The sequence below is a fragment of the Dermacentor andersoni genome, chromosome 4 (genome assembly GCF_023375885.2).
Source record: "Dermacentor andersoni chromosome 4, qqDerAnde1_hic_scaffold, whole genome shotgun sequence".
NCBI lineage: Eukaryota > Metazoa > Arthropoda > Arachnida > Ixodida > Ixodidae > Dermacentor > Dermacentor andersoni.
In genome coordinates, this window is record NC_092817.1 from 211,744,942 (window position 1) to 212,024,841 (window position 279,900).

At 47.0% G+C, this 279,900-nt stretch overlaps 1 protein-coding gene and 2 long non-coding RNA genes across 5 annotated transcripts; 1 reads left to right on the forward strand and 2 right to left on the reverse strand.

Moving 5' to 3' along the window:
• Positions 1-15,221: 15,221 nt before the first annotated feature.
• Positions 15,222-197,988, reverse strand: LOC126538479 (acid phosphatase type 7). The gene is made up of 13 exons (XM_072288022.1): positions 197,910-197,988; positions 197,703-197,805; positions 136,085-136,279; positions 119,122-119,304; positions 89,809-89,834; positions 86,733-86,830; positions 46,691-46,762; positions 44,010-44,124; positions 40,280-40,393; positions 28,013-28,141; positions 24,651-24,722; positions 22,948-23,085; positions 15,222-15,438 (listed from the first exon to the last, which is right to left on the reverse strand). The coding sequence occupies exons 2-13, from the start codon at positions 197,803-197,805 to the stop codon at positions 15,355-15,357; spliced, it is 1,329 nt and encodes a 442-aa protein (XP_072144123.1). The 5' UTR covers positions 197,910-197,988; the 3' UTR covers positions 15,222-15,354.
• LOC129385596 (uncharacterized) lies at positions 183,459-184,899 on the forward strand. Its single transcript, XR_008613056.2, has 3 exons — positions 183,459-183,572; positions 183,686-183,884; positions 184,542-184,899. It is a non-coding gene; the product is annotated as an uncharacterized lncRNA (long non-coding RNA).
• An 18,389-nt stretch (positions 197,989-216,377) lies between the features above and the next one.
• LOC140217424 (uncharacterized) lies at positions 216,378-227,669 on the reverse strand. 3 transcript variants are annotated; one of them, XR_011894001.1, is made up of 5 exons: positions 227,281-227,669; positions 226,440-226,530; positions 222,112-222,297; positions 220,134-220,295; positions 216,378-216,483 (listed from the first exon to the last, which is right to left on the reverse strand). It is a non-coding gene; the product is annotated as an uncharacterized lncRNA (long non-coding RNA). The 3 variants fall into 3 exon arrangements; XR_011894002.1 differs by lacking the exon at positions 227,281-227,669 and having other exon boundaries at positions 216,378-216,480; positions 226,440-227,270; XR_011894000.1 differs by lacking the exon at positions 227,281-227,669 and having other exon boundaries at positions 226,440-227,270.
• Between the last annotated feature and the right edge of the window lie 52,231 nt (positions 227,670-279,900).

Genomic DNA, 279,900 nt, shown 5'->3' on the forward strand with positions numbered 1-279,900 from the left:
ACATTCCTGTAGTTAATTTTGTTACGTTTTGAATACATTTGAGGCAGCCTTGCGGCACTTGGCGTTTGACGCAGTTACAGAAAAGTAGTTCGGCCTTGTGGCTCACTTAGTTTCGTGTCTACGGGATCTCACAAGTTTGTGACGCCTTCTGTGACCCCGAGCTTTCCTGTAGGTAGTTTTGAGTATATATTTGAGTAGTTACATTTTGAGTATATTTGAGGCACGCTTGCCGCACCTGGCATGCGACGCAGTTAGAGAAAAGTAGTTCGGCCGTGTGGCTCACTTAGTTTCGTGTCTACGGGACCTCACAAGTTTGTGACGCCTTCTGCGACCCCGAGCATTCCTGTAGGTAATTTTGTTACGTTTTGAATACATTTAAGGCACGCTTGCCGCAACTGGCGTGTGACGCAGTTAGCGAAAAGTAGTTCGGCTGTGTGGCGCACTTAGTTTCGTGTCTACTGGATCTCACAAGCTTGTGACGCCTCCTGTGACCCCGAGCATTGCTGTAGTTAATTTTGTTACGTTTTGAATACATTTGAGGCACGCTTGCCGCACCTAGCGTTTGACGCTGTTAGAGAAAAGTAGTTCGGCCGTGTGGTGCAGTCAGTTTCAAGTCTACTGAATTTCACAAGTTTGTGACGCCTTCTGTGAACCCGAGCATTCCTGTAGTTAATTTTGTTACGTTTTGAATACATTTGAGGCACGCTTGCCGAGCCAGGCGTGTGACGCAGTTAGAGAAAAGTAGTTCGGCTGTGTGGCGCACTTATTTTCGTGTCTACTGGATCTAACAAGTTTCTGACGCTTTCTGTGACCCCGAGAATTGCTGTAGTTAATTTTGTTACGTTTTGAAGACATTTAAGGCACGCTTGCCGCACCTGGCGTGTGACGCAGTTAGAGAAAAATAGTTCGGCTGTGTGGCGTACTTAGTTTGGTGTCTACTGGATCTAACAAGTTTCTTACGCTTTCTGTGACCCCGAGCATTGCTGTAGTTAATTTCGTTACGTTTTGAATACATTTAAGGCACGCTTGCCGCACCTGCCGTGTGACGCAGTTAGCGAAAAGTAGTTCGGCCGTGTGGCGCACTTAGTTTCGTGTCTACTGGATCTCACAAGCTTGTGACGCCTCCTGTGACCCCGAGCATTGCTGTAGTTAATTTTGTTACGTTTTGAAGACATTTAAGGCACGCTTGCCGCACCTGGCGTGTGACGCAGTTAGCGAAAAGTAGTTCGGCTGTGTGGCGCACTTAGTTTCGTGTCTACTGGATCTCACAAGCTTGTGACGCCTCCTGTGACCCCGAGCATTGCTGTAGTTAATTTTGTTACGTTTTGAAGACATTTGAGGCAGGCTTGCCGCACCTGGCGTTTGACGCAGTTACAGAAAAGTAGTTCGGCCGTGTGGCGCAGTTAGTTTCGTGTCTACTGGACCTCACACTCTTTTGACGCTTTCTATGACCACGAGCATTGCTGTAGTTAATTTCGTTACGTTTGGAATACAATTGAGGCACGCTTGCCTCGCCTGGCGTGCGACGCAGTTAGAGAAAAGTAGTTCGGCCTTGTGGCGCACTTAGATTCGTGTCTACTGGATATCACAAATTTGTGACGTCTTCTGTGACCCCAAGCATTGCTGCAGTTAATTTCGTTACGTTTTAAATACATTTGAGGCACGCTTGCCGAGCCAGGCGTGGAATGCGGTTAGAGAAAAGTAGTTCGGCCGTGTGGCGCAGTTAGTTTCGTGTCTACTGGACCTGACAATTTTATGACGCTTTCTATGACCCCGAGCATTGCTGTAGTTATTTTCGTTACGTTTTGAATACAATTGAGGCACGCTTGCCGCACCTGGCGCGTGACGCTGTTAGAGAAAAGTAGTTCGGCCGTGTGGTGCAGTCAGTTTCAAGTCTACTGAACCTCACAAGTTTGTGGCGCTTTCGGTGACCCCGAGCATTCGTGTAGGTAGTTTTGTTACGTTTTGAATTCATTTGAGGCACGCCTGCCGCACCTGGCGTGTGACGCTCTTAGAGAAAAGTAGTTCGGCCGTGTGGTGCAGTCAGTTTCAAGTCTACTGAACCTCACAAGTTTGTGGCGCTTTCTGTTATCCCGTGCATTCCTGTAGGTAGTTTCGTTACGTTTTGAATACATTTGAGGCACCCTTGCCGCACCTGGCGTGCGATGCAGTGAGAGAAAAGTAGTTCGGCCGCGTGGCGCACTTAGTTTCGTGTCTACTGGATCTCACAAGTTTGTGACGCCTTTTTTGACCCCGAGCATTCCTGTAGTTAATTTTTTACGTTTTGAATACATTTGAGGCACGTTTGCCGAGCCAGGCGTGTGACGCAGTTGAGAAAAGTCGTTCGGCCGTGTGGCGCTGTTAGTTTCGTTCGTACTGTATCTCACAACTTTGTGACTCTTTCTATGACCCCGAGCATTATTGTACTTGATTTCATTACATCTGGAACACTTTTGAGGCCCGCTTCCCGGGCCTGGCGTGTGACAAGGATAGAGAAAGGTAATTCGGCCGTGTGGCGCAGTTAGTTTTGCGTCTACTGAATCTCACAAGTTTGTGACGGCTTCTGTGAACCCGAGCATTCCTGTAGTTCATTTTGTTACGTTTTGAATACATTTAGGCACGTTTTCCGCGCCTGGCGTGTGACCTGGTTAGAGAAACCTAATTCGGCCGTGTGGTGCATTTAGTTTCGCGTGTTCTGAATCTCTCAAGCTTGTGACGCTTTCTATGGCCCTGAGCATACTTGTAGTTTATTTGATTACATTTGGAACACTTTTGAGCCCCGCTTGCTGCGCCTGGCATGTGACGTAGTTAGAGAAAAGTAGTTCGGCCGTGTGGCGCAGTCAGTTTCGATTGTACTGAATCTCACAAGTTTGTGACGCTTTCTGTGACCCCGAGCATTCCTGTAGTTAATTTCGTTACGTTTTGAATGCATTTGAGGCACGATTGCCGCGCCTGGCGTGTGACGCTGTTAGAGAAAAGTAGTTCGCTCGTGCGGCGCAATTAGTTTCGCGTCTACTGAATCTCACATGTTTTGGCGCTTTCTATGAGCCCGAGCATAATTGTACTTAATTTAATTACATCTGGAACACTTTTGAGGCACGCTTCCCGGGCCTTGCGTGTGACTAGGTTAGAGAAACCTAATTCGGCCGTGTGGTGCACTTAGTTTCACGTCTACTGGGTCTCACAAGCTTGTGATGGTTTCTGTGACCCCGAGCATTCCTGTAGTTACTTTTGTTACATTTTGAATACATTTAGGCACGTTTCCCGCGCCTAGCGTGTGACCTTGTTAGAGAAACCTAATTCGGCCGTCTGGTGCAGTTAGTTTCCCGTCTTCTGAATCTCACAAGCTTGTGACGCTTTCTATGGCCCTGATCATATTTGTAGTTTATTTGATTACATTTGGAACACTTTTGAGCCCCGCTTGCTGCGCCTGGCATGTGACGTAGTTAGAGAAAAGTAGTTCGGCGGTGTGGCGCAGTCAGTTTCGATTGTACTGAATCTCACAAGATTGTGACGCTTTCTGTGACCCCGAGCATTCCTGTAGTTAATTTCGTTACGTTTTGAGTACATTTGCGGCACGATTGCCGCGCCTAGCGTGGCACGTAGTTAGAGAAAAGCAGTTCGGCCGTGCGGCGCAGTTAGTTTCGCGTCTACAGAATCTCACAAGTTTGTGAAGCTTTCTGTGACCCCGACCATTATTGTAGTTAATTTCATTGCATTTGGAATACTTTTGAGGCACGCTTACCGCGCCTGGGGCGTGACGCAGTTAGAGAGAGCAGCTCGGCCATGTGTCGCCGTTAGTGTCGCGTGCGCAGAATCTTAGTGGCACAAGTTTGTGACGGTTTTTATGGGCCTGCAACAACTTATGCCTATTTTTAGTGATCGAGCTTGTCAAAAGGCGACTAGTAGAACGCGCAAAGAATAACTCCAAGGAGCTCAAACAGGAGGACAATGTAACGCCAAAATTTTGTGTCTGAACGAGCGACAACAAGCTTTGCACCCACGCATTTGTCTTTTGTGCGAGTAGAAGGAATTCTGCGAGCACCTATGCTCGTAGACAACTTTCTTTGGTTACGAAGGGGAAAGCTACGGAGGCAAGCCGCGCACAAGTGAGAACGCTTCTGAAAGGAATGCCGCGTATTGATCCACTTAAGTTAGGCTGAGGAAGGAAAACATATTTCATAATTTCATAATTTTTTATTAGCAAAAGTACAGATAAATTCAAGTGCGTAGTACACATAAGGACGTCCCATAGTCAAATACTGTATATACACATTATTAGCAACAGGTAAGTAAGAACATACCACCGAGTGTAGAAGTTAATGTTTTGCCCTGCGTATCGGGGCAAACGTGAAACCCTCGCACGCGGAGGCTGCCTTGATTCAGCGTCTCTTCCGAGCAATCAAAAGCGCTGCGAACACTGCCGCACTACTTGGCGCCGCAACACAAGTGCAGCAGCGGCGTGCCCGTCGTAGCCTTGCCTTCATAGCCCCAGAAATTTGTCTGCGAGTATTGCCTGGTCTGGTTGAAAGCCTGTGTTGTGACCACCTCTGTGTATGTAGCGTACCATCGCGTCGGCTGAGGCCAAGTAGTTTCGGAAACGGTCAGTGTCATTATCATCATCAGCCCGGTTACGCCCACTGCAGGGCAAAGGCCTCTCCCATACTTCTCCAACAACTCCGCTCATGTACTAATTGTGGCCATGCCGTCCCTGCAAACTTCTTAATCTCATCCGCCCACGTAACTTTCTGCCGCCCTCTGCTACGCTTCCTTTCCCTTGGAATCCAATCCGTGACCCTTAATGACCATCGGATATCTTCCCTCCTCATTACATGTCCTGCCCATGCCCATTTCGTTTTCTTGATTTCAACTAAGATGTCATTAACTCGCGTATGTTCCCTCACCCAATCTGCTCTTTTCTTATCCCTTAACGTTACACCTATCATTCTTCTTTCGATAGCTCGTTGCGTCGTCCTCAATTTGAGTAGACCGCTTTTCGTAAGCCTCCATGTTTCTGCCCTGTAGGTGAGTACTGGTAAGACACAGCTATTATACACTTTTCTCTTGAGGGATAATGGCAACCTGCTGTTCATGATCTGAAAATGCCTGCCAAACGCACCCCAGCCCATTCTTATTCTTCTGATTATTTCCGTCTCATGATCCGTATCCGCCGTCACTACCTGTCCTAAGTAGATGTATTCCCTTACCACTTCTAGTGCCTCGCTACCTATTGTAAATTGCTGTTCACTTCCAAGACTGTTAAACATTACTTTAGTTTTCGGCAGATTAATTTTTACACCCACTCTTCTGCTTTGCCTCTCCAGGTCAGGGAGCATGCATTGCAATTGGTCCCCTGAGTTACTAAGCAAGGCAACATCATCAGTGAATCGCAAGTTACTAAGGTATTCTCCATTAACTTTTATCCCCAATTCTTCCCAATCCAGGTCTCTGAATACCTCCTGTAAACACGCTGTGAATAGCATCGGAGAGATCGTATCTCCCTGCCTGACGCCTTTCTTTATAGGGATTTTGTTGCTTTCTTTATGGAGGACTACGGTGGCTGTGGAGCCGCTATACATATCTTTCAGTATGTTTACATACGGCTCGTCTACACCCTGATTCCGCACTTTTTCCATGACTGCTGAGGTTTCGACTGAATCGAACGCTTTCTCGTAATCAATGGAAGCTATATGTAAGGGTTGGTTATATTCCGCACATTTCTCTATCACCTGATTGATATTGTGAATATGGTCTATTGTTGAGTAGCCTTTACGGAATCATGCCTTGCCCTTTGCTTGACAGAAGTCTCAGGTGTTCCTGATTCTATTTGCGATTGCCTTACTAAATAATTTGTAGGCAACTGACAGTAAGCTGATCGGTCTATAATTTTTCAAGTCTTTGGCGTCCCCTTTCTTATGGATTAGGATTATGTTAGCGTTCTTCCAAGATTTCGGTACGCTCGAGGTCATGGGGCATTGCGTATACAGGGTGGCCAGTTTCTCTAGAACAATCTGCCCGCCATCCTTCAACAAATCTGCTGTTACTTGATCCTCCCGAGCTGCCTTCCACCTATGCGTATCTCCCAAGGCGTTCTTTACTTCTTCCGGCGTTACCTGTGGGATTTCGAATTCCTCTAGACTATTTTCTCTTCCGTTATCGTCGTGGGTGCCACTGGTACTGTATAAATCTGTATAGAACTCCTCAGCCACTTGAACTATCTCATCCATATTAGTAATGATATCGCCGGCTTTGTCTTTTAACGCATACATCTGATTCTTGACAATTGATAGTTTCTTCTTCACTGCTTTTATGCTTCCTCCATTCGTGAGAGCATGTTCAATTCTATCCATATTATACTTCCTTATGTCGGCTGTCTTACGCTTGTTGCTTAACTTCGAAAGTTCTGCCAGTTCTATTCTAGCTGTAGGGTTAGAGGCTTTCCTACATTGGCGTTTCTTGATCAGATCTTTCGTCTCCTGCGATAGTTTACTGGTATCCTGCCTAACGGAGTTACCACCGACTTCCATTGCACACTCCTTAATGATGCCCGCAAGATTGTCGTTCATTGCTTCTACACTAAGGTCCTCTTCCTGAGTTAAAGCCGAATACCTGTTTTGTAGCTTGATCTGGAATTCCTCTATTTTCCCTTTTACCGCTAACTCATTGATTGGCTCCTTATGTATCAGTTTCTTCCCTTCCCTCCTCAGGTCTAGGCTAATTCGAGTTGTTGCCATCCTGTGGTCACTGCAGCGCACCTTGCCGAGCACGTCCACATCTTGTATGATCCCAGGTTTCTATTTCTAGTCTATTTCATTTCTAGTCTCGCCGTTCGGGCTCCTCCACGTCCACTTGCGGCTGCCCCGCTTGCGGAAGAAGGTATTCATTATCAGCATATTATTCTGTTCCGCAAACTCTACTAATAACTCTCCCCTGCTATTCCTAGTGCCTATGCCATATTCCCCCACTGCCTTGTTTCGAGCCTGCTTCTTGCCTACCTTGGCATTAAAGTCACCCATTAATATAGTGTATTTTGTTTTCACTCTACCCATCGCCGATTCCACGTCTTCATAGAAGCTTTCGACTTCCTGGTCATCATGACTGGATGTAGGGGCGTAGAGCTGTACAACCTTCATTTTGTATCTCTTATTAAGTTTCAGAACAAGACCTGACACCCTCTCGGTAATGCTATAGAATTCCTGTATGTTACCAGCTATATTCTTATTCTCCGGACAGTCCGCCATTCTATATTCTATACCAGCTATATTCTCCGGACAGGCCGCCATTGGAATATGAACCTGGCAACGTTTAATGCTAGAACGTTATCTAGTGAGGCGAGTCTAGCAGTGCTATTGGAGGAATTAGAGGGCACTAAATGGGATATAATAGGGCTCAGTGAAGTTAGGAGGCCAAAAGAAGCATATACAGTGCTCAGACGCGGGCACATCCTGTGCTACCGGGGCTTAGTGGAGAGACGAGAACTAGGAGTCGGATTCCTGATTATTAAGAATATAGCTCGTAACATACAGGAATTCTATAGCATTAACGAGAGGGTGGCATGTCTTGTTCTGAAACTTAATAAGAGGTACAAAATGAAGGTTGTACAGGTCTACGCTCCTACATCCAGTCATGATGACCAGGAAGTCGAAAGCATCTATGAAGACGTGGAATCGGCGATGGGTAGAGTGAAAACAAAATACACTATACTGATGGGCGATTTCAATGCCAAGGTAGGCAAGAAGCAGGCTGGAGACAAGGCAGCGGGGGAATACGGCATAGGCACTAGGAATAGCAGGGGAATACCTTCTTCCGCAAGCGGGATAGACGAAAGTGGACGTGGAGGAGCCCGAACGGCGAGACTAGAAATGAAATAGACTTCATACTCTGCGCTAACCCTGGCATCATACAAGATGTGGACGTGCTCGGTAAGGTGCGCTGCAGTGACCACGGGATGGTAAGAACTCGAATTAGCCTAGACTTGAGGAGGGAACGGAAGAAACTGGTACATAAGAAGCCGATCAATGAGTTAGCGGTAAGAGGGAAAATAGAGGAATTCCAGATCAAACTACAGAACAGGTATTCGGCTTTAACTCAGGAAGAGGACCTTAGTGTTGAAGCAATGAACGACAATCTTGTGGGCATCATTAAGGAGTGTGCAATAGAAGTCGGCGGGAACTCTGTTAGACAGGATACCAGTAAGCTATCGCAGGAGACGAAAGATCTGATCAAGAAACGCCAATGTATGAAAGCCTCTAACCCTACAGCTAGAATAGAACTGGCAGAACTTTCGAAGTTAATCAACAAGCGTAAGACAGCTGACATAAGGAAGTATAATATGGATAGAATTGAACAAGCTCTCAGGAACGGAGGAAGCCTAAAAGCAGAGAAGAAGAAACTAGGAATTGGCAAGAATCAGCTGTATGCGTCAAGAGACAAAGCCGGCAATATCATTACTAATATGGATGAGATAGTTCAAGTGGCTGAGGAGTTCTATAGAGATTTATACAGTACGAGTGGAACCCACGATGATAATGGAAGAGAGAATAGTCTAGAGGAATTCGAAATCCCACAAGTAACGCCGGAAGAAGTAAGGAAAGCCTTGGGAGCTATGCAAAGGGGCAAGGCAGCTGGGGGGGATCAGGTAACAGCAGATTTGTTGAAGGACGGTGGGCAGATTGTTCTAGAAAAACTGGCCACCCTGTATACACAATGCCTCATGACCTCGAGCGTACCGGAATCTTGGAAGAACGCTACCATAATCCTAATCCTTAAGAAAGGGGACACCAAAGACTTGAAAAATTATAGACCGATGAGCTTACTGTCCGTTGCCTACAAAGTATTTACTAAGGTAATTGCAAATAGAATCAGGAACACCTTAGACTTCCGTCAACCAAAGGACCAGGCAGGATTCCGTAAAGGCTACTCAACAATAGATCATATTCACACTATCAATCAGGTGATAGAAAAATCTGCGGAATATAACCAACCTTTATATATAGCTTTCATTGATTACGAGAAAGCGTTTGATTCAGTCGAAACCTCAGCAGTCATGGAGGCATTGCGGAGTCAGGGTGTAGACGAGCCGTACGTAAAAATACTGAAAGATATCTATAGCGGCTCCATAGCCACTGTAGTCCTCCATGAAGAAAGCAACAAAATCCCTATAAAGAAAGGCGTCAGGCAGGGAGATACGATCTCTCCAATGCTATTCACAGCATGTTTACAGGAGGTATTCAGAGACCTGAATTGGGAAGAATTGGGGATAAGAGTAAATGGAGAATACCTTAGTAACTTGCGCTTCGCTGATGATATTGCTTTGCTTAGTAGCTCAGGGGACCGACTGCAATGCATGCTCACTGACCTGGAGAGGCAGAGCAGAAGGGTGGGACTAAAAATTAATCTGCAGAAAACTAAAGTAATGTTTAACAGTCTCGGAAGGGAACAGCAGTTTACGATAGGTAGCGAGGCACTGGAAGTGGTAAGGGAATACATCTACTTAGGACAGGTAGTGACTGCTGATCCGGATCATGAGAGTGAAATAATCAGAAGAATAAGAATGGACTGGGGTGCGTTTGGCAGGCATTCTGAGATCATGAACAGCAGGTTGCCATTATCCCTCAAGAGAAAAGTTTGTAACAGCTGTGTCTTACCAGTACTCACGTACGGGGCAGAAACCTGGAGGCTTACGAAAAGGGTTCTACTTAAATTGAGGACGACGCAACGAGCTATGGAAAGAAGAATGCTAGGTGTAACATTAAGGGATAAGAAAAGAGCAGATTGGGTGAGGGAACAAACGCACGTTAATGACATCTTAGTTGAAATCAAGAAAAAGAAATGGGCACGGGCAGGACATGTAATGAGGAGGGAAGATAACCGATGGTCATTAAGGGTTACGGACTGTTTTCCGAGGGAAGGGAAGCGTAGCAGGGGGCGACAGAAAGTTAGGTGGGCAGATGAGATTAGGAAGTTTGGAGGGTCAACATGGCCACAATTAGTACATGACCGGGGCAGTTGGAGAAGTATGGGAGAGGCCTTTGCCCTGCAGTGGGCGTAACCAGGCTGATGATGATGATGATGATGATGCTTCCGCTGGGCAGGTACAGTGCAGGAAAGGGTCACTTTCACTTTCAGCAGATCACTTTCATGACAAGGCCCGCGCTATACGCACCTAACTGTCGGAGTTCTGCAATTTCTTTAACAGGACGTGCGGTTACTATCAACTGCATTTTATTTCAGAAAAGCATGGTACTTATACCGGCTCAAACGAGTGGAAATTATCGCACGCGCAACCCAGCCTCTTTCACATAGGCCGTCTCCTTTCTGCTCAGCGTAATCGACGGAGCGGTGACGCAATTTGCACTTTCTTTTGAAATCAAGCTTCCTTCTACAATCTCCCTCGTATCTTTATCTGTATTTCTAATTACCACTGCACAATACTTAACAGAGGTTTACACTCACAATCGTCACAATGCACGGAGACATGTCCCTCATGATTGCAGTTCACTTTTTGTTTGTGGTTTAAGGAAGGTGGCCGGAAGAATGGAAGTGGGCGTCGTATTTTCATCTCCACAAAAGCTATCAAGCATCTGTAAGTCCACCGATCCGTTGAGAAAGACGCGCCAAGGCTGCACGAAGACCCTTCCGCCGCTGTTTGTGGATTGCGCGCAAGGTCCCGTATATCGTTTCCCTTACTCCTGTGGCAAAGTGTACATAGGGCAGACAGGTAGATGCCTCAATGACAGGCAGAGGGAACAGGCTAAGGCAGAGTGCCTAACGTTTCAGCCCAGCGAGTATTTTTTCTTAATATAATCGGCAACGAATCTCTTGAAAGAGCTACGCAAAAGACAAGCATAATGTACCGGAGCTTAGTGCTCGTGTTCGTATGTTCTATAATGTGATGGCAAAAGCTTTGAAGCTGATTAGTTTTTTAGCAGAGTTGTCGCATCCATGCATGAAGCCTGATAAAAATGTGCTTATGGCATTTCGGAGCGCAGGTCTTAGGCGCCCTTTCCTGCGGCGTGTGCGGCTTCGGCGTTCTACATCGTACGAGCACAGTGAAGGGTGAAAGCGAACGTGGAGCGCAGCGGGGGATGAAGGACGGTGATAGCGAACAAAGCGCGAGGAGGAAAGCGGAGGAGGAGGGCATGGAGAAAACGTGAGAAGAAAATCGCAGTGCTGAGCAAGACGGGGCTTTGCGGCGACGATGATTACGCGATAGCACCAGAATAGCGCGCGTCGTCTGTAGGGAAAGAAAGCGCTCCATGAGCGTCACCCACGCGCTGCCTCTCGTGATCATCCGATTAGCGAAGCAGTCGCGCCGCACTTCGCTCCGGTTGCACCCTGCTGCACGATACAGATCGTCCACACCAACTAATATATCGAGAAATGAAAACACGTGTACCGCTGCACTCAACTTCGTCTTAGTGAGTATGATAATCCTCGGTGAATTTTTTGCCCCAAACATTGCTGAGGAACAACTAGTCTTATGTCACTAAATAGGTGTATGGACTTTCTCTGGTTCGCGACTTTCTTTTTAGAGACATTCTGAGAGATTAACTCATGTTCATCATCATCACCATCATCATCATCATCTTCATGGCTACGCCCACTGCAGGGCAAAGGCCTCTCCCATAGTTCTCCAACTACCCCGGTAGTGCGCTAATCGTGGCCATGTTGTCCCTGCAAACTTCTTAATCTCATCCGTCCACCTAACATTCTGCCGCTGCCTGCTACGCTTCCCTTCTCTTGGAATCCATTCCGTAACCCTTAATGACCATCCGTTATCTTCCCTCATTATTCTATGTCCTCCCCATGCCCATTTCTTTTTCTTGATTTCAACTAAGATGTCATTAACTCGCGTTTGTTTCCTCACCCAATCTGCTGTTTTCTTATCGCTTAACGTTACACCCACCATTCTTCTTTCCATAGCTCGTTGCATCGTCTAAGTTTAAGTAGAACCCTTTTCGTAAACCTCCAGGTTTCTGCCGCTTAGGTGAGTACTGGTGAGACACAGCTGTTATACACTTTTCTTTTGAGGGATAATCGCAACCCGCTGTTTATGATCTGAGAATGCCTGCCAAACGCACCCCAGCCCATTCTTATTCTTCCGATTATTTCCGTCTCATGATCCGGATCCGCGGTCACTACCTGCCCTAAGTAGATGTATTCCCTTACCACTTCCAGTGCCTCCCTACCTATTGTAAACTGCTGTTCCCTTCCGAGACTGTTAAACATTACTTTAGTTTTCTGCAGATTAATTTTTAGACCCACCCTTCTGCTTTCCCTCTCCAGGTCAGTGAGCATGCATTGCAATTATTCCCCTGAGTTACTAAGCAATGCACTATCATCAGCGAATCGCAAGTAACTAAGGTATTCTCCACTAACTCTAATCTGCGTTTCTTTCCAATCCAGGCTTCTGAATACCTCCTGCAAACACGCTGTGAATAGCATTGGAGAGATCGTATCTCCCTGCCTTACGCCTTTCTTTATTGGGATTTTGTTGCTTTCTTTATGGAGGACTACGGTGGCTGTGGAGCCGCTATAGATATTTTTCAGTATTTTTACATACGGCTCGTCTACACCCTAATTCCGCAATTTCTCCATGACTGCTGAGGTTTCGACTGAATCGAACGCTTTCTCGTAATCAATGAAAGCTATATGTAAGGGTTGGTTATATTCTGCACATTTCTCTATCACCTGATTGAAAGTGTGAACATGGTCTACTGTAGAGTAGCCTTTGCGAAATCCTGCCTGGTCCTTTGGTTGACAGAAGTATAAGGTGTTCCTGATTCTATTTGCGGTTACCTTAGTAAATACTTTGTAGGCAACGGACATTAAACTAATCGGTCTATAATTTTTCAAGTTTTTGGCGTCCCCTTTCTTATGGATTAAGGTTATGTTGGCGTTCTTCCAAGATTCCGGTACGCTCGAGGTCATGAGGCATTGCGTATAAAGGGTGGCCAGTTTTTCTAGAACAATCTGCCCACCATCCTTCAACAAATCGGCTGTTACCTGATCCTCCCCGGCTGCCTTCTCCCTTTGCATAGCTCCCAATGCTTTCTTTACTTATTCCGGCGTTACTTGTGGGATGTCAAATTCCTCTACACTACTCCCTCTTCCAATATTGCCGAGGGTGCCACTGGTTTGTATAAATCTCTATAGAACTCCTCAGCCACTTGAACTATTTCATCTAGATTTGTAATGATATTGCCGGCTTTGTGTATTAACGCATACATCTGATTCTTATCAATTCCTAGTTTCTTCACTCCTTTTAGGCTTCCTCCGTTCCTGAGAGCGTGTTCAATTCTATCCATATTATACTTCCTTATGTCAGCTGTCTTACGCTTGCTGATTAACTTCGAAAGTTCTGCCAGTTTTATTGTAGCTGTAGGGTTAGAGGGTTTCATACATTGGCGTTTCTTAATCAGATCTTTCGTGTGCTGCTATAGCTTACTGGTATCCTGTCTAACAAAGTTACCACCGACTTCTATGGCACACTCCTTAATGATGCCCATAAGATTGTCGTTCATTGCTTCAACACTAAGGTCCTCTTCCTGAGTTAAAGCCGAATACCTGCTCTGTAGCTTGATCCGGAATTCCTCTATTTCCCTCTTACGCATAACTCATTGATCGGCTTCTTATGTACCAGTTTTTTCCGTTCCCTCCTGAAGTCTAGGCTAATTCGAGTTCTTACCTTCCTATGGTCACTGCAGCGCACCTTGCTGAGCACGTCCTCATCTTGTATGATGCCAGGGTTAGCGCAGAGTATGAGGTCTATTCCATTTCTAGTCTCGCCATTCGGGCTCCTCCACGTCCACATCCGATTATCCCGCTTGCGAAAGGAAGTATTAATTAACCGTATATTATTCCGTTCTGCAAACTCCAAAATACTGCTCCCCTGTTATTCTTAAACCCTATACCATATTCCCCCACTGACTTGTCGCCATCCTGCTTTATGCCAACCCTGGCATTGAAGTCGCCCATCAGTATAGTGTGTCTTGTTTTGACTTTAGCCATCGGCGATTCCACGTCCTAATAGAAGCTTTTCACTTGCTGGTCATCATGACTAGATGTAGACCTGTACAACCTTCAATTTGTACCTCTTAAGTTTCACGAGACCTGCCACCCTCTTATTAATGCTATAGAATTCCTGTATGTTACCAGCTATATCCTTATTAATCAGGAATCCGACTTCTAGTTCTCGTCTCCCTGCTAAGCCCCGTTAGTACAGGACGTGCCCGCTTTTTAGCACTGTATATGCTTCTTTTGTCCGCCTAGCTTAACTGAGCCCTATTATATCCCATTTACTGCCCGCTAATTCCTCCAATAGCACTTCTAGACTCGCCTTACTAGATAACATTCTAGCGTTAAACGTTGCCAGGTTCAGATTCCAATGGCGGCCTGTCCGGACCCAGAGATTCTTAGCACGCTTTGCTGCGTGACAGGTCTTACCACCACCGTGGTCAGTTGTTTCGCAGCTGCTGGGGACTGAGCGCCGGGGTTTGATTGTTGTATTGATATAAGAGGGTGTTACCAAGATCTGCACCAGGATGGCCAATCCTGCTCTGGTGAGGGAGTGCGTCACCGGTTCTGGTCACCGCGATCAGGCCGCACTCCAGCCCTTTTTATGGAATTTTATGAAAACGTGGATTTTTTTAGCCCGGTGGAAAATTGCGCGGCACCGGGATTCGTACCACGGTCCTCTTGCACGCGAGGCGGATGCCCTACCTCTACGTTACCGCTGCATCTAACTCATGTTATGCAGGCATAAAGTCACAGCACTAGCAATTTCTTTTTTACTAAGCCAATGAGCTTTGTGTCTTTGGCTCTGAACCCACAGCGGCAAACATAGTGCGCGTTCATTAAGCGTTTCAGGAAAGCAGTCCACAACGGGAAAGGTGCTGGTATGAAATTATCTTCTTAAAATTATTCTGCGGTGAATCGTATTAACTGGCGCTTTCACAAATTGGTGATGATAGTGCTCGTATTCCTGTAGCCATAATAACTTCCACGTCATTTCATTATGAGCGCCTGTTTGTGTCACCTTCTTCGACTCTCATCTCCCTTGGGCTCTAGTCTCAAGCAATAAAATACAAACCATAGCGCAACTATCCATCTCATTGCATTGAAGTAGCATGTGCGTGTTAGCGCCTTTGCGCGTATAGCGTCATGACGTTATTCGTCATTCATACATGTAGACATGATTAAATACGTGACCCAACATAATGAATTGAAGAAAACATGTTTCATGTTATCGCATTTTTACAGACTGAGAGTGAGTATCCCTTGAGGCCCAGTCATAACTCGTAGTAGCTTGGTTCCATCGCCAGCCGTGGCCAGTGCAAGATAGAACGAACTTCACTCAGTGGCTCCACGATGGAAGGTGGGGTAGGCTCCGTGGTTTTCTTTCACGATGGTGATTTCGTCCAAGAGCTGAAGTCCCTGGGTAACGTGAAATGAAAATTGAGGTCTCTGTTGACGTCGTCAGTAGCACAATGCCAAATTTTAAAGGGACACTAAAGAGAGAAGTTATTTGAGGTATGCTCGTAAATTATGCTTTTACAATACGAAGCCTCTTTTACGGTGAGGAAACGCTTGGTAAGCAAGAAACGGCGCAAAAACAAAAGACAAGCAGCGACACCACGCTCCCGCACCAGCTGACCCTAAGGTCATCGATTTGGGCGCCCTCTGCTCGCATCTACCTAAATATTTATTCGTAAAGATGGACAACACTGTATTCTAATGGAGCTGATTACTAAACATACGAATTTTCAAGAACGCTTATTGAACCGCAACGACGAAAATGCGGAAATATGATTCGCAATTCATAACGTCACATTGACGTACCCGGCAAGAACTTTGGGTGCAAAATAAAAAAAAAAGGACTTTGGCTGTCGTTTTCTCACAATAATGAGTATATTGTCACGCAGTAGTGACGGTGAAAAAAGCAGCAAAACTAGGAATGACGAAACTAGCGTTTTATTGGGCGAACTTTTGCCCTCAAAAACAGCCTAGACTCAAAAGAACGACGACAGCGGCGGATACGGGAGGCGATCGTCGAAAATCTGATCAGCGGGTCAAGCGTGTCAGCTTTTATACATCACTCATCGAAGGTGACCGCTGGTCCCCGCGTGTCCTCCAGAAAGTTCTGCACCATTCGCGTCGCACATACATGAAATGAGACTACACAACTTGCGGTGACAACAGAGAGCAAGAAGAACCATCGATAATATTCGAGAAACTTCCGATACCTGCGGGCTCGTCCCGCGCTGAGCGATAACATTTGTTACACGGTGAAAAGCAGTCACCCAAAAAAGAGTTCGTTAGCACTGGTGAAACGGCTTATGAGGAAGCTTTAGCTCGGGTGCTCCTTATCTAAATACATGTAAAAGGAGAATTCCTTTTTCTCGGCAACCACTGTACCAAAGTTGGCAAAGTTTGTTGCATTTAAAAGAAAAAAAAACTTAGTCTAAGAACTATTGGTTTCGAATTTTTGATTTAGGGTGCAAATTTTTTATTAAAAGTTAGCGAAAATCTAAAATTTTCTGAAAACGAAACTATCAAATTTACAACATAACTCAGCAACGAAAGACGATAGTACAATTCTGTGAATTGCATCTAATAGTACATCTAAACCGGATAAAATTGGCATATTACACATGAATCTACGAAATTGGGGTGTAGACGAGCCGTATGTAAAAATACTGAAAGATATCTATAGCGGCTCCATAGCCACTGTAGTCCTCCATGAAGAAAGCAACAAAATCCCTATAAAGAAAGGCGTCAGGCAGGGAGATACGATCTCTCCAATGCTATTCACAGCATGTTTACAGGAGGTATTCAGAGACCTGAATTGGGAAGAATTGGGAATAAGAGTAAATGGAGAATACCTTAGTAACTTGCGATTCGCTGATGATATTGCCTTTCTTAGTAACTCGGGGGACCAATTTCAATGCATGCTCACTGATCTGGAGAGGCAAAGCTAAAGGGTGGGTCTAAAAATTAATTTGCAGAAAACTAAAGTAATGTTTAGCAGTCTCGAGTAGAGAACAGCAGCTTACGATAGGTAGCAAGGCACTGGAAGTGGTAAAGGAATACATCTACTTAGGCCAGGTAGTGACCGCGGATCCGGATCATGAGACTCAAATAATCAGAAGAATGAGAATGGGCTGGGGCGTGTTTGGCAGAGATTCTCAGATCATGAACAGCAGGTTGCCATTATCCCTCAAGAGAAAAGTGTATAATAGCTGTGTCTTACCAGTACTCACCTACGGGGCAGAAACCTGGAGGCTTACGAAAAGGGTTCTGCTTAAATTGAGGTCGACGCAACGAGCTACGGAAAGAAGAATGATGCGTGTAACGTTAATGGATAAGAAAAGAGCAGATTGGGTGAGGGAACAAACGCGAGTTAATGACATCTTAGTTGAAATCAAGAAAAAGAAATGGGCATGGGCAGGACATGTAATGAGGAGGGAAGATAATCGATGGTCATTAAGGGTTACGGACTGGATTCCAAAGGAAGGGAAGCATACCAGGGGGCGGCAGAAAGATAGGTGGGTGGATGAGATTAAAAAGTTTGCAGGGACGACATGGCCACAATTAGTACATGACCGGAGTAGTTGGCGAAGTATGGGAGAGGCCTTTGCCCTGCAGTGGGCGTAACCAGGCTGCTGCTGCTGATGATGACCTGAATCTAAAAAAATTTAGTAATATTGAAATACAGCTTTTGCAGAAGGCTTGTAAACAACGTAACAAATTCACTTAAGATACAGAATGACATATCAAATTTGTCCGCTTTCAATGATCCAATGGATGCCGTTTACAAAACCGTGATCTCTGTTCTTGATGCAGTACCATGAATTTGTAAGCTGCGTGATTCCGTTCCTGTTTTTCAAACTTCCGAATTTTTAAAAATTCTTGTAACAAAATGCAGGCTCTAAATTGAAATTCCGCTTCCGACAGTCACCAGAATTTAACTTTCTCTCTCAAATGCAACAAATTTAATTAAAATCGCTCCTTGAGGTATTTCAAGAAATACGTTTATGCGTTTTACATGTATTTGAATAGGCCGCGTCGGAGTTGGGCCCGAGCTAAAGCTTCCTCTAAGCCACACAACATAGAATATTTCAGGTCGTGAGCGGTGCCGCTGTGATAGCGAAATGCCATCTAGCACGGCCTCATAGTCGAGTGTACCAATGCGCTGGAGCCTTCATCGGCGTATCGGGGTCCAAATTCCAAGACGGTCGCAGGGCTGGTACTCGGCGTAGCGGCTTCGAAGGTTGTAGTGTCGGCTGTCGGTCCTCTGCTGGTTCTTGATCCGCAGGCGGGCAAGTTGTCGGGCTTCTCCGATCCACTGGAGATAGCTGGCGACGTCAAGACTCTGTTCGTCGGTGACGTGCGGCAGCATGGCGTCGATAGTCATCGTCGGGTTCCTGCCGTAAACCTGCTTGAACGACGTGATCTGTGTTGTTTCTTGCACCGCCGTGTTGTAAGCGAAGGTGACGTACAGCAGGACGGCATCCCAGCCGTCCCGAAGAGTCTTTTAAGTTCGCTAGCCAGCACAACGCGTGATGGTCGCTGACGACCTTGAATGGGCGGCCATATAGGTTTGGGCGCAATTTCGCTGTAGACGAAATGATGGCGAGGCATTCCTTTTCGGTCGTAGAACATATGCCTTCCGCTTTTGACAGCGACGGGCTAGCGTAAGCTATCCCCCGTTCAACTCCGTCTTTCCTCTGGACTAGGACGCCACCGAGGCCTAGGCTACTGACGTCAGTGTGGATTTGGGTATCGGCGTCTTTATCGAAGTGCGCAAGTACCTGAGGCAACTGCAAGCGTCGTTTGAGTTCTTGAAATGCGTCGCCCTTCGGCGTTTACACTTGAACTCGACATCACCTTTAGTTAGATGTTCCAGCGGCTCAGGGGTGCGTGAAATGGCCTTGACAAAGCGCCTGTATTAGGCACACAGGTAAAGGAATCTACGCACTGCCTTCTTGTCGATGGGCTGCAGAAACGTTGCTATTGCAGTGGTCTTCTGCCGCTCGCGGCAGACTCGAGTTGGTGATGACGTAACCTAGGAACAGAAGCTTTATCGTAGGCGAAGTGGCACCTTTGCGGCTTCAGAGTGAGCCCTAATGACTTGATGGCTTCTAGTACTGCGCAAGCCGCCTAAGGTCATCATCAAAATTTCCAGCGAAGACGACGACGTTATCCAAGTAAACAAAACAGGTCTGCCACTTCAATCCTGCTAGAACCGCGTCCATCAAGCGCTGGAACGTTGCAGGCATCGAGCACAGTCCAAATGGCATAACCTTGAACTCACAGAGGCCGTCTGGCGTGATGAAGGCGGTATTTTCGCGATCTCTCTCGTCGACTTCTATTTGTCAGAAGCCAGACTTGCGGTCCATCGACGATAAATATTTAGCATAGCAGACGCCATCTAATGCGTCCTCTATCCGTAGGAGGGGGCATAGGTCCTTGTTCGTGATCTTGTTCAGTCGACGATAATCGGCGCAGAAACTTAGAGTTTCGTCCTTTTTCTTCACCAAGGCTACAGTAGATGCCCACAGGTTTTTTGACGGCTGGATGATGTTATCGTGCAGCATTTTGTCGACTTGTTCCCTTAGAGAGCTTCAAGTTCTCGCGTCGAAACTCGGTAAGGGCTCTGGCGGAGTGGTCGAGCGCGCTCTTCGGTTATTATACGCTGCTTTGCGAGTGGTGTTTGTCGAATCCTCGATGACGTCGAAAAGCAGTCTATGTATCTTCGGAGCAGACTTCTGAGCTGTTGCTGCTTAATCAAAGGGAGACTCGAATTTATGTCGAAGTCAGATTCGGGAACTATGCACGGCAAGAATTACGGTTCATGACTGGACTTACCCTGCCACCTTGGTTATCCTACAACAGTGCTCACGAGACGTCATTCTCGTCACGGACTTTTTGAACGAACACGGCGCAATCGTCGGTAAGAAGTCGAAGTCAATAACGCTGTCAGAAGATCAAGCGATGCCGCCGGAGAGCTGTCGTCGTCACCACGCGTTGAGTGTGCTCGAAAATCAGATTAGCATCACGCCTTGCTCCAGCATTGTTATTTCCGTCGGCACCGAAACACGCGCAGACGTAGAAGGCGGCATCGAGGGTCACCATAGTCTATTGGTCAACCATGAAATTTGCTTTGCGAGAGGGATCGCTCGACTGCAAGGAGGGAAAGCGAAAGTGATTCTGACACATTTCAGCCAGGAGTTCAAACACTTCAACAAGGGCACGACGAACGCGTACATTGAGCAAATTGTAGAAACCAGCAATGAGTTTGTCCTGTCGGATTCTGCCGCATCAACCCCAAGGACAGATTCCAGTCGACATTATGAGGTGTCCACCAGCGGTCTGAACTTGAGGGCCTTCCCATGCTTTCTTCAACTGGGCGGCGATGGGTCCACGGATGATGGAATAGTCGGCTCCTGTGTCCACTAAAACGGTGACTGCGTGGTCGTCGAGAAGCACATCAAGGGCGGTAGTTTTGTGCTTCTTGTCAGGTAGGCCTTGGTGTCGGATCACGGCTGCGTCGCGTTGACTTGTGGCTGTTACGTCGCGTTATCAGGTCATCTTTCGTCGGCGTATTCTTTGTTTCCAGACTTAGTCGTGATGGCGGGGTCTCGTTGATATGTAGTCGAGACAAGATGTTCGGTTCCTTCGTCGGCGGTGGATTCGTCAGTTCGACGAACAGCAACCGCACCTCCATCGGTTGCGTCTTTGAGTTTTCCGGATATGGGCTCGTAGACCTGCTCCGGGCGGGGCCAGTGTATGGTTGGCGTTGCGCCGACAGGTAGCGTCCTGGTGAGGGTGAACTGGACGGTCGTCGAGAACTCCAATGAAGCCGGCGAGGTAGTCGGCATTGTCACGAGGGCGCTTTGAAAGCGGTGGATGCGGCGCGTTGACAGCAAACCCTCTCAGTCCCAAATGGCGGTATGGGCATCGGCGGTACGCATTGCCGGCTTCTCCCCAATGATAGCAGAGCAGGCGGTGGTTGAGGGTTCTCCAAGTGTCCGTCTTCCTCGCGCAGCGGCGCTGGGCGGAGGCGGTGGGGGACTACGGATTTGCGGTTTTACAGAGCTCTGGCGCGGGCACAGAGGAGGACTTTGACGGCGGACGACGGCGTCGTAGGTCAGCGCTTCCGACACGGGAGCAGCGATTCGGGCTGTACTTCGGAAATGCCCAGTGACCCCCGGTCTTCGTCCTTGACCATCTCAGTGACCGAGGATACCTCAGGTTGCGACGAAGGTAACCTTTTGTGCAGCTCTTCGTGCACGATGGCCCTGATCGTCTCTTGGAGGTCACCGGAGCCCCGTGCTTGGATGGCGCACTGCGGCGTGAGCACTTTGCGGGTATATTGCCTAGTGCGCATTTACAGTGTTTTATCAATCGTCGTTGACTCTGACAACTCAGCTACGGTCTTCGGTGGGTCGCGGATCAGTCCGGCGAAATGTTCTTGCTTTGCGCCTCGCATAAAGAAGCGGACTTTGTTCTATTCGGACGTTTCCGGGTCTGCGTGCCGGAAAAGACGGGTCACCTCTTCCGTGAAGATGGCGATAGTCTCATTGGGTAGTTTCTCTCGGTTTTCTAGCACAACTTGGGCCCGTTCATTTTGGACGACACTTTTGAATGTCCTTAGGAAGCTACTGGGGAACAGGTCCCACGTTGTAAGGGTAGACTCCCGGTTCTCGAACCGAGTCTTCGCGGCGTATTCCAAGAATAAGTACACGTGGCGTAGCTTATCCTTAGAGGTCCACTTGTTGAAGGTCGAGATTCTTTCGAAGGATTCGAGCCGGATTTCGGGACCCTTCGGCGTAGCTCGGCAGAAGGTTGGGGGCTCTCTGCATTGTTGAAGGGTGACGCTGGGGGTGCCATTGTGGTTGTTGAGCTAGCCACGGTCTTCCTGGTCGTATCAGGCAGAAGTCCGTGTACCAGGGGCAGTCCTTACAATCTGCGGCTAGCTCGCTAGTCCTGGGCGACCTTGGTGTTGTCCTCGGGGTTGCGGACTTGGATCGCGGCTTTGCGGGGGCGTTCGGTACATGAACGCAGTAGCACCTCCACGAGACGTCGCGTAGCAGTGACGGTGAAGAAAGCAGCAAATCTGGGAATGACGGAACTAGCGTTTTATTGGGTGAACTTGTGCCGTCAAAAACAGCCTACGCTCAAAAGAACGACGACAGCGGCGGACATAGGCGGCTATCATTGAAAATCTGATCAGCGGGTCAAGCGCGTCAGCTTTTATACATCAGTCATCAAAGGTAATCGCTGGTGCCCGCGTGTCCTCCAGAAAGTTCTACACCACTCGCTTACAAAAAATTACATAAAACAAAAAATTACATTACATACATAAAATTAGATTACACAAGGTTCGGTGACAACAGAGAGCAAAAAGAACTATCGATAACTTTTGATAAACTTCCGATACGTGCGGGCGCGTCCCGCGCTGAGAGATAACATGTGTTAAACGGTGAAAGGCGGTCACCGAAAAAAGACAAACAAGTACACATGTCAATATTATCGCGAAATAAACGAGAGTAGTGCTGTTCAAGAATAACTTATCAATCTAAACCGAGTCAGTGTTCCTATGTCGTGTTCCTTTATGACATATCGACGATAAGAGCTCATGATGCAAGCAGCAGTAGAAAGGCAAAGGTTGCGGGCTTTTAACAAAAAGGCTTCCCTTGCTGTTTATGTTCTTTTCTGCATGTACCATATGAGGTGTGGTTAAACCTTTCGCTGTTCTACTGTCTTTAAGAGGTTTAGTGCCTTGTACAACACATGAAGTCTCACAAACCAGCAAAATGTTCTGCAGTATTCGTAAAGTTAATTGCGTTGACCCTTCTGAACATGGCCCGTCTAGCTGCAGCGCAGGAGGAGAAACGGAGCAGCCACACCAACTTATCTGGCAGTGATTGTCGATCTTACGTTTTCCACGGAAAACTGCTGCAGGCTCAAATGGGTGCCGTTGTGCAGCGTCATTACTGTGTAGCCGTAGTCAGAGAAACGTGCGGCGCTCCATTCCGCCGGATTTCTCACGAACGGGTCCAGCTTCTCCTGGCAGCCCTGAATAATACGTCATCACGTAGAAAGTAAGAACTCCGAGAATACAACGCATAAATGTCGAATCATAGGTAGCTGACCTGAAAAAAATTAAGCGTCAGTGTACGAAATGAAGCGCCCGACTTGCGTACGCATAAAACGCTCGCTATCTCAAAACAAAGCGCGGCATCATTTATGGTCTGGGAATGACAAACTTGATATTGTCTAAAATGCTCCAACTGCCTCTCAAAGACAAAAGTAATTGAACGAAATGTTCACGCACGCACGCACAGGCTGAAACACGCACACATGCACAGTCAGAACGGTCGAGGTAAACGTCCTCCATCAGCGTTTAATGAGTTTGACTGCCAATCATAAATTCATTTGCACTAGCAAGCTAGAAATTTTGAATGATTCCTTGAAAGCATAGAGGAAGAAAAGCGTAGGAGAGGTCCCGGCTAGCTCCGGATCAATTGAAAAGAGTGTTGCGGAAGTCTATTTCTCGTAGCACGTTCTGTTCGCGAGACTAGGTAACTTTGGAGCGTGGTGTGCAAGCTTGAAAGTTGTGTTTTGGCTGTGTGAGTGTGAGTTTCAGCCAGCGACAAGCACACAGAAGTAATCACAGCGGGTATTCGTCAGCGGGCAATTCGTCCTCTTCTTGATCGTGCTACGGGAAAACACAGGAGCTTGTCCGCTTCACTAAAACTGTTATAGAAGTTACGTAGGCTTTGGTCTGGCGCGCGCCAGCAGTATACACTTCCGGCGTCTCGTAGCATTGCAAGTTGAAAGCTCGCACCTATCTGCTCCGCGAGCTGACTGGAGGCGGAAAGAATGAAGGCACCCCAACATGACTGCACTTCCGGCTTCAAACACATCTCGTCAGGGCCTCTCCTATTTTGTGTATTTCCTCCATGATGTTGAAGAAAGTGTGGAGGAATTCACTTGCTGCTTTTCGCAGAGGAGCATGGGGAGTGGTGTTCGAAACAGCCTCGTTGGCATAGAAACCGTGCTATAGAAACTCTCGCTGCTGCTCTCGGCTTCCGGAAAATGAGATAGGACTTTAGGCCCGGGTCTTTGTTGAGGTTCATTCTGTTTGCGAGACAATCTAAGGCAGCAGTGTGGTGTGTAAGCTTGGAAGTTGAGTTGTGGGTCTTTGAGTGTTAGTGTCAGGCAGCAACAGAGAGACGTAATCACGGCGCAGGTCTTTGTCGTCTTCTTTAACGTGCCATGGAAAAACTCGAAGGTGTGCCTGCTTCTCTAAATGTGTTACCGAAGTTCTGGTGCTTTTGTACTGACACGCGTCAGCAACGCACATTTCCAGCGGCTCGTAGCAATTGAAGTTCAGAGCCTACGCTATCTGCTCTGGCGAGCTGACTGGAGACACTAAAGGTGATGGAAAACCAACATGACTGCACTTCCAGCTTCAAAAACACGAGGTCAGGGCCTCTTCTAATTCGTTTTCTTCCTCCATGCTTGTAAGTTATACCAGAAATTATTGCCAGAATTATCTAGGCAGCCAATAATCTCATACCCTCCAGGAGAAAGCATAAGTTATTATAGTCGTTATAAGAAAATGGAAAATTGCTTACAGCTGATCCCGTAATAATGTGCACCGGCGCTCGAGGGTTCGTGTAAGGCTTTTCAGCGCTGCCGTTGTAGACCTGCGAAAGAAAAGGTGCAGGAAAAATAATTAGCCCTTGAAATTTACACGTGTTAGAGCCCCACGGCCCCTTCGCCAGTTATTGCGGGGATATTGCAATCTAGAAGTTGTGTTTTCCGGCAAGGACATATAAAATACTACGACAGAACTTGCTCGCGTTCCAAGTGCAACACTACTTCCCGGTCTCTTAAACTGCAGCAGACATCAAATGTAAAGCGAAATTGTTGAGTGGGAAAAGTCGACCAAGTCCGTGCGGCTACCCAAAACGCAGCGACGAATATGATCGCATCCCGTTTGTTTCAACAAGTAAAGGCTAACTTCTTCAGTCTTAGTCCTGTTCGAGTGCGATGCCGGCTCCGTCTTGATTGCTTCCTTAGTAAAAAACCTACGTTAATATGCTTCGCATAAAAGAAATACGGCTGAACCTATCTCACGAAGAATGACAACGGTAATGCGATTAAAGTTCAAGCAATGTATAGTGGCACACCATATTGTTGAAAGCCTGTTTATTTAAAATAAGTTGCGGTCGTTCTGAGACTTCCGCTGCCTCGGCTACATGCAACATACGTTGTCTCCGACATGGAATCACTTTTCCCCTATGGCACTCACTTGCCAAAATCGCCAATGAGCATGACAGCAGGATTATTTTGTTGTGGCGGCGATGGAATGACGAAGAAAGAATTAAGTAGATGGAACTACAAAGACGCGCCGACAATGATATGACAATATTGAAGTAACCATAGTAAAACGACAACACGACGACCACAGAATGAGGACAATGGCATGACGACGAGTATATTATGGCGTGATGACGAAGGTGATACGACAACGCGATGACGAAGTAGGAATTTGGATGATGAAAAGACCACGACAGCATAACGACGACTGCTGTACAACGGAGGCGTGATAGCGGCTATCTGACGCCTACACAATCACGACGACGGCATGAAAAAGCGGCCTAATTACGATTGAACCACGAGAGTATGCTTACCATAGAATGACGAAGAAGAAATCACGTCGGTGGACCAACGAATGCCGTGTGATGATGATGGCTTGCTGACAATGAGCCGACGTTTCTGAAGGGATGACGATGGTAAAAGCATAGAGTGACGACGACAGCCTAACAGTCGGATGACCAAGTTAGAATGATGACGATGGAACGATAATGACGTAATCATGACGACAGTATGACAACGCATACATGACGATGACTTTATGACGACGAGGCAATAACGGCAATTGACAAGACAATGTTATAGGTGTATGGGATGACGAGGACTGTATGACGATGAGGCAATCACGACAATGGTAAGACAACGGTATGGTTGTATGGCAAAACGAGGAGTGTATCACGACGACTGCATCACCAAGACTGCGTGACAACTATGATGTGAAAGCAACAGCATGAAAAGAGTTGAATAACGAAGCTGGAGTGATGACGATGGACCGACCACGACGGCTTTACGAGGACGGCATTCCAGTGAATGCACGACGACCAATGTACGCGAAGATAGCAAAAAAAAATGAAATGGGTGAGAGATAACTGGTGCGTGGCGAGTGGCTTGAAGTCATTATTGTGCGCATCGAAAAAGCGTCAAGTGTTATGGCTCTATTTCATTACATTTATCGTCTGCATCAGCACGCCTGTGTCGGTTTAATGGGAGCGAGTGACTCTGGTTCTTCTACGTTTAATTATTACTCGGTGCAAATATTATACTGCACTCTCATGCAGTTCCATTTTATGCAGGGCTGACGCTGTGGTGGAAGTACGGCAATGATAATTGAGAAAGTTTTAGTAAGGTGACAAGTGTAACCCTCTGTGATCTTGTCGCGCAGTGACATAGACGTATTTAGAGAGCGCCTAATAATGTGTACCATTTAAATTTATTTGTATTACTTTTTACTCTGCTTGATACTCTGAACGTCGCAATGTTGCTGTCTGGCAATAACGGTTTGTTACGCTAGGTGTACACCTTGCTTGTTCCTGATAGTTTGCTCCTTTGTGCTCATGGTAGCTTTCGGCCCAAGTGAGCGCTTCACTTAGTCAATGCACTCAATGACCCAAGGAAACGGAGGGATATTCGCAGCCGTAAGTCAATTAGTAAGCATCGTGCGGGGCAAGCTGCCGTAGTGGGTTCGGCTTCTACCATGAAAAGTGGCCTCTTCTACCACTTTTACATTCACTTTCATTTTTTTCTAATATGGAGATTATCCAAAATTTAAGCCGCACTTGTAATTTACTGACTGCACATTGAAAATATTAAGGGGAAAAAATACTTCGGTTTCATGCACTAGTGGTGTCATGGACAAAGCTCCATAATCCAGCCTCTCAGTTCCCCCGATTCCCCTTGCATTCAGCGCGTTTACGCCCATACAACGAGATGGTCTTGTCGCCAATGTTTTGAGAAGCGTAGTGTCATGTCTGTGAAACATACTGATACTTTCTTTGCCCGCGCCCTCATGTGGCAACAAATGTGCAAAATCGTGCCTTTTTGGCAAAATTGATCATTTCCACCCCACTCTAAATGAACAAATTATCATTTATAACATGTTCATCGGATATGTCATCCCGTTCTCATCGTAGCCTGGTGAGCAAAGTTTTCGAACACAGTTACACAAGGATTCTCTTATTCGATGCAGAAGTCTGGATCGGTATCGTCTGCCTGTTTCCATCGCCATCATTCCGGACAGCGCAAGCTTAGAATTAGCCGTGCAAAACACAATATGTTAAATTTTATAAATGTCCACATTTTTTATATATTACGAACCGCATCTTCCTGTAATCTGTTCGGGCCTCGAAGTTATTTAAGTGCATAAAGAAACAAATACATAAACTCCAGTGAAGAAAAGCGGCCTGCGCCTACGCGCCATCACCGCCGGCATGACCTCGTGGTTGCTGTGTTTCGGTGCACTTCTGTGACTGCTGCCAGCTCGCGCGCATTGCAGCCTAATAAACCTCGCGACATTTGGTGGAGGTGCTGGGTAGCAAGCGACCCCGGAACTCTAAGGTGGACGATGACCCGCACCTCGGCCGAATGTAATGAGGTTTGTATCACATAAAAAAATTCATAAATAGCGTGAAAGTGCCAATCAGAATCACTGTTGTGCACCTGTTAAACTTGCTAACTGGAGTTATACGAGCCTTTTCAAAAAGCTTCCTCTTCGAAGCCGCGCGAGGACATAGCAGCGAAATATCAATAATAACTGAACGGCAATAGATACTTTTTTTCTTGGTGTCTCTAAGCGGAGAAGACATTTGAGGCTATTTACGTAAGTCTTGTAAGAGCTTACCTGGCGGTTGTAGACTGGCCAGAGCCGCTCGTACGAGTGCTCGTGAGCCCAGAATTCGAGATCAACTCCATATTTGTAAAACAGGTCTTCGAGTCCGTACAGGTGGACCAAGGGGATTCCTTTACGCACCTGCGCACAAATCATCCACGCACTTAAGCAAGCGCGTGAGCCATCATCAGGGCAGTTGTCACCATGGCAAAAAGGTCGACTACGCATGAATTATCTGGTGCATGGTTGTGGTTAACCAATCACAAAACTTAGCATGGCGCAGGGAAGCAATTAGACATCAGTTATAAGAACTACTTTCTTCGCTTAAAAAGGCGATTGACCGACAATCAGATGAACCCCTTAAAAAAGAACTACAGAAATTCTCAGAATTGTCTACCAATGCTTAAGAATTGTTTGGCTCTGCTGCGACTTTGGTATTTCTTAGTTTTGCTTACTTGCTTTTTCTAGCTTATACGCGTCTAGCCATGGCCTTTCTGGTGGCAAAGAATGCTTAGCCTTTAGTAGAAAATTATCCCATTTACTCGCCGCATCCGGCCCCTTCAATGTAATCGTACTGATTGAGCCGAAACGCCGGGCACGAGCGCGCCTCGACGGAGCACAGCGGGTGACAGGAATAGACGAGGCGATGACAGGGAACATGCGCTGCGGCAGCGTTCTATCCAATCCTTGGATAGAGCCATAGCCTGACTCAAACACATCACTGTACAGCTGTTTTAACCTCTTCTCGGCTTCCGTTGCTACCATCTGCCTGCCATCCTGCACGTTATCCACGTCATGTTGCAACTGCTGCACCACATTGTGCAGGTCAATTTTTTGTGTCGCTATCCAATCTCCACCTCAAAGCGTCGACATACGAGCTTCATTTTCTTGCTTTGCAATTATCAGAGGCAGATCGTAGCTTCGGTCCTTTTAAGAAACAATGACGTCCGCTAGACCTGGCACTTTGGGTGCCATGTCATTGTATACCCGTAGGCGCACGTCGTCTTCGGAACAAGGGCAGTTTGGAAAACTTTCATCGAAGTCTTTTTGAGACGTTATGGTAACAGCGGCTCCCGTGTCTAATTCCATCGGAATATGCATGCAGTTTACTTTTATTTTAAGCACAATAGGCGGAGAACTATGAGCGCTTTTTGTCGTACAAACTGCAAGCAAGTCGGTTGCCAGCAAATTGTCCTCAACTTTGTGTACAAGCTTTGTTTTGCACATTTTCGCTACATGACCTGGCTTCAAGCATTTGAAACACGTACTTTTGAAAAAAAGACATCTCACTGGCGCGTGCAGTCCGCCACATCTATGACAGGCGCGAATAGTGCTTTTCCCACTTGCTTCCTTGGACCGTCCTGAGGGGTACGCTGCTCTTCGCCAGAAGTCTTCGTCGCGTGTCGCCTGCCTTGCTTGGTGGGTTCACGACGCCAGTAGACGTCGGCAGAACTGGCAGTTGTCCCCTCCGGTAGCATTTCTCGGGGGTCTTCCTCAGCCGTTGCAATGCGGTGGTGATTTGGCAGACGCGCTCCCAGGTGACTTCGTCGTCCTATACGGCAAGAAGACGGCATTGAATCGAATCCGTGCAGATTCCAGAGCGCTTCTTCCAGAAATGTTGCAAACGAGCACACCACAGCCAGTGTTTTCAGCTCGATGATGAACTGTTTCAGGTTTTCGTGTGGTTCTTGATTTCGCTCGTAAAAGGGATACCGTTCGGTAAACACTGACCGTTTTGGAGCATAATGCTTTCGGAGAGCTTCTGTAGCTTCTTGGTACTTGACCTCCGTTGCGTTTTTCGGCAGCAGCAGGCTACGCAGAGTCACGTATGCCTTTTCACTCAGGACAGTTAAGAAGACTTGGAACTTCCTACTTGCGTCTATTGCGTTGGTGGTTGCATACCGGTCGAACTTTTCCAGGTAGCCGTCAATATTTCCAGAGTCTGGGCAGAACTCGGCCAAAGATCCCATGATGGTGGTCATCATTAATGTTCTCGCTGGCGTCGTCGTCGTTTATGCAGTCTCAGTCATTGCCTCTGAACGAACGGTCCCACCACGTCGCCATGTAGTCACCGATGCCATAAGGTCAAGTATTTATTCGGACAGCAACATGAACATAACAGCCAAAAACGATTCAGTGGCTTCGCCTTATACAGGGAGCCTGGGTGCAATCGAGGCATGCCATTGGCTAGCGATACACTAGCACATGTGAACATTTATCGCGGACATCGGATACGTGGCGCACAGTAACAAAGTAACACTTGATAATTGTTGTACCGATACAACAGCGTCAGTAATGAGACAGAGCAGGCTGCATGAAAACCAATGTTGGCAAATTCTTCCCGCACATTTGCCTGAATGAGGGAGATCCCTGGTGCTGATTTGTGGGCGGTGTGGTTAAGTGGGCGGGGATGGAACGGGGCTGGGCTTGCAGCCTCGAGCTCACTGCGAACGATACGCGCCAGGTTCTCATTGAAAGGGTGCAGTGGTAAGGTCGACGCAGGATGACGTCGTAGCTGTGTTATGGAGACGGGAGAACTGTGGGATGACGCGGTGGTTTTTGGTTAGCTTGAAGTTGTGGCTTTCCTTGACAATGACGTCGTTCAAGGAAACAGTGTTGTACATCACCAAGTTGAACGCGTCGTCCGCGATTTCTTTGAGGACAGAGCCTGATTTGTCAACCTCGGACATTTTCTCGTGGACTTCGCACAAAGAACGAGCACGGGTTGTATTTACGAAATATGCGATTCAGTGGAATACTGCACTCTGATAGCAAGCTCCTTTCTTGCAGCCATTTGGCGACCGGTCGGGTTTCCAGAGAAGCCGCGGAGGTTCTCATTGAAAGCATTCCAGCTAGACAGCTCGTCCTCATGTGTCCAGAACTACACACGCCGTGTTCCGCCCACGCATGCTAGCACGTAGGCTCCCAGGGGTTGTTCTGGCCAACATCACCATACATGCTCAGCCAGTCCTCAAGGTCAACATTATCTTGGCCGCGGAATATGCCAGGATCGCGGCGACTGGCAGCGGTGACGTAAATTGTTGAAGTCGCAGGTGCAGACGAGGTGTCACCACCGGGAGCCATGTTGGGTAGCTTCATGGCGTGGTCGCTGCCGAGCTATGTGGCGAGGACGGGGATCGCCAACCTCCATCGAAATGTTACGCGAACAAGGAATTAAGGACTGAAAATTATTTACAATGTATATTCGCAAAAACAGTTGCAGCGCTGACCAGTTCAGCTGACAGCTCTACATCCAGGCGCAGTTAGTCTTCATCAGTGCGCTCACGCCCATCGTACGCAGGAAACACGCAGTATGCATGCAGCAATTTATATTATCACAATCAAAACTCATAGTTGGAGTGATGCGAAAATTTCAGTATTAATTACCTGTAATAGCAAGACTTGCTTGTACCACGCATTATTTGAAACACAATTGAAATATTCCATTTTTGTGTGGGGCGGTAAATCACAGACAAACATCATGAAGCTCTTCCGCCTCGCTGAGAGATGGCAAGCCGCCCTCCTCAGCGAAGCACCGGAAGGCCAGGAGTGGGCCGTCCAGCAGGCCAGAGCCATTGCCGAGGATCTTGGAAGATTTGCCTTGGGCGATGGACCCCTGGCAGCCGACCAACAGCCATAACCATTCGACAAATAAAGTTTATTCCTATCCTATCCTCTCCTATCCTCAGTTATGCAGAAGAACGCGCTTAAAGCAGTCGCTGCCGTGCCTTACAGAACACATTCTGAACCACCTATTGCATCATGCCCTTATCCAACATGTACCATTGCCGTGTTCTACAGCTGCACAAATCACAGATGGAACACTGCATATTATTTTTATCCAAAGTTGCTAACCTCCACACCTACATTCACTACTACCCTACAAGACACCACGAATACTGGTCTGTGTTTTACCGACGTACGAACTACGGTTTTCAAACTCTAAACTATGCTTTGCCTTCTTTACTAAACAGGTTTGACACCTCGATCCGTGAAAGCTGTTATAATTCTTTTCGAGACATATTTCGTTAATTCTTCCTTTGGTGCATTAGCCTGCGACTATTTATCTGTTATATTCATTAATTGTCTATCCTGAGATGTTAGTGTATTTCTCGTATGGTTCGTTTTATGTTGCACCACTTTTTCTTTGACTTTGAATCTTTCTTCCAAATAGATTTGCCCTGGGTTGTCTGTTTTTGTGCGTACCGCTTGCACCGATGCACACATAAGAAAAGGGAGCACCGTCAAGCTGCTTTTTAGCGGCTTTTATTTCCTTTTCCACAGCCATGTACCTATGTGTCCATGTGTGGAATAAAGACTCAGACTCATTACTATAGTCATAACGCATTGTCATATATACTCCCATAAAACAGTTCCACAGTGGCTTAGCGGCTATGCTGTTGTACTTCAAAGTATGAGATCACGGTATCCATCCCCGGCCGCGGCGGTCGGGGCGGCGGCCGCATTTCCATGGAGCGAAATGCAAAAACGCCCGTGTTCCGTGCACGGAGCGCACGCTAAAGATCCCCTGGCGGTCAACATTATTGCTTAGTGCCTCAATGCATGCCTCAAATGGAAATCGAGGTTTTGGCACGTCAAACTCGAGAATGTGGGGGCGGCAGCACGGCAGTGGCAATGGCGCATAACCACGCATAGCTTGTTTTACAGATTCTGCCGCTTATCGTCAGCAGTGCGGAGCCCAGTTCAGCAATGGTGGACGTCATCTGGATGAGCCAATTGGATCGTCGAGCAGCAGTGACATCAGCAACGGACAGCGGGCATATAAAGCCAACTCTGCACTCGGCTACCTTCACTGGGGGTGGCAGCACGGCAGCGGCAATGGCGCATAACCGCTCATGACTTTTTCTACAGGTTGGTTATTACTCTTATGTATCAAGGCTACGGTCAAATTGCCTATGTCTATTGGTGCGGCCGCTCCTTGTGAAGTGTTATGAAGTTTCGAGCATATGGTGGTTAGATCTAAAGGTCTTTCTATCCGGGGATGTAGCAACAAGCCCTTGCCCAACTGTGGAAGAAATACTGAAACAAATTTTGGATAAGCAAATTCAAATGGACAACAGGCTCGGCAATTTGGAAGAGGGCCTAGTTAAAATTACGAGTCAATGTGCTCGGGTGGAAATCCTAGAAAGAACGATTGAAATCGTTAAGCGAACAGTTCAGTATCAACAACAGCGACTAACTGATTTGGAAGACCGGGAACGACGGAATAATGTTATTGTATTTGGTGTTCCCGAGACTGAAAACGAAACGCGTGAAGACATCATGCAGCAAGTTGTAAAAAATATTTTTTCCGGCAAAGTTGGCGTCGCGATTTCATCAGTTGAAAGAATGCAGAGGCTTGGTCAAAAGAATCCATCACGCAATAGACCTGTTATCCTAAAATTGTACGATTACAATGACAAGGTGGTAATCTATAAGAAATGCAAAAAACTCAAAGGAACGAAAATTTGTGTTTCTGAGGACTATTCGCCGGAAACAGTCGCAAAAGGAAGACTACTTTGGAAATCGGCTCAGACTGATAAACGCGATGGCACAGAGGTCAGTCTTGTTCACGATAAGCTTTTCAATAACATTGCTGACACATAGGACTTTGAGCAGAATGTGCGCATGAGACTGCGCAATGAACTACCACCGAAAAAGTTTACTGACGCGCAAGGCACCCCGAAATAAGGTTACTGAACATTAATGCACGGAGCATAGTGAATAAGTTAGAACAGCTTGAATACTTGTGATTGCTTCACGACGCACAGCTCGACCAGAAACGTGGTTGCACAGTGACGTGCAGGTATTTCCAAGCACTTACAATGTAATCCGCAAAGATAGAGCAACACGAGGCGGTGGCGTGGCGCTTCTAGTGAAGAAACCACTCAGATATGAAACTTTGCCATCAATAAGCGGGCATGAAAGCGTGTGGTGCAAACTATTTCTTGGCAATACCATTTTCCTACTTGGCGTTATCTATATAGCCCCCGGAAGCCCTGTTGAATGCCAGAAGGAATGCCAGAAGTATAATCATTTTAACAGGGCATTTTAATTGACCAGGTGTCGATTGGGATGCGAGAATTACGGGGCCAGTGGAAAAGCCTAGCGCTGATATAATGTTCGAGATTATGCTTAAGCATAAATGTGTTCAGGTAGTTCATGAGCCGACCAGGACAGAGGGGAAAATAAATCTACGCTAGATTTGTTATTTTTGACTAACGGAACATTTAATTATAATGTCGGCATTGAGGAAGGCATTTCCGATCATAAAGCAGTAGTAGCAATTTTAAGTATAGGTAACGCGCAATTAGAAAAATATTCCTCTGTATATGTGTATACCTTTAATCGGGCTGACGACACGTCGGTTATCGACTACTTAGAACGTGCTCTTGATAATATGCCGCTTGATAATCACATAGATAGGGTTTGGAGATACTTTGTATCAGTTGTTCGCGCCTGTTTGGAAAACTATGTGCCCAAGAAAATCAAGCGCATAGGAAAACCCAGTCCAAGGGTAACTAGAATCATTATTAATTTGAAGCGGCGACTAAATCGTGCATGTAGAAGGATGCCAAGGCGATGTGCAAAAATAGTCAGTCTCAGTACGCAAGTTAGAAAAGAATTAAAAGATGCGAAGGCGGCATATTTTTCAGCAACTGTGGTGGATTGCTTACAAAACTCGCCTCAAAAATTCTGGAATTACTTATCTGGTTCTACGTGCAACATTAATGAAATTAGGTTAGATGGAAATGTCTGCACTAAACCAGCATTGATCGCACAGGCTTTTAATAGTATGTTTAACTCTGTATTTGCCCCTGGCAGTAATAGGCACCCCATAAATGTGAGCGATGGTTTGTTGCTCTGTGAAGATAGAAATGCTATTGTACTTTCTCGAGAAGGCATTCTAGCATTGTTGTTAAAACTGGATAACAAAAAATCTTGTGGCCCCGATCAAATATCCAATTAGTTTTTAAGGCGTTATTGTGAATGGATATAACATATTTTGTCTAGAATTCTTGCAATGTCATTTCGTATCAGAGGTGTGCCGGAAGATTGGCTCCTTGCTCGCATCATACCTATTTTTAAAGCGGGCAATAAGTTATTGGCGGAAAACTATCGGCCAACTTCCATTACATACTCCGCGTGTAAAATGTTAGAACACAAATTATCGAAACACCTGGTTGAATATATAGAAAATAATAACTTATTCTACAGCAAGCATCTTGGCTTTCGCCAACGTCTGTCAACAGTGATGCAGCTTTTTGAGGTGTCTCATGCTTTCGGCGTCGGAATTAACAATAAGGAACAAACTGATGTTACAGCAATTGATTTTTCGAAGGCTTTTGACCGGGTATGTCACACAAAACTTATTGAGAAATTGTATAAACTTGGAGTTAATACACAAATTGGGAAATGGATCTATGCGTACCTTACAAATAGAAAGCAATATGTTCAAATAGCAGGCGAAAGATCATCCTCCTTACCTGTTTTATCTGGTGTGCCACAAGGTTCAGTTTTAGGACCAATTTTGTTTCTATTGTATGTAAATGACATTGCTAATGACTTGCATCGAACTGAACATTGAACTGCGTCTATTTGCGGATGATTGCCTTATTTACTGTCGCGTTAAAAATGTCCAGGATCAAGTGTTGTTGAACGAATGCTTGCAAAGAATTTATGACTGGTGTGTTGCATGGGACATGAAAATTGATTTCGATAAATCAGCTTACGTGACTGTATCTAACAAGAAAACCCCATCGCATTTTACTTACAGAATAAATAACAGCCCACTTCAACAGGTTAGTGAGCTTAAGTATCTCAGGGTCACAATCACGCACAATTTGAATGGGAACGAACACATTGAAAACATTTGTGGTTCTGCTCAACGCAAACTCGGTCTGTTAAGGCGAAAGTTGAAAGATGCGGCACCCGAGGTAAAGCTCAAGGAATACAAAACAGTTGTACGGCCCACACTGCAATACGCATGTATAGTCTGGGATCCGCACCAAGTAGGCTTGATAAATAAATTGGAAGAAATTCAAAGACTAGCCGCACGGTTTATCTTTAATGTTTATCAAAGGACGCAGTCTGTAACTGCGTTATTATCTCTTGCTGGCTTGCCCGAACTCGCAACGCGCAGAAAAATAGCCAGGTTGAAATTCTTGTACCAACTGTACAATAATAAATTCAATTTGGACTCCAACTATACCTGCGTCCCCCTGGACGAGTGTCCCCACGTATACAGGTCACCCTCATGCTGTAATGCCGTATGTGCCGCGCGTTGATGCCTTCAAATTTTCCTTTCTTGCGAAAACTATAGTCGAATGGAACAAACTTGACGCAGATGTATTTATTGAAACGCACACAACTGAATCATTTGAGCGTCCATACTTATATGGCCGACCCTTCTCCGTTGTCACAGACCATCACGCGCTTTGCTGATTATGCTCACTGAAATATCCTACAGGAAGACTTGGTCGCTGGGAATATTCGTATTCTGTCATCTACAAACCTGGCCGACTACACAAGGACGCTGAATGCCTGTCTCGCTAACCGGTAGGCGAGCCTGACGACGCCGACAGTAGTACCGCCGACGGCATTTTCTCTGTGTCTGCCTTCGCTAACATCGTCAATGAGCAGTACCGAGACCTATGGCTGCGACCACTCATCGAGCGTCTGCGGTCTACACCTACCGACGAATCCGTTCGCCGATATGTCTTCCAGGGCGGCATTCTTCACCTAAGGAACTTCCTCCCTGACGGCTTTGATCTTCTTGTGCCTAAACATCTACGACAGACTGTGCTCGTTGAGATGCATGACGCACCCACTGCAGGACATCTTGGGGTAACCCGCGCGTACGACCGCGTCTGCCGCCGCCGCTTCTATTGGCCTGGTCTCGTTTGCTCCATCCAGCGCTATGTTGCTGCCTGTATTCCCTGCCAGCGTCGGAAAACACCTGAGGTGCTACCTGCCGGTCATCTCCAGCCAATCGCCATCCCCGTGGAACCGTTCTTTCGTGTTGGATTAGACCTCCTCGGTCCTTTTCCCATGTCATCCTCGAGGAACAAATGGGTAGCCGTCACAACTGATTACGCCACCCGATACGCTATCACGCGGGCTCTCCCTACCAGATGCGCCACTGACGTCGCGGACTTTCTCTTGCGTGACATTAGACAGTTTTAGTATAGCGTAAAGCAGCAAACACAAAGAGTTAGCGTTAGCGTTAGCGTTGCGTGCACCACACTGCGCATGCGCTATACGTAAACGCTGCTGGAGCTCTTACGTACGTACGCTATTTTCAGGATTTAGCGTTGAACGCTAACGCACGCAAGGGGAGCCTTACGTACGGCAAGATGGCGGCGCCAGTCGAAGTGAGAGCAGCCCGCTTCGGATCTATCGAGTCGTCTGCCTGCACTGCTAGGCTCTATCCTTCCCCACTAATGCTCGTGTTCGCCTTAGATTTGTGTGATGATGCTTCGGCAGCGGCGCACAGGTGACAAATGGGCGTTGTTTGCGATATACGTCGTCGATTAGCTGGGCAGTAGGCTTAACTAGAGGGTTTGCTAATGTTTGCTCATGTTAGCTGTATCCGCCTCGAGATGGCGCCCAAGTGTATTTCGCTCGTTCGCTTGGTGTAAAGCCGCATGTGAAGCCGATGCATGTCATGTTTTCCGCGGCAAAACACAGTAGTGTGGTCGGCGCTGTTGTCACAATGCGTGTGCGTTTTACCAACGACGACGATATGAACCTCGTGAAGGAGGTTTTCGCCTTGAACCCATTCGGATGGACGTCAAGGTGGGCGTCCATTGCAAAAAATTGGAAGGAAGTGGGAAATCCGCTTTCTGGAAGCGAAATTGCCGGCGAAACGTCCCCTCCGGTATAGCTTCGACGTTGAGTGGATCTTGAGGACACGTATAACCTGCGCGGTCGCTCTCATTCCCGAAGCATGAGGGTGTCTATGTCATCCCAACTTAAAGAGGACACGTAATATGGGTCCCACAGAACACTCGATTGCGGCATGCCAAGATTAATCGGTGTGTTTCGCGACTCTCGACGAAACAACGCTCAAACCAAACACCTACATGCGTAATTAACGCAGCGACTGTGGCTTTCGATAAGCTTGGCTTAGGGACACACTTGCCGATTCGGCATTGGATAAGCTCGACATTTCGTGTGGATTTGGCTTTCCAGTACTTTGTGTTTTTACATCTAGATGGCGCTGTATTTGTTTGCGTTAACGTTAACGCTTTTCTCCGTTCCGCTATTCTAAAACACTACCTTGTGCCATGCAGTGCAGTCTTTCTTTGCGTTAGCGTTGCGTCGCACGCTAACGCTAACGCAAGGATTTTACGCTATACTAAAACTCTCTATTATCTTGCTTCATGGCGCCTTGCGACAGCTGCTTACTGACCGTGGTCGTAACTTCCTCTCGAAAGTTATCGACGACATTGTGCGTTCCTCCTCCATTCAACACGAGCTGACTACCTAATACCATCCTCAAACCAATGGCCTAACAGAGCGGTTAAACCGTGCTCTAGCTGATATGCTGTTCAAGTACGTTTCCAAGGACCACCACGACTGTGACATTGCCCTTCCTTACGTCACATTTGCGTACAATTCTTCTCGGCACGACACCGCCGGATTTTCTCTATTTTATCTACTGTATGGTCGCGAACCGACCTTGGCCCTAGACACGGCACTTCCTCCTGCTGCGATCTCAATAAGCGAGTATGCGCGCATCGCCCTCGCCGACCATGCACGCCAGCTTGCCCGTACTCGACTGACGGCCTCGCGAACCACCCAGCAATGTCAGCGCAACGCCCGCCACCGTGACGTACAGTTTTCGCCTGGTGCGCTTGTGCTCCTGTGGTCGTCCTCTCGTCACGTCGGACTTTCAGAGAAGCTCCTTTCGCGATACACAGGGCCCTACCGCCTGTGATGTGCGAAACTGCTCCTGTGAGTTCAACCTCGTCCTCTACTCTGGCATCTAGTGATGTCGTGCACGTCAGTAGGCCCAACGCCTACAACACTGCTTCCGAGTCCGGCCTTTAGGTGCTCCGGGACGGCGCTTTTGCCACCGGGGGTAGTGCTACGGAACAGTATTTGCGATCACCAAGACGCGAGCAGTGTGAAGACGACGACGACAATTAGAGGCTAGCGCGGGCTTTTGCCTCTTGGCCAAGTGCGGCGTATTTCCCTGTAAATATACTTGTATATAGCTTTTCGTCTGCGTCTTCCTACGTAACAATATCTTGACTTTTTTCAGGATCAGCTTACACGGGCTTGCCAAGCCATGAGTAGGAAGGTGCCCACTCGCTTTATTCTTAATCGACAATTCATGCTCACGCATGCGTATGTTACCACAACTTCCTGTTTGGCCAACGTAGACATTGCCGCATGATAGAGAAACCTGATAGACTGCCCCAACACTGCAATATACGTAGGAATTGGTGTGCTTTATTCCGCACCCTTGGGACCTATTCGTGCTTCTTCGTATGCGCGAGCATAATCCAGCAAGCTTGCCAGGAGCCAAAAACGCCACCTGTACTCCATATCGTTTCACAACTATTTTTAAATTGTGGGAAGTCTTGTGAACATAAGGCACAAGTTTACGCTCTTTTATCTTTGCGTTCCCTTGCAGCTTCAGTAATATTGTTTTCCGTTTTAATCATCTGAAGCACTGCCTCTGAAGCACCACCCAGGACCGAAAGAAACGTAAGGGTGTCTTCGCTACGTAGCGAAACGTGGTGCAGACCGCGAATGTATGTAATAAAGTATATAACAGTATACGCATTATTAACATACGTATATAATAATAATATATTGATGTTAAGGAATATTTGAATTACGTACAGGCCCACACTTCATATAAAGTTTAACACTTCTGCCACGATGCGATGTGCCATTTGAGGTCATAGTAATGCTCCACAATCTACGCGATTAAGAACAATGACGCACAACAGCGTTTCAAGCGAACACGTCTCCCTTCGTGTTCTGTGGACTGTGCAGACAAACAGCAGTGGTACGTGAAGGTAACGTTAACATCAACTCACCACTCTTGTATTGAATTAAATCCTGAAGAAATTGCACATTCGCTGCCAACATCAGCGCTAATAATCGTCAATCAAAGCAAACAGCCTACAAAGCTTCGCTTACATCAATTCCCACAGTGCGTGCGATCCGCAAATGTTTCTTTTTAACTTGCGTGTGTGTGAGCAATGAGGTACGCCGCGTCTGGGAACTAGCAGTCGCGCTCATAGGTCGAGTGGAACTCACGATGCTCTCGTTCATGGTGCAATCGTCTCGGTCGTTGTTGCTGCAGTACATGGGCCGGTGTCCCATGGTGATGATCCAGGGCCTCTCGCGGCGCCGCTCCGCCCGCGTAGCCTCCTGCGTTACGAACGTTTCATCAGGGAGAACATGCTCTCGTAAACGGTGTTTTTGTTCTTGCGGCGAACCAATAACGTTTTAGTGAACTATTTTTTTAGGTAGTTGGTTGAGCGAAGGATACAACAGTTGCGCGGAATAAACGGGCGAGTAAACAAGATTGGCACTTGCTTCCAACTGAGGCTCATTGAAGAAACGCGAGATCTAAAAAAATACTGCACATGAGTGGCGTCAGGCATCAAGTTATTAATAAATAAAGCATTTGATCAGACCGATTAACCACAAGGGCCCCCGAGACAGCCACATCACAGCCATACGCCACGGCAGAACAGTGCGACTAACATAAATATTAGGTATTATAATAGGTATTCACTAGAACGCAACAACTGGGTTAAGGATGAGCCGCCGAAGATGAGCGAAATGTGCCCGAAGTGAATTATTATTTCCTTCTCATTATGCTAATAACCCTGACACTATCGTCATCGTAACCTCGTGGTCTCTGCGCTTAGGGGAAGAGAGCACCGACGGCTAACCGCGTAGCGAGACCCCGACACTGGGTCCGACACCGCAGTTACCACCTGCCGCACGTCCGTTTTATATTTCGCCCCCGTCAAAATACGGTTGCCCCGGTTGAGATCAAATTCACTGCCTCTAGCAATGCCATAGCCGCAAAGCTACCACGACGGGCACAGAAGTGTGGATTTGAGGGCCGACCGCTTCCGTAGTGTCGCCTGGACTCTGCGGTCCGCTTTAATTAATGCGGATCTGCGTCTGCACGCCCTGCGTATTTTGCCCGCTTGACATATTTGCATGTTATTTATTTTTCAGAAATAGTAGCAATGCACTGTATCATACCTTGGGAACTTTGTCATGACAGGTGCCTCGGGTGTGAGTTGTTAAACTGAGGCAGAACCTCAATTCAGGAAAGACGAAGCCATTTCTTCCCCAAAACAAACTTAATATTCATTGCAAGAAATAAAGAGAAGATATCACTAAACGGCACATACAAAGTACACGAAACAAACAAACAAAAGTACTACTAGCCACGCTAGTCCACGAAGGAATTTCAACCCACTCTAGGTCTAGAACAAATAAAGAAAAACTCAATCCCCCACATTCCTATTTACTCGGGCAGTGCGTTGCCAACATGAACTAACTGGTTGAACAACAAGAGCATTGACGGCGGTAGTGCTGTGGCGGGCAGTGACACACGAGGTACGCGGGCGCACGGTAGAGCCAGCCCCTGGCGTCAGAGTCCAAGGTTGTCGGAGTCAAAAGTCTTCTAAGTGCGACCGCTACAGCTGAGCGGCGCACGTACTGGATCCTTGGCTCGCGGTTCCGCCTCTCACTAGCGTCGCTCCGGGCCTCTGGTCACCCGCAGGTGACCTCTGCTCTCCTCGCGGCGGCTCAAGCTCGGCACCAGGAGCTGACAATTCGCACCAGGAGCAGGGACGCCGGAGCAACAGGTGCAGCAGAAATAGCGGAGCCCTTCGCTCGGCGTATCGCTCCAGGCACAGCCGGTGCCGTTCTCGTTCTGTTGAGGCTCTCGGCTTCGGGTCTAGACCCCGACGACCCCGATCTCGACACTAGCGATCTTCGAACTCCCGTCTCCGAGAGATGGCTTCTCCGGGCGTTCCAGTCTATCTCCTTCTCTCTGCTCCTTCCTCGTACCCGTAGTTTCGTGCCCACCACTGATTGGTTGATCCTCTCTCTCCCTCGTCCGGCCACTCGTGCTACCGCCCGCCAACATCTTCTTCCTTGTCGGTCACCGGATGGTGTGTGGAGCTGCCGATCCTCCAGAGTGTTTTGTAGCTCTCCACTCACTCATGACAAACTTAAGCTTTTCCAGTTTCCCTGCAACCGCTGTCGTATACTAGTAGGGTTTCCTTGCCTTCTCACGTCACCTCTCCGCCTCCCGGCTTGCCGAAGGCAAAGCTTCTGATTATCCGGCCGTTTTGGCAGTTGTCTCTAAGCAATAAAAATAGGCGATTCGAGACACACAAATACTTTTTGCAGGACGAGATTCTCAACAAAACCGGACTACAGAAAATATTCTGTCAGGTCATATATCCGCGTAAGTATTAAGGTTTACGAATTACCCTTTTAATCAACGACGATAGGTTCCCAAAGTGAGAACCCCTTATTGAAGCACGCTGGCACAAAGATTTCAGACTGGAACTCTTGACCGATGGCGGAGAGTGGGCCGAGAACGTCAAAAACTTATATCGCCGTGTTTGGGGGTGCGCCACTGGAGCCCGTTGTGGGAGCACAATGCTTTGTGAGTAGAAATGAGCAAACGCTGGTGAGGATAAATGACTAAATCAGGGAAGCACACGCTTCCTGATGCACAAATCTGGGATGATCACAGCAAATCTACGTGCACGGAACATGCTGATGCCAGCACGGTAGCCACATCACACGCAACACTCGTATGCGTATACTCAGCCATAAGGGCATAAGGTATAAGGTATAAGATATAAGGCATAAGGTATAAGCCATAAGGTATCCTACGGTGATAAAGGGATGTCCTACGCGTTTTCTGGCACCCGGCTGCCTGCCAAACCATGGACTCCTCTTCTTCAGCATTTGAGGGATCTTGTTTCCAATCAAACTGGCCACCGTTACCATTTCGTTCTCGTCAACAGGTGGGGAGGACTACGCTGACATATCTAGAATTTGGCTTGTCTGAGCACTGTCGTTGTGATATATACATACGTTTCCATACACACGTGAACGGGGGTGCCTCACACGCCCCGTTGGTTTACCACCTTATCTGTGCCAATGATGGCGGCACTACGTCCGTGCATTTTTCTCAAATTTTGATGTGTTACTTGTGTTGCCAATTGCCGGAAATGTCGACCACACCATTGAAAGAAAAGCCCTAGGTGCCAGCATGAAATGTTCCTATTCCTAATTTTTTCTATTTCTAAATTGCCAAAACACACAACCAAGGAATCATAAAGTAAATAATACGTTGTCCCGCTTTGTGACTATCTCAGAATTTAAATGACCTCCTATTACTAGTTTGTATGCATTATAACATTCCATTTGCAATATATATATACACATATACGGCGCTGCAATTTGCTGCGTGCGGGTCGGTAACACCTGGGCGACACGATCCTTCATTTTCCATTTGGTTCACAGAACTTTTGCTGCCTTTTAATTTTCACACTGATATTGTTCTCTTTTTTTAAACCGTAAAAATATGTAGATCGTGCTAGACGTCCATTGGTTGGTTTATTGTCAAACGAGGTTTTCATTGTCCACTATTATCTGTGGCATGAATCCTGAGACGAAAACACTACAGGCCAGACTGGACAAGACGCTGCACGGATGATATTATAGACATAAATGGAGTTTGATAGACCTCTACCCTGGCCGGCGGCATGAAGCATAAAGTTACCTAGCTGCTTTGATCTCCAGTAAAAATGTGAGTGGTTTGGCCTGCGGACATTCTTGCGTTACATGTGCGCAAAAAATGGTAAAACGAGACCAAGCTGTTTTATAGCGCTACAATGTAATGGAAAGTTAGTACGGCACTATCGTGAATATGCCGTTATTCATAGTCGTTTCCCATATCACATACCTAATGTCACTGAAACACAGAAACACTTACCTTGAGGTCTTGTTCCAGCCATTCGTACTGATTCTTTATCTGCAGGAATCCGTATTCAACGAAGAAATAAAATTCAGTCGACAAGCTGATGATGTGCGCGGGTCCGATGTCAAAACTGGGAAGGAAAAGAGGACCCAAGAGCTGTTTCAGGTCGAGATGCCTGTCTTGTGGTGAAATAATTGAGACGGAGCTTTATCAAGTTGCTTTCTAGCAGGTTTTACTCGCATATGCCTCAAAGGTGCATGTAAACATGCTTGTTGGAAATAAATTCAAATTCAAATTATACGGGCGCGTACCTAGGTATGGCGTGCGTGATAACTACTTGGATCTGTGCTAGTGAAAAAAAAACACACACACGCAAAGAACACGCAAATACTCTACATAGTTAACATCGTTTTGAGCCCTAAGATTCCTTTAAAGGGGTGATCTAATAGTGAAAGTCTAGAATTGAATCAAATCCAAAGTGTCGGGTAAAGTGACTTTTGAGCATCTACTGTTCTTTCACTACTAAATAAAGTGAGAGGTTCAGTGGGCTACGTTTGTTTAAAGGCTTATTTACATTATTTCAAAGATCCATTCCGAACTGGACGTGCGGTCAACTGAAGAGCGTACAAACGTGAAAGAAGTGAAACTTGAGCGTACCTTGCTTGCCGTCACAATGAGAGTAATGAAACACCAGAACAGCGCTCACCAGATGCACTAAGAATACTCTTCTTGTTGATCCAGAAAAGAAATTCATAAGCTTCCTAAAGTTTAAACGTCCGTATTGAATAATTGAGAGTTATTGAGTAGAAGTCAGCTACTACTAGCGCTTGCTTAGTACGGGGTCTGTATTTCTTGCGCGCCACTTGTTACATGCCACATTTTCAGTCCGGGACGCTGCGGCATTCCCGGCAATATATAAATGTTGTTTCTACATAGGAGCTCTAAAAGCGAAATATAAGGCATGTACTTGTTTCTATGTTTGGCACCTTTCAAAACAGGTAGTGTCGATATGCGCACGTTGGTCATATTAGGATAAGGTTTGGGAGAGTAAAGTAAAAGTAAAGGCAAGTAAAAGTAAAAGTAAATGGAGTATCAAACATCACCTGAAAAGTGTTTGCGAGATTTAGTGTTGGCTGTGTATTTAAGACAATGTTTACAACGCACGTCTGAAAATTGGGTACGGGCCATACATGCGGTTAACGCAAGCATAGCCTTGCGGAATAGGTGACATAGTCTTACGGACTAGGTGGCTTGAAAACTTTTGATTGATGCACGGGCAAAGCAGAGACAATGTAAGCGCGAGTGTGAGTAAGTAGTTGTCAGGCCGTTGCGTTTGTGGTGCCAAACGTGTCCAAGGCAATCCAATAGCACCCGTCCTGCCTTGTCAATGGAGACGGGTCTGGTCAGTACTTAGGCCATCGCGGAACGATCTCGGAAATTGGGCGGACTGGGCTCGCATTACTTGCTGTGCAGGTAAGTTGAAAGAAAGAGAAAGCACAATGAACCATATATTGGCAAATGACAACAGCGAAAGCGCAGTCCTCCCTGCAAGTTCACACACAGAGGGGCGGCACGGGTTCTGTGTGTTTGATGACGCAATTGCTTTGCGTTACGCGAACATTACATAAAGCACAATACATTGACACGGCGTACGTGAGCCACAGAAACGCCATAACGCATGGAGCATGTCCGGTAAAGAAAACATTATTTTTTAGGCATACCTGATGCTCTTATGGTTGCCCGCGCACGGCTTTTCTTAAGATTCCTGTCTGATATTACTGCGCGCGACCGCATACAGACAAGGTGTTGCAGCAGTAGAAAAGTTAATCGAAAACCTTCAGGAAATACGCTGGACGTACAATTGATATGCACACAAGCCCAGCTGTTGTGGCGAAAAATAGGACAGAGTAATATTAATCAATACAATAAAAAACAAAACGTACCGCTCGTACGTGCCAACCCATACTTTGACTGAAGCCACTTAGAGATAACATTTGGATGCAAAAAACAGTTATCCCGGTGTTTGTATGCAGAAAATGTCTAAGATAAAAGGGAAATATCTTCATTGACCCGCACGAAGCTGCAAAAGAAACCCATACAGGGTTCCCCACAAACAAACACATTCCTTTAACTACGAAGTTTTCATTTTGAGAAACCCGTGCAGGTTCTCGTTGCTGCTTAGTGCAATAGCCAGGGGATTATGAATTTTCTCCTTCATGCACCTTCCTCCATCTTGCCGGATTCCACAGAACTGATTTTCCAAAACTTGCTAGGCAACTGTGATAAGTTTAAATGTCTTAGACAAGTCACGTTTTATGGCTTGAATAACAAAGGACGCGTGCGGTGTCGTTAAAGTGGATAGACCTGACCTACTCGACAATGTCAGCCGAAGTCCCGCGAGTGGCCCTCAACTGGCTGTGCACTCGCTCGGCTTGCCGACCACGGTACTTGCCAGTATTGCCGACAGAACCATTGCCGCGTGATAATGCGTTTCGTATTTGTACCGCCATCGTTTTTGCCAGATGAACTGGGCTTCAGCACCTTCATTCGTTAATGGGGCGTGTTCTTGTTCTTTCCATTAACGTGATTATCACTGGAAGACACATGGCTAACTAGCCTTCTTTTCATCCTTAATACAGGAGCCCGCTGAAAAAGAACCCATTTTCTACTAATGCAGCCAAAACGAACAAGCGTACCTGAAGAAGTGGTTGTTCACTCGCCCGGTGTGGTCGACCATGGAAAACCTGTTGACGTAGTTGGAGAAGTTGCTGACAGAAGGTAAGAAAAAAGCGACGTGCGGTTACGACATTCACTTTCGGCGGGTGACAAAGCGCGCACTGAGCATGAGTTTAATACTAAGGGCTTTATCTGCATTTGACATTATGAAGCAATTGCACTTACTGCCAGAGGACAACTTTATCATTTCTGCGAGTCTCTCACTGAAAACAATCCTAAAGTGGTTTAACGCTACGTAGAGCACCCCATCTAAGATTTCCTGGCTTGTCCCCGAAAAAGAAATTATTTAAAAAAAGCACGGTGCAACATTCCATTTTAAGATCTACGGTGTTCGGTTGTAAGTGCACTGACGACCTCACGCCATAGGCCTTCTAGCTGAATCTTGCACTCTGTTTCACAAATAACGCTTCTTTTTTTTTTGCTAGACAGCTTGGACGACGTTAGTCGCGGCCCATGCCATACGCAATCATCATCAACGTCAGCGTTTCGATGCGGAAGACTAGCAAGAAAGCACAAAGGAAGAAGAAAAGCGAGAACACAACGCGGGAAGTCATTTGAGCGCTGCTTCTAGCCTTGCAAAAAAATGTACATTCTTCTTCAGCTCTCGATTTTTCTGCGTTTTGATGCGGCATGTCTTGGGCTAACTTTTCATCAATGTCAAAGAAATGTTTACCTGGTCATAAACAATGAATTTTGTTCAGGAATTTTTAAAATTGAAATTACTTTGGCCAAGTGTTCGGAATCAAAGAGTGCACCGCATTATTCTGTATTCCTACATGACGGGACCTATACGCTTAGCCACCAATCTCCTGTAACAACAATTAAGATAAAGCTTTTGTAATATTCATAATCAATATCAGCCTATTGTTATGTACAGTGCTGCATGAAGGCCTCTCCCAGCGTCCTCCATTTACCCCTGTCTCACGCTAGCTGATTTCTCCTTGCGCCTGCAAATTTGCTTTTCAACCCTGCACCTAATTTTCTGCCGTTCACGACTTCGCTTCCCTTCCCTTGGCATGCATTTTGTAACTCTAATGGTCTACAGGTTATCTGCTCTACGCATTACGTGACCCAGCCAAGTTCCATTTTTTTATCTTAATCTCAACTAGAAAATTGGCTATCCCTGTTTTCGCTGTGATACTTATCGCTCTCTTCCTGCCTCTTAACGTTACACCTAAAAATTTTTGTTTCATCGCTATTCGCGACGTCTTTAACTTGTTGTCGACCCTCGTTGTTAACTGGCAAGTTTCAGCCTCGTATTTTAGCGCCTGTGGAATGCAATGATTGTACCCTTTTATTTTCAATGACAATTGTGAGCTCAAAGTCACGAATTGGTAATGCCTACAATATGCACTGGAACTCATTTTTATTCTTCTGTAAATTTCGTTTCTTGATCAGGGTCCCCTTTGAGTAAATGGTCCGCATAGACGTACTCCTGCACAAAGAATATAGGCTCACTGGCGATGATGAATTATTGTTCTCTTGCCAGGCCATTGAATATTGCCTTGTTTTGTGCATTTTACTCTTGTGATATTACGTAGGGGAAAATCAGATGCAACCATCCATGTGAGGTGCCTAACGGGCGCGTTGTCGCATCGGGAATGCCGGGATATAGTTGTCCGAAGCTTTGTCTCGAACGTGGCTTGGCCTGGAACATTTCACGGATGCACAGATAAAACATTCCTAAAGTAAAATGTTCACGAATTATTCCCCGGTTATTTATATTTCAATAAAGCTCACTTCATTCCAGTTCAGAAGCAAGTGCAGAAACAAAGAAGAACAGACGAAAAACTGTCACAAAGAGAGCGCGGAAGTTTTCGTCCGTTTTCCCAAGTTTAGCGGCTTGCTGGGCAATCTTACGTTTCATATAATTACATCCGGGCACAAATCCTCATGAATTAATAAAAATATATTCTTCCAAGTATTAAAGAAGAAAGTTAATCAGGTGCTGTTTTTGTAGAGACGAACCCGTTTCTACAGACGGAACGGTGCTAACCCGGATCGCCTCCAAGTTGTGCTAGCGCGATCTCACTAACACAACGGAAGACTGAAACACAAAAGAAAACTTATTAAACAAAGTAACAAAAGAACAAACAAACAAAGTCCAAGGTAACGCAGTCCAAAAGAAGTTCAAAGTTCAGCTATGCAAGGCCCCAGTGTTCATTAGCGCTGGTAGAACGGCTTAAGTCGCACAAAGAAAAATCGACATTTGGGCGAGTTGGCACTGGGTTAACATCTTGAAAGGGCAGCGCAAGATGACGAAGACAAGAGGCAGGAATGGACAGGACAGCGCTGAACTCACAACTGAGGTTATTACATGGCAAACACAAACTTATGTACTACAGACAATAGCCACGTGCTCTCCCACCGATGGCGTCATTTAGTGCGCAGGCAAAAACACAAAATCCTGTTATCAAATGCTACACTGTGAGGCAGGCCGGCAGGCGGATAACTTTATTGAAGTCGTCAGAAGTGACTCCGAAACCCCCTTACGAAGTTGGAGTTGCTGCGGGCCGCTGCCACGTCGGGACGGGCAGGCCGTGCCTGAGCGCTGCTCCGAGGACCCTCTGGACGGCCCGTAGCTGAGCGGCTAGGTTGGAGCTCTTGAGCGCCTCCTCCCACTCCTCTTCAGTGGTGATATGATCACGGTTTCGTAACGAGGGACACCGCCAGAGCATGTGTTCTAAAGTGCAGAAGGGATCTCCGCAATCAGGATAATCGGGCTCGAACGAGTCCGCGTACCCGCTCAGCCTGGCTAGGTTGGGATAGGACCCGGTGTCCAGCATGCGAAGGGTGGAAGACTGAGGCCTGGAGAGCTTGGCGTGGGGTGGGGTATAGACCCTCCTGCCGAGCTGATAGTGCTTTGTAGTCTCATTGAACGTAAGGAGAGAGTCCTTGTGGGACCCAGCGTCCGCGCTTCGAGCGGCGTTTCCCTGGCGCGGTGGGTGAGTTCGCGCGCACAGGCATGGGCCAGCTCGTTGGTGTTGGGAACGACGGGGGAGACCCGAGGCCCCATGTGGGCCATGAAGCAAGTGATCACGTGGGGGGGCGATGCTCCTGCCGCAAAGAAGGGCGGCCGCTTACCTCGAGACCCAATCCATGGCGAAGGCCCTGACCGCCCACCGAGAATCCGTGTAGACCTGCGGTCTGCTCCAGTGCTGAAAGGCGAGGACTGTGACCTGTTCTGCCAGTGCTGGGGACGAGCCCCGCAACGACGCGGTGTTAAAGAGGTTGCTCCTGTGATCTACCACGGCCGCCACGAGCCGGTCGCACGAACCGTATTGGGCGGCGTCGACGAACGCGACCGACCGTGGATCACCGGTGACGGATCCGAAAAGTACGGCGCTCTGGCCCGCCGTGTGTCTACATTGTGTTGTGGGTGTACGTTACGTGGGAACGGCGAGACCGTGGCGGTCTCCCACCTCCCCGCTTCGAGCGCGCACCGCCTTTCCCTGACGGCACTGAGGCTGCAATCCAGCGCCTCCAGGATCCGCCTCCCTGCAGGCGAGGAAGAAAGCATGAGAACCTGGGCCAATGCTGTGCCTAGACAACCTTGTCGAGGCACATGAGCTTATGAGCTTATCCGGGCTGGCGCCCATGGGGATGCCGAGCACCTTTTTTATGCTCTTGCGGATCAGCGCTTCAAGCTTTGGCATTTCGTATCCATGCCAGCGATTCGCGGCGGCCACGTACGTGATGTGACTCATTAGCAAAGTGTGGTACAACCTAAGGAGGTTGTCCTCCCCCAGCCCTCCGCGACTGTTGGAGACCATAGTGATAAGCGTGACCATGTTGTCCGTTTTGGTGACGATACGAGCGCTCATTTCTCCGTTACTACCGTTTGCCTCGATCAGCATACCGAGTATGCGGATGCCCTCACCGTGAGAATGACCTGCCCGATGGCCGTGCGAATGGATATGTCGACTTTCCCGAGAGGGATCTGCCCTTTCGGGATGTGCCCTTTCCTTGTCGGTCGATACAAAAGAAGTTCGGACGTGGACGGGGAGAGCCGGAGCCCCATGCCCGCCAATAATTGCTCCGTGCAGCTCAGGGCCGCCTGTAGTGATACCTAGACTCTGCCTTCACTGCCACCGTCGTACCAAACTGTGATGTCGTCGGCGTAAAGAGCGTGATTAACGCTGTCCACCTCGGAGAGACGCGTGGAGAGGCCGCGCATGGCTGCGTTGTAGAGAAGAGGTGAGATGACTGACCCCTGAGGGGTGCCCCTGGCCCCAGCTCGAAGGGATCAGACTACTTCGCACACCTTGAGAATGGCGCACCTGCCCTGAAGGAACGAACTGACGAGCCCGTGGAACTTAAACTCAAGGCCCACGCCCGAAACTGAATTGAGGGCGTGCCTATGAGAAATGTTATCGAAGGCCTTTTCGAGATCCAGCGCTAGGATACCCCTGACATCTCGGGTGTCCTTATCGAGGTTGTAGTGTTTAATGAGTTTCATGACGTCCTGAGTTGACAGGGACGGGCGAAATCCCAACTTGTTGTAGGGGAAGAGTTCGGATTTCTCGATGTACCTAGATAGCTGGTTATGAATAAAATGTTCCGCAACCTTTCCTACGCACGAAGTGAGCGAGATTGGTCAGAGGTTGTTTAGGCTGTGGGTCCGACCTGGCTTTGGAATAAGAACTACCGAAGCGAGCTTCCAATCATCCGGGACATCACTCGAGTCCCACACGCGATTGATCTCGTCCGTTAACGTGGCGACGGACTCTTCATCGAGATTGCGAAGTAGCTTGTTTGAAATGCCGTCTGGTCCCGGGGCTGATTGGCTGTGAAGATTAAACAGGGCTTCCCTGTTCTCATTTTTAGAGAAAGGAGTGTCCAGGTCCTCCCTCTCGAGGCCCCGGTAGCAGGGGAAATCCGCGGCGCCTGAGGGTTGATATCTGTTGGCCAACGACGGGATAATGTCCTTCACCGTGGAGCCCTCCCGTTTTGCTTCGTGCTAAACCCTATCCATAGCTAGTCTCTGGTCAATTCGTCTAGGAGCTGTTTTAGGACGTTCCAGTTGCCTTTAGTGTGCATTTGCCCGTCAACTGAATAACAAATCTCGTCCCACTGTTGCTTAACAAGCGCGCAACAGTGTTCCTCAATTGTGCGATTGAGCTTAGCTATCCTCTTACGGAGTCTAGGATTCAGCCGTTGCCATTTCCACCTGCCCAGGAGAGCAGTCTTGGCCTCGAGGAGGTGGGCGGGATGACTGTACATTCTGTTCACCTTGAGGTCCGTGCCGAGTGTCTGGGTGGCGGACTCAACGTCTATTTTCAATTGCGACAACCATTCGTTAAAGTCTGTGTGATCCGCCGTCTTTCCCTTCCTGAGTTTGCGGAAGAGATCCCAATTCGTGACCGTATTTCCGCGGGGGGGGGGGGGGGGGGGGGGGGCGGGGGGCGCTGTTCGACACCTCCAAGGACGTGACGAGAACGAAGTGATCGCTAGTGAAGTTCTCGTGCAGGTTACTCCACGACGCGGTCGACGACGGGTAGCTGCACTCGCGGTGCGGGGCGTTGAAGTCACTCGCGACCACCAGTGGAGAGTCCGCCGCCAGCTCCACGGCCTTTGCAAACAAGGGACGTGAAGCGGTGTCTTTGGTCTCTGGGAGAACTGTATATGTTGAGATAAAGATGTTGGATTTTAGCCAGGTGTTGGGAATGATTTCAATGAGCGAATACTCGACCTTGCTGTGGTTCATGCACATGGAGTGTACGAGAAGAGAACATCGCTTGGACACGAGGAAGCAAATGTCCTTCCTGCCCGCGCCAAAGGCGGAATGAGACCTGTAACGTTGCAGCGAAACTGTCTCCCTGACAGTTTGCTGTAATAAAATGACATGCGGTTTACGCTCTCGTGAACAAACGAACTGCTGCAGGAGCGCCCTTTTCGGCAAGAACCCGGCGCACTTCCACTGCCAGATTAGAAATCCGTTATTCTGGCACGCCATGTTTGGAGTGGTTGCTTGTCCTTGCATATGGGGAACTGCGTTTGAAACCTTCCGCTTCTGAGGGTAGACCACTTCTTACCGCATCCAAGGAGCCGGGAGTTGACTCACCTGAGAACAACCCTAGTTTCGAGGGTGTTGACCATGCTCGTGAGAGCAGCTACCGCTTCTACTAAGCTCATGACTGAGCCTTGGAGGCTGTGTGCTGACTGACTAACCTCCTTCATGGAGTTCGTAATCTCACTTTTGAATTCCTCGAGGTCCCTTTCTACCTCACGTGGGGCTGCGAGGGCCTGCTTATTGGTGGACCGTGCCAGCGCTGGTGCCTCAGCGGGGAGCTCCCTAGGAGCCAGCCCGGGTGGCGCGGACGAAGCTGACTTGCGAAAGAACTCGACCTCGGCCCTGAGCTGCTGCTATGCGGCTATGAGCTGCGTGTTCTCCTGCTATAAGTGAACGACTCTAGGATTGCTCTGCTCTGGCGGCGAACCCTTCGTTACCTTTGGAGGCTTCTGCTTGACTGGATCGGCGCAGGTGGTCTCCTGGATCCTGACCCTCGAGCGAGAGCGACCCCAGAAGTGGGACCGTCCTCTGGACTGTCTGCGGCAGCCTGCTGGCGCGGTGAAGCGTCCTCTCGAGGACCCCCTGGGCACGCTCGTGTCACGTACTTGGCTTCTGGGCGTCACCTGCGGCGCAGGTGTTTCCTCGGCGCGCTTTCACTGCTTCCTTGTGCGACAGATGACGTAGCGCACTTGGCAGCGTTGCTCTCAGGCCTTGCCCGCCGTGAGATAGGGTGCACTTGGGCGAAAACTCATGGCCTTCCCCGGGCGACGCGACTCCACATCCTCTGCAAATCGTTTTGTCCGGGGAGGCTGCGGGGAGGGACGACTGCGGGAGGCTGGGTCACGACACTATCAGGCAGTTTTAAAAAAAGTCAAATTCACTGTCATACGATTTTTATGATGGCATGATTACACAATGCGATCCTTTCTTCCTGATATAGTAGGCCTCAATAATCTCCTTCCTAGTCTGATTGCTATGCGCAAACAGACTACGAGGCTATTTCCTGTAGTCACGTCTATATCAGCCGAACAGGTCGTTGCCTAAACATTAAATTGTCATACCATAGGCAAGGTAAATATACCTGGTAGCGAAGCTTCCATAGGAGCCCATACGTTCAAAACATGGCGGTTCATCGGCGGTTCGTTGGGCTTAGCGCCATCTGTATGTGGTGGGAACACTTCCGGCGGAAGAAAAAATAATGTGACGCCATATCCGTTAAAAGCAAAAGTGACGTCATTTTGTTTAGGAAGACGCGAAGTTTGTTTTGTTGGTCTGCCTTTGGAGCTGTATATTCAAACGCCCCACCATTCAACTTGATGGGCGTGTCGAGCCTTTCGAGGAAAAGGCCAGCCGTACGGATGTCGAAATCGCACCCCTGCAGAGAAGATACTTTCTTTGGAGGCCGACGTAAGCGTTAGGTGTAGAGCGCTGATCCTATCGTCGGATGCCAAGCCCGTCGACCGGCGCAGTCGCGCGAAAACAACCACACAATTATGTGGCGGTCGTAACTCACTACTTTTGACTGAACAGGTTAAGGAGCGATGGAGGTACCCTCGTCACCAAATTCAGGCAAACTTCGACAAGGAAAAAAGCACAACGTGTGAGGGAGGTGTATTTCAATAGGTGAACTTTGCGAGCGCGCCTTTCTGCACATTTCAACATGTGCATTGCATTGCGAGTGATAGCAGTGTCAACGCCCCCTGTAGCGATGGGCGCTGAAAAGAAGTGTACTTATTAATAATAATAAATTAAATAAACTTGTATTTTCATAACTCGTCATGAATATATAAAATTGACCAGGAATATTATTTTCGTTGAATGAATCTAACTGTGGCTCACTTGGATTATAAAACGCTTTTTTCTTTCCCAATGTTTGTTCCCTCCAAACATAGTCGCGCTTCAATCGCTGCTCCCATAACCCTCTTGCTGATGTCGGTAACAATTTGTACTGAACCGCTTTTCGCCCGAAGCTTCGCGACCTATGTGGATCGACCTTGCCATAGGCGCTCGCTAATGGGTAATGCCTTATCACATGCCGCACGGCATTGCTCTGAGCATGGGTGCACTCCAATCTATGAAGACGCCGCAATACTTTCCGCGCATAGCAATCAGACTACGAGGGAGATTATTGAGGCTCACTATCTCTGGGAAAAAGGTCCGCGTTGTGTAAGCATGCCAACATCAAATTTGTTTCACAGTGAATTAGATTTTTTCAACCACCTCATAGTGTAGGATGAGATTACAGGATCTTGTGTTTTTGCCTGCGCACAGATAACGACGCCATCGATGGGAGAGCACGTGGCTGTGGGTTGTAGTACATACATTTGCGTACGCATTCTAATAAGTTCAGTTGTGAGTTCAGCGCTGTCCTGTGTGTTGCTGGATCTTGTCTTCGCAGTCTTGCGCTGCCCCTTCACGATGTTCGATAAGTCGCACAACACGGATTACTTCAGGTCGTGAGCGCCGACGCTGTGATAGCGAAATGCTGTTTGGCACGACTTCATAGTCGAGTGCGCCAATGCGTCGAATGACCTCCTAGTGTCCGAAATAGCGGCGGCAAAGTTTCTCGCTAAGTCCTCGTCGGCGTATCGAGGTCCAAACCCAAACACGGTCGTCGGGCTGGTATTCCACGCAGCGTCGAGCAGGTTTGTAGTGCTGGCTGTCGGTCGTCTGCTGGTTCTTGATGCGCAGGCGGACGAGCTGTCGGGATTCTTCCGCGTGCGGGAGATACGCGGTGACGTCGAGGTTTTCTTCGTCGGTGACGTGCGGCAGCATCGCGTCGAGAGTCGTCGTCGGGTTCCTGCCATAAACGAGCTTGAACGGCATGATCTGTGTTGTTTTTTGCACCACCATGCTGTAAGCTAAGGTTACGCGCCGCGGGACGGCATCCCAGGTCTTGTGTTCGGCGTCGATGTACATTGCTAACATGTCAGCGAAGGTGTTATTCAGGCGCTCCGTAAGACCATTCGTCTGCGGGTGATAGGCAGTCGTCCTCCTGTGGCTTGTCTGGCTGTATTGGAGAATGGCTTGGGTGAGCTCCGCTGTAAAGGCCGTTCCTCCGTCGGTGATCAGGACCTCTGGAGCGCAATGTCACAGGAGGATGTGCTCGACGAAGAATTTTGCCAGTTCGGCTGCGCTCCCTTTCGGCAGAGCTTTAGTTTGGGCGAAGCGGGTGAGGTAGTCCGTCGCCACGACGATCCATTTATTTCCAGATGTTGACGTCGGAAACGGTTGCAACAAATTCATCTCAATCTGCTGAAAAGGTTGGTAAGGAGGCTTCTTCGGCTGTAGTAATCCCGCTGGCCTGATGAGTGGCGTCTGCGTCGCTGAAAGTCTCGGCATGTCTTGACGTAATAGGCGACGTCGGTGGTCAGGCGCGGCCAGTAATACCTTTCCTGTATTCTCAATAGTGTCCGGGTGAATTCGAGGTGCCCAGCAGTCGGATCGCCATATAGAGCGTGAGTACTTCTGGACGCAGCGCTGACGGACCAATAAGAAGGTAGTTGGTTCGGACTGGTGAAAGTTCTTCTTCACGAGCACATTGCTTTGAATCGTGAACGAAGACAATCCGCGCCTAAATACCCTAATGACAACGCCGGTATCCCTTATTTCTAAATACTCGACGACGCCTTTTAGCTGCGGGTCTGCTCGTTGCTGTTCTACGAAGTCTTCCGCGCTTAATCATCCAAGGAAGCCGTCGCCATCCTCGTTGCCTTTCGGCGGCGGGCCAATAGGAGCACGTGATAGGGAATCGGCATCAGAGTGTCTTTATGCGGACTTGTAGGTTGCAGTGATGTCATATTCTTGAAATCTGAGGCTCCACCGCGCCAGCCGTCATTAAGGTTCCTTTAGGTTAGCTAGCCAACACAACGCGTGATGGTCGCCGACGACTTTGAATGGCCTGCCATAGAGGTAAGGCTAGAATTTTGCTGTAGCCCAAATGATGGCGAGGCATTGCTTTTCAAATGTAGAATGATTGCATTCCCCTTTTGACAGCGACCGGCTAGCGTAAATTATCACCCGTTCAAGTCCGTCTTTCCTGTGCAATACGACGGCACCAAGAGCTTGGATGGCGTAAGTGTGGGTTTCTGTATCTGCGTTCTCGTCGAAGTGCGCAAGAACCGGTGGCGACTGCATGCGTCGTTTGAGTTCTTGAAATGCGTCGTTCTTCGGCGTTTCCCATTTAAAGTCGACATATGATTTTTTAGATGTGTGAGCTGCTCATCGATGCGTGAGAAGTCATTAACAAAGCGCCTGTAGTAGGCGCACATGCCAAGGAATCTACGCATTGCCTTCATGTCGATGGGCTACGGAAACTTTGCGATGGCAGCTGTCATCTGCTGGTCCAGGCGGACTCCAGATTTTCTGATGACATGGCCTAGGAACAGAAGCTCATCGTAAGCGAAGTGACACTTTTAGGGCTTCAGAGTGAGCCCTGATGACTTGATGGCCTGTAATACTGTCGCAAGACGCCTTAGGTGACCGCTTAAATTGGACGACGACGTCATCCAAGTAAACAATACAGGTCTACCGCTTCAATAATGCTGAAACCGTGTCCAGCACGCGCTGGAACGTTGCTGGCGCCGAGCACAGTACGAATGGCATGGCCTTGAACTCGTAGAGGCCGTCTGACGTGATGAAGGCGGTCTTTTCGCGATCTCTCTCGTCGACTTCTATTTACCAGTTGCCAGGCTTGAGGTGCATCGACGAGAATATTTAGCGTTGCAGAGCCGATCCAATGCGTCTTTTATCCGTGGGAGGTGGTATACGTCGTTCTTCGTGATCTTGTTCAGTCGGCGATAATCGACGCAGAAACGTAGTGTTCCGGCCTTTTTCTTCATCAGGACTACAGGAGATGCCCACGGGTTTTTAGAAGGCTGGATGATGTTGTCGTGCAGCATATCGTGGACTTGTTGCCTAAAAGCTTCACGTTCTCCCGTTGAAACTTGATACGGGCTCTGGCAGAGTTGTCGAGCGCACTCTTCGGTTAATATACGACGCTTTTCAACTGGTGTTTGTTGAATCCTCGATGATGTCGAAAAGCAGTCTTTGTATCGTCGGAGCGCACTTCTGAGCTGTCGCTGTTTACTCAGGGGGAGACTTGGAGTTATTTCGAAGTCTGGTTCGATAACTATGGTCGTTGGGGTAGATGTGGCCGAATGCGACAGGAGAAACGCATCGCTGGTTGCTACAATTTCCTCGATGTATGCAATCGTCGTGCCCTTGTTGATGTGATTGAACTCCTGGCTGAAGTTTGTTACCATCACTTTCACTTTCCCTACGTGCTGGCAAGCGATCCCTCTTCGACGCAAACTTCACGAACGAGCTGTAGACGTCTTTCACATTCGATGACGTCTTCTACGCCAGCGGGTGTTTAGCTGCCAATGGAAATGATAATACTGAAGCGAGACGGGATGCTGACTTGGTCCTCAAGTACACTCAATGCACGCTGACTGGAAGAGCTCTCCGTCGGACTCGCTTGGTCTGTGGACAGTGAGATCGATTTCGACCTCAGGGAGATGATTGCGCAGTGTTGGTTCAGGAAGTCCATGCCGAGAATTACGTCTCGCGAAAACTGTTGGGCGACAACGAGCGTTGCAGGGTACGTCCGCTCATGAACTGTAATTCTCATGGTGCCACTGTAATCATGGTGCCACTACTACGAGCCTGAAACACAGAGGCAAAGCATACAGTGGAAAGATTTGAATTCACCACCCCGAAAGAAAGCAAAGACCATCGTTTCTGCGGAAAGGTGTTGTTGAGTTTTCTTTTTTCCGATCGTTAAGGGCCATTATTGATCGAATTTGCTAAGGCCAAAGAGAATATCAATCGTTTGCGATATCGTGAAACGCCGGATCAGCTACGTGTCGCAACCAAGAACAAACGACGTAGAAAATTGACGAATGGGGTCATCTTGCTTCACGACAATGCCCGTCCCCACGTCGCTGATGTGGCTAATACAAAATTGGCAAAGTTCAAGTGGGAAACGCTGCAACATCTCGCATACAGCCAAGACCGGTCGCCTTGCGACTTCAGCATGTTGGGGCATTTGAAAAAAATAAAAGCAGCTCAAGGGAACCAGAATCATGTCGGACGATGACGTGAAAGAGACAGTTACAGACTTTTACAAGCAGCAACCCAAGGACTTTTATGAGACGGGAATCACGCGATTCGTTAGGCAGTGGGACAAATGTCCAAATGCTCATATACTGCGTTTAAATAAAGTACCCCGTTTGTCATATATTCGCATTGGCTCTCTTTCATTTGACTCGCCCTCGTATATTTTGCAGAACTCCTACTTTTTACATGTGCTCCCTGTTGCGACTATAATTTCTGTGCAATTACTCGCAATGTACGACCTCTGACAGGTGCTCCTGCGCAATACATTGTAACAAATGGCAGCGTCACTGAGATTCTTCCCTGGTCGTTGCATATGTACAAAAATGTAAACAAGGTTCTTGAATGACAAAGTTGCGTTAAAATATTTGTCCTTCACTTGTTTATTTCACGTGCTTTACATTTTTCATATCAACGGCATACACCGCTTTGCTGGTTTCAAACTGACATAGTTCTAAAGTTCTTGTGATATTTTCTTTACTTATTAAATGGACAGAAAATATGAAAGCATTGATACAAGTTATTTCGGGCGCAATTTTCGGGAAATACGAGGATATCTATTTATCAAAAATACATATTTTACTTCTCTTGACAGTGTGCAGCGTTCAAGAATTCGTTTGTAGCACATTGGCAATGGTAATGCGCTTATTATTCATTCATGCATTTGATCCCACGACAAATCGCTGCTGATGACATGCCGGCACCGCAGTCACAGCTCTACGGCACTCGTCGCTCGCCTTCCCTTCGTCGGCGCTCACTCTCACCCATGCGTCGTAGACCGAGTGCCAGTACTACTGAGGCGGAAAACTGATTTCCGCAGTTCCTGAGGCACGAACTGCGTCATCGTCGGAACATCAAAGTCCTCGTTTTTCCCCCGCTAACGTTATTGAAGTGTCCGTTGATGGCATCAAATCTCTTGCGCTCGTCGATACAGGTGCTGCTGTATCCGTGATTAGTGAGAAGCTTTGTCGTGCACTACGGAAAGTGACCATGAAGCCGTCGGTACCGTTGCTTAGAACAGCCAGTGCACAACAAGTACAGCCAGTCGCTATGTGCACTGCCAGGGTGCTGATTCGAGACATATTGTATTCGATTGATTTCTTTGTGCTAACTTGTTGCTCCCACGATGTCATTCTCGGTCGGGATTTTCTGTCGCGCCATCATGCCGTCATTCACTGGGCACGTGCTGAGGTTGAGTTCTCCATTCTCTGAGATTTGCTATCTCACGACTTTCAAGTTCATGATGTTAGCAGGATCTGTGTAGCTTCAGATACTGACCTATCTCCTCACAGTGCTGTATTTGTCCCTCTTTTATGCGCATCGCTTGCCGAATCGACGGTCATGTTTACATCCGCTGCCGTCTTCATTCGCCGCCAGCCTATATTGTTGCCTTTCGCCCTCCTCACTGTTCACCATGGCGCTGCAGAAATACTGATTTCTAACCCAAATTCGTACATTTTGGCTTTGCACTGTGGCGAGACTATTGGTGCCATCCAGACTGTGGACGCTGATGTTATTGTGCATTTCGTTGTTGCCGACGACGTGGATACTGCCAACGTAACTGCACTGACACCCCATGTGCCATCTAACCAAGCATCACCGGATGTTTTTTGCCACTCTATTGCCGATGACCACGAGCCCACACAACGTGAGTGGCTAATTCCTCTTTTGAATGATTTTCATGCATCTTTTGACTGCAATCAAGCATCATTGGGCCGCACAAGTACCGTCTTTCACCTCATTGATACGGGACATCACGCACCATAACGGCGGCGTCCGTACTGCGTGTCATCCACCGCGCGTCGTGTCCTCACCAAGCAAGTTGAAGACATGAACGTGATGTTATCAAGTATCCTGCAGCTCTTTGTCGTCTCCCGTAGTACTCATTAAGAAAAAAGATGGCTCGATTCGTTTCTCTGGAGACTATCGTCGCCTCAACAAGATTACACGAAAATATGTCTATCCTCTACCGCGCATAGGTGGCGCCCTGGATTGTCTACGTGGTGCCGAATTCTTTTCTTCTTTGGACTTGTGATCGGGCTATTGGCAAGTGCCAGTGGATGAATCCGACCGCTCGAAGACAGCTTTCATTACGCCTTATGGCCTGTATGAGTTTACAGTAATGCCATTCAGCCTCTTGCAATGCGCCCGCGACATTCGAAAGGATGACGTACAATATTCTGCGAGGCCTCAAATGGAAGACGTGCTTGTGTTATTTAGATAACGTGGTAGTTTTTTCGCCTGATTTCACCACTCACCTCTCTCGTCTACACGAAGTCCTTACTTGCCTTGCCACCGCCGGCCTTCAACTTAACTTGAAAAAAGTGCCGCTTCGGAGCCCGCCAGCTGACCATACTTGGCCATGTCGTTTCCAAAGACGGCGTCCTTCTCGACCCTGACAAACTTCGTGCTGTCGCAGAATTTCCGCGGCCGACTACAGTGAAACAGCTCCGAAGTTTTGTCGGTCTTTGCTCTTATTTTCGACGCTTCGTGCGCAATTTCGCCTGCATCATCGCTCCTCTGACAAAGCTCCAGGCTGGCCCTGGCGACCTTCGCCTTTACTACTTTGCGTCGTCTGCTTATCTCACCGCCTGTTCTACGCCACTACGAAACGAACGCACCGACCGAAGTTCATTCGGATGCCAGCGGCGTTGGTCTTGGAGCCGTCCTTGCGCAACACAAACCTGGCTTTCCGGAATAAGTGGTTGCATATGCGAGTCATGCCCTCACGAAGACACAAACCAATTATCTTGTAATAGAAAAAGAATACTTTTGGCTATAGTTTGGGCCTTAAACAACTTTCGCCCTTACTTGTATGGCCGTCCGTTCGACGTTGTGACAGACCACCACGCGCTCTGCTGGCTTGAGTCACTGAAAGACGCGTCGGGGCGTCTTGGACGTTGGGCTTTTCGGCTCCAAGAATTTGACATTCGCGTGATCTATCGATCCGGGCGTCAACATTGTGATGCAGATGCGCTGTCCCGATCGCCCATGCGATACGACGAAACGCCACCCTCATCCATAGAGTGCCCGGTTGCTACGCTTGCTGTTACTGACATGCCGTCTGAACAGAGAAAAGATCCGTGGATTGTGTCTCTCATTGACAATCCTAACAGTTCTTCAACGGCTACATGACCTCGAGCCCTTCGTCGCCAAGCAACCCATTTCGTGCTACGGGACGCCATCTTGTACCACCGAAACTATCAATCAGGCGGCCGCAAATGGCTGCTAGTCATCCCTCGCCATTTGCCCTCCGACATATGCACGTATTTACAGGCCGACCCACAACAAGCTCCTGCTGGCGTCCTGAAAACCCACGAGCGGCTCCACCAGCGGTACTACTGGCGAGGCATGTATTCTTATGTCCGCAAATACATTCGTTCATGTGAGCGTGTCAGCGACGCAAGGCATCTCCTCATACGACAGGCCCTCTGCAACCTTTACCGTGTCCTGCACGTCCTTTTGATCGGGTTGGCATTAACCTTTATGGGCCTCTTCCATGCACTGCTAACGGAAATTGTTGAATAATTGTCGCAGTAGACCACCTCACAAGATATGCCGAAACTGTCGCGCTTGCTTCGGCTGCTGCTCGCGACGTCGCCGCGTTCATCTTACGGCATTTCACCTTACAGCACGGCGCATCGCGAAAACTGCTCAGCGACCGAGGCAGTGTCTTCTTGTACGAAGTTATTAATGAGCTACTCGCCGCATGCCGCACTATTCACCGCACCACTGCGGCGTATCACCCACAGACTAACGGTCTAACGGAACGATTCAACCGCACTCTTGGTGACATGCTCACCATGTATGTTGCGTCTGATCATTCCAATTGGAATGACGTCCTCCCTTTTGTGACGTACGCATATAATACCACCGTTCGGGCTTCTCACCATTTCTACTTCTTTATGGACCTGAACCATATACTACGCTCGACACCGTACTACCATATCATCCGGATGCCTCTGAATTCAGCCCTCTTTCCGAAGTCGCTCGCCATGCTGAAGAGTGCCGCCAACTGGCTCGCTCATTCACGTCGGATACCCAAGGAATCCATAAATATCGCCATGACAACGATCAGGCCACACAGTCCTTCGCCGTGGGCTCTCACGTCTGGCTTCGGCTGCCCTTCCAAGTTCCAGGCCTTAGCCCAAACCTTGCTCCAAAATATCAGGGTCCGTACCGGATCATCGCGTGTACATCACCTGTGAATTATGTGGTCGAACCGTTGACGCCATCTTCGGACAAACGACGCCGTGGCCAACCGAAGCCGTACCACAACCCCCTTTTCTTGTCATCACCTTAGGTCGCCAGGATGGCTCCAATTCGGCAATTGTAGCGAGTAATATGCATGTGGCGCTGTGCGGACTGCCACCGCTGCGGCGCGAGACCCGAGTTCAGGCTGCTGATACGAAGGGCTAGGACTCGTGAACCATCGAACGAGCTGTAATAAACCCCATTTCGTTATATATATATATATATATATATATATATATATATATATATATATATATATATATATATATATATATATAGGTTCTGAATGTATTCATCATTTTCTGAATATATTCATTATTTTCAGGAAGCCCCGCAGAAGTCTTATGTTAAGCGCTCCAGCAGTGACGTTGTTTCCTTTCGAATTATTGCACAGCCGCAAAATGCTGGCCCTAGACTACCGGTCTGCATTTGGAGAAAACAGAAAAAGTTGCAGAGTGATAAACACGGCAAGTAAGGAGGGTATTGCAGGAGAGTGATGGAAATGAGTGGTAAACGCCCATGCATTATTAGTCCAGAGGGCGCGGAGGCATCATCGCGGTGCAGAATCCAGCGCCCTTATTTCGACAAATTTTGTCGCATGCAGCGTAGACGATCTCTAAGACGCTTCAATACGACCTTGTAAAATCTTGCATTGACAATTTGACCTTCATGAACAAACTCGTGGCGCATAACTCTAGTCAAAAAAGCACGATCAAGATTACTCGAATTTTGTATTTGTTTTCTAGCGTTCCGCCTTTAGGTCTCGGGACATCTTCATTTTTCCATGCCTTTCCAGCTGCTTCATTTGTATGTCGTATTCGTAAATCGAAGTTCGTTTACCGGTGACGATCCTCCTCAATATTGATCGCTGTCGTGTGAAGTTCTCAAATAAACGCGACATGCGTTTTGTCTCAACTTCTTTTTTTTTGTTCCTCCAGTTTGGGCACCATTTTAACGCGAACATTCTTCGATTTCACGTTTCTATTGTAAATCCGGTGAACATATGACTTTATCGATCCAGGTGCTCGTGCTGTTATTCGTACTCGCGTTCGCCAGTCACTGCGCACCCGATAACGCGCACAATTGATGTTTCCATAACAGCACGAGGTGGAGGATGCGTCCTAATCTTTCATCGTCCTTCACGTATTCTCCGCCTTCCCGAAAACTCTGGACTTGAGCACAGTTCTATCCTTTAGGGCATCTTTCCCATACGCCTTTTATTAATTTCTACAACATCCTTTCCCAAGTTCACAAGATTGGCATAGATCATTTGTTCCGTCTGATTGTCGATATCTACTTCGACACAAATTGAAATCGGTAGCCCATGAAATTCTGGCTCGTCAGAAAGCAGTCCGGCTTGTAATGTAGATGAACCGGGTTCTTTAAAGTGGAGAAAGCGGTGCTGCTGCATCCTCTCCCACTTTTTTTCTGGCTCACTGCAGTTACCAACGCGGGTCTGAAGACATGGAAACTTCAGCCAACATCGTGCAGTCGAAACGTGTGGCTAGGCCAGACGTTTAGGACGTTTTAAAGCACACGTTTATATTTACATTCTGTACAATATACAGGAAATATGCAGAGACGATATTCAAGTTTAAGCTGTAGTTGCTCATTCCTGGTGATCATGTGTCTGCCGCGTCTTTTACGCGCAAGCTTACATTCCTCGTCTGTGAAATATACCACACCACCATACCAGGCAAATATTTCTGCTAGCGAAGCTGCCATAGAAGCCCATACGTTCAAAATATGGCGTTTCATCGCCGGTTCATGGGGCTTAGGGTCATCTGTGTTGTGAGCGAACACTTCCAGCGGATGCGAGAGCCAAAGCCAGCTCTAAATTCAGAGACCACAAAGGCTAATGCGCAAACTTCATCTTCTCTCCAAAAAGGAGCGAGGTAGCTGCTCGTGTCCCTCAATTCATTTTCTTCTCTTCCTTTGCTATGCTTTAGTTGTGACATTAGCCTCTCTTCCTAGAAAGGATTGTCTCGATGCTTTATCGTCAAGCCAGCAGGACGGGGACACGCCTGCGGTGTGGTGAATTCACTAGGACAAATAGGGTTTCATCCGGACCACGTGCACAACATCCGGTAGGTGCCGTTGATGCCTTCAGCAATGTGGACTATCGGGAGCAACCTCACAGGCGACAACAGTGAGCCGCCAAAGAACTTTATGCGGCTCGAAGCAGAGCTTGAACAGTTTGTCCGAAAGGCCGCGACGGTGAATGGGAGTCCAAACCCAAACTCTCGCTCCGGGCTCGTACGAGAATGATCGGTGAAGAAGGTTATGGCGTCCCGAGTCGTAATCCTGCTGCCTATAAATATGTATGCGATCAAGTTGTCGCGCTTCTTCAGCCCGCTGAATGAAGCCTTCAGCATCCGTATCGATGTTATCGCATCTAGCATAGTTGTGACTTCACGACCATGTAGGAGACGGAACGGTGTCATTCGTGTTGTCTCTTGCTGAGAAGTGTTGTAGGCAAAGGTGACATACGGCAAGATTTCATCCCAGTTGTGCTCCGCATCCACGTACATGGAGAGCATATCCTCGATCGTCTTATTCAGGCTTTCTGTCAGTGCGGTCGTTTGCGGATGGCACGCAGTTGATCGCCGGTGAGCACTTCCACTAAGTCTTAATGCTGTGTCCAACAGCTCGGTTGTAAATGCACTTCCCCTCTCAGTTTATAGTACTGCTGGAGCGCCGTGCCTCAGTACAACATCCTCTATAAAAAATCGGGCTGCTTCACTTGCCGGCTACACTCCAGAGCTTTGGTTTCGGCGTAGCGAGTTAGGTAGTCTGTGGCTACAATAATCCATCTGTGATCAGCAGCTGAAGTTGGAAATGGGCCTAGAAGATCTATTCCGACTTGAGCAAATGGAGTTTCAGGCACTTCAATAGGATTGAGGAAACCTACTGCTCTGGCTGCTGCCACTTTTCGCCGCTGGCATTCAAGGCATGTTCGGGCGTATTGTTGGATGGTCACCGTGAGTCTTGGACAATAGTAATTTTGCCTCACCCTACACAGCGTTCGTGTATAGCCCAAATGACCAGATGTTGCTTCATCATGGTATGCCTGTAATACTTCACTCGTGAAAGGTGTTGGGACGAGTAAATAGGTGGTTCCGTTCGGAGAGAAGTTTGCCTTCTACAGGACGTCGTCACGCAAGCAAAATGATTGTAGTCCTCTTGGTAGTCCTTGAGATAACAGAAGTGTGACCCTTGAAGAAATGTTCAATGGGTTGAAAGTGCGGTTGCTGCTGTGCGATTGTAGCTGTGTTAACAACTCCGACAAAGGCTCCATCGTCGTCATCTTCCACATTGGCAGACTCAAATTGGGCGTGAGAAAGGCAATCGGCACCTGCATGCCGCTTTCCCGATTCACAGAGAACAACCATGTCGAATTCTTGCAGTTTAAAGCTCCAGCGCGTCAATCGTCCTGATGGATCCTTAAATACCAGCCAAGTTCACCAGCCAACAAAGGCAGTGGTGGTCACTGATGGCATTAAAGGAGCGGCCGTACAAAAGCGGGCGAAACTTCATAACTGCTCACACCACCGCAAAGCACTCTTCTTTCCGTCGTAGAATAATTCGCTTGCGTACAGAAAAGGGTTCTGCTTGCATAAGCTATTACTCGTTCCGCGCCGTCTTTGCCACTCGGGCCAACATCAATTGGTAGATCTCGAAGCACGGGAGGCAGGCTGGTGGAACCCCCTTGCTTTACAGTAAAACAGTCCGTGACCTGAGTGAACTCTTCGACGTACGTGACTGTCATACCTCTTGGAAGATGCCGGCGCTCAACGGCTAAAGTTCGTTACGAGAATTTCTGTGTGTCCACAGTTAACCTTGACCACGCCTCTTGCAATGGATATGTCATAGCTGAATAGCCGCGCCGGAATCTGTTCGGCGACAGCGTCGGAGTTGCTCGGTATGTCGCATGTCACCGACAGAAGGGAGCATGAGCGCGGAGGGATAGTCACGTCATCATCGGCGACGCGCAAAGGTCTACGTCGTTGCTCTGTACAGAGTACAACTGAACCTGGGCCCATACTAAACGTGACCGACCTGTCCGGAATGTTTATAACGGCGCGGTATTCACGTAGAAAATAAGCAACGAAGGCCGACGCACCAATATTAATTCTAGCGCTGATTTTGCCTGTGGGCGTCATCAACTGGCCTTCTGCAGTTCTTGTGTGGAGACCCGTCCATGAAATGCAGACCTTTTTAAGGCAATCGGTGAGTTTTCTGCTTATTGTAGAGATGTCCGCGCCAGTATCTACAAGCGCTGTCACTGGCTGTCCATCTATGTAAACGACAAGGTCGGCGCTAACAATTTGCAGTGGAGTCGGCGAGGTCGTATCGTCCAGTTGTACGGATGACGTTGGGGGTGTTGGAACATCTCAACCGGCAACCCCCCAGAGGTCGCTGCTTTTTGTTTCCACCACGAGGAGTAGAGGACCTGCCTCGGACTACATCGGTGTAACTGCGGCGGTGCGGTGAAGTGCTCGGTGCAGGTGACGGAGACTGGGGTCGACGATACGGTAGACCGAATGGCTGTGCTGGAGTGGATACACTGGTGTCACGCCCGTTTTCCCAACGAGCACGTGGGAAGGTGGTTGGAAAGGTCCGGTATCTCTGGTCACGATACGGGCAAGAAGGGTAAATATGGCCGGCTTGCACGCAATGGAAGCAAAGTGGACGTCGGTCGACGGAGCGCCAGTAGTCCGTCTTGCGAACAAGAGGCCGATTGATGGGCGGCCTTTGCGACCAAGTTGGGGTAGTTGACGTACAGTAGTAGGACGGCATTTTCACGGGCACATTAAGCTGCGGGGTTGGCGATAAGGTGTGGGGTACGGAGGAGCTGACGACTCGTTGCAAGAAAGAGGCAGGGTCGACGAGCTGGGCGGCGCTGGGGTTGGATGACGGACGGCCGACGCGTAGCTTATCGACCGCTGGTCTGGTAGCGATTCGGGCAAAGACAACGCTTGCCTGATTTCCTTCCGTACAACCACTGCGACAGAAGATACCACAGGTTCTTGAGGAGTCACCACAAGGTTGCGAAGCTTCTCGCGAAGGACCTCGCGGATGAGCTCACGCAGGGAACACTCACTGCAGGCAGGCTATGCAGAGGCGCAGATCGAGGCGCCTCGCATGAAATGTCGGATTTTCTTCCTTTCAGGCATCGCGGGGTCAGCTCAATGGAAGAGGCGGGTTGTGTCCTGTCATTAGGTTTTTGTAGGCGCAATTCGATAAATTGCTGAGCCGAATCGCTATGATCGTTATTAAGGAAGGTATCCAAAAGCTGCTGCCACAATTCAGTCCAGGAAGACAGTGTGCCTCTCCTGTTCCCGTACCATCTACGAGCGCTGTCTGCCAGGGCGAAGTACACGTGCGGGAGTTTCTGTTCCGATTGGCCTTGGCCGCTCTCTAATATTGTTCGAGCCAATTCTCGACGTCCTCAAAAACGTCACCGTGGATGGTCTCGGGAATCCGAGAATGGTCGACAGTCACCCGTGACGCGCCTGCCGTTGCCATTCATTCAAACGGAGGACTCCTCGGCTGGGGGAGCTCCAAGGGAATTCCAAGGGGAGTTCCAAGACCACGCTATCGGCGACTGTAGCGGTGGACAGGAGTATCTACGGCCGGAACTGGTTGTAAGTTCGCACTGGAAGTGCGATTCCGCAGAGGAGTCCTGAGCATGAGGTGCTGAAGTCCTGCGCCTCCACCAGTGTCACGACGTCGAAAACACAGGATGCAGGACAAGGATGCGAGAAACAAAACAAGCTCTTTGTTCAGAGACCACTAGAGCTAACGCGCCAACTTCGTCTTCTTTCCAAAAAGGAGCGTGGTTGCTGCTCGTGTCCCTCAATTCGTTTTCTTATCTTTCTTTGCTATGCTTTAGTTGTGACAATATATATAGCTCCCCCCTCCTGGACCCCGAGTTCTAGCGCACGCGTGCAAGGCACCAAGATTTGGGTAAAAAACATGCTATCTGAATAAACGGGAAAGAAATATCCCGCTTACTCAGAAAGCGTAAATTTCTGCACGGCCTCGTACAGAAAAAACGGATGTGTCATTGACACAGTCCGGACCAGCTTTTCTAATGCAAAAAAGCTTCCAATGTGTCACGTGCCGTTTGTTGCCTGCATCTACCCAAAATCATCAAATTTAGGAATCCTGGTATACAATTGGTGCAAGCAAGTGTTCTACTAGCCGTTCACCATCATTATTTTCTATACCTTTAGCATGTTCCCTAAGTCGGTCATTCAGGCAACACCCCGTCTGTCTAATATATGTTTTTCTTATTATTATTTACATTATTATTTTTATTATTATTAAGAGACCGGGCATTGCGTTTCGTTTCGTCAGTTTCATGGTCCTCGATAGCTGTGTGCGTGCGCTCCGCGACGTTTCACTCGTTTCACGACTTGCACGGCTCGTGCATCATACACTGGTGCACAAATACGTCATAAACAAGCCCTGCAACGTTCTTCTGAGTGCCTAAAGACAACAGGTGAGCACTGAAACCCAAGGACATAAGAACTCGCATTTAGACGAACAATGCCCCATGCACGCATGAGACAAATGAGTCTCCGGAGGTTGTCGTGCTTTGATTGTGCCACACTTTGCTCTTACCTGTCGGCAAAGCTGAAAAGGAGATGTTCCTCCTCATTGTTACCTGGTATATGACGTGTTTTTCTGCGCCAAGTCTCATTCTGCAACTTCAGTAACTCGCCCAGCTTTCCATTCCGCCCTCAGTGCTTTTTCTGTGTGTCATCGTTCTATAAACGTACTAACAGCTGAAAAAATACTGTTCGTGTTTATGTATTAGCTCAGTGTTTGACGTGGGAAAACCGTGTGAACAACCTTCACGTGTAGGCATGATACGTTTCTGTTTTTCTTTTATTCGGAAAACATTAGCATTGCCAGTGTTCTATGTGCATATTTTGGCCGTTCCTGTTTATTACACAAGGGAGTTCCCAGTATACAAGGTATGACTTAGTGACTTCAGTTAAATAATTTTACTGCTGCGCATTGCATTTCTGGGGAAAGAAAAGTTGTTAGTTTATTTCACTTAGCCTTTCATTGAAGAATAGGCCTTTCTGCGAATGTTTTTATGTGCTGCTGCAAAAACTGACTACCTTCTGCTCCCCCTTGCCACCGTTACTCGAGTTGTGGCCAAGTAATAAAAATAACATGTCTTTCCGTTTTGAGTAGAGTGTTATGTTTGTTCTGCAATGTCTGCTTTTTCATTTTTTTCAATAGTAATGAACATGTAACACATTTCATATACTTTTGTGCAGGCAATAAGTAATTAATTTCTTGTTTTCTTGGTATGGCTGTCAATAAAAGTCTTTGCTTTTTATAAAATTTTTTACGTATTTCGCGTGTCATTGTTGTTGCCATTGAAAGTGAATTCTCGCTTTCTAGAGTTTTCATGACTATGTCATACGCGTCGACCAGTTTTCTGCAATATCTCAGTGCATACATAAGAAGCTCGTGTACACACTGGTCTTTAGGGCACTGTGTGAAAGCCTTGTTCTTCAATATTTGTGCACATGAAACATCCTTCGCGTTTTCTTGCGTTTTACTTTTTCATTTCACTCTGTGAACTTTTTTGTTGAGCAGTAGTCATGTACATCTCCTGCATCTTTCACTTTTGATCATTTCCTGAGCATGTATCGTACTGTGTCGTACTGTATCATACTATAATTTTACTTTTCGGAAAACAGTCAATGAAACGAGGCCAAAGATATGTTGTTCTGGATGGGGAATTCATTTTTTGTGGTCTGGCACAAGCCAGTATAATCGAAGTATCGACAATATTCATCATCATCATCATCATCATCATCATCATCATCATCATCATCATCATCATCATCAGCCTGGTTATGCCAACTGCAGGGCAAAGACAACTCCCATACTTCTCCAACGACCACGGTAATGTACTAATTGTGGCCATGTTGTCCCTGCAAACTTAACCTCATCCACCCACCTAACTTACTACCGCCCCCTGCTACGCTTCCCTTCCCTTGGAATCCAGTCTGCAACCCTTGATGACGATCGGTTATCTTCCCTCCTCATTACCATGTCCTGCCCATGCCCATTTCCTTTCTTGATTTCAACTAAGATGTCATTAACTCGCGTTTGTTTCCTCACCCAATCTGCTCTTTTCGTAACCCTTAATGTTACAGCCATCATTCTTCTTTGCATAGCTCGTGGACAAGATTGTGTGCGTGCAAAACACATAACGAACCCACGGCGCAATGCGCGCCAGTTCACAAACCATGGCAAGGGCTCAGCGGCTGTGCCTCTAGCGTGTCCACTAACCCGCTGCTCTTCGCCATGCAGGCGTTTACCGAGACAATCATCCAGACACTTCTCCGTACTCCGGCCGTCACCACTCCTTCGTGCATGCCAGCAGCGTGCGCGTGATGGCCCCACGCAAACGATGACCCGGTGGCGACTACGACGCATCTTCACGCATCTACTATCAACACAACTTAACACACGGTATCGCCCTCGCTGTTCCTGGTCCTCGGTCAAGCCAATCAAGCACCATAGGCATCGACAGCTGCCATCACGGCAGCTATAAATCCTCCCCATCTGTGCGACTCATTTCGTGGGCTCAGCGGCTGTGCCTCTAGCATGTCCACTAACCCGCTGCTTTTCGCCATGCAGGTTGGTCCACCACGCAGTTTATTTGCTAAAAGGACGAGCAATTACCTCTTGGTACAGCTGCCGAGCCCCCAGTGTTTGTTTTCTATGGCCTGTGAGGGCTTTACTGTTGCGTGTTTCCTGTTGCTGCAATAAGGCGATATTGAGTTGAATCCTGGACCCCATACTGCTGCAGTCTTAGAGGAGCTAAAGAAATTATCTTCTGGGCAGTCTAAACCTCTCTCGGAAGTCCAGGATCTTAAACATCAGCTCCTGGCAACTAAGAACGCCTTGATCGAGCTCAGTAGACGTCTAACAAGCGTTGAAACAAACTGCCAGCAAATTGAGCCCTTGAGGCAGCAGCTCGGAACCGTGCAAAACGACACCCCTGAGATGGTCCATCGGGTTTGTAACCTTGAAACTTGCCTTGATGATGCCGATAAACGCTCTCGGCGTAATAACTTGATCTTTTATGGCATTACGGATACTGACAAATCTGAATCATTTGCTCAGTCAGAAGAACTCGTCATTCGGCTGTGTTCTGACCAGTTAAATGTTTCCCTAGAGCAAGGAGAAATCCAGCGAACGCATCGCTTTGGTGGATACATCCCTGGTCGGAACCGGCCTATCATTGTCAAACTTTCCTTCTTTAAAACAAAAGAAGCCATCTTGTCAAATGGCCGCAAGTTTGAAAACACTTGGTACAGCATGGGTGAGGATTTTTCTAAGCCGGTACAGAACGCACGAAAACATCTGGTCCCTTTTGCACGAAGCCAATCAGTTCTTTTTTCTCTTCGCTTTAAAACATTATTCATAGATTCAAAACGCTAGATTTTTGATGAAGCATCCCAATCCGTGAAAGAACTATAGCTAACGCGTTATTACTAGCATTCGTCTCGACATGCTCTGCCTAGCCCCCGAGAATCATTTTCAATCTCTGTTATTTTTACTGACATAAGAGGCTTTCTTCCGAAAAGAGAACAAGTATCAGATCTAGTATCTTCATCCGGCAGTGATCTACTTGTACTAACTGAAACATGGCATACCAACGATATCGCTAACGGTGAAGTTCTCATTGAACTACCGAATTTCGATGTTTTTCATAAAGACAGGCAGGATACTCGGGGCGGTGGCGTTCTTATCGCAGTAAAAAAACATCTAATGAGCTCCACATTCAATGTGGCCACTGACCTAAAAATTCTGTGGCTTATCGTTCGCGCTAATATGCAGCTACTACTTCGTGGTGTCTGTTATCGTCCCCCCAACAGTAATCTTGACTTCCCCCGCGATCTCAATAACACCTAGAACCATTTAACGAAAAAATTCCCGAACGCTTGCATCTTGCTTTTTGGGGATTTCAATTACCCACATATCATTGGTCAAATTATTCCAGCACAGTTACTAGCATGGCAGGAGCTAGAGAATTCTTAGATATTTCCCTTAATTCCAACCTCTCCCAGATGATAACAGAGCCAACGCGTGCAACTCATGGCTCGGCTAACATCCTAGACCTCACATTAACCACTCATCCTGAAAGCTCGTCCTCCATTAGCTAGTAATCCATGCTGTTTTCTCATTTTCACCTACAGTACGTCATTCGGATGAGAAAACAATCCGCCTGTATGAAAAATGGAATTATACCACGATGAACAACAAAGTAGTCGCTCAAGGCAGAAAGCTGGGCTAGTTGGTGTGTCATCATTAATCAAAAGACTAGCGCAAATAACAGGGACACAGACAGAGAAGACGACAGGACGATCGCTAAACATCAACTGAGGTTTTACTGCGAGAGAAGGTACACATATACATTTCGGTGGTGCATGCGCACGCAGGGTTAAAACAGTACAGGCACAATCTAATCAAAATGTGGCAAACTATTCTGTAAGTACATTTTTTTTTCTTTTTTGGACACGGCAAGTGATGTCGTGCTGACACAGTTATCACGCTGGTAGATTCATTAGCGGGGGGCGGCCATTTGGCCAAGCATTGTAAGCGGTGCGGGTGCGTGCCTGCGTTTGATAACACGTGTGAGCTTGGTAGGGGAGGCACAAGGTGGGGGCGCGAGATTTGTGAGGCATTTCACATTGACAGGCAAGGTGATAACTGTGTCATCACGACATCACTTGCCTTGTCCAAAAAAGAAAAAAAATGTACTTACAGAATAGTTTGCCACATGTTGATTAGATTGTTCCTGTACAGTTTTAACCCTGCGTGCGCATGCACCACCGAAATGTATATATGTACCTTCTCTCGCAGTAAAACCTCAGTTGATGTTTAGCGCTCGTCCTGTCGTCTTCTCTGTCTGTGTCCCTGTTATTTGCGCTAGTCTTTTGAATAATGAAGTAGTCGCATTCTATCAATCATTTGAATTAGGTATTGAAAATCGCTCGATACACGAAAACTGGTTACTTTTCCAAAATAATATGACTAACCTCGTTGGGCAGTTTATATCAAGTATCTTACTTCGCTCTAATCGCAATAAACCATGGTTCATGAACACACACAAAAAAACTGGAAAATAAAAAGAAACGTATATTTCGCTCCGCTAAACTGAGGCCAAGCCCTAGCTCCGGGGAAAAATACTACGTATCTGAAAGCGCATACCTGATAGCTATCCGGCAACAGAAGCACCCATTTTTTTATTCAGACCTACCCCGCATGCTCAGCAGTAACCCCAAAAATTTTGGCAGGTTATAAATCCCCCGTCATCCCCTGGTGTCAGAATTTCGAAAGATGGTGCAATTTTACCGGATATTGACTGTGCCAAACTGTTTAACAATGCGTTTTCACCTGTTTTCACTACCGAACCACACATGCCTCTTCCTGTTGTCCCTGTTGCTGTCATGTCTCCAATGCCGGATATTATTTTTTCACCAGATGGAATATCCGCACTCATTGATAATCATAAACGGTCCCCATCAGACGGTGTTGATGATATCACCTCTCAGCTTTTGAAAAACACGAAGCGCATCTCTGGCATGTATCTAACCCTGCTGTATTCCCAATCACTATCATCAGGCACGCTCCCTAACGAGTGGAAAAAGAGCAAGATTGGTCCAGTCTACAAATCAGGTAACCGTAATTCACCCTTAAATTATCGTCCAATATCCTTAATTAGTGTCCCTTGCAAAATAATGGAACACGTCATGTACTCGCACGTAATAAATTTCCTAGACAGAAATAACTTTTTACATCCGTCGCAGCATGGCTTCCGTAAAGGCCTGTCATGTGACACACAATTAGCTACATTTCTTCATGACCTACTTTCATATCTGGATACTAACACTGTGACCGATATTATTTTTCTTGACTTTGCAAAGGCGTTTGGTAAAGTAGCTCATCAACGCCTATTATTAAAGCTTTCTCGCTTGAACTTCCACCCCAATGTCCTAACGTGGATAAAAGAATTTCTTAGTAACTGATCACAGTCCGTCAGGGTTAACAATACTACCTCCGAATTTCTTCCCGCAACATCAGACGTACCCCAAGGTTCAGTTTTAGGTCCCCTCCTGTTCTTAATATACATTAACGATCTTCCATTGCATGTTTCCTCTCAGATTCGAATGTTTGCTGATGATTGCGTTGTCTATCGAACTATCACTAACAGTAATGACGGCATTTATCTTCCAAATGACCTGAACAACATTACAGCCTGGTGTGATCAGTGGTTAATGGTCCTACACTCTACTAAATGCAAATCTATGTCAATTTCCCGCAGCCGTAATCGGCGTGACTTTCTCGTCAGGATTAATGATATCCCAATGGATACTGTAAACTCAATTAAGTACCTAGGTATTACGATCACGCATGATTTGAACTAGTGCTCGCATATAACTAACATCATATCATCTGCTAACAAAACCTTGGGATTTCTGAAACGCAACCTTCGCAATGCTCCTCAACAGGTGAAATTACTAGCATATAAAACACTGGTTAGGCCAAAACTCGAATACGCATCACCCGTATTACATCCTCGCCAGATTTACCGAAGCAATGCACTAGAATCCGCACAGAACCGCGCCGTAAGATAGATTCACTCGCCATATTCATATAATATCGGCGTATCACCAATGAAAGTAGAGTCTGGTTTGGACACACTAGCGCACCGTCGCCGTATCGCGAGCTTATCATTATTCCATAAATTCTACACCAGTTCTCTTCGCCAGGCACCTTACATTTTACCACCTTCACGCATATAACTGCGCACAGGCTATTCACTAAATCTTGCTCGCCCTAGTGCACGCACTGCCACCTGCTCGTCATCATTTTTTCATCGTACAGCTAAAGACTGGAACGGCCCTCCCCACAACGCTGCTGCCATCGCCACCTCATCTGCCTTCGGGGAAGAAGTAACAAGTGCTCTGTCTGTAAAATAACATAGTGGGCAACCTCCTGAGTTTTTGTACACCCACCCCTTATGCAATATTCCGCCAGGGGTCTTTAAGGTAATAAAATGAAATCAAATCAAATGCGCGGCGGAGCACGCGCGCGTGATAAGAAATGATGCGTCGCGTGCAGCTCAAAAGAAAGCAATAGTAAACGGAGCGCGCGGCATAGGGGAGGTGGAAGAGGGAGGGGAATGGGTCGCCATAATAAAACAAAAAGTGAAAAATTGGCCGCCTTTCGAATACTGTGAACAGGGGTGCAAGCGAACCTCGGAATCCGCGGCTTTTTATTGTCGTAACGCCTCGCTTGGCGTTTCCTCACCACCAGGTCGGCACGCCAACGATGAGCCCTTTCCCGAGCGAGTTCCAGGCGGCGTTCATCAAACGCCACCTGTTCTTCGGCCGAACACTAGGCCCGCTCTCACTGCCCTTACTTCAACGCAGCATGCTCTTCGGCAGAACGAACCAAACGCGGCCGCCCGATCTGACTGGCAGGTCTGAACTGGAAGGAAAGGGCGGGCGCAAGGCAAGCCAACATGCGATCACTCACTTTCCCTCCTCCGGAGGCAGGTAATGCCTGTGATTGACTCGTGCCTTGCACTGCGTCTACTTCTTCACGCATGTAAAACCCCGTTTTAAAGGGCGCGTATAATGAACCCGCGGTGGCTGAAAGAGTCCAAAACCACCTTATTGAACAGAGTGAAACAAATTGGTCCAACTAGCGCTCTCCCAAGTGGAACCCCAGATGTACACCGCGAGCACCCTATGCATTTTCAGCATGCTTGCATGAGACATACACAATGATTGCACAATGTACGACACTTAGCAAACATTGATAGGTTTCACCCCTGCGAAACTGTCGCTTTCTCCCTGACTATTGGCGTAACTTCGTTATAATATTTGGTGCTCCGGTCATAATGCTCCAGAGGCACACCTAGGTATTTAGAAGGAACTGTTATCCACAGCAGATAAGCGCAAAATGGGGCGGCGTAATATTCCAGAGCCTACGGCAATATTCCACACTGTTTTCGCAGTTGATTTGGTGTTCTGTTGGCTTACAAAATTTTTTCGCAGTAGTTTTAACCTCTCGAACAATTGCCCGCTCACTGCTGCTTGTTCACAGTCTGTTCGTCAACTAGTTTCCCGCTTCATGCTCTTGAGGGATCCGGAAAACACATTTTTTACTTTCACTGATGCAAGTACTACTAAGAGCTGTGTTTCCAGATTTTATTATATATAGTGCTTGCGATTTCAAAGGAAAAATCAAGGGGTATACGAAGGAGGTGGTTCCTCATTTCAATGCTTAACGGCTCGATTTTCACTGTAGTATCTAAATGTTGTAACCAAGAAGATTCTTTACAAAGAGTTCAATCATGTCATGCTGCCGCCATGTATTGGTCTATAAACAATGGAGGCGCAAGAAATTATGTTTTAAAAACAGTTAAGCAGATACCTGTGAAACCAGGAACAAAGTCGTTCTTTTTTAAATTACACACTCATACCATTCCGGTTAAAACGTGAGTTGCTGAAAAGGGCATATATGTGCCATGGACAACAAACTGTATGCTGTGCAAAACGCCAGAAACACTCGAGCATGTATTTATAGAGTGTTAGGGCGCGGTATTCTAACGCGGCAGCGTTAAGGAGCTTGTGTCGCAGAAAAGCCGGTGTCGTTGGCGTCGGCGGCATTGGCCGTGAGCGAAAAATCACGGAAGGCAATTCATAAATAAAAACAACTTGCAAGATGGGCTAGGTGGGAATCGAACCAGGGTCACCGGAGTGTGAGGCGGAGTCGCTACCACTCAGCCATGAATGAGTTCGATCGTTCAAAGGGGGACAGAAACGCCTCTAGTTAACGCGGTGTTGCCTTACAAACGTGCCGTAGAAAGTTATACTGCTGTGTATATCGGTAATTATGAACATGTAAATTACAGAAGTCGCAGTTAAACACGTAGCGAAGTACGTTTCCGCTACATTTCTTCTGCGCTTTCCGCACACGCAGAGCCATTTTGCGGCAAACACAGAAGACCCCCTCCTCACAATGTACGCCGCTGCCCCGACAGGTGGCGCGCCACGCGCGCATTAGGGCAGTGCGGGGACCGGTGCGAGGCCCGTCGCCGCCCGGCTGTCCGCGTCAGTCACGACGTTCCGAGACACCGAGTTCTTTGGTTCGTTCCGCTTGCTCAGGCGTACGTTTCGTTGCCGTGCCGAACGCTGCGTTGCTCGACGCTCACCACGTGATTGTTGGGTGCAAAGTCCGGTGCGGGGCGCCTCATAAGGGATCGCTGCACCGTAGCGCACTGTCTTACACCCACCTCTTGGCAGGTCGATGTGAACGCTGTCGCGTTGCACTCTTGAAGGCGAAGCTTAAGCGTCCTCCAATTGTTTTGGGATGTGATGCAAAGGATCCAGAAAAAAGAACTTCCCTTAACTCCTATGGGCATAACATACCTACCCATGGACAACGAAAACAGCATACCATATGATGTGATCATGCTTCTGGGCTTCCATCGTTTGTGGGCGACACGTTTTGCCATCAGAGCAGACGTTAACGATCTATCAGCAAGGGATAGTATTGTGGAAAGTGTGTGTTACATTCACGATGTGAATCGGTCACAAGCTGGACCTCCTCACTGGATGAACGTACTTTATGAACTTTCACAAACGAAATAAAAGATTAATGCTTATGTCAACCCTTTGTATCTGCTTGTTGCAATAAAAATCTAAGAAATGCAGGCAATAAAAGCCGCCGGAGGCTGAATCCGTTAGCGTGGTGGTCTCGCAACCCGGAGGTCGTTTGTTCAAATCCGCAGCGCGACAATCAATTTTTAATTTTCGCGTGGCTTGAGTTTTTTTTGTACGGAAACGCCAATATGAGTAAGACAATTGAGAATTTTAGCTGAGCGAGCCAGCGGGCCAGCGTAGACGCCAGTGCGCATGCGCAGTCCAACATGCGAAGTGGTGTCTATGCGCTGGCCCACTGGATCGCTGACCTATGATACTAATAAAAGCTTTGCTTGAAAAAGAAAGAGAGCTAGCGTGAGTGGCGCCGCGTGTCTGGTGTTTGTGTTACCATGAGAAGGAAAAAAATCGTGTGCGTCGTCATTTTGCTGAATTATCGCCCGCCTTCTACGACCGTGACTTAAGGGGAGTTTGGCGCTAGCGTGGAGAGAGCGTCTGCATTAAAAGAGCCAATGACAACCATGCGGAGATTCACCCCTCGGGTCACAGTTTCCGGTAGCGCTTGCATCGTCTTATCTTCGGTCTTGCGTTTTACGCTTCAGATTTCCAAACCGGATTCACTGGGGCTCTTTCATTATCAGTGCCTGACAGACCCGGGCTGCTTGGCACTGCAGTCGCACATTCGGTTTTCTTGAATAGCTTCTGAAGCTCCGCCCACCAGTCCGGGAGCCGCCAGAATCGCGTTCGTTTTGCATGGACCGGAAAACGCACACTGTCCGCGGGCTCTCGGAACTGTCAGCTGATATTTGCTCGGATACGCGCAAGCACCTAGGGACGACCGCTGTGATTAAAACATTCGCGCGGCGTTTGACGCCATGTTGGGAAAGATGACGTGTGCTTCTTTGCTATGCACGTTCCACACGGCAAATATTGTGCACTTAGTTATCGCTTTCGTTACATTAGTGCTTTGTGTGCCATTCTGCGAGTTTTTCACGTGCGGTCTAATTACTGCAGCATTATCCTGGTGTTTTTTCAGAGAGAAGCATAACGACCAGGCCCATATGCTTGCTTTTCTTGATGTGTTTCGCGAAATCTGTCGTGCTCATTGCTATATGCGTAGTAAACAGGTACATTTCGTTTTTCAGGCTAGTGAAACCGGTGTGTGAGGATACATACCATATTGTCGCGTGGTCGTGACGTCAAAGAACACAGTAGGAATACTGTGAAAGGCAAAAACTAGCTTTTATTGGGCGAACCTGTGCCCACAAGACAGGCTACACTTAAAGCACAACGAGAGCGGCGAACACAGTCGGCGATGGTCGTAAATCTGATCAGCGGGTCAAGCGCGTCGGCTTTTATAGAGCAGCCGTCGAATGTTCCAGACTAATCGTTCGGACCCGCGTGCCTTCCACAAAGTTCTACACCATTCGCGTCAGGTGATGAAATCAGATAACATAAGGTTCGGCGACAACAGACAGCGGATAGAAGCATCGATAACTTTCCGGAAACTTCGGGTACATGCAGGCGCGTCCAACGCTGTGCGATTACATTTGTTAGGCGGTGAAACATGGTTGCCCGATAAAGATAAGTACACGTGTCAATACCCCCCTCTTAAACAGCATCGTCCCGATGCTACAAATATAAGAAAGCGAAACACAAAAGGGCACTTATTAAATATGTGTAACAAAACAACGAAAAGAAACAAAGTCCAAAGGTCAGTTAGGCGAAGCCCCAAAGTTCATTAACGCTGGTAGTACGGCTTGAGTCGCACAACGTGGACTATTTCAGGTCGTGAGCGGCGCCGCTGTGATATCGCAATGCCGTCTGGCACGACCTCATAGTCCAGTGCGCCAATACGTCGGATGATCTTGTACGGTCCGAAATAGCGACGCAAGAGCTTCTCGCTCAGTCCTCGTCGGCGTATAGGGGTCCAAACCCAAACACGGTCACCGGGCTGGTACTCGACGAAGCGTCGTCGGAGGTTGTAGTGTCGGCTGTCGGTCCTCTGCTGGCTCTTGATTCGCAGGCGGGCGAGCTGTCGGGATTCTTCGGTGCGCTGGAGATAGCTAGCGACGTCAACATACTCTTCGTCAGTTACGAGCGGCAGCATGGCGTCAAGCGTCGTCGTCGGGTTCCTGCCGTAAACCAGCTTAAACGGCGTGATCTGTGTTGTTTCTTGCACCGCCGTGTTGTACGCAAAGGTTACGTACGGCACGACCGCGTCCCACGTCTTGTGTTCGACGTCGACGTACATTGCTAGCATGTCGGCGAGGGTCTTGTTCAGGCGCTCCGTCAGACCATTCGTCTGCGGATGGTAGGCAGTTGTCCTCCTGTGGCTTGTCTGGCTGTACTGCAGAATGGCTTGGGTGAGCTCTGCTGTAAAAGCCCTTCCTCTGTCGGTGATGAGGACTTCTGGGGCTATGTCGCAGCAGGATGTTCTCGACGAAAAATTTCGCCACTTCGGCTGCGCTGCCTTTTGGTACAGCTTTAGTTTCAGCAAAGCGGGTGAGATAGTCCGTCGCCACGACGATCCACTCATTCCCGGATGTTGATATCGGAAACGGCCCCAACAAATCCATCCCAATCTGCTGGAATGGTCGGCGAGGAGGTTCGATTGGCTGTAGTAATCCTGCTGGCCTTGTCGGTGGTGTCTTGCGTCGTTGACAGTCTCGGCATGTCTTGACGTAACGGCGACGCCGGCGGTAAGACGCGGCCAGTAATACCTTTCCTGTATTCTCGACAGCGTCCGGGAGAATCCGAGGTGCCCAGCGGTTGGATCGTCGTGTAGGGCGTGCAGTATTTCTGGACGCAGCGCTGACGGTACAACAAGAAGGTAGCTGGCGCGGACTGGTGAGAAGTTCTTCTTCACGAGCAAGTTGTTTTGTAGCGTGAACGAAGACAACCCGCGCTTAAATGCCCTAGGGACAACATCGGTGTTCCCTTCCAAATACTCAACGAGGCCTTTTAGCTCCGGGTCTGCTCGTTGCTGTTTAGTGAAGTCTTCCGCGCTTATTATCCCAAGGAAGGCGTCGTCGTCCTCGTCGTCTTGCGGCGGGGGATCGATGGGGGCGCGCGATAAGCAGTCGGCGTCGGAGTGTTTTCTTCCGGACTTGTATATTACCGTGACGTCATATTCTTGTAGTCTGAGGCTCCACAGCGCCAGCCGTCCTGAAGGGTCCTTTAAGTTTGCTAGCCAACACAATGCGTGATGGTCACTGACGACTTTGAATGGCCTGCCATGGAGGTTAGGGCGAAATTTAGCTATAGCCCAAATGATTACGAGGCATTCCTTTTCAGCCGTAGAATAGTTGCTTTCCGCTTTTGACAGCGACCGGCTAGCATACGATATCACCCTTTCAAGTCCTTCTTTCCTCAGGACTAGGACGGCACCGAGGCCTAGGCTACAGGCGTCAGTGTGGATTTCGGTATCGGCGTCCTCGTCGAAGTGTGCAAGTACCGGCGGCGACTGCATGCATCGTTTGTGTTCTTGAAATGCCTTGGCCTGAGGCGTTTCCCACTTGAACGCGACATCACATTTGGTTAGATGTGTTAGCGGCTCCGCGATGCGTGAGAAGCCCTTGACAAAGCGCCTATAGTAGTCACACATGCCAAGGAATCTGCGCACTGCCTTCTTGTCGGTTGGCTGCGGGAACTTTGTGATGGCAGCGGTCTTCTGTGGGTCGGGGCGTACTCCTGATTTGCTGATCACGTGGCCTAGGAACAAAAGCTCATCGTAAGCGAAGCGGCACTTTTCCGGCTTCAGAGTGAGCCCTGATGACGTGATGGCTTCTAACACTGTCGCAAGCCGCCTAAGGTGATCGTCGAAATTTCCGGCGAAGACAACGACGTCATCCAGGTAAACAAGGCACGTCTGCCACTTCAGTCCGGCTAACACCGTGTCCATGACGCGCTGAAACGTAGCAGGCGCCGAGCACAGTCCGAATGGCATGACCTTGAACTCGTAGAGGCCGTCTGGCGTGATGAAGGCAGTCTTTTCGCGATCTCTCTCGTCGACTTCTATTTGCCAGTAGCCAGACTTGAGGTCCATCGACGAGAAGTATTTAGTGTTGCAGAGCCGATCCAATGCGTCGTCTATCCGTGGAAGGGGGTACACATCCTTCTTCGTGATCTTGTTTAGTCGACGATAATCGACGCAGAAGCGTAGGGTTCCGTCCTTTTTCTTTACCAGGACTACAGGAGAGGCCCACGGGCTTTCCGACGGCTGGATGATGTCGTCGCGCAGAATTTCGTCGACTTGTTGCCTAATAGCTTCACGTTCTCGCGTCGAAACTCGGTAAGGGCTCTGGCGGAGTGGTCGAGCGCTCTCTTCGGTTATTATGCGATGCTTTGCAACTGGTGTTTGTAGAATCCTCGATGACGTCGAAAAGCAGTCTTTGTATCGTTGGAGAAGACTTCGGATCTGTTGCTGCTTACTCATAGGAAGACTTGGATTCACGTCGAATTCTGGTTCGGGGACAATGCTCATCGGGGTAGATGCGGCTGAATCCGAGAGGACAAAGGCATTGCTGGTTTCCACAATTTTCTCGATGTATGCGATTGTCGTGCCCTTGTTGATGTGCTTGAACTCTTGGCTGAAGTTGGTTAGCAAAACTTCCAGTTGCCCTCCGTGGAGTCGAGCGATCCCTCTTGCGACGCAAATTTCACGGTCGAGCAGTAGATGTTGGTCGCCCTCGATGACGCCTTCTACGTCAGCGGGTGTTTCAGTGCCGACGGAAATAATAATGCTGGCGCGCGGCGGGATGCTCACTTGATCTTCGAGCACACTCAAGGCGTGGTGACTACGACAGCTCTCCGGCGGTATCGCTTCATCTTGCGACAGCGTTATCGATTTCGACTTCAGGTCGATCACTGCGCCATGTTGATTCAGGAAGTCCATGCCGAGAATGACGTCTCGTGAACACTGTTGGAGGACAACGAAGGTGGCAGGGTAAGCCCGGTCATGAACGGCAATTCTTGCCGTGCAGATCCCAGTCGGCGTAATCAGGTGTCCTCCAGCGGTCCGAATTTGAGGGCCTTCCCATGCAGTCTTAACTTTCCTCAACTGGGCGGCGATGGGTCCACTCATGACGGAGTAATCGGCTCCTGTGTCTACTAAGGCGGTGACTGCGTGGCCGTCGAGAAGCACGTCGAGGTCGGTGGTTCTTTGTCTTGCGTTACAGTTAGGTCTTGGCGTCGGATCACGGCTGCGTCGTGTTGAACTGAAGTTGGAACGTCGCATCGTCAAGTCGTCTATCATCGGTGTAGTCTTGGCTTCCTGATTTCGTCGGGACGGCGGCGTGTCGTTATGTCGTCGAGGTAGTTTCTTCGGTGTCTTCGTCGGCGGCGGAGGGTCTTCGTCAGTTCGACGAACAGCAACCGCACCTCCATCGGTTGCTGCTTTTAGTTTTCCGGATATGGGCTCGCTGACCGGCCCCGGGCTGGGCCAGTGTATGGTCGGCGCTGCGGCGACAGGTAGCGGCCTGGTGATGGCGAACGCGACGGTCGTTGAGAGCTCCACTGAGTAGCGGCGAGGTAGTCGGCGATATCGCGGGGGCGTTCACCTTGCTGAGGGCGCGGAGCGTTCACAGCGAAACCTCGCAGCCCCATCTCCCGGTATGGACATCGTCGGTAGATGTGACCCGCTTCTCCGCAGTGGTAGCAGAGCGGGCGGTGGTCAGGAGCGCGCCAAATGTCCGCCTTTCTCGCGTAGGTGCGCTGGGCGACAGATGGTCGTGCTGGCGGTGGCGGCGGCGGACGACGGAACTGCGACGTGACAGGGCTCTGGGGCGGTTGCGGAGGGGGACCTTGACGGCGTGCGACGGCTGCGTAGGTCATCGCTTGCGGCTCAGGCTGGAGCGATTCAGGGGCTACTCGAAGTTTTTGTTGGAGCTCCTCACGCACGGCGTCGGCAATCGAAGCCACTTGAGGCTGTGATGATGGGAACAGCATTTGTAGGTCCTCCCGCACGACCGCTCGGATAGTCTCGCGCAGGTCGTCGGTGGCCAGTGATTGAACTCCGGCGTAGTTTGTCGAGTTCGTGCGGCGGTCGAATTGCCGGTTTCGGATCTCGAGTGTCTTCTCGATGCTGGTGGCCTCGCGAAGAAAGTCGTCGGCGGTCTTCGGTGGGCTTCGTACCATTCCGGCAAAAAGTTCCTCCTTCACACCACGCATCAGCAGGCGGACTTTCTTCTCCTCGGGCATTTCTGGGTCGGCGTGGCGGAAGAGACGGCTCATTTTTTCCGTGTAGATCGCAGTCGTCTCATTAGGTAGCTGCACCCGGGTTTCTAATAGCGCTTTGGCTCGTTCTCGGCGTGCGACGCTTGCGAATGTCTGCAGGAAGCCGCTTCGGAAAAGTTCCCAGGTCGTTAAGGTGGCTTCTCGGTTCTCGAACCACGTCCTGGCCGCCTCTTTCAATGCGAAGAAGACATATCGCAGTTTGTCGTCGCTGTTCCAGTTGTTAAACGTAGCGACTCTCTCGTACGTCTCAAGCCAGCTTTCCGGGTCCTCGAAAGTTGAACCGCGGAACGTCGGAGGCTCCCTGGGCTGCTGCAGCACGACGGGTGACGCCGGGGCAGCCATTGGGGTGGACTTGGTGGTCGTCTTCCTAGTCGGCTCAGGCAAAAGTCCGTGCTCCGGGGGCAGTCCTTGCAGCGTGCGGCTACCTCGCTGGGTCTTGGCGACGTTGGTGTCTTCCGAGTGAGGGCTTGGGTCACGGCTTCGTGGGGGCGTCCGGTACATGAACGCAAAGCACCTCCACCAGATGTCACGTGGTCGTGACGTCAAAGAACAGAGTAGGAATATTGTGAAGGGCAAAAACTAGCTTTTATTGGGCGAACCTGTGCCCACAAAACAGGCTACACCTAAAGCACAACGAGAGCGGCGAACACAGTCGGCGATCGTCGTAAATCTGATCAGCTGGTCAAGCGCGTCGGCTTTTATAGAGCAGTCGTCGAATGTTCCAGACTAATCGTTCGGACCCGCGTGCCTTCCACAATGTTCTACACCATTCGCGTCAGGTGATGAAATCAGATAACATAAGTTCGGCGACAACAGACAGCGGATAGAAGCATCGATAACTTTCCGGAAACTTCGTGTACATGCAGGCGCATCCAACGCTGTGCGATTACATTTGTTAGGCGGCGAAACGTGGTTTCCCGATAAAGATAAGTACACGTTTCAATATTACATGTGGCCATTTCATGCCGGTAGCTGGGGTGGTATATAATCTGACCTTCGCGCCAATTAATGTTGACGAATATGTGAATCCTTTCTGCTACGAAGTTTGATCGTTTGTTTTTGAACGTGCAGGATTAATAGACGATGCACACGCGCTCTGTCCTAGATACGCGTCAGGACTTTAGTAGACGGTCTCACGAGCTTTGAGAGTCTCGGCGGGTGCTTTCTGTGTGAAGAGCGGTGTGGCCCGACCGTAACATTGCTAATGTTCGTGTGGCAATTCCGCTTAAATTTAGCAGGCAATGAGCTAGCTTAAGTGCAGTGGTTAAGGAGCACGAAGAGGTAGAGCGTGACGGTAACGGCGCTTTGTGAACACGTTCTTGTGTAGTCGACGTGGCCTCTGAGACTGCACCGTTTGAGAGACCACGCTAATAAATTCGCTGGGTAGGAGGCTATCTACGAGTAGCTGAGAGCAGACTACGGCAGCCAGGCGAGTGACTTCCCGTCACGGTGTTTTCGACCGAAACCTCGGACGGTCCCCGACAGCTGGATCACGTGACCTCTGACGCGCTCTTCTGTCAGGGCTAGTCAGAGCGGAAGCTTCAGACGGATCGCGGACAATATGGGACTGCATAATCGAGCAGGCCCACTAAATGGATCACGGGAACACTCTTCGAATGTTTCGCTCATTCCGTGTGTAAGAATCATGTGGCTGTCACTCACTAGGCATTCTCGTGGTTGCCGACGCAGGTCATGTACGGCACGTAGGCCGCCACCGGCTCGATTTGGCGCATGAACTCGTCCCCCACCCGGGCGTTGTCCTGGAAGAAGGACAACCGTCATCGTCGGAGCCAAAGAGGAACTCTCAATAATTACTATAAGCTAACAGCACCTTGACTGTGATGAACCTCGCGAAGTAGAGCATCACTTTTTTTACACAAACGAACAATTAACTAGCTCATTACAATATCCGAAAACTGTATCTTGAAAACGATATAAGAGTACTTGACTGGCGCTTTACGGAAATCGAATTTTATCAAAGGCTAAAAAAGAACTGCTATAACACTGTACAGTTTTCTTCCGTTTCATTTCAGAATACTTTGCCAATTGGTGTAAAATTGTTGAAACTTCTCTCATTTAAAAGAACATCAAAACAATCAGCTTTTTCTATCAAGCTTTAATGACGTTTCGGAGAGTTGACGCACTTCTTGTTTTATTGAATTGTGGCGTACAGTTTGTGCTTTTTAAGTCACAGTCAGAGCCTTTGTAGTTTTATAGTATACACATTGAAATGTACATATGTATTTTCCTCTGTCATCAAATAGTAACATTTTCTAGGAGAATCGCGTACGAATATTAGGTTCAGTGCCTTTAAACATCAGATAAAATATTTTCTCTCGTTTCTGAACAAAGTGAAATATAACCCATATGCACGCAGAATGTTGTGCTCACTTAAGGAGCCAAGGACACAGGATTCCTTCTGCGTACATGATGCTCTTTTTGAGAAGCTTTTAAAACTTATACCTTGTAGCAAACCCCCAAAATAATAGAAAGAATGTGCGATACTACAGCGCTGCATGTCCATTTGAAGAAAGACCACAGTGATGAGATTGGCCAAAGGAGGATTGCTTTGCCTCAATCACGACAATGAATTCATGGGCTGGCTATAAAACGGAGGCATTCTTAGGAATGACTGATTAGAAAGAAGATGCCTGCTCAATGATTTAGCTTAAGTACGGATGCCTCTCTGCAGCAACTGCGGCCTTTCTCGAATCTCATGCAGAATCATTCGGAATACCCCTGTCCGCATCAGTCGTCCTGTCCAGAGACTACGGCAGCTGTTGTGAACGGTCATACTAGGCGAAGAAAAACAACAATTTGAAGTAGCGATTTCTCGAACCTAATTGAAACATAAGTTTCTTGCGTCAATATATCGCTATGGCACCACTCGTGTTAAACCGCCTGGCATACATCTCGCTTACGTCTTGCTTTTGGCTTTTGCCCCTGCAGTGAGCTTTGTAAATTGCTTACTGTAAATAGCGCTTACTTACTTACTTACTTACTTTACCTACTTACTTACTTTCTTACTTACTTACTTACTTACTTACTTACTTACTTACTAGTGAGGCCCAACATTCAACATGCGTACTCCATATTTCACCTGGACCAATCTAATCTAGCTAACACTATCAAGCCAATGTTACGCCACGCGCTTCATTGCCTCTGACCATTTTTTCGCAATGAAACAGAGCTTGACAACCAGCTGAATGTACAGTCGGCGTTGAAAGTGCGCTTGCTCTCGCGCAACCAATTCGCGGGGATGGGTGAGAGGAGATGTCGCACGTTCGCGCACGCGATACCGGGTTGCGAGGAAGGGCAGGAGGCCCAGTGGCCTACTTGTTCGTTCATTCGATGAGCTTATTTGCTTACATTGCAATCATCGTGGATGGTTTCTGCACAATATTTCTGTTTGCGAATGCGTGCTTCTCATGTTCTCAGTAAAATAAAGAAAAAAAAATAAGCCATTGAGAAAGACACAGTCCGCGTTGTAAACAACTCGTTAACAGCGCTTCTTCCACGCCAGACGTAAGCTTATTTCATATAGCATCCAAAGTAAATGTGTGTATTTATGTGATTTTATCATGTATTTTAGCTCCATTGATATCATCAAACTTGTTGTGCATTTGCAGTTATGCTTGCTCTATTCTGGCAGATCCCCTTTGATGTGGACGTTTGTACTACATAAACTGGGTTGTGGTTCTTTTCAAACAAACCTCTCTATATTCTTTTTAATCGTGCTTCCTGTATTGTAGACTACCATTTATATGAATAACTAGCAAGAAACATTTTGAGAGGAGGAGGTGTGTAAGGTGATGGGAAAACCAGATATGAAAGGCGCCAAGAACATGTACTTTTCAGATTAGGTAGGTAAATATTTTAAAAGGGTCGCCTGCTTGCTCTGTGCTGTTGGTATAAAACGAGGTACGAGGCTGTTTAGAGATGTTTTGCCTATTGGCAATCTTCAAGCATTGAAAATTATGATAAAAGGCGTACATTGTATTGAATGGCGCTAAGCAGAGTGGGCCGCACGAATCGAACAGGTAAAGTTTATCTTTCGCATACAAAAAGTCCAGTCACGTGTAAGCGAACCCGGACAACTGCGCGTGATTACTAAAAAAGATATGCAAAAACCATCGACGATGATTGCCAATGGAAGCGAATAGCCTGAACGAACGAATGAACGAATGAACGAACCAGCGAGTGAAAGTTCCCCCTCTCCCTCTTTACCACCCCCCGCAACTCCATTGTGCGAGAGCTTAATTAAGCGCGACAGAACCCCCTCACCCCCCGCCCCCGACAAAGTGCCGCCCAATGCCCGTCCATGCTTCGTGTTCAACGCGCATACACCGAAGAAGCTTGGAAGGGATATTGCGGTGAGAGGTCACGTGACACAAGTGACCCAGTCACCGTGGCAGCGCCACGAGGTAAATCAATTCGATACTCTGACATTATTTCCAGCGACTCTACTCGGTGCAGTGGACAAAGAGCTTCGAGTATAGGATGATGTGAGAACTCCGGAGAAAGCATGATTCGCTTGCTCGGTGCCCTCAATCGCGATTTTAGAGGTGGCAGAAGCTGTCAAAAAAAAAAAAACATAAGCAGAAAAGGCGCACCTGCTTGCTGCGGCACTGCACAAACTGTACACGAAACTACAAAAAAGAAGAAGATGCTGCTGAAAGTTGCCTATAGTTCATCATTCGTTTCTACAAAGAATAACAGATGAAAGAAAACGCCTCACCGAATCCATGTTGTAAGCGAAGTCACCTGGAGAAGAACACAGGAGAGAAGAAATTATGAGGTCAAAGAAAAACCCGATAAGTAGAATAAAAACAGGAACAGCGCAACGCTGGACGAGCGAGTAAACAGGACAGAGTGCTGACTAGCACCCAAACGCTTTATTTGCAGAAGCAGCATATACATACATCATGAAGGTGACATAAAAAAACAGAAAAAGAAGGATAAGTGCCAGCCACGAAGACAATCAATTTCTTTTGTTGAGAGCGAAAGGGACGCAGAGCTGACGCACGCGTCGCCACTTCTGAATATACAATATGCTTCAAAGATTTCCCGCGCACGCTTTTCACTATATCTGCCGATTATTTCGTACTTGCTAAAGACGTGGGTGACACCACACGTCTTGCAGTGCGCAGCTAGATGACTGTACGGGTTTCCTTTTAGTGAAGCGGCATCCTCGCGCAGGCGATCATTAATGCACCTCCCCGTTTACCCGATATAGCAACGTTTACAAGCAAGCGGTATTTTATAGACGACCTGCGTTGTACAGTTAGAAAAGCCCTGAACATGATTCTTACAGCAGCTTTTGCGCGCGACAGTATCCTCCCTATTGACTATTTTGCACATCCCTCTGTAATGTGGGTGGTGCGCGACATGGTGCGGTGGTCGGGACGGACAGAAGCAGACGACAAGGAGTGTGCGCACCGAGGCGAATTCCGTGCTGGAGGAAAACGACGACGCCGAAGAGCGTCCGGCACGTGAACGCGCGGCGCAAGAAAAGAAAACGGGAGTAAAATGCCAACCAATTAGCAGAGACCATGGGGCGTCAGGCAGCCAATCAGAAAATGACTAATCGGCCAGAGCGGAAGAAAAATTGGAGGACGCTTAAGCTTCGCCTTCAAGAGTGCAACGCGCCATCGTTCTCGTCGACCTGCCAAGGGGTGCAAGACAATGCGCTACAGTGTAGCGATCACTTACGAGGCGCCCCGCATCGGACTTTGCACCAACCAATCACGCGGTGAGCGTCGAGCAACGCAGTGTTCCGCGCGGCAACGAAACGTGCGCCTGAGCAAGCGGAACGAACCAAAGAACTCGGTGTCTTGGAGGGGGAAACGATGTACGCCAGCCAAACGTCGTGATCGGCACGGGCAGAGAGATAGACAGATAGTGATCTAAAGAAAGGAAGGACGCTTGATTCTGCAACCCGTGAGGGAGCACGGCGAAGCGTCGTCAGGGGAGAGGGAGTGCGCGCCGCGACGCGCCTCGCACCGGTCCCCGCACAGCCCCAAAGCGTGCGTGGCGCGCCATATGTCGGGACAGCACCGTACATTGAGAGGAGGGGGTCATCGGTGTTTGCCGCAAGATGGCTCTGCGTGTGCGGAAAGCGCAGAAGAAATGTAGCGGAAACGCACTTTGCTACTCGTGGAACTGCAACTTCTGTAAGTTACATGCTCATAATTACCGATATATACGGCAGTATAGCTTTCTGCGGCACGTTTCTAAGACAACACCGCATTCACTAGAGGCGCTTTTGTACCGCTTTGAAGCATCGAACTCGTGGCTGAGTGGACAATAAATAAAAAAAAAAAACCCGTGGCTGAGTGGTAGCGTCTCCGTCTCACACTCCGGAGACCCTGGTTCGATTCCAACCCAGCCCATCTTGCAAGTTGTTTTTTATTCATGAAGTTCCTCCCTGGATTTATCGCTCACGGCCAACGCCGCCGATACCGACACCGGCTTTGTCTGCGACATGAGCTCCTTAACGCTGTCGCGTTAAAAGGCGAGGCGCGCTGGTAGAAGAGGGAGACGCCGGGAGAGTTCCAGGAAGCGACGCCAGGAGAAGGTCGGCCACCGGACCGGGAGTTGAAGACGGGCCGTCGGGTTCCGGACCCAAGCCACCAGGACTTTACCCGGCCGGGGCCTCCTGCCAACCCGTTCCTGCGCTTCGCCAGTCCACCCGAGCACGCCAGCTGCTGAAGGCCGGCGAGCTTCTGTGTCCGTGGGCAGGACGAGAGCAGCCGGGCTACGGTACGGGCCCGAGTTCTACCCCAGCTGCCCGGCCAGAACGCCGCCGCCGTGTGCTCGTGCCGCCAAGCGCCTACCTTCTATCTCCAAGCCAGAGCTAGCGCGATCCTATACCCCGACCTTTGGTGAGACCGGCGCAACTCCTTTCATCAACTTGTCGCCGCGTCTCCGCGTCGAGACTGTTATGCGTCCCTGCCGTCGTGGCAAGCCCGGAAACGCGCACTAGTTAACGTCATACTAGCGCCAAGTGTGTTTCTTACTGCCATGATGTCTGTTTGAGTGTTTATATTATGCTTTCTATTTACTTCTATTTATTTCTATTTCGTTTCATTAAAAGTTTGTGTGTGTTTTCGAAACCAACAACTTTGTCCTCAATTGGGTACTAGGAGGCTCCGCCTAAGAGGACCGTCAGAACCTTTGAGTACAAGGACCTTGCATCACACCCTCTAAGTTTATGAGGGGCATCGCATACCACCCTTACTCCTGCCTTGGCCGCAATTTTCATGTTATGGGAAACACGGCGTACATAAGGAATGATGGCAATTCCTCATGTAAGGACATTAGAGCCCACTAATGACCGTTTAAGGTTTTTAGACGTTGAGATTATTTTTAAACCGCATCATGTGTGCTGGAGCTACTCGCCTCGCTCAAAGTACAGTCATCTCCCGTTTTCGTCTGCTCACTCCAAACTCGTAAAACGAAGCATCGCTAAGGCATGTTTGCGAGCTGCTTTGAAGCGCTCGTGCGAGCACTCTCTTGAACAGAGCTTTTCAGCGCAAGTCAACAGACTAACGTCAGCAGGCTACCCGACAAGCGTTTTATGCAGTGCTGCTGGTGACCTTGTAAAAGAGTGAAAAAACGCCGGAAAACAAACTTTGCAGTCAGCGCCTTCGAGATCTAAGCTTGCCGTCATTCCTTATGTACACTGTGTTCCCCATAACATTATCAAAATTGCGGCCAAGGCAATAGTGAGGGTGGTGTGCAATGCCCCTAATAAACTGAGAGGGTTGTGCAAAATAGTCAATAGGGAGGATACTGTCGCGCGCAAAAGCTGCCAGAAGAATCATGTTCAGGGCTTTGTTAACTGTACAACGCAGGTCGTCTATAATATTCCGCTTGATTGTAAACGTTGCTATATCGGGCAAACGGGGAGGTGCATTAATGATCGCCTGCGCGAGCATGCCGCTTCACTAAAAGGAAACCCGTACAGTCATCTAGCTGCGCACTGTAAGACCGAGCTTTAACAAGTGTGAAATAACCGGCAGATATAGTGAAAACCGTGCGCGGGAAATCTTTGAAGCATATCGTACATTCAGAAGTGGCGACGCGTGCGTCAGCTCTGCGTCCCTCTCGCTCTCAGCAAGAGAAATTTATTATCTTCGTGGCTTACACTTATCCTTCTTTTTCTGTTCTTTATGTCACCTTCATGATGTATATATATGCTGCTTCTGCAAATAAAGCATTTGGTTGCTAGTCAGCGCTCTGTCCTGTTTACTCGCTCGTCCTGTGTTGCGCTGTTCCTGTTTTTATTCTAAAGATGAACCAACCAGCCCCATTGAACACACTGCTAATGCGCAATTAGTAGGTGATATGCTTGTGAATATATGCTGGGAAAACAGAGGGAAAACGGGAAATGGAAATTATAGACGACGAGCTTGTTCTCGTTTTGCTTATCGTCTTAAATACATACTGGTTACTCGTGACAAGCCACTCTCGTTCAGCCAACTCGTGCCAAGCCTTAAAAGAATGCACGTGCGTGTTACGACTGTGCAATAAACTTGTTCACTGTTCTCTTGAACGTTTTTCAAGCGTTTTCTTTATCGCGAGCTCAGGTAATTAATTAACAAGAAAATCTTAAAGTATTGTTTAAAACAAAACATCTGGTAAGGTGTATTTCAGAACCCCTTCAGAAACATACAAATGATATCGAAATCCTTTTCAAATCTCGCTCTTCTTTCTTTACAGTCCGGAAAAGTTACTACTGAAGCTAGTATTATGGAAAAAAAATGTTTGGTTATTTTTCATTGAAGGTGCTTCATTGAAGGTTTTGTCATTAAAGCGATAAGACAAAATGGTTAATTATTTATTGTTCATTGTTTACTAAAGCTCATATTAAAGAAAAAGCACCTTGAGTTGCTGAATAGGACTCGCAACATGAACCTTGTTTTGTTACCTTATACTAGTTTACTGAAAAACTCTGTGAATGCGTACGTGAAGGGTTGATACGCATCTTGAAGAAAATGCTTATTATGCCTAATATAATTGTTGGTTTATCAGGCGTTAGTTGAAGGAACTAATTTAAAAACACGAACACAAGAAATATTACAGAGCAGGTGTTAAGCAAATCAATTTGTAGCCAATCCGGCTAAGTGAATCGAGTGTGCGTATAATGCGTAATTCCGTTTTTATAAGTGCGCGATTTTCACTTGTTTATTGGTCACTGTTCCTGCTGAAGCACGGTCCTTCTCCAATCAGGCTGTCTCACGACAACTGCCATGGTAACAGTAGGCACTATCAGCAGTTTCCTAAAAGTTTATTCCCTGCATGATCTTGCGGGGACCGCATATTTCATGCCTTCAATTTTTATAACGTTGTAGCCTATCGAAACCCAGCATTTCGTTGCTCTTTGATAACAACACTCATCCTCGTTCAGTCTTAATTTTGACATAGTTCTTGGCGAAGCGTGAGCTCCCGAGGCTGACCCATTCACCTTGTTCCCTAAATTCCGCTTTCGCTAAGTTTCTTGTTTTCAAAATTCAAACTGACACTCAAGGAAAAGCATTTCACTACGCTTGAGGGTACGAAGAAATTCTTTGGGGCAGAGCGCAAAGGCACTCCAGCAATTAGGTTGAAACGATTTATCGAGCCTGTGAAATTCTTTTATGCATTGCCTGTTGGAGTCAAGCTGCAACTGTACTACTGTCTTGGTTACCCTCACTTTCATTATTGCATACTATTATGGGGAACGACTGTAGAAAGAAACATCTGACGGATGTTGAGTAAAGATGAATTGAAAACTCTAACATAAGGATACTTACATTCAAAGAAAGGAGTGCTGTACGTGCTCTTAAAATTATGTTTTTCCGTGATAGGACAAAACACAATTTTTAGAACACAGTCTACTCAACATTCGAAGCACATCTAAAGAAAAATAAATTTACTTACCCAATAATCACAATTGAGATAAAAAAGTTTCAGCAAAATATTTAAATGTCAGCACGTCGCAGGATTTTCGACATAAACACTATGAGATTGATAAAACGAGAAGAAATTATGGCCGTCAAACACTTTGAGGTATTATTCCATGTATTGTAAACGTTCATCCAGAAATACGTTTTCTAGTTAGGGAGAATTTAAACGTTAAAATTCCTTCAAAGAGTTTAAACAGTTCGCTATGAGAAGCGACAAAACACCGGCGATCCTTTAAGTCTTCTTTTCTCTTCAGTGAGCTAGTATAATTTCTTTATCTAGAATAAAATACTTTGGATCTGTTAGCCTGTTGGTGGTCGGCATTTTTCGTGTCCGCGTCAGTTACGAAAAATGTTGGCCCGACCTGACATTGACTTTCGCTAGGCCCGGATGGCGAGTCAATTGTTATTGCCAAAGCAATTGCATAGACAGTGAAGGCGCATTTTTGCCGTCGGCGTCGCCGTGAAGTTCCGTATAAAGTCCAAGGGCGATAAAACTGCAGCCGCACGTGGTGTGCTGTACGTGCGAGTAAAAGTACGCGAGGCAAGCCGGCCATCGCGGCTCATCTGGCGTGTGCGAAGGTAGCAAGCGGTGAGCAAACGCGCCATCTTCCGTCGCACGAAAGGCCGTGGGGCGATGTGAGGGAGGGAGGGGGGGGGTGGCGTAGTGGTCCGGTAGCAAGGCCGCTATCTTGTACACGTTCGAAAAGCCGACGTTCGACTTCGCCTCACGCGGTTGGACTAGATTGGCCTAGTCCGCGATATCGGCGCAGCCTGGACAATCGCGCGAGGTGAAGTCGAACGTCGGTTTTTCTAACGTGTACAAGATAGCAGCCTAACTGCGCATTTCGCAACAGGGCAACTCACAATAGCGGCTCAGTCTGGTGTCTCATATATAAAGGAAAGTGAGGAGGCAGCGCGGGAGGAAGAGGTGGCTTCGACTCTACCAACAAGTGCGTACTTTGCACGGCTACGCCAGGACACGCGCGCCGTATCTTGAAAGGGATCTGCAGACGGCTCATACATTAGTGCACTGTGTTCTCGACGCTCTTGCATTGAAGCGATATAGCGCACAAAAGTCACTTCACTCGCTGGTGCTGCCGCACTTGCTCACAGCGGCATTTTGACAGCGAGTGTCCGCGTTTGCCGAATGCGCTCATGTTTGGTTGTGCGCGCTGACGCCACGCTTGTTAATTCAGTTAGTGAGCGAAAGTTTCCAATTTTTTGGAAACTATCCTTACTTCATATTGCTGTCTACTAATTTGATATTGCAATCAATTATTTGCCTTTCGCACGAAACCGCGGCTTTTTTGTTACGTTGTTTATACATAGTTCATAATAAACGGCATTGCTGTAATGTATTGTAGCTTAGTAGGTGTTACTTTTTCTTAATGTTACGATGGGGTATAATGAAAACATATTTGACTTTTCATCTAGTGCATTGCAACACATCATTATGCAAATCATTATGCAAATCACATGCTGCAACCTCATGTGCTTGTTACCGAGGGAAGGCTTGAGCTTCTTCAGTTGCTGCAAAACACCTTAGCAGAACTTTCCCCGAATTTCAGGGCGCGCTCTTTAAAGAAATGTAATCTTTCGTTGCTAAAACTATTTAACATATCAAGACATAGTTAGCAAACAGTGCAAATAACGAGACACAGATAACGGGCACACAACATAGGCGCTGACTTCCAACAAGTGTGTTTATTGCACCAGAGCGGAATTGTTACACACAGAGAAGCAAGAGTGAAAACATAAACGGCATGGAAAACATGAGAATGAATTAAGGCTGCAGGTGTCCCGGTAAATGAACACGCGCAATAAACGTACTTGTTGGAAATCAGCGCCTGTGCCGTGTGCACCTTTTCTGTGTCCCGCTATTTGCACTATTTGCTAAGCATATGTTCGTATCAACAGGCCCGGCTAGCTACTATTTTTAAATATGGAAATTTATCTGCCGTAACCACAATATTGACACGTGTACTTATCTTTATCGGGCAACCACGTTTCGCCGCCTAACAAATGTAATCGCACAGCATGGGACGCGCCTGCATGTATCCGAAGTTTCTGGAAAGTTATCGATGCTTCTATCCGCTGTCTGTTGTCGCCGAGACTTATGTTATCTGATTTCATCACCTGACGCGAATGGTGTAGAACTTTGTGGAAGGCACGCGGGTCCGAACGATTAGTCTGGAACATTCGACGACTGCTCTATAAAAGCCGACCCGCTTGGCCCGCAGATCAGATTTTCGACGATCGGTGTTCGCCGCTATCGTTGTGCTATAAGTGTAGCCTGTTTTGTGGGCACAGGTTCGCCCAATAAAAGTTTGTTTTGTCGTTCACAGTATTGCTACTGTGTGATTCAACGTCACCACCACGTGACATCTGGTGGAGGTGCTTTTCGTTCATGTACCGGACGCCCCCGACAAGCCGTGATCCAAGCCCGGAGCGCAAAGAGAACACCAACGTAGTCCCGGAGCATCGAGCAAGCCGCCGTCTTCAACAGCTGCCCCCGGAGCACGGACTTCTACCTGAGAAGACCAAGAAGATTGTGGACAAGGCAACCCCAATGGCAGCCCCAGCGTCCCCCATCGTGCTGCAGCAGCCCAGGGAACCTCCGACGTTCCGCGGATCAACATTCGAGGACCCGGAAACCTGGCTCGAAACGTATGAGAGGGTCGCTAAGTTTAACAGTTGGGACAGCGACGACAAGCTGCGGCATGTCTATTTCGCATTGGAAGACGCCGCCAGGACGTGGTTCGAGAATCGGGAAGCCACCTTAACGACGTGGGACCTTTTCCGAAGCGGCTTCTTGCACACGTTTACAAGCGTCGTGCGAAAAGAGCGAGCCCAAGCTCTACTAGAAACCAGAGTGCAGCTGCCAAACGAGACGATCGCGATCTTCACGGAGGAGATGGCCCGTCTTTTCCGGCACGCCGACCCGGAAATGTCGGAGGAGAAAAAAGTTCGCTTCCTGATGCGCGGCGTCAAGCAAGACCTTTTCGCCGGACTTATTCGTAACCCACCGAAGACTGTGGCTGAGTTTTCTGCAGAGGCATCGACGATCGAGAAAACTCTGGAGATGCGCACCCGGCAATATAACCGCCAGGGGCACACGCCGCAGTATGCCATCCAAGGACTGAGTTCGGACGACCTTCAAGAGACCATCAGGGCCATTGTGCGCGAAGAACTGCGCAAGGTCCTGCCTTCGTCGCAGCCTCAAGTAGCTTCGATCGCTGACATCGTGAAAGATGAGGTTCAGCGATCGCTTGGAGTGGCTGAGGTGCAACCACGATCACCGCAACCTCAGCCAGAAGCAATGACCTACGCCGCCGTCGCCCGCCGTCAAGGTCCCCCTCCAGGACCGCGCCAGGGCCCTGTAACGCCGCAGTTCCGTCGACCACCGCCGCCGCCGCCAGCCCGCCCACCCGTCGCGCAGCGCAGCTACCCAAGGAAGACAGACGTTTGGCGCGCTCCTGACCACCGCCCGCTCTGCTACCACTGCGGGGAAGCCGGCCATGTGTACCGCCGATGCCCATACCGCGACCTGGGATTGCGAGGGTTCGCCGTCGACGCACCGCGCCCTCGGGAAGGTCAACGCCCTCGTGACATCGCCGACTACCTCGCCGCTACTCAGTGGAGCCCTCGACGACCGTCCCGTTCGCCGTCACCAGGCCGCTACCTGTCGCCACAGCGCCGACCATGCACTGGCCCAGCCCGGGGTCGGTCCGTCAGCCCATATCCGGAAAACTAAAAGCAGCAACCGATGGAGGTGCGGTTGCTGTTCGTCGAACTGACGAAGATCCTCCGCCGCCGACGAAGACGCCGAAAAGACTACCTCGACGACATAACAACGACGTCACACCGCCGTCCCGACGAAGTCTGGCAGGAAAGAACACGCCGACGAAAGACCACTTGACGACGCCACGTACCAACCACAGGTCAACTCGACGCAGCCGTGATCCGACGCTGAGGCCTAACTGTAACGCAAGACAAAGAACCACCGACCTCGACGTGCTTCTCGACGGCCACGCAGTTACCGCCTTAGTAGACACAGGAGCCGATTACTCCGTCATGAGTGGACCCATCGCAGCCCAATTGAAGAAAGTTAAGACTGCATGGGAAGGCCCGTTAATTCGCACCGCTGGAGGACACCTCATCACGCCGAGTGGAATCTGCACGGCAAGAATTACCATTCATGACAGGACTTACCCTGCCACCTTCGTTATCCTGCAACAGTGTTCACGAGACGTCATTCTCGGCATGGACTTCCTGAACCAACACGGCGCAATCATCGACCTGAAGTCGAAGTCAATAACGCTGTCGGAAGATCAAGCGATACCGCCGGAGAGCCCTCGTAGTCACCACGCCTTGAGTGTGCTCGAAGATCAAGTGAGCATCCCGCCTCGCTCCAGCATTGTTATTTCGGTCGGCACCGAAACACCCACTGACGTAGAAGGCGTCATCGAAGGCGACCAACGTTTGCTGCTCGACCGTGAAATTTGCGTCGCAAGAGGGATCGCTCGACTGCACGGAGGAAACACGAAAGTGTTGTTGACAAACTTCAGCCAGGAGTTCAAGCACATCAACAAGGGCACGACGATCGCATACATCGAGGAAATTCAGGAAACCAGCGATGCCTTTGTCCTCTCGGATTCTGTTGCATCTACCCCGACGACCGTGGTTCCCGAGCCAGACTTCGACATAAATCCAAGTCTCCCCGTGATTAAGCAGCAACAGCTCAGAAGTCTGCTTCGACGATACAAAGACTGCTTTTCGGTGTCATCGAGGATTCGACAAACACCAGTCGCAAAGCATCGCATAATAACCGAAGAGTGCGCTCGACCACTACGCCAGAGCCCTTACCGAGTTTCGACGCGAGAACGCGAAGCTATACGACAACAAGTCGACGAAATGCTGCGCGACGACATCATCCAGCCGTCGAAAAGCCCGTGGGCGTCTCCAGTTGTTTTAGTGAAGAAAAAGGACGGAACCCTACGTTTCTGCGTCGATTATCGTCGACTGAACAAAATCACGAAGAAAGACGTATACCCCCTCCCACGGATAGACGACGCATTGGATCGGCTCTGCAATGCTAAATACTTCTCATCGATGGACCTCAAGTCTGGCTACTGGCAAATAGAAGTCGACGAAAGGGATCGCGAAAAGACCGCCTTCATCACGCCAGACGGCCTCTATGAATTCAAGGTTATGCCATTTGGACTGTGCTCGGCGCCTGCAACGTTCCAGCGCGTGATGGACACGGTGTTAGCAGGATTGAAGTGGCAGACGTGTCTTGTTTACTTGGATGACGTCGTTGTCTTCGCCGGAAATTTCGACGATCACCTTAAGCGACTTGCGACGGTATTAGAGGCCATCAAGTCATCAGGGCTCACCCTGAAGCCGGAAAAGTGTCGCTTCGCTTACGATGAGCTTCTATTCCTAGGCCACGTCATCAGCAAATCTGGAGTACGCCCTGACCCGCAGAAGACAGCTGCCATCGCAAAGTTCCCGCAGCCAATCGACAAGAAGGCAGTGCGCAGATTCCTTGGCATGTGTGCCTACTATAGGCGCTTTGTCAAGGACTTTTCACGTATCGCTGAGCCACTGACACAGCTAACTAAATGTGACGTCGAGTTCAAGTGGGAAACGCCGCAGGCCGACGCATTTCAAGAACTCAAACGACGCATGCAGTCGCCGCCCGTACTTGCGCATTTCGACGAGCACGCCGATACCGAAATCCACACTGACGCCAGTAGCCTAGGCCTCGGTGCCGTGCTAGTCCAGAGAAAAGATGGTCATGAACACGTGATAGCTTACGCTAGCCGGTCGTTGTCAAAAGCGGAAGGCAATTATTCTACGACTGAAAAGGAATGCCTCGCCATCATTTGGGCTACAGCAAAATTCCGCCCTTACCTCTATGGCAGGCCATTCAAAGTCGTCAGCGACCATCACGCGTTGTGTTGGTTAGCTAACTTAAAGGACCCTTCAGGACGGCTGGCCCGGTGGAGCCTCAGACTACAAGAATATGACGTCACGGTAATATACAAGTCCGGAAGAAAACACTCCGACGCCGACTGCTTATCACGTGCCCCCATCGATCCCCCGCCGCAAGACGACGAGGACGACGACGCCTTCCTTGGAATAATAAGCGCGGAAGACTTCACTAAACAGCAGCGAGCAGACCCGGAGTTAAAAGGCCTCGTCGAATACTTCGAAGGGAACACCGACGTTGTCCCTAGGGCATTTAAGCGCGGGTTGTCTTCGTTCACGCTACAAAACAACCTGCTCGTGAAGAAGAACTTCTCACCAGTCCGCGCCAGCTACCTTCTTGTTGTACCGTCAGCGCTGCGTCCAGAAGTACTGCACGCCCTACACGACGACCCAACCGCTGGGCACCTCGGATTCTCCCGGACGCTGTCGAGGATACAGGAAAGGTATTACTGGCCACGTCTGACCGCCGACGTCGCCCGTTACGTCAAGACATGCCGAGACTGTCAGCGGCGCAAGACACCACCGACAAGGCCAGCAGGGTTACTACAGCCGATCGAACCTCCTCGTCGACCATTCCAGCAGATTGGGATGGATTTGTTGGGGCCGTTTCCGACGTCAACATCCGGGAATAAGTGGATCGTCGTGGCGACGGACTATCTCACTCGCTTTGCTGAAACTAAAGCTTTACCGAAAGGCAGCGCAGCCGAAGTGGCGAAATTTTTCGTCGAGAACATCCTGCTGCGACATGGTGCCCCAGAAATCCTCATCACCGACAGAGGAACGGCTTTTACAGCAGAGCTCACCCAAGCCATTCTGCAGTACAGCCAGACAAGTCACAGGAGGACAACTGCCTACCATCCGCAGACGAATGGTCTCACGGAGCGCCTGAACAAGACCCTCGCCGACATGCTAGCAATGTACGTCGACGTCGAACACAAGACCTGGGATGCTGTCCTGCCGTACGTAACATTCGCTTACAACACGGCGCTGCAAGAAACAACACAGATCACGCCGTTTAAGCTGGTTTACGGCAGGAATCCGACGACGACGCTCGACGCCATGCTGCCGCACGTCACTGACGAGGAGAATCTTGACGTCGCTACCTATCTCCAGCGCGCCGAAGAAGCCCGACAGCTCGCCCGCCTACGGATCAAGAACCAGCAGAGGACCGACAGCCGACACTACAACCTCCGACGACGCTTCGTCGAGTACCAGCCCGGCGACCGTGTTTGGGTGTGGACCCCGATACGCCGACGAGGACTCAGTGAAAAACTACTGCGACGATATTTCGGACCCTACAAGGTCATCCGACGTATTGGCGCGCTGGACTATGAGGTCGTGCCAGACGGCATTTCGCTATCACAGCGGCGCCGCTCGCGACCTGAAATAGTCCACGTTGTGCGACTCAAGCCCTACTACCAGCGTTAACGAACTTTGTGGCTTCGCGTAACTGACCTTTCGACTTTATTTCTTTTTTGTTACTTATGTTTAAGAAGTGTCCTTTTGTGTTTCGCTCGCTTATATTTGTAGCATCGGGACGATGCTTTTTTTAAGAGGGGTGTATTGACACGTGTACTTATCTTTATCGGGCAACCACGTTTCGCCGCCTAACAAAAGTAATCGCACAGCATGGGACGCGCCTGCATGTATCCGAAGTTTCTGGAAAGTTATCGATGCTTCTATCCGCTGTCTGTTGTCGCCGAGACTTATGTTATCTGATTTCATCACCTGACGCGAATGGTGTAGAACTTTGTGGAAGGCACGCGGGTCCGAACGATTAGTCTGGAACATTCGACGACTGCTCTATAAAAGCCAACCCGCTTGGCCCGCAGATCAGATTTTCGACGATCGCCGAGTGTGTTCGCCGCTATCGTTGTGCTATAAGTGTAGCCTGTTTTGTGGGCACAGGTTCGCCCAATAAAAGTTTGTTTTGTCGTTCACAGTATTGCTACTGTGTGATTCAACGTCACCACCACGTGACAATATAGTTATGAGGTACGCCGTGATGGAGGACTTCCAAATTATTTTGACCACCTGGCATTCTCTAATGTGCACCCCACGCACGGTACACGAGCGCTTTTTCATGTCGCGTCAATCGAAATGTGGCTGCCGTGACCAGCATTCGATTCGGGGACGTCTTGCTTAAGCAGCACAATGCTATAGCCGATAATCTACCACTTCTGACTTATATTTTTACACGCGTGCTTATTTATCCTTTTCTGCTTTTCACCCACTGTCAACGTAAAGTTTTTCTCTCAGTGCAAGACACACCCGCAGGATTGGAACTTACTGCAATGTTATGGATGGTTCGACACGTGGTTTGTTGTCAGCGAACCTTGCGTAATCTGATTGTTTGTGCGACGCAAATTGTGTAGTACTTTCTGGAAGACACGCTGGCACCAGCTATTACTCTGGAACCTTCGACGAGTCAGGTATCAAAGCCGAACCGCTCGACCCGCTGATCAGATTTCGACAATGGCCGTCTGCGTTCGCCGCCATCGTTGCGCTGTGAGCGTAACTTGCTTTTGCGGGTACAGGTTCACCCAATAAAATCTGCTATTCACATTTTTGCTACTGTGTTCTTCCCCGTCACTACTACGTGACATCTGTTGAAGGTGCTTGTGGTTTCATGTACCGGACGCCCCCGCAAAGCCGCCATCCAAGCCCGCAACCTGAAGACCATACCAACCGTACCAAAGCCGCAGGCTTCAAACGCTTCTCCTGGAGGACGTACCTGCCTAAGATGATCAAAAAGATCGTAGCCAACTCTACAATCTTAATTGCAACCCCAGCCTCTTCCATTGTGCTTCAACAGCCTAGGCAGCCCCAAACCTTCCCTGGCTCATCGTTTGAAGACCCAGAAAACTGGCTGGAAACGTACGATAGGGTAGATGCATTCAACAACTGCAACTCCGACCGTAAGTTACGCTATGTTTACGTCTGCTTGGAAAACGCCGTCATGATGTAGCGTGAGAATCATGAGTCCACCCTCGCAACGCGAGACCTGTTCCTTAGCTCCTTCATGAAGACTTTCACAAGCGTCATCCTCAAAGTTGGAGCTGAAGCGGTACCTTAATCGCGTGCGCAACTCCCGAACGTGAACACTACGATGTACACAGAAGAAATGAACCGGCTGTTCCACCACGCCGACTCGGACATGTGTGAGGACAAGGAAATTCGCTTCCTGATGCTTGGTGTGAAGACAAGAGTTTTTCGGCGGATTGATTCACAATTCACCAAAGACCTTCGCAAAATTTTTAGCGGAAGTCAAGTGCATTGAGAAGACGCTGTACGTTCATACCGGGCAATACAGCCGCCAAGTGCTTTGGCCCAATAGTGAAATTCAAGCCCTTGCCTCCGACGAACTTCGAGAGATAATCAGAGCCGTTCTGCGCGAAGAACTGCGCAAGATGTTTCCTTCATACAGCCCGCAGTGGCTTCGATTGCTGACGTCGTACGTGATGAGATCCTACAGTACATCGGAATCCTACTATCGCCACAGCCACAGACGGAAGCGATGACCTGTGCTGCCGTAGCCCGCCGTCACGTTCCCCCTCCGCGCCAACGCCAGGACCCGGTAACGCTGCAGTTCAGTTTTCCACCCCCACCGCCGCCAGCATGCCAATCCATCGCCCCGCGCAGTATTCCAAGGAAGACTGACGTTTGACATGCCCCCGACCACCGTCCGCTCTGATGTCACTGCGGAGGAGCTGGCCATATCTCCCGCAGATGCCCATGCCGTGACTTGAGTCTCGGAGGGTTCGCCGTGAATGCGCCGCACCCGAAGCAAGGCGAACAGCCTCGTCTTATCGCCGACTACGTCGTCACCAGTCACTGGTTCTCTCGATGACCATCCTGCTCGCCTTTACCCGGCCGCTACCTGTCCCCGCAACGTAGACCATGCACTAACCCAGCCCGCAGTCGCTCTGCAAGCCCATATCCGGAAAACTAAAAGCAGCAACCTATGGAGGTGCAGTTGCTGTCCGTCGAGCTGACAAAGATCTTCCGCCGCCGACGAAGACGCCGAAATGCCTGTCTCGCCGGCATATCAAGACGATGCCATACCGACGAAACCTGCACGCAAAGAATACACCGAGAAATGAACACCTGATGACGCGACGTTCGATCCACAGGTCAACATGACACCGCCCAGATCGGACGCGAAAATCAAACTACAACGCAAGGCAAAGAACAACCGACATAGCCGTGCTTCTCAATATTCTGTTCACACAGCAGCTGTCTACTCCGTCAAAAGTGGATCCATTGCCTCGCAATCGCACCAAGTGAAGACTGCTTGCGAAGGCCCTCAAATCCAGACAGCCGGAGGACACCTAATAACAGCTACCGGAATCTGCCCGGCAAGAATTACCGTTCGTGACCGAAGCTACCCTGCCACCTTCGTTATCATCCAAAAGTGTTCTCGAACGTAAACCTCGGCATGGACAATATGAAGCAACATGGCGCAATCATCAACCTGAAGTCAAAGTCGATAACGCTATTCGAAAATCATGCGACAGCGTCAGAGAGCGCTAGCAGTCACAACGCTTTGAGTGTGCTCGGACATGAAGTTAGCATTCCGGCTCGCAACAGCATTGTAATTTCCGTCGGCACCAAAACACCCACAGATATGTAGAAGCCGAAATCGAGGGCGACCAACGTGTATTGCTTGATCGTAAATTTGTTTCGCAAGAGGGACTTTTCGACTGCGCGGAGGAAAAGATAAAGTGATGCTGACCACATTCAACCAGGCGTTCAAGAACGTCAACAAGGGCACGACGATCGTACACCTCGAGGAAATTGTGGAAACCAGCAATGTGTTTGTTCACTCGAATTCTGCCGCATCTGCCCGGCGACAATAGTTCCCGAAGCAGCCTTCGATGTAAATGCAAACCTCCCCATGAGGAAGCAAAAACAGAGCTCGAGCCTTCTCTTACGATAGAGACTACTTTTCTACGTCATCGAGGATTCGGCAAGCACCAGTTGCAGAACATCCCATACCAACAGAAGAATCCCCTCGACCACGCCAGAGACTTTAGCTAGTGCTGATGCAGAACGAGAAGCTATAAGGCCGACGAAATGCTGCACTACGAATTCATAGAACCTTAGATAATCCCGCGGTCATCTCCGGTGGCCGTCGTGAAGAAAAATGATAGAACTGTATGCTTCTGCGTCGATTATCGCCGCTTGAACAAAATAGCGAAGTAGGACTGTCGCGAGTATCCCATCCTCGTCGCCAGTGTCACTTTCCACCCGGGTTCCTGAACAAGGGAGGGCTCGAGACACCCTCCGTAGACGGACGCTCCGCAGCGTGGTGGCGACGAACGATGACTGACCGCCGAGCAGCCGTGCCCGTCGTCGTTTATTGCGGTGCGGTGACCAATGCTGCCTGCCGAGCTTAGCAGGCCACCGAGCCTGGCGGCGAACGAACATTATACCTGAGGGGGCGTCACATGCTTGCTACACCCCCATACTCCCAGTTTATTTGTTTGTTAAATAAAAGAAACAAACGTCCATGTTCAAAGTACGAGGCTCTGCCTCCACCCTAGCTGGGTCGACGGTGCCTGCTATCCAGGCGAGTAACGGTCCGGTGGCCTCCGCGGTCGAGTTATCCGCCTGGGCACCGGTGTTGACGGGTCGGATGTGGCAACGCCCGGTGCTGCCTGAGCCAGCCTCGCTCCATCCGGAGGGTCTGTAGTGGTCGGCCTTGTGAGCAGTGCCGGGCTCGACACTGGTCTAACGGGTGCTGCACCACTGGCAACGGTTGCCACCTCCGAGGTGTCTGGTGCTCCGCTGGAAGCGACTGGTGCTGCCGCTAGTCCTCCTGCGGGTTGGAACTCAGAAGTGGCAGTCGAGGGTGCTGGCCAGGCCCCGAGGCGAGGCCTGACATGGTCGGCGTGTCTGTGCCACATGGCCCCGTCTGGCATGCGGACGGGCAGCGATGAATCGCTGGCAGGAGACACCACCTGTCCGGCAGACCAGGGTGGGCCATGACGGAAGTTCCTGGCGAAAAGTGGAGCTCCCGACTCTGGCAAAGGCCCGGGACGGCACCCTTGGTCAGCAGCCCGCTTCTGCTTCAGCTGCTTCAAAAGCACTGTGGATCGGAGGTCCGGATGCAAGACGTCCAAGGGTGTCTTGACCATCCGACCCAGCAGGAGCTCACAGGGGGCACGGCCAGTGACATCGTGGGGTGTGGTCCGGTACTGAAATAGTATACGGGCAATCTGCGTCCGAAAATCCCCAGTCTGGCTCTTCTTGAGCTTGTCTTTGATGGTTTTCACCACCCGCTCGGCTGCACCATTTGAAGCAGGGTGGCACGGCGGAACCATCATCCCGCGGATTCCGTTCTTCCTCAGCCAGGCCAGGTACTTTGTGCTGGCGAAAGCAGGACCATTGTCGGACACGATGACATCCGGAAACCCCTGGGTGGTGAAGACCTGTCGTAGCGCTGCAATGGTCGCGCCTGCTGATGGAGTGGTGACAGGTAAAGCCTCCACCCACTTTGAAAAGGCGTCCAAAACCACCAGGAAGTAATGGCCCTTGAAGGGTTCCCCAAAGTCCACATGTAGGCGGGACCATGGTCTCTGTGGGAACGGCCAGGGGGTGCTTTCCACATGACGCGAGGCTCGCTGATGCTCCTGGCAGATTTGGTAGCTCTGCACCACATGCAGGCTGGCTTCCGGGTACTCTGGCAGGCGAACGCCCTGTGGATGAATCCAGTTTCGGCCCAGCAGCGTCGGCGACGACCTCTTCGTTAAGTAATGGGGAAGGGTTGCCTCCCTGTCGCCAAAACGAACGCTGACCTGTGCCTGACCCTGGACCTGGGCAAGTTGCCTGGAGGAGCTGCGCAGCATCACGCCCGAAGCCTCGACGGACACGCCGGGGAAGGTACGCTTGAAGAGTTTCCCGGCCATTACTGACACGCTGGCCCCTGTGTCCAGCTCCATGGAAATGGGGTGCCCGCAGATTTCGACGGACAGCAGGTATGATGGCACAAACGACGGTACAAAGGCTGTGCCACATGTCGAAAATCGGCGGGTCCTCGGCCACGACGTGGAGCCTGGCCGTGGAAGAACTTGAGCTTGCTGCCGCACGTCCCCGCCGCGTACGTTTGCGATGGCTACCCTGGCCGCGGGCTTGTGTGGTACCAGGTCTTGAATCAGGCTGCTGCTGCCGCTTGCCCCTTCGGCATTCACGTGCCAGGTGCCCAGTTTTCCCGCACGTAAAGCATTGCGCTTGAGAGAACTGGCACTGTGAGGGGGAGTGGGCACCACCACAGCGACCGCAGGTACTGCCCTTTGTCGCCAACTCGTTGACCACCGCTTCCGCCGACGGTGAGCCAGTCGCACGGGAAATCTCGCCGGCGTCCTTGGCGGCAGCTTCCTTTGCCAGCGCTGCCTTCACGGCGTCGTCCAGGGAGGGGTCGGGAAGCTCCAGGATTCGCGTCTGCATGGCGGGGTTGTTGATTCCGGAGACGAAACGGTCCCGGAGCAGCGAGTCCAGTTGGTCCCCGCAGGCAAAGGCACTCGCTAACCCTCGTAGCGCAGCAACGAACTACCCGAGGGTCTCTCCTTCCCGGCGGCTCCGGTTGTTGAAGCGGAAACTTCAATAGTGTGAACGGTTCTGGGTTGAAAAGCGAGCGCAGTATGGCGAGCAGCTCACCCAGCGTCTTAACGTGCGGCGTGGCTGGCTTGAGAAGGTCGAGCAAGAGGCTTAAGACGCGGGTGCCGCAGCTGGCCAGGAAAATGTCCCTCTGTTGGGCCTCGGATGTGTCGTTAGCCCGGAAGAACACGTGGACTCGCTCCTCGTAAATTTGCCAGGCGTACCCATCTCCCTCGAACGACTCGAGCCTTCCGTACAGCGGAGTGTCGACAGCAACGGGGGGTGGTGTTTCGCCGCTCGCGGCGGCGTGGGACGATGCGCTGGTACTCGTCGCCATCTTCGTCGCCAGTGTCACGAGTATCCCATTCTCGTCGTCAGTGTCACTATACACCAATGTTGCCTGCCGAGCTTAGCAGGCCACTGGGCCTGGCGGCGAACGAACATTATGCCTGAGGGGGCGTCACATGCTTGCTACAGGACGTACACCCCCTCCCACGGATAGACAACGTGTAAGACCAACTCTGCAGTTGACGGATCTGAAGACTGATTATTGCCTAAGTGAAGTCGGTGAAAGCGATCGAGCCCTCGTTTATTACTGCAGATTGCCTCTTAGAGTACAAGGCGATGCTATTCGGATTTTTTCTGCTCCCGAAACGTTCCAGCGTGTGATGCACGTAGGCCTAGCAGGATGGAAGTGGTAGACTAGCCTCCCCTACTTGGATAACGTTGAAGTTTTTGCACGAATTTCGAAGATCACCTGAGGCGGCTTCAGACCGTACTAGTAGCGATGAAGGCATCTGGACTTACCCTGAAGCCGGAGAAGTGCAGCTTCTTTGACGGGGAACTACTGTTCGTAGGCCTTGTCATCAGCAAGTCCGGAATCCGTCACGAACCGTAGAAGACAGTTTCCATCGCTAAGTTCCCACAGCCCATTGACATAATAGCGGTGCGCAGATTCCTTGGTCTATGGGCCTATTACAAGCGCTTTGTAACAGACTTTTCAGGCATTTCGGGGCCATTCAGTCATCTCACGAAAGCCGACGTCAACTTTAAATGGAATGCACTGCAAGATGACGCATCTGAGGAGCTTAAAAGACGGCTGCAGTCAGTGCCGGTGAATTACACATCGACGAAGACGCCGAGACGAAAATACACAACGACGCGAGTAGTATACGTGCCGTGCTAGATCAAAGGTTGGACGGACTTGAAAGCATGACAATTTAGCTTTGCGGGTCACTGTTAAAAGGGGAAGCGCATTGTTCTGCTACTGAGAAATTTGCCTTGTGATCTTTTGGGCTACGGCGAAATTTCGGCCGTATATATGCGGCAGATACTTCAAAGTGGTAAGAGGCAGACTTAAGGGATCCATCAGGACGCCTAGCACGATGCAGTCTCAGACTCAAGGAATTAGATATCGCCGTGTTGAATAAGTCCGGGAGGAAGAATTCTGACGCCGACTGCCTGTCATCATCATCATCATCGTGGTTATGTCCACTGCAGGGCAAAGGCCTCTCCCATACTTCTCGAACCACCCCAGTCATGCACTAAGTGTGGCCATGCTGTCCTTGCAAAGTTCTTATTCTCATCCGCCCACCTAACTTTCTGCCGCCTCCTCCTACGCTTCCCTTCCCTTGGAATCCAGTCCGTAACCCTTAATGACCATTGGTTATTTTCCCTCCTAATTACATGTCCTGCCCATACCCATTTCTTATTCTTGACTTCAACTAAGATGGCTTTAACTCGCGTTTCTTCTCACACCCAATCTACGTGTTTCTTATCTCTTAACGTTACACCCATTATTCTGCTTTCCACAGCTCGTTGCGTCGTCCTAAATTTAAGTGGAACCCTTTTCGTAAGCCTCCAGCTTTCTGCCCCGTACGTGAGTACTAGTAAGACACAGCTGTTATAAACTTTTCTCTTGAAGGATAATGGGAACCTGCTGTTCATGATCTGAGAATGCCTGCCAAACGCACCCCAGCCCATTCTTATTTTTCAGATTATTTCAGTCTGATGATCCGGATCCGCTGTCACTACCGGCCCTAAGTAGATGTATTCCCTTACCACTTCCAGTGCCTCGCTACCTATCGTAAACAGCTGTTTTCATCCGACACTGTTAAACATTACTTTAGTTTTCTGCAGAATAATTTTTAGACCCACCCTCCTGCTTTGCCTCCCCAGGTCAATGAGCATGCATTGCAATTTGTCCTCTGAGTTACTAAGCAAGGCAATATTATCAGCGAATCGCAAGTTATTAAGGTAATCTTCATTAACTCTTATCCCCAATTCTTCCCAATCCAGGTCTCTGAATACCTGCTGTAACACGCTGTGAATAGCATCGGGGAAATCGTTTCTCCCTGCCTGACGCCTTTCTTTATTGGGATTGTGTTGCTTTCTTTATGGAGGACTACGGTAGCTTTGGAGCCGTTATAGATATCTTTCAGTATTTTTTCATACGGCTCCTCTACACACTGATTCCGTAATGCCTCCATGACTGCTGGGGTTTCGACAGAATTAAACGCTTTCTCGTAATCAATGAAACCTATATATAAGGGTTGGTTATATTCCGCACATTTCTCTATCACCTGATTGATAGTGCGAATATGGTCTATAGTTGAGTAGCCTTTACGGAATCCTGCCTGGGCCTTTATTGAGAGAAGTTTAAGGTGTGCCTGATTCTATTTGCGATTACCTTAAATACTTTGTAGGCAACGGACAGTAAGCTTATCGGTCTATAATTTTTCATGTCATTGGCGTCCCCTTTCTTATGGATTAGGATTATGTTAGCGTTCTTCCAAGATTCTCGTACGCTCGAGGTCATGAGGCATTGGGTATACAGGGTGGCCAGTTTTTCTAGAACAATCTGCCCACCATCCTTCAACAAATCTGCTGTTACCTGACCATCCCCAGCTGCCTCCCCCCTTTGCAAAGCTCCCAACGCCTTCTTTACTTCTTCCGGCGTTACTTCTGGGATTTCAAATTCCTCTAGACTATTCTCTCTTCCATTATTCCATTTCTGTACAAATCTCTATAGAACTCCTCAGCCAAGTTCTGCCAGTTCTATTCTAGGTGTAGGGTTAGAGGCTTTCATATATTGGCGTTTTTTGATCAGATCTGTCGTGTCCTGCGACAGCTTACTGTTATCCTGTCTAACGGAGTTACCGCCGTCGTCTATTGCACACTCCTTAATGATGCCCATATGATTGTCGTTCATTGCTTCAACACTAAGGTCCTGTTCCTGAGTTAAAGCCGAATACCTGTTCAGTAGCTTGATCCGGAATTCCTCTTTTTTCCCTCTTTCCGCTACCTCATTGATCGGCAGGTTCTTATGTACCAGTTGCTTCCGGTCCCTGCTCAAGTCTAGGCTAATTTGAGTTCTTGCCATCCTATGGTCACTGCATCGCACCTTGCCGAGCACGTCCACATCTTGTATGATGCCGGGGTTAGCGCAGAGAATGAAGTCTATTTCTTTTCTAGTCTCACCACTTGGGCTCGCCCAAGTCCACTTTCGGCTATCCCGCTTGCGGAAGAAGGTATTAATTATCGGCCTATTATACTGTTATGCAAACTCTACTAATAATTCTCCCCCGCTATTCCTACAACCTATGCCATATTCTCACACTGGCTTGTATCCAGCCTGCTTCTTGTCTACCCTGGCATTGAAGTCGCTCATCAGTATAGTGTATTTTGTTTTGACTTGACGCATCGCCGATTCCACGTCTTCATAGAAGCTTCCGACTTCCTAGTCATCATGAGTGGATGTAGGGGCATAGACCCGTACGACCTTCAATTTGTACCTGTTAAGTTTCACAAGACCTGCCATCCTCTCATAATGCTATAGAATTCCTGTGTGCTACCTGCTATATCCTTATTAATCAGGAATCCGACTTCTAGTTCTCGTCTCTCCGCTAAGCCCTGGTAGCACAGGACGTGCCCGCTTTTTAGCACGGTATATGCTTCGTTTGTCCTCCTAACTTCACTGAGCCCTATTATATCCCATTTACTGCCCTCTAATACCTCCAATACTACTCCTAGACTGACCTCAGTAGATAACGTTCTAGCGTTAAACGTCACCAGGTTCAGATTCCAATGGTGGCCTGTCCGGACCCAGAGATTCTAAGCACACTCTGCTGCGTCACAGGTCTGACCGCCGCCGTGGTCAGTTGCTTCGCAGCGCGCGGGGGAGTAAGGGCGGGGTTTGATTGTTGTATTCCAATAGGAGGTTTGTGGCCAAGTACTGCACCAGGGTGGCCAATCCTGGACTGGTGCGGGAGTGCGTTACCGTTTCTGAGGTCACCGGGACTGCCTGTCGCGCAGCCCTACTAACCTGCCACCGCAAGGGGAACTTGAGGACGACGCCTTCCTAGAGAAAGGGGGTTTATTAAGATTGGACGGCAAGCGGGAGGGACCGCACGACGGGCACAGCAAAGACAGCCTCAGCCGGCGTCAACAGCTTGCAATCTGCGCTCGCACCTGCCGCCTAGACAGTGTCCGACTGTTGGGTGCATTGCTTCATCCCCACTACAGTACCCCGGCGGCAAAAGTAAGCCATCCTGGCGAAAGAAGGCGACGTGAGAATAGGGGTCATGATGAGGCGGCTCACGTGGACCACCTGGTGGCCAAGACGACGCTTGTCGGAGGATGGGGTGATCGGCTCAACAACATAGGTGAGGGTAAATAGGCGCTCGATGACGTGATGCGGGCCTTGGTACATAGGGGCAAACTTAGGAGTCAGGCCAAGGGAATGAGACGGCGTGCGGAGCCAGACTAGGGAGGCGACGGCGAAAGCTTGTTTAGTCAGATTGTGGTCATGACAATCTTTTTGGAGGGCTTGACTGTCCGAAGTAAAGGAGTGGGCCAGCTGCCGACACTCTTCAGCATATTTCGCCATTTCAGAAACTGGGCTCAATTCGGAGGCATCCGGACGATGCGGCAAAATGGTGTCGAGTGTGGTGCATGGTTCGCGGCCATAAAGAAGAAAGAATGGGGAAAAGGCGGTTGTCCACTGTGTCACGGTATTATGCGCGTAAGTGACGAAGGGAAGGACCACATCCCAGTGAGACTGGTCAGAAGTAATGTACATAGACACCATGTCTCCCAGCATGCGGTTAAAGCGTTCCCTTAGTCCGTTGGTCTGCGGGTAGTAGGCTGTAGGTGTGCGGTGAGCTGTACAGCAAGAACAAAGGAGCTCCTGAAGGAAATAGGACGTCAAGAGGACGTCAAGGAACGTCAAGTGTACCAGCTGAAGAAAGCGCAGCCGTTTCCGCATGCCGCGATAAGGATGTTTCACATGGCGCGAGTTTCAGTCAGTGGCACATCGAATTCCGTCGCTCAGCGACCGCCGCGACGTTGTGGGCTCTCCCCGACTGGATTCCAACAAGTTGGTCGCGCCGTCGCTGAGTCGCAGCAATCGGCACGATGTGGGAGGGGCAATGGGTGTGATAAAACAAAGCGCCGTCAAAATAGGCGCTTTCCTGTTTTACTGCGCGCTCTGTAAAATAATTTACACCCTAAAAAGTGAAAAAGGGTGTAAATGTGTCTGTAACTCACACCCCCAAGATGTTATCTATATAACGAACACCCTAAGGGTGTGCGTTATAGACAGATTTACACGCTTTTTCACTTTTTAGGGTGTAAATTATATTACAGTGCGTTGGTAGATCTGTGGAGCAATGTCGCGCGCCAGTTTTAGTTATGTTTTAATATAGCGTATACAGCAGCGTTTGCGGCTGAAGAGCTTCATAAACATTTTTCTTTTCTTCCGCTTATACAATTCGTTTAAAAGGAGAAGATGCAAGTCACCTGAACCCCAATGAGATAGCCCGCGACCGTGCGCGAGGTTTCGTATGCCGCGATGGGATGGTGTCTCGGGTGAGTTCGGGAGAGCTCGTCCACAGTGATCCACATGTTACTTTTCATGATGTCACCTCTCATTACAGAGGGAATAGGCAGAGCTTTCCTTTCCCCCGTCATAAGCTCAACAGGCCACAAGCTAGCACGCTCCGCATGCTCCAGACGGGGTCCTACTCCTCTAGAGGCTTTTTGAACATGCTCCACCCGGACATTGATCCACTCTGCCCGGATTGTGGCACTGAATTTAGATCAATAAATAACACGCTCTGGCAGTGCCCTGTGTTACAGGAGTTTAACCGAGTAGAAGACTGGATGAAGGCCATCACAGACACGAAACAAGACGTCCAGCTCCTGGCTGTCCAGAGGGCCCGTGAACGAGCGGATAGGCATGGCCTCTCTGTTCCGACATGGGACCAGCCAATGACTGGGTAGGGACCTGCAGGCGCCCGCTTAGCTCCTCAGGACCATAATAAAGTCTTTTGCTGCTGCTGCTGCAAGCTATCAAGGTCGGGAGAAGGACGCCGCTTCAACAAAATGCACGTACCCACTTGATCGCCACTGTCGTCAACGTCTCCCAGCATACATATTGCGCCAGCTACTTACACATGCACACTTAATAGTAGCATGGTCTTCTGCAAAAGCAAATACTCATCCAGGAAAAAAAGTTGTGGCTTCCATAGTAACAACGAAACTAGAGTGTACTAAACGGAACCACCCACCTACGCCGCACAAGCCGCACGCTCATACTTGCGGTGTTGTGCAGCGCCTCACTAACCGTATCTGCAAGCTGTCGTAAAGTCTCAACGCTCCTAAACGTTAAAAAATCGTGTACCTATTCTGTTATCGAATAATAAAAAGTAATAATAAATAATAAATAAATAAGTAAATAAATAAATAAATAAATAATAACATATTAAATAAAACATAATAATTCGAATATTTGACTAGTTTCCATATTGTTTTTATTTAAAGATGCAGGTATTGATACTCCGTGAGCAGGAGGCAACTTGCGCATCGCTGCGACGGAAATCGCGCTGCCGCAAGCGCATGTGAAAGCTGTCAGCGAAAATTGTTCTGTGACGTGGGCGGTAGAACGATTTTTTTCGCCCCAATCGCGCCATGTGAAACAGCCTTCGAAGGTCGACGGCGACGATGACCCATCTGTTACCAGCGACAGAGCACGGAAGTGGGCCATAAAGATCGATTCCGACACGGTCGAAGCGGCGTGCAGGACACGGTAAAGGCTGCAGGAGACCGCGAGAATGGCGAAATGGTTTCCGTGGTTGACACAATTGGCAAGACCGATTGTATTTGCGGACATTTGTGTACATACCAAGCCAGTAATAACGTTGTCGGAGTCACTCATATGTTTTCAGCGCACCAGCGTGAGCATGCTGCGGGTCAGAATGAAATCGGACCGCATGTGGACATCGGACATCGGACATCGGACCGCATGTGGCTAGGGATGACGAGCTGCCCATTGCGGCCATCCGGTTGATAGTTGCGACGATATAAGAGCTCGTAATAATGGCACTCGATGCAAAAGGAGCGTTCGACAACGTCAGCTACGCGGCCATCTTCAAGGGACTGGACGATCTCAACAGCAGACGAAGAATCCACGGCTACGTGACAGCGTTCCCATCAAACAGAACAGCCACGGTGGGGTTAGGCGACCTGCGGAGAGACAAGTTCCACACGCCTAACAAAGGAACCCCGCAGGGATCCGTGATCTCACCGATCCTCTTCAACATTACAATGATTGGGATAGCCCGGAAGCTGGATAGATCGACGGCATACATCACGCCATTTATGCCGACGATATCACCGTCTGGACTAACCAAGGCTCGCTCAGCCAAAAAGAAGAACGGCTACAAGCCGCAGCAACATGCGTGGAAGAATGCGTTAGGGAAAGGGGCCTCGCCTGCTCGACGGAAAACTCCGAGCTCCCGAGAGTCGGAAGAGGAAAACGCTCGGAAGAACAAATCAGCGTCACCCTAGAAGGACATAAGATACCAGAAATTATACCAGAAAATACCAGAATTCTGGGAATTGGGGTGCAGAGCAATCAACGCTGCACACACACCTTAAACCTACTCAAGCAAGCGACGGCACAGGTGGCACGTATGATCACCCGCGTCTCGCAAAAAAGAAGCGTCATGAAGGAGGAAGATACGGTCAAGTTCGTTAAGAAGCCTCATAATCAGCCGGATCACGTACGCCCTCCCATATTACAGCACAAAAAAAGGCGAACGGCACCAGGCCGACGCCATCATAAGGAAAGCCTACAAAACAGCGCTTCACTTGCCGACCAACACCTCGACAGAGAAGCTGCTGGCCTTCGGACTCCACAACACGTTCGAGGAGCTCAAAGAAGCAAAACTAGGGTCGCAGCTACTCAGACTCCACCAGACTACAACGGGCAGAAAGCTCCTAAAAAACCTGGGGCTTGCTATGTATATACATAGGGAAATTCTGCATGACCCAAATACACTGTCCACACTTTTGTCATCCGACAACTCGCAATATCACCTTAGGCATAACAGACTTAGAACACCTATGTTTAAAACCAAATATGGTACTCAGACACTCGCCTACCTAGTACCTCATTTCCTAAATAATAATCCGTAAATCGCTACTATGATTCAGGAAGGCAGATCTGCTCACAGTCTAAAGTAAGAGGTTTGGAATTATCTTATGCTAAATTCCTAATGGTACTTAACTGTCCTTGAGATCTCGATAACTTTTCTTTTTATTTTAGTAGTTTTCTCTCTTACATTTTTCTCCTATTTGCTATATAATGTTTTGTAAGACACATACGTATTATTTTCTTGTTTAAATATTTCCATGTTCTCGCGCATTACTGATGATATCTTATGTATAAAGTGTAGCAATCTTACTTCTTTGTATACTGGATTGCTTGCAGCATACATTTTGTTCTTTTTCTTGTTTCTACATTGTTCCACTGTATTTTCATGATGTTACACCCCCTGAGCAATGTACGGGTAGGGGGGCCTTTGTGAGGCAGTTGCATCTGCCTTTGGCCCCTACATCCCAGACAATGTATTGTCTAAATAAAGCATTCATTAATTCATCTTTTATTTCTTTGGGAACGGGGCAGCCGGCAGCTATTCAGAAGAAAATTCAATTTTGTTCGGCATATTAAGGCATCTTTAACGCGTGCACGTCACTTTGACGCGGTGAGTGTCTGTGCTTTTGTGACGTCGCGTGGCAGGCAGGTGAAGTGGGTGCAGCCCGAAATCTTTTGACCAATAGCAGAGGGCTAATGACAAAAAGGCGTTGAATTAGAAATAACTATTTTTCTTTTGTTCGATCAAATCATGCATAATCAGTGTGTACACGTCATATCAGATGGGGAGCTGTCGCGGTTTTCGTAACGACGAGTGACAGAGACGCGAAGTAGGCGTGGTCCAAAAAGTTTTCAACCAATCACGGAAGGCTGATTACCGAATTGCAATAGAAAGGTTTGGAATAGCTTTACGTTATAGCGCCCCTGTACTACTTTCTGGAAGAAACGCGGGCACCAGCAATTGCTCCGGAACCTTCGACGACTCATGTACAAAGCCGAGCCTAGCTGTCTTCAAGTGGCGCTGCTTCTGGCCAACGGGTCTTCCCTTCTGCTGTTATTGTTTTTCCTGTGTTTCCATATATATATTGCCTATCTGGATAAACGAAGGCAACAGATATACGGAAACACAGGAAAAACAAAAATAGTAAAAGGGAAGAGAAAAGCGGACACAATAAAACACAGAGGGCTATGGGGATACAATAGGTACGAGGTGCTCCGGGGCATTTGGAATAGTGTGATGGTTCCATGACTTGCATTTCTAAATGCGGTTGTTTGCTTGAAATCAGGGGTAGAATCAGGACTCGATGGCAACCAAAGGTCAGTGGGACGCCTCGCTATGGGCGCTTGCGGGAAGAGCACAAATAAAACTGTGCAGGATGAAATGGTCTGGACAAGATTTGAAGTGAGGGAAGCTCACAGTCAAATGAATTATGAAGAATGACTGAGGAATATGGAAGAAAGTGATGGGCTGGGAGAGTGTTCAGGTATTTGTACAGGAATAACACTGATTCGCAGCGGAGGAAAATAAATAGGAAGCTTACCAGCAAGTACGCGGCCTCTATGGTGCGTAACACAGCAACAAAGAGCGTCAAGCGGAAAGTCACAGATGCTGAGATAATCCCAGGGATGGCGGCAATAGAACAGAAACCTGCCATGAGTAACTACGTAAGAGGCAAAAACGAAATCAGGAAAGAAACAAGTTAAGATAACTCAAAGTGAAGCTCAGTACTTTTCGAGGCGAGATCAGCATGCCTGAGATCATGCACTTATAAAGCGATGTATAAGAAGAAAGAAGAAGCATGTGCTTGCTGCGTTAAAGCTAGGGGAACGATGGAGCATGTTGTGTTAGAATGGGAAGATGTCTGCCCAGCGGTCGATTTAGGAATCATTGGCCTCCTTCAAGCCCTTGGGTTCAGCGAGAGCAGGGGGGAAGTAAACATGTCCACAATAGAGACCAGTAAGAGGCGACTGGAAGGTTGGCGGAAGAAAAGCAAGGAAACGAGAAACTGAGGCGTACAAGTCCACAATAGGGGTTCAGAAACAGCGAGAGAGTATGAAGGCTTCCTCTCACCAACGTGAAGGGCGGCATCGATGGTTCCTTTCTGGGCCTCCTCCTGCAGAAAAGGCAGCGACTGGGCGTTCACGTTGCCCATGTCCCCGAACACGGCCAGCCGGGGACTCCACCTGGCGCTGGCGTTCTTCGCCCGGAACCAGAAGGTGGCACTCCAGCCCATCCGAGAACCACAATGGTACACTGCAGGTAGCGCCGCAGCCAACACTCAATCAGCAGGTGCGATAGTTAAGCACAATTCTAATTTCCAGGGTCCTCACCAGTAGGCATACTAACTGGTAACTGAAGCATTTTTATACCAACAGATTACGAGACACATTAGCCACGCTTATGTCACTCTTGCGGCAGAAGCATGTGACTACTTAATGAGACGTGTTATCCTATAAGGAAAGGATTATTCAGCCTTACTTCTTACCGTCGTTCGTGTTTTTGGTTTATGTATGTGACAATGCATTTTCATTGTTTTCGTTATCACTTGCTTTTCTTAATGTAGCATGGCAATTTTTCTTCTTTAGTGTGGCCTCTGGTGATATATGTAAGAATTTAACTCTAATAAAACTATGTTGTAAGTACAGTGCATGTCAAGCCTATGTTCTTCGTCTTGAATCCATGAATCCGCACCACTTGCCCACCTCTCCGCCACCTTGCAGTAGGCACACTGTAACATCCTTCGTTGATTGCAATAAGAACCCTTAGAAATCGCCCAGGACAAGCTTCCGTAAGGTAGGCAGCATTAATGCGCAAATCACACGTCTCGCACATTTTGAGCACTTTACGTCTGTCACCCATAATAAATTAATTTAGCTGAAAATGACATACTGTATCTTAAATGCGGCCTGCAGTTAGCGTGGAAGCGCAATAAAAAAGCTGTATCACTTCAGATAATTGTCTCCTAATGCGTAGCATTCTTTGACTCGACAGTTATTTAACGTTTGCCTTTGTTTCCCAAGTTTCAGTGGGCCCATCCCGAAAATTCAAGTAGGCCTACGCAGTGGCGTAGCACCGGGGGAGGGGACGTGGGCCCGGGGTGTCAGGTGGGGGGCGGGTGCCATATGTCTGTCATGTGTCATGCGTCTCTTTCTGCCAGATTGACAAGGTGTAAAAAATAAAGAATGCTTCGGTAACCAGCAGCGCAAGCTCATGTACCAGATGTGTCGTGTGGCAGAATTTTCGGCTGCAGCTTTATCAACATCCTACGTAATAATTGCACGAACGCGCGGGCTGAAAAATTTAATTCCTCAAGTTATCGCTAAACTACTCGACTTAGCGGAACGTTTCGTGTGCAATGCACTCGTGTGGTGCGTTCATGTCCCACTATGGTTTGTGTGTCGTCACTATGTAAACAGTGTTCCATTAATCAGTTGTGTACCGTTTGTATTAGTTTTGTATCAGTTTCAGGGTGTTTGTCTAGCTAACGGTGCTAGTCATAGCTAACCATCTCTTTGTCATTTTAATTGCTGTTGCCAAGGTGGCGACCTACGGGGCGGGGTATTGAGCCCTATTCTCTTTAAGCTGACTATGGAAGGCCTTGCTGAAATACTACGCAAGACAATTCACCTATCAGTGTACGCTGATGACAATTTTCTTTGATCTTCTGCAGTGACTCTTCTTCAAGTGCGCGCAAGAATTCAACGGGCAGCCACCCGAACTTATTTGTACCTCCTTATACAAGGCCTTAGTTCGTCCATCGAAAAGTGCGCGTTACTCGTGTTTACGCGCAAACCCATGACACCGCACCCTGTTTCCCTCAATGGCCAGGCTATCAAATACCAGAAGTCTCACCGCTTCTTAGGTGTGATTATTGAAAGGGACCTTTCATGGAGGCTCCACTGCATCTACCTGAATTTAAGGCAGAAAGCTGGGCTAGTTGGTGGCTATTCGTATGAGGGAACATCGCACCAGTGCGTAAAAAAGTACACGGACAGGAACACGAAAAAGGCACACCGAACGCTAGACATCAACTGGCTTTATTCTCAGGATGACACAAATATATATGCAAAAGGACACGTGCTACATCATTAATCCCTAAAGCGCATGCGCATTGGCACCTTATTGTGCAAGAATTTTATTTCTTTTGCCGTCAAAGATACGTCAGGCTTGCTGACGCAAGCCTGTTTTTGCCGATGAATAAGGAAGGCCTCGAGTATTTCACGCTCTCTCTGCCCTGTGCTAGAAGTGATCACTTGAGTCTTATGAAAGAGCGGCATGCATTCATTCTCACAGCGCTTGCAATGTGCCGCCAGGCGCCCAGATCCCGATGGTGCCTCGACAAGCAGCTTGTGCTTCATTAGTCGAACGTTGATACACCGGCCAGTTTGGCCGATGTAGCAGCTTCCGCATGACAGTAGAATTATGTACACCACATTTGTCCTGCACTCCACATAAGGCAGTTCATGTTTAATCGGGCAGGGTGGTTTCCTGCAAGTGGCGCCATTGACAACTTTGCAAAGTTTCCCGAGTTTATCCGCTGCCGTGAGCAGAACTCGCACATTGCCTTTCTCCACCACCTTTTTAAGGCGGTGTGTCAGCTGGTGAATATAGGGCAGTGCCACGCATCTAGCCCGCTCATGAGCATGTCGCTCAATCGTCAATGCCCTATCACCAGCTTTAACCACTTTCGTCAGGCCTTCAGCCACGGACGCCACAAGTTCCCTAGGGAACCCTGCCTTTGTCAGGGGAACTGCCTGTAAATGTACACTTTAATTATCCTTGTGTGAGCAGGACTTGCCCAGGGCAGCGCGTAAGCATGTCTTGGCGATCCATTTCTTTACTAATTTGAAGTGGGCCGAATCAGAATTAAGCATACTTTTTTTTGTCCATGGCTCGTACATATAACAAACGCGAGAGTCGCTGAAGAAAAAATCAACATCCAAGAGCTGTAGGCTACCTTCGTTGTTAAGCTCATGGGTGAAGGTCAGACGTTGAGCGCACGACTTAAAAACAGCTAACATCATTTGGACTACCACCTCGTTCCCAGCACCTTGACCAATGTGCGCGACAACCAGAAAGTCATCGACGTACCTAAAAGTTTTTAAAATTTGGTTGTCTTCAAGGCACGCTTGAGTGCGTCTGTCCAAACTAGCTAAAAGAATTCACTCAGCACGGGGGCGATGCGTAAGCCTATGCACACTCCGTCGCGCTGGATGAATCTACCGCGCTCAATATTTACAAAAGTAGCAGAAAGATAAAACTCTAAAAGCGTTAAAAATTTCCATAGAGATACCCGCATGGTTTTGTAAGCCCACAGTTCCCAACAATTCAATACTGTCCTGCACTGTCGCTAACATATCACTGTGAGGAATGCAATAAAACAGGTCTGCAATGTCTTAGCAGTTGTTAGCCTCCAATGACCTCCCTTCGTAAGAGAAACAATCAATAATGACCTTTGAATTACACGCGTAGCCACAAATTTTGTTCGGGGGGGGGGGGGGGGGGGGGGCTCACGTTGCAGCTCCGCTTCCTCCTTAAGAGGAAGCCGAGCTGACACAGCAAGCTTGTCCCTTCGACTGTTATAACAGATGCCGTTTACAGAACCGCAATATCTGTTCTTCATGCACAGCTATTAGTTTGTAAACGTCGTGCTTCTACTTTATCAAACTTTCGAATTTTTCACAATATTTTAAACAAAGTTCAGGCCCTATCATCGAAGTACTGTTTTGAACAGACACTAGGATTTAACTTTCTCTCTCAAATGCAACACATTTCAATAAAAGCGATTAGCAGGATTATCTCAGAAAGCGTTTCTGCGTTTTACATGTATTTTAATAGGCCGCGTCGCATTGGGCCCGAGCTAAAACTTGCTCTTAAACAATTTGTCGAGGGATCAAATACATGAATAATAACTGCATTGCCATTGCCGAAGATGCTGCAAACGAATTCTTGAACGCTACGCACTGTCAAAACAATAAAATATGTATTTTTTCATAAAAGAATATACTCGTATGTGCCAAAAATTGTGCCCAAAATAACTGATATCAATGCTTCCATATTTTTGTCTATTTATCAAGTAAAGAAAATATCACACGAACTTTAGAACTATATCAGATCAAAACCAGGAAAGCAGTGTATGCCGCTGATATGAAAAATGAAAAGGCAATGAAATGAACAAGTTGAGGACAAATATGTTAATGAAACTTTGTCATTCAAGAACCGTGTTTACATTCTTGTATTTATGCAATGGCCAGTGAAAAATCTCAATGACGCTGTCGTTTCTTCCAATGCATTACGCAGGAGCAGCTGTCCCCTGTCAAGCATCGTGAGTAATTGCACCGAAGTTTTAGTCGCGATAGAGAGCACGTATAAAAAGCCGTTCTGCGAGATATACGAGGGCAAGTCAAATGAATGTGAGCCGACAAACGGGGGTACTTTATTTAAAAGTAGTCTTCATGGGAATTTCGACATTTGTTCCATTGACTAACGAGTTGCGTGATTCCGGTCTTATAAAACTCCATGGGTTGCTGCTGCAAAAAGTCTGTAACTGTCTCTTTCACGTCATCGTCCGGCACGAATCTGGTTCCCTTGAGCTGTTTTTTCGGTTGCCCCAAAATGTAGAAGTCGCAAAGTGACAGGTCTGAGCTGCATGGCGGATGCTGCAGCCTTTCCCTCTTGAACTTTGCCAGTTTTGCATTAACCACATCAGCGACGTGGGGACAGGCATTGTCGTGGAACAAGATGACCCCATTCGTCAATTTTCCACGTTGTTCGTTCTTGATTGCGACACGATGCCGTTCTGGCGTTTCACAATATCGGAAACAATTGATAGCATCTCAAGATTTAGCAAATTCTATCAGTAACGGCCCCTTACGATCGAAAAAAAAGTCAACAGCACCTTTCCGGCGGAAATGATGGCCTTTGCGTTCTTTGGGCGTGGTAAATTCGAATGTTTCCACTGTAAGCTTTGCCGTCGTGTTTCAGGCTCGTAGTAGTGGCACCAAGTTTCGTCCCCGATCACAATTGCAAACAAGAAGTCGTCGTCCTCATTGTGATACCCGATCAGATGAGTCAAGGCAGCGCGAAACTTCTCCGTCTTCTCGCGGTGGATCAAAATCTTGAGGATCCATTGCGCACACAAGAGCCGATAACCAAGAAGCTCATGAATTATGGCGTGAACCGAACCGTGACTGATGTTAAGACGGTCTGCCAGTTCATCGATGCTTATCCTCCGTTCTTGTTTCATCAGCTCATCAATCTTTGAAGTTGTTTGGGGAGTGATTGCACGATGGTTTTGGCCCGGCCTTGGAATGTCTTTGCAACTTTGCCGTCCTTTGAACCGTTTGCTCCAACGCTTCACAGTGGCCAATGATATGGAATGTTCAATGTACACGGCAGCCATACGGCGATTAATTTCTGTTTGGGAAACAGCTTCAGCTCTCAAAACTTCGCGACACCCAGCTGTTCAACTTTTGAAGTGTCCATTATGTGACGCAACCATATTCAACCCAGTGTATGTGAGCATTAAAGAACATTTATCTTCACACCTGCGTGTCACTTTTGTCACATGCCGCTCTCCTACACGCATGCCTCGCAGATAATGAACTGAACCATTATTTCGCAGTTAGGGTAGGATCACTTTCGTTTGACTCGCCCTTGTACATTAGAAATGCAAGGATAGAATGGAATATACAACTGCGAAAATACGATTTCATGAAGGACAAAAAGGTGTCACTGGAAACAAAGTTTACTGCATGTATACACAAACCCTCGCAACAAGATATTTAAGTATACGTATAAGTCTCCAATGAGTCTATGTATGTAAGAAAAAGTAACTGTATATAATGCGTCAAACAAGGCAACTAAACATGTTGCGCAATCATAGATTCACAGAATCCTAGATTCCGCCTCTATTCCATTCACTCCCCATGATGTATCGCGCCTGACGGAAGGCGGCACGCTTGTTCCCCGCTTTTCTCCTTTGCGCACACAAGGCTGAGTCACCATCGTCGGCTCACCCATTCCTCCCCCCCCCCCCCTTACGCTTTCACTCGCACGTACAGTATGCAGCGCGCGCTCACGATGTTATCACCCTTGGACTTTATACGAAACATGAGGGCGACGGCAGGAATACGCCGTGAGTGTTTATATAATTGCTATCGCAATAATATAATAAACGTATCCGGCAACTGAAGCGTCCCGTCGCCCATTACTTTCCGCAAAAGAAGTAACAAAATCGAACTTTCACCATGCGACAATTCGCTGCGCCGCTACAATGTAGTTTTTTTCTGTGGGGCGGGGGCACCGAAATGAAAAAAAAAAACGCATAGGAAAGTATGTTGGCCAGAATCGAACGCCTACTTTGGGTACGTAATGGGGCTACAGAAGGTCCACTGGTCCACTGGGAACCATACGCATACTGCTCAGTATCCTACACCGGCGAAACAAGACTTTCCGGAAAGGTTCCGCTCAAGGAACGCGGTGCAATCCTTCGAGTCCCCACAGTGATGGCGGCGAGCGAGCATTGTTTTTTTTTTTCTCGTCTGCTAGCCATAAAGCGTCCAAATCTTTGCCAGGCGACAATCCCCTCGGCCAGAGCAAACCGACCGCGCAGCGAAGTTCGCCGCGCGGTGGTCGGGGCCATACGAGAAAAACGTATGCATTCTGGCTGGCTCTGGCAGCCCGCGGGTAGGGTAGCGAGAAAAAAAAATTGAAGAGGCTCAATGTGTCCTCGCGAATAAAAGTCAAAATAGAAAAATAAATAAGAACGTAGTTACTTTGGCTGGCTTTAGTGTCTTGACATAGATGTTCTGACGTAGGTTAAAAAAATGTTGATATTTTTTTTATGTCACATGACGGCACAAATGAACCACCAGAACGCTTCGTCTCATTGAACCTCGCAGCGTGCTTTGTGAACTTGTCTGCTAGTGTGTTGATTTGGCTTGTCTCGTTGTATGTTCCGATGTAAGACTTTAGAGAAGTCAATGGACTTTGGCGTCAAATGTTTATAACAACATTAAACCCACAAAGTTCCGCAATTGAAAATCTAAAGCACAACTTTGGAAATGCCAATGCACCTTTCACATCAAGAGCTTATGAGATTTATAACCATAAAGTTTCGCAATTGATATCCATGCGCTCCATAAATTCCGCGGCCTCAGCGCGATGCCGCGGCGATCCCGCTCGCCATCAAAACGCCCTTGAAACTTTGTGCTCGGATGGGACTGCTTGGCGTTATGTGACTCCCGGTGTATTGGCGTTTCCACGAAATCCAGCCAGAGTTCACAATCTTCGCGGTTAAATGTCTTTGCGAGCGTCAAAAAGACATTCTAGACAAAATCCAGAATGATTTCTGGCGCCGGGGGTCGCTTTGGTCGGCGGTGCATGGACAGCACTAAAAAATTTCGGGCGGGGGGGGGGGGGGGGGCTGAAGCCCCATAAGACCCCCCTGGCTACGCCCCTGATGACCAGGGTAGTTGGATAAGTATAGGAGAGGCCTTTGCCCTGCAGTGGGCGTAGCCAGGCTGATGATGATGATGATGATGATGATGTAATCGTCGGTAAATTTTTTGTCCGCAAGATAACAGAACCTAATGCATAATGTCGATTTCACCGTCGACAAACAGACACATCCCTACTGCTAATCAATTTTAAAGCACTGTTAGGAAGCTGCTTTGAATTTTTCTTTCTTCTTGGTGCCAATTCTAGCCAATTTGTTGGGCGAATACATAACGACGGCTACTCCATAGCACTTTCTAAAGTTCTTAGCAAATGTGAGTTTGTGTGCGTAGGAAATAACTGTTCATCGTTTTGGTCTACGATCACTCTGGTTTTTTTGCTTGGCCGTTGTTCCTTCGTCTTTGTAGACTTGATCCTTCTTTCATAGCCTTTAGAGGCTTCAGAGATAGTGTGTTCAAGGAAACCTGCCTGACCTGATCTATTCACTTGTTCTTGAAGACTGAGACGCACACCGTCTACTCACGATTTTTCCAACGTGACCGGATGAAGGAAAGTGCTATACCGTGCTTGAATATCTTGGAGTTGCTGGAACTGAAATTAAGCAGTGGTTTCAAGGTTCTTGAGTCATAGTGCAAGCAAACAGCCATGAGGAAAAATTCAAATTTTAGGTCTAGAAAAGAAGTGCTTCTTTCTGCAGAATTTCAGCAATACAAGCTAACTTCACAGGCACCATGGTGCTGTCAAGGCTTGCACGCAATAACATGAAGACTTTCATATCTATCGTAAAGCTGAAGGCGGTTTAAGTGAACCACTGATACGGTATACAGAATATTGATATTTTGTCAGCACGTGCGCCAGCCACGATGGAGCACTAAGTGGTGCGCATGGCTTTTGATGGTGCGCTTTCAAGTTTTGAAAAGTACCCTTTTTATCACGTAATTTAACTGTAGTGTTAGTTTTCTTCATGTGTGTCCTAATCAGTCAGTTAAGAGTTAGCACAAGTCCCGTGTACTTCCGTTGTCCTTGGTCGAATTGTGCGCTGCACAGACTTCAACATGAACGCCTACCAGCTCGCTCAGTTTTTCTTCTTAACTCTCGCTGATGTGTAGCGACACGTTGTTTCGCATTTAGAATATGCTTTGCTATAAATATTTCCTGTAACCAGTCTTCTCCCTAATGTTGTTTACATTCGGAGCGATAGATAAACAAATAAACAGTAAAGCACGCGTGTTCATTGAGTTAATTTAATGTCGTCCGCCACGTGACCGGCTTTGGTAACGTACAGTCTTGGTAAAAAAAAAAAAAAAAAAAAAAAACCTTAAGGGCGCTGTGAACTGCCGAGGAGCGGCTGCGTTCCGCTATCGCGGCGCTGCCACCGCCGGCTCGCGCCAGCGCTCGCTAGCACCGAGGCTAAATAGCGCGAGGGAAGCACGTCTCTTATGGTGAATTCCACTGGTCCATCTGGACCACGTTTTCTTGCTCCGTGGCAAAGAAATTGAATTCCACTGGTCGATCTAGAGCAAGTTGGCGCTTTCCATTGGCTGATTGGGATCAACCGAAATGCTCCTCGTTGATCCGCCGAGCAGAGACAGATTTCACCGGAACCCCGACGATGCGTTCGCGTCACTTCCGGATTGGTCGGGTGGCTTGGTTATTTCAGCTCTTTTTGAGGAGTTCTTTGGTAACCCTATGCACTTGTTTACATTCTCGGAATGGCGTTCGTTCAACCGTGCGGCAGTGCTCCTTGCCTTGAGCGATTCTGACAGCAGTTCGTCGGAAAGCAGCAGTAGTGACGTCGAGCAGTTGTACGCGGCTTACGAAATGAAATCGCGATATGGTTGGCGGATATGGTGGGCGCCGAACTCCCGCTGAACTTCCTGCCGGAGCCTGTTTGTTTTTCGCTGGTCGCTGAGGATTCGGTCGCTCTGGCGCAGATTCGGCACCCCGCTCCGAGTCGACCAGTGGAATTTGCCATTACTCTCAGGCATCCTTTGATAACAGCGCTCGTGAAAAACTAGTGCAGCGTTCGCTATGCCAGCTGCGAGCTCGTCTTCCGGCCGCCGTAGAACGGTGCTTCGCCTGAGTAACTGCGGACGCATGGGTGAAACTGCCCGGTTTCCATGCCGCGCATTATAGTATAAAAATTGTCCTGGTCATTGAAACTTACTATTAGAGTAAGTTTCCTACACATTCAAAAGCGAGATCCTTCGCACTATGCTTTTAGATATACATTTCGAATGTATTTCTGAGGCGAAAACCAAAGATAAAATATGAACCTGACATCTCTTAGTGATATCTATCATTGTACCAGGATGCATTGTGACATACAGGCAATTCACTCATCGTTCATTTAAAAAGGGCTATAAGCAGTATTTTAAACTACGAAGGCTTTCTTTGGAAGGGGCCTGTAACCACTGTTACAGTATTTCAAATACGTATACCAGACGTCTCCACTAAGGAACGACCACCCGATGGTGTTCGACGGTGAAGTTCTTTAAATAAACCCACAGTGACATAATGAGAACTTTTCGGAACTAGAAGACGTTTGCGCTGCCTGAGCAGCCGATTAGTTAGACCCCTTCCCTCCACATTCTGGAAATTTCCCACTTCCCGGCCTCTTTTGATGTCTTCGTGCATACTGCCTCAATGTCGTTAGGTTCTACATTAGAACACACGGGAGGCCAGTGTAAGTTCATTCCCTTTCCATTGGGAACCACGCATTTGAATCCCTTAACGTAGACCACGGCCACGAGTATATAGCATTCTCGCACAGTGAAAGCGTCACGACAGTGGGGCTGTCGCTGTCAGGAGGTATTCCGGTCATAGTGTACTGAGGCGTCGTTCGTCTTTGCGAGAAAGGGCTCCACAGGTAGTTTTAAAAAAAATGGGTTATACCTAGCGTCCTCTCAACCAACATAAGGATCTTGGCTGGTTTACAAACAAACACAAGGGCAAGCTGCAATTATCCGAGGCAACCACAGACCAAGCCACGCTCAATGCCTTGAAGGCATGCTCCCTTCTGTGATTTCTTCGAGAGATGCAAGTGACACTGTGAAGCTTATGCTTTCTTGAATAATTTGCGGCTTGTGACATTCACGATGACAAATACGAGCTGCCATTGTGGCATAATATTTACTAAAGCATTCAGCTGCTGAAGTTAGATCTTAGCTACGATGCTCGCAAAGTGCCCCAGTTCGAGCATGCCCAGGGCTATTCATAGAGTTGTTTCTTTGTTTTGGTCCAGAAAAAAATTACCTGATGATTACGAACCTCGGAATTGCGAAATTTGAGCCTATCGTGTAGGCAGCAAACGGCATGCATGAAGCCGTTCGGGCGGCTTCCGCTTGGCCACCGTCGCTTTCGCGCCGCACTCGGTGCACTAGTTTTTAACCAGCGCTTTTATGAAATGATGCTTGAGGGTAAGACACATGATTCCACATCCCTCTTTATCCTCCGCGCAAGCGAGCTCGTCGACGGGGGCAGCGCCGCGGAGAGCAGCCGCTCCCCGGCCGTTCGCAGCGGCCTTAAGTTTTTTGACCAGGACTGTATGTCATACATCGCGACTCAAAGCAGTGAACCATGATGTACCAGTTTTTATGCAAATTTCTTCTTGTACTCTAGTGTACAGTGGGCGAACGAAAGAATTGAGGCTTCTTTCGTTCGCCCACTGTGCATTATAACCAACGTTTCTACAAGAACGTCGCCCTGGCGAAGACCTTCGTTGAAACGTTGCCCTTTTGTTCGACCGCCGCTGATCACCTCAAGAGTCCATCTCACGGCGACTTCCCTATTGTTTGGATTTTGACAATGCAGCAACGCAAACTTTTGATCGAAGAAATCAGCCGTATTAACGATGTCAAGGAATGAGAACACTGCTAGGAGCGCAATATTACAACACAAATTTGTTTGCCGTGCGCTCCTAGTCTGAGGAACGTGACGTGATACTGGTTCAAACATCAGCAAGGGGAGTACGGTAGCGCGATTAAAAGACGGGACAAAAGAAGACACATAGGGACGCACGCAGCGCTAACTTCCAACAATGTTTATTATTGAAAACCAGGTCGTGCTTATACACTCAGCCAACATGAGTCACAGCCACGTGAACAGATTAACAATCAGAGCAATACATTGTGATATGTTAAGCCATGCGCAAAAATTTCAGTTCTTTTTCAGAGAGAGCCAATGATGGTTTGCTGATACATGAATCCCCTAGGGCATCCATCTGCTCGGCTTCCATTATAAGTCTAGTGAGTTCGCACTTATTTCTACCGGTTATGATTGTTGATTCGAAGAGAGGGAAGCACTTATGTTGCTTACAATGAAGGGAGAGAAACCCATCTGATACAAGTTTGTCGACTTTATTTTTGTGTTCGCGCAATTACGTCGGACAGTCGGTCAGATGCATTAATGAGAGACTGCGCGAACACAAAAATAAAGTAAATGGAGGCTTTCCAAAAAGAGCTTGTCAAACAGGTTCAAGAGCTCAGAAATGCTCGGAAGGTCGTTGAAAAGAGACTTGAAGCAGCCGAGGAATAGCTGAACAGGGCCGCCATTGTGAACGAGAATGTGCGTGACAATGGAACGCAGACCTCCGACGCGACAGGCCAGGGATTGTCACCCGGGTACTTGGAATTCGTGCAGTGTGATGAAGGGTTAGCTGGAAAGAGCGGCAGCTACCTCGAGGTCGCCGCGCGGGAAAAGCAGGAGCCCAGGTGACAATGCCCCTTGTCGAGTTCGAATCACGCGGAAAAGGACAAAGGGAAACAATGCGAGGTAGGAGAGAGTGAAAGGATGATTATTATCGGCGACTCAAACATGGCTAGTTGCTCAAAAGCAATTGTGGAGAGGGTGAAAGGCGATAAAAGAGTGGCGGTAGGGACATTTCGAGGGCGGACACTGGGTTCTGTCATGAAGCAAGCAAATGAAAAGTTCGCGGAAAATGCCCACGTGCGCAACCTTGTCATAGTAGCAGGTTGGCTAAATGACGTCCTGAAGAGGAAAGGGACAGGACTAGCCCAGCGCTTGGCGAAGGGGGTGGACGACCTGCGCGAGCTACCCCTCAGGTGCACATCGTGGTGGGCACGGTGCCAGAGGTGCCTGTACGTGACAGTCACGTACAAAGAGCCATAGTGGTCGCTAATGAGGCAATATGGAAAATGAGCCGAGAGAAAGGCTTCGAGGTGGTCGAAGTAAACAGGGAAGTGAGAAGGTGTGCTGGTTTTAAACGAGACGGGATCCACTTCAATTACAGGCTGGCACAAGAAGTGGGCTGGCGAATTGGTGGTAACGCTGTTGCTTTTTTTAGGGGGCCCGCGGGCGCTCAGGAGGCCAGAGTAGACATTAGGGAAGAAGGCCCCATAGGGGAACCTCAGAAGAGCATCGCCGTCGATAGCAAGAAAAGGAGGAAAGCAAGAAAGAGAGCTCGCCATGCAATAGGCTACATAAACATGCAGGGCGGCAGAAGAAAGCAAAAGTGGGCAGAGATTACGGAGCCGTTAAATAGAGAACGAATAGGCGTGTATGCGGCTTCAGAAACACGCCTAAGAGACTCGCAAGAGCCGGCAGTTATTGAGAATTATGTTTGGGAAGTGTGCAACAGAACTAAGTTGGAAAGAAAGGGAGGGGGAGTCGGAATGCTCATCCATCAGGGAGCCGAATGGAAAAGAGTAAATTCAAAATGTCAAGAGCATCCTTGGTTATCAGGTACAATGAGTGGGAAAAAAAACCTTGGCTGGGCGTTACGTATTTGTGAACCGGAAATAATTGCACAAAGAAGAATAAAGAGTTTGTGGAATGCATAAGCGCTGATATTAAGGGTTTCGGGAATGGTTCTGAAATTGTCCAATTAGGTGACATGAATGCCCACATACATGATATGGATGGCTATACCGACAACAACGGGAAGTCAATGCTAGACCTTTGTGAGCAACATAACGTTGTTATCGTGAATACAGGGCCTAAGTGTGAAGGGCAGATCACATGGGAAGTGGGAAACCGACAATCGACCATTGATTACTGTATGATGACAGAAGGAATTCATGATAAGTTGAGAAAAATGGTCATTGATGAGGAAGGGTATAGCAGCGTAGGGAGTGACCATAAACGCATCATTTTGAAAATGGGATATGTAGTTCGGAAAGAAAGAAAGAAGCGGAAAACGGCCAGTCCAAATTTGAACGCTGAACAAATAGCAAATATAGTCACCACAGTCGAGGAAGAAATTGGCAAATGGCCAAGTAAAGAGTGGAAATATGGTAAGCTTCTAAGTGTAATAACGATAGAAATACGGAAGAGAAACAACATGTTCGTTGGAAAGGAAGAAAGAAACCGAAAAGCTGGTGGAACAGGGAGATACGCGAAGCGATCGCCGAGCGACAGAAAGTATCTCGAGAGCACAGGCAGGCGAAGAAGGCGCAGTTGCCGCAGGAAGAAATAATCAATAAGTGGGAAATATACCGGTAGAAAACGTCTATGGTTCATATACTGGTGCAGGCAAAATTAAAAGGTGAAAGTGAACATTGGTTGTCAGAAATACGTGAGAAAAAGAAGGCTGCAACTTTACGGAGTAGCCTTCACGGAATCCTGCCTGGTCGTTTGGTTGATGGAAGTCTAAGGTGTTCCTGATTCTATTTGCAATTATCTTAGTAAATACTTTGTAGGCAACGGAGAGTAATCTGATCGGTCTATAATTTTGCAAGTCTTTGGCGTCCTCTTTCGTTTGAATCAGGATTATGTTAGCGTTCTTCCAAAATTCTGGTACGCTCGAAGTCATGAGGTATTGTGTATACAGGGTGGCCAGTTTTTCTAGAACAATCTGCCCACTATCATTCAAAAAATCTGCTTTTACCTGATCCTCCCCAGCTGCCTTCCCCCTTTGCATAGCTACCAAGGCTTTCTTTACTTCTTCCGGCGTTACTTGTGGGATTTCAAATTCCTCTAGGCTATTCTCTCTTCCATTATCGTCGTGCGTGCCTCTGGTACTGTATAAATCTCTGTAGAACTCCTCAGCCACTTGAACGATCTTATCCATATTAGTAATGATATTGCCGGCTTTGTCTTTAACGCATACATCAGTATTATATTATATATATTATATCGATACATAAATCTGCGAAATTAGTTGTTTATGCTGATGATACAAGCATATTTCTAACAGGAGAATCATCTACTGAACTGATTCAGGAAGCAAAATTTTTATTATTACAGTTACAAGAATGGCCTAACCAAAACTACTTAAGAATAAACGTCTCGAGATCAAAGCAGTACTCTTTCGCACTAAAAACAAAGGTGTTACAATAATTAATTATTTGTCAATTGAGGGATCTCCAGTGGATGTTTTACCAAGCTAAAAAACATGGGGAATAATTTTTCATGAGAAAATGCTATAAAATACATATATTGAAACCGTGTAAGCTAAGCTGTCGTAGTTAGTTGCATCAATTTTCTGAAACCGCAGTGTCCTACCACGTAACGTAGTGAAAATTATTTAAAACACCTTGTTTCTATCTAGGTTAAACTATCACCATATGTTATGGGAAACAACGAAACAAGTCAACTTCCAGAAATTGCAGACATTACAAAAACGTTTTTTATGAGCTGTAGATAGTGTTTGCATTTACACCAGCACTTCTCCTGTGTTCCGCAGATGCGATATATTGCAACCCAGTAGGATCTATGGTGATAGAGTGTGCAAAACACATAAGCAAGAACTAAGAAATGGTGCGTCCTTTCTGCGGGAACTGGCTTATCTGGCAGAAAACAAAACCGTGTATCCCGCAATAAATAATGAACCTTGGAAAGCTGGACCATACAAAATACATACGGCCATAAAACAGTTCAAAACAAGTCACCAAGACTCCTAAATACATTGCGCAGAAACAAGCTTACGTTAAAGAGCACAACTTTCGAGGAATTACGCATTTTTTCAAACCCCCTAATACCTTTGTTTCTTACCACTGCAAATGTACGTAGATGTGACATTAGCTTTGTTTTTGTGTTTGTTGCGTAATGTTGACCATCTTTCTTTTTTCTTCTTTATGTTCTTCCTCAAGTTGTAACAATTTAATATGTACTTTTTCATTGTTTAGGAGTTTCTGTAGGTACACTAAAATTTATGTATATGACATGAGGTAGCTGTGCAGCCGCTATATTGTGGGGGCCTCTGGCTTCGTCAAGCTGTCTATGTGCGCAGCTCCTTCCGCTGGTCTTCAGCATCATGTATGTATTTGATACGAATAAATTTTCTTCTTCTTCTTCTTCTTATTATTATTATTATTGTTGTTGTTATTGTTATTATTATTTCTCAAAATTAAATAAAGCTGCAGGTCTCAACGATGGAGTCAGTCATCAGCACAGAACGGTTCCTGCATCTAGTACTGTGTTGTTCGACGAAACGCTGATCCACGGATGCCTTAAGGTCTTGAATACTTCCGTGTCCTGCTGCCGCGATGGCATCCCTTCCGCTATTCTAAAAGTTTACGGCATTACATTAGCTCCAGTACTGATATCTATATTTAATTACTCTTTAACTACTTCCACTTTCCCTCACATGTGGAAAACTACTCGCGTATTTCCTGTATTTAAGTCTGGCTGTAAAACCGATGCCTTGATTATCGCCCGATTTCCCTTCTCTGTGCCTCGTCTAAGATTTTTGAGCTTGCTCTTCATAACTTATTGTCCTGTACTGTGAAGAACCAACCTATTGCAAACCACCATAGATTTCTCACCGGCCGATCCAGTACCCCAATTCTTGCATGTTTCATGGCGCAGATCTCCACGCCGGTACTTCAAAGGGGGAAGTTGACGCTGTTTACTAGGAGCCCTAGTAAAGCTTTTTATGTAGTCTGCCGCCCACTGCTCCTGATGAAGCTTACACACTGTGATGTTGACTCGTCAGTTGTCAATCTCTTGCGCAGCTATCTTCTTCAGAGATCATGTTATCTTAACGTCAATGACCAAACGTCTTCTGTTTACATGGCAACTAGCGGCGTGCTTCGAGCATCAGTATTAGGATCACTCCTTTTATAAAATGTTTAAGACTGACATTCTTTCCGTTTTTCGGAACTCTTCTTTTCTTCTATATGCCTATGATATCAAATTTTCACACTGCTGATGACTGTCGCGCATTGCAGTCGGACCTGCTTTCCTTTACTAAATGGTGCAAAGATAATAATCTTTCCTTGAATGCAGCTAAACCGAAACGACGACTTTCACACGCAAAACAGCAGACATTTCTTTTTCTTATTCTGTAAATTCCGTACCGTTGTGTGAGGTCTGTGAGATCAATTATCTTGGTGTACTTTTTGATGGAACCTTACACTTTTATGCTCACACTAAACGCGTTGCTATGCGCGGTATGCGCTTTCTTGGCTCTGTTTGCAAACTATCGAGGGAATTCAAGGCACCTACACCGTTCCGCAAGTTACATTTATGTCGGGCACATCCGTTTGTAGTGAATGCAAAGTTTTTCCCATCCCTGCCATTTACGTACAATCGTGTGCACTGATGCGGTCTGCTCTGACGTATCACCCTGTGTCCTCCGTGTGGATTTTCATATGTGTGCGCGTATGCTCACCGTAAAACGCCCCTGGCGTGAGGTCTTCCAGCAGGACCCTGTGGATATAGATGAGCCTCCTCTCGGAGCCGCCGTCGTAGAACTTGGTGCTTTGGCCCGTGGCTTGCCTGTCCAGGCCGTCTTCGCCGAACTCCACCACGGAATCGTTGGTCGGGTCGAAAGTTGTCCACGTGACCAGCATCTGCGTAGGAAGGGCTGCGCACGCACATCAACTTGTCGCTGAACTACAACATTTTAATATTGCCGCGTTTCCAAATGGGCTTAGGAGTATTATTCAATCACTCGAATCCTCACTAGAAATGATTTCCTGGTAACAATCGTCCTAAATAAACATAGTACCTTTGGTATCTCGAAGTGTTTGTGATGCAATTACGCTCAATTACTGCCATGCTCTCTTTCGCGCAGTAGTGTATTTTAAAAACAAAGATTATAAAAAACAAGATCGGCAGACATATGACAGCTAGCGCTTGTGATGCAAGTGCTCAAAATCTAAACATGTATAAAATTTACCATAGAGTGTCAAGCATAATAGCGTACACACCGACAGAGCGCTTTCTCATTTTTTTTCATTTTTTCATTTTATTATCCTCAAGCGCATACGCTACAGAGGTGACTAGTATATAACTTATAGAGAAAAATTACCAAAACACAATCAAGACTGATGAAACAAAACGCAACACAGAAAGGCGACTACAGGAAAAAAATACAGATACAAATACATCTGCAGCAACTGATAACTACAAGAAACGGTGATGCGCAACAATGCTACACAGTGGATCAAACAACAACCACAAGCGGATCTCTCTCTCTCTCTCTATATATATATATATATATGTATATATATATATATATAGATATACATATATATATATATATATATATATATATATATATATATATATATATATATATATATATATATATATATTTAGAAAGAGAGAGCGAGAAAGAGACTACGACGCTCTGAGGACCTGATAACTGCCCCAAAGAATCAAAGAAAATGGCAGGGATCAGCGTGAAGATATCGCACGAGAGATTAATGAGATCAGTCACGATTTGGTATTAATGCTGCGTCGAGGGAAAGGCGATTGCATTCTGTCGATCTACGAGGTAGAAAAGAATGAAAATGGCATCCGTTTCGCAACTTAAGACGTTTACTTCGTAAGGATGGTCGATGCGGGATGAGCGATAAAATAGCTGCGAAATAAAAGCATGCTTCATTTGGTCATGACGAAAAATTTTGTGAAAAAGGCTAAGGGGCATGGTATTGTGCTACGGCGCTCAAGAGACGGCTTATAGAACTTATGGTGCCAGTACGGTTGTAATTCGAAGGAATGAAACGCGGCGAATTATTCTGGACCATCTCGAGTGAGGATGTTAAGTTCGTGAAACCAGGGTCCCAAACTGCAGAATCATATTCTTATTTTAACATACTAATGTCTTGTACATAGTCAGTTTAGTAGAAATAGGTGCTTTAGAAAAACATTTGGTGCAGGTAACCAAGCATACGATAACTGTTGTTAATGATGTGCTCAATATGATGCTTCTAGCTAAGATTACTAGTTATATTGACACCTACGTATTTAGACACGTATATTACACCCCGTTACCTCTGCAAGATGTAACGGGGTCTAAAGGAATGTAATTTAATTCATAGCAAGCAGGAGTAGTGAGAATATTGCGCGATAGTCGCATAAGTTCACAGTTTTTAACATTTAAATCTACGGCCCCTATATGACACCATTTCGGCCAATTAGGTAAACTTGAAAAGCAGAATCATCGGTAGCGCCCGCTGTTTCGCGATAAATAATGCAGTCGTCGGCGAATACGGATCCAAGTCACGCAGTTCGGGAGGTAATTAATGTAAAGTGAGAAGAGAAGAGGGCGCATGACTGACTCCTGTGGTGCACCTGACGCGACAGATGTTAACGACGAATTACTATTTTTAGTGAGCAATTACTGCGACCGTCTCTTAAGAAATGATTATATCGAGCTGAGAAAATTTACGTCGATATTGAGGCACCCGAGTTTTAAAAGAAGGCAGTGGTTGATTCCATGAAATTATTTAGAGAAATCTACGAAAATGCACACAAGTAAAGAACGATTGTCGATAAGAGTGAGCATGGAGTGAATAAACACAATAGCTGAGTCTCGCAAGAATACGACTTCCTAAAACCTTATTGTGCCTAATTGAAAAAGAAATTCCAAGTGAAGAAGCTGGAAAGAGGTGAATAGATTAGAGGTTCGTGAATTTTGCAATGCATGCTGGTAAGAGAAATGGGGCGAGAATTAAGTGGTGATTACTTATTACCTGACTTATGAAGTGGAATCACTTTCACCTGCTTCGAAAGCTCAGGAAGAATACCAGTATTTAATGATTTTTGAAATATTTGTGTAAGAAAAATAGAGGACTACATCTTTGTTCCTTTGAACGATTCTGCATTTATGCAGTCAAGGCCACAGGAACATGAATGAAGGTTTCGGTGTCAATGAGCTTTAGAATACCGGCTACATCTAGTACTATTGGCTACATGTTAATAAAGTAAGGGAAAGGATATGATGGTGAGAATATTTTTATTGTGGATGAGAAATTTGGACTAAATCTACGATACAAAATGACCGCGCACTCTTTACTATGAACAGGCAAGTCATTCTGGTCGACTAAAGAAACCTCCGTGTGGATGGGGGTATTAGTTACGATATTCGAAAATTTCTGAGTTTTACTGATAAGCATGGAAGGAAGTGTGTTTTGAGAAAATAAGACTTCGCAGAAGCGAGGGCTTGATTGTAGATGTCACACTCAATAGTGTATGCATGTAATCGCTGCTCTGTATTATGCAACTTGGCGGCCCGAAATGAGCGTTTTTTTATGTTAGAAAGCCGATTTAAATATAATGCAAACCATGGCGCGTCTGTATTTCTTGGTATTATTTTGGGGGAGATGTAGGTTCTTGTATATATAAAATTGGTTTGCAAACTGGTCGCAGGTCCCTTAGAGAAAGCGATATTTAAAGCCATGAAAGTAGTTACCAAGAAAAAGCTACAGTTCACTATTGATCCTTTCAAGATGTGCCTTATTCTAGGCAAATTTAAGCTCTCGTTTTTTTCTAGCTGGGATGCAATAAAGCATAGATCAAATTGAATTAAAGATTGATCGCCGAGTCCAGGCATGAAAGCTATTGTGACTATCATATCGGGCACAGTGGTCAGAATTAGGTCCGGAAGGTTTGAGGAAACGCGGAAGACGCATGTGGGATTATCAACTATTTGAGTAAAATTGAAAATAGAAAGTGTCAAGGAACGCCTGTCAATGCGAAAAATACGGTGTGCAACATGATGGTACCGATGCCCAATTTATTGTCGCGTAATTAAGGTCGCCTAAAATAGTTACTGGGGATGATGGGTATCGAAGTCCACATTGCCTCAACGCCGAGACACAGCATTGCGACTCTGAGACCTAAGCGCACACATCGTATTTCCAGCCTGGAAGCTCAGCTTCATCTTGCACCCTTGCATCCCTGCGTATAATAACTCTTCTTTGCTCTTGTCATATTTTTTTGGGGCCTACCACATCGCAACCAACTTATAAATCCAGCTCACTGCATTCTCGTCTTAGCCATTAGTCTCACAATTTCGGTCAAACGGTGCTACTGGGCATATTGAGGCGCTAGTTGAGACCTAGAGGTTCAGTATCAAAAGAGAAGCCTGAGAGATCAGACTTTACCATAGAAAGCTTTTACTGGAGAAAAACTGAAGAAAAACAGGAGGACGCTTAAGCTTCGCCTTTAAGATTGGAAGGCGATAGCAATAAAAGAGCAAAAACTATAGAACAAGTAATATGCTCGAATGGTTTCAGTGACCACAGATTACTGAATGTATTCATCAGTATCCAATTACCGTTTACAGTTGTCTCAATAAAGAGAATTCGTGTCAGCAACAAGGAAAATGATGAAGTAATCAACATTGATCTAGAATCATTTCTCAAACATCCATTTCTACCTTCGTTCCACACCAGGTCTGTTCATGATAACTGGGTGATGTTCAGAGATAAGTGATGTGCATTGGTTGAGCAGAAGATTCCTTTAATCAGAACAGCTGAATACACAAACAAACCGTGGTTCACGAAGTCCCTTGATCTATTCAGAAACAAGAAGAAACGTTCATACAGAACTGCAAAACGAACCGGCGCCCCGTCAGCTTGGGAAAGGTATCTTAACTGTTTAAGTTCTTACTGCTCCGCTCTCAATGTAGCCAAAAATAAATATTGTTCCCAAGACCTTCCTTCACTACTGAAATCCAATCCCAGAAAGTTCTGGCAAATTTTATCTCCTGAGTGCAATACTAATGACATCTCGTTACACAATAAAGAAAACAACATTCCTATTCCTAACAGTGAGTGCGCTCAAGGTTTTAATAATTTTTTTTTCATCCCTATTCGCAAAGGAAAGTATTACTAATTTGACCACTTTTGCAAACCTAGATTACCGGTACATGGAACCTGTTAACATTGCTATTGATGGTATTGTTCAGCTTACTATAAAATGGAAAGTTTCGTCTTCAGCAGATGTTGAAAATATTAATTCTAAATTACTCAAAAATACAGTCCCAGTATCTAGCAAGTTTTTATTCCACATTTTTCATCGATCTTTAATGACAGGTAAGATACCCAAAGATTGGAAAACAGCCAAAGTCACACTCATTCTTAATGATGCTGGCTAAAACTTGGCTGAGATCTATCGACCGATATCACTAATGTGCATATGCTGCAAAATGATGGAACATATTATTGCATCTGATGTTTACCTTCATTTAGTATCGAACAACGTTTTTTATAATCAACATGGTTTCAGGAGAGGTTTGTCGTGCGAAACGCAGCTGCTTGAATTTACAACAGATTTACATTTTTACATGGACTGAAACCTTCAAAGTGACAGCATGTTTCTGCATTTTTCTAAAGCTTTTGACCACGTAGTCCATTGTCGTCTGTTCTTGAAGTTATCATCATTAAAATTTGATTCGCTAACTCTATCCTGGCTTCGAAAGTTTCTATCTAACAGGCCGCAGTTTACTTTCGCTAACAGCTTCTCCTTGCCCCTATCAGATGTTCCATCCGGTGTACTACAATGAAGCGTACTTGGTGCCTTACTCTATCTGATATAGATTAATGACCTACCCAATAACGTATCATCATGCATGCGATCTTCGCTGACGACTGCATTATCTATCATTCTATTAACAGCTCTAATGACCACCTGACCCTCCAAAATGATCTTAACCGAATTATTAATTGGTGTGACACCTGTCTAATGACTCTAAGTTTATCATAATGTAAAGTGATGTCCTTTACCCGCAAACGCACTAACTTGGACTATTCCTACTGTATTAAAAATGTCTAATTATCTCGAACCTCATCATTTAAATATCTCGGCGTGAGTTCTTTCAACAAACCTCACCTGGACTTCTCACATTACCACCATCTGTGCCAGTGCTTCTCGATCGCTTTATTACCTGCGACGTAACCTTCGGAACTCACCTCCACTCATCCGCAAACTGACATTTCGAACATTTGCTCGCCCTCGACTTGAATTCGCCGTTCCAGTCTGCTCTCCCAACCGCAATAGCTTAATCAACATGCTGGAATCAATCCAAAATAGAGCCGCACGTTTATTTTCCCGGAATTATGACTACCGTTCTAGCGTAACTCAAATAAAGGTTCACCTTTCCGTTCAGCTGCTAAGTATACGTCGCGACATAGCCCTTTTGTCATTATGTTATAAGTACACCCACCACACTAACAAACGCTCTATATACCTAGAAACGCTATCGCGCACGTCGCACAGATTACACAATCATCATAGCTTCACGCGCATCTATGGTAAAACAGAAGCATTTAACCCGTCTGCAATTCCACGTGCCATTCGGCTCTGGAACAGCCTCCCGACAACATAGTTGCGGAAACTGACCGTGAAAAATTCAGGTCCTCACTCCCCTCGCTTAACCCTGGTTAACCATTGATATCTCATTCACTGTTCTGTGTTATTTTTTCTACCCTTTTTTGCACCATAATACGTTTCTTACGAACTCATAGAGTTACTTTTTATTGTACTCACATACATCATTATGTAGCTAATATGTGTAACTTTGAGGCTGTGCGCTTGGCTGGTGTTGTTTTACAATTACTATTGTTATTGTTACTAGATTCTATGCACTTAATTGATTCCGTGCCCCCCCCCCCCTTACTCAATCCCTATGTAAGGGCCTTGTAAGGGTTTTTACAAATAAAATACAAAATAAAAATTCCGCCGTGCTTGCCACGCTTCCCGACAACTGCATCTTATCTAACCGTAATGTTTACCGGAAACGCTAACTCCGAACGCTATGCATGAAGTCGAGCTTTCTGGTAGAAACAGCATGTGATGCTACGGAGGCGAGCGCACTCTGGAGGTGTTGCAAGGAAATGGGTGCCCTGCTTGGCGCGTGGAAATCTTGGAGGCCATGTCCGCCGTGGGCATGGTAGAAATGCTGGAAAAAGGGTTTGTGTTTGAGTATCCAGGTAAGAGAATTGTGTTTCCTTCTATACTCAAGCTACAGTCCAACGCTATTCTGTCTGCTGATCGCCTTCAGATTGTACTTCACAATTTTTCTGACGCATGTTAGATTGAGGAATTCAATTAGTTCAGTAATGCCTCGGCGCCATTCGGATGGCCTGTGTGGTTGTAGCTCGGAATGATTTTTCGCCAAGGAACGTCCGACGCCCACATCGAATATTTGCGACGTGGGGCCCTTAAGCTACCACGTTAAAATGTCCCTAATAACACCGCCACAGGACCCGACGAAATCCCAATACAGCTAACCAAGAACATTTATCCATAGAGCAAGGCACTGCTGACTCGTGATATCGAACAAGTGATTAAAACGAACAAAATTCCAGTTGGAATGCGTGACAGCAAGAAGAACCTGACCTACAAAGACATAGTCGATAAGGATAGTGCGAGCTCGTACAAGCCAGTTACAGTAACGTCGGTGCCATATGAAATGGTAATGCAAGCCATAAAATCAGAAATGCCGAAATGGGTGGAAACAAGTGTTGTACAGGGGGAACTACGGAATGGGTTCAGACCAGGCAGGTGCTTAGAATATATTTTTGCTATAACTCAGTGCAAAGAGACATCAGTAGCTCATAATATACCTTTATGGACAACATTTCTAGATATAAAGGGCACCTATGACAACGTAATTAAGGGGTTGTTTTGAGATATTCTCAAGCGCGAAGGAATAGGCAGCGACTTCGTGGAATTACTGAGGGAGGTATACAGATACAAACGAGTAAAAATTGTACGGGAAGGCAGAAATTGTAATTAAGTAGTGGAAGTTCACCAAGGACCGATGCAAGGATACCCTGTGTATCCACTGTTGTTCACGCTGTATGTTAGGGGCATGGAAAGAAAACTGGAGAACACTCAATTACGATTTGATTGATCATACACGCGTTATGCACAATAGGTGCAACAGAAGGTCCCCGCACTGATGTATGCGGACGACATAGTTCTGCTAGCGGACAATCTAGGCCTTAAATTTAGCACAGAGAAATCGCGAGTTGTGAACTATAATGAAGCGACGAGTAACTACGTAGTGTCTATTCAACAACAAGTCATACCCATAGTCAAGCAATATGAATACGTCGGCGTATACATAAACGAACGAACCATTTACTCAAGCACCCACCAAGATAACCTGAAAATAAAAGGGAAGCGGAATGTACCAATAATGAAAAATACGGCACTTTGGGGCCACAATAATTATGAACTGGTGCGTTGGATCTGGGAAGGAATCATGGTGCCAAAGTTAACGTTCGCGAATTTCACTCTGTGCCTAAAATCAGATATATTGTCGGAGTTTGACGTTAACCAAACATTAGTGTGCTGGCTGGCTTTGGAAGCCGACGGCGAAACCACAAATTAGGTGGTGCAAGGAAACATCGGTGTCCTTGCGAGATCGCACATCATCAGCGTGGCAGAATTACAAAGCGTACCTTAAATCGTACTGCTCAGATTTAGGTAAAGCTAAAGATAAATATTTTTCCAATGTTTTCCTGAGCTGCTTAAGAACAACCCTGCCAAGTTTTGAAAAATAATAAAGCCTAACAACGAATCCTTTGAATTGTCATTAGAAAACAGCAGAAATATTCGTCTTCCAGACAGCGAATGTTCGGAGGTCTTTAACTCATTCTTCAGCTCTATATTTACACAGGAGAACACTTCAAATATACCTTTTGTTTCAGAATTAAGCTACCAATAGATGGAACCTATTGAAGTCACTTTAGAGGGCCTCTCTTCTCTCATAAATAATCTTCAGATGTAATAACCTTCATGTAGCATAGATGGTATAAACTCAAAGATTTTAAAGAATACAGCAGAAATATCAAGCAAAATTCTTTTTCACGTATTCAGACAGTCACTTGCGACTGGCCACCTTCTTGCAGATTGGAAGATGGCGAAAGTTATACCTGCATGTAAAAATGGCAACAGGAACTCCTGTTAAAATTATTGTCCCATTTCCTTGACATGCATTCCCTGCAAGTTGCTTGAACATATTATCGCTTCACAGATTTACAGACACCTTGAGGCTAACAAATTCCTTTTTCACATTCAGCATGGCTTTAGGAAGGGCCTCTCGTGCGAGACACAGTTATTTGAATTTACAACAGACCAACAAACTAACTTAAATTATAACTTACAAATTGATTGCTTGTTTCCTGATTTTTCGAAGGCATTCGACCATGTCGCACATTGTCGCCTAATATCAAAACTCTGCGCACTGAAATTGAACTCTCTTACCTTGTCATGGCTCCGAAATTTTCTGTCACATCGTCAGCAGTTTACTCTTGCAGATAACTACACTTCCTCCATAACAGACGTTTCTTCTTGGGTACCAGAGGGTAGCATCCTTGGTCTCTTGCTTTTTCTAATCTTTATTAACGAGCTACCTCAGAATTTATTCTCCAGCATAAGAATATTCACCGACGACTGCATAATTTATCGCCCAATTAAAGATTCAGATGATCATCTAGTTCTTCAGCAAGACCTTCAACAAATTATTAGCTGGTGCAATAAATGGCTAATGACTTTAAATACCACAAAATGCAAAGTAATGTCATTTACCCGGAAGTCGTCAACGCCACCGTATCCCTACCATATTAACAATTACACTGTTACAATAGCTATGCGATATAAGTATCTAGGAGTTCTATTCACATCGAATCTTTCTTGGACAGAGCATATCACGTCCATTTCAGCTAACGCCTCACAATCGTTGGGGTACGTGCGACGCAACTTAAGAAATGTTCTTCAAATGTTCGCAAGCTAGCTTACCTAATTCTCGTTCATCCCAAGCTCGAGTATAGATCTCCCATTTGGTCCCCTCACCAGAAATGCCTCATTAAAGCCCTAGAACGGATCTAGAACAGAGCAAGCCGCTTCATCATAAACGATTACAGCTTCGTGTTCGTGTGAGCTTCGTGTTCGTGTTATTACAGAAAGTATTACACAAATAAAAGTTATGCTTTCATTACAATCCTTGAACACTCGCCGAGACATTGCCCTTTTATCACTGTTACACAAATACCTTCACTCCACTCGAACACCCACATGCTTGAAATGAGCCTACTCCACGTGACATAGGCTTCATAATCGTTTCAGCTATGCCCGCCTTTACGGTTCTACAAAAGCATTCCTTTACTCTGCTCTTCCTCGTGCTATCAGAATATGGAATTCGCTCCCGGACAGCATTGCATGCCAGTCGAACTACGATTCATTCAGTGATGGCTTGACTGAATACATGACTAAAGAAATGGGAAGTTTTACGTTTGTCGCGCAACGCTTTCTGTTACTTGCACTATCTTTTACAGCTTATTGTCGCATTATTACCGTTATGTCGCTATGTTTACCGTTCCGATGGAATGTCGCGTCAGTAATTTTTCTGTCATTTTTTTAAATCATTGATACTGTTTAACACTCTGCTCTTGTTAATTACGCTTCACTGAAAACAATCTGTGTGATTTATTCCTTGTTATTGTATTGTGTTTTCTTTTTTTTCACTAGTCAATCCTGAGCTAAATAATTCTTTTTCATCTCGGTTGCCCTTACGGTTGTAGTTTGTAAACTGATACGGTTCATAGATGCCTTGCATTCTGTGTATTTTCTATGAACTGCCCCCCTTACACAATGCCTCACTTTGAGGCCTGTAAGGTATTTTTAAATAAATAAATAAAGTGCAGAAGGATATGTGCCTAAAAAGTGCGAGCATAGAAAGGAGGAAGAGGTCAAGAACGTTGGCAACCAAGTGCAGGATAATTGAAGGTGTAGGCAACCAGGTCAGACCAGAAAGAAAGAGAAAAAGGAACAGCGAAATGGATGCAAATAATGGAAACGAAAAATTCAGTGGATGTTTACAAGAATATGGAAAAAGAAACTAGAAGGCAAAATTTGTACGATAACACGAAGAGAAGCGCCTTGTTATTTGAGGCTACAGCTGATTGTCCAAGGACAAGAACATACAGCAGCAAATATTCGCAATTAGCCGAGGCATGTGCATGCTGCAGAAAGAAATTGGAGGACGCTTAAGCTTCGCCGTCAAGAGTGAAACGCCACAGCGTTATCGCAGCCCGTTCGCAGCGCCCACGCTCGGCTTGAGTCAAACAATGACGAAACGTGCGCCCCAGCAAGCGGAACGAACCAAACAACTCGGTGTCTCGGAGGGAGAAACGATCTAAACCTAAACCGATCTAAACGGCCCAACCTAAATTTGTGGGTGGGGCCACTTGAAATTTGGGGTGGGCCTACCTGAATTGGAGGCAGCCCATCTTGAATTTGTTGTGGGTAAACCTAAATTTGGAGCGATATGTAGGAGGGGGCGCAACCTGAATTTAGGGTGACATTGGGGTAGGCCAAGTTAATTTTGCGAATGGGCCAATTTGAAAGTTAGCAATGGGGCGAGTAAATTTTGGGAAGCAAAATCAAATGCTAAGTAACAGCTGTGCCCGAGAATGCTACGCATTTGTAGACAAGTATCTGATTTATTTCTCCTTTGTCGGCCGCTTTCGCCGCAGAGTGGCACAAGAATCGTCTTTAATTAGTTTCTGACAGGAAACAACACATAATCAAATCATCTAAAACGTGTGCATGGTATGAAAGGTTGCGCGAAATACTAATGGTTGGGGCTTTGGCTCAGTCCTTGGGCAGCGCAAACACGAGTTTTCTGAATACGTAGTGACTTATGCAAGTCGCACGCTTACGAAAGCCGAGAGTAACTACTTCGTGACGGAAAAAAGAGTTCTCGCCATATTTGTATGTGTCATCGCCAAATAGTCGAGCCAGGGCTCGTGCTCTTGCCTTTCTTCGGCCTTTATAACGGTCAGGGTGCATATTTCGAGGAAAAGTGGCCACGTGAATTTTGTTGCGAATGCTAAGCGAAAACAAGTGTGCGGTCTTCCTGTTGTCATTTTATTGGTGTTTGGTATCCTAGCCGGGATAGAATGAGGCACCCTTGCATTCTTCGTTGGGGACGTTGCAGTTGGCTGTTAATATGACCTTCGGCTAGTTCGCGTATGGTGTTGTGCACCCCGAGTCGTAGTAGGAGCTGCGCGGATGCATGTCGGGGTAGTCCCAGCGCTGACTTTAGTGCTGTACGGAGGAGGGTTTCCATCTAGTGCATCTCGGTCTGAGTTGAGATATGATAGGGGAGGTGGTAGGTTAATCTGCTAATTATGGTGGCTTGCACGATTCGGAGTACATCTTTTTCCTTGGAGTCCTTGTCGGCGGTTTGTACTGCACTTTATCATGCGCGTTATTAGGGTGATTTGTTGGCTGAGTATGTATAGGATACGTGTGTCCTTCCCGTTGTGTTGTATGTGAAGGCCTAGTACACGTAGCCTGCCTACCCTTGGAATAACGTTGCCATTGAGATGCAATGTGATGTATTCGTCGAGGTTGCGTAGTAGTGTATAGCGAGAGCCATCTGCTCCGGGCGCCGTTTTACGTCTTATGCCATGTAGGGCTGCCCTCACTTCTGTTTTTGTAGTATCGCCGTCCAATTTGGTTTCTTCCTCGTGTGGATAGTCTCTGGACTCGGTTCGGTGACCTGTAGCAATGTATCTCTGTTGCAGTGTTTGGAGGAGAGTGTCATGATCCATTTGTTCTTTGTGGATGATAGTCCGGATGGTGCTGGTTGGGTGCGTTTTTGTGAGCGTAGGGTGGAGTAGTAGGACCACGTTTTGGAAGCATTCAGTGTGCCATTAAGGCGGTCGCAGAGGTCGTGCCAACTGTTATTAGTGAGGCTGGTGGCGTATTGCTCAGCTTCTGCTGGGATCCGGGCGATTCTTTTTTTCAGCCTACGGTTGTGCCGCTACCTCCCCCATTGTTTGGTCAGGCCTCTTCGAACATCCCAGAGATGGAGCAGATGTCTGTCTACATCGGGTGTCGTCGTTGTCGCAGTAAGTTGCTTAGTGGCAGCTTTAAGATCTGCTTGTAGCTGTTGTGCCCACTCGTGTAGAGATGGCGCGTCGTGTTTTTGATATTTCGTTTTGTTGCACCGGAAAGCTTCCCGGATCGTTATTTTAATTGCGCATTATGGGGTGCGTATGGCCACCAGTTGGGCTTCTGTGGCTAGAATGCTGTGCTCACTGCCCAGATTCTCGATTAGGTTGTTCCAGGAGCATTGAGTAAACCCCCTCATCATTGTTAGATCAGGGCAGGCGTCCCTGCTTATCCTATATCCATTCTGGTTGGTGTGTCAGGTTCTCTCAGAAAAGTGTATCGATGAAGGCTGATGGCGTAGGCTAAACGGTGGCCTTTTGGTGTTTCTGTTTGGTACCCCAAGGCTGAGTGGGGCGCACTGAAATCTCCCAGAATAATAATAAATTTTTTGGCTTGTTTGCTGGCGGTCGAAAAAGTTGTCCGAAGTCGTCTCGTCGCGATTTAGGTGCACTGTAGGTATTAAGTAAAAACAAGCTGGTTTGATATCGATTCCTGGGTACAATTTCTAAGAGCACATGCGGAATATGGGAGCTGTCGAGCGTGTGCTCGATCACTGTGATTTGTTTGGACACAAGGGTGGCAGCTAGTGATGGTTTGGTGGTGTCATGCTATTCAGTGCAATGTACTTCTTGAAGTGCTATAACGTCTGGTGGGTGAGGCTGTGTGGCTAGGAACTGTGTGAGTGAGCCCCTCTTTCTTCGGCACCCTCTAGAATTCCACTGCCACACCCAGAATGGGTTAGTAGCGCATCTCTCAGGTTTGCTGGCCATGATTAGTTGATACCGCCTCGCTGGTGAGGTCAGGTGATGCACGAGACGGACACGTATAAGGGTGTGGGTCTACCACCTTCGTGGGTCTCGGGTGGCGTTAGTGTCATGTGGGAGGGAGTCGTTTTGATGGCTGAAAGTTGCGCTTAAAGTTGCACTGATGAGTTGTTTCATGTCAGTCATGGATGGTTGTATGACCTGTTGTACCATGTGCTTGACATCGGCAATAATCTCTTCCTTCATTTTTTGCATTTCCGCTCACAAAACAGTCGCCATGTCCTCTATCATTCGCACACTTCTTTGGTGCAGTAATTTTAAGGGGCTTCCTGAGGCGCAAGTATGGGTGCCTGGGTAAGTGAAATCGTCTGTGCGGAAAATAGTTTGTTTCGTTTGTTTCTTTCTTTGCTTGTTTGTTTCCAGTTTGGACGGAGGTGAAGGAAGGGAGGAGGAAATAGGGGAAAACTGCGCTGACCAACTCACCGCTGTCACCATCCCGGCATAATGGTTCGCCGTTTCCTGCCACGCGGCCTGAGGTTCTTTCGGCAGCTGTTTCTGCTGCGTCAGGCTGCGGCTCCCAGATCGGCTTCGACCACGTGGTTGCTTCTTGTACTTGGACGGCCTGCGGCGCCTGGACCCCCTGCGACTTTGGGACTGGCTGTGTCCCTGGGATCGGTAAATGGGGACGACCACGTGTTGCACCAGTAGTGGTAGATGCCGCAACGTTGAATGTCGTCACCTTGCTGGACTTCTTGTCGTAGTGGAGTTGTTCATCCGCCTTTTTCTGCTGCTCTCGGAACACGTGTCTCTTGTTAAATGGTTTTCGTTGCCTTACTGGACATCGGAAATCAGTGGAGGGGTGCTCTCTACCACAATGGGAACATTTCAGCATGCAATGATGTCCTTCGTAGGGATCGGAAGTTCCGCACGCAGCACAACAGGGTTTATCCGGGGTTGCGCAAACATCCGCTCGATGACCCGTGGAGAGGCACACGCAGCACTACGGCTGTCGGGGTTTATGAATTTAACACTGGTATTCTGGACGACGCAACGAGCTATGGAAAGAAGAATGATAGGTGTAACATTAAGGGATAAGGAAAGAGCAGATTGGGTGAGGGAACAAACGCGCGTTAATGACATCTTAGTTGAAATGAAGAAAAAGAAATGGGCATGGGCAGGACATGTAATGAGGAGGGAAGATAACCGATGGTCATTAAGGGTTACGGACTGGATTCCGAGGGAAGGGAAGCGTAGCAGGGGGCGACAGAAAGTTAGGTGGGCAGATGAGTTTAGGAAGTTTGAAGGGTCAACATGGCCACAATTAGTACATGACCGGGGCAGTTGGAGAAGTATGGGAGAGGCCTTTGCCCTGCAGTGGGCGTAACCAGGCTGATGATGATGATGATGATGATGATGATGATTCTGCTCCGTAATAGTAGACGTACCCGGGAATCCGAATGCCAGAGAACGTGATGATGGCCGTGGCTGAATTTCAAACCATTATTGCATGCAAGACCTGAGCCATCGGGGATCGGATATTTGTCATCAGGGTTGTGGGCGTGGTGCTCTTTTCTATGCCGTAGATGACCCCTTTGCTGGAGGCATGCGGAGGAGCCACATAGGCCTGAACCTCATACTGCTTGTTTTCCAGGCATAAATACTTGATAATCTGTAATCTTGCCATCAATTCTTCGGTGTGCTGACCACTGCGACCTTCTGCTCTCGGCGTATGCGGATGGTTAGCTGGTGGAGCGTGCTCTCGTTTATATGAGCCGCCGTGCCGATAACTCTGGCTATAGAATGCTGCGGCCACTCACCGGGATTCACTCGATCTTGCGGTCGGAAGACTACATTCAAATCGTCGATCGGTAGCGGGGGCTGCTGCGAGCCGTTATTGCGCAATGTGAGATGTAGCTGGCCCTGCTATGTAGGTTCAGTGTTGGTTGGCAAATTCGACGTAGCTTGGACCTGTGCCTTGCGCTTTCTTGCCACGAGAAACCAAGTCCTGTCTTCGTTTTCTTGACTTGGTTCTTGATCAATAGCGGTGGTTGGTGTGGTTTCGTCCAAGGCTGAGGCAGGTAGGGGGGTCTCGGGCAGCCATCTGCACGTAGCACTGCAGTGGGTATGAGCAGCAGACGATGCTGTCACGCCGTAATCGCGGCGCCTAAGTTAGGCCTAGCGATGCGGCCTGCTCGCCTCGCAATGTCTAAGGGCCCAGGTCTCACGATATTTGAGAGATCTCGCTCTCAAAAAAATTTCACCCGTGGGATCCGTCGATTGGTGGTGGTAAGCATTTTGTAGAAACAAAAGATCAGCTGTGAGGTGTTTCATGAGCTGGATCCCATTCGGAGTGCGTCCTTCACGCGCGGTTTTCTTCTTCATTACCTCCTGGTATTGATAAGAGTGAGCTAATCCCAAGGGAACATCATAAATAACAGTATGTGTGCATACTAAATAAATAATGTTGCCTTGGAATTAGCTCACTCTGGTATTGATAAAGGTGAGCTAATTGCAAGGGAACATTATTTATGCAATATGCATGCATACTGTTATTTATTCGGAATACACTCATCACTTTACATTTGCCAACGTTTAGTTGCTATAACCTACGTTTTCACCAATGAGCTACTGTAATTAGATCAAACTGGAGGTGTTTAGGATCCTCTGCATTAGCTATTTCACTAAAGATAACAGAATAATCAGCAGATATGTGTCTCTTGGATGATAGTGAGGAAGCGAGGTCATTAACATAAGTAAGAAAGAAAAGAGGCGCAACCGCTGAAATTTGTTACACACCGGAACTTACGCTTTGAAGTGGTTAGTTGCGGCCGTTTGCGGTCACAAATTAAGTGTGATTAGACTAGAAGCATGCAATCCACTTCAGGTTGTTAGTGTCAAGGTTTAGCTGACTTAGTTTATAAACTAATGTTTATGACACACCTTGTGAAATGCTTTAGCGAAATCTAAAAAAATGCAATCTTCAAATGATGAAAGATCGAGAGTACTGTACAATTTATGCGTAAAAATTGCAAGGTGAGTTTCAGATGAAAATAATTTTTCCAAATCCGTAATTAGCTGGCGTCCAGAATGCATTGTGTTCAAGGAAGTTAGGAAGACGTTTGAAAATCGTCATCATCATCAGCAGCAGCATATGTTATGTCCACTGCAGGACGAAGGCCTCTGCGGTATCCAATTACCCCTGTCCTGCGCCTACCAATTCCAACTAGCGCCCGCGAATTTCCTAATTTCATCGCTCTACCTAGACTTCTGCTATCCTCGATTACGTTTCGCTTCTCTTGCTACCCATTCAGTAACCCTAATAACCAACGGTTATCCAACCGGTGCATTAAATGGCCTGCCCAGCTCCATTTTTCCCTCTTAATGTCAATGAGAATATCGGCTATACCCGTTTGCTCTCTCATCCAAGCCCCTCAATTTTTGCCTCTTAACGTTATGCCTAGCAAACTTCATTCCCACGTTCTTTTCACGGTCCTTAACTTGTTCTCGAACTTCTTTGCCAGTCCCCAAGTCTCTGCCTCATATGTCAACACTGGTAAAATGCACTGATTGTAGACCTTCCATTTCAATGATAATGGCAAGCTTCCTGTCAGGAGCTGACAATCTCTGCCGCATACGATCCAACCCATTTTTACACTTCTATGAATTTCCTTCTCATGATCAGGGTTCCTTGTGCTTAACTGACCTAGGTAAACGTACTCCTCCAAATATTCTAGAGGCTGACTGGCGGTCTTGAACTCTTGTTCCCTTGCCCGGTGATTCATCATTATCTTTGTCTTCTGCATAATAATCTTCAACCCCACTCTTACACTCTCTCTCTGTTACGGTCAACAATCATTTGTTGTAACTCATCTGCATTGTTGCACGACATTGCTCTGGCTATGTTCTCAGACCCGTTCTACGCACAGGTCTTGGCGCTGTCCCTCCTGAATGTTTCCTTCGGGGGCTTCGCTGCACCAGGCATTCCCTTGCCACTGGTGCGGCCTTCCACGAGCTTCATCGATGACGATGTGCTGGCTGAGTTTCACCGCTCCCAGCAAATCCCGTGCCAGCATCCAAGACTGACTGCGACATCTGCACTCACCTGACAACCAAAGCCTTCCAGCGTCACGTGATCCGAGGGGCGGATATATGAGCAGCACTTGTCAGCTGAGCGTCCGGGGCACGACATTGCTCTGGCTATGTTCTCACACCAGTTCTACGCACAGGTCAGTTACTTACAACCTGCTAAATGTTATCGTAGTTCTAATCATTGTACAGTAGTGGTGTCGTGCCCCACCAACTTGCTATATGTTTTGCGAAAGTGCCTTGTAGGGTTGGTTTCTGCTATAGATGCTGTATCGAGTGTTCTGTTAATGCTCTCGGGAGATATCGAGAGTAACCCTGGCCCCAGAACCAATGCTGCACCTACAGGTTCTGACAGTGCCAAAATCACTGAAATTTTTGAAGTTGTTAAAGGCTTAGAAACGAATCAGGCGAGGTTTCTTCAAGAAATTCAAGTTCTTAAAGAACAACAAAATGTGCTGAATACGTCAGTCCAAGCCCTTCTTGTCTGGGTGAATCTTATGGAAACTGATATGCGTTCTCTCAAACAGATTTATACGCTCAATGCAGCCTCAGCTCCGTGCGCTCTCGACGCCCTTCGTCATGATATGATGAAGCTTATGGCGTCACTTGATAGCGAGAGCAACAGGTCCAGAAGAAACAACCTCATTATTTTTGGCCTGGATGATTCAAGCGATGAGACATCGTCTGTATCGGAGGAAAAAGTACTGTCTTTCTTCGAAACGCAACTGGATGAACAGATTACCCCAACCCGCCGTGGTTGTTCAGTGGCTATGGTGTTGGGCTGCTGAGCACGAGGTCGCGGGATCGAATCCCGGCCACGGCGGCCGCATTTCGATGGGGGCGAAATGCGAAAACACCCGTGTACTTAGATTTAGGTGCACGTTAAAGAACCCCAGGTGGTCGAAATTTCCGGAGTCCTCCACTACGGCGTGCCTCATAATCAGAAAGTGGTTTTGGCACGTAAAACCCCATAACTTAACAGATTACCCCAGAAAGTGTAGAGCGTGCTCACCAGCTTGGTAAATCCCACGGAAGCAAAAACAGACCTATCATTATAAGGTTTGCTAGCTTCAAGGATAAGGAACGTATCCTATCTCGTAGTATCAGGCTTAAGGGTACTAACTTTGCGATCCGTGAGGATCTCAGCCCTGACGTCAGGCTTGCGCGATCTAAACTTGTAAGTTATGCAAAAACATTGAATTGCTCTTTCAAACTTCGATACGATAAGCTACTCATTGATAAGAAGTGCTACGTTTATGATGGCACTCAGGATATTGTTGTTGAATTGAAAAAGTAGCAGAAGGGGCGGTGCCCGAACAATAAGTCCTCAAAGCAATGTGTGCGCATGGGACGTTCCGCTCATCCAATTTCAGAGCTTACCATTTTAGTCGTGAACTGCAGAAGTGTAAAAAACAAAACTGATGAATTTGCTACTCTGACCTCTTCAGTAAAACCCCACGTGATTATAGGTATGGAGTCTTGGCTCGACTAAGCTGTTGGTAGTTCCGAAGTATTTCCGCCTGGTTTTCACGTCTACCGTTCCGATCGCAATGCGCATGGCGGTGGTGTCTTTCTACTTGTTGACTCGTGCTTGCAATCATCTCCCGTGTTAACCCAACTGATTGTCCCGAGTCAGTTTGGTGCAATATCCAATGTGAAACTGGGCAATTACTGACAGTTGGCTCTTTTTACCGTTCCCCCGCTTCCACATCGCCTGAGACCTTCACAACCCTATCCGAGTTTCTTTCTACAATAAGTAATGACTATATTATTGGCGGTGATTTCGACATGCCTGACGTGAGGTGGGTTCACTATAAGCCTGTCCTTGCTAATTCTTCTGCTCTGTCTATAGCATTCCGCGAGGCAATAGTTACCAATGACATTCATCAGTTTGTTACTGAACCTACAAGGTATGGTCCGAATAGCTCTTCTGTCTTAGATCTGCTTTTTTTCAAACCAGCCATTCCTTGTGTCTGATAACGCCGTAATTCCCGGTATTAGTGACCATGAGTGCATTGTGGCGCATGTGCAGATTATCCCCTTCTCATGTGCACATGATCACCCAAGGAAGGTATACTTTTTTGAGAAAGGCAATTATGTTTCATTGTCTAATGATCTTGCTATATTCCTGCAGGAATTCAGTCATTTAGCTCAGTCCGGAAATTGCAATACGCTATGGGATACATTTTTCTCTACACTAAAGCGCCTGGTTGACACACATGTTCCATGAAAACATTTGTCTGCAAAAAACCGTAGTGATAAGCCTTAGGTAACTTGGGAAGTCAAGCAATTGATTAATAAGAGACATCGCCTTCTGAATGCTTATAGAAAGCAGCGTAGCCCTTCTGTGTTTGTAATGCTAAAAACCCTTGGAAAAGATATAAAAGTAAAAAACAAGGTTGCTAAGGAAAAATATTTCTTAGCATTGGGCCCAAAGTTACAATATAACCCGAAAGAAATGTGGAAGTGTGTAAAAACAATTAGCGAAGAATCAGTTGGCATCCCGAACTTAAAAAACGGTAGTGTACTTCTTACTAATGATGTCGATAAAGCTTCTTGCTTCAATCTTTATTTCCAATCGTCTTTCACAACTCCCTGCCAGAATGAATTACCGCGTATTCCCGACAATGTGTTCGAACCTATGCCGGAACTGGTCGTGACACATGGTGGTATACTTAAGTTACTTGGCAATATAAATGTTTCTTCGGCAAGTGGTCCTGATGGTATACCTTCTTATGTGTTAAAGGCTTGTTCTGACACAATCGCCCACTATCTGGCTATTATTACCTAAAGAGTGGAAAGTTGCAAACGTGGTACCAATCCATAAAAGTGGCCCAAAAAGATTGTCTCCAACTACAGGCCAATTTCTCTAATGAGTGTGTGTAGTAAAACACTGGAGCACATTGTATACAGTGCCCTAATAAAGCATCTAGAAAACAATAATTTTTTTTAGCAAATACCAGCATGGTCTCAGGTCTGGTCGTTCTTGTTTGACACAGCTCCTAGAATTCAGCCACGATCTTTTTCATTCATCCGATCTCGGTGTACAGACTGACTGCATATTTCTAGATTTTAGAAAGGCGTTTGATTCTGTTCCCCCTGTTTTACTGTTGTATAAGCTATCATCCCTCGGTATCTCTCCTTTATTGCTTGATTGGATTAAATGTTATCTACAAGAACGCATGCAACGTGTTGTAATTAATGGCTCACAATCTGATTATGTTGATGTTACATCGGGAGTTCCCCAGGGATCTGTTTTAGGGCCATTGCGGTTTTTGGTCTACATCAATGACATCGCTCAGGTTGTGTCATGCAAAGTGCCTCTGTATGCGCATGATTGTGTGGTTTATCACTGCATTAGGTCTGCCACTGACCACGAGTGTTTGCAACGCAATTTGGACTGCATAACACGCTGGTGTGCTAGGTGGCAAATGTCTTTGAACCCCAGTAAGTGTCAGTACGTGTCCTTTACACGTAAACAAAATCCACATCTATTTCATTATACATTAGACAATGTCCAGCTATCGGGAGTAACTCAGTATAAGTATCTTGGTGTTTATTTCTCATCGAATTTAACTTGGAATAAGTACGCTGAATATGTTACAGCAAAAGCCTGTAAAATGCTAAATTTTGTTAAACGCAACTTCCGGTTAGCTCCTCCCAAAATTAAAGAACTACTTTATTTTTCGAATGTAAGACCCATATTAGAGTATGCCTGTATGGCCTGGGACCCGCAAACTAAAACTCTGTCTAATATGCTCGAGCATGTACAAAACCGCGCAGCCTGTTTTGTCTGTAATAACTATGACTTTATTCCTAGTATTACAGCACTTAAGGATAACTTGGGGTGGGAATTATTAAGCACACGCAGACAAAACATGAGGTTGGAAATGCTTTTTAAAATTTATTTCGGCATGATTAAAATAGATAGAGAAAGTTACCTTTTACCTCCTCATTTCTTGTCTCACAGAAGTGACCACTATTTAAAAATAAGAGAACTTATTTGTAGAACAAACGTCTTCAAGCATTCATTTTTTCCACACACAATATCTCAGTGGAATCAGCTACCGCAGGAAATTGCTGATTGTCGCACTGAAGCATCGGTCAGAGCATTTCTGCTGAACATATAGCGGCATGAATTTTTCTATTGTTGTGTTTTTTCGGTTGACCAGTTCTGTATTTTGTCGAGCTTATGTACAGTGTGTATTCCCCCCTGCAATAATGTCATCGGGCGCCGCAGGTACTTGAAATAAATAAATAAATAAATAAATAAACAATGTCATCGGCAAACTTAAGGTTGCTGAGATATTCGCCGTTGACCCTTGCTCCTAAGCCTTCCTCGTTTAATAGCTTGAATATTTTTTTCCAGGCACGCAGTGAATAGCATTAGAGAGGTTGTGTCTCCCTGTCTGACCCCTTTCTTTATAGGTATATTCCTACTTTTCTTGTGCAGAATTAGGGTAGCTATGGGACCTCTGTAGATATTTTCCAAGGTATTTACGTAAGCGGCCTGCAGCCCTTGATTACGTAATGCATCTATGACTGCTGGTATCTTTATTCAATCAAATGCATTTTCGTAATCTATGAAAGCCATATCGAGAGGCTTATTGTACTGTGCTGATTTTGCGATACCCTAATTAATGCCAAAGATGTGTGTGATTCATTTTAGAGCATCCCTTCCGCAAGGCAGCCTGTTCCCTTGGTTGACTAAAGTCCAGCGTTGCCCTTATATTATCGGAGATAATTTTTGTAAATATTTTTGATACTGGAAGAAAGCTAATGGACCTATAATTTTTCAATTCTTTAACGTCTTCCTTTTTGTGGATTAGTGTAATATTTACATTCTTCCAGTTTTCTGATACCCTTGTAGTCGATAGACACTTCGTATAAGGAGCCGCCAGTTTTCCAAGCATTATGTCTCCTCCATCTTTGATTAACTCGACTGTTATTCCATCTTCTCCTGCCGCTCTTCCTCGTTTCATGTCTTGTAAGGTTTCTGTATCCTGTTCACTACTGTTTGAAATGCAGGTATCCTAACTCCTCTGGGTACTGCACGGGCACGTACAGAATTCGTCCGCTTCTTTTACTATGCCTTCGAGATTGCTTATGATATTACTCTGCTTACCGTTCAATGCATACATCTTGGTTTGTCGTATGCCAAGTTTCCTTCTCACTGATTTCAGGCTGCGTCCATTTGTTACGGCTTCTTCAGTCTTTCTCACGTTATATTTTCGAATATCACTTATCTTCGCCTTGTTTATCAATTTGGACAGTTCCGCGAATTCTATCTTGTCTCCTGAATTGGACACTTTCATTCCTTGTCGTTTTTTATTAGGTCCTTTGTTACTTGGGAGAGCTTGTCTACTGGTTACCTTGGTGTCTTGCTTCCCACTTAAATTACTGTCTCTGAAGTCAGCCTAGTCACGGTTTCATCATTACCTTTATGTCATCTTCATCTGTCTGTTAAAATGCTGCACATTTTTTTGCAAATACCAGTCTGAATTTGTCTGGGTTTGCCCTTACTGCCTCAAGTGTAACCTGTTTCTTGACCAATTCTACTCTTTTTCTCTTCAAACTGAGGTGAATCAGTTACCTATTGAAAGTGTACTTGTCTTTATCGGGTGACACGTTTCACCACCTAACAAATGCTAGCGCACAGCGCAGGACGCGCCTGCATGTATCGGAAGTTTCTGGAATGTTATCGAGGGTTCCATCCGCTGTCTCTGACCGAACCTTGTGTAGTGTGATTGCATGTGTGCGCGACGCAAATAATGTAGAACTTTGTGGAAGGCACGCGGGTCCCAGCGATTACTCTGCAACATTTGACGACTGATGTATAAAAGCCGACGTGCTTGGCCCGCTCATCACATTTTTGACGATCGCCGACTGTGTTCGCCGTTTTTGTTGAGCATTGAGTGTAGCCTGCTTTTGAGGGCACACGTTCGCCCAATAAAACGCTAGTTTCGTTTATCAAATTTTGCTACCTTCTTCACCGTCACTACCACGTGACATCTGGTGGAGGTGCTTTACGTTCATGTACCGGACGCCCCCGACAAGCCGTAATCTAAGCCCGGACCGCAAAGACAACACCAACGTCGTCCCGGAACATCGAGAAAGCTGCCGGCTACAGCAGCTGCCCCCGGCACACGGTCTTCTGCCAGATACGACCAAGAAGACAGTCCAAGAAGATCGTCCCGAGACGACCAAGAAGACATCCGGAATGGCAGGCGCAGCGGCCCCAATAATTCTGCAGCAGCCCAGGCAACCACCGATGTTCCGCGGTTCCACATTTGAGGACCCGGAAAGCTGGTTGGAGACGTATGAGAGGGTCGCTACGTTTAACAGCTGGGACAGCGACGAAAAGCTGCGATAAGTCTATTCCGCATTGGAGGATGCAGCCAGGACAAGGTTCGAGAATCGAGAAGCCACCTTGACGACGTGGGACCTGTTCCGAAGTTGCTTCCTGCAAACACTTACAAGCGTCGTGGAAAAAGAGCGAGCCCAAGCTCTACTGGACATCAGAGCGCAGCTGCCGAATGAGACGATCGCGATCATCACGGAGGAGATGAACCGTCTGTTCCGCCACGCTGACCCGGAAATATCCGAGGAGAAGAATGTCCGCTTACTGATGCGTGGTGTGGAGGAGGAACTTTCCGCCATAATGGTAAGAAGCCCACCGAAGACCGTCGACGAGTTTCTTCGTGAGGCGACGAGCATGGAAAATGCACTGGAAATGCGGAACCGGCAATTCGACCGCCGCACCAAGTCAACTAACTACGCCAGAGTTCAATCACTGGCCATGGACGACCTGCGCGAGACCATCAGGGCGGTCGTACGAGAGGAGCTTCAGAAGAACATCCCGTCATCGCAACCTCAAGTGGCCTTAATCGCCGAAGTAGTCGAAGTCCAGCGATCGCTTAGAGTTCCCGAGGTGCAAGCACAATCATCGCAGCCCCAGCCAGAAGCGATGACCTACGCCGCCGTCGCCCGCCGTCAAGGTCCCCCTCCGCGGCCGCGCCAGGGTCCTGTAACACCGCAATTCCGTCGTCCACCACCGCCGCCGCCGCTAGCACGCCCACCCGTCGCCCAGCGCAGCTACCCGAGGAAGACAGACGTTCGGCGCGCTCCTGACCACCGCCCGCTCTGCCACCACTGCGGAGAAGCGCGTCACGTCTACAGACGATGCCCATACTGGGAGATGAGACTGCGTGGGTTCGCCCTCAACGCTCCGCGCCCGCAGCAAGGTGAACGCCCTGGCGATATCGCCGACTAAATGGCCGCTATTCAGTGTAGCTCTCGACGACTGTCCTGTTCGCCATCACAAGGCCGCTACTTGTCGCCGCAGCGCCGACCATACACTGGCCCAGCCCGGAGCCGGTCAGCTAGCCCATATCCAGAAAACTATAAGCAGCAACCGATGGAGGTGCGGTTGCTGTTCGTCGAACTGACGAAGATCCTCCGCGGCTGACGAAGACGCCGAAGAACGACGTAAGGACACGCCGCAGTCCCGACGAAGACTAGAAGCAAAGAATACGACGACGAAAGACGACCTGGCGACGTCACATACCAGCCACAGGTCAACGCGACGCAGCCGTGATTCAACGCCAAGACCGAACTGACAAAGAACTACCGACCTCGACGTGCTCCTCGACGGCCACGCAGTCACCGCCTTAGTCGACACAGGAGCCGAATACTCCGTAATGAATGGACACATCACCGCCCAGTTGAAGAGACGTAAGACTATATGGGAAGGCCCTCAAATTCGGACCGCTGGAGGACACCTCATAACGCCGACTGGAATGTGCACGGCAAGAATTACCATTCACGACCGGACTTACCCTGCCACCTTAGTTATCCTCCAACAGTGTTCACGAGACGTCATTCTCGGCATGGACTTCCTGAAGCAACACGGCGCAATCATCGACCTGAAGTCGAAGACGATAACGCTGTCGGAAGGTAAAGCGATAGCGCCGGAGAGCCATCGTAGTCACCACGCCTTGAGTGTGCTCGAAGATCTAGTGAGCATCCTGCCTCGCTCGAGCATTGTTATTTCGGTCGGCACCGAAATACCCGCTGACGTAGAAGGCGTCATCGAAGGCGACCAACGTCTACTGCTCGACCGTGAAATTTGCGTCGCAAGAGGGATCGCTCGACTGCATGGAGGAAACACGAAAGTGTTGCTGGCAATCTTCAGCTAGGAGTTCAAGCACATAAAAACGGGCACGACGATCGCATACATCCAGAAAATTCTAGAAACCAGCAATTTGTTTGTCCTCTCGGATTCTGCCGTATCTACCCCGACGACCGTAGTTCCCGAGCCAGACTTTGACATAAATGCAATTCTACCCGTAATTAAGCAGCAACAGCTCAGAAGTCTGCTTAGACAATACAAAGAGTGCTTTTCGACGTCATCAACGATTTGACGAACACCAGTCGCACAGCATCGCATAATAACCGAAGAGTGCACTCGACCACTCTGCCAGAGCCGTTACCGACTTTCGACTCGAGAACGTGAAGCTATTAGGCAACAAGTCGACGAAATGCTGCGCAACGACATCATCAAGCCGTCGAAAAGCCCGCGGGAATCCCCTGTAGTCTTGGTGAACAAAAAGGACGGAACGCTACGTTTCTGCGTCTATTATTGTCATCTGAACAAAATCCCGAAGAAGGACGTATACCGCCTCCCACGAATAGACGACGCATGGGATCGGCTCTGCACCGCAAACTACTTCTCGTAAATTGACCTCAAGTCTGGCTATTGGCAAATAGAAGTCTACGACATAAATCGCGAAAAGACGGCCTCTACGAGTACAAGGTTATGCCATTCGGACTGTGCTCGGCACCTGCAACGTTCCAGCACCTGATGGACACGGTTTTAGCTGGATTGAAGAGGCAGACCTGTCTCGTTTACTTGGATGACGTCGTCGTATTCGCCGGAAATTTCGACGACCAGCTCAGGTGGCTTGCGACTGTACTGGAGGCCATCAAGCCATCAGCGCTCACTCTAAAACCGGAATGAGCTTCTGTTCCTAGGCCACGTAACCAGCCAATCTGGTGTCCGCCCAGACCAGCTAAAGACAGCTGCAATCGCACAGTTCCCGCAACCCATCGACAAGAAGGCAGTGCGTAGATTCCTTGGCATGTGTGTCTACAAGAGGCGCTTTGTCAAGGACTTTTCAAGCATCGCTGAGCCCTTCACATGTCTAACTAAATGTCATGAGTTGAAGTGGGAAACGCCGCAGGCCGACGCATTTGAAGAACTCAAACGACTCATGCAGTCGCCACCGGTACTTGCGCACTTCGACGAGTACGCCGATACAGAAATCTATACTGATGCCAATAGGCTAGGCCTCGGTGCCATTCTAGTCCAGAGGAGAAACGGAGTCTAACAGGTGATATCTTACGCTTGCCGGTCGCTGTCAAAAGCGGAAGGCACCTATTCTGCGACCGAAAAGGAAGACCTCGTCATCGTTTGGGCAACAGCTAAATTTCGCCCTTATCTATATGGCAGGCCATTCAAAGTCGCCAGCGACCATCACACGTGGTGTTGGGTAGAGAATTTAAAGGATCCTTCAGGACGACTGGCCCGGTGGAGCCTCAGACTACAAGAATACGAGATCACTGTAACCTACAAGACCGGACAAAAACACTCTGATGCCGATTGCCTATCACGCGCCCCCATTGACCCGCCGCCGCAAGATGACGAGAATGCGACGCCTTCCTTGGAATAATAGGCGGGGAAAACTTCGCTGAACAGCAACGGCCAGACCCGGAGCTAAAAGGCTTTGTCGAGTATTTAGAAGGGCACACCGACGCTGTCCCTAGGGCACTAAAGCGCGGATTGTCTTCATTCACGCTTCAAAACAATCTACTCGCGAAGAACTTCTCATCAGTCCGCGCCAACTACCTTCTTGATGGTCCGTCGGTGCTGCGTCCAGAAGTACTGCGCGCCCTACATGACGATCTGACCTCCGCGCACCTCGGTTTCTCCCGGACGCTATCGAGAATAGAAGAAAGGTATTACTGGCCGCGCCTAACCGACGACGTCGCCCGTTACGTCAAGACATGCTGAGATTGTCAGCGACGCAAGACACCACCCACAAGGCCAGCAGGATTACTACAGCCGATGAGGCCTCCTTTACGACCTTTTCAGCTGAACGGGATGGGCTTGCTGGGACCGTATCCGACGTCAACATTCGGAAATAAGTGGATCGTCTTGGTGACGGACTACCTCACCCGCTTTGCTGAAACTAAAGCTCTGCCGAAAGGTAGTGCAGCCGAAGTGGCAAAACTTTTCGTCGAAAGCATCTTGCTGCGACATGGCGCCCCAGAAATCCCCATCACCGACAGAAGAGCGGCCTTTATAGCACCGCTCACCCAAGCCATTCTGTAGTTCAGTCAGACAAGGCAGAGGAGGACAACTGCCTACTACCCACAGACGAATGGTAAAATCCTCGCCGACATGCTAGCAATGTACGTCGACGTCAAGAACAAGACCTGGGATGCCGTCCTGCCGTATGTAACCTTCGCTTACAACACGGCGGTGCAAGAAACAACAGATGACGCCGTTTAAGCTGGTTTACGGCAGGAACCCGACAACGACGCTCGACGCCATGCTGCCGCATGTCACTGACGAGGAGGATCTTGACGTCGCTACCTATCTCTAGCGCACCGAAGCCCGACAGCTCGCCCGCCTACGGATCAAGAACCAGCAGCGTACCAACAGCCGACACTTCAACCTCCGACGACGCTTCGTCGAGTACCAGCCCGGCGACCGTGTTTGGGTCGCCGGGCTGGTACTCGCCGACGAAGAGTGAGTGAGAAACTATTGCGGCGCTATTTCGTACCCTACAAGGTCATCCGACGTATTGGCGCACTGGACTATGAGGTCGTGCCAGACGGCATTTCGCATTCACAGCGGCGCCGCGCACGATCTCAAGTGGTCCACGTGGTGCGTCTTAAACCCTTTTACGGACGCTGACGAACTTCCTTGTTTCTTTGTTTTCTTTGCTAGGAGTACTTTTCTTTATTGCTTTCGTTTGTTTGCAGCATAGGGTCGATGCTTTTTAAGAGGGGGTATTGACACGTGTACTTGCCTTTATCGGGCGGCACGTTTCACCGCCTAAGAAATGTTATCGCACAGCGCAGGACGCGCCTTCATGTACCGGAAGTTTCTGAAATGTTATCGATGGTTCCATCCGCTGTCTGTGACCGAACCTTGTTTAATCTGATTGCATGCGTGCGCGACGCGAATAATGTGGAACTTTGTGGAAGGCACGCGGGTCCCAGCGTTTACTCTCGAACATTTGACGACTGATGTATAAAAGCCGACGCGCATGAACCGCTCATCAGATTTTCGATGATCGCCGACTGTGTTCGCCGTTTTCTTTGAGCATTGAGTGCAACCTGCTTTTGAGGGCGCAAGCTCGGCCAAAAAAACGCTAGTTCCGGTGATCAAAGTTTTGCTGCCTTCGTCACCGTCACTACCACGTGACACTATGATCACTGCACTTTACCCTACCTATCACTTCTACATCCTGCACTATCCTGGGATTAGGAGAAAGTATGACATCAACATCATTTATTCTTTCACCATTAGGGCTTTTTCAGGTCCACTTTCTGTTGCTACACTTCCTGATAAGGGTGTTCGTTATTCTCAGCTTATTCCTTCCTGCGAATTCTATCAGCATCTCTCCTCTAGCCTTCCTAGTATCGACGCCGTAGTTGCCAATTGCGTGTTTACCAGCCTGCTTTTTCACCACTTTCGCGTTGAAGTCACCCATTACTACAGTATACTGAAAGCTATATGTTATAGCAATTTTTTAATTTACACAGTACTGGAGTCCAGTAATTGGGCCCTAGTAGAAGGTACTACAGAGGATACATGCAATGTAACGGAGATCCACAAAAACAACAACAACAACAAAAATCAAGAAAACGCGAAGACCGTAGCAGTGTCCAACCATCGAAGTTTACAATGTGAGACTCGAGCGCCTTCATGAAGTCGGCGAATTCAAAAATATTTTAGGGCAAAAAACTCCATTCCGACACTTATCCACTCAGATTCCAAAGTATTCCATTCAGGCAATTTATAGCAATTAGTTGAGAGTAAGATTGGGCGATAATTAGTTGTTAAATTTTTGGAACCCGGTTTATGCAGTGGAATGACCACGTTTTCCATTGGCTGGGTTGCGTAGATGTAGTCAGTGATTGATGGAAAAGTTTTGGTAAAGTAACAAAACCACCGGCGTTGGTATCTTTAACAAATGTTGAGTTAGTAGAGTCGTAACCAGGCGATGAGTGCTGGTTCAGGGAGTCAATTATTTTCGCAACGCCAACCGTGAAAACCTTCACCGAAGGCATAACTATGCACTCGTACTCGTGAGTAAGAGGTAGGCGGTCATTGCAGGAGACAAAGAAAAAAATTGCACAAGTATGTAGTAAGGGTGGCAGCGCACTGTACGATAAGTATACGGATGCCCAATGGGTCTTCCAGAGTTACGTGTTCACCACGCGAGGGGTTGATTACACAAAAATTTTTTATCGATTGTCTCTAACATGAACAGAAGTACGTTAGATAGAAAGGTAGATTTAACGTTCTTTAGTGCTCTTACGTGCGCGCCGAATGCGGATTTATAGACAGATCAGCTTGTGTATCATCTGGGGAGTGTTTTTTGAAGTGATATAGCCGTTTTCGCGGTTGTATAGGTGCTTGAGATGGGCATTGTAGCAAAGAACATCATTACTGGAGGTAATGATGCGAGATGAAATTTACTTTTCTTTAGTCCCTGAGCTTAAGCGGCCTACTTGTCCCAACTGTGCTGAAGCGAGCGACTTTCGGAATTCGGTAGGGAAGTGTCGAGAAATGCAATTGATTCGTTATTTATGGACGTAAACCTTGCTTTTTTGTAATCTGAGTTTATTTGCTTTGGACGCCGAAATTTTCATTTAAAATGCAAGTAGGCAGTGATCATTCATGCCAGCTAGATGTGTAATCTCTGAGATTTACCAGGGTGGGATGTCAAAACCAGGTCAAGGGTGCTTGTGGCGTTTGAAGATGCACGTGTACGTTATGTTATTGGCTGTGACATTGAACAAGCTGAGCACGAATCTAAGAAGTCCTTAGCTCGTGCCGAAGAGAGAGAGAGTGAAAAAGGTGGATCGTTGCAGGTTATGTTTGGAAGGTTAAAATCGCCAAGAGTAAGATGGGACCTATTTGAAAAACGCAAAAGGAAATTTCAGTCTGTTGCATTTTGGGACGTCCTGTTTCTGACGTTCTGTTGTCTGACGTTCTGTTTTCTGAAGTCTGTTGTCTGACGCCTGTTGTCTGTAGTGCTACGTCCTGTTGTCTGTAGTGCGACGTCCTGTTGTCGGACGTTCTGTAGTTCTTGATCAATATTTATTTAGAAATTGACAGATACCTCTTTGGGGCTATGTAAATTAGTGCAAAAAAGTAAGAAATTAAAGAACAACGGAAATAATTTTGCCGTGACGATCCCGAACCCAGTATCTCACCATTGCACCACGCCGAACGTGGCTGCATGTGTACATGTGGGCCGTGTCAACAGTAAGAATCCCTGTCTGCGTTGATGTTTACATTTTTATGCTGAGACCCAATTTGCGCTTTCCTTCCGCCGCGTCAACTGGCACCTCTCTAGAAGAGCAAAAGTGTTGGTACCATCGTCAAGTACATCTTGGAGTCCTAGAACACTGATTTTGCTTTATGATATCCATATTAAATCAGAAATTCAGAAATACACAATGTTAGGGTTGTTACTGCTAATTTCTAAAGTTGTCTTTCGCTCGTTACACTTTTGAGAGCGTATATGATTCCGGTGTTCAGTGCAAAATAGCTACACAAACATTCGTGTATGAGTGTTCATTGTGACAGAAATACTGGCTTCTCACACTAGCGCTGTGCCAGAATACTGACACCCGATCGAGACACCTTTCCACGCAACTTTGTGGAACAACCCAAAGCTTCTTTTTCGCTTCGCAAAAGCTTATGCAGTATTTCTGGGAAAATAACTAATGTGTCAGCGTAACGGCACGTATAATTCCACAGGGCAGCGTGCCACATCTTGTGACATGCTGGCCTGCATTGGGCAGATATTGGAAAAACATCTGCTCAAGACAATGAGCAGCTTTTTAAACAATCATGGCGTGTTATCTCCTAGCCAGTATGGTTTTGTGCCGAATCGGGGTACGCAGCTGCTGCTTGAAGATTTTTCCGATACACTAAACTCTGCGTTTGAACACAATCAGATTACTTGTGCACTGTTTCTAGACGTCCGCAAAGCGTTTGACAGTGTCTGCCATAGTATGCTGCTAACCAAACTTTCTTTGCTAGGCTTTCTGGGTGCGTTTTTGCGGCTTCTGAAAAACTTCTTATCTCATAGGCACCAACTTGTGTCTATAGGAAAATTTCGTAGCAACCTGACCGAAATTAAAGCTGGCGTCCCCAAAGCTTCAATTTTAAGTCCGTTATTATTTAATTTATATTTCCACGATTTATCTAATGTTGTGAACGTCAAATTATATCAGTACGCTGATGACACTGTCCTTGTTTCACACGCTCGAAGTTACACTGACGCCATCTCTTCTTTACAAATGGCAACAACAAAAGTGATGGACTGGTTTCAGAATAATGTAGTCCATATCAATGCGTCGAAAACTCAACTAATCTGTTTCCACAACCCTGTCAAGCAAGTTACCCTATCGTCCCCAGTATATTTGCACACATCACATTGCAATCCCTGTTCGTGTGCAGCTGTGCAATACGCTTGTTCAATTAAATACCTTGGTGTCTTTTTTGATAGTGATTTATACTGGAACTCTCATTTTGCATATAATTATCAAAAACTTCGCACAATGTCTTGTGTTTTGTATAATATTAAATTTTACATGCCATTGTCTGTCCGAAAGCTTGTAGTACATGCCTTATGCTATAGTGTAATCCGGTATGGGATATCTACATATGGTCATGGCGCTCAACATTTGGTAAACCAGGTCAACTCCGTCCGTCATGGCATTCTGAACCATGTTGCTTATGATGTCTCCCCCAAATCTGATGTGTTCAAAACTTTGTCTTTACCTGATTTCAATTCTTTGCTGCTAGAAACTGTTATCTTAAAGCATTTTTAGATAAGCCAGTATAAAATTTTTTATGTGCCTGTTCGTTCTCTGAGACCAAAGAATCCTTACGTTACACCCCGCTGTAAGACGAGATATGGTCGAAGACTCCGTAACTATTATGTCCCAGCAATGTTTAATCTACTTCCTCAAAGCATACAAGATGTGAAAACGAGATATGGTCTTAGAAAGGCTCTTAGACACATTAATGCGTGATGGGAAGCCTGTCATCTGTGTATGTGTTTTTTCTCACTGTTGTCTAATAACGTGTTACTGATGGCTCTGTCGCTGTCTGGCAGGCACTGCCGTTCAAGCCCACTGCGGCTTTGACAGGCCCAATTCTTCCACTGTATAATTCTCAAGTCATCAATAAAGTATTATTATAATTATTATTACCAAATAAAACAAAATGAATGCGCAGCCGTTCCTGCAGATGGTATGATGTTGGTCAGCGTCCGATATTGAGGAAGCCGGTGGGGTGTTGCTGCGGTGCTTCGTCGTCGTGGCGCAATTATAACAAATCGCCACGTCGACTTTAATACTGGTGTCGCAGCCATCAGCATTGCCAGCTTCAGAAAAACCCGATTCAATAGCGCGCAAGAGAAAAGGGCAGTGTACACCACCGATGCGAAACTGACAAACAATTTTAAAGCGTCACGAAGGAAAGTGCTTCTGTCGCGGCTATAGAACTTATGTCGTTGCAACAGAAAATGGCACATTTCTAACGCCACGAGAGAAAGTGTGTAGTCGCGACAGAGAGTTCTTGTGACATCAGAATCGCTGTCGCGGTCGAAAGTTGTTGTGACTTCATAAACTCTTGTTGTCGCAACAGAACGTTCGTGTTGCGACTTTAGAACACTTGGTCGTCGCGACAGAATGTTTCTGTTGCGAAGTGAGAATTTCTGTCGTAACGTGAAAATCGCTGTCACGATAAAAAGCTGTTGTAGCGACTACAGAACTCTCGTTGTTGTGACAGAACGTTTCTATTGCGACTTCAGAACTTTTGGTCGTCGCGATAGAATGGTTCTGTTGCGACGTCAGTATTTCTGTCGTAACGTCCGAATCGCTGTCATGATAGCAATTTGCTGTTGCGACTTCATAAACTCTTGTTGTGGCAACAGAATGTTTCTGTAGCGACTTCAGATCCCTTGGTCATCCCGACAGAATGTTTCTGTTGCGACGTCATAATTTCTGTAGTAACGTCAGAAATGCCCGTCGCAACTAGAAAACGACAAGAACGTTTGCCGTACAGCAGAAATTCCTGTAGTTGCGACTGAAATTTCTGTTGTCTTCTTCAAATGGGGAGATGAAGGAAATCGTCTGTGAACAAGGTTAATACTATTGTAGTATAATGTAAATGCGTTATTCAGTTATCGAGCAACTACGCTAGGACGATAAGAAAAGCCTGCTGACATAGGCAATAAATAAGACGTTCCTGGCCATGCTGGGGTCGAGCGAAGACTGCTGCGCCTATTCCGTGGGCGCTAGTGTCAGTGGGAACTTTTGTACGAGCAACCGTGTCACACTGCACCGATGTAGGCGGCGTTGTAAGCAAATTGAGGAGCATGGCGAATGCGGTAGCTTGCTTTTAATCGAAACAAAATGAGATGTCTTCCTTAACTAGATCAGTAGGTGGCCTGACAATGTAGAAAAAATGCCGGACGAAGCGGCTAAACTAAGAGCGTAAGCTGACGAAGCACCGGAGATCTCTGAGAGCGAGGAACAGGAAAGTGATTGACGGCTCTCACTTTGCCGGGGTCAGGTTGCACAGTCCGAGCACTAACAAGATGACCAATAGGGGTGATATGACGTCGAGCTAAACGGTACTGGGAAAGGTTGCGTGTCAGGCTTGCCGAAATACATCAAGAGATGCGGGTCAGGTGGCTCGTGAATGTAGGCAAAAAGACAATCACATCGTCTAGGCTGAATTGAGGAGTGGACCATTTGTCGCTTCTAAGAAGTTAGTCCACCATCCGCTCGAAGGTAGAGGGGGCATTACACAGTCCAAGCGTCACAATCTTGAAGTTGTAGAGTCCAGCCGGAGTGAGGAAAGCAGTCAGCTTGAGGCCATCGCATCAACGGTAACCTGCCACTAGCCTAAGAGCAGGTTGATGGAGTAAACGTACGTGGCTACGTGTAGGTCCAAAGCTTTATCGCTTAGGGGCTGTGGGTATGTGGGAGGTTAAAATGTCGGTAGTGAACATACGAGCGCCAGATCCTGTATTTCTTTTGCACCAGCACTGCAGGCGACGCTCACGAACTATAAGAATCCTCGATAACGCATTTTGTGTGCATTTTGTCGACTTCTCTGATTATAGGCCGTTCGGCAAGGGAGACACAATAGAGATGGCGAATCACCAGTGTCGATTCGATGCTGGATAAATGTTTGGCTTGGAGAATGATCATCAAATTTAAAGATGTCATTGTATGAGTCAAGAAGGCGGTGAACGTAGCGTGAGAAGAAGAAAGGTCAGCATTTTTAAGGGATGTTAGGCTCCCCTTCTGCAGGTGAACTTTAGCACTGCGGCACTCATTTGACAAACGCTTGAGGTGATTTTATTACCAGTAGTGCCTTGTGTGCAGATTCTAAGTCTCCAATTTTTTGATTAATTATTCTTTCGCGATTAATCGGTTCGAACAGCTGCATGCATTTCCCCGAGGCACTGTACCTCACGGTCATCACCAATGCCGCAAAGATATCATCTTTATGGAGCGGGGTGGGGGGGGGGGGGGAAGAAGACTGGGGCCCGACCAGCTTTCCGAACCCAACCCACCTACACACACACACACACACACACACACACACACACACACACACACACACACACACACACACACACACACACACATATATATATATATATATATATATATATATATATATATATACACATATATATGTTATACACATACCTCACAGGCTCCTACTGGAGTATTGCGTGAGGGGGGTAATAGAAACAACATATAGCGAAAACAAGAGCAAGAAACATAGCTAACAACAAATCAAATAATTCAAAAAAATAACAGAAAATTGAATCGAAAGACGCCGAACAACATCAAGGAAACGAAGAAGAACAACACTCGGGAAGATCAGAAACGCGCATGGCTCATCGAACTGCTGCAAAAAACTGCAAACGCATGTATAAACTGCTTGCAAGAACAGAGAATGACAGTCAAGTCACCCGCCGTGGTTGCTCAGTGGCTATGGTGTTAGGCTGCTGAGCACGAGGTCGCGGGATCGAATCCCGGCCACGGCGGCCGCATTTCGACGGGGGCGAAATGTGAAATCACCCGTGTACTTAGATTTAGGTGCACGTTAAAGAACCCCATGTGGTCGAAATTTCAGGAGTCCTCCACTACGGCGTGCCTCATAATCAGAAAGTGGTTTCGGCACGTAAAACCCCATAATTTTTTTTAACAGTCAAGTCACATGGTACAAATGAAACGTGTGCGCATAACTACGGAAGCAATTTTTTTAATGTTTCTCTAAACGTGTCCAGATTAATAATTTCAACAATGTGGCTTGGAAGATCGTTCCAAGCTGCTATTGCCAGAGGCAAAGCAAACTTGTTAAATGCATTTGTGTGGCCAAAAGCACGTGTGAAACTGTGTGTGTTATATAAGCGGCGAGATGTGCGAAATGGGCGGGAAAGGGGTAATGTAGTTGCGTGTTGACTGTGAGTGATTTTGTGCAGTAAGCAAAGCAGAGCTATCGTCCTTCTAGATTCAAGAGATGGGAGTGATAGTGATTTCTTTATAGCAGTTACGCTAGAATGCCTACTGTAATCTTTCGCGATGAAACGCGCCGCACGGTTTTGAACAGATTAGAGAGAATTTATTGAATATTCCTGATGCGGCGACCAGACGGCGGAAGCGAATTCGAGCTGAGGACGAACAAAGGTTCTGTACGCTATTTCACGAGTGGCTGAAGGGGCTTCACGTAGGTTTCGTTTTAGGTAACCAAGTGTGCTGGATGCTTTTGCTTTATATGTTTATATGTTTTATATGCGCCTTCCATGATAAGTTTGATGTAATATGAATACCGAGATATTTGTACAAGGGGGTGTCAGTGACAGCACTGTTATTAAGCGAGTAAGTGTAAAGAGAGTTAGTTTTCTTTCGGCTGACAGTCATTAATTTGCATTTTGCTTTATTTAGTGACATTTGCCATAGCGTGCACCAGTTTGTAATCGTACCTAGATCTTTTTGAAGAGCGGTGTGGTCGTCGGGTGTCTTAATTTGGCGATAAACTGCGCAATCGTCAGCAAATAATGTGATTGCTGATGTTATGTTGGATGGCAAACCATTTATGTAGATGAGAGACAATAGCGGACCCAGCACGCTACCTTGAGGTACACCACATGGCACACCGGCCATGGAAGAAGAATGATTGTCAGTAAACGTAAACTGTTTGCGGGATGTGAGGAAGTTCCTTATCCACGATAATGTAAGGCTGTCTAAATGTAATGATAATTTGGCTATTAATCTACAGTGGGGAACGCGATCAAAGGCTTTGGCAAAGTCAATAAAAATACTATCAATCTGGAAACCATTGTCTATGTATGTGAATAGCTCGTTAGTGAATTCGATTAGTTGAGTACGTACCACAGGAAAGTCCTTTCCTAAAACCGTGTTGCTTCGGATAGAAGAAATTGTTAGCTTCTAAGTGCTGCACAATATTTCATGCTATCACATTCTCTAGTAATTTACATGGAATGCTTGTTAATGATATTGGTTGGTAATTATCTTACTTCTATCGCCCGTCTTAAAGATGGGAATGATTTTCCCGATTTTCCAGTCACATGGTAGTTCCCCTGTGGATAAGGACTGCTCAAAAATGCGTGATAGAATGGGGGCTGTATATGTGGATGTATGCTTTAAAATTTTATTACTTATACCATCAACGCCGGCTGAGGTAGAGACCTTCAGTTTCTTGATTAGGGAAGAGATGCCGGAGGCATCAATCTTTATTGGTGCCATATACCTGTAGTTTACGCCTGCGATTGCGGGAATGGTAGAGTAATCCTCGCGTGTAAACATCGAGATAAAAAGATTATTAAAAGCAACTGAGGATTCTTCTGAAATAGGTGCTCCAGTATTGTCTTGGAGTGAAATTCAGCTCGTGTCTTTTCTAGGGGAAATCACGGCCCGTAATTTTTTAGGGTTATTTTGCGTCATGGATTGAAGGTAATGTGAACAGAATTTGTGCTTAGCGCTACGAATGTTACAGCAATAATATTTTTCGGACTCGTTATGTTTTAACCACGCCACTGCGGTTCCTTGCCGCTTAGCAATTCTGAACAGGCGTTTCTTTTTATTTCTTAATGAGCGTAGCGTCCTGTGATACCATGGTTTTGAACTATTTAGGTTTTGAACTATATAGCCAAGTTTCACTCATAACTATTTTGTCGCAATTTCCGCGTAATCACCGACCGCCAGCCACTCTGCTGGCTCTCCTCATTAAAGGACCTCATTAAGACGAGTCTTGGACGTTGGGCATTGAGCTTGCAAGAGTACACTTTCTCTGTAGTGTACAAATCCGGCCGTTTACATCAGGAAGCAGACTGCTTGTCCCGCCACCCTGTTGACCCACCGGAAGCCACAGACCTCGAACCCGACACCAGCGTTATATCCATCTCGGGTTTCCTCAACATTGTCGATGAACAGCGCCATGCTCCCGTTCTGCGAACCATCATAGATCGCTTAAGCTCGTCATCTCCTGATCCTTTCCTTCGTCTCTTCTGTATTACTGACAGAGTCTTGTACAAATGCTCCTTGCGCCCTGATGGTACATATATATAAATATAGTATTTTAATAACAGGTGCAATTGAAGTAACGCCGTGTGACCTCGAAGAAGTCTTCACTGATGTGACGATCTTATTTTCTTATTTATTTTATTTATTTACATAATACTGCAGGCCGTGTGGCTCAAGCAGGAAGGGTAAGGTAAGACATGATAAATACGCGTACAAAAGGCCGTATTGCAATATATAAAACTTAGCAAATGAAACAATATAGCAAAAAACAGCAATGTTACTAAGTATATACTAATAATATGAGCTTGATTGATCCAGGGGAGTTCATATCATGGAAAGGGATTAGGTTACACTCTTCTATAGTTGGAGGAACGAATCAAAACTTAGAGGTTTGTCCTGGCAACGCAAGGAGAAGGAGCGAGGAGGTGGGAATGACGGGTTTTCCTGGAGGCAGAAACAGTTAAGTATGGACTAGGATCGAAAGAAACCCATGGTTATGAAGGAGTAAAGGAATTTCAGGCGTATTATTTTTCGCCTCGTTTGAAGGGTGTGAAAACCATTTCTTCGGAATAATTCAGTTATAGACTCTTCTCGGCCATATTTGAAAAAAAATAAAACGCATGGCTCTTCTCTGTGTCCTTTCATGGTCGTTAATGTTGATATTGGTAAACGGGTCCCAAATGACGCACCAATATTCCAATTTGGGTCGAATAAAAGTGGTACAGGCTAACGATTTCACTTCATCGGATGCAAGCTTAAGCTTATGGCGAAGTAGACATAGCTTTCCGAAAGCAGTAGACGCAGTAGCAGCAATGTGTCTATTCCAATTTAGCTTGTTAGCAATTGTAATTCCAAGATACTTGAACTTGCTCGCTCCGTCCAAAGCGTCTTGGCCAATAGAACAAGTAAACTTCAGGGGTAGCTTTTTGCTTGTTATGGGTAGAAGCATCTAAACGTCCTGATATGCGTATTTAGAAGACCTCGTAGTAGAAGCCAATTCAATTTCCCAGCCTGAGACCCTCGTACCACCAAAAGACCGGCGTCTCTCGGATGAGCCATGCTACGAGCGGATTCAGTTAAACACGTTAGGGAGATATATGTGTTTTCTGCGTATTAAGTCACGTAATACGCAGCAATTAATATGCTATGTAACACCTTGTGAAATATTTTATACACAAACAATGAAGAAATCTTTTCTAGATAAAAAGGTTAATTGAGAAGATAAGACGTAACTTATATAAAAGTTACACAATATATATTAATTTATGAACACACCTTATGATGAATTATTAGCATAAAGCATGTGAATCCATAACGCAATAGTTTATTACTTGTCAAAGCATGCCATAGGCCATTTCTTTGATTGCTTTCCCAGCGGCGGAATAACAGCTTATAGAGTAATAAATTATGAGCGCGGAAAAATGAACAACCGTATTGAGACGTGTACTTGTTTATCTTTATAGGCGACCGCGTTTCACGGTCTAACAAATGTTATCGCTCCGCGCAGGACGCCCATCCTTGTATCGGAAGTTTCTCGAATATTAACAGTGGTTATATCCGCTTTCTGTTGTCACCGAACCTTGTGCAACCTCATTGCATATATGCGCGACGCCAATTGTGTACAACTTTGTAGAAGACACGCCGGCACCAGCAATTTGTCTGAAAGCTTCGCTGATTCCCGCATGAAAGCCGACGCGTTTGACATGCTCATCAGATTGTTTGACGATCACCGACTGTGTCCACGCTTTTGTTGTTCTGTGAGTGTAGCCTGTTTTTGAGGGCCCAGGTTAAACCAACACAACGCAAGTTTCTTCATTCGCAGTTTTGCTGCTTTCTTCAATGTCACTACTACGTGATATATGGTGGAGGTGCTTTGCGTTCATGCACCAGACGCCCCCAATGAGCCGTGTTTCAAGCCAGAACTCAAAAGACAACACCAACGTCGCTAAGGAGCAGCGAGCTAGCAGCAGGCTACAAGGACTGCCTTCTGAGCATGAATTTTTGCCTGAGACGACCACGAAGATTGTGGCCAAGTAAACAGCAATGGTAACCCCAGCGTTCCCCATAGTGTTTGAACAACCCAGGGAGTCACTTACGTTTTGTGGAGCTCTGTCGTAAAATCGGAAAACCTGGCTCGAAACTTTCAAAAGAATGTGAGCCTCCAACAACTGGCCCTTTGAGGATAAGTTAGGCCACGTGTACTTGTCCTTGAAAGATGCCGCGAGGACATGGTTCCAGAACCTGAATTCCACAACGTGGGGCCTGTTCCGCAGTAACTTTCTGAGGATCTTCACGAGCGTCGTCCGGAAAGAAAGGCCGAAGTTCTATTGGAAGCCCGAGTGCAGCTACCTAATGAAAGCGTTGCCAGAAATAGGCCGTCTTTTCCGCCACGCCGACCCAGGAGTGTCCTAGGAGAAGAAATTCCGCCTACTCATGCGTGGTTTGAAGCAAAAACTTCTCGCCGAAATGATGCGAAGGCTACCACAAACCGCCAAAGAAATTTGTTGCGAAGCCACCAGCATCGAGAAAACAGGGAAGTTTGGAACCGACGATTCAACCGCCACACGATCTCAACAACGTACGCCGAGGTTCATTCACCGGGTACCAACGACCTGCCCGAGACTATCAGAGTGGTTGTGGGGGAGGAACTTCCGAATTTGTTCCCTTCATCACTGCCTCAAGTGGCTTCGATTGGTGACATCACGCTCAAACCGATCGAACAGTCACTTGGTGTAGCTTAATCATCCCAGGCTCAGAAGGAAGCGATGATGTACGCCACCGTAGCCCGCCATCACGTTCCCCTACCGCGCCTTAGCCAATTCCCGGTAACGCCGAACTTCCATTGTCTACCGCCGCTGCCGTCCGCACGCGAACCCGTCGCCTCGCGCAGCATTACAACAGAGAGTGACCTTTAGCGCGCCCCCTCCCACCATCCGCTCTGCTATCGCCACGGAGAAGCGTCCCATGTCTACCGCCGATACCCATACCACAAGATGAGCCTACGCAGGTTCGACGTAAACGCGCCACGTTTACAGCTCCGCGAGCGGCCACGTGACATCGCTGACTGCATCGCCGAAACGTAGTGGAGACCTCGATGCCCTTGTCGTTCGCCGTCGCCAAGACGCCACCTGTCACCGCAGCGCCGACCATACACTTGCCCAGCCCAGAGCTGGTCCGGAAGCCCATATCAGGAAAAGTAAAAGCAGCAACCGATAGAGGTGCGGTAGCTGCAGTTCGGAATGACGAAGATCCTCCGCCGCCCTCGATTACTCTTCATGATCTATTTCGGCGACGGGGCAACGACACGCCGCGATCTCGACGAAGCCTAGAAGCTAAGAATACGCTGACGAAAGACGATCTCACGATGCCACGTACCAGCTACAGGTCAACTCGAAGCATCCGTGATGCTTCGCGTTGGAACCACGGACCTAGGCATGCTTCCCGACGGCCACGAATTCACCGCACTTGTAGACAATGAGCCGACTACTACGTCATCCGTGATTTTTCGCCGCCAAGTTTAAGAAATTCAAGACTGCATGGAACCGCCCTCAAATTCGGACAACTGGAGGACACCTCATAACGCTGACGGGAATCTGCACGGCAAGCATTACAGTTCATGACCGGACCTACCCTGCGACGTTCGTTGTCCTCCAACAGTGCTCGTGACCCGTAATTCTCGGCATGCACTTCCTGAACCAATACGGCGCAATCATCTACCTGAGGCTGAAGTCGATAAAGCTGTCCGCAGACCAAGCGATAGCGACGGAGATGCCTTCCAGTCAGTGTGCCTTGAGTATACTCGAGGACCAAGTCAGCATCCCGCCTCGCTCCGGCATTGTAATTTCGGTCGGCTGCGGAACACTCGCAGACGTAGAAAATATTGTTACGGTGAAGGGAAGGAAAAAAAATGGATTGGACTAGAGGAAGACAAAGTCTGGCAGTTGCCTGAAGGGCATTAACCTCAGTTGTAAATAAACATTATTTTACACTCATGGCTTTCTTCCTGCAACATCTTGGTGGAAGGTGCGGGGTACAATCACGGAACTTCGCAGCGGACGTCGTCTACCGGCCGCCACAATGTCAAATCAACCGACACAAGCAATAACGGCTCAACAGCCCATGCCAACGGTCATCCTCAGCCATCCGCGGGACCCAGGGACATTTTGTGGCACGGACAACACCGACGTCGAGGACTGGCTTACGATGTACGAGCGAATGTGCGACAACAACAGGTGGGATCCAACAATGATGCTAGCAAACGTGATATTTTATCTAAGAGGAACTGCGAAGCAATGGTACTACACACACGAAGCTGACCTAACGAGCTGGGATGTCTGCAAAGAAAAGATGCGAGACCTGTTTGGCAGACCTGTCGGTCGTCAGCTGGCAGCAAAAAAAGAACTTTCGTGCCGCGCTCAGACGTCCACAGAATCCTATGTCATGTACATACAGGATGTTCTGGCCCTCTGTCGCAAGGCTGATGACAACATGACCGAGGCAGACAAGATTGGTCATATACTGAAAGGTATTGCAGACGACGCCTTCAATCTCTTGATGTGTAAGAATTGTGCCACTGTGGATGCAACTGTAAAGGAGTGCCGGCGCTTCGAACAAGCGGAGGGCCGCCGCGTCACTCAACCTTTCGACTGATTGCCCAGTACCGCCGCAACATCTTCTTGCGAAGACCCGCCGTGGTTCGTTCAGCCCACAGGACCGGAAGATATCACGTGCATCGTTCGCCGTGAGCTTGAGGCCATGGCTTCGGCTGCAGTTCGTTCCGACTGTCGGGAAAGCGTGTCCGCTATCTCCCTTATACAAGCGGTCGTTCGGGAGGAAATAGCAAGTTTGGGCATTCAATCTCTCTGCTCGGTCCGCCATACAAACACCTACCAGATTTCTCCGGACGCTAGTTCCCAGACGCAAAACTGTCCGCCACCCCGTCGCAACCCAGCTGACTGGCGCACAGCGGATGATAAACCCAACTGCTTTAATTGTTCCGGTATTGGACGCATCGCCCGTCATTGCCGCAGCCACTGGTCGTCGCCTCCTCGGTGGTCGTCTCCGAGTCACTACCGCCAAGTACCAGACAATCAAGCTTTCTCGCCCTATACGCCGACTAGGAACATCAACGCCGACAGTGCTCCACCAAGATCCAGCCGCTCCCTTTCTCCGCAAGGTCGTAGGTCCCCTTCGCCTCTCGTTCACCGCTCTTCGTCCCCTTCTGCAACCGGTCGCTTCGCTTCGGGAAACTAGGCGGTGCAGCTCCCGGAGGTGAAGCTGCAACTCCGACCCGGCCCACAAATCCTCTGTTGACCCTGCCTACATGTGTAAACCTACTGGATATTGAAGTTGATGGCGTTCCTGTTAGATCTCTAGTTGATACAGGAGCGCAGCTTTCAGTTATGAGCGCTGCTCTCCGCCGAAGGCTCAAAAGGTTCTGACACCCGCCATACCGGGCACTGTGCGAGTCGCCGATGGGAGTACTTCACCTGTCCTTGGAATGTGCACAGCACGTGTGACCATTGGGGGCCATTATACCGTTGCTCTATTTATCGTCCTTGAACACTGTGCGCACGACCTAATTCTCGGCCTCGACTTCCTTTCGAAACACTGCCCAAATTGACTGCTCCGCAGGTGTTGTACAGTTGGATCTACCGCTTCCTGCCGACTCAACAACTTGTGCTTCACACCGCTTATGTTCTGCTGAGCTTGCAAGGCTGTCTCCACAGGCGGCTACAAATGTCCTCCTGACGCCTTGTCCTCCCGTACCTGATGGCGAGTACGTCGTGTCGCCGCTTACTGACGTGGTATTGTCGCGCAATATTGCCCTGCCGAGCACCTTAATCCGGATCCGCGAAAACTGCACTTTGAGGTTTGAGGTGTTTGAGAATTTGAGGTTTCTTCTTTGATCTCTGAATCCTTCCTCAGTACCAACGGACCCTTGTCACCTACTCCTGCGTACTCGACGCCCGCGGACAATGTTTCTAAGATGATCGCCCCTGACCTTCCTTCCGAGCAAACAGCAGCTCTTCGTCACCTCCTGTCATCTTATCGGGACATCTTTGATTTGGACGACCGTCCACTTGGCCAGACATCTGTTGTCACGCATCAACACCGGGGACGCCAACCCCATTCAGAGGCGGCCATATCGTGTCTCCGCAACAAAAAGGGCCATCATACAGAAAGAGGTAGACAGGGTGATGGACAAGGACATCATTGAACCTTCCAGTAGCCCGTGGGCATCACCGGTTGTCTTAGTAAAGAAAAAAAGACAACTCGTGGCGCTTCTGCGTTGACTACCATCACCTCAACAGGATAACAAAGAAGGATGTTTATCCCCTGCCTCGCATTGATGACGCTCTTGACTGCCTTCACGGATCGCCACACTTTTCATCAGTTGACCTCCGCTCGGGCTATTGGCAGATTAGCGTCGATGAGATGGACCGGGAGAAAGCCGCCTTCGTCACACCAGACGGTCTGTATCAATTTAAAGTCATGCCCTTTGGATTATGCAATGCGCCAGCTACATTCGAGCGCATAATGGACGCTCTCTTGCGCGGCTTGAAGTGGTCTACATGCCTCTGTTACCTCGACGATGTGATTGTGTTTTCGCCGAAATTTGAGAGCCATCTGCGGCGCCTCACAACCATACTCTCCATGTTTCGCAGGGCTGGCCTTCAGCTAAACTCCTCCAAGTGCCATTTCGGTCGCCGTGAAATTAATATGCTCGGCCATCTCCTAAACGCCGCCGCAATCCAACCTAATGCACAGAAAGTTCACGCCATGCGAAATTTTCCTGTACCTTGTTCAACAAACGATGTCCGTAGTTTTCTGGGCTTATGCTCTTATTTCCGGCGATTTGTGAAAAATTTTGCCGACATCGCTCACCCTCTCACTGATCTTCTTAAGAAAGACGTCTCTATCTCTTGGGGACCACTGCAGGAGAAAGCGTTCTCTACCCTGATTGAGCGGCTTACAACTTCCCCAATTCTGTCACACTGTGACCCTTCTGCGCCCACTAAAGTACGAACTGACGTGAGTGGTCATGGCATCGGCGCTGTGCTCGCTCAGCGTCAACAGGGCCAAGACCGTGTCATCGCTTACGCTAGCCGCCTTCTTTCCACGCCCGAGCGAAATTACCCCATTACTGAGAGAGAATGTCTCGCGCTCGTATGGGCGGTCGGAGCTTCTGCGTCGTAACCAAGGAGGATATATAAAAATTGCTGGAGTGGAGAGAGCGCGCTCCGACTGAAGCCTCCGTCCGCCATCTTACCAGAGGCAGAAAGCGCGCTCGGCGCCGGCGGCACCGGCTCTCGCTGCTGTTTTCGTGAGTTGGTATTTATTTTATTTACATGTACCTTACAGGCCTTCGAGAAGGCATAGTGTAAGGGGGGAAATACGGTAACATATTAGTATGGAGTCGGGAAAGAAGTAAACATCAGCAACAGAACATGGAAAATTAATACGTTAGCAAATACAATATGTAGAGCAATAACAATAAATGGTAAACAATAACATAATAGCATAATACCATCGTAAACGTTTTTGCATGTTATACAGTAGTAAGTATTGTAAAAAAAAAAAAAATGGGAGCACTGAAATTCTTTAACATTGCAGAAAAAATGTAAGAAAATTACAAAAGACGACGTGTTTAGACGGTTGAAACGGCATATTGATTGGTTAGTAGATTGCGAAATGCAGTGTGTTTAGTTTGGCATGCAATGGTATCTGGCAGTGCGTTCCATAAGCGGACCGCACGGGGCAAAGCTGAAAAATTAAAAGCGTGCGTGTTGCCATAAATTCGGGTGTAGCTGAACTGATTGTTCAGTCGTTGTGACGTCGAGGATGCTTTCTTCAGGTTTGATAATGTTAGGCCAACGGTGTGAACAAATCTATGAAATAATAATAGAAGGGAAATATCACGGCGAGTAGTTAGTGGTTGCAACGAAAGATCGATTTTTATTTGGGTTACACTTGACTGGTTACTATAATTTTTAGAAATGAAACGGCTCGCTCTATTCTGGATGCTCTCCAGGAGTTCGATGAGGTAATTTTGATGAGGAGACCATATACAAGAGGCGTACTCAATTTGTGGCCGTACAATAGTTACGTAAGCTAGTTTTCGTAGCGGTGAAGGCGCACTTCTTAAGTTGCGGCGCAGATATCCCAATGATCTGGAGGCGTTAGCTGAAATGGAGGTGATGTGTTTAGTCCATGAAAGATTGTGTGTAAGGAGCACTCCTAAGTACTTATATTCTGTGGTGTGGTCAACTATGTTAGAATCCAGATGATAAGAAAAGTGAGAGTTAACAGTTTTTCGAGAAAAGGAAACTACTTTGCACTTCGACACGTTTAGGGACATGAGCCACGTAGCACACCAATCACTGATATGTGCAAGATCATCTTGGAGTGCCGCGTGGTCAGAGGGACAGTTAATCGAACGGTATACAATGCAGTCGTCAGCAAATAATCGCACAGAAGATGATATATTGTTAGGTAAGTCGTTAATGTAAATTAAAAAGAGAAGAGGACCAAGTACACTGCCTTGAGGTACACCAGAGGTGACGTCAGAGAGCCCAGAGGAAAAGTTAGCAACAACAGTGAACTGTTCGCGATTAGTAAGAAAGTTACGAATCCATGATAGGGTTAGTGAGTCGAGTTTAATTGCTGAGAGCTTTGATATCAGGCGACTATGGGCTACGCGATCGAATGCTTTCGAGAAATCTAAAAAGATGCAGTCAAGTTGTTTGTTACTGTTCATATCAAAGTGTAAGTCTGACGTGAATTCTAGTAGTTGGGTTTCGCAAGAAAATCCTTTTCGGAAACCATGCTGTTTCGGGTAAAAAAAGTTATTACATTCAAGATGAGAATATATATGGGATGCGATAATGTGTTCCAACATTTTGCAGCAAATGCATGTTAGTGATATAGGACGGTAATTATCACTAGAACTCTTGTTACCTTTCTTAAAGACAGGAACTACTTTTGCTATCTTCCAGTCTGTAGGAAGCATACCAGTTGTAAGCGATTGGTTAAAAAGGTGTAGCAGAATTTTGCTTGATACTAGTATTGTGTTTTTTAGTATATTTTTTAGTAATGCAGTGCAATTTGATGTGAGGGGCATGTAAACACCATCGATTTGATTATGGTTGCCTCTTGCGTTGCCTACGGATGTGCGAACAGGCTGAAGAAGCGTTGTGGCCTCACGTTTCACCTGTAAGTACACGAGAACACGTTCATTGAGCCACTACGCTCGCGTTGCCGATGGATGTCAACTGATAAGTTGTGTGTGTGTGCGCAACGACTAATAGTCCTGGAATTGCCGACAGGTTTCCAAAAGATCCGGAGCTGCGGAGCCTGTGGGAGCGGGCTGTTCGCCGTGAAAGGTGGCATGCGAAAGATGGAGATCGCCTTTGCTGTGTGCATTTCGCGCCGGAGTGCTTCGACCGCACCGGACAGACAACACGACTGCGTGCGGGTAGTGTTCCTTCTGTGTTCCCTGCGTTTCCGGAGCATCTACAGAAGCCCGTGAGTATGTTAGAACGTCGCGCGATGTATTTGTGGCGGTCTCGTTTTCGTTGAGAAGAAGTGACCGTGATAAGTCGGATAAAAATCAACACTGTGTGCCCTGCCAGCTGCAAAAGCGAGAAATGCGACTGAGTTTCTCGAGCTCATTAGACCGCGGATGTCGTTTTCAACTAATGTCATTAAATTTACCATTGTCACAGCTAATATTACCTTTGAATGACATTCTATGAAAATTACACCAAATTTGCCGTCTGGCAGGGTCGCCTCAGCTAAGCTGTAACCATGACATTGGATAGAGACCGCTATTGCGCCTAGATTTTGCACAGCTTCAATTTTTTTTTTCATTTTCATAGGATAAAAAGTACAAAAACTGCTACTCATAACCGTAGGCTGCAGATGCGGCTCCAGTCTGCAAATCTGTTCAGTAAGCGCGCGTCGGTGGTGACGTAAAGAGATCTAATTAATATGCAAGCTCAGATGCTAAACAAAATAAACAGGCTAATGATTTGAAAAGATGCTTAAGCAAAATTTGAAAATAACATACATCCACCTTTATGAAGCAGTAAGTTTTGGTAGCAAACGAGGCATAGCTTTACTACTGCTCTTATTTTTCTCTGACTTGAGACTCATCAGATGTACATATGGCGTCTATTTCAGGTGAAATGGAAGCGTCCAGGCCGCAAGCATGAAGACTGGTTCCAGAAACTGGAGGACCATATCCTTGATCTTGATCCACTTGATAACCATATTTATATTTTTTGCAAGAAAATCGCTGAAGAATATATAAAAGTGAGAATACACCACATGACGAAAGAACGAAACTGTGAACTGATCAAAAACAAAGTGAGACCACTTTTGTCGAGGGTGATTATTTTCAATCACCAGTAGGGTGTTTGTCATGGTGTTCTTGACTGTAAGTGAGACTTTCTCCTTAATATCTGCTCATTTGAACTTCCTTCTGCGTATCAGTTGGCTGCTGGTTGATGGTAAATAAACGACTACAACTAGAACCACAGATTTGCATTCCTTTCTAAATGGGAGCAGCTGCATCAGCAAAGCGAAAAAGCGCGAGCGCAGCTGCATTACGCTTTTCTCCTTAATATTTGTACAGTTACACTGCCTTTTACATGCCAGTTCTGCTAGCTGATGGAAAATAAATGGATATAACTAGAACCACTCGTTTTTGTTGCTCTGTAAATGCGAGCAACGTCATCCGCAGCGCGGAAAAGCATGAGCGCGGCAGTGCTAAGCTTTTCTGCTTAATATTTGAACTGGCAAACTGCCTTGTACATGCCAGTTTCCCTCTGGTTGAAGAAAAATAGACGTTTAATACTAGAACCGCTCGTTAGCGTTGCTTTGTAAACGCGAAAAAGCGCGGCTGCGCTATGCTTTTCTCCTTAATATTTCCGCAGTTAAATAGCCTTCTTCACGCCAGTTGGCTGCTACAGTTGATGGGAGATAACCGTTTACAACCAGAAGCACTTGTTTTCATTGGTTTCTGAATGCTAGCGCCTTCATGAGCAGCGCGAAAAAGTAGAAGCGCGGACAGGCGCGGTTGCGCCGTTGCCTTTTGCCTCTGGTAAGATGGCCGCCGGCCGTTCGGCGCGGCTTCACCCTTGCCCATATATAGGCGCGTATAGGCGGCTTCCACTCCAGCAAGTTTTATATATCCTCCTTGGTCGTAACCGATCATCACGCCCTCTGCTGGCTCTCCTCTTTGAAGGACCCAGCTGGACGACTTGCACGTTGGGCATTACGTTTACAGGAATATACATTTTCTATTATGTATAAGTCAGGGCGCTTGCATAAAGACGGACTGCCTGTCCCGCAATCCCGTGAATAAACCGGACAATACCGATGCAGACTCGGACATCAGTGTTCTATCCCTCTCCGGCTTCCTCCATATTGGCGACGAGCAGCGCAAAGACACTGTTCTTCGAACACTTATGGAACGCCTAAGCTCCTCGCCCAATGACCCGTCCCTCCGGATGTTCACCTTGCGCGATGGAACTTTATACCGTCGTAGCGTTCGGCCTGACGGCCCGGAGCTCCTCCTAGTCGTTCCTAAGCACCTTCGACTAGCCGTGCTCCAGCAACTTCACGACGCTCCTACTGCTGGACATCTAGGCATCACTCGTACATACGGCCGCCTGCAGCAACGCTTCTTCTGGCCCGGCATTTGTCGCTCTGTGCGCCGTTATGTCGCTTCTTGCGACCTGTGTCAGTGCCGGAAGACGCCTGCTATGCCTCCCGCTGGTTTGCTGCAACCAATTGATATCCCTACAGAGCCCTTCTTCCGTGTGGGCTTAGACCTTCTTGGCCCCTTTCCTACTTCCATCAAAGGCAACAAATGGATTGCTGTAGCAACCGATTATGCCACGAGATATGCCATCGCACGAGCGCTACCAACCAGCTGCGCTACAGATGTCGCCGACTTCTTACTATACGACGTCATCCTGCACAACGGCGTTCTCAGCAGTTGCTGACGGATTGTGGCCGCTACTTGCTATCGAAGGTCGTCGATGATCTGCTCCGCTCCTGTTCTACAGAACACCAGATTGCTACCCCGTACCACCCTCAAACGAACGGCCTCACCGAGCGACTCAACCGCACGCTAACTGAAATGCTGGCCATGTATGTTTCCGACGATCACCGCGACTGAGACGTCGCTTTACCATATATCACTTTCGCATACAACTCGTCCCGTCACGACACTGCCGGATTTTCACTATTTTACCTGTTGTATGGCCGTGACCCCGCCTTGCCCTTTGACACGTTGCTACCTTCCGCAGTACAATCACCCAGCACTGGTTACGCTCGCGATGCTATTGACTTAGCCGCCCAGGCCCGAGAAGTCGCCCGTCATCACCTCACAGTCTCGAAAGCTTCTCAAAAGCGATGCTACGACCTTCGGCACCGAGACTCCCATTTATCACCTGGTTCCCTTGTCCTTCTCTGGACGCCTTCACGTCGCGTCGGCTTGTTGGAAAAACTGCTTTCCCGTTATTCTGGTCCGTACCGGATCTTACGCCAACTATCCGACGTGACATACGAGATCGCGCCAGTCGGTCAGCCTTCAGTGCCTCCCAACGTCACCAGCGATGTTGTTCACGTCGCCAGGCTGAAGCCCTATGTCCCCCCATTAAGTGAGGCTCTTTAACTTGCACCGGGACGGAGCTACTCCGCCGGGAGGGTGACGTTAGGGTGAAAAGAACAACAAGTTGGATTGGACTAGAGGAACACGAAGTCTGTCAGTTGCCTGAACGCCATTAACCTCAGTTGTAAATATACATTATTTTACACTCGTGGGCCTGCTTTCTCCCTGCAACAATATCATCGAGAGCGACTAACATACATTGCTCGACCATGAAATTTGCGTCGCAAGAAGTGTGACTCGACAGCCCGGAGGGAAAGCAGAACTGATGCTGACAAACTTCTGCCAGGAGTTCCAGCACATCAACAAGGGCACTACGATCGCATACATCGAGGAAATCGTGGAAACCAGTAATATATTTGTGCTCTCGCATTCTGCCGCATCTACCACTACAACCATATTTCCCGAACCAGGCTTCGACATAAATCCAAGTCTCCCCATGAGATAACAACATCTCCGAAGTCTTCTCCGACGATACGAGGACTGCTTTTCGACGTCATCGGGGATTCGACAAACCGTAGTTGCAAAGCATTGCATGATAACCGAAGAGTGCAATTTACCACGCCGCCAGAGCCCTTAGCGTGTTGCAACGCGAGAACGTGAAGCTATAAGGCAACAAGTCAACGAAACACTGCGCGACGAAATCACCCAGACGCCGAGAAGCCCGTGGACATCTCCTGTAGTCTTCGTGAAAAAAAAGGGCGGAACCCTACGCTTCTGCGTCGACTTCCTTCTGCCAGCGACAAAAGGCAGTGCGTAGATTCCTTGGCGCCTGTAGTAGATTCCTACTACAGGCGCCTTGTCAAGGACTTTTGACGCATCGCTAAGCCGCTGACACATCTAACTAAATGTGACGTTGACTTCAAGTGGAAAACGTCGCAGGATGACGCATTTCAAAAACTCAACCGACGCATGCAGTCACCACTGGTACTTGTGCACTTCGACAAGGACACTGATACAGAAATCCATATTGACGGCAGTAGCTTAGGCCTCGGTGCCGTACTAGTCCAAAAAAAGAAAAAAAAAAAAAACACGGACTTGAACGGGTGATAATTAACGGTAGCCGGTCGCTGTCAAATGCCGAAGGCAATTATTCTAAGACCGAAAAGGAATTTCTCGCTTTCATTCGGGCTACAGCAAAATTCTGCCGTTACCTAAATGCAGACTTTTGAAAGTCCTCAGTTACAATCACGCACTGTGTTGGCTAGCGAAGTTAAAGGACCCTTTAGGACGCCTGGCGTGGTGGAACCATTCATAACAAGATTATGAAATAACTGTGATCGAAAAGTCCGGAAGAAAGCACCTGATACCGTCTGCCTGTCTCGCGCTCCCGTGGATGTGGAGGATGTGGCCACAGGATATGCTTGTCTCGCGCTCCCGTGGAGTGCTGGCGCGCTGTAGCGTGTGCTGGCGCGCTGTAGCAGATTACGCGGCTGAGGCCACGCCTGTGGCTGCCAGTGCACCGATGCGTTAGTTACCCCGGGGCCCAGGAGTGGCGCTCCGGGGAGCGCCGGTCGTGGGACCTAACGCCGGTCTAAAACCCCTCAGTCTCCCAAAGTAGCGCCATTCACTTCCCTCCTCCTCCGCTCGGCGCGGCCTCGACGGTGGCGCCGCTGGTGGTGGGCCTGCCGTAGCAGACGACGGCTAACACGCTACGGGAAGAAATCCGCGGAAAAGCTTGTTCGAGCCCTGCGGAGCGGTTTTTTCAATACAGATGTTGCTTCGTCAGTCGGTAACTGGCTTTAAAAATGTCGTGTTGGAATTGTGAAGGAAATACAGAAAGGGACTATTATTCAAGGCGTACTTAAGGCGTAAAGTACGTGCACGTTGAGAGTTCGTGTTGCTGAAACACGACGCAAGCACGTGGTGTGCTCAAACACGCGGGTAATTACCAAAGTTTCAGGTTTTGACAGCTTGAAAGTATGTGTACGTGGTTTCTTAGGTTCATTTACGTACCTGCAGGATACTTTTGTTCGACCGACTGGCAACAGGGCCGCTTTTTTCATTGCGGGGTGTTTTGGTAATCGTGACGATAGATTGTTTTTTTTTTTTTTACAAGTACTGCTCCAGGAGGGCACATGTAACGGCTAACGGAGGCCTCTGAAGAGCACGTGACATTACAATAAAGCAGGCGGCGCAGGGAGTGTTCGCATACAAAATTGGCTGTCCGCTATAGCGGACAGCTTATCTTATACTCCCTTGGCATGCACAGGCTTCGGCGAGACCCATCCAGCCCTGGTTCTAGCTTTGGTGCTCCCAAGCAGCTTTGGTGCCCTGGAGGCGCCGTGAATAGCACGAAATAATTACACGTTGTTACAATTAGTAAATAAAATATATTGAAGAAATACAATCGCGGTGAGGCGCCAACTTCTATAGCAGCGCTAGCGCGCTCGTGCGATAATTATGAAACGCCAACAAGGAATTTACCGGCCCACGTACGACTCTACGATCAAAGTATATCATAAGTATATAAGTATATCATAAGATATAAGAGTGGGCACGGCGAAAGCGATTGGCGCAGGTCGTTCACCATGCGCCTTATCTTCTTTGTACAGGCTCTGTTGCTGTCAGCGCAAGGTTCATCGCCTGCAACCACGCTAACGCCGGTATCGACAACACCAAGCATCAGCAATCAAGCTCGGATACTCAATGTCATCATCGAACCGCCTCCTTTCCCAAGCCATGGATTCGTGACGTCACCGGCCATTACCCCTATAAAGACTGTCCCGCACCCGAGGATCTTCAGTGGGCACGGCGAAAGCGCTTGGCGCAGGACGTTCACCATGCGCCGCATCTTCTTGTACAGGTTGGTCACAACTGTTCGTTTCGTAGTGACAATAGGTTTTTAGTTGTTCTGCCGTGCCCTCAACTTTGTATAAGTATAGCCTATGATTGTTTTGCTCCTGCAAACTGATGTTGTGTGGCGATGTTGAGGAAAATCCTGGACCAACAGTTGAAGAAATGTTTCAATCCTTGATAGAAGGACAACAGGCAATAAGAAATGATATCGCGGACTTGAAAATGCGCCTTGAAAATACAGAAAAAGCGGTTGATTGTTTTGACAAACGTTTGACTCAGTTGGAATAAGACGTACAAGAAAATACGAGCACAGCTGCTACCTTGGTCCCAACTGTATGTAAAATGGAAGAGATACTAAAATCACAGAAAGCCAAGATGATCGACCTAGAAGATCGAAGTAGGCGATCAAATCTGATAGTTTTTGGCGTTCCGGAAATTCCCAATGAAACTTTGTCGCTCTTACGTGACAAGGTTTTAAACGACGTCTTTCTGAATAAATTGGGCTTGAGCTGTTCGTCGGTGGCAAGAATGCATAGGCTTGCGAGGAGTTAGATGGCAAGCCGATTATCGTGTATTTCCAGGACTACACGGAAAAACATTCAGTCATGCAGAACGCATTTAAGCTAAAGGGTTCAAACATTTCTATTCAGAATTATTACTGCGCTGACACGCGGCGCAAACGCAAACTGCTTTGGACTAGTGCGAAGGCTGACAAAGATAGCGGAAAAAAGGTTCAGCTGATTCACGATAAGCTGATAATTGATCACCAGTATTTCTCTTGGGATAATGCCTCCAACTCCCGTAAACAGATTTCTGGAACTGACAGTACACCGAGCCGCAAACAACATTATAGAGCGAACAGCTCAACGTCCGAAAGCTAGGTTTTGCAGGCGCACCAGCTCCGGCTTCTGTCATTCAATGCCAGAAGTATTGTAAATAAAACAGAGAAGCTGGAAGATTTGCTTTTGTTATATGACCCCCATGTCTGCATCATTTCGGAAACTTGGTTGCACGAAGCCATTCGCGACGACGAAATAGTTCCGCCGAACTATCATCTGTACAGAAGAGACAGGGTTTCTCGCGGTGGCGGTATTGCAGTCATAACAAAATCCAGTGTTCATGTAACAGTTGCAGATCAAATCAAGGAACACGAAAGTTTACTCTTGAAGGTATCTATCTGGGGACTGTCGTTTTTTTTTTTTTGTGCTCTGTATATCGGGCCCCAAGGGCTGATGACTCTTTTATGCATCAGTTGTATGATCATCTTCTGAAACTAAAGGGAAAAAACTTAATAGCAGGTGACTTTATTCTACCGTGTCTAAACTGGAATCGTTTAAACTATGGTTCATCGGTTTCTGGTGACTTGGCGATAGATGTTATGTTCAGCCTAGGCCTCCAGCAGGCTGCTTATAGTGACACCCATGGAAATAATATTCTCGATCTTCTATTCCTGAGCGAAGTATTTTCTGATGGAACAACAACGGTCCAGCCTGGTATATCAGATCACAAGCTGATAACTTTTTGCTGGAAAGCTCCTGCGCAGAAGCACCAAGATCATAGAACAGTTAAAACAATTAGAGATTTCACTAAGGCAGATGATGTTGCGACTATAGATTATTTAGATACACAACTTGGTATAATCGAAAATAATGTTGAACTTTCATGGCAACGTTTTGAGGAGACTGTAAAGTACTGTACGGAGCACTTTGTCCATTTAAAAGTAGTTCGAAAACAGCGCCTAAATCCTTGGATAAATCGAGATATTATTCAGACCAAGCGTAAAATAAAAAGGCCGAGAAAGAAGAACAAAGCTACAACCCCGCAGATTACGCAGCTGAAACAAGACTTACCACGAAAGGTAATTTCGGCTAGAGATGAGTTGTACAGCTTGAATCTTCAAGAATTTATTTCTAGCGATCCTAAAAAGTTCTGGCTGCATCTAAGCCAGAGAAAACAACCGATACAATGCATTAACGTCAACGGAATTGAAATAGAGGATGCGCACTGCATTGCTGAATACTTCAATATATATTTTCAAAGTGTGTTTACAGAACGTGATCAGTGTGAACTTTCCAGTACAAGTAGCCCATCGGTACATACTATTTTAATCAGTCGCGAAGGTGTCCTGGCATTGCTTCTAAATATAAATATTAAGAAGTCAGCTGGGCCCGATAACATTCCTAATGCTTTCTTGAGGCGATATTCAGAGCAATTATCTGAATTCATTTCTAATCTTTTTCAGTTATCCTTAAAATTAGGTGCAATACCATCAGTATGGAGTAAAGCACGAGTTGTGCCGGTACACAAGAAAGGAGACCGCCAATCTGTTTCAAATTACCGTCCTATATCTATTACTAGCTCGTGTTGTAAGCTGTTGGAACACATTGTCGCTGGTTTTATACAAGAGTTTTTGAAAGATCATAGCATATTATCACCTTTTCAGCATGGTTTCAGGAAAGGACTCTCCACTGTAACTCAAGTCGTAACAACCGTACATGAGCTATCCCGCATACTTGATTTATCTGGACAAATAGATGTGCTCTTTCTGGACTTCAGCAAAGCTTTTGATAAAGTTCCCCATGCAAAGCTATTACATAAATTAGATAAAATTGGACTCCCATTTGGTATCATACAGTGGATATGTGCTTATCGCAAAAACAGAGAACAGTTTGTTGATATTAGGAATTGTACTTCCTGTGCACGTCAGGTCACCTCAGGAGTCCCTCAGGGCAGTGTACTAGGACCATTGTTATTTTTAATCTATGTTAATGACTTGATTGATGTTATTCCTGGTAATGTGTCCATACGGTTATACGCGGATGATTGTCTTATCTCCAAGGAAATTGTGTCCTATGATGATCACTTTGTGCTGCAAAGATGCCTTGCAGAAATCACTGACCAATTGGGGAATGGAGCTCAATGCGGAAAAAACTGTACTTTTACGCGTAACAAGAAAAAAATCTGCTAGCATTTTTCCGTACCAACTTGAAAATAGAACTGTCCTCGAAGTCGACAAATACAAATACCTTGGCGTTACCCTCAACAATAAGCTTACATGGTCAACTCATATCTCGGATGTTTGCTCAGCTGCGCTAAAAAATTGTGGTTCATAAAAAGAAAGCTTAAAAACGCGCCTGTAAGGACTAAAATGTTAGCCTACAATGCAATAGTGAGATCAAAGTTAGAATATGCTTCCGAACTCTGGGACCCGCATACCATGAAAGACAAAAGAACTTGAGCGAGTACAGAGAAAAGCAGTGAGATTTATTTACGGGAAATATGCCAGGAAGGATTCGCCGTCCTCAATAATGTTACAAAATAGAATACAGAGACTCGAAATACGCAGAAAAATTAATCGTCTTGTACTACTACATAACACTCTTTCTGGAAAAAATAATATGACGCTACCAGCTTCCATATGTCGGCCTTCTACGAGGAGAACACGACACAGTCATGAGTATTTGCTTGCACCGATCTTCGCGATAACAAACGCTTACAAGTACAGTTTTCTCCCCCGAACGGTGAACAATTGGAACTCACTTCCCATTAGTGTATTTCAGTCTAAAGATTTCACGGCTGCATTGCAATATCATTTTTGTGCAAGTTAGCGATGTTGACGTTATCATTTGTGCTTCTTTTAGTGCATTTTGTTCATTTCATGTTGCATATTGTATACGCTTTTCTGTGTTTTCTTGTTTGCGATATGCCCCTCCTGCTTGGGCCAAAGTATTGGCCTGCAGTATTATTAAATTATAAAAATTAAATTAATTAATTAAATTAAGTGCTCGTTAAACATCCCCTGGCGACCTAGATAAAGTTATCCGAAGCCATGCACTACGACCTCCATCAGAGCTTTAGTCGCTTCTGGATGTTAAAAAGGTTAATCACCACAAACCAAATCAATACATGCGGGCGTACATTCGAAGCTAAAAGAATGCATCCATAAGTCATCATCGAGAATGTGCTAACTTCTCGTGGAGCTCAAAACACACACAGTATAGAGTCGCTGCTATGTCACAGGCCAGCTGCAGATGCGTGCACTTTCACCGCAAGACAAAACTACATGAAACAAAGAGAGCACATTCGAAAAAAAAGTAAACTTCAACTCGCTAAAAACCACGCAGAGCATGAACACATACACTTTTTGGAAGCGGAAGGTGTCAACTAGGCTCAAAACAAGAGGTTGTGTGGAGCCGTGGCACTTCACGAAGCCGTGCATTCTTTGCCACTTCCTCGAAGTCAGCCCGCCGGATCCTGCGAATCCACACTTCTTTTTGCGTTGCGCCCGCCGGATGGCACAGCAAAAAGCTTTTTGCCCTCGTTGTGTCTGTTGCGGCAACCGAGGGCGCAGCAGCACGGCATCGCAATTAAGTTCTTGGTCCTAACACATTCTATTACGTCAACGCACTCCGTCAGTCCTCCTGCCGTACTTTCGTCGCGCAGGCCCAACAATGGAGGTCGGCACGCGCTGGAAAGAAAAAATATACAAAAGCGCGGCGCCTACTCCGCTCTGGAAAGAAAAAAATATACAGAAGCGCGGCGCCTGCTTCCACGTGAAACAGATTGGCCAATGGGGGAGCGGAGGAGGCTGGGGAGACAGGATGCGTGGTTTACAGCAGGAACCCCAAGACGACTCTCGACGAAATGCAGCCGCAAGTCACCGACAAAGCGAATCTCAACGCCGCCGCCTATCTCCAGCGCCGCGAATAAGCCCTGGAGCTGGCCACCCGCGCGTCAAGAACCAGCAGAGGACCGACATCCGACACTACAATCTTCGACGACGCTAAGTCTGGTACTAGCCCGGCGACCGTGTTCGAGTCTGGACTCTGATACGCCGACAAGTGTTTTGCGAGAAAATGTTACGCCGCTATATCGGACTCTACAAAATCATCAGACGTATTGGCGTAATGGACTATAAGGTCGTGCCGGACGGCATTTGGAATCGCAGCGGCACCGCGCAGGGCCTGCAGTTGTTCACGTGGTACGTCTTAAGCCTTTCTACGCCCGCTGACGAACTTAGGGACATAGTTTCCCTGTTTTGTTGTTTTGTTGTTTTGTTTTGTAGTTTTGTTGTTTTTGTGTTGTTGTTTTTGTTGTTTTGTTGTTTTTCTTTATTATGCGTGGTTTCGCTTTCGTGGCTATAGCATCGAGACAATACTTTTCTTTTTCAAGAGGGGGCATTGATACATGTGCTTTTTTATGTTTCTTGGATGACCGCGTATCACCGTTTAACAAATGTTATCGCTCAGCGAAGGACGCGACTGCAGGCATCGGAAGTTTCTGGAATATTATCGATAGTTCTATCCGTTGTCTGTTTTCGCCACTTTCATTGTTCTTAGAGTGTAGCCTGTTCTTGCGGGCACAGGATCGCCCAATAAAACGCAAGTTTCGTCATTCACAGTCTTGCTGCTTTCTTAACCATCACTACTATGTGACAATATTAACAAATAAGTTAATCAATAAATAAGACAGTGATATATTCAAAGGACAAAAAGGCAGGAGAGCATGTATATGAGCATGGTGAATTGCCTTGCTGATCAGCTAATAGAGCATATGACGAGTTAAAATTAATACGGAGAATGTATAGCATATACTTGGATGCCGGGTTAGAAGCGAGCTTGACGCATGTTCTATATTTATTGTTTCATTCCGATAGCAACCATGTCGAGATTCCAGGCAAGTTTTCCCAGTCGTCGTCGCCGTGGTGTTCCGTGTAAAGTCCACAATCCACATTAATTAGTGCGAACGAAAGCACGCGACAATGAGGCGAAAAGAATGGTGCTTGATAGGCATTATTTTTGCAGGGGCTGGATTTTCGGGTTAGTTGGTGGTCAAGTTATCCAACGTGCGCTTGGTAGGGAGTGCGTGCGTGTTCTCCTCAAGGCCTGCCGTCGCTGCGAATGACTGTGCTCGGCTGACACTTATGCTTTTAACCACAAGGTATGCTTTTAGCCACAACAACATCTCAAATGTAAAGGTAGAGTCAATTTAAAAGAAACCTCTCATGGCGTGGGTAACCGAACACTAGTAATCCCAATTTCATGGTGGTTTAGGCTTCGGCATCGCCGGGAGGGGGGGGGGGTGCGGAGCATCCATCAATCCCATGTGTGCGATGGGCGTTCTGCCCCCCCCCCCCCCCCGGATATCTTCAGAGGGGGCTCGGGCCCGGAGGCCTCCCCCCCCCCCCCCCCCTACGGTAGTCTGCGCCCATGGTCACCGCTCTTGTTCCACTAAGATTCTTGACCCAGCATACTGTTTCATGAGCCACCTGAGAGTGAAGCTGCCTGCTCTTGAATTAGTCCAGGTTCACATTAGTATATTTAGGCTACCAGTGAATTTTCATACATTTATTGTGCACTACAAGTGCTGTGTTATACCAAAGAGCGTTCATTTTTGTCCACATTTGTAAGTAAGTAGGTGTGAAACCGTAAAATGTATTGTTGTGCCTAAGGTTGTCAATGAAGCAGGCAACTAATGTTCTGTGTTGCAGCTAGACTTATTTGCTTGGAGTTCACATATCTTTAATCCTTTACCTCCCGAGTTATTTCTGAAAAAAAAGAAATTTACGATGACAATCTTTTATGAGTTCTGCATTTGTATTGCTTGAAGAAGTTTACGCATTTTAAATGTAAAATAAAATGATTCAGGAGACAGCGGCCTAGGCAGTTCCCAAACTCGTTATTTTCGCTTGTCATGTAAATTATATAGGGTGCCCCAGCTAACGTTAGCTCAGCTGTTAAAGGCTGGCAAACGATTACTGTAGGTCCTGTAGCCAGATCTCGCACCATGTTTTTATTCTTTAGCCTGTTTCGCTTTAGGATGCTGCGGTAAATTGCGTTAAATTGAAGTCCATGTTTACTTTATGCACTTATGTAACACTAGGTTTGAGCGTTGGGGTGATGTTTGAGGATCTTGTTTTGTTCAGGAATAACGACAAGGTTGAGGCATTGCTTCCGAATCGTGATGGTTTGAATGGAAGCAGTTTTCAGCTACTTAACCGGATATAGTGTATTATAGCCAAGGCGGATGAATGACAAAGAGGGGGCACACTATCGACAAGGGAATCGCTAAAACGAAAGTGGAGCCACACAGCCGGCTTTACAAAATTGTCTATAATGGCTTAGGCGACAGCGTTATTGGGGACATCGCCGCACTTGCTGCATGAAATGCCGATAGCATCGGTGAAGTGGTCTCTGGGGGCAAGTTTACTCGATGTGATCGCTTTAGTAACACCGCCGAAATTTCCACTTTCGTCTGTTTCGTACACTTCTTGGCACACGACCATTGTAACTTACCAAAGTAATGATTTTGTTCTTTTTCATGCAATCTCCATGCCGCTATGCCCCGGACAAAAACACTTCAGAGCAGCAGGATGCCTCTAGGTATCGCTAGTGCGAACCCATATAAAATGGAGACGAATAAACATTGCAACAGACGAAGCGGAAGTACCGCAGACGAACGCACGTACAGTGCTCTGCTATTGAAACGCAATACTCAGAGCGCTAGGCGTCCGGCGCTTTTCGCGCCACCGGTCCGCCGAGGTGACACCGAGATCATGCACTGTTGTACACGATGAATGCGACAGCCTTTTTTGACAAAATGTTACTACATCTGGCCCTTCAGGAATCACTGCTGAACAAAAGCGGCGGCGGCCACGCGTTCCAAGAATCGCTTTTCAATCGCTGAGTATTTGTAGGCGCACAGTAGTTACTTAGACTCACGGAGGAGGCTGCATTTTGTGCCCCCGAGATGCTTTGCAGTAGCTGAACGATTCGTGTGCTGGCTACCAGAGCAACTTTGATGCAGCGCCGAACATTGTGAGCGGCATGCCCACAATCAGAGCAAAAGGCAAGCGTTTCTCTCACCTCCATAGGACAGGTGAACCTGTTCAGGCTCCACGTAAAGCACGGGACCTCCATCGACGACGCTCATCGTGGCCACCGCGAACAGCCAAATTATCCCTGCCATCTTCAACAATGAAACGACGATCAACAGGTGAGCCGAGTATCCGCAAGCCGCAACACAGAACAGAACACCACGGATAAGTGGTCGCAGATATGGGATATGCCAACCTTGTTTACCACTCGTGTTTGCGACTGCCGCCGTCCCGTGCTCTCCGATCAACTGCCGAGCACGTGGGGCCGAGGGCGTGATCGCGTTTATCGCGCACGTCACGGAAGCAGTGATAGCCGCCGAGTGAGTCGCGCCAGACGAAAGCTGATCTGCGCACTTCCTGGCTCGTGCAAGCACGCAAGGCAGCTATGTCAGCGGCAACGGTGCGCGCTTGCCGAGGCTCATGATCCGCGGGTTCTCCTCAACAGTGTTCGTGTTCTCGCTGTAGTGCCTTACCCGCTGCCGTGACTCAGTGACCATGACGTTATTCTCATTATCGCGAGTCAGATTCCCGGCATCGTTCTTATGAGAGCGGTATGCGAAAACACTCGTGTACCGAGCTTTGGGTGAAATGTGAACGTATACGTTAACCTGGATCGCTACACAACGAAAAATGTTATACGGAGTGTTATATTTTTCTGGACTACAGAAACTTAATAGTTGTCTGTGGTAGAACTGTAATCCTTCAGCTGGATTACTTAAAGAGGCGTACATTACCTCCACGAGAAATCTATAGATTCATAATCGAATAATTAGGAAAGATTCACTAATCAAGTTATTAGTTATTTTACGGCATATTTTGCGATTTACGAATCGTAGACGGTGAGTTTTTAAGGCATATCACCCACTTAGAACAAAATCTGAATATTGCAACCGCTTCTAGATATGCGTGATTAAACTTGCGGTAAGAACACACTCTTGTATTACTTTATTTTTGTTTGGACAAGGCGACGCTTCATACATTGAAACGCCAAAAGAACTGGAACGCCCATGAAGTAATTCGTCGCATGAAATAATTCTAATGCCACGTCACTAGGGACGTGGCATTAGAAGCAGTACAGAGCGAAAACGCACACTTACGCATGGTCGTGCTGCAGTTAACCCAAGAAATTCGCCAGATTAAACAGTCGTTGGTGCAGCCATCTATACCTAAGCCTGCTTTAGTCCCTACTCCCGTCACGAACAGTAACGACAGTGCGGCGCAGCCCGCATACATACGCGCGGCGGCCAGTTCCGAGTCTCAACAGCTCGACAAACCAGACAAGCTCGAATCAGCAGTAAGTGATTGGAGCAAAGCACATGTCACAATAAATGACTGGCGGAAAGAACAAGAAGTGAGGAAGCTGCTTTCTGAAACTCAAACCGGGATCCGCAACATCGGCGTTGCGGTCAATAACTTCACTGGTCGAAAAGACAGGGTTGAAAGCCATATAGACAAAATCGAGACACACGTAGGCCTTCGCCCAGGCATGGAAATGATGCCCACCATGGGTTCTACGTTCATTCACACTAGCCCTATCTCGGACAACGCACAAGTACAGCACCACGATGGCCAGCCCCACTAACGAGCTCGTGGTGTGTTACTGGAACTGTCGGGGCTTCACTAAGAAGCAACCACTGCTGCTACAAGACGTCCGAAACGCGCAAGCCAATCCCGACGTCATAATGATACATGAAACAGTAGGTACCGTACCAAAGCTTCAAGGTTATACTGCGCATGTCTAGCAGATTCCTGTTGATTGCGGACTCTCATTTTTAATTCGGAAAGGGATAATAGTGCAAGCACAGAGCGTATGCGGCACACATTCGGAACACATGCTTGTAGAGCTCCTTCCTAATAGGACACGCTAAGACAGTATATTTCTCCTCAACGTATATAGTAATCCGGCTCACTCGCGGGGTCGCTTCCTCTCTCTGTTTCGAGAGGCGCTTGCCTTGGTGGGCGCAAACCCGTTTCTGGTGGGGGGAGAACTTAACGCCCCGAATGAGGCCTGGAGCTATGGTTACACTAAAACCAAAGGTCGACGCCTGTGGCAGGACCTGCATGATGCCGATTTAACTCTTATTACCGATCCTACGGCGCCGACCCACACGGGCACATCAACGGCACGGGACAGGACACCGGACCTGACGGCAGTCCGAAACATCCCTCAAGCAACGTGGTGCAATACCTTTGAAGATCTCAGTAGTGACCACATGATGATAGAAACACGAATTTCTCAGGCGGGTACACCCCCTCCTCCTAAGCTATTCAAATGGACGGACTGGGACAAGTTCCGAAACAAGCGAGCAGAACAGAGAGGTGAGGAGAACATCGACGACATCGAGGCATCGATGGAGACGGTAAATGACGACATGAACAAGGCGACACAGACGGTCGCACCCGAAGTCCAGGTTGACAAGATCGACAGCCGACTAGCCCACCTCTGGGAAGCCAAGACATCACTACACCCAAGATGGAAGAAGCAAAGGCACAACCGAAAGCTTCGTAAGATCGCACACATCGATCGCGAGCTAGAAGAACATTGCGCGACCTTAAGCCTCCAACAGTGGTATGTCATCTGCAATGCAGTCGATGGGCAATCCACAATGGCAGCACGTGGCGTCTCCTTCGTCACCTCTTGGGGGAAACGCAGAGCAAGTCTGCTCAGCGAGCCAACCTGCAATGCCTTTTGCACAAGGAACGGGCTACCACGAGTGATCAACAGCTTGTCACCCGCCTACTAGACAAGTACTTCCCTCAATGACCCGATGTTCAACACGGAGATTACACTGGAGAGACAAATATGACACTCGATGAGGAACTTCACAAGTCTGAGATCCGCGCAGCTCTACGACCTTAATGGCAAATCAGCACCTGGTCCCGACAAGGTTACGAAAAAGGCCCTACGAAACCTCGATGACGCCTCGATAACCGCTCTTACGGCATACGTCAACAAATGCTGGCGAGCAGGTCGCATTCCAGAGGCGTGGAAACGCCCTGAGGCAGTCCTGATACCGAAGCCAGGCAAGCCATCCAGCCTCGATCACTTGTGGCCCATTTCCCTCACATCCTGCTTTGGCAAGGTGATGGAGCACGCGTTCATCTCCCGCATCAACCGCTACCTCGAGGACACTGGAGTCTAACAACCCAATATGGTGGGCTTCCGGTCACACCTCTCCTCTCAAGACGTGATGCTCCAGCTCTACCACCAGACTATCAACTACCCAACTAGCGGCAACCGGGTCATCCTCGGCCTAGACCTGGAAAAGGCATTTCACAATGTACCATATGCAGCAATCCTAGCCAAATAAACAAGCTCAACATGGGCAAGCGAAGCTACAACTACATCAGAGACTTCCTGTTACGCCACCGCACAGTCACCCTCGCGGTGGACAGCATGAGATGCGACAAACATGCACTAGGAAGCACCGGCACTCCTCAAGGTTCGGTCATATCCCCACTCCTTTTCAACCTCGTGATGCTGGGTCTCCCAGCCTACCTCGAAGAGATCGACGGCCTCCATCACGCCTTGTATACAGATGACATCACCCTGTGGGTCGACAAGGGCAGTGATGGTCAGATAGGATCCACCTTACAAGCAGCGGTCTCTGCAGTCGAAACCTACCTCCAAGACACAGGTCTCCAACTATCTCCACTCAAATCGGATGTACTCCTCTACCACCCGCGCCGCCGGCCCAAGCCTAGAGGCGAGTCCCGCCAATGTGACGAAATAATCCTCTATACGCAAGACGGCTCCTGTATTTTCCGAATCCAGAGGATACGCATCCTCGGCATGCATGTAGCAGCCAACGGGTCAAACATAGAAGCTATTCGCGAAATCGAAGGCAAAGTTGCAGCGGCTACCCGCCTGATCAAACGCATTACAAACAAGCACACGGGCATGAAGGAGAACAGCATCATGCGCCTCATACACTCTTTCGCAATCAGTCACATTACTTATGTGGCTGCCTTCCACAACTGGAATGTCACCGAACGGGAGAAAATTAACACTCTTATACGCAAGACTTACAAGATCGCTCTTGGCCTACCGGAGTCCACAAGCACTGCTCGTCTGCTACTGCGAGGGGCATACAACACGCTTGAAAAAATCGTGGATGCGCAAAGAGCCTCGCAACTCGAATGCATGGCTCTGACAGGCACGGGCCGGTATATCCTGCAGACACTCAGCTTCAATTACCACGTCCAGCGCGGTCAGAAACAGGTCATTCCACCCGACCTGAGCGACACGCTGATGGACACCCCTATCCTATGAAACATGCACCCCGAATATAATCGGGGCCGACACCAGGCCCATGCCAAGGCACTGCTGCGCTCCTTGAGCGGGAAGAGGACTACGCGCTTCGTAGACGTGGCAGAATACGCACGAGAACACCGGTTCACGGCGGTAGTCGTAGACGTTAACTCCCGGCTCACGCACGCGTGTAGTGTCGCAACGGAAAGCCCAGAAACAGCGGAAGAGGTAGCGATTGCGCTAGCGCTTACCGACCCCCTCTGCGAGATAGTACTTAGCGACTCGCAATCCGCAGTTCGCAACTGTGCGCGGGGGCGCATTTCCTTTGATGCTCTCCAGACCCTAAAGAAAGTTAGTTGACAGCACTTCGATAGTACCGCGATCATATAGTTCCCAGCACACATCGCCACCCCCACCGACGAGGGGCCCCCTAACTTGAACTAGGTAGCGCACCACTGTGCGCGAGAACTGACCTGCCCCGCAGAATTGGAGACCGCCTCTTCGCGTTCGGAACTCCTGGTTCAAAGCACGCGAGAACGCTTGGTCAGATCCAATGGCAGCACGAATCACTACCAGCTAGGCAGGCGGTTATTGCCCCCCCCTCACCCCCAACTGAAACGTCGCCAGGTGGTCGTCTGGCGACAACTGCAGACACAAACCTTCCCCAGTTCGGTGTGATTGCGGCCCATTTTCCCCGCGCAACAACCGAGTTCTCTTTGCAAATTATGTCTGAAAACTAGAGCGATACTCTCACACATGTTGGAGTTTCGTATTATATCAACTACAATGGCAGTAGCTCCGGAGGCTCTTGCGTCGAGGTGGGCCGCCGCTCTGCGCAGCTCCAACCTCAAGACGCAAGAGTGGGCTGTCCAGCAGGCCCGAGAGGCGGCGACAAGGCAAGGCCTCGAAGTCTTCTTATGGGTGACCTTAGCCCGGGTCGTTAAACTTTGCCGGGTTTATAATAAAGTTGTTTCCATCAATCCAATGTCTCCCAACTGCTGTCACCCTGAAGATGTGTTCAGCTTGCGAAATCATCGGCTGGAATTCACAAATTGCAATATCGGCCTTACGGTTTTATTTAGGACCTTAATTAGCAGACTAGCTTTAATAAGGTGATTATGTATTTGCATTTATTATGGAAGTAGTGCCCACCTCTGAGTAATCCCGCTCAAGAGAGAGAGATAGAGAGGGAGGAAAGGCAACGAGGTTAACCAGACGCACTTCTGGTTTGCTACCCTACATTAGGAGAAGGCGTATGGGGACGAAGAGAGAGAGGTGAGATAGGGAGAACACACTTTCGATCTGTCTCAAGAAATCGCGCTACCTGTCGCAGGTGATTTTTGAAAATTCTGTATAATCTTGTAGCGACCATCCGTCACTTCATTCTCCCCAACGTGGGGGTCATTGGCTCCTGCTCTAACTGAAGTGGCTGTCCGACAGGGGCACCACTGCTGCCACGCGACAAACCTGATTTTAATCTTCAGTGAAGCAAGTCCACACACAGTTGTCAACCTGTCAAAACGTGTATTATTTGCCTCTGCTAAACCAAGCTCCCAACAAATGTTCACTCAGGACATTCACGTTTTTTTTTTGAACACTAGCCATGCACGACGCTGCTCCTACTCCTGCTGATGGAGATGACGCCCCGATTACGTCTCCTTTGATAGCCGCAGAGATTGAGCTTCCCAGATTTTGGCCCAAGAATCATCAAGTTGAGTTTGTACAAGTATGAGCCCGTTTTAAACTCCGGCGCATCACAGACATCAAGGTACCTAGCTGCCCATTGTCGCCGCGCTAGCCTCCGACATCGCCGAAGCAATAAACGACTTGCTAGCGGGTGCGCCTAAAGCCGCAGCATACGAAGACCTGAAACGCACGGTCCTGCAGCGCCTCGAGCCATGGCAACAAAGTAGTCTGCAACAGCTCCTCTCCGAGGATCTCGACGAGCAACGATCGTCACAGTGCCTGCACCGGTTCCGTCAGCTGCTCCATAAACGAGAGCCAGCTTCCCATTTTACGCGAGCCGTTCTTGCAGCGGCGCCTCCTACAGCCCACAGGCATGATACTGGCGGGTTCCAACGAGACGAGTCTCGATCGGCTACCTGCACTTGCTGACCGCATGTGTCACTGATCGTCTGCGGCACAGCTAGCTATCGCCGTTGCGAGAGTCTCAGAACCAGGAGACCGACCCTCGAGCGTGGAGGAAACAGTCGACCGCCTTGCACTAGAGAAGCTGACGACGGGTGTGAACATTGACGGCCAACATCCGCGCAACCATTTGCCCTCACAGTCTCGCGGCGCACCTAGACACTCGCCACGGCAGTTGTGCTGGTGCCACCATCGCTTTCGCGAACAAGGAAGTTGCTGCACCCAGCCATATCCATAGACGGGAAACGGACCGGCTACTCGCTAACGGTGGCACGCGACATCTGCCCTCTCAGAAGCCGCCTATTCTTCGTAGTCGACTGCATCACTGGCACCCGCCTCCTCGTCTACACCGGACCGCGCTTTCTATCGTTCCCCCCACGGCCGCAGATCGCCAACGCGGCAAGTCGATACCCATGCTCCACGCAGTGATCAACACACCTATCGTGTCGTATGGGCTCCGGTCGATAACGCTAGACACCGCACTCCGTCGTTTGCACAGATGTGCGTTTGCGATCGCGGATGCCAGCTTTACCATACTGGGAGCGGACTTCCCAGATTGGCGCCTAAAGGATAGCGTCACATCCCTCTATGTACTTGGCCTGCAGTCCAACCTCGCCTCACCTGGGGTCTGTACGTATCAGGTGGTTCTAACATCCGACAAGATACTTTCTGAGTACCCGCAACTCACGATGCCCCGAAAAGATGCGCTGCCCGTGAAACACAAGGTTACGCATCGTGTCACCACCACTGGCCCACCTGTAACCGCGCAGCCACGGAGGCTCGCTGGACGGAGGTTGGAAGTCGCCCGCCGTAAGCTCGAACACATGCTTCAGCTCGGCGTTATTCATCCTTCCTTCAGCAATTGGTCTTCACCTCTCGATCTGGTTCCGAAGCAGAGCAGTGGCGACTGGCGCCCTTGTGGTGATTACCGAGCTTTGAGTGCCGTCACTACTCCTAAATATCCCCTTCCCCACATACGTGACTTCGGCGCTCGTCTCGCAGAAACCAAAATATACAGCAAGATTGATTTGATGAGCGCGTACCACCAATCCCTGTTAAACCTAGCGACATTCCGAAGACTACAATCACTACTTCATTTGGCCTATTTGAATTGGTCCGTATGCCTTACGGTTAAGAATGCGGCACAAACTTTCCAAAGTTCAAGGAAGAGGTTACGCGCGGACTCCCGTTCATTTCCGTCTACATTGACGACATTCTCATGTCAAGTCGCCCAGACGAAGAGCAGGAAGAGCACCTTCGCCTTCTCTTTGAGCGACTGGATGAACACGGCCCGGCCCTAGAAATGTATTTTCAGAGTTGAAGTCCAGCATTTTCTCGGCCATCGCATTTCACCCCAAGACATCAAGCCATGGACTGGAATTACGGGTGCGGTCAATCGAGAAGCTCGAGGTCATGAGGTGTTGCGTATACAGGGTGACCAGTTTTTCTAGAACAATCTGCCCACCATCCGTCAACAAATCTGCTGCTACCTGATCCTCCCCAGCTGCCTTCCCTCTTTGCATAGCTTCCAAGGCTTTCTTTACATCTTCCGTCGTTACTTATGGGATGTCAAATTCCTCTAGACTATTCTCTCTTCCATTATCGTCGTGGGTGCCACAGGTAATGTATAAATCTCTACCAAACTCCTCAGCCACTTATCTCATCCATATTAGTAATGATATTGCCGGCTTTGTCTCTTAACGCATACATATGATGCTTGCCTATTCCTAGTTTCTTCTTCACTGCTTTTATGCTTCCTCCGTTCTTAATAGCATGTTAAATTCTATCCATACTATACTTCCTTATGTCAGCTGTCTCACGTTTATTGAGTAACTTCGAAAGTTCTGCCAGTTCTATCCTAGCTCTAGGGTTAGAGGCTTTCATACATTGGCATCTCTTGATCAGATCTTTCGTCTCCAGCGATAGCTTGCTGGTATCCTGTCTAACGGAGTTACCACCGACTTCTCTTGCACACTCCTTAATGATGCCCGCAAGATTGTCGTTCTTTGCTTCAACAGAAACGTCCTCTTCCTGAGTTAAATCCGAATACCTCTTCTGTAGCTTGATCCGGAATCCCTGTATTTTCCCTCTTACCGCTAACTCATTGATCGGCTTCTTATGTACCAGTGTCTTCCGTTCCCTCCTCAAGTCTAGGCTAATTCGAGTTCTTATCATCCTATGGTCACGGCAGCGCACCTTGCTGAGCACGTCCACATCTTGGATGATACCAGGGTTAGCGCAGAGTATTAAGTCTATTTCATTTCTAGTTTCGCCGTTCGGGCTCCTCCACGTCCACTTTCGGCTATCCCGCGTGCGGAAGAAGGTTTTCATTATCCGCATATTCTGCAAATTCTACTAATAACTCTCCCCTGCTATTCCTAGTGCCTATGCCATATTTCCCCACCGACTTGTCTCCAGCCTGCTTCTTGCTTACCCTGGCATTGAAGTCGCCCATCAGTATAATCTATTTTGTTTTTACTTTACCCATAGCCGATTCTACGTCGTCATAGAAACTTTCGACTTTCTGGTCATCATGACTGGATGTAGGGGCGTAGGCCTGTACGACCTTCAATTTATACCTCTTATTAAGTTGCACAACAAGACCTGCGACCCTCTCGTTAATGGTATAAATTCCTGTATTTTACCAGCTATATCCTTATTAATCAGGAATCCGACTCCTAGTCCTCATCTCTCCGCTAAACCCCGGTAGCACAGGATGTGCCCGATTTTTAGCACTGTATATGCTTCATTTGTCCACCTAGCCTCACTGAGCCTTATTATATCCTATTTGCTGACCGCTAATTCCTCCAATAGCACTGCTCGGCTCGCCTCACTAGATAACGTTAAACGTTGCCAGGTTCAGATTCCAATGGCAGCCTATCCGGACCCAAAGATTCTTAGCAACCTCTGCTGTGTCACAGTACTGACCGCCGCCATGGTCAGTTGCGTCGCAGCTGCTGGGGGCTGAGGTCCGGCGTTTGATTGTTCTATTGATATAGGAGGTTATGGCCAAGTACTGCACCAGGGTGGCCAATCCTGCTCTGGTGTGGGAGTGGGTTACCGGTTCTGGTCACCGGGGTCAAGCCACACTCAAGGCCTGTTTATGCAATGTTATCAACACGGTGGAATATTGCGCGGCACCGGGATTCGAACCACGGTCTTCTTGCATGCGAGGCGCATGCTCTACCTCTACGCCACCGCTGCATATTATATGTATATATATATATATATATATATATATATATATATATATATATATATATATATATATATATATATATATATATATATATATATATATATATATATTAAGCGCTACGCTTAGAAATCGGTCGTGTCGGTTTCCTCTCTCTCTTAGAAGGCCGAGACTCCACCGGTCTACGCGGTCGCTCGTCACCACAAAATAAATGTGGATGGCATCCCCGCTATACTATCTGAAGAAACATGCTGAGAAAATGCCGTACTCTTAAGTAATAAATAACGCAGCCGCTGATGACCAATGAAAAAAGAAAGCGGGACAGAGAGAACAAAATGTAGGGACGATACACGTGTTGTACCCTGTGCTAACTATTCTTTCTGCCTTGTACATCTTGGATCTGTTTACTTACCTGATTAGTGTTTGTTCAATTTTTTTCGTATTCGGGCTTAGATAATTTATTTGATTGAAATTTAAGTTCGCGATGGTTCATGGTATATCGAATAGAACGGTAGATCATGCAAAAGTCGTGTCTGAGCGCCTGTCTAAGGCCTCTCAATCGGTAACAACAAAACTATAGAAAACATTTCTGAGAGATACACAACCTAAAGAAAACACAAATGTAGCAGAACACGGGATACCGCGAAATGAAATGCAAAGGTGGAACACATGAAAAAATAGCAACATAAATACACCGTGAGATCAAGAATACTAACACCAGAACCCTTTACAATTATTTACGCCATTAATACCGTAGAATGCGTAAGATTTTTATGCACTTTTTTCACTAAGGGCTTCTGTTGCGAATTTAATTGACGGTAGGAATGTGTTAACTCCCACAACCTCTGAAATACGCTCGATGTGAGTGTCGTGCGCAGATTGTCCAGCACTGTACATTATAGTTACTTTGATAATAAGTATGCTTGTATAGAGAAATTGTGTAATCAAATACAGATAACTGAAAAACCGTTTTTATAGATTCAATAAAATAATGCTTCGCTTAGGAAAAAAACATAAGTAGTGGCCAATATTCCCATTTCGACTTCTCACTGCGGTGTAGGGCCATGGACTGGCTTTTTCGATGCATTTGTCGCGTGGAGTGGTTGCTACAACCGTGCAGAGTTTCTCCTAGTGACCATGACCGGTATAACCTAACGCTATCCCAAACTATCTTTATTCTAAATCCGCCATTACCCTTACATGATTCGGCCGAACTTCTCAGACGGCGTCCATTTTGCCTGTTTGTCCAGCGACGTCAGCAAACCTCAAGAACCGACCCACTAAAAGTGAAGTTTCTGCACTAATTATGCACTAATTATGCTCGAAATACCGTACAAACCTGACAACATCCTGGAATAACCGGCGATTGCCCCGTTCCGTTAGAAGAAAATGGCTGCCTTCTCGGTGCAGCAACTCGTTAGCTTGAGCGCGGAAGGAGGTAGCCCGAGGATGCTTTCGGCCTGCCAGAGGACCTGTCTCAGTGACACTTTCGCCTGAAGAAAGAAATTGTGCGGTGTCTGTGCGACGAAGTGGCGCCGCAGTTCGGAGGCGTGCGAGCAACGGCGCTAAAGGGCCAAGTGTTATGCGCGTTGCGGTTCCTTGCCGCGGGCAATTTTCAAGGCTCGGTAGAGAGCTAGGAGACGGCGGAACCCAGCCAACCCCACTTAGACAAGAAGGCCTGATCGCTTGGCGAGTGACGTTACGGAGGCCGGCGGCGTGCTCGGGAATACGGGTTGAATGAAGGGATCGTAACCTTATGGGCAACGTTAACCAGAGCGCAGTTATTGTTTCTTTAGGCATAGTTGAGCAGATGACCCGAAGAGAACAGAGGGTGTTCCAATATTATTTTATTTATGCAAAACTATTTGCACGCTGCATTATTAAAAAGCCCGTCCGTAAAAAATGAAATCGTTCAACCTTAGCATTGAGAACGAATTTCGGGTAAATGATGACAGGGAGCATGGCTTATATTGAAAAGTCACAGTGCTGCCCTCTTCTTCAGGGTAGATTCTTTGCCTTGGTTTATCGTCGGCGTCAAAGAGTTTGCAGTTCATGCGACCACTAAATTTCTTCAACAAAATGTTAGCACTGCACCATAGCACATACCTCATGACAACTTCACTGGTATGCCCTTTTTTACATTCAGGACACCTGTCTTTATTCCAGTCTAGATTAGGCTCTAAACGAATAATTTCTCTTTCGAGGCATTATTGCATACAGTACCGCAGTCCACACATTTACAACACCTCAAATGAGTTTAGCAATGGAGATAAAAAACATTCGTGCAACTACTTAAAAAGAAACACCTGACTTATTCCGCAGAATTCCGTCTTCTCTATTCTTTGGCTCAGAGTTTGTACCAAACATTGTGTCATTGATCCTGCGGAAACATGAACGCATGATCTTTCGGCCCCGATTTGTAATTGCTCCAGCAATTGGGCACACACCACTTATTAGGCATATCCTGGCATGAACGTAGTCCACATTCCGCTGCAATGAAGGCTTGCCGAACACACAACCGCAATCGCAGCACAAGCGCAGAGACTACATGCACGGTTCACGTACAGAAAAATAGTGCACTCGGAAGCATGTCGCAGCATGCAAGGACTTTTCTGACCCCGAAGCTATCCAAGGAGCGGCAGGGTTCCCGGAACTAATCGAATTGTTATCGCCATCGTTGCCCACTCGGTCTTCCGCGTCTCAATTTCAACACAGGTGCGCCGCTCTTAGCTTCGTAACACGCTGCACGGAACTTCTATGTGGGCCTCTTTTGCGTGACGTAGTCCAAGAGGAGAGGGTACAGCCAGAAGGCCGTAAGAGGAAGCTTTAGCTGGGGTGCTCCTATATAAATACATGTAAAAGGAGAATTCCTTTTTCTCAGCAACCACTGCACCAAATTTGACGAGGTTTGTTGCATTTAAAAGAAAAAACTTAAAATCTTGTGACGGTTTGTTTCGAATTTTGGAGTTAGGTTGTCAATTTTTTATGAAAAATTGGCAAAAATCGAAAATCTTCAAAAACGAAACTATCAAGTTTACAACTCTGTAACTCAACAACAAAAAGTTATAATACAATTCTGTGAATTGTATGTAATAGTACATCTCAAGCGGACAACATTTATATGTTACACATGAATATCCAGAAATTTAGTAATATGGAAATAGAGCTTTTGCAGAATCCTTGTAAACAACGTAACAAATTCACGTAAGATGTAAAATGACATATCAAATTTGTCAGCTTTGAATGATTTAATGGATGTCATTTAGAGAATTGCGATATCTGTTGTTGATGCAGAGCTACGTACGAGTTTGTGAACTTCGTGCTTCTATTTTTTCACACCGTCAAATATTTGAAAATCTTTTTAACAAATTTCGAGCCCTAAATCGAAATTCCGCTTCCAACAGTCACTAGAGTTTGACTTTTTCTCTCAAATGCAACAAGTTTCATTAAAATCGGTCCAGGGGTTATCTCAGAAAAACGTTTTTGCGTTTTACATGTATTTGAATAGGCCGCGTCGGAGTTGGGCCCGAGCTGAAGCTTCCTCTTGCATTCTCTAGAGGGGGTTGACCCAGCTGGCCGTCAGTAAGCGTGTGGGACATGTGGCGGAGGCAATCGCCAACACCGGAACCCGCAACAAGTGTACACTTCCCGATGGCGTCAGAGGGCGGCCTTGAAGGAGGGGTTCCTTCGACGCGACGCCATTCCCGGTGTCATCGGATGCGTGCACGGCAGCGTTATCGCCGTCATCGCACTGTAGGCCGAGCAGAAGGCGGTGTTCATGTGCAGCAAGGGGAACTATGCCTTCAGCGCCATGTTCGTATGTCTTCTATTTCTGTCTAATTGGCACGTCATTGCAACGCATGGCTGATGTTGTGCACTCATTCATCAGATCTACGACGCAGGCATGGGGATTCTCGCCTTGGACGCTCTGTGACCGGTGTCGGACCATGGCGCCTACGTCTGGAGGACTACGTGATTGCGTCGCCGGTACCAGGAGCAACACATTGTCAAGGCAGGCGACGCCTCTTCATTGAGCAGAGGGAAAATTGACACAGTTGTGATTCTGGCACATACAGTAAGATGTGTTCCCGTCGTAAGAGAATGTTCAAGTCCGAACCGCTTATTTTGTATTAGTTTGTTAAATGTGCAGGTAACGTAGCCCTTGAAGGGATTTTAAGATTTGTGAATGAACATCTGCACCAAATAGAATGTGCGACGCACCTGTGCTGTTCTTCAAACTCATTTTTATTACGTATGTGCAGTTTGAAGTACTGTGCCTGTGTCTCGTCACATTATTATTTTACGCTGATGTGCATTAAGGAATGCAGACCAACTGGCCCGAACAACCACCTTCTAGATGCGACATATTGAGATTTTACTACGCACCAGTTATCTTTGCTAGTCACAGCAGTGTCAGATGCTGGGCCTGTACATTGCTTTATTACAGCCTCTCTGTAGTAGGCGCACGTTACATAACCCATGCTTCACTCCTTCAACATTGCGCAGACAGATATGATTTATTACTATGTTTATGGTTTTGCAGTTAACAGCAGCTGCCCTCTGGAACCATGGCTCTTGACTGGTTCCAGGCCATCTTCCCAACCACAATGCAGGAGGCAGGTACAACACCGCACACGCTGCCATGCGGTCCGAAGTGCAGTGGTGCATTGGCCTTCTGAAGAGCCGCTTCCGCTGCCTTCAGTGGTACCGTGCCGCCCGCTATGACTCGGACCTGCAGCCAAGCTCTTTGCAGGGTCTGCAGTGTTGCACAATCTCTCTTGATGAAGGTGACAGTTCATTTGATGACGTCGATGATGACATCAGCATAAGTAGCAGTGACAACGACAAGGCTGACTCTTTCCCACAGGGAGATCCCTCGAGTGATGGCAGCGCTCATAGTGTGCCCTGGCTGTGCTGCCCGGGACAGTGTAATTAGCCTATTCGGCACTATTAGGCAGCAGCCTCAGCACTACCTGCGAAATGGTCGAAGGCGGCTGCGCCGGCAGCAGCACCGACAACAGCGATAAACATGTGCCTCAGGCACGTATGCCTGATAGAGAAAAAGAACCAACGTGTAGAAATATTGGCATTGAGTGAAGAGACTCCGTTTCCTATATCGCATCTGCAAAATTACCGCCGGTGTTTGCACGTACCTGCACCAATGAGCTGTCATACTGGAGATGGTCGCATTATTTAATGTGACACAACATGACAGCCTCGCCTTTAGTAGCTGTGGATCGAAGACATTTTGATAATCAGTTGAATCTAATGGCCAGTTCCCTGGGCTGCAGAAGCTGGCCAATTGATTTGCTGCTGGTGTTGCTACTGTCATCTTGATGCATTTGTTTTCTGGAATCACCGACGCTGTTACCGCAATCTGCACTATGCATAGGAGGATCTTGGTCTTCGTCTCCTCGCTTTCTATTCGGGATGCAGCAAAGTGCAACACTTTTCGCTCCACCATATGCACTGTTCCCACACTACTTGTAGGCCCTGAGCAGTTTTGTCACTGTTAGATATGGGGCTGTTTCCTGCGCCTACTTCGAGTTCCCCAGACCACTTCGAATCGCGCCACTGCTACGTAAGGAATGCAGAAGCATGGATGACACATTCCTGAGGCACGACAAGTGCAAACAAGTTGGCGGCCCCCACTTCGTGTGCCCCGCGGTAGCTATTCACTGCTTGACTCTTCCAGAAAAGCGAAGGGATAGCCCGGCACTGTTGAAAGTAAAGTGGGTGCCAAACCAAGACGGCGGTATTGTGCCGGGACGGCCTGACGGCGGTAATGCGCCGTGACAACCGGACGGCTGTGATGTACCGGGAAGGCCAAAGCGTCCCCCTTCTTCCCCTTTGAAGAAGGCATTTGCCACCACAGCGGGGCCGTACCACCGGGAGCAGGTGAGCCCTCGGACAATGGAGCCCAATCATCCCCCTTCTCCGCCTTTGAAGAGAGCATTGCACCACAGCAAGGCAAGACCGCGGGGAGCCGCCGGGTGTGACATCACCGCACGGGTGCCTACCATTGGCCGAAGGTGGCGTCATCTGAGCGGGCTCTCCCATTGGCCGAACATGACGCGACTTCCAGTCCTCGAAGGGTTTAAAAGAAGCATTCCAGAGAGACCAGAGCATTCCCTGATTGACCTCTCTTGAACTTCTTGCCGCGGGCCGCAGCGTCCGAGTTGCTGCCGGCCCGTAATGACTGCACAACTGTTACTTGTCTCTCACCTCTCTGTATATAATGTAAAATAAACCTCCCAAGTGTTTTCATCCCGAAGTCCGCCCCTCTACCCCGACATCACACAGCCACTGCACAGTTCATTTTGAAAGACCAAGTCAGGTTGAAAAAGATCGCCTGGCGCGTCGTGCGCATTATTCTCTGTCTTTTGAGCATTATTCTCTCTTGAAAGAGCGCTAATGTATATACAGTATAACAGTATAACAGTGCATTTACTTGTAAATGCACTGTTATCGGTTGTAAATATTCATGTCAAGTGCCAGTAACTTCGTTGAACATCCTTTATTCATGTCGCCAATGTAAGTAAAAGCGCGTAACACATCATAAGTGTCATCTTTAATAAACGTAAATGACAATCATTCCGGTGCACACGCGTAAGCACACAGGGCGCAATTTCATGCTGGCAGACGCACAGTAATAATGTAGCTTTACGTGGTATACAATAGACCTTAAATGGGCAGTTGGCAAATAAGAAATACCATAAATATCTGGCATAGCATAGTGATCTTTTTGAAGCTCATACACAACCATTCACTTTATACCCAGAAACTTCACAACACAAAAGGTGTCGTGAGTCTTGCCCGTTATGTATTTAACATGTTTGTAGCATAAAATAATATTTCCGTTCAATGACTACGAGCATGTTATGGACCGCCAGTAAAAAAAGCAGAAGCCATGTGCTTTTAAAGAACAACACAAGTCAGAAAATACTTAGCACTTTGATTATCTTTCATGTGATGATTGTTACTAGAAGAGCCTGGCAGTGAATGCCTTCAAATATAGGGCACGTCTATGGCTACGCTACGTATATATCACTAACTGCGCTCAACAACAACGGGGATTAGATTGTATTGGTATCGCCGGTAATTTCCGCCTCCCGAAAAGATGTGCCGACGATTACGATAATCCTTACTGCGAAATTTGAGTCCGGGCTGTACACGTGCATTCGCTTCGCAATACATTGGCTGGCGCGGACAATCTGTCTGTGCGGCACATTACAAACGGAGCGAAGTTTGGCGTGGCTGCCACGGTAATTAGCCGATCGTGAGAGGCAGCGCGTGGGTGACACGTGGGCGCCATTCAAAGCAGCCACCGCCCTAAAGCCTGCGCTTAGCGCTTTGTTTCCATATGTGGTATCGGTGGACGCGCTTTCCGCATGCCATTGGCGAACAGACCACGGCGGGCTGCTATGGCGCCATCTCTTAGCGGTCGCTGCCGCAAAGCCCATCTTGCGAAGCAGTGCACTTTTCTTCTGACGCTTTCTCCATACCCTCCACCTCTACTACCGCTTCATGGTTCCGTTGCACCCTCGTTCTCCGCTCTCCTCCTCACGCTCTCTTCGCTATCGCCGTCTTTCATCTGGCGCTGCACTCGCCTTCACCTTCATCCTTCGCTGTACTCGTTCGCTCGGTTACGAGCGACAACGCCGACGTTCGCCCCAGGAACGGGCGCCTAAGAGCTGCACTCTAAAAAATCCACTCGTATGATCTGCGGAAATAACTGCATATAACAAGGCTAAAATCTTTGCAAAATCAGACTCCCCACGGCTCGTCCATATCGTATCTACTTCGAGTGCCTTGTTTCCTCCATTCCTCGGCGACGCCGATAAAGCTGGATTCACACGCTGGACGCTATCGCGGACGAATCATACACCTGCTATGTGGCGTGAATCAGATCACTTCGCAGCTAGCACTCACACGACAGTGGATGAGGCGGAGTAGCGCTGGCATGGGCAACGGCGATGGAGCAAACGCGACCAAGCCGGAAAATCCCAACGCTGATTTGCGAGGCGTTTCGCGCGGACAGAGGGACTGGAAGGGGTGACGTACGATTTGTCGATGCCGCGATCGCTATTCGCTTACTAAAGGCAAAATGGCGACCCTTAAAGTGGAGGAGAATAGGCAACCGTGAATCAGGAAGGAGCTTCTAGACATAAGGGTGGAAATAAGGTAGGGTGCCGTAGGGGATAACGAAGCTTTGGATGGCGGAAAACCTCGCCTTGAGGTGCGGCGTCACGGAAGTGCGGCGCATGGTACCGTGAAGCCGTGCTTCGAGGCGGAATTCGTATGTAACTAGTAACTACACTGTAAAAAAAAATTTTCCTTACTTTACAGAAAATTTGCTGGTAATTTGTGACCGAACACCCTTCCTTAAATTAAGAACGGTCATTTCCGTAGAACGGACAACTGTAAAAGAGAGACCGTAATACAAGATACGAGTGCTTCTGTATCTAGAAAACGGAAGACTCTGTATTCTGAATCTGTACTATAACCGTTAAAGTACGGTGCTTCTCGTATTCAGAAAACAGAACACACTGTATGCTGAATTCGTACTATAACCGTTAAAATACAGGTGCTTGCCGTATTCAGAAAACGAAAGACTCCGTATGCTAAATCTGTACTATATCCGTTAAAGTACAGGTACTTCCCGTATTCCCGAGCATATCCATTGTTCGAAGAATGTGCCATCGGGGACAAAATTGCCCAGGACGTGCGAGAGTCGACCGAATTTTATGGTGCACTATTTGCTGGGATCAGCCGTGCTACCATCTGCGTTCGGAATGTGCATACGTGACCCACTGTTTTCAGCGGTCTTGAACAGAAATGCAATTTGGTCAACGCTCGCACTTCCAGGGTACTTTTGTCCACGATAGTACACCGCCTTTAATGCAAATGTCATGAAGGCAGCTCATAGACAAAGCAGCAGGTCACCATTGAGAAAATTGTCTTGCCAACACACTGACATGGCTGCAGAGATAAAACACTTTGCACTTTGTGATATGAATGCACTGCATAGCATATATACACAAAGGTGCAACATTTCAGTCCTCAAGTTCTTAGATCACAGAAGCAACTTTATTTTCTTCAATCACTCGTCTTGCACTTCTTCCTGGTGAAAGTTGTTCTTGACCCAAAATGCTTGCAAGGATAAACTTGCTGCTGTTAGGAGAAACAAATAGTATTCGTGAATATCCATCCTAAAGAAAGCGGCAAAAAAGTATAATCACAGAACACGACAAAGCAGTAACTTCTGTGTTAGAAAAACATGTAAGTAGACCAACATTGTTGGAACAAGGGATGTTGCTATAGCCAACATTTCAACATAGGTGCTTATTATTAGGGTAGCAAATGTTTTCCTTGGCTGTGTTGTTTTGGATTGTGCATAGCTCAGTGGCCCGTAGTCTCATTGGGGGAGAAGAAACTGGTGCATATAATAGGTCAAGAGAAGCCAAAGTGTTAAAATAAAGGAAGGAAGGGTGTGCTTAGCAGTGGTGATTGTGATGGAGCGGGTATGAGCACTACTGTCAGTTCTTGCAAAGAGTAGGGGTGACCAAAACAGAAAATGATGTACACATGTAAGCAGTCATTAATCCAGTAGACCTAATCTTCCGAGAAGACAAAATAGGTATCAAGATAAACAGTTTGCACTTTTGGAAAAGGAAAACGAAGAATTAAGGAAAATAAATTTTGTATCAAGATGCATCTGGTTAAGATCACTGTAAATGGTAAATGAAGGCACATTACGAATATATATTTTGTTAAAAGCCGATGAAGAAAAGATATATTAACGAAATATTAAAAAATGGGGACATTAAAATTAAACTGGGTATGACCATAAAACAGTAAAGAACAGCCTGTGGAAAAAAATGGGATGGACAATATGATAACCAGGCGCAAGATTGCAAAACGTCGAGCGCTGTTTATATTCATGCTGCTGTTGACGGCTTCAAGTTTCTGTCTTCCTGTGGAACCTTTGTCTTACTTGAACAAGGAAATGGGTCATTTTTTAAACAAGTCAGTTGATATGCAGTTCAAAGCTTCATCATTATTATATTGAAAGAAAATATTATGGTCAGTTCTCCTGGGTCTGCTTTCATTCACCAGTTATTTCCACCGGTGTAAGCTCAAAATTTAATGGTCTAAATGGACCTTAGCTCCTCGCAAACCATTAGCTGGTCTTTTTTTCAACACAGATGCCTGCACATTATATGTGTTGGCAGGAGTGCTAGCGAACTACATTAAACTTGTTGCCACAACCAAAGTGAAACTTGGTAACAGTGATTGAAAAAAAAAACCAGCATTCCACAATATTGATTCAAGTCGTCTGGAAAAGTTGCGTAAGTTAATGTACACCCCCCACCCCACCAGACACAATTATACACCACACTCACTCTCATGGTGTCAACCATGCTATTATAGCACTAGGCATCAAGTAGGAGAATTAGAAGATAACAGGGCACAATGCTTTTTGTTAGAACATCAAATGTGCTTTACATAAATGCTACATTCCAACTAACAAAGGAGCAGCCGATAGTGACCAATGCATACAAAAGCTAATGACATTCTGTGCAGCAGAATGTTGACGATGAGGTGTTATGCGCACAAGTGCACTCATTCACACAAAATGACATCCTGCAGACAAACCTTGTGCCAACATTACAGTTTGAAAAACACCACAGTGGAAAGCAAAGAGTGCTAAATTTGTTGAAAATTACAAAAAATTATTCGATTATTCAGTATCCTTACTGTTCTTTAAAGATTCACAGATTGTTCCCTACGGGTGCTGTAAACTGCTTTTATAGTGGTAGCAACAATGATCTGTGGCACAGACAAGAATAAATGCTCATGAAGTTTATTCAAGAGTATACCCTACAAATTACACCCCATTTTACATTCCAATGTGGTAGAAGAGGAAGACGAAAAAAACTACTTTCTCGTGGAGGATGCATACCCCAGAACAGAAGAAACAGGTGTACCCTAACCATTGCTGCTGCCGATGCCTGTGCACTAGCAGTTGCATATAATATGGCGGTTACAATTGTTTTTCCACAAGCACTGCAAGCTGCTGCCAGTTTACCAGTACAGAGCTGTAATAAATTTAGGGCAAGTTAAAGCTCTCTAATGGATTCATCTATTAGATATGACACAATTGGAATGCAATATTCAGCAAATAAGTGAAGAGCGATGTGCCATCCCATACAATGAAACACCTTTGAAGAATCTGAATCACCACCTGCACTCTTAGGCAGTTACACCCTTTGGAGTGCCCCTTCTGCCACACAACAATAATCATTATCTGCCTTGATGTGTTTCCTTTCTTTAAAACGCCACGCCCGCTACTTTCCTTTCGGGAATGCTATCATGCTGATAACGCGCATGCCGTTCGTTACTGGAAAGTACAGGGCTCGCAGCGTTAAAGAAAGGCAACGCAACAAGGCAGATGACTATTATCGTTGTGTGGCAGAAGGGGCACTCCAAAGGGTGTAACTTTGCCTAAGAGTGTGGGCAGTGATGAGGTAAAAGAGTGTGTTCTGTGTAAAGTAGTGCACCTGTATAACCTAAAGCTGTGGAGAATGCATTTAGTATCAGCTGTGAAGGTTTCTAATTTTAATTGCACACAGTAAAAACCTCCATGCAGTTTTGCAAAACGCAAACCCCCTACCTTTTTGTTGTTCAAAGGCAATGACACGTAGGGCCATAACATGTACAGTATGAGTTTTGTTCCCAAACAATCAAAGTGAATAGCACCACCTTAAGTGTTATGTGCCTTCTGTCTCACATTTTCTGTCAAAAATTGGTAGTGTCAAATGCTGCGATCGGCAGAAAAACGGATTTCTGGAGCAATATAAAGTATTAAGTACCGTGATCTCAGTTCTTTCACTGCTGTTTAAGCATTATCGGGTCTTAAAGTAAAGAAACAAGGAATAAATACACGCATATTTTACGTCACAACCCTCATGAGGCATTTAGTAGTCTGTATTATAAAGGATTCCAGATTTACAAAGCAGGACAGATTTTATTCCACTGAAAGAATGGCATCATGCCAATGATTCTGCATTTGGTGCTATATTTATTTGTATTTAGTTCCGTTGGAATGTGTGTGTACTGTCAGCGATATTGCTTGACATGTTTTAGATGGACTGTTTTCTGAATTTAGGCAAATTCATACTCGCAAATAACCTTGTATGACACCAAGAACTTGCTTAGCAGGAGTATTTCTAACATTTGCAAGATATTAGGCTCTTGAATGCATATCTAAGCCTGGGGTGCACGCCGCCTCCTAATCTCATCAGCAAGTTTCTGGAACTCATCTACAAGGTATGTTATGATGAATGTAAAGTTGCTTGAACGGGAGAAACAGGGAATTTAAACAGGTCAATTATGCAGCATAAGAATGATGTCAGCAAGAAGCAAGCATCAAGAAGCACTGTCACTCAATGCGCATAGACTATCAAACGCAACAATTATTTGGGATGATTTAAAATTCTGGCATTGGAACGAAATGTCTTTTAATCTATATATAAACTGGTTATTCACTCTACTACCACTACCTTTACCAGAAACATTCATAATCATTATCCTATCTATGCCACATCATCCTAGCTAATATTCAAGCCTTCATAAGCTCCTTTTTTACTGCTAATTCTCTGTGGGAAAGAGGTGTCCGTATGAAGACCATATCATATACTTATTACCCGTTTTTTGATAAATGATAAGGGAAAAACTTCACACCAAAAATGCGCTGAGCTTGAGCAAGTTCTACGTTTGAAGCTGTTGATTCTTTTTTCCCTTTGCCATCATTGACCCACCTGGTTAGCTAAGTAGACAGAAAAGCTGCAGGAGAAAGGTAGGGGTGCCAAATTAGAGTTGTGCCCCAGGGGACCTTTTCACGGTCACTGGAGGAACTGCCTGTGGCCTCGGCATCTTCCTTGAGGGCCATGGCCATGTCTAAGAAACCTTGTCTCCACAGGCTGCATAAAGAAGGATAATTTTCTGAGCCAAGTCTTTTTCTTAAAAGAACCCATTTAAGGTGTATTCGTGGCTTTGCACCACAAAACTGACACATGACTGGCCACTCAAGACACTTTATGTGTATTCGCAGGCTTATTCCTTGGAAAAACACTTTTATGTAGCACACAATGAGTAACAGTAACAAAAAAGTGTATAAGGAGGCTTTCATATTGCTCTACAACTTTTCATTGAGACATTTCCTTTAATTATTTGAGATATTTATTAACTAATTAAGAATTATGTAATTAGGCAGAATGCAAAATATAATCAGAGTATCTCCAAGCGACGGCAAACAACATTACCTTCATTTTGTCTAGTTACATCGCATTTACATATTTCTAAATCTTGGTGCACGATAGTTAAGACACCCTGTAGATCAAAAAACAATATTACAATTTTCATAATCATCTCTTGCGTGTTATTGGTGGCTATGGCTGCTTCAAGTTATTCTTTCAGTACGGTACAAGCAGTTTTGAAGTGAAATTGTTTTGCATCGAGGGCGGTAATCTAGATAATCAAGCAAAAGGTCAAGTTGTGTTCACTATTCAGATGTTTAACTAAGAAGCTGCAGGAAAAGGAAACAGAACACAACACCTAATAAACAATGCAAAATTTGAAAATTTGAACTGAACAAGAAACCAGTTTTTGAAAACACAGAAAAAAGCCAGCAGCTTACGTCGAATACACCCTTGCTATGTACTCCAAGTGAAGTTGTTACCGCAATGCTTGGGCACCATACGAACGTAACAGTCAACAACTTTGAGCAGAATATTAACACCACTAAATGAACTGGCCTTTGAAGATTCTTGATCTGAAATCCTCAACGACTTGTTCTGGCGCCTAATCTGTCGAGCTCAATCTGTATTCTCAAAAGCTGGCTTTCGACCATAATTTCTCTAAACGCAACATCAGCTTAAATCTCAAGATAGGGTTGACCTGTAAATAAAGTGGATAATGCATGGCAAACATCATGAACACTCTTACATGTTAACCAGAGGGTTCACTCATGCAGCCATGCAATTGTGATGCAGACACGATATATTGAAGCTGGTTTTGTGAAGTGTTTCATGCTTCCAAGGCTTCTTCTCTAGTTGTGAAAGCTGTCTCCACTAGCTAAATAAGCGATGAGAATAAAAAAAGAACTTCAACATGCTCACAATACGTTGGCCATTTGCAAGTAAACAGCAGCCTTTTTGGGCGCACAGGTTGCCTGGTGCAAATCTACTATGCCACAGTACTTGCGTTACCCAGTACCAGCCACTTTAGAATGCAATGTGTTCAGAGCCCTTTCCCTCTGTTTTTTTGCTTTGGAAACAGTTTACCATGTGTTCAGTAGGCGTCGAGAAAGGGGACAGAAAACACTGTGCACCAGTGATTTCTAATGTTTTGCTGGATGCAGCACACCGCACCGGATGCAGGTGAAGCCAGTGGAAATGCGGTGTCATGCAGGCGCTTGTCCTGGAAGCAGGGCATATGGTGGACTAACTAGTGCGTGCGATCAGATAATATTGCTGCCGAAAAACTTTTCTTTGTGGTTTTTCACATTTTAGGAGGTCTCTACATGTCTGGTAAGCGCTTTTATGACAATCTGAACCCGTATACGATAGTGTTCTCTTACATCAAGTTTTTTCTCATTTACCAGTGTTTCCATTGCACGCCACTTATGTTAGCTACACTGTAGACACTGCAATGGAAAAATTCTGGACACCTCGAAACACTGCTTGGGTAGTTTATGGCACATCAGGCAGGCATGTTAGGGGAAGAAATGCCACACACCCGTGCAAACGAAGTGCTGCCGCAAAGTTGTGAAGCACCAACTTCCGGGACAAGGTTGGCTTCAGTCGAGGGTGGTCGATGTGCTGTCCATGCCCTGTAGTAGAGATCAGTGGTGTGGACCCTTTTATACTGGCTGTCTTTTCTGGTCGGAACCTTGGCAACAGCTTCCACCATACTTTTTTGAACCTGCAACATGTGCAGAGAAAGTCACATCACTGTGCGTTTATTGTATGGCTTTATTGTTCTACACATTCTATCAAACCATTAAAAAATACAGTTCACACATTTTTACTACTGTATATAGACAGTCTAGTTGCTAGACACGCGAAACATTACCATCCCTCTGACAGAATGAAACAGTAGAAGCGTACACTGTAAAGCTACACTAAAATTTAAATTGATGTGACACCATATGAGCATACAGTATGCTTACTGTATGCTCTAGCCCTGTGTCAAGTAAAAGTTAATCGTCAATCATTTATGGTGTATTTCCACTTATTCTGGGTCATCAAACTGTACAATCAATGTTCCAAGTTTACACATTGTTGGCTTTTGATTGCCTATGTGATCCGTTTCCTACTTACACATGCAGTAATCCCACTGTAATAAGGAAAAAGAGTTCGAAAAAGAAATGCCATGATAATCTTCCACATTTGCTGAGGGCAGGAACAATGGCCAATAGCATGTGGTTGAAGCTACATAAATACTCAGTTTTCACACAGCTTAATTGTTCAGCAAGTAATAAAGAGGTACACTGTGCGCCTCTGCATAACCAAAAAAAATCTGACTACTTGACACTGTACTAAGGCTGCTGCTTGATAGTGTTCGGCAGTTCGGCTTTGGTTTTCTGATATACAGAACTGTTTAGGTACCAGTAGTTTACTTTGCGATAAAATGGAACTTGGAGCACTGGTCATTCGCACATAAATAATGCGACAGCAAATATAACACAAGGATAGGAATATGGGTCTCTTAGAAAAAGTACATACACATTATGAATATAATGTGATGTGATGCCACAATGAAACAGAAAGCAACGCATAGAAGTGGACGGCACTTCCATGCCACCAAGGTTATTGGACAGACAGTACTTCAGAAGTGCCCGCAACACAGTCAAAGAAGGCAAAGCAGCATTTCTTTGCGTTCAACACAATGCATTGGCGGGCTAGTTGGTGCGAATCCATAAATACTTTGTTTAGCGCAAAACAATGGACACAAGAAAGACGACCAGCACAAGGCGCTACTCTAAACTGACATCACTTTATTGCATCACTCCTTTATAGATAGTAGAATCTAGAAGAACATGTGCAGTGAGCACCATGTGCAGGGACCACCAACAACCGATCACAAGAGCGCACTCATGCGACGGGATCCAAAAAACCATATTGAGCACCGCACAAGGTTAAAGAAGGCACACTAATGCACTGTGACCCCAATGACTGTATGAAGAAAGCTTCCGATAACTCTCGGGTGGTGGTATCACAGCACTTTTTCAAAATCATAGTATCACGAAACATGGCTTTGCACTTCCATATTTTACAATGTTGAGCCAAATGGGAACCTGTGCCTGTTGGTATGGATCGCTTATGTTTGCAATGTTTCGTGATACTACGATTTTGAAAAAGAGCCGTGATACCACCGCCAGAGAGTTATCGGAAGCTTTCTTCATACAGTCATTGGGGTCACAGTGCATTAGTGTGCTTTCCTTAACCTTGTACAGTGCTCAATATGGTTTTTTTGGATTCTGTCCTATGAGTGTGCTCTTGTGATCAGATGTTGGTGGTTCCTGCACATGGTGTTCACAGCGCATGTTCTTCTAGATTCTGCTGTCTACAAAGGAGGGACGCAATAAAGTGATGTCAGTTGAGAGTAGCGCCTTGTTCTGTCGTCTTTCTTGTGTCCATTGTTTTGCGCTAAAAAAGCAATTATGTATTCCTTGTGTGTTTTTGAAGACAGCTCCACACGCAGTAGCGATTCCAGTATTGCTGCCCAGTGGTTTAGCTCGCCGCAGCTTGAAGTGCCACAAAATATAAGGAGAGAAACCTGCATTAAATTTTTGTTGCAAACAAGAATATAACGTGAAGTGCATTCTGAGGCCAGAAACTATAGAAAAAAATTTCATGATGCACCACTGTGCAGGGTTTTATAGCAAAGTCAAATACATTTAGTGTAAATATCACACTATGATGGTACACAATGGTGGTAATCTGTAATAATATAAAAGGTGCCTTAATGTTACAACAAAAGTTGACATTACTTAATAATAGCCTTGTAAAATTTAGCATGCAGGGGCACCACTTGGTTAAACAATAGTGATGTAATGTCTATGTACACAAGTATTGCCCATGCATTTCTGCCATTGTCCAAATGGCATAAATGAATGGGTAATACTTGTATACATAGATATTACATCTCTATTGTTTAACGAAGTGGGTAAACTATGTCTGCCTCATACAAGATTAGAATTAAACCATAAATTATATATAGTCACCCTAACAGTAACACCTCATTTGAACTTCACAGTGAGTAGACGTCACCTATTCAAAGTTTATATGTTGAATGTAACGAACCCTCATTACAGCAGCGCAGAGCATTCCTCACATTTCCTTACGTACTCAGAATTCAAGTCATCACCGCAACACATATGCTACAACAACGTCACACAGTGCAACTCACGCTTACACTACCGAAATAAACCAAACATGTTTAGGCCACTTGTACTGCAGTATGAGCAATAGTGTCGGGATTATGAAATTCCCCACGAAGTCCTCCAGGTTGCCAAGAAACCAGAACGGTTGGCCCCGTGGTACGATTTCACGCAGTTGTGCGACTGGACATTAACACATTTAAGGAAAAGAGACACTCCTCACGACCACATTATACAAGAATTCCGTGCTCTTCAGGACCAATATCAAAATTACATGCAATTCTACACTGATGGGTCCTAAACAAAACAACACGTGGGTGTAGGGGCCGTAACAGAAAATTGGGAAAGAAGTATTCGTCTACCAAAACATGCCTCTGTTTTCACTGCTGAAGTTTACGCTTTATGGGTTGTAGTGAAAAAGATTATCACTGGCAAGCACAAAAACAGTCATTTACACTGATTCCTTAAGTACACTGAAGGCTCTAAACCTAAAATCTGAGTGTGAACCCCTGTTAGGGGACATACTAAACATGGTCGCACTTAACAAATATGGGAGATCAATCCACTTCTGCTGGGTACCAAGTCATGTTGGGATACCGAGTAACGAAGCAGCCGATAGATATGCATCGATGGCAGCGAACAAAGAGATAACAAACACAACACTTCCATACAAAGATAGCATCCGCGCGATTAGAAATGCCTTAACGGCGAAATGGCAACGTGAATGGGACCACTGTGCTGACAACAAACTACATCTCACGAAACCCATAGTTGGCGAGTGGAAGTCATGCTACCATCAGAAGCGGTTCATCAATGTAGTTTTATGCCGACTACGCATTGGGCACACACACCTCACACACAATTATGTACTTACGAAAGAAGACACACCAACATGCGAGAAATGTCAACAGCCACAAACAGTTATGCACATATTACTCACATGTACGCAGACTGAAACACACAGACGAACACTTTTGCACAAATTATATAAACTACACATACCTTTACACACTGCTCTAATTTTATGTGATGATCCGCTAGTCCCATTATGTGACGTTTGTAAATTTCTAGACGACACTGGATTTTTACATAAAATATAGATTATAAACAAAGCCTTTTCCTTCATTAACTGGATTTTAAAACACCTCATGTTTGGCGCAGCATAGCCTTAGCCGCTTTTGCGCCATTAAACCCCATTTAACTAACTAAGTAAGTAGACGCCTGTTGATGCCAGCCTCCCCCAATGCTAAACTGTGCTGCATGCTTTACAGAGAAATTATAGTGGTATCACTAAACTCTGAAGCTATTCAGGACTGCAGCATTGTAGAATACATCTACAAATGTCCCATTTCATGTGTAACAGCCTGAATTGCTTGCACATCTTACCAAGTGCAAATTAAAATTACTTCTCCTTGTTTAGCATTTTTGCCTGCTAGACCACAATCCAATGTCATCAATATATTAACATATTACCTCACAGAACCTAATTTGGCTTATAGATTAACACCTTCGCATACTGCCACAGCTACACTCTGTCATATGCATTGCAATCATAAAGGAGTGCTTGTCCACCAGCACTCCAATGTCACTAACAAAGATCACCTACACAGCTTGATTCAGGTGGCAGGTGGCAGTCATGATTCAGGTGGCAAATAGCTAAGAGAAAAAAAAATCCACTCACTTTGAGAGCTACAATACTGCGATAACTTGAGAGAGATGGACCCATTGCAGGCAGCAGACCTCTTCTCAGCTCCAGCACAACAGCAACTTGCCTTTCAGTAAAAGAAAAGGATTGATTAGTAATGATAAGTTACCTTGTTTTTGCTGAGTATCAATACAATCTGACTTTCATGCATATCCACTCTCCGCTTTAGTAATACAACTGAATTATTCGTAAAATAAAAGAGTCAATGATGATACCATTCGCTTCTCTTGTATGTCCAATTTTTTTCGCACTGATACCCCGTTTACTGCTTGCTTACTGACACGAATGCCTTGACTGCCCAGACATCATTCGAAGCAACACGTCTTGCTGCACTGCAAAAAGTTGCACCGAGGAAACACAGCAGAGCAGCCAGAGGAAAGAACTTTTTTTTCTGGTCACAATTAAAACGTGCACCCAAGCAAGAAAGTAACGATCACAGGTAGTGAGCGACTGCTATTGCCTCGAACGTTTATTTCCGTATTTTAACAGAAGTTCTTGTATCGGATACAGTATGCTCTCAAGCCAATACAAGCGTCAATACAAGTGCGCAACTGAACGCAGTTTTATTCTACGCTTTTAATGCGAGTGGGCAAAAGGTTAGAAGTACCTCACGGAAATTGCGATCGAGCCGATCGCGCTACGACTGGAATCGATCTGAAAAGATAGGGTGATCCCTTTCCCCATTCATGCGTCAGTTTTGCCCTAAGAAGTTGCATAGTGGTCTTTTGAAACAATATTTCTGTTCGCGACACCGGCTTACCGCACATCACTTTAACACCTACGTTATGCAAACCAAATAAGATTAAAATGGGCTTACCTCATGAGCAAGTTACGAGTGCGCGTAGACTGTTGAACACCCGTTGAGGGCAAGGAGGATATATCCGTGTCCAAGCGCATACGTGCACCCAAACACAGGACAACTTCTTCGATGCCGCAGCGTGCAGAGTTTTGTACGCGAAGTGAAAGACATCCAGCGCAAATATCTTTGCGCGATGACGGCAAATGACGAGCGCACAAGCGTACAAAACACAGCGACAAATTCGGAACTTTGCCAATTCGAACGTGCCGAGACCCAAGCAGCGTAACCATCCATCGTTTCTGTTCTTCGCTCCCGGTGCGTCAGTCTCTCTTCCTTGGAGTCTTGCTTCACTCTTGAGTACAAATCAAGAGATATTTACGGCAAATTAACAACTTTTACAACACGACACGGAAAATTCCGGCTGACTACACATGTGCAGCTCCGTCTGCCACTCCTAACGGACGCGCAGCGCGCGCTGCCCCCTAGTGCCGCACTCTGTGAGCGCGGATAACAGAATCGGTTTCGTTTTCGCATTTGTTCTCTAGTTACTGTATCGTATCAGTTCAACGAGCACAAGCTATCTTGGCACGCTGGAACGACACGTGCCTTTCCTTGCCCTCTATTTCCACTACCCCCTTTCCCTCGCTCTGGTATAAAATGCCCAGCGCAATAAACATAACAGTTCACTGTTGTCTTGAAACGCCTGCTGTTGGTTTCTTCGACCGGGACCCGGTCGATACAGTTACTGGAACTGCAATATAATTGCTTGACAATTAATTGAATTCTAAAAGAGGAGAACACTTTCTCTCCCACAAGTTAGTGCGTTTTATACAAAGGGAGAGAGAATGCAAGAAGCAGAAAGGCAGGGAGGTCAACCAAAGCGTTCGCTACTGGGGATAGCTAACCCCTGTGCTGCAATGAAGTGCAAAGCAATGCACTGCGATGCGTCCATAATCTCTAGTATAGCGATAATTTGGGCTGGTTGGTGCATGTAATGAACGGGTAAATAATGAGTTGTGTCATAACATTACCCATATATAAAGCACATGGGACTAATGATGTTGCATTCTAGGTCAAAAAGAAATAAAGCTTGAATCGTTACACCTCGGTACTGGGCATTCTTTCTTTCCGTATTATTTTTTTCTTCTTTTTGACAGTACACACAGTACTAGCACGGTAATAGGTCCTTCATCTTCAGTCACCTTCCAGTAGTTTACACACATGTCGGTGCATGTTCGCGTTCTTTATTCTACAGTACAAGAACGAGCGCGCTTACCGGTCTTGGTTCAAGGGTTCAAGATGAAGCGCCAAATGTTTGCGATTACATCTTATCGCAAGAATTAACACATGAACAGTGAAGATTATGCGTAAACGATTTGTCTCAATGAATGGGCAGTTATTGTCAGAGACGAGATATTTTGTAAATATTAGGGGAATGAGTTAAACCAACTACATTGCAGTTCAGCAATGCCCTTTGACACTTGGGTTAATTGCTTGCCGCATTCGAAAATTTCATCCGACCGTTGTACTTGGATCTATAGGCCGCCAGCCCCCTTCGAGACCATTTGTTGCAAAATGTAAATGCCGTTACGGTCATTATACCACTCCCTGCGTTTCGGTACTGATTTAGAGTGCACACAATTTTTGGCGTATACAGAGCACCAATGTCATTCCCAGTGCACCAGCACCTGAATGCTGCAGGCTTGTTTACGTATGCACGTATGTCCACGGCTCTTCGTTCACTTAAACTACAACTATTAACTACAAAGCGCTTAATTTGAGAACATTGCGAGAACACGCATATATTTGCGCATATGATCAGCGAGGCCCATATGCGCGGCAAACTGCGACCGCAATAGAAGATGCGTATATATATTTATACGATCTGTTATTGCAGCTTTTGGTAGAAGGCTAGCTCTCACATTTTGTACGCATCTTCATAATGCGTACAGTTTGCGTGTTCAATAAAATATTGTTGGCTGAAACTTTACGAGTACGAGCGCTCATTCAGACAGCTTAAGTTTTCTCACAATAATAGGGATGTTCGCATAACAAAATACGGAGTTCTGTCTGTTTCGTCCAAAACAGTGTATAGCCGTACATATGATTACAGTGAAAATGTCCGTAAAGCTGAAAACGGAGAGCACTTTCCGTATATTAACGGCAGATTTTGCCGTATTTTTGAAATATGACATAGTTTCCGTATTTTTACCCTGCAGTTCTCCGTATAATGACGGAAATCCTCCGTATAATTACGGAAATTTTTTACAGTGTATGTAACACTTTACTCTTGAATTTTTAAAAATCTGGTGCGGGTTATACGCGCGAAATTACGATACATAACACATGCCCGAATTTACTGTACACGCTGATGACACTAACATATTTTTACGCCTAATAATAATGAACGTCTTGAGTTTGACGCCAATCAGTATCTTTCTTCGGTATCAGCTTGGCTTATGAAGATAAATTCCAACTAAACACAAAAACGAGATATGTGTTATCTAAGGCTTTCCATTAAAATTCAGACTGAGGAATATAAGTAGACTGTGCAGGTACAGTAGTAAACAGTTAAATAACAAAAATTCGTAGGAATAAGTGATTTAGCGTGGAATTGTCTTGCAGCATGCATAATATTTAGTTATATAATAAATTCCATCGCATGGCAGGAATGTCATTAGGTAAAACAGATCATATTCGCGTCAGATTAAGATGGAGCTGTAGAGTGCAGCTTTGTACTTTACAATTCGCTATGGAGTCATAACGTGAGGTACAACAGTGAAGTATAACAATGCAAAGTTACTTACTCTACAATATTGATCTCTCCGCATTCATGAAAATTTCGAACGACGTAAAGGAGATCTAAACACAGCTCGTTTGTTTATGAATGCGCTATAATCACACCTGACCAAATATATTACTTCACGTGACAACTTATACAAAAAGACAGATTGTATTTTGTCGAAGAGCAGCCAAGTGAATATCGTTTGCGAAATTTAAGACGGCACATTCCGAACGCAACAAACAATTTAGGGACGCAAGCAGACTTATACGATTGTTGCAAAAGTTAACAAAGAAAGGCTAAATTATCTTGTTTGCTGTGCCAGAGTACCTAAGAAGAAAATCGGAGATCTTTTCGTGCAGAATGACATTACTTACTCAATATAGATATCTCCGAAACATGAAATTGGTTTTGTTTACGTTGTGTTCTAGATGTATCTGTATACCTCAAGTATGCATATTGTATGTCAGTAGTTCTGCATAATGAATGCGCATGTAAGTTGATTGTTGTCAAATAGCAGATATTTTGAACGGCGCGAGACAGGACTGTTACATCTCAACACCACGAAGACGTTAATTGAGGTTTGCCACGAGTCAATCCACCACCAATCCATCACCGCCTATCCAGACGTCAAGGCAGCGTGGATACGAACTCTTGACGGGTCCCACGAAAGGCCCTCACTCCGCCTTTACCTGCTGGCCTGAGCGAAAGCTGAAAAGGAGGGGAACAACGTCAACGTCGTGAGAGGCGCAGGTTGCTTTCTGGCCGAATATTCTACGCCAGTCTCTTCGGAGTTACTGTGGGTTGTTGCGAGCATGGCAGTGGTATCTCCACGAAGTCGAGGAGTGTCACTTGCTGCTGGACAGTCTTTAGATTCCTTAGTCGACTGGCCTAGAGAAGACGACGGGATTAAAAGCGGGGAAATTTCGAGAGTGAGGTAAGAGGATCCTGATATAAACTTGGAAGTTTAACTTGCTCTCGCATGGAGTGGCGTTCCGTAAATGGAGCCATGTAACTAAACCAATAATCCCTTTTTCCTTAATTTTCTACAACCTGACGTAGCAGTCGATGGGCTTGCCCTAACGCCACCCTAAGCCGCAACGAAGTGGTTGGGAGTGGTGCGGTCAAGGAGGCAGTTCTCACCATCTGGGATCGGCGGGCCTGTGTACGTGGCTTCGGGAGACACGAAATTCGCAAGATCGAGGGAAACTACTGACGGGAAAGTGACTTCTGCGGATCCGGCATCAGCAGACCTCCTCTTCGTGGCTCAGGGAGGCACAACCGTCGGGGCGTGCAGTCTTGGACGACTCAAGGAAATCGGAAGGAAGAGCAGCAGCAGGCAGTTTCACCATCTGGGATCGGCGGACCTGGGAACGTGGCTTCGGCAGACCCGAAATTTGCAAGATCGAGGGAAACTACTGACGGGAAAGTGACTTCTGTGGATCCGGCATCAGCAGACCTCCTCTTCGTGGCTCAGGGAGGCACAACCGTCGCGGCGTGCAGTCTTGGACGACTCGAGGAAATTGGAAGGAAGAGCAGCAGCAGGCAGTTTCACCATCTGGGATCGGCGGACCAGGGAACGTGGCTTCGGCAGACCCGAAATTCGCAAGATCGAGGGAAACTACTGACGGGAAAGTGACTTCTGCGGATCCGGCATCAGCAGACCTCCTCTTCGTGGCTCAGGGAGGCACAACCGTCGCGGCGTGCAGTCTTGGACGACTCGAGGAAATCGGAAGGAAGAGCAGCAGCAGGCAGTTTCACCATCTGGGATCGGCGGACCTGGGAACGTGGCTTCGGCAGACCCGAAATTCGCAAGATCGAGGGAAACTACTGACGGGAAAGTGACTTCTGCGGATCCGGCATCAGCAGACCTCCTTTTCGTGGCTCAGGGAGGCACAACCGTCGCGGCGTGCAGTCTTGGACGACTCGAGGAAATTGGAAGGAAGAGCAGCAGTAGGCAGTTTCACCATCTGGGATCGGCGGACCTGCGAACGTGGCTTCGGCAGACCCGAAATTCGCAAGATCGAGGGAAACTACTGACGGGAAAGTGACTTCTGCTGATCCGGCATCAGCAGACCTCCTTTTCGTGGCTTAGGGAGGCACAACCGTCGCGGCGTGCAGTCTTGGACGACTCGAGGAAATCGGAAGGAAGAGCAGCAGCAGGCAGTTTCACCATCTGGGATCGGCGGACCTCGGAACGTGGCTTCGGCAGACCCGAAATTCGCAAGATCGAGGGAGACTACTGACGGGAAAGTGACTTCTGCGGATCCGGCATCAGCAGACCTCCTCTTCGTGGCTCAGGGAGGCACAACCGTCGCGGCGTGCAGTCTTGGACGACTCGAGGAAATTGGAAGGAAGAGCAGCAGCAGGCAGTTTCACCATCTGGGATCGGCGGACCTGAGAACGTGGCTTCGGCAGACCCGAAATTCGCGAGATCGAGGGAAACTACTGACGGGAAAGTGACTTCTGCGGATCCGGCATCAGCAGACCTCCTCTTCGTGGCTCAGGGAGGCACAACCGTCGCGGCGTGTAGTCTTGGACGACTCGAGGAAATCGGAAGGAAGAGCAGCAGCAGGCAGTTTCACCATCTGGGATCGGCGGACCTGGGAACGTGGCTTCGGCAGACCCGAAATTCGCGAGATCGAGGGAAACTACTGACGGGAAAGTGACTTCTGCGGATCCGGCATCAGCAGACCTCCTTTTCGTGGCTCAGGGAGGCACAACCGTCGCGGCGTGTAGTCTTGGACGACTCGAGGAAATCGGAAGGAAGAGCAGCAGCAGGCAGTTTCACCATCTGGGATCGGCGGACCTGGGAACGTGGCTTCGGCAGACCCGAAATTCGCGAGATCGAGGGAAACTACTGACGGGAAAGTGACTTCTGCGGATCCGGCATCAGCAGACCTCCTCTTCGTGGCTCAGGGAGGCACAACCGTCGCGGCGTGCAGTCTTGGACGACTCGAGGAAATCGGAAGGAAGAGCAGCAGCAGGCAGTTTCACCATCTGGGATCGGCGGACCTGGGAACGTGGCTTCGGCAGACGCGAAATTCGCAAGATCGAGGGAAACTACTGACGGGAAAGTGACTTCCGCGGATCCGGCATCAGCAGACCTCCTTTTCGTGGCTCAGGGAAGCACAACCGTCGCGGCGTGCAGTCTTGGACGACTCGAGGAAATCGGAAGGAAGAGCAGCAGCAGGCAGTTTCACCATCTGGGATCGGCGGATCTGGGAACGTGGCTTCGGCAGACCCGAAATTCGCAAGATCGAGGGAAACTACTGACGGGAAAGTGACTTCTGCGGATCCGGCATCAGCAGACCTCCTTTTCGTGGCTCAGGGATGCACAACCGTCGCGGCGTGCAGTCCTGGACGACTCGAGGAAATCGGAAGAGCAGCAGCAGGCAGTTTCACCATCTGGGATCGGCGGACCTGGGAACGTGGCTTCGGCAGACCCGAAATTCGCAAGATCGAGAGAAACTACTGACGGGAAAGTGACTTCTGTGGATCCGGCATCAGCAGATCTCCTCTTCGAGGCTCAGGGAGGCACAACCGTCGCGGCGTGCAGTCTTGGACGACTCGAGGAAATTGGAAGGAAGAGCAGCAGCAGGCAGTTTCACCATCTGGGATCGGCGGACCTGGGAACGTGGCTTCGGCAGACCCGAAATTCGCAAGATCGAGGGAAACTACTGACGGGAAAGTGACTTCTGCGGATCCGGCATCAGCAGACCTCCTTTTCGTGGCTCAGGGAGGCACAACCGTCGCGGCGTGTAGTCTTGGACCACTCGAGGAAATCGGAAGGAAGAGCAGCAGCAGGCAGTTTCACCATCTGGGATCGGCGGACCTGGGAACGTGGCTTCGGCAGACCCGAAATTCGCAAGATCGAGGGAAACTACTGACGGGAAAGTGACTTCTGTGGATCCGGCATCAGCAGATCTCCTCTTCGTGGCTCAGGGAGGCACAACCGTCGCGGCGTGCAGTCTTGGACGACTCGAGGAAATTGGAAGGAAGAGCAGCAGCAGGCAGTTTCACCATCTGGGATCGGCGGACCTGGGAACGTGGCTCCGGGTGACACGCCCTTCGCAAGCTCAGCGTTGGGTGAGTGCTTGAGTGACCACGTCTTGCCGGGCGATAAGGAGCGGGGATAAGGATAAAGCGATCAGGGTATTAGCTCATCGCCACAGGGTGTGCGGGCAATACAGGGTAAGCTGCACTCAGCGCTCGAAAAGCAGGGAAATTACAGCGTTAAAGGAAGAGGAGCTGCTGCCCTCGGCATCAGAGCTCGGTATGGAGATTAACCATAGGTTATGGAAGCCCGAAATTCAGAAGGTTATTGACGAAATGGGTTTCGAAGAGGAGAATCTCGCGGATGCCTGGGGAAAGATATGTGGTGAAAAGGAAGAGAAGGAACGCGAGAGGAAATAAAGGGAGGAAAAGAAGAAGCGCAAGAGGAAAGAAAGAGCGTAGGAGGAGAAGCGCGAGGAGGGAGACATGCAGAGGCAGCGTGAAATTGAGCTACGCTAAAATAAGACAAGAGATAGCGAGATTAACGCGTAGGGCGGATACCGCACCACTACAAACGCGACGCGTGGAAATGATGAGTTTGCTTCAGTCGTACGAAACAGGCGATGACATCAGTCTTTCCCTGATTAATTTTGAACGGATTTGTGAGAGGCGATCATTTGAACAGGCCGCATGGGCGGAGTGATTGTTTGAGTTCCTACCGGAAGCAGTCGCGCAGGTCGTATACGCGGCTGAGCGCAGTCGAGGCAGGCAAGTACAGCTTAGTGAAGGCCAGTTTGCTCGCTAAATACAAGCTCTCCGAGGAGTTTCGGGAGGAACCGATTTCCTCTACCGAAATTCAGGAAGTAGGTCTGGCGCTCTGTTACGACGCGGAACACAGTGCAAAGAAACAAGATGAAGTAGCTAGCTCGGGAGGTGTAGTTCAACCGGAGGAGGAAATACTTCCGGGTTCCTCGACAGAAATTCAGAAAGAGGAGCAGGCACTGCGTTGCGACGCGGAACACAGTGCAAAGAAACAAGATGAAGTAGCTAGCTCGGGAGGTGTAGTTCAGCCGGAGGAGGAAATACTTCCGGGTTCCTCGACAGAAATTCAGAAAGAGGAGCAGGCACTGCGTTGCGACGCGGAACACAGTGCAGAGAACGAGGTTGATGTAGCCAGCTCGGGAGTCGTAGTTCAGCCGGAGGAGGAAATGTTTCCTATTTTTCTTCCCGAAATTCAGGAAGAGAGTCAGGCGCTGAATTACAAGGAAGAACTCAGTACGAAAAAAGAGGATGAAACAGCTAGCTCGGGAGGCATACTTTATTTGAAGGAGGAAATATTTCTGATTTCCCCGACAGAAAGTCTAGAATTGCTCAGGCTGAGGAGCCAGCAACGGAATCAAAAGAAAGGCACTCAGAACGGAGCACCAAAAACAGTGCCAAGAGAAACAGACATAGCAATTTCAGAATTGCGGCTGACAAGACAACGCGGCCAAGCAAATCTAAAGCCACTAAACCCTGTGGGGAACGCAGAGGAAAATTTTGAAGGGCGCGTTTTTCGGTTATAGTGCTTCGAGTCGGAGAGCGTCCGAGTCGTCAGGCGAGGTTGAAAAGAAGGCGACTATCGGCGCAGAGGAGGACAAAAGCCAGGGGGCAATTATGTCTCCCTTCATTTAGTTTTTTGCGAGGTGTAGCCTGTCTGACACGGGAGAACGCGGCTGTCAGGCAACGTGACATAGTCATACCAGGCGGTGCATTCCGAAGGCAATACCAAAAAGGCAAGTGGACAGTACGAAATGTATCGGGGCTGTGCAGCGAGGGGAATGACATACGTGCTTGTTGTATTCCCGGGTTGACAAGTTTTACAGGAGCTTCAAGACAGCGCCACCTCGAGTCCACTTTAAGGAGATGGTTTACGCGAGGGTAAAATTTGGAAACACTGTTTTTCGATATGGCGTTTTTGTAGCAGTTAAGCTTCGTTTTCTTAAATACGATTGCATCGCCAAGTCCAGGTTAGTTGTTTGAAGGCTGTACTGGCGCGCTTAAGTATCAGTTCGCTTTTGGGAAGTGGTCAAGAAAATTTTTTTCCTTGGAAGAAAGACGCATATTTTAGCGGAGACGTTGTTTAACCACACAATTCAGAAAATCTTAGTACTCTCCCTTTAAGGTGTGTCTCGCTCGGATACATAGAGGCAACGCGTTAGTGCGTGTCTCGCACGGGTATTCATAGGAGGACAGCGTCTGAGAATCGCTGAGATCGTGCATGGTACAAATTAGAATTTAGGTGGGATTTTTCTGTAATTTCAAGTGCATAATTTACGCACAATATTTCGATTCTTTCGTGAGTGCCGGTCCTTTGTGAACCAAAAAAAAAAACAGGGTTGTGCCTGAGTCAGACAAAAGTGAAAGTTTAGCGGAGTCAGATGTAAGTGACGCGTGGTGCCGCTAGAAGATCGGAGCGGCGACCCAAGCTCCGTGAAGAACGAAGAAGGGAACGGGTGCACGAGCACGGGTGGAAGAGGTGCGAGCCCGCAGTCTTCGAACCAGGCGGGCAAAGGTTCCGAGCTTCTGGGGTGAACGAGGGGAGAGTTCCTGCCAGGCGAGACGTCCGTGGCAAGGTGCGGAGGATCGCGAAGCCGAGCGTGGACGAGGACGTCCGAGGAACCAGGGCTCGAGACACTGGCTGACCCGAGGGCCACCGGCCCCTGAGCTGCGGTGCCTGCGCTGTGCCGACCAGCGTTCCAGTCTTGCCGGGCAGCGAGGCCGCGCGGAACAAGGCGCCCCCTGGCTGCTGCCGCTGCGGCTCCTGAGCATGCGGAGCCCGAGAACCGTGCTGAACGGGGCCTGAGCATGTCGTCGTCGTAGCCAGCTCGAGCTCGGGTGAACCCACAGTGCCATGACGACCGAACCGTGAGCCTCACAACACGGGACTGCTTCAGCCAGTTTATTCCCGTGCGCTGTGTGGATACACTGACAGCCGTTACGTATATATATATATATATATATATATATATATATATATATATATTAAAGGCCGCTTTGATTTTTATAAATACACCTAAATGACTATCTGTCTTTGTTCCGCATCACTGCGGACTAGCAAAAGTGCCGAGTAGTCCTAAACACTACACGGCGCTTATTCGGAAAATGTGGATTGCTTCACAAGGGAGCTTTGCTTTCACGACCTGCACTTCTGTCGTCAGACTTTTGCGGAGAATGCATTCCCTGGCGTGACGCAAGCAACCGTGGTCGAGGTGTTGACCTTGCCCAAATTACGGAAAGTAGTGAAGCGCATCCTGTGCGGTACCTCAGTCGAAAACGGACACCGCAAGAAGAGGCGTGTATCACTTCGGAGAAGGTGTTTTGGTGGTTTTGCATAGAATGCACAATTCAAACCTAGGATTCAATATTCAAGGCGCTAAATTCACGGACGAGAGCGACCATGACACTCTTGCAGGGCTCAGCAAAGGTCGGAAAGGAACGGGAGGCCAGAATAAGGCCAGAATAAGAATGCAGGAGGGCTGGGCCGGGTATACGAGCCCAGCGTTTTTCATTAAGAACATGATTTGTGCTTATCGCTAGTGTTGTTATGGAGTTTCGCAATCTATTTCTGTCTTGTCGAGAGTTGACCACGACAAGAAAGGACAGAGGGGTAAAATACGGTGATGTTAGTGTCCGGTAGGCGTGTTGCTCGGGCACGCCGACGAGTGTGTATGTGTGCCTGTGTATTCTCAGGGAGGAGGGCACAACGAAGCGAGGGCGCAGCCGTCGAGTTGCTGTGTGACATCAGCCATCACAACTTAAGCGATCCCCGAGGCCGCTGCAGGACACCGACACTTCGGACAACCTGACATCTATATAGTCATCGTCAGGTCGAATCTCTTGGCGGGTGGAGGTGCTTATTACGTCTCAACGCCACAAAGGCGTTAATTGGAGGTTTGCCATAAGTCAAACGACCACCGCTCCGTCAGCGACTATCCAGACGTCAACGCAGTGTGAACACCACCTCTTGACGGATCCTACAAAAGGTCCTCACACCGCCCTTTACCTAGCGGCCTGAGCTAAGGATGAAAAGGAGGGGAACAACGACGAGAATTTGGGAGTCACAGGTAATGAGACGTTTCATCACCATCATCAGCCTGGTTACGCCTACTGCAGGGCGAAGGCCTCTCCCATACTCTTCCAACTACCCCGGTCATGTATTAATTGTGGCAATGTTGTCCCTGCAAATTTCCTAATCTCATCCGCCCGCCTAACTTTCTGCCGCGCCCTGCTGCGCTTCCCTTCACTTGGAATCCATTCCGTAACTCTTAATGACCATCGGTTATCTTCCCCCCTCATTACATCTCCTGCCCACGCCCCATTTCGTTTTCTTGATTTCAACTAAGATGTCAATAACTCGCCTTCGTTCCCTCACCCAATCTGCTCTTTTCTTATCCTATAACGTTACACCCATCATTTTTTTTCCATAGCTCGTTGCCTCATCCTCAATTTAAGTAGAACCCTTTCGTAAGCCTCCATGTTTCTGCCCCGTAGGTGAGTACTGGTAAGACACAACTGTTACACACTTTTCTCTTGAGGCACAATGGCAACCTACTGTTCATGATCTGAGAATGCCTGCCAAACGCACCCCAGACCATTCTTATTCTTCTGATTATTTCCGTCTCATGATCCGGATCCGCGGTCACTACCTGCCCTAAGTAGATGTATTCCCTTACCACTTCCAGTCCCTCGCTAGCTATCGCAAACTGCTATTCTCTTCAGAGACTGTTAAACATAACTTTAGTTTTCTGCAGATTAATTTTAGACCTACCCTTCTGCTTTGCCTCTCCAGGTCAGTGAGCATGCGTTGCAATTGGTCCCCGGAGTTACTAAGTAAGGCAATATCATCAGCGAATCGCAACTTACTAAGGTATTCTCCATTAACTCTTATCCCTAATTCTTCCCAATTCAGATCTGTGAATGCCTCCTGTAAACACGCTGTGAATAGCATCGGAAAGATCGTATCTCCGTGCCTGACGCCTTTCTTTATTAGGATTTTGTTTATTTTATTTATTTATTTATTTTATTTGTTGGTACCTCAAATGCCCCATTTGGGGTTTTGCATGAGGGGTGGGAATATTTAGACCATATTTTCGATGAATGCCTTGAACGATGAATAACTGGAGTGGTGTACCGCTTCAGCAGGTAGATGATTTTAGTCTTTCGCTGTTTCAACGAAGAAAGACTTAAGATGAGCGTTGGTGCGAGCTGGAGGGGGATAAACAGCCTTTGAATGGCTATGACGGGATGAAGTGCGATGCGCAGGCGTGATGTCGGTCTGATGAAGTAGTGAGTGATAAAATTTCTAAAAGAGGCACAGTCTTGCTGTTTTTCGGCGCTGCTCGAGGGTTGGAAGGTTCAGAGATGATTTAAGTTTAGTGACGCTAGTGCGGTAAGAGTGGTCAGAATAAATGAACCTTGTTGCACAATTCTGTATGGATCCAAGTGCTGTTGCCAGGTTAGATTGGTGTGGGTCCCACACTGAGCATGCGTATTCTAGTTTGGGTCGAATGATTGTTAAATATGCGAGTAGTTTTACTGAGGGCGGAACAAGACGTAGATTACGGCGCAGGTAGCATAGCACGCGATTCGCATAATTGCTAATGTTGCAAATATGAGAGGACCAATTGAGGTTATTGGACAAGTTAATGCCTAGGTACTTATATGAAGTCACAGCACATATTTCCGAACCGGCGATAATGTAATTAGCTGAAATGAATGATTGGCGACGATAGAAAGTAAGTAGCGACGTTTTTCTGACTTTGAGGGACATTAGCCAATTATTACACCAAGTTTCAATAATGTTAAGGTCCGTCTGGAGAGCGTGAGAATCAGCGTCGTTAGTAATAGGACGATAGAGAACACAATCATCAGCAAATAAACGAATTTTGGAAGAACAACCTATCGGTAAGTCGTGAATGTATATTAGGAAGAGTAGTGGCCCCAGGATTGTGCCTTGTGGCACGCCGGAGATAACGGGTGATAAGGTAGACGAGCATTGGTTAGCGTAAACGAACTGTTGATGGTTAGTCAGAAAGTTGCGTATCCATTGGAGAACACAAGGGTTAAGATTAAGACACGGTAGTTTTAGAAAGAGCCGTTCATGAGGAACCTTGTCGAAAGCCTTTTGATAATCTAGGAAAAGGGCGTCTATGGGTATGTTTTGATCAAGATGCGAGCTGATGTCATTAACGAATAGAGCTAGTTGAGTCTCGCAGGACATTCCTTTCTGAAAACCGTGTTGATTAGGATTGAAAAAATTAGCGGATGTTAGGAAGTTTACAATAGGAGAATAAATTATATGCTCCATTAGTTTAGAACAAACACTGATGAGGGAAATTGGACGGTAATTGTGCCACGATGACGATGATCCTTTTTTTGGTACTGGAATTATCTGACCTATTTTCCAGTCTAGCGGCACCACTCCAGATGATAATGATTGCTGAAAAATGTGGCATAAAAATACACTAGAGATCTGCGCAGTGTTCTTAAGCATTCTGGAGTTGATTCCATCGATGCCGGCTGAGGATATTAATTTGAGGGATTCAATTAGTTTGGTGGTACCATGTGCTTCGATTGTTATGTCTTGCATCGTTGGGTTGTTGAGGTAAGGACAGTCTGGGAGGTCAGTGTTGCTTGCTTTCTTTATGAAGGACTACGGTGGCTTTGGAGCCGCTATATATATCTTTCAGTATTTTCATTATGAGATCGCATTCCGTTTCTTTACCACGGGTGCGCTTTAAAACCACGGCGCTGCAGTTTTTGCTTTTCTTTCCTTTCTTCTTCTCCGCCCTTAAACTGGCTCTCTTAACTACTACACGCAGAGACAGAGCAACAGCGCGGGCATGCGATCCCATAGATGAGATGAATATATATATATATATATATATATATATATAGAAAACTATCAGCCATAGCTCCCGTAGTATAGCCCTCTGGGCCGTTTCCTTTTTTTTCTTTCGAAAGTAGTCCTATTAGGGTTATTATAATTACACGAAGGTATTTCGCCCTCGTCACCAGCAGTCCTTGGTATAGTTATTCTGGCGGCTAGCTTCCCACACTATGCGTGCCGCCATCGCACCTGGTTAAGCTTTTCCTAGACGCTAGAGTTATGCTTTGTCCGCGCAACCTTCAGCGATCGGAAAGCGCGTTTTCCCCTCTTGGCCGGCGGAAAGGGGAGGCTTCGTTCCGGCCGCGAAGCTCTCCACATCTCTTTAAGGTGCCTTGTGGTCGTCTCGCGCTGACGATGCCCTCTCGGTGAGCGCATATTTCCCCCCTCATCTTTTAAGAGGTTCAATACATACAAGCATTTGTCTCGCAAACGAGATTTTTTTTCAAGGGAATTTTCCACGTCTCAGTAATTTCTCTCGTCGTATTCGAGTGCTGATTGCCGTGTTATAGTTTGTTTACAAAGCTTTCCCTCAAGTCTAAATATTTTAAGGCAGTTTGTCGTGTGCGTATCATGGCCACGCACGCTTATATCGCCTTCCGTTTCTCTACCACGGTTGCGCTTTAAAACCACGGCGCTGCAAGTTTGCTTCAGAGACTTTCCTTTCCTTTCCACTTCTCCGCCCTTAAACTGGCTCTCTCAACTACTACACGCAGAGACAAAGCAACAGCGCGCGCATTAGATCCCATAGATGAGATGAATATTTACAAATATTATTAGGCTTATAATTATATTCGAGTGCTGATTGCTGTGCTATCGTTTGTTACCGAAGCTTTCCCTCAAGTCTAAATATTTTAAGGCAGTTTGTCGTGTGCGTATCATGGCTACGCACGCTTATATCGCATTCCGTTTCTTTACCACGGGTGCGCTTTAAAACCACGGCGCTGCAGTTTTTGCTTTTCTTTCCTTTCTTCTTCTCCGCCCTTAAACTGGCTCTCTTAACTACTACACGCAGAGACAAACCAACAGTGCGCGCATGCGATCCCATAGATGAGAGGAATATATGTATATATATATATATATATATATAGAAAGATTTCAGTCATAGCTCTCGTATTATAGCCCTCTGGGCCGTTTCCTTTTTTTTTCTTTCGAAAGTAGTCCTATTAGGGTTATTATAATTACACGAAGGTATTTCGCCCTCGTCAGCAGCAGTCCTTGGTATAGTTATTCTGGCGGCTAGCTTTCCACGCTATGCGTGCCGCCATCGCACCTGGTTAAGCTTTTCCTAGACGCTAGAGTTATGCTTTGTCCGCGCAACTTTGAGCGATCGGAAAGCGCGTTTTCCCCTCTTGGCCGGCGGAGAGGGTAGGCTTCGTTCCGGCCGCGAAGCTCTCCACATCTCTGTAAGGTGCCTTGTGGTGGTCTCGTGCTGACGATGCCCTCTCGGTGAGCGCATATTTCCCCCCTCATCTTTGAAGAGGTTCAATACATACAAGCATTTGTCTCGCAAACGAGATTTTTTTTTCAAGGGAATTTTCCACGTCTCAGTAATTTCTGTCGTTGTATTCGAGTGCTGATTGCCGTGTTATAGTTTGTTTACGAAGCTTTCCCTCAAGTCTAAATATTTTAAGGCAGTTTGTCGTGTGCGTATCATGGCCACGCACGCTTATATCGCCTTCCGTTTCTCTACCACGGTTGCGCTTTAAAACCACGGCGCTGCAAGTTTGCTTCAGAGACTTCCTTCCCTTCCCACTTCTCCGCCCTTAAACTGGCTCTCCCATCTACTACACGCAGAGAGAAAGCAACAGCGCGCGCATTAGATCCCATAGATGAGATGAATATTTACAATTATTATTAGGGTTATAATTATATTCGAGTGCTGATTGCCGTGCTATCGTTTGCTAACGAAGCTTTCCCTCAAGTCTAAATATTTTAAGGCAGTTTGTCATGTGCGTATCATGGCCACGCACGCTTATATCGCCTTCCGTTTCTCTACCACGGTTGCGCTTTAAAACCACGGCGCTGCAGTTTTTGCTTTTCTTTCCTTTCTTCTTCTCCGCCCTTAAACTGGCTCTCTTAACTACTGCACGCAGAGACAAACCAACAGCGCGCGCATGCGATCCCATAGATGAGATGAATATATATATATATATATATATATATATATATATATATATATATATATATATATATATATATATATATATATATACATATATATAAATATGTATAAATATATATATATAGAAAACTATCAGTCATAGCTCTCGTAGTATAGCCCCCTGGGCCGTTTCCTTTTTTTTCTTTCGAAAGTAGTCTTATTAGGATTATTATAATTACACGAAGGTATTTCGCCCTCGTCAGCAGCAGTCCTTGGTATAGTTATTCTGGCGGCTAGCTTTCCACGCTATGCGTGCCGCCATCACACCTGGTTAAGCTTTTCCTAGACGCTAGAGTTATGCTTTGTCCGCGCAGCTTTGAGCGATCGGAAAGCGCGTTTTCCCCTCTTGGCCGGCGGAGAGGGGAGGCTTCGTTCCGGCCGCGAAGCTCTCCACATCTCTGTAAGGTGCCTTGTGGTGGTCTCGTGCTGACGATGCCCTCTCGGTGAGCGCATATTTCCCCCCTCATCATTGAAGAGGTTCAATAAATACAAGCATTTGTCTCGCAAACGAGATTTTTTTTCAAGGGAATTTTCCACGTCTCAGTAATTTCTGTCGTTGTATTCGAGTGCTGATTGCCGTGTTATAGTTTGTTTACGAAGCTTTCCCTCAAGTCTAAATACTTTAAGGCAGTTTGTCGTGTGCGTATCATGGCCACGCACGCTTATATCGCCTTCCGTTTCTCTACCACAGTTGCGCTTTAAAACCACGGCGCTGCAAGTTTGCTTCAGAGACTTTCCTTTCCTTCCCACTTCTCCGCCCTTAAACTGGCTCTCTCAACTACTACACGCAGAGACAAAGCAACAGCGCGCGCATTAGATCCCATAGATGAGATGAATATTTACAATTATTATTAGGGTTATAATTATTTTCGAGTGCTGATTGCCGTGCTATCGTTTGCTAACGAAGCTTTCCCTCAAGTCTAAATATTTTAAGGCAGTTTGTCGTGTGCGTATCATGCCCACGCACGCTTATATCGCCTTCCGTTTCTCTACCACGGTTGCGCTTTAAAACCACGAGGCTGCAAGTTTGCTTCAGAGACATTCCTTTCCTACCCACTTCTCCGCCCTTAAACTAGCTCTCTCAACTACTACACGCAGAGACAAAGCAACAGCGCGCGCATTAGATCCCATAGATGAGATGAATATTTACAATTATTATTAGGATTATAATTATATTCGAGTGCTGATTGCTGTGCTATCGTTCGTTACCGAAGCTTTCCCTCAAGTCCAAATATTTTAAGGCAGTTTGTCGTGTGCGTATCATGGCTACGCACGCTTATATCGCATTCCGTTTCTTTACCACGGGTGCGCTTTAAAACCATGGCGCTGCAATTTTTGCTTTTCTTTCCTTTCTTCTTCTCCGCCCTTAAACTGGCTCTCTTAACTACTACACGCAGAGACAAACCAACAGTGCGCGCATGCGATCCCATAGATGAGAGGAATATATGTATATATATATATATATATATATATATATATATATATATATAGAAAGATTTCAGTCATAGCTCTCGTATTATAGCCCTCTGGGCCGTTTCCTGTTTTTTTTCTTTCGAAAGTAGTCCTATTAGGGTTATTATAATTACACGAAGGTATTTCGCCCTCGTCAGCAGCAGTCCTTGGTATAGTTATTCTGGCGGCTAGCTTTCCACGCTATGCGTGCCGCCATCGCACCTGGTTAAGCTTTTCCTAGACGCTAGAGTTATGCTTTGTCCGCGCAACTTTGAGCGATCGGAAAGCGCGTTTTCCCCTCTTGGCCGGCGGAGAGGGGAGGCTTCGTTCCGGCCGCGAAGCTCTCCACATCTCTGTAAGGTGCCTTGTGGTGGTCTCGTGCTGACGATGCCCTCTCGGTGAGCGCATATTTCCCCCCTCATCTTTGAAGAGGTTCAATACATACAAGCATTTGTCTCGCAAACGAGATTTTTTTTCAAGGGAATTTTCCACGTCTCAGTAATTTCTGTCGTTGTATTCGAGTGCTGATTGCCGTGTTATAGTTTGTTTACGAAGCTTTCCCTCAAGTCTAAATATTTTAAGGCAGTTTGTCGTGTGCGTATCATGGCCACGCACGCTTATATCGCCTTCCGTTTCTCTACCACGGTTGCGCTTTAAAACCACGGCGCTGGAAGTTTGCTTCAGAGACTTTCCTTTCCTTCCCACTTCTCCGCCCTTAAACTGGCTCTCTCAACTACTACACGCAGAGACAAAGCAACAGCGCGCGCATTAGATCCCATAGATGAGATGAATATTTACAATTATTATTAGGGTTATAATTATATTCGAGTGCTGATTGCCGTGCTATCGTTTGCTAACGAAGCTTTCCCTCAAGTCTAAATATTTTAAGGGAGTTTGTCATGTGCGTATCATGGCCACGCACGCTTATATCGCCTTCCGTTTCTCTACCACGGTTGCGCTTTAAAACCACGGCGCTGCAAGTTTGCTTCAGAGGCTTTCCTTTCCTTCCCACTTCTCCGCCCTTAAACTGGCTCTCTCAACTACTACACGCAGAGACAAAGCAACAGCGCGCGCATTAGATCCCATAGATGAGATGAATATTTACAATTATTATTAGGGTTATAATTATATTCGAGTGCTGATTGCTGTGCTATCGTTTAAAACCGAAGCTTTCCCTCAAGTCTAAATATTTTAAGGCAGTTTGTCGTGTGCGTATCATGGCTACGCACGCTTATATCGCATTCCGTTTCTTTACCACGGGTGCGCTTTAAAACCACGGCGCTGCAGTTTTTGCTTTTCTTTCCTTTCTTCTTCTCCGCCCTTAAACTGGCTCTCTTAACTACTACACGCAGAGACAAACCAACAGCGCGCGCATGCGATCCCATAGATGAGATGAATATATATGTATATATATATATATATATATATATATATAGATATATATATATAAATATATATATATAGAAAACTATCAGTCATAGCTCTCGTAGTATAGCCCTCTGGGCCGTTTCCTTTTTTGTCTTTCGAAAGTAGTCTTATTAGGATTATTATATTTACACGAAGGTATTTCGCCCTCGTCAGCAGCAGTCCTTGGTATAGTTATTCTGGCGGCTAGCTTTCCACGCTATGCGTGCCGCCATCGCACCTGGTTAAGCTTTTCCTAGACGCTAGAGTTATGCTTTGTCCGCGCAACTTTGAGCGATCGGAAAGCGCGTTTTCCCCTCTTGGCCAGCGGAGAGGGGAGGCTTCGTTCCGGCCGCGAGGCTCTCCACATCTCTGTAAGGTGCCTTGTGGTGGTCTCGTGCTGACGATGCCCTCTCGGTGAGCGCATATTTCCCCCCTCATCTTTGAAGAGGTTCAATACATACAAGCATTTGTCTCGCAAACGAGATTTTTTTTCAAGGGAATTTTCCGCGTCTTAGTAATTTCTGTCGTTGTATTCGAGTGCTGATTGCCGTGTTATAGTTTGTTTACGAAGCTTTCCCTCAAGTCTAAATATTTTAAGGCAGTTTGTCGTGTACGTATCATGGCCACGCACGCTTATATCGCCTTCCGTTTCTCTACCACGGTTGCGCTTTAAAAGCACGGCGCTGCAAGTTTGCTTCAGAGACTTTCCTTTCCTTCCCACTTCTCCGCCCTTAAACTGGCTCTCTCAACTACTACACGCAGAGACAAAGCAACAGCGCGCGCATTAGATCCCATAGATGAGATGAATATTTACAATTATTATTAGGGTTATAATTATATTCGAGTGCTGATTGCCGTGCTATCGTTTGCTAACGAAGCTTTCCCTCAAGTCTAAATATTTTAAGGCAGTTTGTCATGTGCGTATCATGGCCACGCACGCTTATATCGCCTTCCGTTTCTCTACCACGGTTGCGCTTTAAAACCACGGCGCTGGAAGTTTGCTTCAGAGGCTTTCCTTTCCTTCCCACTTCTCCGCCCTTAAACTGGCTCTCTCAACTACTACACGCAGAGACAAAGCAACAGCGCGCGCATTAGATCCCATAGATGAGATGAATATTTACAATTATTAATAGGATTATAATTATATTCGAGTGCTGATTGCTGTGCTATCGTTCGTTACAGAAGCTTTCCCTCAAGTCTAAATATTTTAAGGCAGTTTGTCGTGTGCGTATCATGGCTACGCACGCTTATATCGCATTCCGTTTCTCTACCACGGGTTCGCTTTAAAACCACGGCGCTGCAGTTTTTGCTTTTCTTTCCTTTCTTCTTCTCCGCCCTTAAACTGGCTCTCTTAACTACTACACGCAGAGACAAACCAACAGCGCGCGCATGCGATCCCATAGATGAGATGAATATATATATATATATAAATATATATATATAGAAAACTATCAGTCATAGCTCTCGTAGTATAGCCCTCTGGGCCGTTTCCTTTTTTTTTTCTTTCGAAAGTAGTCTTATCAGGATTATTATAATTACACGAAGGTATTTCGCCCTCGTCAGCAGCAGTCCTTGGTATAGTTATTCTGGCGGCTAGCTTTCCACGCTATGCGTGCCGCCATCGCACCTGGTTAAGCTTTTCCTAGACGCTAGAGTTATGCTTTGTCCGCGCAACTTTGAGCGATCGGAAAGCGCGTTTTCCCCTCTTGGCCGGCGGAGAGGGGAGGCTTCGTTCCGGCCGCGAAGCTCTCCACATCTCTGTAAGGTGCCTTGTGGTGGTCTCGTGCTGACGATGCCCTCTCGGTGAGCGCATATTTCCCCCCTCATCTTTGAAGAGGTTCAATACATACAAGCATTTGTCTCGCAAACGAGATTTTTTTTCAAGGGAATTTTCCACGTCTCAGTAATTTCTGTCGTTGTATTTGAGTGCTGATTGCCGTGTTATAGATTGTTTACGAAGCTTTCCCTCAAGTCTAAATATTTTAAGGCAGTTTGTCGTGTACGTATCATGGCCACGCACGCTTATATCGCCTTCCGTTTCTCTACCACGGTTGCGCTTTAAAAGCACGGCGCTGCAAGTTTGCTTCAGAGACTTTCCTTTCCTTCCCACTTCTCCGCCCTTAAACTGGCTCTCTCAACTACTACACGCAGAGACATGCAACAGCGCGCGCATTAGATCCCATAGATGAGATGAATATTTGCAATTATTATTAGGGTTATAATTATATTCGAGTGCTGATTGCCGTGCTATCGTTTGCTAACGAAGCTTTCCCTCAAGTCTAAATATTTTAAGGCAGTTTGTCATGTGCGTATCATGGCCACGCACGCTTATATCGCCTTCCGTTTCTCTACCACGGTTGCGCTTTAAAACCACGGCGCTGCAAGTTTGCTTCAGAGACTTTCCTTTCCTTCCCACTTCTCCACCCTTAAACTGGCTCTCTCAACTACTACACGCAGAGACAAAGCAACAGCGCGCGCATTAGATCCCATAGATGAGATGAATATTTACAATTATTATTAGGATTATAATTATATTCGAGTGCTGATTGCTGTGCTATCGTTCGTTACCGAAGCTTTCCCTCAAGTCTAAATATTTTAAGGCAGTTTGTCGTGTGCGTATCATGGCTACGCACGCTTATATCGCATTCCGTTTCTTTACCACGGGTGCGCTTTAAAACCACGGCGCTGCAGTTTTTGCTTTTCTTTGCTCTCTTCTTCTCCGCCCTCAAACTGGCTCTCTTAACTACTACACGCAGAGACAAAGCAACAGCGCGCGCATGCGATCCCATAGATGAGATGAATATTTACAATTATTATTAGGGTTATAATTATATTCGAGTGCTGATTGCTGTGCTATCGTTTGATACCGAAGCTTTCCCTCAAGTCTAAATATTTTAAGGCAGTTTGTCGTGGCGTATCATGGCTACGCACGCTTATATCGCATTCCGTTTCTTTACCACGGGTGCGCTCTAAAACCACGGCGCTGCAGTTTTTGCTTTTCTTTCCTTTCTTCTTCTCCGCCCTTAAACTGGCTCTCTTAACTACTACACGCAGAGACAAACCAACAGCGCGCGCATGCGATCCCATAGATGAGATGAATATATATATATATATATATATATATATATATATATATATATATATATATATATAAATATATATATATAGAAAGCTATCAGTCATAGCTCTCGTAGTATAGCCCTCTGGGCCGTTTCCTTTTTTGTCGTTCGAAAGTAGTCTTATTAGGATTATTATAATTACACGAAGGTATTTCGCCCTCGTCAGCAGCAGTCCTTGGTATAGTTATTCTGGCGGCTAGCTTTCCACGCTATGCGTGCCGCCATCGCACCTGGTTAAGCTTTTCCTAGACGCTAGAGTTATGCTTTGTCCGCGCAACTTTGAGCGATCGGAAAGCGCGTTTTCCCCTCTTGGCCGGCGGAGAGGGGAGGCTTCGTTCCGGCCGCGAGGCTCTCCACATCTCTGTAAGGTGCCTTGTGGTGGTCTCGTGCTGACGATGCCCTCTCGGTGAGCGCATATTTCCCACCTCATCTTTGAAGAGGTTCAATACATACAAGCATTTGTCTCGCAAACGAGATTTTTTTTCAAGGGAATTTTCCACGTCTCAGTAATTTCTGTCGTTGTATTCGAGTGCTGATTGCCGTGTTATAGTTTGTTTACGAAGCTTTCCCTCAAGTCTAAATATTTTAAGGCAGTTTGTCGTGTACGTATCATGGCCACGCACGCTTATATCGCCTTCCGTTTCTCTACCACGGTTGCGCTTTAAAAGCACGGCGCTGCAAGTTTGCTTCAGAGGCTTTCCTTTCCTTCCCACTTCTCCGCCCTTAAACTGGCTCTCTCAACTACTACACGCAGAGACAAAGCAACAGCGCGCGCATTAGATCCCATAGATGAGATGAATATTTACAATTATTATTAGGGTTATAATTATATTCGAGTGCTGATTGCTGTGCTATCGTTCGTTACAGAAGCTTTCCCTCAAGTCTAAATATTTTAAGGCAGTTTGTCGTGTGCGTATCATGGCTACGCACCCTTATATCGCATTCCGTTTCTTTACCACGGGTGCGCTTTAAAACCACGGCGCTGCAGTTTTTGCTTTTCTTTCCTTTCTTCTTCTCGCCCTTAAACTGGCTCTCTTAACTACTACACGCAGAGACAAACCAACAGCGCGCGCATGCGATCCCATAGATGAGATGAATATATATATATATATAAATATATATATATAGAAAACTATCAGTCATAGCTCTCGTAGTATAGCCCTCTGGGCCGTTTCCTTTTTTTTCTTTCGAAAGTAGTGTTATTAGGATTATTATAATTACACGAAGGTATTTCGCCCTCGTCAGCAGCAGTCCTTGGTATAGTTATTCTGGCGGCTAGCTTTCCACGCTATGCGTGCCGCCATCGCACCTGGTTAAGCTTTTCCTAGACGCTAGAGTTATGCTTTGTCCGCGCAACTTTGAGCGATCGGAAAGCGCGTTTTCCCCTCTTGGCCGGCGGAGAGGGGAGGCTTCGTTCCGGCCGCGAAGCTCTCCACATCTCTGTAAGGTGCCTTGTGGTGGTCTCGTGCTGACGATGCCCTCTCGGTGAGCGCATATTTCCCCCCTCATCTTTGAAGAGGTTCAATACATACAAGCATTTGTCTCGCAAACGAGATTTTTTTTCAAGGGAATTTTCCACGTCTCAGTAATTTCTGTCGTTGTATTTGAGTGCTGATTGCCGTGTTATAGTTTGTTTACGAAGCTTTCCCTCAAGTCTAAATATTTTAAGGCAGTTTGTCGTGTACGTATCATGGCCACGCACGCTTATATCGCCTTCCGTTTCTCTACCATGGTTGCGCTTTAAAAGCACGGCGCTGCAAGTTTGCTTCAGAGACTTTCCTTTCCTTCCCACTTCTCCGCCCTTAAACTGGCTCTCTCAACTACTACACGCAGAGACAAAGCCACAGCGCGCGCATTAGATCCCATAGATGAGATGAATATTTACAATTATTATTAGGGTTATAATTATATTCGAGTGCTGATTGCCGTGCTATCGTTTGCTAACGAAGCTTTCCCTCAAGTCTAAATATTTTAAGGCAGTTTGTCATGTGCGTATCATGGCCACGCACGCTTATATCGCCTTCCGTTTCTCTACCACGGTTGCGCTTTAAAACCACGGCGCTGCAAGTTTGCTTCAGAGGCTTTCCTTTCCTTCCCACTTCTCCGCCCTTAAACTGGCTCTCTCAACTACTACACGCAGAGACAAAGCAACAGCGCGCGCATTAGATCCCATAGATGAGATGAATATTTACAATTATTATTAGGATTATAATTATATTCGAGTGCTGATTGCTGTGCTATCGTTCGTTACAGAAGCTTTCCCTCAAGTCTAAATATTTTAAGGCAGTTTGTCGTGTGCGTATCATGGCTACGCACGCTTATATCGCATTCCGTTTCTTTACCACGGGTGCGCTTTAAAACCACGACGCTGCAGTTCTTGCTTTTCTTTGCTTTCTTCTTCTCCGCCCTCAAACTGGCTCTCTTAACTACTACACGCAGAGACAAAGCAACAGCGCGCGCATGCGATCCCATAGATGAGATGAATATTTACAATTATTATTAGGGTTATAATTATATTCGAGTGCTGATTGCTGTGCTATCGTTTGATACCGAAGCTTTCCCTCAAGTCTAAATATTTTAAGGCAGTTTGTCGTGTGCGTATCATGGCTACGCACGCTTATATCGCATTCCGTTTCTTTACCACGGGTGCGCTCTAAAACCACGGCGCTGCAGTTTTTGCTTTTCTTTCCTTTCTTCTTCTCCGCCCTTAAACTGGCTCTCTTAACTACTACACGCAGAGACAAACCAACAGCGCGCGCATGCGATCCCATAGATGAGATGAATATATATATATATATATAAATATATATATATAGAAAGCTATCAGTCATAGCTCTCGTAGTATAGCCCTCTGGGCCGTTTCCTTTTTTTTCTTTCGAAAGTAGTCTTATTAGGATTATTATAATTACACGAAGGTATTTCGCCCTCGTCAGCAGCAGTCCTTGGTATAGTTATTCTGGCGGCTAGCTTTCCACGCTATGCGTGCCGCCATCGCACCTGGTTAAGCTTTTCCTAGACGCTAGAGTTATGCTTTGTCCGCGCAACTTTGAGCGATCGGAAAGCGCGTTTTCCCCTCTTGGCCAGCGGAGAGGGGAGGCTTCGTTCCGGCCGCGAAGCTCTCCACATCTCTGTAAGGTGCCTTGTGGTGGTCTCGTGCTGACGATGCCCTCTCGGTGAGCGCATATTTCCCCCCTCATCTTTGAAGAGGTTCAATACATACAAGCATTTGTCTCGCAAACGAGATTTTTTTTCAAGGGAATTTTCCACGTCTCAGTAATTTCTGTCGTTGTATTTGAGTGCTGATTGCCGTGTTATAGTTTGTTTACGAAGCTTTCCCTCAAGTCTAAATATTTTAAGGCAGTTTGTCGTGTACGTATCATGGCCACGCACGCTTATATCGCCTTCCGTTTCTCTACCACGGTTGCGCTTTAAAAGCACGGCGCTGCAAGTTTGCTTCAGAGACTTTCCTTTCCTTCCCACTTCTCCGCCCTTAAACTGGCTCTCTCAACTACTACACGCAGAGACAAAGCAACAGCGCGCGCATTAGATCCCATAGATGAGATGAATATTTACAATTATTATTAGGGTTATAATTATATTCGAGTGCTGATTGCCGTGCTATCGTTTGCTAACGAAGCTTTCCCTCAAGTCTAAATATTTTAAGGCAGTTTGTCATGTGCGTATCATGGCCACGCACGCTTATATCGCCTTCCGTTTCTCTACCACGGTTGCGCTTTAAAACCACGGCGCTGCAAGTTTGCTTCAGAGACTTCCTTTCCTTTCCACTTCTCCGCCCTTAAACTGGCTCTCTCATCTACTACACGCAGAGACAAAGCAACAGCGCGCGCATTAGATCCCATAGATGAGATGAATATTTACAATTATTATTAGGGTTATAATTATATTCGAGTGCTGATTGCCGTGCTATCGTTTGAAAACGAAGCTTTCCCTCAAGTCTAAATATTTTAAGGCAGTTTGTCGTGTGCGTATCATGGCTACGCACGCTTATATCGCATTCCGTTTCTCTACCACGGGTTCGCTTTAAAACCACGGCGCTGCAGTTTTTGCTTTTCTTTCCTTTCTTCTTCTCCGCCCTTAAACTGGCTCTCTTAACTACTACACGCAGAGACAAACCAACAGCGCGCGCATGCGATCCCATAGATGAGATGAATATATATATATATATAAATATATATATATAGAAAACTATCAGTCATATGTCTCGTAGTATAGCCCTCTGGGCCGTTTCCTTTTTTTTTTCTTTCGAAAGTAGTCTTATCAGGATTATTATAATTACACGAAGGTATTTCGCCCTCGTCAGCAGCAGTCCTTGGTATAGTTATTCTGGCGGCTAGCTTTCCACGCTATGCGTGCCGCCATCGCACCTGGTTAAGCTTTTCCTAGACGCTAGAGTTATGCTTTGTCCGCGCAACTTTGAGCGATCGGAAAGCGCGTTTTCCCCTCTTGGCCTGCGGAGAGGGGAGGCTTCGTTCCGGCCGCGAAGCTCTCCACATCTCTGTAAGGTGCCTTGTGGTGGTCTCGTGCTGACGATGCCCTCTCGGTGAGCGCATATTTCCCCCCTCATCTTTGAAGAGGTTCAATACATACAAGCATTTGTCTCGCAAACGAGATTTTTTTTCAAGGGAATTTTCCACGTCTCAGTAATTTCTGTCGTTGTATTTGAGTGCTGATTGCCGTGTTATAGATTGTTTACGAAGCTTTCCCTCAAGTCTAAATATTTTAAGGCAGTTTGTCGTGTACGTATCATGGCCACGCACGCTTATATCGCCTTCCGTTTCTCTACCACGGTTGCGCTTTAAAAGCACGGCGCTGCAAGTTTGCTTCAGAGACTTTCCTTTCCTTCCCACTTCTCCGCCCTTAAACTGGCTCTCTCAACTACTACACGCAGAGACATGCAACAGCGCGCGCATTAGATCCCATAGATGAGATGAATATTTGCAATTATTATTAGGGTTATAATTATATTCGAGTGCTGATTGCCGTGCTATCGTTTGCTAACGAAGCTTTCCCTCAAGTCTAAATATTTTAAGGCAGTTTGTCATGTGCGTATCATGGCCACGCACGCTTATATCGCCTTCCGTTTCTCTACCACGGTTGCGCTTTAAAACCACGGCGCTGCAAGTTTGCTTCAGAGACTTTCCTTTCCTTCCCACTTCTCCACCCTTAAACTGGCTCTCTCAACTACTACACGCAGAGACAAAGCAACAGCGCGCGCATTAGATCCCATAGATGAGATGAATATTTACAATTATTATTAGGATTATAATTATATTCGAGTGCTGATTGCTGTGCTATCGTTCGTTACCGAAGCTTTCCCTCAAGTCTAAATATTTTAAGGCAGTTTGTCGTGTGCGTATCATGGCTACGCACGCTTATATCGCATTCCGTTTCTTTACCACGGGTGCGCTTTAAAACCACGGCGCTGCAGTTTTTGCTTTTCTTTGCTCTCTTCTTCTCCGCCCTCAAACTGGCTCTCTTAACTACTACACGCAGAGACAAAGCAACAGCGCGCGCATGCGATCCCATAGATGAGATGAATATTTACAATTATTATTAGGGTTATAATTATATTCGAGTGCTGATTGCTGTGCTATCGTTTGATACCGAAGCTTTCCCTCAAGTCTAAATATTTTAAGGCAGTTTGTCGTGTGCGTATCATGGCTACGCACGCTTATATCGCATTCCGTTTCTTTACCACGGGTGCGCTCTAAAACCACGGCGCTGCAGTTTTTGCTTTTCTTTCCTTTCTTCTTCTCCGCCCTTAAACTGGCTCTCTTAACTACTACACGCAGAGACAAACCAACAGCGCGCGCATGCGATCCCATAGATGAGATGAATATATATGTATATATATATATATATATATATATATATATATATATATAGATATATATATATAAATATATATATATAGAAAACTATCAGTCATAGCTCTCGTAGTATAGCCCTCTGGGCCGTTTCCTTTTTTGTCTTTCGAAAGTAGTCTTATTAGGATTATTATATTTACACGAAGGTATTTCGCCCTCGTCAGCAGCAGTCCTTGGTATAGTTATTCTGGCGGCTAGCTTTCCACGCTATGCGTGCCGCCATCGCACCTGGTTAAGCTTTTCCTAGACGCTAGAGTTATGCTTTGTCCGCGCAACTTTGAGCGATCGGAAAGCGCGTTTTCCCCTCTTGGCCGGCGGAGAGGGGAGGCTTCGTTCCGGCCGCGAAGCTCTCCACATCTCTGTAAGGTGCCTTGTGGTGGTCTCGTGCTGACGATGCCCTCTCGGTGAGCGCATATTTCCCCCCTCATCTTTGAAGAGGTTCAATACATACAAGCATTTGTCTCGCAAACGAGATTTTTTTTCAAGGGAATTTTCCACGTCTCAGTAATTTCTGTCGTTGTATTTGAGTGCTGATCGCCGTGTTATAGTTTGTTTACGAAGCTTTCCCTCAAGTCTAAATATTTTAAGGCAGTTTGTCGTGTACGTATCATGGCCACGCACGCTTATATCGCCTTCCGTTTCTCTACCACGGTTGCGCTTTAAAAGCACGGCGCTGCAAGTTTGCTTCAGAGACTTTCCTTTCCTTCCCACTTCTCCGCCCTTAAACTGGCTCTCTCAACTACTACACGCAGAGACAAAGCCACAGCGCGCGCATTAGATCCCATAGATGAGATGAATATTTACAATTATTATTAGGGTTATAATTATATTCGAGTGCTGATTGCCGTGCTATCGTTTGCTAACGAAGCTTTCCCTCAAGTCTAAATATTTTAAGGCAGTTTGTCATGTGCGTATCATGGCCACGCACGCTTATATCGCCTTCCGTTTCTCTACCACGGTTGCGCTTTAAAACCACGGCGCTGCAAGTTTGCTTCAGAGGCTTTCCTTTCCTTCCCACTTCTCCGCCCTTAAACGGGCTCTCTCAACTACTACACGCAGAGACAAAGCAACAGCGCGCGCATTAGATCCCATAGATGAGATGAATATTTACAATTATTATTAGGATTATAATTATATTCGAGTGCTGATTGCTGTGCTATCGTTCGTTACAGAAGCTTTCCCTCAAGTCTAAATATTTTAAGGCAGTTTGTCGTGTGCGTATCATGGCTACGCACGCTTATATCGCATTCCGTTTCTTTACCACGGGTGCGCTTTAAAACCACGGCGCTGCAGTTTTTGCTTTTCTTTGCTTTCTTCTTCTCCGCCCTCAAACTGGCTCTCTTAACTACTACACGCAGAGACAAAGCAACAGCGCGCGCATGCGATCCCATAGATGAGATGAATATTTACAATTATTATTAGGGTTATAATTATATTCGAGTGCTGATTGCTGTGCTATCGTTTGATACCGAAGCTTTCCCTCAAGTCTAAATATTTTAAGGCAGTTTGTCGTGTGCGTATCATGGCTACGCACGCTTATATCGCATTCCGTTTCTTTACCACGGGTGCGCTCTAAAACCACGGCGCTGCAGTTTTTGCTTTTCTTTCCTTTCTTCTTCTCCGCCCTTAAACTGGCTCTCTTAACTACTACACGCAGAGACAAACCAACAGCGCGCGCATGCGATCCCATAGATGAGATGAATATATATATATATATAAATATATATATATAGAAAACTATCAGTCATAGCTCTCGTAGTATAGCCCTCTGGGCCGTTTCCTTTTTTTTCTTTCGAAAGTAGTCTTATTAGGATTATTATAATTACACGAAGGTATTTCGCCCTCGTCAGCAGCAGTCCTTGGTATAGTTATTCTGGCGGCTAGCTTTCCACGCTATGCGTGCCGCCATCGCACCTGGTTAAGCTTTTCCTAGACGCTAGAGTTATGCTTTGTCCGCGCAACTTTGAGCGATCGGAAAGCGCGTTTTCCCCTCTTGGCCGGCGGAGAGGGGAGGCTTCGTTCCGGCCGCGAAGCTCTCCACATCTCTGTAAGGTGCCTTGTGGTGGTCTCGTGCTGACGATGCCCTCTCGGTGAGCGCATATTTCCCCCCTCATCTTTGAAGAGGTTCAATACATACAAGCATTTGTCTCGCAAACGAGATTTTTTTTCAAGGGAATTTTCCACGTCTCAGTAATTTCTGTCGTTGTATTTGAGTGCTGATTGCCGTGTTATAGTTTGTTTACGAAGCTTTCCCTCAAGTCTAAATATTTTAAGGCAGTTTGTCGTGTACGTATCATGGCCACGCACGCTTATATCGCCTTCCGTTTCTCTACCACGGTTGCGCTTTAAAAGCACGGCGCTGCAAGTTTGCTTCAGAGACTTTCCTTTCCTTCCCACTTCTCCGCCCTTAAACTGGCTCTCTCAACTACTACACGCAGAGACAAAGCAACAGCGCGCGCATTAGATCCCATAGATGAGATGAATATTTACAATTATTATTAGGGTTATAATTATATTCGAGTGCTGATTGCCGTGCTATCGTTTGCTAACGAAGCTTTCCCTCAAGTCTAAATATTTTAAGGCAGTTTGTCATGTGCGTATCATGGCCACGCACGCTTATATCGCCTTCCGTTTCTCTACCACGGTTGCGCTTTAAAACCACGGCGCTGCAAGTTTGCTTCAGAGACTTCCTTTCCTTTCCACTTCTCCGCCCTTAAACTGGCTCTCTCATCTACTACACGCAGAGACAAAGCAACAGCGCGCGCATTAGATCCCATTAATGAGATGAATATTTACAATTATTATTAGGGTTATAATTATATTCGAGTGCTGATTGCCGTGCTATCGTTTGAAAACGAAGCTTTCCCTCAAGTCTAAATATTTTAAGGCAGTTTGTCGTGTGCGTATCATGGCCACGCACGCTTATATCGCCTTCCGTTTCTCTACCACGGTTGCGCTTTAAAACCACGGCGCTGCAAGTTTGCTTCAGAGACTTTCCTTTCCTTCCCACTTCTCCGCCCTTAAACTGGCTCTCTCAACTACTACACGCAGAGACAAAGCAACAGCGCGCGCATTAGATCCCATAGATGAGATGAATATTTACAATTATTATTAGGGTTATAATTATATTCGAGTGCTGATTGCCGTGCTATCGTTTGCTAACGAAGCTTTCCCTCAAGTCTAAATATTTTAAGGCAGTTTGTCGTGTGCGTACCAAGGCCACGCACGCTTATATCGCCTTCCGTTTCTCTACCACGGTTGCGCTTTAAAACCACGGCGCTGCAAGTTTGCTTCAGAGACTTTCCTTTCCTTCCCACTTCTCCGCCCTTAAACTGGCTCTCTCAACTACTACACGCAGAGACAAAGCAACAGCGCGCGCATTAGATCCCATAGATGAGATGAATATTTACAATTATTATTAGGATTATAATTATATTCGAGTGCTGATTGCTGTGCTATCGTTCGTTACCGAAGCTTTCCCTCAAGTCTAAATATTTTAAGGCAGTTTGTCGTGTGCGTATCATGGCTACGCACGCTTATATCGCATTCCGTTTCTTTACCACGGGTGCGCTTTAAAACCACGGCGCTGCAGTTTTTGCTTTTCTTTGCTTTCTTCTTCTCCGCCCTCAAACTGGCTCTCTTAACTACTACACGCAGAGACAAAGCAACAGCGCGCGCATGCGATCCCATAGATGAGATGAATATTTACAATTATTATTAGGGTTATAATTATATTCGAGTGCTGATTGCTGTGCTATCGTTTAAAACCGAAGCTTTCCCTCAAGTCTAAATATTTTAAGGCAGTCTGTCGTGTGCGTATCATGGCTACGCACGCTTATATCGCATTCCGTTTCTTTACCACGGGTGCGCTTTAAAACCACGGCGCTGCAGTTTTTGCTTTTCTTTCCTTTCTTCTTCTCCGCCCTTAAACTGGCTCTCTTAACTACTACACGCCGAGACAAACCAACAGCGCGCGCATGCGATCCCATAGATGAGATGAATATATATGTATATATATATATATATATATATATATATATATATATATATATATATATATATATATATATATATATATATATATAAATATATATATATAGAAAACAATCAGTCATAGCTCTCGTAGTATAGCCCTCTGGGCCGTTTCCTTTTTTGTCTTTCGAAAGTAGTCTTATTAGGATTATTATATTTACACGAAGGTATTTCGCCCTCGTCAGCAGCAGTCCTTGGTATAGTTATTCTGGCGGCTAGCTTTCCACGCTATGCGTGCCGCCATCGCACCTGGTTAAGCTTTTCCTAGACGCTAGAGTTATGCTTTGTCCGCGCAACTTTGAGCGATCGGAAAGCGCGTTTTCCCCTCTTGGCCGGCGGAGAGGGGAGGCTTCGTTCCGGCCGCGAGGCTCTCCACATCTCTGTAAGGTGCCTTGTGGTGGTCTCGTGCTGACGATGCCCTCTCGGTGAGCGCATATTTCCCCCCTCATCTTTGAAGAGGTTCAATACATACAAGCATTTGTCTCGCAAACGAGATTTTTTTTCAAGGGAATTTTCCACGTCTCAGTAATTTCTGTCGTTGTATTCGAGTGCTGATTGCCGTGTTATAGTTTGTTTACGAAGCTTTCCCTCAAGTCTAAATATTTTAAGGCAGTTTGTCGTGTACGTATCATGGCCACGCACGCTTATATCGCCTTCCGTTTCTCTACCACGGTTGCGCTTTAAAAGCACGGCGCTGCAAGTTTGCTTCAGAGACTTTCCTTTCCTTCCCACTTCTCCGCCCTTAAACTGGCTCTCTCAACTACTACACGCAGAGACAAAGCAACAGCGCGCGGATTAGATCCCATAGATGAGATGAATATTTACAATTATTATTAGGGTTATAATTATATTCGAGTGCTGATTGCCGTGCTATCGTTTGCTAACGAAGCTTTCCCTCAAGTCTAAATATTTTAAGGCAGTTTGTCATGTGCGTATCATGGCCACGCACGCTTATATCGCCTTCCGTTTCTCTACCACGGTTGCGCTTTAAAACCACGGCGCTGGAAGTTTGCTTCAGAGGCTTTCCTTTCCTTCCCACTTCTCCGCCCTTAAACTGGCTCTCTCAACTACTACACACAGAGACAAAGCAACAGCGCGCGCATTAGATCCCATAGATGAGATGAATATTTACAATTATTAATAGGATTATAATTATATTCGAGTGCTGATTGCTGTGCTATCGTTCGTTACAGAAGCTTTCCCTCAAGTCTAAATATTTTAAGGCAGTTTGTCGTGTGCGTATCATGGCTACGCACGCTTATATCGCATTCCGTTTCTTTACCACTGGTGCGCTTTAAAACCACGGCGCTGCAGTTTTTGCTTTTCTTTCCTTTCTTCTTCTCCGCCCTTAAACTGGCTCTCTTAACTACTACACGCAGAGACAAAGCAACAGCGCGCGCATGCGATCCCATAGATGAGATGAATATATATATATATATATATATATATATATAGAAAACTATCAGTCATAGCTCTCGTAGTATAGCCCTCTGGGCCGTTTCCTTTTTTTTCTTTCGAAAGTAGTCCTATTAGGGTTATTATAATTACACGAAGGTATTTCGCCCTCGTCAGCAGCAGTCCTTGGTATAGTTATTCTGGCGGCTAGCTTTCCACGCTATGCGTGCCGCCATCGCGCCTGGTTAAGCTTTTCCTAGACGCTAGAGTTACGCTTTGTCCACGCAACCTTGAGCGATCGGAAAGCGCGTTTTCCCCTCTTGGCCGGCGGAGAGGGGAGGCTTCGTTCCGGCCGCGAAGCTCTCCACATATCTGTAAGGTGCCTTGTGGTGGTCTCGTGCTGACGATGCCCTCTCGGTGAGCGCATATTTCCCCCCTCATCTTTTAAGAGGTTCAATACATACAAGCATTTGTCTCGCAAACGAGATTTTTTTTCAAGGGAAGTTTCCACGTCTCAGTAATTTCTCTCGTCGTATTCGAGTGCTGATTGCCGTGTTATAGTTTGTTTACGAAGCTTTCCCTCAAGTCTAAATATTTTAAGGCAGTTTGTCGTGTACGTATCATGGCCACGCACGCTTATATCGCCTTCCGTTTCTCTACCACGGTTGCGCTTTAAAAGCACGGCGCTGCAAGTTTGCCTCAGAGACTTTCCTTTCCTTCCCACTTCTCCGCCCTTAAACTGGCTCTCTCAACTACTACACGCAGAGACATGCAACAGCGCGCGCATTAGATCCCATAGATGAGATGAATATTTGCAATTATTATTAGGGTTATAATTATATTCGAGTGCTGATTGCCGTGCTATCGTTTGCTAACGAAGCTTTCCCTCAAGTCTAAATATTTTAAGGCAGTTTGTCATGTGCGTATCATGGCCACGCACGCTTATATCGCCTTCCGTTTCTCTACCACGGTTGCGCTTTAAAACCACGGCGCTGCAAGTTTGCTTCAGAGACTTTCCTTTCCTTCCCACTTCTCCGCCCTTAAACTGGCTCTCTCAACTACTACACGCAGAGACAAAGCAACAGCGCGCGCATTAGATCCCATAGATGAGATGAATATTTACAATTATTATTAGGGTTATAATTAAATTCGAGTGCTGATTGCCGTGCTATCGTTTGCTAACGAAGCTTTCCCTCAAGTCTAAATATTTTAAGGCAGTTTGTCGTGTGCGTATCATGGCCACGCACGCTTATATCGCCTTCCGTTTTTCTACCACGGTTGCGCTTTAAAACCACGGCGCTGCAAGTTTGCTTCAGAGACCTTCCTTTCCTTCCCACTTCTCCGCCCTTAAACTGGCTCTCTCAACTACTACACGCAGAGACAAAGCAACAGCGCGCGCATTAGATCCCATAGATGAGATGAATATTTACAATTATTATTAGGGTTATAATTATATTCGAGTGCTGATTGCTGTGCTATCGTTTGTTACCGAAGCTTTCCCTCAAGTCTAAATATTTTAAGGCAGTTTGTCATGTGCGTATCATGGCTACGCACGCTTATATCGCATTCCGTTTCTTTACCACGGGTGCGCTTTAAAACCATGGCGCTGCAGTTTTTGCTTTGCTTTCCTTTCTTCTTCTCCGCCCTTAAACTGGCTCTCTTAACTACTACACGCAGAGACAAAGCAACAGCGCGCGCATGCGATCCCATAGATGAGATGAATATATATATATATATATATATATATATATATATACATAGAAAACTATCAGTCATAGCTCTCGTAGTATAGGCCTCTGGGCCGTTTCCTTTTTTTTTCTTCCGAAAGTAGTCCTATTAGGGTTATTATAATTACACGAAGGTATTTCGCCCTCGTCAGCAGCAGTCCTTGGTATAGTTATTCTGGCGGCTAGCTTTCCACGCTATGCGTGCCGCCATCGCACCTGGTTAAGCTTTTCCTAGACGCTAGAGTTATGCTTTGTCCGCGCAACCTTGAGCGATCGGAAAGCGCGTTTTCCCCTCTTGGCCGGCGGAGAGGGGAGGCTTCGTTCCAGCCGCGAAGCTCTCCACATCTCTTTAAGGTGCCTTGTGGTGGTCTCGTGCTGACGATGCCCTCTCGGTGAGCGCATATTTCCCCCCTCATCTTTTAAGAGGTTCAATACATACAAGCATTTGTCTCGCAAACGAGATTTTTTTTCAAGGGAATTTTCCACGTCTCAGTAATTTCTCTCGTCGTATTCGAGTGCTGATTGCCGTGTTATAGTTTGTTTACGAAGCTTTCCCTCAAGTCTAAATATTTTAAGGCAGTTTGTCGTATGCGTATCATGGCCACGCACGCTTATATCGCCTTCCGTTTCTCTACCACGGTCGCGCTTTAAAACCACGGCGCTGCAAGTTTGCTTCAGAGACTTTCCTTTCCTTCCCACTTCTCCGCCCTTAAACTGGCTCTCTCAACTACTGCACGCAGAGACAAAGCAACAGCGCGCGCATTAGATCCCATAGATGAGAGGAATATTTACAATTATTATTAGGGTTATAATTATATTCGAGTGCTGATTGCCGTGCTATCGTTTGCTAACGAAGCTTTCCCTCAAGTCTAAATATTTTAAGGCAGTTTGTCGTGTGCGTATCATGGCCACGCACGCTTATATCGCCTTCCGTTTCTCTACCACGGTTGCGCTTTAAAACCACGGCGCTGCAAGTTTGCTTCAGAGACTTTCCTTTCCTTCCCACTTCTCCGCCCTTAAACTGGCTCTCTCAACTACTACACGCAGAGACAAAGCAACAGCGCGCGCATTAGATCCCATAGATGAGATGAATATTTACAATTATTATTAGGGTTATAATTATATTCGAGTGCTGATTGCTGTGCTGTCGTTTGTTACCGAAGCTTTCCCTCAAGTCTAAATATTTTAAGGCAGTTTGTCATGTGCGTATCATGGCTACGCACGCTTATATCGCATTCCGTTTCTTTACCACGGGTGCGCTTAAAACCACGGCGCTGCAAGTTTGCTTCAGAGACTTTCCTTTCCTTCCCACTTCTCCGCCCTTAAACTGGCTCTCTCAACTACTACACGCAGAGACAAAGCAACAGCGCGCGCATTAGATCTTATAGATGAGATGAATATTTACAATTATTATTAGGGTTATAATTATATTCGAGTGCTGATTGCTGTGCTATCGTTTGTTACCGAAGCTTTCCCTCAAGTCTAAATATTTTAAGGCAGTTTGTCGTGTGCGTATCATGGCTACGCACGCTTATATCGCATTCCGTTTCTTTACCACGGGTGCGCTTTAAAACCACGGCGCTGCAGTTTTTGCTTTTCTTTCCTTTCTTCTTCTCCGCCCTTAAACTGGCTCTCTTAACTACTACACGCAGAGACAAAGCAACAGCGCGCGCATGCGATCCCATAGATGAGATGAATATATATATATATATATATATATATATATATATATATATATATATATAGATATATATATAGAAAACTATCAGTCATAGCTCTCGTAGTATAGCCCTCTGGGCCGTCTCCTTTTTTTTCTTTCGAAAGTAGTCCTATTAGGGTTATTATAATTACACGAAGGTATTTCGCCCTCGTCAGCAGCAGTCCTTGGTATAGTTATTCTGGCGGCTAGCTTCCCACGCTATGCGTGCCGCCATCGCACCTGGTTAAGCTTTTTCTAGACGCTAGAGTTATGCTTTGTCCGCACAACCTTGAGCGATCGGAAAGCGCGTTTTCCCCTCTTGGCCGGCGGAGAGGGGAGGCTTCGTTCCGGCCGCGAAGCTCTCCACATCTCTGTAAGGTGCCTTGTGGTGGTCTCGTGCTGACGGTGCCCTGCCACGTGCGTTTATTTCGGCTTCTAGCGACGCGAGCTACGCAGCTCGCGTCGCTGCGACGCGACCGGCGTCGCTTGACGCGTTTCGATGATGGACGCGAAGCGTATAAATACGGGACGACCGCCTGCGCTGGGTCAGTCCGACGAACGCCCCACACGCGCTTGCTGCTTTCGCCGTCACCGCGTTGTTCGCTTGATTTCGGGCACAAGTTCGCCCATTAAACTCTCTTTAATTAAAGTCTACCACCGACGCAGTGTCCCTTTCTGTCTGCCTGCGTGCCAGGTAGCTCACAGTCACCTACGTGACAATATGGGTAGGGGAGGCTTAAAATTCCGCCGAGCAGTGTGCTGCGATCGGCAGCGATGTGCATGTTTAAAACCTTATAATAAATTACACTCTTTACGCGGAGCACTTACATGCGTCAATTAATGATCAGAAGGACCTACTCGAACGACTCAGTACGTTTGTACAAGATCGTCAAAATCGTTTCAGGGTCCCTTTAAGCCGAACTATGACCCCCTCATCCTACCTACGCCGTAAGTCGCCAGGATGGCTGCTCTTTTCTCCCGGTGGCCATTGTAGTGAAGAGGAGGACGAAGAAGACGGCTCGTTTGTCGGCTGTGCGCGCGATCAGCGTGCGTGAACTGCCGGTGCTACTAGACTGTGCCCAGTGTCTCGTATTAAATCGTCATTTACACAAGGAAGGCATCGTCATCCTCGTTGCCTTGCGGCAGCGGGTCAATGGGAGCGCGTGTGGGCAGGCAGTCGGCATTAGAATATTTTCGTCCGGACTTACAGATTACAGTGATGTCATACTCTTGCACTCTGAGGCTCCTGCGTGCCAGGCGTCGTGAAGGGCCCTTTAAATTCGCTAGCCAACAAAAGGCTTGATGGTAGCTGACCACTTTGATCGGTCTGCCATATAAGAGCAAAATTTGCTGTAGCTCAAATGATGGCGACGAGGCATTCCTTTTCTGTCGTAGAATAATTGCCTTCCGCTTTTGACAGCGATCGGCTAGCGTAAGCTGTCACCCGTTCAGTCGGTCTTTCCTCTGGTCTAGGATGGCACCGGCGCCTAGGCTACTGGCGTCAGTGAGGATTTCCGTATCGTCGTCCTCGTCGAAGTGTTCGAGTACAGGTGGCGACTGCATGCATAGTTTGAGTTCTTGAAATGCGTGTGCTGCGGCGTTTCCCACTAGAACTCGGCATCACATTTAGTTAGATGTGTCACTGGATCAGCGATGCTTGAAAAGTTTTTGACAAAGCATCTGTAGTAGGCACACTTGGCAAGGAATCTACGCACTAGCTGCCTTGTTGTCGATGGGCTGATGACGTGGCCCAGGAACAGAAGCTCGTACATCGTAAGCAAAGCGGCACCTTTTCAGCTTCAGAGTCCGGCCTGATAACTTCGTGGCCTCTAGTACTGTCGTAGGCTGTCTAAGGTGATCCAAGCAAGAAGGGCGTAATCGTGAGGGCGCTGTAATCATTTGCAACGCTTCCAACCGCACCAGGGGTGCTATGCAGGATGTGCAGAGTTTCTCGTTCACCCGAGTTTGCTCGACGGCAGTCAGTGAACGGAGATAGCGCGACACGCGCAAAAGCTACAGGCAAAAAAAATATGTAGACAAAAAGCCGCGTATGACAACATGAGCGCACACTGCGCGGCACACGTTTCAAGCGCAGAAGGCTGCACAACGAAACGCGCCAGCGCCGCGTGTTGTTATCAACGGATTATCGCAATTTAGCAGTACCGTGTCTGACCCGCTGTCTGTCTGCACACTTGCCGTGAGCCGCTTGCCACGCCTTTCCCGGGCGCGTCAAGGGCGTGCCTCCTCTTTCAGGCACTATCTGTCTATCCTCCATCGAATGCGAACAGGGTGCATGCGGTGCATTCTTGCACCTACACTTTCACTCAACGAATACGTTAAGACGCAACAAATAAAATAACGAACATTTTTATTTTTTAAGTATCTGTTTTTCGTTTGAATGCTAGAAATTTCCGCTGACATACGGAGATCGAGCAAAGTATTAAATTTTGCACTTCTTGCCGTGAGTGGCGAGAGTGAGGCGAAAGCTTAGAAGAAGATACATTGAAAAGGGTCGCAAGCACGAGGGAGTTCATACGGTGAGAAGTCGCCTAGAGGCGCTGCAGTGCTATTCTCAATAAAGTCAGTCATGACCCATGGAGACCACTCGTTCTCTATTAGGGGAATAAAAACGCAGCGCCGGGCTACGGATGTTCATCGCAGGCGCTTCAGTAGGCTATTAAGGCCCCCGCTGTATCCACTAAAAACGATGTATTAGTCGTAGATGCAGGAGCAACGGCTGTTGCTGCGAAATGGCGGTACGTTATTTTAGGGTCCGTAGTGACGCAGTTCAGTGAAAATGTACCAATTTATCTTTGTGCGCGAAGCTTCTGCGATACCTTGCGAAGAAGTGCGTGCTTCCAAGCAACACAATTCATCGCTTGTCATCGCTTGCCCAGTGAAGGTGCCTCTGAGCGCATGTACGCAGTATTTGAGTGTGTTGTGCAGTCCAAGGTGCTTGCGGATTACCTCTGCTGGAGCCAGCAGCGATCGCAGATGGATGTCGTAACGACACAGCAGCAATCGCATTTTAGCAGGTGAGGGCTCTTGTGTGCAGTTATGAAATGAGACTTCGAACGGAGAAAGGTGCTGGAACTGTTGAGTGCGCAGTGCTTGTGATGAAGAAATGCCATTGCACTGGGTCTAGAGGAGCGAGCGATTCTCGGACGCTGATCGTGTTTACGACACTGTGGCTCCGATACATCACCGATGACAGAGCAGCCATCTCAAACCACTGCTGCGATACGCACTCCTCACCATCGTCGTCCCCCTCGGCGCATCGACGCCTTGCGCAGCTACAGTGACGTGCCTCTAATTATTTGCTGTGCGCTACGTCGCCACAATGCAGGCGATGATAGCGTGTTGTGGCATCAAACTGTCGGGCTGAGATGGCCATCTCAGCCCGACAAGATGTATGCATATGCCAGCGACAGTCAACGCTTTGTTTTTGATAGTGGTGCTCAGTATATCACCGATGACAGTGCGTTGTGCGTGTTTTATGCCGGCGGCCAAGATTGTTGATGCCTCTCAGCTCGGCACCGCGTCGCTGTTGCCGAAAGATAAGTTGGGCGTGGCCTAACCATGGTAGGTGCGCGCACAAGAGTTACATGCCTCGCGCGGGGCGTGACCTCTGGTTTTGATTGACAGGCGAACTCGTGCTAAACTCGTACATCGCGAAACCCCCTCCGAGTTCAACTAGGGAACATGGCGGCGGCAGCAGCAGCCTGTGTCATTGCATCCAGCGGCAGCAAGCGTCAGTACGACCGTCTGGACCCGTTCACCTACATGACCGACGTGGAGTGTCAGCGTCATTTTCGCCTGTCGAAGACATCAGTGCGCTGGCTGTGTGACGAGCTAGGCGAAGACTCTCGTCTGCGGAGACAGATTGGCGGGCTTCATTCGCTCACCGTCGTAGCGCAAGTCCTCTGCGCCCTCCGTTTCTACGTGACTGGGAGTTTTCAGGGAAGCGTCGGCGCCGAGCGTTACATTGGACGTCATCAAACTACTGTTAGACGCTGAGTCGGAGATGTGTCTGACGCGCTTATCGATGCCGCAATGCGTAAGCGGTGGCTAGCTTTCCCGAAGACTGCGGCTGAGCGGGCATTTATAAAAGAATGCTTCCTACTTCGCGGGAACATTACGAACGTAGTCGGGTGTGTCGACGGAACGCACGTAGGAATTAAGGCGCCTTCAATGCCAGCGTTACTGTGATTAGCATTGAAGCAATGTCTAGACACGCCATATTGCCACATTTGTCACTTCTGTGTAGCCGACTTAAATTTTGTGTTACCGACGTCTCACATGCGGCTACCTATGATACTGGCTTTTTCGCTGGTTGCTGACTTTTTACCGCTTGTTCTACTTGTCTGTCAGGGTGCCTTCCAAATGGCTCACTTTCTTGGGAAAGAGGTTAATTAAGTATAAATAGAATAATGGATATCACAAATTGTGTGAAGTAACCTGTGAATGCTAATCTCATAAAGAGCTTGAGGTTCTTCATTGGTGAAATTACTTAGTATGCATAAGGCTGAATTTTGGTCATGCGTCATTTATCGGCCACACTATGAAACAGCGAGGCAATGCACAATTTCTTGCAGCGCGAGATGTGGTTCTTGTGCCAAGCCGGTTGTGCCTATGCATTTGTGGCGAAATGAAAATGAATTGAAAATCTTCGTGTGCTGGCTTGCATGAAGAGAATACTTCAGATTGTTTTCTCTGTTCGCTGTTGATGCATGTGCCAGAGCTTCAGTGTATCATTCTTATTTTGGGGGGGGGGGGGGGGCGGCATTATTCTGGATGGATAAATCGTATATTTTTGCCTCATAATAGGGCTCTAATTCTTAAGCAGTAAAAGAATGCAGATCCAATGCTCTGCAGAACTCGGTGTGCGTGAAGATGTCATGAACCACCAAGGCAAAATTACATATCGGGAGAAATATGCAGATGCCAATGAAAAGTGGGTCTTTAACCCGCCATGATAAAAGTAAAAATTGCACAGCACATAGACCTTTTGTACAGCTTTAGAGCAATGATTAGACAAAATGTGATATGCTCAAACGAGTGAAAGCTTGCCACAATGCCAAAGTAGGATGAGCGACATGTAGCATATTTTGGCATTGAACATGTCTTTTAACCGCTATTTTTATTGTAAGCCTCGCTGTCACATCTTTCCCTCCGGCACTCCCTTTACTGAAACATGGCACTGTCTTTCCATTGGTGTCATGATGATGATGGTAACGGCAGCAGTAAGGCTGGGTAATGCTTGCCCCTTTGATTCCTGTGAGTTTAGTGGTAAAGAATATGGCACGTGCATACACCTGTGCTTCAAAATTTAAAACTTGTGATTTTTTGGAAAGCTAATTTGTGTTGGGACATTTCAAAAATGTGCACCATTGTGGCCTAATAGAGCATTGGTGAGGTTGAAGACTGGGTGCATTGGTATAGAAGCTTGAAGTTGAATTGCACAACAATTCGACGGGACACAAAGAAGAGAAATACACCCAGCAGAACGCTCTGCTGTGTGTGTTACTCTTCTTTGTGTGCCGTCGAATTGTTGCACGATCCAACTTCAAATAGAGCATTGGGCCTCTTTGGTGCAAGACCGAGGAAGTGTGAGCTATTCGACACCATGCCAGTGCCTTGCCACACAATTATGGAAGTCTGAAAAGTCAAACAAAGCTTTGCTTTCAAATCCACCTGCTCATGTAATACAAGCACTGATTGAAAGAACCATCATACAAAAATAATGGTGAAATCAATGGCCTGTGAAAAGTGTAATTTATATATTGACACTCTTGACATAATAGGTGCCATACCGGCCTCAAAATTGTACTGGACAGAGCAGTTTTCTCCTATGTGAAGCACAAGCTTCCATTACATGCTGTGCAGATAACCAAGCTCACTTTGTTTTAACGTGATGCACAACAGTCACTGTAATCTGTTTTTGATTATAAAGAAGTGCCAAATACAATCTCTTTTTCAAGGACGTCATGGGAATATTTGGCGAGACCTTTTTACAGCCCCTCGTAATGGAAGTGCGGCCAGCCTGCCTTGCTTGGATGTCTTTATTGATTTCTGTTCCTGATCATTGTGTGCTATCAAGTTTCTTAAGTTTATGCAACTGGTGCAAGGCATTACATAATTCCATAGGCGGATAAAACTTTAGGAGGCCGTGGAATCTGCACTTTAAAGGCAGGTGAACACAAGCCTGCACCAATGGGCACGCATTCTAGACTGACGTTGTGCCGCCGGATGCACTAAGGCCTGCTCGTCGTAGAGGGACTATTCCTTTAGGCGTGGAGGCAATCGGCTGCTGCGCTTTGGTCAACTGGGCAGGGCCTCTCCTGTCTTCTGAAGTTGTATCTGACTGTTGAGGATGCCACTTTTCATACAACACAAAAGGACAAAGTGTACAATTATTTGGCCTATGAAAGTATACATCAGAAGTGAGGTATGCAAGGGCTTAAGCTGTGTGAAAATTAGTACATGCAAATATATGACATTGTTAAAAAATATGTGGTATCGAACATGCATGTAATGTCACGTTTGAATCCGGGAGTGTTGCAGTCATATGCATAGTCTATAGGTGATAGATGGGATTATTAAGCTCCTGCTGTGTTTGCTGTCTTTTCATTGTGAATTACACACACCGTTCAACTTGTGGCTAATCAGCACGCACTGTATTTTTGCACATAGAAAGAACAAACAGCATAATGACGTGTATGCTGCATTAGTGTATTTTTCATTTACATGGTCCAAGAGTGTCACAGGTTGTCTTACGTTTTTGCCTATTTTGAAGAGACACCAAGTGCATGTTACAAGTGTCCTAATAGGCACAGCACAATGTTTACTGCAATACTTTTATTCATGTTCTTGAATAATAACCAAAATAATAAACTGAAAGCTCCTTTATAAGGTGACTGATACAACTGTTGCAAAGCAGCCCTCTGGACCTCTGCCACACCCTCAAGAGCACGTGCTGAGCGCTCACTTACTGCCACCAGGCGGTTGAGTGCTTCCAGCAGCAGAATGTCTTGCTGCAAAAAAAAAGTGTATTATTGGAATGAATCAACCGCATATAAACCATTACTTACAAAGAAAAATGCTCGTTGCACTATTGGTACTAAGTGCCCTTAACTGTGGAAAAATTTATCTGCAGAAAAATAAAGTAATGTTTAACAGTCTCTGAAGAGAACAGCAGTTTACAATAGGTAGTGAGGCACTGGAAGTGGTAAGGGAATACATCAACTTAGGACAGGTAGTGACTGCGGATCCGGATCATGAGACTGAAATAATCAGAAGAATAAGAATGGGCTGGGGTGCGTTTGGCAGGCATTCTCAGATCATGAACAGCAGGTTGCCATTATCCCTCAAGAGAAAAGTTTATAACAGCTGTGTCTTACCCGTACTCACGTACGGGGCAGAAACCTGGAGGCTTACGAAAAGGGTTGTACTTAAATTGAGGACGACGCAACGAGCTATGGAAAGACGAATGATAGGTGTAACGTTAAGGGATAAGAAAAGAGCAGATTGGGTGAGGTAACAAACGCGAGTTAATGATATCTTAGTTGAAATCAAGAAAAAGAAATGGGCATGGGCAGGACACGTAATGAGGAGGGAAGATAACCGATGGTCATTAAGAGTTACGGAATGGATTCCAATTGAAGGGAAGCGTAGCAGAGGGCGGCAGAAAGTTAGGTGGGCGGACGAGATGAAGAAGTTTGCAGGGACAACATGGCCAGAATTTGTACATGACCGGGGTAGTTGAAGAAGTATGGGAGAGGCCTTTGCCCAGCAGTGGGCATAACCAGGCTGATGATGATGATGATGTAGGCACTTTGGTGTTGAAGTGTCTGTGATGCCAATGATAAAATGGTTAAACATTATATGAGGCGGTCATACAGGGATAGAAGCGGTGAAACAAGTTTTGGAGCAGCTCTTGGAGCAGCAATGACACATTGGAGCATAATTCTCTGTTTGAAGCAGTAAATACATGTTTTCGAGCAGCTTGGTAAAGGCCAATGAGTGAAATACAGGCATATGAAGAAAAGGTGTTCTTTTACTTTGCAGAGCATTGTTTGATTATGGCAAGATCAGTTATGCGGAAGCCTGCAAGGCGAGTAAAATTTATGACAGGAAAAAATGGTCACCCACCTGACTTTAGCATGAAGCTACGAAGAAAACACGTACAGGTTTGTCAGAAACCACCACGAAATTACATACCGAATATGGCAACTAAGTGTGACCAAGAAAAAAAAAATGAATGAGGTCTCTCCTATACAGCGCCCACTCCATGTTGATAGGGTTTTGTTAGTGCTAGTCAAGTTTTTTAAAATTTTGAACAAGCACCTAATAGTTCATCATAATGAACTAACGTTTATTACCTTACTTATTCATTACGGTGCCACTAGAAAGGTTCTGGAATACACCGATAAATGACCAATAACAGCGTATATAACGACCTAGCTCAAGTGTAGTCCTTTTTTCCGACAAAAAATGAGTAGAAAGCCTGCGAAAATTTTTTTTTAAATTTAAGTGTCAACGCATCCATGCACCAGTAATATAAGTGGTCTCACACGTAAGCATTGTTATCAGTACACTGTGTATACTACGAATGTGCGAACCCTGGGGCACGGTGTTGTTAAAGTTCGCAAAGCGAACTGTTACCAAGATCCCGCTACTTCGCGTGTGGTAGGGACCATATATGCAGGCCAAAAACTGCTTAAATGTCGAGACAAAAAGTGCAGCCGCTCATTCCCAGTGCCCCTACTTGACGAAGTTTGCAGAAAGATTGATGCAATATTCGGTGGTGCGCAAAAGCATTTTCATGCTAAAAGCGTTTATTTTTATTTTTAATTTATTTCAGTCTTTCTTTCTCGATAAAGGAAGTCTTCACAAGTCGTAGGTTGTTTTAAATGCTGTTATTGGTCATTTGTAATCGTCATACAAAACGACTTCACTGACATCTCATCGATTAGGTAAATTTTAAAATTTAGCTAGTGAAACATGTTCTTGCACAATGAAGAGAAGAAAATGCCACGAACAACACCCATCAAGGTACAGTGTACGCCATTCGAGTAGTTCCCTCTAGTAATGTTTAATTATTGACAACCTGCACTTGAAATAGCAGAATACTGCAGAATAAATGTGAAGTGACGTACTATTCACTGCACGTTTGGCACTATTTCACATCGCTTGCCGAAGCCAAGAAACATTGACACCGGCGACAACATAGGGGAAATTACTTGTGCTTAATAAATGAAATAAAGAAACGATAAATTAATGGAAATGAAAGTGGGTGAAGAAACAACTTGCCGCAGGTGGGGAACGATCCCACGAGATTATTACATAACGAGTGTCTCAAACCTGGCAACATTGAAGCTTTCAGGTAGCATGTGTGGGTTTGTCGGCAGTACTCCCCAAGATCTTCGAAGCCGTTGCTAAACTTTCAATCCAAGCATTCCAAATTAGTAAAAAACGAAATTGTCATGTCGTGCCTTAAGTCTTCTCTCACCAGATCGTGCATGCACAAAATGAGCGCCAGTTTCAATGCAAGGCCCGGTGCCTATTAGAAGCAGGTTATCCTAGTGTAGCAGTGGCCACTGTGGCTGAGCGCCTAAAGAAGTCGGTTTCGAGGAGGACGGACGTGATTAAAGAAAGCAGTAATAGCAAAAAAAGAGTAGTGGCTATTCCGTACATTCATTCAGTGTCGCACAGGCTTTAAAAAGTTGCAAGTAGATATGATGTTAATGTTGCTTTCACTGCTCCCACTAAGCTAGGTAAGATATGCGCTGCCGTACAGAGGAAAAATGAGCAGGTAAAAGGCAAAAATAAAGAACAGATATTGGTCCAGTGAAGCACAATAAGAACAACATGTTTTCTGACTGTCGTATGGGTGTGGTTTATAAAATTTCCCTTAGCTGTGGCCTGTTCTGCGTAGGGCAAACGGGACGGTGTATCAATCAGAGGCTAATGGAACATAAAGTGTCATTAACCAGTGGATCGCCTTCTAATCATTCCCTACATTGCCAAGATGGTAACTGCGCACCAAAGCTAGATGAATGCGCGATATTGTACAGGCATAAGAATGAAGATACGTGTCTTATGGTAAAGGCGTGGCATATCTATAATGGTGGAAGTGCGTGCGTGAGTCCGCCTGCGATTACTTTACACAAGGAAGAGATTAAGTGCCTTAACAGTTATCTCTCACGTAGACCGGGATGTCTATCTGACTGACACGTGGTGATACCATTCCTGAGCTTGCGCAGAAGAGTTTTGTGTCTTCTTTCTTTTTTCGCCTCAGCGCTCCCTTCAGTTGATAGTCGGCGTTCGTGTTGTCCACTTCTCTACTCTTGTGTCCTGTCTGTACGCCTCACCTCTTTTTTGCATAACGAGGGAACCATGTTGCTTCCAAACGTCGGAATTGTACGTCAAAGCTACTTTTAACAGGGTGGTGGCAGTTTTTTTCGAGTGCATTGCGCTAACAATTTATTGCAATCGCTCTTTTTATAATCTTTGAATGTGCAGAGCCAAATGGTAAAAGAGCTTTCTTATTTCTAGGTGAAAACATCCAGCATGCCCATCGTCAAAGAATGCTAGTTGGAGTTCTAGGAACCTGATAGAATGATTGCTAGGAAGTTCAAGAGTGAAATTAAGAGTGTGTGAAGTAGCTTTAAAAGCAGTCAATACATCGTCTACTGCAGCGGGCAAGGTGTCATTACGTAAACGCTCTAAAAGCACTAAAAAATTGTCCACATACCTAGAAACTTTGCACACACGCTTGTCTTGAAGGAAGTCTTGAAGTGTCCTGTCAAATTTTGCTAAAAAATCTGGGAAAGCACTGCAGCAACACAAGAGCCAATACATATGTCTTTTAGGAATATGTATTCAGTATGAACCAACTGGCCTGGATTTCAACCTTTCTGCGTTGTATATAATGACAGGTTTGTATAAGTGTTATGGGTGTGTGGTTGCCTTACACAAGCTGTCAGTTTCCACACTTGCAGAAGATGAAGGTTTGGCTTGTCATTAACGAGATTTCCACTGTTCCTATCTACTATTTAGCGAAACCACAGCCAAAGGAACGGGCTTGGCAAAATCAGCGGGAAGAGAAGACTCTGTTGAGCTTGACTCTAGTCTGATTCTGTAAAGAAACGAAAGACACGCACTGGACAGTTTGCTTCCGAGTCCCAAACATATGTGTCGCCGCAGACCAAAAGCTTGTTAAAACCTAAACGAACTAAGTGTGAGCTGTCTTATACTGAATACATGCTTTAAAGCATTATTAAGACAATAAAGATATCTGATTTGCTATTCATAAGTGGTGGAGTATTGCAAGAAGGACATATACATATATATTGTGGGAGATATGGGGTTCTCCTCAGTACTCTTGAGACAAAGGAACGACATCACAGTAGTGCAAACAATCACAAGGGCATTTATTGCACCTTTCATAGATCAATGCCTGCTAGCCGAGTTGCTATCCCCAAAACATGCCGATGGGCGCGCGACAAATCTAGAAGTCGGACTTACCGCGACCGCATTGCGAGCGAATATGTTCGCCCCATGCTGGATCCCAACGCCTGGTCGTTCGCGCGTAGTGTCACGCGAACGGTGTCCAAGGCGGCCACGCGAGACGGTCTCGCAGAAGCATGGTCGGCGCACGCGCGGGCGGCACGTCCGTCCCGCTCCCTTCCCGAACCCAAAGAGACCAAGCGCCTTCCCTTTCGGCGCCCAAGTGACCCCGCAGCAGTGCGACACTCGCGCCATCTCCCGCACTGCGCCTCAACCACTCCGGCCGCCGCGGGCGAAGCCGCCCTGCAGAAGACGAGCTATGCGGGAAAACTAGATCTCAGGGGAGGCGTGAGAGTCACGCATCCCCACAATATATATATGCTAATTGTACATACTGTACTAAATGCCCCTCGATAGTAAAGAAAAAAGAAATAGAAAAGAAATTGTAATTCTGTAAAATTAACAGATGGAGCATCCTTCTCTTTTTTCTTCATGCTGACGTAAACTATAGATGCACATGTGAATACGATATGGCCCTGCATAAGCACAAATTTCATCAGTCGTAGTATGTATATTCAGTATGCAAAATGCTGTAGCAAGATAGCAAGGTGGGCGAATTGGTTATGATCTATTGTAATTTTTGTAAAAGCTAGCGCAAATGTACGATAAGTGGAAAATGTTATAAGTACACGAGCAGGGCTGTAATGTTTTGTGAATACTTTTCTGTTATGCTATATATCGTATCCGCGACCACGGTAGCAAGGGCGGCATGGATAAGCGCAGGTAATGAGCGAGCTCTTTCTTATCATTTCACGCGCTGATAAGCAATACTTAAGCCAGTTTCACATTATGCGATTTTCGTCGCAGCGGAACTGCGATTGCCGTCGTATGTGACGAAAATTGCAGTCAAAGTACCGACCCTCCCCAATTTTGGCTGCAACCAACCGGTTGGTCACACAGTCGCACTGTCGCAGCGATCGCTGCGATTTTCCGACGAAATTGCGCAGAGAGCTATTTCGCCGGTTTGTTTTGGGAAATGGCGTCTCGCACAACAAGTGCACTGCGCGGAGGTGTGGATTACCGAATTCGGTAGTTACGCTAAGGAAAAACAAAAACCTTGTACCGCAAATTATATTTTCAATTTCTATGCGTTCGGTGACACGCTACGCAGCAAATGAAGTGCATTTTCACGTTTGCTTCATACACCTTTGCGAGTTGCCACGAGACGACATACCCTTTTGGAGGCTTCACAATTTTCTTTTGTTGAATAGCATACAAAAATCGCCGCGTACCGAGAAACTTAAATAATTTCAACCTCGGCAAGGGCAAATCATAAGACAGCAAAGTACCCGAAGTTTCAGCGTTGTGCTGAACGCGGTACCGTTCAGTTGCATTTTCTTGTCGGTTTTCAAGCGTGAATTTCCCGTTGCATCTTGAAAGGTTATCTTACCTCACTTATTAAATTTGACAGAGCAAAAGTGTAGGCTCTCGTAATGAATTTTCTACGATAGCATTAAATCCGTGGCCTCAATAAACAGTGTCGTTGATTTGTTTTCGAATATTACATGCACGTTAAGTTTCACCTCTTCTCTGGAGAACTTTAATTTCTTGCACAGAAACCAACAAACATTGAATATGTTGCGGAATATGTATCCTTACTGCACCTGTATTAACATTTGCTTTGAAAGGTAATTAACTCTACAGTTAGTAAATTAAGTAATTTATTCGCTTGCTATAGTGGCGCAGTGACAACGTACCCTCATGCACCATTAAAACTTCTTTCTGGGCGAGTCGGTGCATACATACTGCATGTGCATACCCAACAGCGCAAATTCAAAATAAAGTTGTTTCCATCCATCCAAACACATGCAACCACAAAGTATGAAGGACGAGGCACAAGCGCTGACTGTCAGCTACATTTTATTGACGGAAGACGGATACCTTATATAAGAGGAAAGGCAGAAGTGAAGGGGGAAGGGAGTGATACAATCGGGGGAAAAGACATTGCGCATCGATGAACGAAAGTGCCAGCAGTCAACGGAATCAGGCGCAGAAAAACAAGAAAAATCTAGTAACAAAACCAGAAAAGGGCGAGGGATACTAACATACAATCAAACCAGCAGTCGCTTCCAAAAATTGAAGCACTGCAGCAAAAAGCGATACAGAAAGCGTGCTTACGCACTTGCTGCCATATTTCAGAGTGCCGACGCGCCGCGCGTCGGCACTCTTGCTGAGTATCTTTGTCTCTTCCAGTCGAGCCTCGCATCCTGTGCATTCAATTACGTGCGCGACCAAATGTGCGTACTTGTCCTTTAAGTTACTTAAATTTCGAGCATGTTCTACCAAGCGTTCATTATTGCAGCGACCGGTTTGGCCGACATAAGCCTTTCCACACTTCAAGGGAATGGCGTAGACCACTCCTGTGGAACACTCGATGAACGGCTTCTCATGTTTTAGGTGACAACCTCTTTTTTTTAGAGTTGCAGGTGGGTGGGCAAAACTGTGCCAGCTTGTTGGGTGCCGAAAAACAACGGACGCCCCATGCCTGTTGGCTACCTTATTGAAACTGTGCGAAGTCTTGTGCAGGTACGGCACAACCAAAGGCTTGTCGGTCTTCCGACTGTCATCTTTTCTTCGTGTTCCCAGTTTTAGCTTCTGAAGGAGGGTCTCAGACACAGCAATCAAGGCCGAATGGGGGAACCCCGCCGCCAAAAGTCGGCTGGCCTGATTCTCAAAACTTTTCTGCATTAGGTGCAGGCACGACTTCTGAAGCGACAATTCCAAACAGTGCGACGCTATAGCTCTTTTTACAGTTTTGGAATGCGCTGAATCATATGGTAACAAATCCTTTTTCGCGCGAGGGAAGTAGCCCCAGCAAACGTGCTTTTCATGAAAGGTTAGTCTCAGGTCTAAAAACTGTAAAACATCTGCGTCAGGTAGCTCGTGGGTAAAATTGAGCCCAAGTGCATGCTTGTCAAATGCGTTTAAACTTCACCTACTCTAGAGAGGTAGGGGAAGGCCGTCTGCTTTTTCAAAAGCACTAAAAAGACATCTACGTACCTAAAAACCTTTAAAACAAAACCTCCCCAAGAAAGACCTAACTAAAAGTTTATCTACTTTTGCTAAAAATATATCACAAAGAATTGGGACCACGCAGGACCCAATGCAGATACCGTTGCGCTGCAAGAAAGGCAGGTTGTCGCTCGCCCTCCTCTCTCCGACGCTCGACATCACCCCTGCAACCGGCTACCCAGCACCTCCACCACTTGCGAGACAGCTGTGAAGCGTCGATGGATTATTTAGCAGGTCGCGTGCTGAAGACGATGAGGCTGGCCATGATCATGAATAAATACAGATGAAGAAGATGAAGGAGTAATATAATGCGCACAATAGTAACTTTTTGAAAGACAGAAAATTCCAAGTGAGAGTCGGAGGTACATTTCGCTTACCCACACAGTCATACTACAAGAAGTACTACAGCCTATGGTGTACAACAGTCTATGGGAAAGCTATCGTATACAGAAATCAAGAATAAAGGGAAATCAGACATCCACCCGTTCGTAGCAATTGCTACAAAGGAAACCCATACGGGTTCCTCGAAAGAAAAGCTGGTTAGCTCAGATGGTAGAGCGGCTGCCCCGGAAAGGCGGTGGTCCCGGGTTCGAGTCCCGGACCAGGACGAATTTTTCTTCAACTATGAGGCTTTTCTTTCGAGGAACCCGTATGGGTTTCCTTTGTAGCAATTGCTACGAACGGGTGGATGTCTGATTTCCCTTTATTCATTACTTCTCTCCACCTTGCGGGTTTCCGCAGAACTACTACGTCAGAAATCAAGAATGATGCAACAAGCTCTCGACAACACTGCGGACTTTCTTGGCCAGTCTGGCCTCTCACTTTCTGATAAGTCAGCTTACATCGACGTCGGAAAAAAGACTAGAATCAAGAACTACCCCAGATCGCACATTGTGCTCCGCATAGCTCTGCATAGTCCGACAAACATACCCGCAAGTCAAGATGCACAAATCCTCAGCTAGTGTAAGACCATGGCGGTGGAGCCAGCGTGTGGGTGAAAAGATTATGCCATGCCTGGACGCAAATTCTACACCTGATGAAAAGAATAAACTTGAAATCATTGGTGGTGGACGAATGGATACTATGGAAAATCGCAGATGCTGTGCTTGTGTCCAAGGTCCAAGGTATTGTACGGTAGGAATTACCAGCAGCGCACCTGTAAATATTAGTATCAGGTCCACTTTTTCATATTACTTTTTCATATTTCATATTTACTTTCATCCTTTTTTTCTCGAACTCTTTTCTGGAATCTTTTAATCCCATTCCCCATCCCTATACAGAGTAGCATGCCAGCAGTTATATACGCGCCGGCAAAATTCTCTGTTCTTCCAATAAAGAGCCCTCTCTCTCTCTCTCTCTCTCACAAGAAAGACAACTCATCAAATACAGGCAGCGGGTAATACCAGGTCTTTCGGACTTTATCATGCTTGAATACCTATATGAGAAAGAGCACACGAACAAGCACC

Coding starts and splice junctions, on each gene's coding strand:
- LOC126538479 (XM_072288022.1), bottom strand. CDS start 197,805: ATGGCAGGGATAATTTGGCTGTTCGCGGTGGCCACGATGAGCGTCGTC. Junction 46,763..86,732: donor GGCAACCACGAGAATGCCTA/GTGAGTGACAGC, acceptor ACCTTCTGTCAG/CAACTTCTCCAACTACGTCA. Junction 23,086..24,650: donor ACATTATTACGGGATCAGCT/GTAAGCAATTTT, acceptor CGTATTATTCAG/GGCTGCCAGGAGAAGCTGGA.